Here is a 288,358-nt window from a genome sequence, read left to right on the forward strand (position 1 = left end):
TGTCCGCCTGTCTTCCCAAGAGATTTGCAGGATTTTCCGGAGGCAGCGCTGATGGAATCGTTCCAGGAGTTGCATGTGACGTCTGTAGACAGTCCACGTCCTTGTAGTTGTAGTTTGGTTAGGCAAGGGCACTCTTTGGTAGAAAACCTGAAAGATCCTGTAAAACTAGAATTCCCATGATTAAAACAGTGTGAAACTGTAAATGTACCCCAGATTCACAGGACCTTATCACTTTAAGATTGGGATTCACCACACATCATGGCAAATCCATGGGTCCTGGTTAGGGATGTGAAGAACCTACTGTGCCACGCCCCACATTGCCTGACTTACCACTAGCCCCATCCCACTGGGGGAAGCATCTGCTGCTCGGCTTCCCCTCATTGTTGCAAAGGCAACATGGAGAGCCTCCCATGTTTCCTCCATGGTTGTGTACACCGCTTGCTCTTCCATTTTGCCATGGGGCCCCACTGGAAGTAGATGTATATTAAAACAAATTCAGTACATTCCATACAATTTAGAATTAAGTAATTTTTTTAATGTATTGGGGAATAACTTTTAAAACAAGTTACTAAAGAATGCCCAAAGTCCTAAATTCACTTAGCTAAATAAAAAGCACTAGCAGAAGGAACAAAGCAGAAGAGCTAAGCAAGCACCAGTAATAAAATTAACTCAGCCTAGAAAAACAGATTAGCTGGTATTGGAACATAATGTTTTTCACTGTCAAATTGGCAGAGAAATTACTAGGTCAATTCTACATAACCAAAAACAAGAACAACTTCTATATACCCAGTGGCTGAAGCTAACAAATGCCTCCAGATGGTTAATAGTTCTGGTAGTTATTAGGATGCTTTTTTGCATAGCAGTTTTTCTTGCACCCCAACCAAGTCACATTCATTCATTCTCCCCCTTCTTAGCTCAAAATGCTGGGTGGATGGGATTCTTCCCTTCCCAGAAAGAAAGGACTCCTTGGTGACAATCACATCCCTATTCATAACATCATCAATTGAGCCAGCAAGGAATATGGGAGGAACAAAGACAGCAGAAGCAGACATGAGCATTAACACTTGCCTCTTTAGGAAAGTCCCTGTTGCAAGAGGGGAACATCCACCACCTGGTTTTAAAATATCACAGCTTGTCCCAAATGCTGAGGGCCCACTGTAGTCCATTACAAATATAAAATAAAATAAAATAGTAAAGTAAAGTAGTGGGGCCTGTCTGTAAGGGGCCCCAGACCCTTTCTAAATTGCCATATAAATTGCTTTGAATTGGGGGCACTTCGACACAGCCCTGTATCCCAGAGTATCAGGGCAGAAAATCCCACAATATCTGCTCACATAAAGAGGGATTTTCTACCTTGATATTCTGGGATGTGGGGCTGTGTGGAAGGACCCTGGGTTGTGTGGCACAATAGACTCATATACCCCAGTTCAAAGGCAGAGCCCCCCCCCCCCCCCCACCAACACACACACACACACCAACTGCCTCCCTGGCCAGAGTGAAGAGAGGGGGGAGCAGAAGACAGTTCCATCTTGTCTTTACTAATAATATAATATAATATGTTGTATATACATATAATATGAATAATATTATAATGTAATCGAATATAATACTAGTAATAACAATGCAATATTATAATTATGTATTTATATTACATGTAATATTACTAATAATATGACAATATAATGGTATAGTGCAATATAGTAATATATAATACTGATATAGTACTATGCTAATAATATAATATGTTGTGTGTGTGTGTGTATATATATATATAATGGCATATAAATGTCATAAATAAATAAAATGTACAGTGCGACTGTTATATTTGTGGAGGATATGTTCCTATATTTCACATGGATATGGAAAATCATGTATAATAATGAGCCATATTGAAATGAGGGACTTTCGGCCCCAAAATACCACAGCATAATGCTGGAGGACCTTGAAAATGATGAGATACTTTGTACTTTGTTCAACATGGATAGAGAGTGGTCCCACAGATATAGGTCATGCTTTGTATATGAAGATGACTACCAGAGACCCTTCAGCAGAGGTTCTACATCTGAAGTATGGTGGTGGGGATCAGGGATAGCATCCCAATTGTAGAATGCTTTCACCTGGCATCCATGCTAATGTCGTTATGGCCCCAGACAAAGTCTTTTATTGTTTCCCTAGGCTTCTAATTCTCTGTACACTTCTATGTCCTTTTGTAGTATATGATTTGTAACATGTTTCTTATTTTAACGGCAAGTTTATCCATAATTCAATTTCTCAAGAAATTGCATTTCTCATAAATCTATAACATTGACCTGGAGAATGAAGCTTGAAACTAAATAAAGAATGATAAACTATGGGCACAATCCAGAATCACATCAAAATCTCTGAGTCTTGGGAGAGTTAGTCACACTCTGAAATATTCCCCAAAAAAAAAGTCTCAGTGGGATTCCTTACATTTTGAAAGTGTGGCTGGATCATCTTATTTCCATAGTCCTTCATCCTGAGGATTGAAATCAGACCATCCTGAAATCTGAAAAAAAAAAAAATAGCTGGGGAAAAGAGCTTAAGGTACCATATTTTACAGTATTGCACGACTTCTGTCTAGATATCTGCCCTAATCAAATCAACTATTTCCCATATAAATAAAATACACCTTTGAAAGTGTGGTTTTGGAAATATCACTTTTTCGGATTAGAATTCCCAAAGTTGGGAAATTCTGGAAGCTGTAGTCCATATTATTCAAACATAAATCATTACAAATAGACAAAAGCAGGATTCAAAACGATCTTGACAGATTAGAGATGGGCCAAAACTAACAAAATGAAGTTTAACAGCAACAAATGCAACATACTCCACTTAGGCAGAAAAAAAATGCAAAGATACAGAATGGGGACAATGCCTGGCTTGGGAGCAGTACCTGTGAAAAAGATATTGGGGTTCTCGTGGACAACAAGTTAAACATGAGCCAACAATGTGATGTGACGGCAAAAAAAGCCAATGGGATTTTGGCCTGCATCAATAGGAGCATAGTGTCTAGATCTAAGGAAGTAATGCTACCCCTCTATTCTGCTTTGGTTAGACCACATCTGGAATATTGTGTCCAATTCTGGTCACCACAATTCAAGAGAGATATTGACAAGCTGGAATGTGTCCAGAGGAGGGCGACTAAAATGATCAAGGGTCTGGAGAACAAGCCCTATGAGGAGTGGCTTAAGGAGCTGGGCATGTTTAGCCTGAAGAAGAGAAGGATGAGAGGAGATATGATAGCCATGTATAAATATGTGAGAGGAAGCCACAGGGAGGAGGGAGCAAGCTTGTTTTCTGCTTCCTTGGAGACTAGGACGCAATGGAACAATGGCTTCAAACTACAAGAGAGGAGATTCCATCTGAACATGAGGAAGAACTTCCTGACTGTGAGAGCCGTTCAGCAGTGGAACTCTCTGCCCCGGAGTGTGGTGGAGGCTCCTTCTTTGGAAGCTTTTAAACAGAGGCTGGATGGCCATCTGTCAGGGGTGATCTGAATGCAATATTCCTGCTTCTTGACAGGGGGTTGGACTGGATGGCCCATGAGGTCTCCTCCAACTCTTTGATTCTTTGATTCTATGAAAAGAGTAGTTTTACAGAAAGGGAAAATTCTTTAGGCTATAATTCCACAACCCACTTTAAATGGGAGTATCCTTCACTGAAAGTAATGGGTATACTTCTCAGTAGCCATGCATTGGCTTGCACCATAGCTAATTGCCTTCTTATGACAGCTATGAAAGGTTGTCCCAGCAACAAATAAAATGCAGCGGAGATAAGATAGCTATAGCCGTGGTCATTTGGGGTACAAATTCCCACAAAAGGGATTTCTCATATTGGGGAAAATCTTGAAAATTTTTGTGTGAGTGGTGCACATATAATGGTGGTCAGCTCTGATAGAAGTTGTAACAAAAGAGAACCTTCACTGAGTTAAAAAAATCCTTTGTGGCTTGATTATTTATTTGTTGAGCAAGGAATTAAAGCAGCAACATGAAGATCAATTTATCTTTGCCTCGGCTTTTTTGAGGTAGCAATATCCTATTTAACACTAATCGCATGTGCAATATTTATGTCTACATAAATAATTCAGTGGCTAATTAATCCAATTCTTTTATAATTACCTCCTAGAACAGCATAGAGCCTAAATCCCAGAATCTTAATTGCTACTTAATGGAGATATTTACGACATAGATTCTAGCAAACGATATAGGAGCTTTCACTAAATTTACACCAGAGCCTAAGCTGCAACAATCCAGATCTGACTTTCGGGTGTATGAATATTTCCTGGTGGGGAAAGTGGCAGGCTGGGAAGGGGGAATGGGGCATGGCTGTGGTTTGAGTTTTGGTTTAACACCAGTAATTCTTAAACTAATAAAACAGTGAGGGAAAATTAAATAATTAATGGTTCAAGGGCCTAGAAGGGTACCCCAAAGATGAATCTATTAGTAAAATAGTCTTGCAGAGGAATTTGAAGGTCATCTAATCCAAATCAGAATTAGAATTGGGGAGAGGGTGGATCCAAATGTATAATTTTTAAAATGTTGATAAATAATATTATGAGAAACTTAGGCAATATAGAAGTCTGTAAACAATACAGTATCACTGAATATCAATATAATACAATATGTATGTATAAACAAAACAAAGACAGCTTCAATACTGATAAATAGTTCAATCAAGACCAAATATCAGTTCCATATTGACATATCAACAATGCTGGAGTTGTACGAAGGACTAAACTACTACAGGACAGACCAAAAATGGCAGAACCCCACTAGTTGTCATCACATAAAACATCTAGACCTTGTTATATGCCTGTGAAACGTGGACCATCCACAGACGTCACACTTAACTTCTGGAACGATTTCATCAGCGTTGCCTCCAAAAAATCCTGCAAAATTCTTGGGAGACAGACGGACAAATGTCAGCATTCTGGAAGAAGCAAAGTCTACCAGCATTGAAGCAATGTTCCTCTGCCATCAACTTGGCTGGACTGGGCACATTGTCCGAATGCCTGATCACCGTCTCCCAAAGCAGTTACTATACCCTCAACTCAAGAGTGGAAAACACAATGTTGGTGGACAGCAAAAGAGATTTAAAGATGGACTCAAAGCTAACCTTATAAACTGTGGCCTAGACACCGAGAACTGGGAAACCGTAGCCCTCGAGCATTCTAACTGGAGGTCAGCTGTTACTAACAGTGCTGTGGAATTCAAAGAAGCATGAACGGGTAGTGAAAAATTTGTCAAGAGGAAGGTGTACCAAGCAAACCCTTTTTGGGAACACCTTCCATCTAGAAATCTATGTCCTCACTGTGAAAGAACATGCAGATCAAGAATAAGTCCCTACAGTCATCTGCAAAGATTCTAAACTTGGAAGGCAGTCATCTTGGCTGTGAGTGATAGCTGATGATGATGATGATGAAGAAGAAGAAGAAGAAGAAAACTTATAGATGTGACCACTTGGATGCATAATCAATGAACTAAAACCAATTCTGGTTAATAATACTGCCATCCCAAGAGTCCCTGAGAGCAGGCCTTTCCTTGTTTACAGATATGCCCCCCTCCCGGTCTCAAACACCTATTCATCGACAATAGGAAGCAGAGCACTGATGGGAAGACAGGAACAGGTCTTGCAAGAAATCCAGATGCTATCTCTGCCAATACATCTACTTGGAAATATTATCTCAGGGCCCAACAACACCATCCAAAACATTAAGGGGACACTCACTTGCTCATCCTCTAATGCAGTGGTTCTCAACCTGGGGTCCCCAGATGTTTTTGGCCTTCAACTCCCAGAAATCCTAACAGCTGGTAAACTGGCCTGCTCTCGGCCCACCTTTATCACAAGCGAGACTGGTGGGGACGAGGGACAGGGCCTTCTCGGTGGTGGCCCCTCGCCTGTGGAATGCGCTCCCCGGGGAAATTAGGACATCAACATCCCTCCTCTCCTTCAGAAGGAAGCTAAAGACCTGGATGTGGGACTAGGCCTTCGGGTAAGCTGGCAGATGGACAAAGACAACCAATAATGACCAGAGTAGGAAAGGACAATAATGATCCAAAATGGTTTATGGACTTGAATTTGGTGAACATTGACCACAAGATGTTTTTACTGAGGCTAGTATACGTTTTGATTGTTTTAATTAGTTATAACTGTGATATTATATGGTAAATTTGTGTATTGTATATTGTATTGTACTTTGTAATTGTTAGGCATCAAATTGTGCCTTTTGTAAGCCGCCCTGAGTCCCCCCTAGGGGGTTGAGAAGGGCGGGGTAGAAGCACCCCAAATAAATAAATAATACATTTCTGGGAGTTGTAGGCCAAAAACATTTGGGGACCCCAGGTTGAGAACCACTGCTCTAATGTGATATATGCCATCCTGTGTCAACTTTCCGCATCGGACAAGCAGGTTAGTCTCAACATTAATGGGTAAGTGGACATAAATTAGACATTAGATAAGTTCACACACAGAAGACAGTGGCAGAAAACTTTAACTTTCCTTGGGCATTTCATCAAACCTTCAAATAACAGTAATTGAACAAAAATCATTGAAAAAGATATTGACAAGAGAAAGAGCTAAATCGGGATATAGCCACAAACTTCATTCCATTAACGGTGGTTTGAACAGAGACAATAATTTCCTGGTACAGTACACATAAAACAAGTTGATATCCCAGCAACAAGTAGGTTCTCATGTATACTTTATTGGATCTGTTTTCTGATCCTGAGTTCTTATATTGATATTAGACCAAGCTGTTCCTCCATTGTTCTTATATTTACCTGTTTATCTTGACCTAATGAACTCCCCTAGTTACTTTTTACAACCATTTTTGAACTTGTTCCATCTCTTATTCCTACCAATGGCATCTCCACTGCACCGGTGTCCAATCCATGAGTGACGGTATTGCAGATATCCACCAGTACACATACATGTATGACCCAATTTTCATATGAGATTTTTATTCAATTAAACACTGGCCATTAGAAAAATGTGACCTTTCCAGTGATCAATTAAAATTCCATGCTAATTTCACACTCAACAATGCCTGATGTTAAGGATTTCATTATTAAATCTGATTGAATATGATTAAATATGGCCTATGCTTTCCAAAACGGGTTGTGCAATAGATTTAAACGAACTCATTAGTGTTTAATGCAGCAAAGCTCTTTCTAAATGCTAATGTTTGGCTGCTGTTGGCTTGTTAATTAATTTGAAGATTGTGTAATTATAAGAGCTGTCGATTAGCATATGTCTGGCCCTTTTTATTGCCAAATGATATTGGTTGGCATGTAAGTATAAGAAATTAAATTAGGTTCATAATGGAAAGATGGTGCCACAACTGACCCTTGGGGTCTTAGGTTGCATATGTATTTGCCCACTCACTTTATAGACATTTTCATTCTCTAGAAATAATCAGACACACTAAGAAAATGTAGTGGTCGATGGGCTTTCTTTTTAATCTTTTGCATGTTACAAATTACTCTTTCTGAGCCTCATCTTGTTTTCTAACTTAGACTCATTTAAAGGAAGCTTGAGCCTTATGAATTTGAAGTTTCCCGTTGTTGTTGTTGTTGTTGTTTGCCTTCAAGTAATTTCCAATGTATGGTAATCCTGATGCAAGGTTTTCTTAAGACAATTTGTTTGGAAGGAGGTTGCTTTTGCTTCTCTCTGATACTGAGAGAGTATGACTGGCCTAAGATCATCCAGTGTTTCCTTGGCCAAGCAGAGATTTGAACCCTGGCCAATTACCACATCTTGTTGTCTCCTAAAAGCCCTAAGAAAATAAATGGGAAATACGTTCCTGTACAATGGTTTCAACAAGCCCTGTTCAGATTCCTTTCCATATCCTATTTGGAGTGATACCTATTCTGTATGTCTGTATCAGCACAGAAAAATCAGAGGATAGAGAATTGGATGCAATCCTATTGAGACATAGTGAAGATATGTGGGATTGCAGGTTGAGTGACTCAGCTAATGATCCTTCTCTGGTGGGACAATTGAGTGTTTCTGGATGACTTCTTTAAAGATGATGCATACACAAAGCTAAATATAGTTAATAAGCATGACATCCTATTTAGTGTTTGTGGGTGGTTCAATTAATAGTGCTTGTTTAATTTTTTAAGCAAGATGCATTAAATGACATTTTGCATATTTAGGATTAATGTAGGAAACACTAAATGACATTTTACTAAATGTGAATGTAGATTTCATACATTGAAAGTAAAAAAAGTTCCTCTTAGTTACCAATATAAATTGGTGACACAACACAACAGAAGGTAGGCAGAGCTGACTGACTACCTTCAAACCTGATAGAGCCTTGATTGACAGGTTTATTAGAAGCCATGGGAGTCATATGAAAGTTCTATCATGATGTTATGGAGCAACAACATAAAAAAGCAGCATCCTTCTTTCCATCATTGTGGGCTTTCTGAAAATGCCAATACCTTCATTTTTTGAAAAAAGAAATCAGATGAGCAACTGCAGTCCTTTGACATAACAATAGTGGGAACAGAAACCTATTTCTTAGGTTTTCTCAGCTTAGTAGACCCTTGAGCTCAACTGGACTTCTTTAAGAAGATAACACAGGAAATTCAAGGTTAAGGATGAACCTTTAGTGTATATAATGGGTCAAGATACAATCACATCAAATTGCTAATTTAACATGACAGTCCAGTGAATTTGGGTGGAAAAATATACAGAATTTCAAAGAGATTCATCTTCATTCTACATTAAGTAGAGTTGCAGTTTTCCAAAAGATAAACAAATATTCCCATCATGCGCCTCACCATTGGTCAGGTTTGCAAGGCCTAATGGGAAGTGGAGATCAGTAAGATTTGAACGTCACATGTTCTTCAGCTACATCAGTATTTTTAATTTGCTTTAGGTTTGTATTGTTATGTTGTGTTTGAGGCCTTGGCCTTTGCTAGCGGGGTACAAATAAAGATAATAATAATAATAATAATAATAATTATTATTATTATTATTATTATTTTATAAATTTTGATCTTCAGTTCCTAGAATGCTTGATAATTGGCCAAGACAGCTGAAACTTCTGGGAGTTGAAATCCAAAATGCCTGGAGAGCTAGAGTTTGGGAATCACTGGTCTGCATTGTGCTCAGCATACATATGTGTATGTGCCTTCAGGTCACCTGCTGACTTATAGTGTAATGGTTATAGTGTAACCCTACGAAATTCATAGAACTCATAGGCAAGGAATATTCAGAGGTGGTCTTGCTAGTTCCTGCCTCTAAAATATAGCCTTCTGGACCTGTTGTTCCTTGATGGTCTCTCATACTATGATTAATCAGAGTCCGTTTCTACGTGTCCTCGGAGACAGGATCTCTTGTCTGAAGGATATTTCGGTCCACTCAGTATATGATGGCATTTCAATATAAACTAGGGTTGTGTGTGACTTCTTTTGTTCACATTCTCTAAAGTTACATGTTGTCTAAGCTGTTGTAAGTCAGTATATCTTTCCAGCCTCTCTTTTACACTGCTAATCGTTTTTTCCTCTCACTATTGGTCTCTTTTTTAGTCTCCCACTTTCTCTATCAGTGGCCCATCTGGATACACATCACTCTGATGATAAGGATGTTTATCATCAATATATTTTGTTTCCACTAAATATATGATTCACAGCTGTAATTATCTCAGTTGTAATCTACTAAAAAGAAAAGAAAAAGCAATGCTTGTTCTGAATCCAGAACAAAAGAAAATCTTTGTTTTAGGAAAGTGAACATCTTTCAGTCTCGTTTTCATTGTCTCTCTGCAAAACATGCTAAAATTCCCATCCCTTCCTAGTCTTATCTAGGGCTGAAAAAAAGTGGGGTTTTTTTTTTGCATATTCATAGGAAGATGTAATGCATTTTTAAATGCACAGACTTTTGTATGTATTCTTCACTGAATAAAATGTGATTTTGTTTCATTTTTCCCCAAGACATGCATGTTTTTAAAAAATGTTCACAAAGTTTTGAGTCTTTTCCAACATTTGAAATGTGCCACAAGCCAGAAAATGCATGTTACATCTTACTGCTTGTCACCGGGGGGTGGGGTGGGGGTGGAGGGGGTGTCAATGTACAGATCATGTTTTGAAAAAAGCTTAACAATTGTTGTTGTTTTGAAAATTCATATGTTCCCATACTTGTGGAATTGGAACCAATAACTACAATACAGATATACAAGGGAAGACGTACGCGGTGACACCTGAAAAGTTGTCCTAAGCCTGACATTTCTAGATATGCAAGAAACTAACCAACCAAATGTTTTTAGATGCGGGAAAAAATCCTAAGGGAGCAAAACATAGATACAGAATAACAAAAGGAGGTGGGAACTGACACCCTGGGATTGAAGAGATGAGCAAAGAAGAGAAAGATACACAATTGTACTGATCACTTGTTAATTTATGCTCCAGAAGTTATTTTATTATGCCTTCAGAGAAATAACAGACTTCCCATATTGACATACAATAACCTGATATGGCTGGGACAAATTTCATCCCTTTCTATAAACCACTAAATGCCCTCACCAATCAAAAATGGGGAAGAAGGAAGAAAAATCACGCAGGAGAGAGGCATGGTTTGGACAGAAGGATTCCACTGTTCAGTAGTTTGTTGCAGGTTCCACCTGTCATGTATAGACTGGTGGTGCCCAACATTTGGTCCTTTGGGTGTTTTGGACTTCAGCTCCCAGAGTTCCAGCCAGTTGGTCAAGCTGCCTGGGAGTTCTGGAAATTGAGGTTCCAAACACTTGGAAGACCGAGAGTTGGGAGCTACTGATAAAGACAATACAAATGTCAAGGGGATTTTGAGAGAGCTCCCAGATTGGTCATGTGAAGTACTTTCTATATATTATGTTCCTAAAATACTCGCCATTGGCAGACTTGGAGAATAGAAGTGAGAAAAGGCATTGCTCTGACAGAGTGGTGCTGGTGGAGGTAGGTATTAAATCCACAAACTTTAGTTGCGTATTTCCAGTATTTTAACCCAAACCATTGATCATGGATTGGGCTCATCACATGAGGTTAAGTAATAGGATCATGGGGCAATTTGGGCTATTGATGAATTTTCCCATCAATAGCAAGAGACGGGTTTATTACAGGTTCATAGCAGACTGGCAATGGGTTCAATGCCAGTTTGTGATAAAAATCCATAGTTAATGCCCTCATATATACAGCATAGCATTTTGAACAGCTATGAAGACAAAACTGTGCCAACAAGGAAAGAATTGAAGAACAAGCAACTATCACATAGATAAGGACACACAAAAACTACCTTTGCCAAAATATCAAACTTGGATCCTTAAAAGATAAGCAGGAGCAACTTTTCAGAATAATCACATCAACTTTTCAGGGTAATTGCTCTGTTTCACTAATGATGTCCTGGAGTATATTCCTTCCCCAAAATGAAATTATTATCTACAAGGTAGATTTTACAGGATTTTTGGTTCTAGATTTTACAGGATTTTTGGTTCACCTTTCTAAAATAGAAGTTAAATAATTTGTGTGGTGGCTGTGATATGTATGCAGAAGTAAGCAGACCAGACCAGAGATCTGATGTTTTTTTCCACATTTGATTAGTGTCTTTCAAGTGGCAAATAAGGTGAAAGCCTGGCATACTTTCAAAACAGTATTAAATTGGCTGAAATGAACAGCTCCTGTGAGGCATTAGTGCCTCTCTGAGCCTATTACCATCCCTTTGAGGGTGCACAGAAAAAGATAATTGGTCTGAGCAATGGACATATTATGTAGAGCCATATGTTGAACACATGGTGAATGTTTAACATCATATAGAAATTATCTGGTCTGAATTAAAGCTGCTGGTGATGGTTACATGAATGTCATGGAAATTTTTGTCATGCTATGAGGAAGGACAGCAGACTCGAGAGCCAGGAAGTATTAAAAGCACTGACAAGTGTATCAAAGAGAACAGAAAAAATAGCGAATGTTGCATTGCAACCAAACAAAGCTTTTATACACTCTTTTTTGTTGTTCATTTGTTCAGTTGCTTCTGACTCTTCGGAAGCTCATGGACCAGCCCACGCCAGAGCTCCCTGTCGGCTGTCACCTCCCCCAGCTCCTTCAGAGTCAAACCAGTCACAAGGATGCCATCCATCCATCTTGGCCTTGGTTGGCCCCTCTTCCTTTTTCCTTCCTTTTCCCCCAGCATCATTATCTTCTCTAAGCTTTCCTTTCTTCTCATCATGTGACCAAAGTACATCTTTGCCTCTACTATCCTTTCCTCCAATGAGCAATTGGGCTTCATTTCCTGAAATATGGACTGGGTTGGATCTTCTTGTGGTCCAAGGCACTCTCAGAACTTTCCTCCAACACCACAGTTCAAAAGCGTCTATCTTTCTTCACTCAGCCTTCCCTATGGTCTACGGGAAATACCATTGCTTTGACTACGTGGATCTTTGTTGCCAGTGTGATGTCTCTACTCTTCACTATTTTATCAAGATTGGTCATTGCTCTCTTCCCAAGAAGTAAGCGTCTTCTGATTTCCTGGCTGCAGTCTGCCATAATCTTTGCACCTAGAAATACAAAGTATGTCACTGCCTCCACGTTTTCTCCATTTACCAGTTATCAATCAGTCCGGTTGCCATAATCTTGGTTTTTTTTGATGTTTAACTGCAGCCCAGCTTTTGCACTTTTTTCTTTCACCTTGATTAGAAGGCTCCTCAGCTCCTCCTTGCTTTCAGCCATCAGAATGGTATCATCTGCATATCTAAGTTCGTTAATGTTTCTTCCAGCAATTTTAACCCCAGCCTTGCATTCATCAAACCCCGCACATCGCATGATGTGTTCTGCATACAAGTTGAATAGGTTGGGTGAGAATATACAACCCTGCCGTACGCCTTTCCCAATCCTGGACCAGTCTGTTGTTCCATGGTCAGTTCTAATTATTGTTACTTGGTCATTATACAGATTCCTCAGGAGAGAGACAAGGTGATTTGGTATGCCCATACCACCAAGAACTTGCCACAATTTATTATTTACTCTTAGGAACCTTATATTTTCTCCAATTTATTGGCTTTAAAATTCCACCTAGGAATTGGTCACTATCCCATTCTCCTGCGGGGGTTTTGCTAATTAAATTCAAGGCACTTAAGTCAGTACATGAATGCTTATCAGACTTAGCATAAGTAAATACATTCCAAGAAACTCTTAAAACAGACCTGCAAGGCAGAGCATAAAAGGTTCAACAGCTGTTTTTACCTCATTCAAGGTCCTAAGCAGCTTGTGATACCAAAACTGTAAAGGAGTGCCTGTACATGCCTATCTGAACACTAACATCTGCTAGAAATGCATTCCTGTGTAACATAGGGATGTAAATATATTTTCCAAATTTCTTCCAATATAAGTGCTGATTTGTTTTTATTATATTTACATACTAGTGAAGCTGAAAATTGGAAGTTTTCCAAGAAGCCACGGATAATGAAGGAAAGCCTGGCAAGTTCTGCTAAATGCAAATGTTCCGAGACAGAAATCAGGATGTCATCAGCATGAAGGCAAATGACAGAAGCTTTATTCAATCTGCAGATTGGACACTTGTACGGCAACAGATGCACAAAGTATACAAGCGTGAAACACAAGGAAAAAGCAGTGTTTCCATGCACTAACATCACTATGATTCAAAATGCCCTTCCATTTCTGATTGACCAGTGCCAGAAAGCCGGCTGGGGTTTCACAGGCCCCGATTGGTCAAGTAGCGGGTATTAGCTTGTGCACATGCTGATAGGAGGGTGAGATGATGACGCGGTTGGGGTTCCCCATCCAGCTCGGCAATCTCCAAGGGTCAAACACAGAGAAGGACAAACTCCCTCTAAACTCCACCAGTATTCAAAGTTGGCAATTATGGGTGTTTATGCAGTTTGGTCCAGATCCATCGTCATTTGGGTTCTTTGATTGCAAGTGAACAATTCTCAAAATTGTGGATCAATCCCCCCCCCCTTCCCACCCACCCCTCCTGCATTCAGAGTTGGTCATGGTGGGTATGGGTGCCAAGTTTGGTCCAGATTCATTATTGGCTGCGTTCAGAGTGCTCTATGGATGTGGGTGAACGATAACTCCTGAAATCCAGAATCAATCTGCCACAAACCCCTCCAGTATTTTCTGTTGGTCTGTGTGCCAATTTTGATCCAGATCCATTACAGAGCTGTCTGGAAGTGGGGGGCATCTTGGAAAATATATACAACTGAACATAGATAGATGGATACATTTTTTTAAAACTTTTATTATATAGATTGTACCGCAATATGTAAATAAAACTATTTTACATGTTTACAGTGTTGAGTATGTTGTGTACATCAAATTGTAACAATTCAGGTTACAGTAGATCCTCCATTTTTCCCGGGGTTAGATGCACAGAATTCCACAAAAGCAGGGGAAATGCAAAAACACTTTTAACTTCAGAGAGCACCTCTCTAGGAAATTCTAGGTCCTCCAAGGCAATTCTATGGTCAACATCCACTAGAAATTAATCACAGAGTTGTGCTGGACAACCTGGACATTCCTAGATTGGTGTTCTCAGAAGTCAACCATACAATTGCACTGAGGGCCTTGGAAGTTCCTAGAAAAAGCATATTAATAAAATCTGTAAATAATGAAATCCACAAAAGTTAAACCTGCAGATTTGAAGAAATCATTTCAATTCCAGGCTGCAGCACACCAAAATGTGGGAAAATCTAAGAGGACGAATACTAAGGCACTAAATTTCCATTGTTTGAGTCTTAATATCTGCACATTTCATTTTTATTCATCTCTTTAATTTTACTGTTGCAAAATATGTGTTGTTTTTATAATGACACACACAACCCTCCTGGGATTAGTTTTCCTTTGTGACAAAGGTAAAGAATACATTAACATAAAACATAATTTGAATCAAGAATCTATCTTGTTGGCAGTGGATGACTCTGTTCCTAGGAGAATCAGATTTTTGGATTCATCAGTCTTAATTACTCACCCAGCAAAATAAATTGCCACCAGGCAATATTTTGGAATTCAGAAAGGGCAATTGTTTACTGCAGTGACTCTAAAACTTTGATCTTCCAGGTATTTTGATCATCAACTCCTACAAGCTCCAAACTTGGCTAGTGGTCTGGAGGGACTACCATCAGGACTATAAAAAGGTTATGGTACCAGGAGAAATAGGTGACATGGAGGAACATTTTGTCACCTTGAACACCCAATTTCATGCTAAAGATTTTCTAAAATGAGTGTTTGATTCAGTCTTGAGAAAGACAAGACAGCTGAATCATGAGTAAACATGAAGGTATCACCTGTTCATAACTAATATCAAAGTAATACAAGTTGAGTTTTCCTTATCTGGAATGCTAAAATCCTCTAAAATCCACATGGATGGATGAGATAGTGACACTTTTGCCTTCTGGTAGCTCAGTGTACACAAATTTTATTCCATGCACACAATGATTACATAATATTGTACATAATTACTTTCAGGCTATGTGTATAAAGCTGTTGTGAAACAGATTTCGTGGTTAGATTTGGCCACATCTCTATGACCTCTCCAAGATACAGGTATTCTAAAATCTTGGGGGGGGGGGGCAGTAATCTGAGAGAGATATTGACAAGCTGGAATGCATCCAGAGGAGAGCGACTAAAATGATAAAAGGTCTGGAGAACAAGCCCTATGAGGAGCGGCTTAACGAGCTGGGCATGTTTAGCCTGAAGAAGAGAAGGCTGAGAGGAGATATGATAGCCATGTATAAATATGTGAGAGGATGCGGAACAATGGCTTCAAACTACAAGAGAGGAGATTCCATCTAAACATGAGGAAGAACTTCCTGACTGTGAGAGCCGTTCAGCAGTGCAACTCTCTGCCCCGGAGTGTGGTGGAGGCTCCTTCTTTGGAAGCTTTTAAACAGAGGCTGGATGGCCATCTGTCAGGGGTGATTTGAATGCAATATTCCTGCTTCTTGGCAGGGGGTTGGACTGGATGGCCCATGAGGTCTCTTCTAACTCTTTGATTCTATGATTCTAATTCAAACTACTTCTGGTCTCAAGCATTTTGGGGAAGAAATACACAATTTGTAATGTATTTTTTGTTCATCATAAAAGTTGCTGTTGTTCATTCGTTCAGTCGTTTCCAATTCTTCATGACCTCATGGACCAGCCCACACCAGAGCTCCCTGTCGGCCATCACAATTCCCAGCTCTTTCAAGGTCAATCCAGTCATCATAAATAGAAGATGTTGATAACAATATTCATATCTATATCAGCAAAAATAAAAGTTCACAACAAAGAATCATACTGGACAGAATAACTGTGCTCAACAAAAACCATCAATGAAAACAGAATCATGCCACAGATTTTAGTGACAGAGCAAGGGCGGGGAGTCAAATTTCAATAAAGCAATTGAAACATCAGCAAACATTGTGTAGGTACTGGGACACAGCCACTGTGTTCTAATGCACATTAAACACCCATCCAGGCACCTGTGTGACAGCAGACCAGCTATCTATCAGATTCTACCAACACACACAGCCATGTCTTTTTTTGTTTGTTTAATCAGGAAAGTTAAAAAATGGTTGCTTGCAAAGACAGAGAGAGTTCTGAGTAGCAGGATGGGTGGAACAAAGGCTTTTAAAATGTTAATTGCAAAGTCTGCAGTTTACTGGAAAATAAAGTTTATTGGCAAATATGCCAACAAAATATAAAACTAAGTATGTAGTTCTGTGTCACACCTTCACTTTGCGAGCAATAACAAAACCTCTTTTCCCTAAGGTCAAATTTTAATTTTTGATGGACATGCTCTTTCTTGCTTCTAATCTCCTTGTAGGCTTCTCACTTACCTTTCTGGTACCAACATCACTGCAATCCCTGCTTGGTATTTTGAATGTTATTACTACAAACACTGGGTATCCATGTGAAAAATAAAATTTTTCTGGTACCCCAATTTCTTTGTATAAACATTGAGTGCTTTAGGTAGCATGTTCTGCTAGCTGGGACCTAGAAAATGCCAATTCATAAAATAGAAGGTCTTGATTTCTGCATATTGGCAAATTCAATCTCCTTCCAAACGTAACCTGGTTGAAACTCTGTATAAAAGTCCTTTTCAAGTAGTCAGTTTGAAGATGTAGAGCAGCGGTTTTGTGTGTATTGCAGCGAAAGTTCCACAGATAAAATAATAGAACTGATCTTTAAAGAGACTATGCAGCCAACATCGTATCAAAATATATTTTATTCTGGACCTCTTTCAGATCTGATTCAAATTACACTTGTCAGAGCAATACAATGCAAAGGGAAAACTGCAACAGAAAAAAAATGTGCCTAGAAAGAGATTAAGAAAGGGGCTTTTTGGGTTGGGGGACAAAATCATTGTGATGTGGAACCAAAGTACATCATAAAAGGTGTAATTAACATGGGTCCAGGACAGTATAGAACATCTATAGCAGTCTTCTTTAGACAGTAAATCATGAAAACTGAACAATAAAAAGTATTTCTGAACAAGTAAAAAAGAAAAAAAAATAACGGTCACATGGGCTGGTTTTACACTTGTACAACATTTTGTAATTTAACTGGATATATAACTGAAGAAATGATGTAGACTTTTTTATCCAGTGCTATAGGTAGGCTCACAGAAGTAGACCCAAAAGATTTGCAACTCCAAATCGGAACCTTTTTTTACAACTACAATGTCAAAGTCGGGAAAGAAAAGGAAGAAGGAAAAGAGAGAGAGAGAGATTACTTTCGTATTGTAAGCGACTGTTTTGCTTATCGCAGCCTGTCAAGAAACAAGATTGCAAAAGCACACAAGGAGAAGCAACAACAAAACAGATCAATTTCCTGAATTTATCCAGAAATGTAAAAAATGAAAATAAACCCCACTATGCTTTTATTTATCGATCTAGACATTGGGAAATTACAAAGATTCAGGATTTGTCACAATGACTAGTGGACGATCATTGACACCTGAAGTTAAGAGAACCTGTGCCTGTCTGGGCTTTCCACGTAAAATATGAATAGAGCATATTCCAGAGAAGCCTGGAAAAAAATCACATTTTCCTTAATACTAGTAGGGTCAAGGATTTTTGATATCAACGCCTTTGCTGCTGTCCTATCCTCGATGACCATCTAGCCACTCTTTTCTGCTCTCTTAGTTCAGCTCATGTTACAGAACCCTTCAATGACTCTTTTAGCCATAAACTCACAAAGCAGATGCCCTTTTTTTGTTGCAACCCCGAACACACAATTTATTTGCAAAGTTATACCATCGCTTCTGCCAATATAATTGTCATCAGCCGTATAGATGGGGGAAAGAAGTTAGAAACTACCATGGAATTAAATAGTCATGAGATTCTTTAGGACAAAACTAGTGTGTTACATGTATGCCCATGTTCTGTTTTGAATCCACCATATGTATTATCCATGTAACTGTGTCCATGTGCCACAATGCTGCCCCCTTTCTACCAAGACTAGTATCAATTTCCGAGCCAAACCCGAAGACAACCAACTTTCCAGATTTTCTTGCCTAGTCATCACAGATTTTTTTGCTTTTTAAATCTTATTACAGTCTGAACTTTGTGACGTTTTAAAATGTATGAAGAGATCCCTCAACTATATTTTAGGTAGAGATCTAAGTGTCCTGCGCTCCTGCTGGAAATTAATAATCAACGAGACTTTCCTAATAGAAATATTGTGATTCAAGTCATCTATCTCTTTCTTTAAAACAACAAAACCAATGCCATTTTGCAATGCTGGATTCTTCCACTTTCGGAAAATTATTCATTGTACCCATGTATCGGCTGCAATAGCGAAAACATTTAAATGCATAAAAATTACACGTTTTTGCTCCCAAACCTAAAAGGAAATGCAAAGCTACTCATTTATTTTCAAATGGCCTACCAGTGTAGAAAATTACAAATCTTTGGTCTTTTTCACTTGCTTCTAGTTTCCAACAAAAATAAACAAATATGTCTCCATTTGATTTGTATTTTTCTGTGGATGTGAGTGTGTCCGCTAAATGCTATAAATTCCTCCCACTCCTGGCTCCCTAAATCATCCAGGGAGGGGTCTTTTTCTTAACTTAAAATAGGTATAGTGAAACCTTACAGAAATAGGGTTAGCATTGCCAATCCCATTAATAAGCTTAAAATACTCAGTAACCAATAAACATGGTTGTTTTCATTGAAACAGTAAGAGATTCAGGATGGACTACATGCAACTGCAGATGGAAGTCTTAGCCACAGCCTCACCTGCTCTGCACCAAAGTCACTTGGAGCTCGTTGCAAAAACAGGACCACAAAATCACTCCAGCAAGAGTTTCCAAGCCTTGCCCATGGTGCCTTTTGACATCGTCCAACACACCTTTCTTTCTGCACACAACAAATCTCAAAAACCATATTCCAACTCTCTTAATACAAATAAATAACTCCCAACTGCAAGAATATGTGCCTTATAATCAAGATCTGTGATATTTTTCATCCTGTCATGAAGTTTCATAACATGCCAACCATGACACTGTGATCAGGGAGCTGGCAAATCCATTCCAGGTGTTACAGGATATGTCCAACCTTTTCCTCTCCTCCAAAGCACTTAATATCTTGAACAGGAGTAGATTCAGGACCTCACAGGCACTTGGGCCACCAGCTGAAACTAATTTTGAATCTTCTTCCAGTCTTATTTTTGGACTTTTCCAAACAATGATAGGAGCACAAGTCCTGTCAGAGCAGAATTATACATTGTCATGTAAAGGACATATGTATTCGAAAACATCTGCTTGTTTGGGAGATGCCCAGCATGTACATGATGCTATAAGCTTGAGCAAGAGAAACATCTTTTCTTTTTCTCTAGTTGGGCCTGTTTCTATCTCTCTCTCTCTTGGAACCTAGCTATTAGACAAAGGTTAAAAATGGCTTCTGCAGGGTTGGCTCAATAGATAGGAGAAAGTCCAAGCAGGCCTTCCATCCTTAAGGCCATCATGCCTGCATTAGCTTTATGAGTGGACAACAGTGCTAAGAAGAGCTCCGTCATATGTAGCTCTTATCTGCAGAGGATGAAAGGATAGCCATGACAATGGAAGAGAGACCCACCACGTCTCAGAAGCGCAGTTGGCACTTCTGAGAAGCTTCTTCAGTTGATGTGGTCTTAAAAAACCCACAATTATGTTTGCATTATGTGGCTCCACCCTGAAGTTGAAAACGAAGCTGGTTTAGAAGCAGGACAACACGGTGGCACACTGACAAAGGACAGCAGCAAAGAAGACATGATTGATCAGGGTTTGCACTCTGAGCAGCCAATTTATGCAAACACTAGATGTGGACTTCTTCTTCAAGCAGCAGACTATGAAGACAGCAACACCTAGAAAAGCCCCACAATTCAAACATATCTGCTAAATGCCATTGTCTGCAGTGTCGGCAAAGGCTAGAATCCTATGCTCTAGTGGATGATTGCAATGGGGCTGTACAGGTAAATCTAGGGCACAGAAGTCTGGTCCTAGCATAGAAAGCAAGAAAGCACCCTCTTGCCTAATGCCATGGCTTTTAAGTTTAGAATCAAGTGCAGATTATTTGAAGAGAGAGAGAGACTAACTGATAATCTCGGTTATAAAATGAACAGTCTCAAATTGTGTTAAAAGGAAAAAAAAATGGGGATGGGATTGAGAAGGGAAATCAGCCCAGGATTTGGTGATTATGAAGCCACAATAATGTCTACATGCTATATCATACTTAAATGGCTAGAATCATTTTTTTTAAAAAAACAACTCAAAACAAAACAACAAAACAGTTGCAATAACCAGAAATGTGAACGTTGCTGTGGAATCTTGCAGCTGTGTCAAAAATGGTTTCAACACCACCTCTTGTTTGTTTTTACACTTTTTAAAGTCCACTAAAACATCTGTTCAAGAGCTTGTATGAAAAACGAACAGACTGTCCCATATCAAAATACAAAAGTACTATCAAGAATCACCTCTGACTTTTTTTTTAAAGATTTAAGTTCAGTGCAATTGACATTTGTGTTGCTAAAGGAAAAGAAAATGCTGTTTAAATATATTCAAAATAAAAATCCCCCACAAACACTTTTTGTGTCTATTTCTGGGAGCACAGTTTAAAATTATTGCACAGATTATTTTTTTACATTTTCTTAAAACTTTTAATTATTTTAACAATGACAGAGGTCAGCCACAGTCCTGGACCTCCAACAATAAAAAGCAAGATTATTCAAGTGCCAGATACTGAACAGGTTAAGTTTCTTACATACTGTAATTCACAGGGAAATTATCCTGAACCTCTTCAGCCTATTCTCGAAACTCTACCGACAGCTAGTACAGAGCCGTATCACATGACTGCTTTTAGGAGTATACAATTTTTGTTTGATTTCTCACAATGCTGTGTATAAGAGTATCATATCCCAGTAATAATAACTGACTGCTTATTAAAAGTAAACAACTGCTGTGCCTTGTAAAACTGAACTCTACTCGCTTCAAAATGTGGTTCTGTGCATGTGCACATAGACGTGGCCGAAATCAATGCTAAAAGAGTTTATCTTGATTTTTTTTTAAAAAGCAAGCCATTTTCATTCTCTGGGCAAGTTCACTCTACACATGAAACATAAAAGTTGGGGCTGTGTACTACCTAGAAAGCAGACCTGGTGCTGAAACTGGCAATTCTGCAAGTGAGATGCCCTCTGCCCTTTCTCGATCTACTGCCATATTACTTACTCAGGGGTCTTGCTTAGTTGCACAAGGCGATAATGAACATGCCTGCTTGCCAAAGATGAAGAGTGGGGAAATGTGCAATGTAAGGTCATCAGAGCAAGGCTAAAGTTGGAAGAGATATTATGGGACTAGTGGAGGACAGAAAACATAACATGGGGCTGCTATTTCCAAGGCTTTCCTTTTCTTTTGGGGAACTTTATGCATTTCAAAGACAGCCCTGACTGGGGGCGGGGGGGGGGGGAGTTGTTTCTTTAGGGGATTTTTTATTTGTTGTCATTCTCCCTGGAGAAATAGGGCTGGGACACACATATATTCCAAGGATTGTAATCTTGGCCTTGTGTAGTATATTACTACAATTCTGGTGGTCATACACAAATTGAGATCTTTGCAGTGTTTGGAGTTTAAACCTCTCAACTGAAGTTGAAACTGAGTGAAATACTAAAAACCCTGACTATCTGTTGAGGAGAAGATTGGGAGTTGGTGTACTGGTAAACATCTGTCTCCATGGTATACCCTTACAAAGACACTGCTTCGGGTATTATGTCTATCTCAACGTGTTAGAAGTGTATGTCGCAGTGAAGAAAGGAGAAGCAGTATCTGCTATTAGAAACAAAACACATTGGAGTAGTGATCATAATTCTTCCACTATCATAAAAACAATAGCAGCTACCATTCATCCTAAATGTGGGTGTGTTGCAATGGGAGGAAATATCACAAGCATATACAAAAATTATGAGACAGGAGCACCAGGGCGAAATTAGCAGAAGACATAATTTTCCTTTATGGAAGGTCAATTGCTCAGGATGAAAACAGACTTAAAGCAAGTCCTTTGTGGCCAGCTTCCCCCATGCTCCCCCACTTCGCTCTTTTCTGTTCACTTCCAAAATAAGGGGGGAATGATTCACCGGGAACTTCACACCAACACAATGCTCTTTAACGCTGTTTATGTCAATATGTTTTCAACAGAGAAAGTTTCCAGTGAATGAGTACCTTAACAGAATAAACCTGTCTCATTCCAGAAGTGGCAGCAAAATAGATGTCAAAATATTTTGTTGTTGTTGTACAAAAGATTAAAAAAACACACACACACCCAAAAATCAAAACATTTTCAACTTGTTTTTTCGTTATACTAGACTAAGAATGGGCAAAACTCTCACAGAAGTTATAGCGGAAAAACACTGGCCCAGATGAATGTTAAGATGAACCAATTTCCTTTCTCCGCTGTTTTGTATGCAATTATGTTTCCAAAGGAAAGGGGGATCCAATTCTCGTTTCTATAGTCCTATGCTGATTTCTGGAATGTACATGCAATGGAGGAAGCCTCCTGAATGAAGACCGACACCTTGAGCAGAGCCTGGAAAAGCTCACTTGTACTACTACAACTCCCAGAATTGCAGTGGCCAATAGACATGCTGGATAGGAGATTCTGGAACATGTAATCCAAAAAAAGCAAGTTTGCAAAGCTCTTTCCTTGTGCCAAGAGGTATAGATCAGGAATTATGTACAGTGAGCTCTTTATGCACAGGTTCTTAAAATCCAATCCATGATAACCATAAATCTGGTTCTAGCACTGTGTATGTTCCAAAAATCAAGTCTTTATAACATGGTCTTAAGATCTTTGTGATTACTTGTGGCAGAAATGATCTACAGTAAGGAATTTCTGCTTTTTTGGAACAGTCACAGTCCAAAAAAATCTACTTTTCTTCTGTGAGCTCTTAAAACTACTGGATCTCAAAATGCAAAGGAATGTCGGACGTAATGTTGCTAAAATTCTGCTTGTCCTCCTCCCTCCCCGTCTAAATTGTGAGTACATAATCCACAACAGATGCCAAGATCTTTAAAAAAACGATGAGTTCAAAAGAACTGATGTAAAAGGATTTCCTCTCTCTCCCCAAAACAGGCACCATTCTGAATGACAAAAAACTCCATCATCACCAAACAGATTCACACTCTTTGCTTTGTGCAGCAAGAAAAACTAAAAAACAAGGTGGTGGGAAGGAACAAGGAACAAATCACTGTCGAAAGAGTATGCAAGTCCATTTTCCCTGTACACAAAAATTGCTCATCACCTACTGAGAAAGAAAGCCGAAAAGGAAGAGGAGGAGGAAGAAAAAAACCCAATCTTTCAAAACTTTAAGAAGGGTGAAGTTGAGGAGGAGTGGGGAGAAAGGCAGCCATATGTAGTTTCCCCAGTTACGGTGAACTCAATGGGCTGCTCATATACAGTTAGGTTTCTCTCTTGTCCTGTTATTTCCCCCCATATCCAGAATGCTTACATATTATTTTTGGGGGGCACAGCAGATTCCAGCACTTGGTGAACAGGCTTCACAAGCTGTGACAAAACTCTGTCATCTTCTTCAGGGTGTAATCATTTGCGTTGCTTTTTTAATATTCAGTATATGTATATAATTCTTTCAGGTTTGGCTGTAGTGGACTGGCCATGGTTCAATTGGGACTATAGCAGTACATGGGTCAAGGGGACAGTCATTTTGGCTATGTACACATTCATAGTCGGTCCATGGCTTCCAACTAGTAGCGCTATTTCCGTAGGTCTAGTACACAAACCTGTAAAGACAAGAGGAGAAAAGGGGGAAAGTTGAGATGTTCAGAAACGTACGCGCACAAGATGTGCACACACACCCACCCACCCAAGTCTTTATAAAACAATTGGAGAAATGCAATGAAAGAGAAGCTCCTCGTTCAGTGGTTCCCAACCTGTGGTCCATGGACCACAAGTGGTCTGCAAGAACGAAAATATGGTCTGCGGCCTCACCATTACTGCACCAGTGCCTCAAAAACACGCAGCAACAAGAGCTATTGGTCTTGTGAAACCCTCTTATAGTGCCGAGGCAATGTCAGGGGGGAAGAGGCTAACCACCCATGAAAGATTACTACTACCACATCAGCTCTAGATTATTAAATATGGTTTTCTGTTGGTGAGCAGATGGCAACTCCTGGATGATATAAGTTCTATATCAGATACTAGAGCTGATGTGGTCTATCCAATGCAATTTTCTGAATCAGCTTCCCAAATAACCCAATTGTATCTAAACTTGACCAAAAACTGATTTGTCACCCCTTTGGTACTAATGCTGGACAGTGGTCCCTGTTCTAGTGGTCCCTGGTAATAAAAAGTTGGGAACCATTGCCCCAGTGAGTTCTGGTAACTGTGGCTAGCATGATAGGATCCACATTTGTAGATGCGGGTTATGTCCAAGATACAGATATTGGCAAACTGTAAGGGTGTTATAGATTTGTTATCCTATTTTCATTGCAAAATACCCATTTCTCCAAAAAGAAAACATATGTGATGGGTATTGGCAGCTAACTAAACAAAAAACTAAGAAACAGGAGGGATATCTCAGCACATTTTTAAACTTTGAACATGTTTTAATGGTTTTTAACGGGAATTTAAAAATGTTTATATTTAACCTTGATTCAATGTTTATATTTGTATATTTTAAATTGTGTTAATCTGTTTTCTTTGGGAGACATAAAGAAGACATAAAGAAGAGTACAACAGCAATAATAACAACAACAACTTTAGTCTGTAGAAATACAAAAATCTGCAGGATAAAAAGAGAAGAGAATATTCCTCACCACTACCCCACGACAAGCGAGTGTGGAGAAGAGCAAACAACAGACCATCTGCTGCGATGCAACCTGAGCCCTGCTACATGCACAATGGAGGACCTTCTTATAGTAACACCAGAGGCACTCCAAGTGGCCAGATACTGGTCAAAGGACATTTAATCAACTACCAAGCTTGCAAACTTTGTGTTTTGTTTGTTTGTTAAAAATGCAATACAACTGTTTGGCTTGCTCCTGACACGATAAATAAAACCACTACCCCAACCAGCCAAATAAAGATTAGGTATGTTCAGGAGTACAAAAACCTAAGATTACACTGGATCACTGAAAACCTTGGAGAGCCAAACCCTCAAACAAGTTTGATTTTTTCTTCTTCTGAAATTTCCTCCAATGTCACCAGCTATGTGGGATAATATAACCATATCTTGGTGATCCAGATTGTATTTTCCTTACCCAAGGCACAGAGAGTACGGATAAAGAAATTAATCTAACAACTAATGATTAGCTGGGCAATCTAACAAACTATTTCTTTCCTTTTCTTTGATGGAACTCATACTTTATACTAGCAATTTGGAAACACGAGCTTTTAATGATAAATGTAAACACTGCATTTTCACGGGTTGACAATTTTTTTTTGTTACCGTTCAATGTGTGTTAAATACTGAATATATGTAGTCAGAAGTAATCATCGCTAATTCAGAAGCTGTTACACAATGATGCATAGGATTATAGTCATGCCCATAAACATCTTTCTTAGATTTTTATTAGTCCTTTATTTGCTCTAGAAGACTGATGGAGATGACTGCTGTCAGCTAACTGCAGCAACAGAACTGCAAGATAGAAACAGCAACCTCCTCCTGGCCATAAGAAGTCCATTTTGGGGAGATAACAGTTCAAAAGAGTCACTTTCCCCAGGTTTCACCATTTTAAAAAAAATACAATACATGACCACACCTGTGCATTTAATTATAGTTTCTCTACTCCCTTGTAGCCCATAGATGATTAATTTTAACTCTTGTCTCTGCTCTAAAGATTTGGCTTTGAAATATGTTTGATATTACTTCGAAAATTACTGTTTGGTTTTGTTTGATCCTTTCTGGGTGGATCCTTTCAATGAAAACGGATTCTCACAAAACCCTGGCTATCAAGAATAAAAAGGTTTCTCCTTGCTTCTGGCTGCTGGTCTGTTTACTAAAATGAATCATTCGTTGAAATGTAATTTCTTCCTTTCTGATGAAGTTCTGGGTGAATCCAACTTATCTTTTCCACTCCAGTTTGTCTGGAGATAAATAGCTCAAACATACTGTATAGTGTTGAATTGCACATGCATATAAGGTCCACTTGGGTATCTCAGGGTGGTCTATTACAATAGAAACAAACATGTTATAGCATTCCAATCTACTTACTGAACCATCTGAAGCACTTGCTCCAACTTTGTCTCCTGCTGCATTCCAGCAAACCTCAAAAATGCCTCCTGTTCCCCGGTAACTATGCACTAGAGCACCCGTCTAAAGAAAACAAGGTTGAAGAGAAAATAGCAATTTAGCATTGTTTATTTATTTATCAGTTGCATCAGTTGCTTTTCTATGTGTTTTAATCTCTGTTCTGTGTATGTTAATATATATTTTATAGAAATATTTTTCAATATGTATATTTAGAGAATCTTTACAATGTTTATGTGTTTTACCTACCCGCCTTGAGTCACAAGGAAAGGTGAGTAAGAAATAAAAGTATGGTGATGATTATTATAACTACACACTCAAAAATAATGAGGGAAATTTAATGTGCAAGTAAAAATTATTTTTCAAATCTTAAATAATTAGTTGAAGTCTTGAACATGCTGACAAGGGCACCACTTACATGAATGGCATGTACACAATTGGCCCCTTTAAGACTGAGAGAAAGAAATGGGTTGCACAGGCTTTCATAGACTAAAAAACCATGCTAGCTTTTGAAGGAAAAAACAGTGGGTCTCAAAAGCTACCATCCTCACTACCTCTGCGGATGCTTGCCATAGATGCAGGCGAAACCGTCAGGAGAGAATGCCTCTAGACCATGCCCATATAGCCCAAAAAAACCTACAACAACCCAGCTACCATTAAGTTTATGTGCCATTTGGCTGACTTAAAAAAGCTATTCCCACAGTACATATTTTTGCTTTATGGTAAACACAGCTACCCGGTGCATTTAAAATAGCATTAAGAAACTGGTGCCTAGGCAGACATACCTGTGTATTCCAGATGTGTACACATTTGTCGAAAGAGCCACTGGCCAGGTACCTGCCATCAGGACTGAAAGCTACACTGTACACAGGTTCTTGATGTTTCGTCAAGGTGTGGATGCAGATGCCTCTGTCTACATCCCATAATCTAACCGTAGAATCGAAGGATGCACTGCCATGGAAGAAAAGAGAAGAAGAAAAGATAATTATTTTATGTATTGCCATTTGCATGCACACATCTACACATTGCAATATTATAGAGTTAATCTTCCACATCTGCGGGTTTGACATATTTGATTATTCAAAGATTTGTTTAACATGTTCTGTCTAAAAATTTCTAGGTCTGTCAGTGCAAGCTTATTGTAAAACTTTTGGCACACACTGACCTTAGAGTTGTGCTGAATGACCTATCTCAGTGGTTCTCAACCTGTGGGTTTCAAGATGCTTTTGTCTCCAAGTCTCAGAAATCCTAACACTTGGTAAACCGGCTGGGATTTCTGGGAGTTGTAGGCCAAAATACCTGGGGACCCACAGGTTGAGAACCACCGACCTAGAGGTTCTTAGAGAGAATGCATCTCTAGTCATTTGTAGGTTCTCCAGCACAATTCTATGGTCAACTTCTGGTAGAAGTTGACCATAACTTTGCACTGAAGGACCTAGAGATTTTTAGAGAGAACATTTTAATGAAATTCGCAAATAATCAAATCCATGGAACCACAGTGAATTGCTGACCTGAAGGTCAATGGTTCAAGAAATGGGGTGAGCTCCCGTTTGTCAGCTCCAGCTTCCCATGCGGAGACATGAAAGAAGTCTCCCACGGGATAGTAACACATCCAGGGCATCCCCTGGGCAAAATCCCTGCAGGCGGCCAATTTTATCATATCAGAAGCGACTTGCAGTTTTTCAAGTCGCTTCTCACACGATTAAAAAAAATCAAATACATGAATGTAAAACTCACATGCTGGAGTTTTGTTCCAAGACTCCCTTCTAGCATGGTCACCAAAATGCATGGAAGCTCAAATCCCATTATATACAATGTTGTAGTAAGTTTCCTTCTTTATATAAATTAGCAAAAATCTAAGTTTGTCTTTTAGATTTTTTTGTGGGGGGGGGGGGGAGATATTGGAGTTGTAGTTGATAGAATTTGTGGATATAGAATCCGTGGATATGACAAGCCAAATGTGTACACAACACACACACACTAATGAAATTATACAATAAAATTATAAAACCAATTAACTAGATAAAATGCATTCAATATCATTGCTATAAAACAACATTAAGACAAAATTGTAAATTTTGGAAAACAAGAAAACATTTGATTGAGACTTAAAAAAAGAAAAGAAGATAGGACCAATCTCCAAAAGTTCAGGGACGCAATGCCAAGTTTTGTTCCAATACATCAAGTGATGTGTGAACAGCACTGCCTATGTATCTGAATATGCTTGATTTAGTTGACAAATACGTAGTTTATGCACACTACTAAATGTACAACAGCAATGCTTTGGGGAAAGGCATAGGGCATCTTGATCTGTGGACACCACGAAGGACACGTAGCCTGGAGAGCTATTCTTCTAAGAGGAGCCTGGAGGACTTGTGTGCAAAGCTACAAGAACGAAACACCTGGTTCAGCTGTCTCTTCTTCACATGGAAAAAGACTGAAGGTCAAAATTACCTTGCTAACATAAGATTGGCGTTTGGGTTGTTTGTTCCTGGCCCCGTAGGACTCCATTTGATAGTATAAATTTCTTTGTTGTGTGCTTGTAGATCGTGGACACAATTATCTTGTTTCATACTCCAGATCTAAGGCAAATAATAAAAGATAACAGTCAGTGGCATGTCTTATTAATTTTTGTTGAAATATTTTTTTCACAAATATTGCAGTTGTTTGGCTTCCAAAAATCTATATTTCAGTAAAACAAATACTCATTTAAATAAAATATATATATTTCGTGCCCTGGATATGTGATACTTACTAGCAGCTTACTATCCCCTCTATGGGTAAAGCAGGTGTGGAAAAATGTGTGACCCATGAACTACAAAGGGCATTTTTCAGTCCTGGATGACCTTGGGCAAGTCATAGTCTCTCAGCAAATCTTGTGATTGGTTTGCCTTAGGGTCCTCATAAATCAGATATGACTTGACAGCATACAACAAAAATGAATTATCCCCTCTTTTTACTCTGATAAACCCTTGCTTTATCATACCTGTGAATGAACAAATTACTCAATGAATCTAAGTTGGACTTAATGTGATAATGCGATATCATCTGTAGTTCCCAGAAAACAATACACTTATGGGTTGGGGGACTGAGGCAGTACTGTGTCGAAATAAATGCCCAATAGTGATAGGTCACTGTGAATTTTGCTCAATTTTTATCAATGAAGATATAAAAAATATCAAATTGTGAATTAACTGAAAGCCAAGAAATGGAAATTTTATCAAAACAATTTTAAATAGTATGCCCATAGCACATGTACAGAGGGGTCAAAATCTATTAGGCTCAAAGCCTTGAATAAAATTCAAATTCTGACTGTTCACTGAAATGATACCAATATTGTTGCCAATTCAGCCAACTCACATATTGACATTCTAACTCGGAGGTGAAACAAGCCAAATAACCAACTGGCAAGTAGAAAGAACACAAAGAAAACAAACTTTTCCAATTGATGGAATGATTACTAACATAAATGCCTTTAGCAACAGGTTCATGGAATTAAAGGCCATAAGTGACTATTGCTTTATTGGCCTCCTCCAGTCTGCTGGAACTTCTCCCATTCTCCAAGAATTCTCAAAGATGATTGCCAATGGTTCCGAAATGACTTACGCTAGTTCCTTCAGTACTCTTGGGTGTAGTTGATCTGGCCCTGGGGTCTTGAACTCATTAGAGCGACCAGGTATTCCTGGACAACTTGTTTCCCAATTTGGGGTTGGATGCCCTCTAATCCCTCATCCACTCCATCTTGATGAGGTTGAAGATTACTTTCTTTTTGTGAGAAGACCAAGGCAAAGAAGGCATTAAGTAGTTCTGCCTTTTCCCTATTCCCTGTCAGCATTGCCCCATCTTCTCCTCGAAGAGGCCCTATCGCCTCCTTGTTTTTCCTTTTTCTACTGACATAAGAAAAGAAGCCCTTTTTATTGTTTTTAATGTCCCTGGCAAGCCTGAGCTCATTTTGTGCTTTAGCCTTGCGGACCTTTTCCCTACAGGTGTTGGCTATTTGTTTGAATTCTTCTTTGGTGATTTTTCCCTTTTTCCACTTCTTGTGCATGTCTCTTTTGTGTCTTAGCACAGTTAGAAGTTCTTTTGGCTTTTGCAAAAGTTGCTTAATGCTTGCTTACATCAGTCCTCTTTGAAGATTCAATCATTTTATTTATTTTATTTAGACTAACCCTAAACGGCAACTGCTGCAGCCAGCTATTTGGATCCTTCAACCATCGTTTGGCTCCTGAGCAGCTTTGCATTCTAGGAAATGTAGTTTACAGAATGGCCTTTTGCAATCTCTTCCATTGGAGGCCTGGCCTTACCAAACTACAGTTAAGATGGCTGTGATTAGTCATGCTCACAGCTCCCTTCCTTATGGCGGCGCCGGTGAAGATGGAGCCAAAGCACTTTAATTAGGCTTTACCAAAGTTGCTTCATGGTTATAGTGAAATTAAACTGACCAGGAGAGACATCCAAATGTTACAGAACATTTACAAAAAAAATTGGGTAAGTGATTCAAATTCTAACCCCCCCCCCCATCTGCATGCCTCGAAAACAGCTTAGTATGCACAAATTTAAGAAATCAGATACAAGTTCCAATTTTAAACCAAAAATTTGCACCAGCCTACCAGTTAGCATTGTTCATGCAGACCAAATGGGCTCCTTGTTTGATGCACCAAAACAATTCTTATGGTTTAGAAACTGACTAAAATGTCATCGGGACCGACAGTTGGCATTCTATCTGGGAAGAATGTCACAAGCTACCCACCCAACAATCTAGATGTGAAAGCATTAGCATAAAATGTTTATTGCAGACCTGAAACTCCTAACAATCCACTGCATGTTTACCTTTAAAGTCATGTCGTCAGAACAAGATGCCAAAAGATTACCAGTGGGATCCCATTTGATTGCATTTACTTCATTCTGAAAAAAACAGAAAAAATAAAGTTGAACTGGGCCTTTAGTTTTTATTCTACTTTCCATAAAAGAGATGCAATCAAGGAAATTTCTTAACTCAACAGTGTGGTGACAGGAGATTTTAAAAATGGAAGAGGATGATATTGAAATCATTGTGGTGTGTGTGGTGTGTATCTCAAAATTCAACTGGATCCGTCAACTGCAGCCTTAACGTGGAAACAACTCGTTAATGGTCCAGAATGACTAAAACTGTGTTCTAAATATAGTCCACCAAAAGTAAGTCTATTCAATTCAATAGAACCCAATTGCGGCTAAAACCCAGGACTGGAAAAGATTATAATTATTCCTCCACATTTGTGTTTATTGACTTTTGCTGATTGGACTATTCACAGATTTGATTAAGTGTGGTCTTTCTAATAATATCTCTATCTTCCAGTTTGACTCTGGTCAACTTTCTTTCATCATGATGGGGGACATAGAGATTTCTAGAGAGAACACAGAAGCAGTATTCTATCAGATAAAGATTGCATTTTTTATTTGTAGTTTTTCACTTTCATGACTGCGTGGACACTCAGTGAATAGCGGTGTTATCATATTTCCATAACATTATGTGAATAGAGGCGTTATCATATTTCCATAACATTAGATTATGCACAGTCTCTAGGATTGACCGAGAGCACTTATTTGATGATGATAACAATTAGAGCACTGTACCTACATAGCAAGGGTATCGCAACTCTACAATTTAGAAGTTAGTACAACTGTATAATGTATCAAACTCTTGCTTCTCCCAATAATTAACCAAACTTATCTCACATTTTTAGAAGCTGTGTGTCATCTGTAATATCTCAAGAACCTTGCAGTCAGTTCCAGATGACTTGTATAGAAAGTCCAGTGAAAGTCCATAGTTTGTGGGAACTATGGCATTAAACAACAAGTTCATAAAAGGAGTTAGGTAAGATCAACAGATCATAACGAAAACTCTTTTAAGTTTCACCTCCAATAACAAGATTGTGTCTCTTAACTTTGGTTCAAATATGTAAGTGGAAGATAACAAAAAAGCATACTTACTGTGTGGCCCTGGAAGGTTTTGATGGGTTTATCTTGGCCTAACTTACAGACATGAATACACATATCTGTGCTACAGGAGGCAAATGTGTTGTTGCTCTGCCAGTCAACATCTAATGCTGGTGCTATTGACAAAAAGAGGACAAAAGTAAGAAAAAATACCTCATTTGCCCCATGATTGCAATAGAGGAAATGATTGGCCAATTTATACCACACTTCAATGACCTAAAAACCATAGCTGCTAAAAATGACAAATATTTAATCCAGAAGTGTGTGTGATCAAGGAAATTGACTGTATGATTCTGTATGGGGTATAACAAAATCTAGTCAGCCCAGGTCTCTTTGCATATGCTAGAAAACCTTCCCTCTATCATACAAAAAATGGATATATTCCTGGATGCATATCCATGTCTCATAAGCCTAAGGACTCTGATGGAATGAGGAGTTAATGACAACACTGATTTCTTATTGCACTACTCAAGTCAATAAGTTATCCCAAGCTGTTTCTGTGAATGCCCCAAAAACCCAATGCTAAGGGCTTGCCCCTCCCCCCATTTTGGAAAAGCTTCTACTACATCTAGACCCATTGTTATTGTCCCAAGAACAAGCTGGGGTTAACTGTGGACAGATCTCTGGTGCAGATATGAGAAATCTAGGTTTAGATTGCTCCTTGCCATAAAGCTTCTATCTTCAGAAACTACTGCTCAGCATTATTGAAATGATACAATCATGTATCCTGTGTCGGATAAAGTAATGTTGGAAATATATTTTGTTCAAGGGGTATTCTAAGACTGAGATGACGCCAAAACCAATTTAAGTGGACTACAGTAACCAACACAAATTAAGATTTTAATGTATACAAGTAGTTTTCAACCTGTGGGTTCCCAAATGTTTTGGCCTTCAAATCCCAGAAATTGTAACAGCTGGTAAACTGGCTGGGATTTCTGGGTGTTGTAGGCCAAAACACCTGGGGACCCACAGGTTAAGAGCTACTGATCTATAGAGTAGAGTCAGATTTTTGATACATAACTGGGGGAGATAAAATTGAGCTTAAAAAGTTAATTATTTGTTCTACAGACTTCAGAATAACCCTGACTGAACAGTAACTTGTCTAAGCACTCATTTAAATAAATATTTACACATGTTTCTTTTCCAAAGACAATCCAAATAAAAAACAATGGGAAATTGATAATGTTGTCAGTGTTTCCCCTTCCCATGATCTAGCAAAGGTATTTGGGTATACATCTGCATTTTTCAAAGGAGGGGAGCAATACTTATGGAGCCAATAGAAATTGGTTTTCACTGTATATTGCCCTTTGTTTAAAAGAGTGATTTATTCTTTTGAAGAGAAATACATACCAGAATGGAAAGGAAACTGCTGTTTGGCTTCTCCAGTATGTGCATCCCAAATAATTGTGGTCTGAATTTAAAACAACAACAAAATAACAGTAATATTGTAAAACTGTGTAATTTCTTTTTACGGATCTTCCCTGCCCTATTGTTAAAATCCATTAGACAAACATTATTCAGGGCTGTATGTTTTGTTGGGATAGGGTCACCATTCAGAATCTTAGCAAAAAGATACAGCCTCAAATACTGTATATACTCGAGTAGAAGCCTAGTTTTTCAGCACATTGTTAATACTGAAAAAGGCTCCCTCAGTTTGTACTTGAGTGAGGGTCCTGGCGGGAAGATGTGGGGCTGAAAGAAGCCTTTTGCAGATCTTCTACCAGCTGCATGCCTTCTCCCCTTTCGGCACAGAAACCCAGCTGGATCTCTGTGCTGAGAGGAGGAAAGGAAGGTTTGCGGCCCCTCCTCTCGGCACAGCAATCCAGCTGGGTAGAAGTGCCTTCAAACCAGTCCTTTGGCATCAAGAGGAAGACTTTGTGCCTTCATATATAGGTCATTGGACTGGGGTTGTGAATGTTCAGGCATTCACAGCCATTGAGAATGAGGGAACTTGGAAAGCTTCTCAGCTGTAAAACTCCTTGGACCCAAGACTTCAGAGATGGTAACGTATATTTTCTTTACTCCTGTTGAAACATCAAGTTTATGCCTAAGAAAGATAACTCATTGTGAACAATAAAGCCTATTTCGAGTTATCTATAGTGTCTTGATCCTTGAGAGTTCCAGTTCTCTAAAGGAGGAACTGGGGAAAAGATGCCACGTCCATGTTTCTTTCACTAATATCTATAGCCCCCAGGCGCGACAGCGTAACTTTAAATATATCTTAAAGAGCATGTGTTACACACATACGTTAACATGAGCAGGTGTGCCTTTTTGATGAAAGCATGCTGCATAACAACTTTAGATGTCTTGTTGTGTGGTGCATGAAACAAGACTTAAAATAATGAGAGAGGGACTTATGGGGACATCATATGTAAACAACATTGAATTTTCTTTCTGACTCTCCATCTATTTGTCTGGCCTAGTCCTAAGCTGCTCCAATACTGAGATCTCTCACCTGCTCTTAAAAAGTCATCATTTGATCACTTTAATGCTATAATTTAGAATTAAATTGCAATTTGTACTAGCATGAAGAGATCACATCTGATGTCTGTACTGCATATGAATTAGTGGATGTATGACAGACCTAATCAAGTGATAGGAAATATCACTTGATTAAATGCCAATCAAGGTGGCCAATTGAAACATTCACACCAAGCTCCAACAGACAAAAGTTCTTTCTCACACCCTGGACCTTCCACAGATATATAAAACCATTGTTTTTAGTTTCCAACAGACCTCACAACCTCTAAGGATGCCTGCCATAGATGCAGGCTAAATGTCAGGAGAATGCTTCTGGAACATTGCCATACAGCCCAAAAAACTTACAACAATCTAATTGCTATTCCTAAACCCAGGAAAGCAAAAGATTTTCCCAGGGCTTAATTATATTTTAGCTGCTAACACAAATCAACAAATATAGCTACCTCCCATTTAAATCTTGTAACAGTGAGTATTAAAGAAGTCTCCTCACCTTATCCACACCTGCACTTAAAATGAAGTTGCCTTTCTTGTTCCATTTTAATGCAAATATGGGACCTTTATGTTGCCCTAACGTGCTGGCAAGGTTACCTATAAAAATAAAGAGTAAGATTAAATTAATTACAATTTCTTTCTCTCTTGTTTGTTTGGTTGGTTACACCAAGTAATTGAACTAAGCTACTGAAAAGTAGCGTACTCACCATCTTTAGTCCATATCCTTGCGAATCCATCATATGACCCCGTCGCTAGAAGTGTACCTTCGCTCTGTCGGGGAAAGTTACAGTTCTTATACTTTTATCTCATAAATCGCAGCTAAGCAATCTAGCATTTTCACTAGGAATGACTGTATCTCGTGGTGAGAATAGAGTCTGCCCGCTGCAATGCTATGCACACCTATTTGGAAAAAAGGTGACGTTGAGTGTTGGGAAAGAATCTAGCGCCAACTTTGAAACTTAACTACTTTTATTTTTGCATGCGCTTTTGTGGATTTCAATCTAGATGAACTGACTCAGGGGGAATGATAGGGATGGTTTTGTTTACCGGTGTCTAACAAAATATGTCTTCTTTTGGAATTTTCTAGATCTTCCATGTGATTCTGTGGCATGCTTCTGCTGGAGGTGGACCACAGAGTTGCTTTGGAGGACATAGCAATATGTAAAGAGGTGTCTGTTCTAGGCATTTCTTAGGTCCTCCAGCTTGACTCCATGCAATATCTTTTGTTCATTATGGTTTGTGTACCCATGTGAAGTCTTGGACTATATTCCCCATGGACAAAGAGGTCATACTGTAATTGATTATCTTACATTGTCACAATGATCAGCTAAGACAGATTTATGTTTCGTTTCATCTGTGCCAGTGTTTTTTCATCAAAAGGTCTGGTTTCTCTGTGTTTTCCTTGTTAAAAGCACACATTTAGTGACAATGATAGATGAAGCCTGTTTGTAGCTACACTTCATCTTTTCTGTTTCCTGCCTCCTTGCCTTTACCTCCATTGTGAGGGGTCATATTCCAGGCAGTTAATTTAAACACACTTGGGGGTTTGGTCATACCTGCTGGGATTTTACGGCTCCATTAATGTATCACAAGCCACTTCTAAAAGTCCACTAGGCTTTCAGAGAAAAGGGGCCTGCTGAATGAATTCTTAGACAAGCCTGCAGCCCTGCTGGGCTTTAATCACTACATAACAGTCCCATATATATGAGATGATGACATTTCAGCAAGGCATCTGTTTCAACAGGTACCATGGCACATGAATGGTACAACAGTAGCAATAAAACTAATAGCCAAAACTCATACTCCCTCAAAGAAATAGCCACCACAAACTGAAATGTTTGAAGCGAAACAGTCATTTCTTTTTGGTAAATGATAATTTATGAAAAGTTTCTGCTTACATTCCAATCCAGGGAAGTCACATCTTTGTTGCTCGGTACATCTTGACCTCCTTCTCGTATACAATGCCGAAGGACGAGCTGTGTTGATCCACTGGTACTGTTTTCACTGAGGTTCCATATTCTTGCTGTAGAATCTCCAGATCTGCAAAATGAAACCAAATCAAAAAAGGTTACTCCCACCTGATTTCAGAGCTTGAGAAGAAACCTGCAACAACAAAAATAAAAATCGGTGTACTGCTATCCTCAGTCTCTGAAGGAGCTGGGGGTGGTGACGGCCGACAGGGAATTCTGGGTGTGGGCTGGCTCTAGGGGTTTGTGCTCATCTCCATTTCTAAGCCAAAGAGCCGGCATTGTCCATAGACACCTCCAAGGTCATGTGGCTGGCATGACTACCTTCCCGCTGGAGAGGTACCTATTGATTTACTCACATTTGCATGTTTTTGAACTGCTAGGTTGGCAGAAGCTGGCTCTAACAGTGGGAGCTCACACAACTCCCTGGATTCGAACCTGCGACCTTTCAGTCAACAAGTTTAGCAGCTAAGTGCTCTACATATAATATACATATAGCCTGCAATGGGAAAACAGGATTTGATTGCTAGAAAACTACTATCCATATCAGAACACAGGTTTCTCCAACAGATAAGAACTTGCTCATTTTTATGAAACCAAAACAAAGTATTTCATCTGAAAAACAACAATGGATGGCAGTCAAAAAAAGCACTGGTGTTGGGACAAGACACTATAAAAATAGCAGCATTAAACTGCCATATGACCCAGCTGATGATGACTGTCCTGATTACAATCTTATGAAGGTTAGTCTGCTGCCAGCACTGTTCCACTCAGTTATACTTATTTCTAATTGCTTAGGTCCACATTGTATTACAGCCAAACTTATAAGAAATCGTCTTCAGTCAACTAAAATGCTTGATGTACTGTTTAATAAAGAATGCAAACCATCTTTCAAATAAATGTTAGCATTTACTAGGTTTAGGAATCCCATCCGTAACAACCAAAGACATATCTTCTCATTGCCTGACTTCTTTCATGCTTTCCTGTCATAAACAATAGTGAAATTTGCAAACCTTAGTAACACTTGATTCTCCTACCAGGAGAATCCATCAATTATTCTACTGTTTATGTCAATGATACAAATGCTTCCGCTTGGAAGAACCTCCTAGAGTGTCCTCCCATCCTTTGTTCATGTTTCTGCTTCACAACACCCCTGAAGGAAAATGCTAAAATGCTATTAAGGAGATTAGAAGGTTGTTTCCTGTATTCCCACTATGGATTTCCCATGGCACATATTCATGGGCAGAAAAACAAAAGAGATACTCCGTAAGATCTTTTATTCAAGACCACATGGGGTTTCTTTAGGGGAAACATACCCTGAGGCCAGAAGGTCGCTAACAGGGTTCCAGGCGCAGATGAACACTTCAGATTCATGTCCGCGTAGCACCACTGCTTTGTTGGGAGGGATTTCAACATCACCATCCACTTCCATCATATCCGTATGATTATCTGCACAAAAGGACACAAGACAAGGCATATGCAGCAATATGCACAATTACTGATCATATTCATTACTCAGCTACCCATTCTTCTTCTTCCTGTGTATAAATGTTATTAAATTACTAAATGGACAGCAGAAGAACAGAAGGAAGACTCTCAGCTACATGCTATCATATCCCAATACACCAGAGCAGGACAATAAAAACACATGGAGGAGATAAACAACCGTATTAATATTATGTTTTGATCCAGACCCATCTAAGTTCCAAAAATATGTTAATTGGTAGTACTTTTTATTGATTAGCCCATTTGACAAACACATACACACACACACACAAATATATATATATATATATATATATATATATATATATATACACACACAATCCACAGTGCAACATAAGTTAAAATAAACAAGTTGTTAACAAGGTCCCGATCCAGATCAAATATCTGCATCATCTCTACAGTTTACCCCAATCGACTCGAAATATGCAGTTCTCAGCTGTGTTGCTTTAAACAGAAAAAGGGCTGTTTTATATGTTACTAGCTTGGGGACCCGGCGCTGCCCGGGTTATTAGAGAAGTGGGTAATGGTGGTTCTCTATGCCAAGTTTGGTTTTTCTTGGTCATTGGCTGATGGTTGCATTGTTTTCAGGAAGTGAGTGAAGGTACTTGAAGTGCCATCATCCATGGTCCACCCTTCTCCAAACAGCAGCAGGATATAGAGTGTGTCATGGGGAATCTGTGTGCCAAGTTTGGTCTTTATCAGCCATTGGATGAGGGTGGTAGTGGTTTCAGTAAGTGAGGGAAGGTAATGCAAGTCCCATCATCCAAAGTCCATCCTCCTTCAAACTGCAGCAGGATGTAGAGTGGGCCATGGGGACTCTGTGTGCTAAGTTTGGTCTAGATTGGTCTATGGATGAGGGTTGCAGCAATCTTGGGAAGGAAGTGGAGGTACTTGAAGTCCCATCATCCACGGTCTGTCCTCCTCCAAACTGCACCAAGATGTAGAGTGGGTCATGGGGGCTCTGTGTGCTAAGTTTGGTCTTGATCAGTCATTGGAGTAGGGTCACAGTGGTTTCAGTAAGTGAGTAAACATACTGCAAGTCCCATAATCCATGGTCAACCCTCCTCCAAAACTGCAGCAGGATGTAGAGTGGGTCATGGGGGCTCTGTGTGCCAAGTTTGGTCTAGATTGGTCATTAATGAGGGTTGCAACAATCTTGGGAAAGGAGTGGAGGTACTTGAAGTCCCATCATCCATGGTCTGTCCTCCTAGAAAGTGCACCAGGATGTAGAGTGGGTCATGGAGACTCTGTGTGCCAAGTTTGCTCTTGATCAGTCATTGGCGAGGGTCTCGGTCCCAAGGAGTGAGTGCAGTGACTGCAAGTCCCATCATGCATTGACAAATTCTTCCAAACCGCACCAGGATGTAGAATGGGTCATGCAGGCTCTCTGTGTAAATTGTGGTCCTGACCCATCCTTGTTGGCAGTTGTAATGGTCGTAGGAAGGGAGTGCAGGTATTGCAAGCCCCATCATCCATGGTGCATCCTCCTCCAAACTGCACCAGGATGTAGAGTGCATCATGGAGACTCAGTGTGCCAAGTTTGATCTTTATCGCTAATTGGATGAGGGTTGCAGTGCTCTCAAGGATTGAGCAAAGGTACTGCAAGTCCCATAATCCATGGTCCATCCCCAGCCAAACCACACCAGGACGTAAAGTGGGTCATGAGAGGTCTATGTGCCAAGTGTGGTCCTGATCAGTCATTGGATGAGGTTAACAGCGGTCTCAGAATGTGAGTGATGGTACTGCAAGTCCCATCATCCATGGTTCATCCTCCTCCAAACTGCAGTAAGATGTCGAGTGGGTCTTGTGTGCTCTGTTTGCAAAGTGTGGTCTGTATTGGTAATTTTCTGACAGAGCCCCTGGCCTTTCCTTTCCTCTCTTTGTTAGCTCGGAATCTTGGAATTGAGGCTGGCCAATCAGAGACCATATGCAAATTTCCTTCTGTCATGCCCTGTTTCTGCCATGAACCCTTTTCTCCACCAGGGGCTCCGTTGAAGCAGGCCAATCAGGGATCATATGTAAATAGCACCACAGCAGCAGCCAGTCAGAATCTTGGAACTTTCAGGCTGGCCAATCAGAAAGCTGGCACATACACCGCCACACATCCGCCGCATACAAGTTTTGACTTTTATTATATATATAGATTTTAGCATTCTGTCCAGGCAATAAAATGTAGTTTTAATATATGGGTCCCAGTATGTTTTTTGTATAATGTATGGCCCAAGGTATTGGTTTCTCTCTTTCTTGTACAAGTGACAAGGTAGGTATTTCTAGCAGCTTGAACCAGCCAAATCTATGATCATGGAATATGGTAGTATTGTAGAACATTTGGAGGCTATTAGATTAAAGAAAGCTGGGCAAATGGGTGTTTTTCAATGCTGTAGGTCTATGGAGTATAGGAACTGTTATTTGAAATGTACTGCTGGAGGAAAATTCTGAGTGCCTTGGACCAGGGGAAAACCAAACCAGTCCATACTCCAGGAAATAAAGCCTGACTGCTCACTGGAGGGAAGGCTATTAGTGGCAAAGATGAAGTACTTTGGCCACATAATGAGAAGATAGGAAAGCTTGAAGTAGTCAATAATGCTGGGGAAAATGGAAGGAAGAGGGGCAGACCAAGGGCAAGATGGAGGTGTGGTATCCTTGAAGTGACTGGCTTGACTTTGAAGGAGCTAAGGGTGGCCACGGCCAACAGGAAGTTCTGGCGTGGGCTGGTCCATGAGTCGGAAGCAACTGAACAAATAAACAACAAACTTTTATTTGCTTTAAATATTGCAAGAAACTTTCTGTTTCTTCCATGTTCACCATGACACCAAATAGATAGATCAATGTGGCCAAGTAGACAGTTGGCAGAAGACAGTTCCACCTTGTCTCCTGTGCTATTCTAATAATATAATATATTGTATATACATATAATATTTTTGATATTGTGATGTAATGCAATGTAACACTAATAATAATGGTATGATGTTATAGTTGTATATTTATATTACATGTAATATTACTAATAATATTACAATATAATGGTACAGTACAATATAGTAATATTTAGTGCTGATATTGTACTATGCTAAAGATATAATATATTATGTGTATGTATGTATGTATGTCTTGTAGGCTGCTCTGAGTCTCCTTCAGGGTGAGAAGGGAGGCATATAAATGCCATAAATAAATAAATAAATAAATAAATAAATAAATAAATAAATAATAAATAAATAAATAAATAAATGTAGTGGCCAATCATAATAGCAGCTCCTCATTTAAAAAATGTCTCATTACCCTGACCTTACAACACAAAATGGTACACCAAGCAAAAATCAACTTTTTTCTTTGCATATGCAAATGATCAAACCTTTCTGATGTTTATACAATTAATAACTTAAAATGTGATATTAGATTAAAAATTAAAATGCAATAACAGGGGAAATAAGCTATTTTTAGTCTGTCAATCCATAGTGTGATTAATGGAATGCTGTTAAAGATAAACTTTGCATTCCATTTCTTTCTAAAAGTGTATTTTCACCGAACACAGAGAGAGAGACAGAGTGAAGATGCTATTCCAGCATCACTGGTATTCAACACAGTAGCGAAAATGTTCCTTCTTGCAAAGAGATGCAGTATCATTTGCGTTTCAGCCAGTAGGGGTGGCTGGCACATCACATTCTCAATTCTTTACGATGAAGGGTGCCTGTGTTTTCCAAATCCAAACATGGAAAGGAATGAAGACTGCTGGCTTTTTTCAAAGAACCTGTGTATCTTCATGTTTTTACGTGTAAGACAAAGTGTTAACTTTGCAAAACCGGCACACATAATACTCTGTGCAGGAAATAGTTTAGCAATACTTTTTAGGAAAGGGCTTGGGCAATATCCCTTTCCCAAAGTAAGCAATATTTCTAAGAGTTCAAGAAAAGGTAGGTTGTGAATTGCACAGTAGACACTACAGTAGGCTCATTTCTAGCAGCCTGCCTCTACTTGCCTGTTGCTGGGAACTAAATGATTTCATGGACATATCTTGCAAATAACTTAGCTCCAAAGCAAAATACCGCTCATTAGCTTTGTCTTAGCCATTAAGAGAGCTGAGCAAGCACTTCTCCTTTGAAATTTAAAACTGAATCAGCAGGCTGCAGGGATACTAAGAGTAAGAACCAGGACACACAAGATGAACCTCGGCTCAACCCAACTTTAGGGTTTGATTGTGTGGACTGTCTCTATTAACTTCTTCTTGTGAATTACTCAAAGGTTTTAATAAGTCCATTCATTTCATTCTTCTCTAAAACAATAGCAGGATTAGCACCCTAACTTTCCATGAGGACACATTCCATTGGAAATGATTGGATATGTCATGGAGCCAGACATTTCTTGTGGTAGAACAATGATCTGCATCCATTTTTGTTTACTCGTATATTCCGGCATATAAGATGACTGGGTGTATAAGACGACCCCCAACTTTTCCAGTTAAAATATAGAGTTTGGGATATACTCGCTGTATAAGACTACCTCTCTTCCAATGTACACCAAATAAATTTTTTAAAAGCATCAGATTTGATTTCAATATAGTAATTTTCCTATTACTGTACCTCCTTCTCTGCCTCTCAGATCTTGCACATGCACACTTGCACTGCTTCACTGCAATCTTCAGGAGCGAGATCTGAGAGGCAGAGGAGGAGGCACGATAATAGGATACAAGGGTGGGCCAGACAGGTAAAAAAGTTTGTTTTTCTGGGTCCGAGCCACTCAATCTCTTTTTTCCATACCCAGGTGCCCCGGACACCTGCAGTTTGCTCCACCCTTCACTTACACCTTCCCGGTGAGGCGCCCCTTCACTTCACCATTGGGACCGCATTAAGTCCATGGATCCTGATGAATGGATTTTCTTCTACCATACTTGTACAGTGTCCCCTTAATGCTTTCATACAGTCGTTGCATACGTAAGGGACGCAACCACTGCCATTTTTGAGCTCCCCCCACCATATGTAGCAACCACAGATTCTCCAATCCGGACGGGAAGTTTCAGCACCCGCTCTATAAGACAACTCCCGGCATATAAGACTACTCCTGAGTATAAGACGACTCCCGCACATAAGGCTACCCCCACGTATAAGACGACCCCTGACTTTTGAGAATATTTTTTTTGAGAAGTAGCCTTATACACCAGAATATATGGTATCTATAATCTGTGGACCTAAATTAAATGTAGAGCTGTTACTTTCTTATACTGCGATTCCTAATAAGAGGTAGGAGGAAGCCTGTCCTGCAAGGATGTATATCATGTGAAATATCTAAACACTAGCTTCAAATTTTCATCATCTTCATGTGTTTCCATGAATGGACATGTTTACACTCATGACAGTAGCAGCAGTGAGGGCACTTAGCACTTGCAAACTCTTCTGAATAATGCTGAAAAATGTAGATGTGGAAGAGTTTGAATGTTTTGAGTACTACAAAAGCCTCACATGTAGACACATTACTCTACCCTTTTGCCTCTCAGCTGTTTTCAGACAAACACCCAGATAATATTTACTGCAGACACCAAAACAAGATCAGAATGTTCATGTTAATAATAATAATAATGTACACAAATAGTTTTTCATCAAATAAGTCAATCACTAGCTTACTTGCTATAGTGTGGGCTCCATTTTCTTCTCCATTCGCAGTGTTTTCGCCATTTTTGGCGGACCCCTGTGGATTTGTTGGAGCTGCTGCTGCCGCCGCTGCCGCTTGCTGCTGTGCGAGCTTGTCTCTATAGGCCTGCTGCCTTGTTTGTACTACATCCGGCATCACGGCGTCTATCAGCGAGAGCGATTCTATCGGCCTACCGTCAAATAACGTACCATCCTAATGGGGAGATTGGAGCGGTGAGGAAGAAAAAGTAATTTAGAGATAGTTGAGAGTTGAATGAAACCTGTAATTTTTGTGAGACATGGTTTATATAGAACTTTTAAGTACAGCACATTATACTTCCTAAAAGTGATCTTGCTCACTTCCACGCAAAAACAAGGGAGATAATTATAGGTGTACTTCAAAGAGGAGAAATAAGTTTAGTATAGGGCTGGAAAACAGGTCAAGGGACCAATTAATAATGCAGAATCAGACTATCAATTCTTCCGTGTGGGGTTATTAATTGCCATGATTTGGGGAGAAGGTGATTAGGAAAAAAAAGGGGACACGTGTGCTGGGAGAAACATGGCACCTGTGTCCCCTTTGGGACATTTTGTATGGGTGTGGGGGGGGGGGGCTTCATAAAGAAACAAAATAAATTTTATGGTTACAGGAAGCCCACCTTCCCTATACCAACCTTGAAGGATAAATAAACAAGCAGAGATATCCAACCCAATGGGACTACAACATTTTTATAAAAAAATATATATCTGGAAATGCACTTTAGGAGAAGACACTTGTACTAATAGTACTTCCTTAGATAACACACACACACACCCTAACATGAAAGTCCTAGTCAAATGCGATCTCATGAAAACTGTCTATGCACTCATGTCCTCTGATGTATTTTTAGCAACACCAGATCTCCTGGTGAGAAGCTGTCTCCCTCATTTATCCTTGCCACTTGGTCTGGTTCAACGTTTGTACCAGAAAAAAATGGATTTATTTCCAGTGAAAGCTGTGCATTCTCTTTCTATTCCATTTCAAAAGAGAAAGAAGACGGATATCCAAAATGATGGAAATGTTCACTTGTCCACTAGACCTCAAGCTAATTTTCATAAAAGGATTTTTATGTGAAACACTGGACATTATCCAGAATTAAAAACCGGATGAACACTCACTTTGATAGCAATCACACAAACCGACATCTTCGCATTACAGAAAAATAGTAGAAGAAAAATAATTTGATTGGGAATTGAATAGTGCTTATTTATTGTTAATCTCCATATGGAAGGGTTAGATAGCTATAAACTGGTAGACAAAGAGAAATGAATGAAGAAAACAATTGGGATAAAGTAGGGCATGTATTCAAAATAATTCATAAACAGCCTCAGCAAAACGAGAGTAAACAAAAACCGCCATGCACTTCTGCTCAATTTGATCCACTGGCTCATTAATATTATTACATAGTGGAACTGGTGTGTGTCTGATCTCCTAAATGAAGCAGCAGCAACTGTTTTAATATGCGTGCATTATAAACAGATGTATTCAAACCTTTCACACTTATACAAGCATCTCTTTGGGGGGGGGGGGGCTACATCTCTTAGGCTTTTCCAGAACTTTATTACAAGACATGTATCCACAAAATTTAATATTTGGTAACTAGTCTAACATTCTGGTTAAAGAAAGTTACATCTTAAGTAGCATCTCTCCTTTCCATATGCATCAAATCTCACAAAGCAAGGACTATCCTGATCTCAATACCATAATTTTATGATGCTCCCATTTTATTCAATAAAGGAAATGTCTGGTGGACACAAATAAGACAGTATCTAAGATACCGGAAAATGAGCAAGGCAGGAAAATTAAGAAGGAGGGAAAGAAGGTGACTGGCAGTTCAACACATTGAAAGGAAGCATATAAAAGAGCGATTTCCTTACCTCATTAATACTGACTTCTGCCTCTACATACTGCAAGCCTTTCTGGATAATGGATATCAAAGCAGCTGGGGGCACCAAAGCACCGTTGATGTTAGACTGGCTGATATGGCTCTCGATACCAAAGGTAAATGCTGAATGAGAAAACCCTAAAGACAAGGGAAAGTTATAAGGATGTGTTCAACCTGTACAAAGAGTTGTTATGTTTTCTGGCTGTGGTCTGTGACTTTCAGCATCTTTGCCCCTGATTTTTTAAGGAGCCTGAGTACTACATTTATAAAGGTGATCATCATATATATTGTTACCAGAAGAGTTGTAAATAATGTCCTTCTATTTAAAACAGTGTTTCTCAACCTGGGGGTCGGGACCCCTGGGGGGGGGGTCGCGAGAGGATGTCCGAGGGGTCACGAAAGACCATCAGAAAACACAGTATTTTCTCTTGGTCATCTGGGTTATATGTGGAAAGTTAGGTCCAATTCTATTGTTGGTGGGGTTCAAAATGCTCTTTGATTGTAGGTGAACTATAAATCCCAACAACTACAACTCCCAAATGCCAAGGTCTACTTCCCCCCAAACTCCACTAGTGTTCACATTTGGACATATTGAGTATTTGTGCCAAATTTGGTCCTGATCCATCATTGTTTGAGTCCACAGATGTAGATGAACTACAACTCCCAAACTCAAGATCCATGCCCATCAAACCTTGCTGATGTTTTCTGATGGTCATGGGAGTCCTGTGTGCCAAGATTGGTTCAGTTCCATCATTGGTGAAGATCAGAATTTTATTTGATTGTAGATGAACTATAAATCCCAGCAAGTACAACTCTCAAATGATAAAACCAGTCCCTCCCCCCAACCCCATTAGTATTCAAATTTGGGCATATTGGGTATTTGTGCCAAATTTGGTCCTGCATATCAGATATTTACATTACGATTCATAACAGTAGCAAAATTACATTTATGAAGTAACAGTGAAAATAATTTTATGGTTGGGGGTTACCATAACATGAGGAACTGTATCAAGGGGTTGAGGCATTAGGAAGGTTGAGAACCACTGATTTAAAACAATGGCGGGGAGAAAAAACCTGTCACAATCAATCTACTGCTTTTTGCTCCTGGAATATGTTTCTTCTTCTTCCAGGCAATGTAGTAGATAGGGACAAAATGTTCCACGCTGTTTTGTGGCAACCCATGATGCTGAAAAGCACACACTGTTAGTAGGTTGGGCCCATTCAGAGCGGACACCAGAACTGACGGGAAAGGATCCGGGAACGGAAAGATGTAAACATGAAAGCCAATCTACTAACCTTAACCACTAGGCAAATCCTACTAATTCAATGGCTACAGTTCTCAGTGTAGTGTAAAATATCCACATGTGGAAATGTGCTACACTACTATTACATAAGTCTGATGAAGTCCAACAACACTGTGCAACACAAGTCAATGAATGGATTTAATTATGCAATCCTCAATGAGCAATGCACAATGCAGAACCACACTACCGCTGTGTGAGCAACACTGCTTCTGCCAGAATACATCCATAGCACTCTGGTGAATAATTTTCCCCACATATATTGCAAGAGTCACACATGCATATGTCACTTCTACTGGAATCAGAAAATGCCTTGCCCTTCAACCATATGCAATATTTAAAAAATAGTACAACATTGTGTATAAATGCACATACATACATATCCTCATATTGTTCCTCCAGGAAGCTGTACTACTGGCTTTTCCTGAATGATTGAATTTGCTCAAGATTTATTTATCAAACAGCATCAGGCAAAGGCCACAGCAGGGAATCTGCTCTGAATCAGAATGTTATATGCAACTCTTTCTTTGTTGTTTCCCCTTGAAACAATGCGGATTTTCTTCCCAATCACTGGCTGAATCATCCAACCTCAGCGGTATAGTTGATACGTCAAGACTCCCATCTTATTATATATTTTTTTCTATCTTGATTTCTTTTTAAATTGCATCAGACAAGGGAGAATTACGTCTACACAGGGGAGGATTAACTTCATGATGAAGCACTTTAATTGTACATAAGCACCAGGACCAGGCATGCTTTATTTCTGTATTCCATTTCAAGAGCTGCCTAATTAAGGTTTGCAAACAGGGAAATTAGAATTACTGAGCGTTAATGTGTTATTTAGTTTGCTTGCCCTAACAAAGGTAAATCCAACGTAAGGAAAACAGATTTGTCTTAAGCTATTATGTTTTCCATTCATAGGTAATTAGAACTCAAGACATTTTCCCTTTTGGGTCACTATAAACAGTTGTTTATAGCCAGGAGAAACTGAAATTGTTGCATATAATGCAGAAAAACAGAGAGATGAATTTTACAAGCATGGCAGCTGGGACAGAAGCATAACCTATCCGAGATACTAAGAAGGGGCTATGCAGAAGCAAACAAGTATATTTCTTCATGGTTGGGCAGCACATTTATAAACATGTACAAGAAATCCTTTAAGGCAATAGATCTCCGGGATTGTGGCGCAGCTGGCTGAGTGTCAGCTGTATTGAGATCACTGACCAAAAAGATCATGAGTTCAAAGCCAGCCCGGGTTGGAGTGAGTTTCCAACCAATTGTGTGTAGCCTGTTGTCGACCTTTGCAACCCGAAAGACAGTTGCATCTGTCAAGTAGGAAAATAAGGTACCACCTTAAAGTGTGGGGAGGCTAAATTAACTGATTTAGGAGGCCATAAAGAAGATTCCAGCAGGGAATGCGGAAGTGCTTCATCAGCGTCGCAGATGGACGATGAAAGCGACAGCTCCCCTGGGGGCCAGAAAAAGTTAAATATCCTCTGTGTATGTCTGTATATGTTTGTATGTCAAAAATTGGCATTGAATGTTTGCCATATATGTGTACACTGTAATCCGCCCTGAGTCCCCTGCGGGGTGAGAAGGGCGGAATATAAAAGCTGTAAAGAAATAAATAAATCTCAACCTTTGGTTCTTTAAATGATGATTGCTGGAAGTCAGGAATTCTGAGAGTTGAGAGTTCTGAACATTTAGAAAAGTGCCATTCATCAGTTGTTGGACTAATGTACATGTGTGAACTGTAATAGCTACCTGAATCTCTGCTCATTCACTAAATTGGTAAGGATAGACCCTGGTCATAGGGTATTTTCTGTACACATGTTGAACTTGAACAGTTCGAAAGTGATTTTGTTTCAAAGACTTAACTAAAGTTCAACTGGAGATAGCAGCTTTGCGTCTCAATCTCAGAGATGAAAGTGATATGTATGTATGTATGTATGTATGTATACACCACCTTTCTCTCAGTGGGGATTAAAGGTGGCACCTAACAACCACACAAACTGTACACAGTTTAAAACCAAGAAAATACAAATGTTATAAACAGTTAAACGTTGCATACAGTTTAAATGCAATCAAAATTACATTTAAAACTCACAATCCCCCAGAATCCCACCCATTACCTCCCCAGCAGTGTGTCCCTCATTCTCCCACAAGTGACTGCTGGCATAGAAATGTATTTACCAGAGATGGGACCATTCCGGTCTCTATTGGGAAGGAGTTCCACAGCCTGGAAGCAACTACCAAAAGGCCCTCTCTCTTGTTCCCACCAAACGCCCTTGAGTGAGTAGTGGGACAGAGAGAAGGCCCTCCCCAGTGGATCGGAGATGTTTGACAGGTTCATAGAAAGAGATAGAGCCACTCAGATAGCCCGGACCGAAGTCATATAGGGCTTTGTAAGTCAAAACCAGCATTCTGAAATGTGCCTGAAAACGTTTCGGCAGTTAGTGGTGTTGTTGCAATTGTTCGCCCCCTATAGCCAGTCCCAGTTTGAAGTCTAGATGCTGCTCTCTTGACCAACTGAAGTCTCTGAGAGCTTCATGTAGAGCACATTACAGTAGTCCAACCAGGATGTAACCAATGTACCACCATGGCCAGATCTGACTTCTTCAGGAATGGGTGCAAGTGGCGTACTAGTTTTAACTATGAAAAAGCACTCCTGGTCAATGCTGATACCTGGGCATCCAGATTGAGACTCAGAAGCATCCCTAACCGTCAAGCCTGTGTTTTCAGAGGGAGTGTGAGCCTATCTAACTCAAGCTGTCCCAGTTCTGTCTTTCAACTGACCAGATATGCACGTCTGAGATAAACTATTGTAATTTTGTATTGTCGAAGGCTTTCATGGCTGGAATCACTAGGTTCTTGTCGGTTTTTTCGGGCTATAGGGCCATGTTCTAGAGGCATTTCTCCTGATGTTTCGCCTGCATCTATGGCAAGCATCCTCAGAGGTAGTGAGGTCACTACCTCTGAGGATGCTTGCCATAGATGCAGGCGAAACGTCAGGAGAAATGCCTCTAGAACATGGCCCTATAGCCCGAAAAAACCGACAAGAACCTTATAGTAATTTTACACTCAAGTTCCACCCCTTCCCCATTTGAGCAAACTTGCCTACTAGGTATGAACCAATCTTTACTGTTTGTGTCATTTCTGCAGCAATTAAAATCACAGTGGATCACAATACAGTTTCTCTGTGTGTCTTCTGAAAACTGCAAACCACCAGTTTCTTTTCATAAAGGCTGCCACAGCTTTGCCTGCTGTTGTCATTGGCTTTTTACTTAAGTCTTCTTGAGTTTTTTCTTTAGTTACTAAATTTTGCTGGTGTTGCTTTCTTGTATTTTAATTACCAACTGTAAGCCCAACTCTAGTTTTTGCACAACTAGAAAAGTCACACATACATTATTTAAGAGATGTATTTTGTGGGATGTAAAATAATATACCAGAGAGACAGTGGGAGATCTGTGCTCTTAACTGTATATTCCACTATTTAGATTTAAAGGATAGCTCTCCCCTTGATATTGAACTGAGATTCAAAAATATAAACTCCAAAAACTAATAACGTATTTCCTCCAGAATTTGAAGTCTTTCCAGTCCTGCCAATGACATCCTGAAATATGAAAAAATGCATTTTACTGTAGTCTAAGAAACACATTTTCATATTTAGGAGTCATGAAATGGGTGTATTAGTATGTAATCCACAATAAACCATGGTTTAAAAGCTATTTTTTCAGGATCCCAAATTTAGTGCCTGAGAGCGATAAGGTCACATCTAGGTCCCAAGTGAAATAACCTGCCAAATTTCAGTACAATGGGCACAACGGGCAAGGACCACTATTCGTCGTGGCAGCCATTTCCAAACTGTGCTCGGGGTCACACTAACATCCTGCTATAAATACATTGGTATATGAAACCTATGACAGCTTTGTAGCTAGCACTGCTCTGAGCTTCATTCTTACAGATAATATTTAAAAAGGAAACCTGGGCCTCTGGAATGGAACTGCTGTTAAGGCTCATCAAGTGACAACTTTTGCAAAAATTTAACAAGGCCACTAAATTGCTGGCAGGGCTGTGTAAAGAAGAGAGGGAGTGCAAAGTGTCTTGTCATAGCTGTATCTGATTGCACTGAGGAAAAACAGCCTCGGTACAGAAGAAACTAAAATAGATATGATAAGCAGGACCAAAAACGTTACTAAGTGTAAAGATCACACACCACTGAGTTCAGCTGCCAGACACCGGCTTCCTGCCATCTCTAGAAATAATGCGTGTATTCAGCTCTTTCCTGGATGCTGCACTTGCTAGTGCTAATGAGGCAAAGTCGAAGCTGCGGCTGCTGATTTATCATAGAGAACCCTTCCCGCATCTGAGCTTTACGTTGCTGCGGATCTAGTGTGTTAGCATTTTCAAAGAAAAGATTCTCTTTTCAAACTCTTCTCCTGAACGAAAGATTCTTTAGATAAGAACTTCTTATATGTTTTTCTCTCGTGACCCTTTTTGGCAGGAGATTTTTATACAGACATTCCCCAAGTTACAAACAAGATAGGTTTTTGAATATAAAATAAGAGCCTTCGTGGATGATGTAATTTGTATAGTAGAGGACCCATGCATAAATATTGAAAACTGGATAAACAAATTAGAAGAATTTGGCAAATTAGCAGGCTTCAGATTGGACAAGAAAAAGACAATGATTCTGACTAAAAATATATCGAAAAAAGGACAGGAGATACTCAAGGAAAAGACAGGTTTACAAACTGTGACGAAGATAAAGTACTTGGGAGTTTGGATCACTGCAGAGAACTCCCAATTACTCACCAATAATAAGGAAAGGAAGTGGATAGAGACAAATAAGGGTTTGTAAGTTGGAACAGGTACATTTTAAGTGTAAACTCCACAGACACATACACATACACACAGAGACACACACATGGTAGAATAAAAAAGAATCCAATATTCCATATTTTTTGTGTATTCTTAAAATGCAAGAATGAAATTCCTGACACTGATCAGCAATGAATGTACACCAGCTTAGCATTCTCATTCAAGTTTTTCAATGTTTGAAATTTTTGTTGTTTTATGAAAAATGAAGCTAGAGAGGCATGGTTTGATGAACGTATGTACGTGATCATAATGCTCATGCGTGATTTTTATCCTGCCTGTCAGTTGCCAGCAGACAGCAGGTAACTCAGGATGTGTTAAGTGAGCGCCATCTCATTTTGGTGTTTGATAAAATGACAGAAAACCTTGAACAAAACTACTGCATTTAATTTTGTATGAAGCATGGCGATTCTCAAGTGGAAACGATCCGCAAAATTCAACAGCCCTATGGGGATGAAGCAATGGGCACCACACAGATAATGGAGTGGTATACGGCTTCAAAGATGGTCACAAAGCAGTGAAGAGTGAAGCACAATCCAGTAGGCCTCAACATCCAGAAATGAGATCATCATTGACCGAGTGAGGACCCTGATTGGTGCAGGATTGTTGAATCATGACCAGAGAACTTGCAGACTAGGTGAGCATCAGCACTGGATCATTCTATTCATTTTGACTGAGGATTTAGGTTTCAGTGCCAAAGCTATTAACAACCGAGCAGAAGCAACTGTTTGGAGTAAATACAGATGTGCGATGCTGCAGACTGTGAACAGTGATCCCAACTGTGTCAATGCAGTGATTCCTGGCAATAAGTTCATGGTTTATGGGGACAACCCAGAAACCAAGTTATAGTCATCACAATGGAAGCATTTCACATCTCCGAGACCAAAAAAAAAACAAAAACAAAAACAAAAAACAAAAAAGAGGAAGGCAGGTCCGCTGTCATGCTGACAATTTTCTTTGATTCCACTGCTGTGGGTTTATCATACCACATGACACAAACACCACCAAAGACTACTACCAAGAGGTTCTGTGTTGCCTTCATAAAGCTGTGAGATGCAAACAGCTGGACCTGCGGGCAACGGGCAATTGGGAACTGCATCACAATAATGCATTTGTCCACTCTTCACATTTGATACATGTAAATGTATAGATGGATGTTTACTGTTGCCAAATTGTTCGTGATCCCAACACTGAGCTAAGGGGACCTCATTTGGGGTTGGGACCCACAGTTTAAAGGCCAATGCTTTAGATGATAAGGACTCTGAGATGAGATTTTGATCCACTCACGCTTCAGACTAAGAAGAAAGAATATATTTTCCAGTTTTAACTCAGTTGAGTGGGAGGATACCAATGGAAATTATTTATAGGAAGAGGGGAGAGTGGGAAAACAGGACATGTTAGAATAAAATCATCCCATAAAGTTAGAACTTACATTTCCAGAAGCTTCCAAAATAGCCTGTTTAGCTCGCTATTTTTTAAAATGGGTTGGGGTGACATAATAAAGGGATCTCGTCATTTTCTCTCCAATATGAGATTGTTGAGTGCTTTTTCTCTTTCTCAACATGACCAGGAGAAGCAATAACCAATACAAGCCCCTTGTCAGAATTTCAGATAGTGGGTTTATTCATAAATGCCCCTAGGAATGGTTCTATCTCAGGAATCTTTTGGAGAAAAACAAAATGACCACATAATCTGGCTCAGAAACTCTTCAATAACCTGTGACTCCCAGGAAGAACACTCTCACATGTGAATCGTCAGGTCTTCAAAGAAAGGGTATGATACAACTGGGCATCTATGGCAGGGAAATCCCCTTCCCATAGTCTCATTGTACTGCTACTACTGATAATAGGAAGCACAAAAGGAGAAGCCCCTACCCAAACAAAAATCTGCTTGACGCGAAAGCCTGCTTTTGTGTGTATTCAAACTTGCCTCCTTGCCTTGGAAAGAGAATGCGTGTGTGGCGGGGCGTGCAGACAAGCAGGTCCAGAGCTCGGCTGCAGGCATACTCCAGACCTGCCTGCACTCTCCGCCACACAGCCCTTTTGAAGCATGTGTGGCAGGGCATGCAGGCAGGTCTGGAGCCTCTTGAGTAAGACGTGCTCAACTGCAGGCACTGGCAGGCGCACTCGCTTTCCGGGCCTGCCTGCACGCCCTGCCACACACACATTCTTTTTCCAAAGAGAGTGTGTGTGTGGTGGAGCGTGCAGGAAGGCCAAGAAAGTGTGCACACCTGCCAGTGCCTACAGCTGAGCACTTCTTACTCTAGAGTAGAAACAGCAGGTGCCAGGTAAGAAGAACTCAGGCTGGGAAGGGGAACCAGTGGGAAAAAGCCCCCTCTCCATAATGGTCAGATTTTCAGGCTACAAAACAAACAACTAAAACAACCTTTCCAGTTTCAGGAGGCCCACAAAATCTGGATCGGGGACCCCAACGAAAGCTGGGACACAAAACGGAGCAAGGTTTTCCCCAAAAGCACATGTCTACTGTGCAGAGCTGCTGAGGATAGGATGGTGTCTCACTCATAAGCTGAAGTCAACTTAAAGTCAGTTAAAAATAATAAACTGCCCCTCCCCAAGGAGAGTTGGCATGTGGCGGATCTTGTCAGGCCCACTGGATAGAACATCAAAATTGAGAAAAGTCATATATCAAACAGTGGACAAAGTCGACTAGTTTGTCTAGAGGTGCATTTGTTCCAAATATGTGCCTACATATTGTGGGTACAAAGAATATTTAAATATTCCATAATCTTTGATAACAAAGGAATGTCAAAAAATGTCAAGTGCCATGATATTTTCCATTCTTTTGAACAAAAGTGAACAGACAAGAGCCTTCACTTTCGTTCTTAGTTAGGCTCTGTGCAAAATTTCTTTTAAATAAAACATAATGTTTTTAATATGGAAAAATTCTAAATGAGAAAGAATCATTGGAAAACATGCCAAAGTTCTAATATGTTTGGAAAATGGGGAGAAAGCTAAGTAGGAAAAGATCACATCCCAAGTATGTATGATCTGGTGATATTCTGTTAGTTCCAAATCCTTCAACAGGATGACTGTTTCTCTGTATTATTAGACGATAGTAAATGAAAGAGCTTTCATGTGCATCGTTCATGGGTGAATTCACAAACAATGGATGTACTCCGTGAATGTGTGCAAAAGAAGAAAATGCACATGCTGGTCTATACTCACATTTGTGTACCATAGTTGTGGCGCAGCTAGTTAGTAGCCAGCAGCATTAAATCACTACTGACCGAGAGGTCATGAGTTTGAAGCCAGCCTGGGTCAGAGTGAGCTCCCGACCATTAATAGTCTAGATTGCTGTCGACCTATTTGAATGCAATATTCTTGCTTCTTGGCAGGGGGTTGGACTGGATGGCCCTTGAGGTCTCTTCCAACTCTTTGATTCTATGATTCTATGCAACCCGAAAGACAGTTGCATCTGTTAAGTAAGAAATTTAGGTTCTGCTTTATGCGGGGAGGCTAATTTAACTAATTTATGATACCATAAAACCTTCCAGCAGTGTGTGTAAGAATGAAAAAGTACTCCATCAAGGACTCGGTGTCACAAATGGACGGTGAAGTGGCAGCTCCCCCTGTGGCCGGAATCAAGCATACCCTCATGAAGCCGGAAAAGCTGGAATATTAAATTGCCTCTGTGTCTGTCTATATATGTTCTATGTCTAAATGGCATTGAATATTTGCCATGTATATGTGCGTTGTAATTTGCCCCGAGTCCCCTGCAGGGTGAGAAGGGTGGAATATAAATGTTGTAAATAAAGAAATAATATTTCTGATTCCTGAGAATCAGAGTATTTTCCCTTTTCATTTTGAAGAATACTTTTTTCAGTTTTGTTTCCTCAAAATGTGAAGACGATTTTGAAATCATGTGAGCCATAAGTGATAAAATATCAAAAGCCTCCAAGGCGAGATTTCCAGCAGTTATGAGGATATGATTTTTCAGTAGTTAGGCATTTCAATCCAATGCTGGTTCCATGTTCCTTTCCTCCCTGCACCCTGACTCCTAGATGGATTTACATGACTTTGCACAAGCCACTAATTTTAGTGTTTTGCTTGGATGAATTTAAGTCATCTAGGTTTTGTTCCATTTCAGATACTGCACTCACAACTTAAAACCAGTCAATGTTAAGTTAGAATGACAAACGACAGGTCTTTCTTTACTGGGACAATATTTTTCCCTGAGAGTGTTGCTGAAGGAGGTTTATGGGACAAATAAGTGCCTCAGTCCCCAGGAGAAGGGGGCCAAAGGCAGTGGTTGCAGCTTCACATCTGACCGATGGCCTCCTTACACAACCATAAAGTAGGTTATCTCAGGGCTATTCTCCTCAGATAACCTCCCAGTGTATATGAACAATGGACTCACATCTTGCCATGAACTCTGCCCAGCTGCAACAATGCTGCTCTTTTGCATGTTTACTTAAATGGGATAGAGGGGACTCAAGAGCTTGAATCTTCTGACAAGTCATGGGGGAGATTTATAGACTATGTGCACTGTTTCAAGTTAAAACTATTCTAAAACCCCTTGAAAGGAGAACTTGTGAAATCAAAGTTTTACTAGGACAAGAGGTGAAGATAGCAAGGCTTATGCCCATCTAACAGATACTATATTTATAATTCTTTCATAATAGTTGCTGTCAATAGCGTATAAACCTTATTCTATTATATTACTACTGTAACACAGGATCAGAAATATGGGCATGAAAGAACTGTATTTAGTGGGTTGTTGTAGGTTTTTTCGGGCTATATGGCCATGTTCTAGAGGCATTCTCTCCTGACGTTTCGCCTGCATCTATGGCAAGCATCCTTAGAGGTAGTGAGCTCTGAGAATGCTTGCCATAGATGAGGCGAAACGTCAGGAGAGAATGCCTCTAGAACATGGCCATATAGCCAAAAAAAACCCTACAACAACCCAGTGATTCTGGCCATGAAAGCCTTCGACAATACAACTATATTTAGGTCTGCCTTTATTTGTTAGTTTCCCCATAAAGCAGTGTTTTCTGTAATGTGTTATGACAGCCCTATCAGAACTAGGAAAGAATGCCTATAGTATAGCAGCCTTTTAACCACAAATCCCATAATTCCCAGTCAGCATGGCTAGCAGGAACCCCCAGCGGCACAATGGGTTAAACCCTTGTGCCGGCAGGACTGAAGACCAACAGGTTGGAGGTTCGAATCCGGGGAGAACGCGGATGAGCTCCCTCTGTCAGCTCCGGCTCCCCATGCGGGGACATGAGAGAAGCCTCCCACAAGTATGGTAAAACATCAAAACATCTGGGCGTCTCTTGGGAAGCGTCCTTGCAGACGGCCAATTTTCTCACACCAGAAGCAACTTGCAGTTTCTCAAGTCACTCCTGACACAGAAAAAAAAGCATGGCTAGTGCACAAGATTTGCTTTATGATTATCTCATGTACCTTTGAAAACAACTTCCAGGGATAAAAGGTCTACACCAGGGGTCCCAAAACTAAGGCCCGAGGACCGGATACGGCCCCCCAAGGTCATTTTCCCGGCCCTCGCTCAGGGTCAACCTAAGTCTGAAATGACTTGAAAGCACACAACAACAAAAACAACCCTATCATATCAGCCAAAAGCAGGCCACACTTCCCACTGAAATACTAATACATTTATATTTGTTAAAATTGTTCTTCATTGTATTGTTTTAAATAAGATATGTGCAGTGTGCATAGGAATTCATTCATATATTTTTTTCAGATTATAATCTGGCCCTCCAACCGCTTGAGGGACTGTGACCTGGCTTTCAATTTTAAAAGTTTGAGGACCTTTGGTCTACACCATGCTCATCCTCTAGCAAATTTACTACGGTGTCAGTGAAACTTTTCTTCAATTTCCTTTGAAACAAGGTGTCTGGAAAGCATCCACCTTGATCTGATAAAAATCTCACTTTCAGGATATCAGGCCCACAAAATTGCTTCTCATGTACCTTATCCTGAATATTTTCTCCACTGGGGTAGAGTCATTGAATAGCAATGTCTTCCAAAACACAGAGCACACTTATGTACAGTCATTTTTCTATGACCTCCTGAGAAATCAGATTTTTTTAAAAAATAATATTACATACAGCAAAGGGTCATTATCTCTGGTTGGAACCCAATCAGTTCACATATTTTAGCTTATTGTAAGCCTTAGGAAGACCCACATATTCAGAAGTCACTCTTATTGTCCCAGTTTTTTGGCTTTGCTGTGAGAGCTCACTGACTGAGTGCAGAAGAGTAACCTGAACCACAAAGTTCATGAACCTCGTTCTTTCTACTAATACTGTATGCATAAAACAAGGATGTGGCGCCCACAAGACATTTAAATGTTAATATGAACTGAAACATGAGCTTGAAAAAAGGGAATTCCGCAGTGCATTATTAGTGAAATACTCACCGGACTCTTGCAAGTATCTATATACGAGGAAGTTAACCTCATCACTGCTTATACTCATCTTTATGTCCACTTAAACCATGAGGTCACGACAAAGGATAATACCCTGCGAAAACAAAACAAAACCAAATGAATTAAAGCATGACATATCAAGAACCTGTAAATCGAATATTGGTTTCTCCCACAGAGGAACAAAAATGACAGCTCAGTAGAACAAACTTCATCACTGTAAGGTACACCATCAAAGGACATCTTTACAGGGGTGATTTAATAGGATCTCCCCATGCTATCATCTGGAGAGATGTCTTAGAGTAGTGGTTCTCAAAGTGTGCTCCCCGGAGCCCTTAGGGCTACATGAAGCATATTGAGGGGGTCTGAAGTTCCCTCCCCCCCAAGCTTTCCTTCTTCTTTCCTGCTCTTCTCCTTGCCCTCCTCTCCCTAACCACCAAAAGCCTTTTACCCTCACCTTCCTTGCCCACAAAACCTTTTCCCCTGCTTTCCTCACTGCCCAGATCCTTTCCTCCTCGACTTGTTTCCAAACCCCAATTTCCCTCCCTCTGTTCTGGGGGTGTTTTGATTGTGTTTTTCCTGTGTGGCAGAAGGGGGTTGTTGGACTGGATGGCCCCTGAGGTTGCTCCTATTATTTAGCATCATCATAATCATTACTACTACTACTACTACTACTACTACTACTACTAGTACTACTAGCTGTACCCATCATGCGTTGCTGTGGCCAACCTTCCCTCCCTTTTTCTTTCTTTCTTTCTTTCTCTCTCCTTCCTTCCTTCCTTCTCTTCCCTTCTCCCCTTTTCTTTCCCTTCCTCTTTCTCACCTTTCTTCCCTCTCTACCTATTCTTGGACTGCAACCTTCCCTCCCTCTTTCTCTCTCTCTCTCTCTTTCTCTCTCTCTCTCTCTCTCTCTCTCTCTCTCTTTCTTTCTCTCCTTCCTTCCTTCCTTCCTTCCTTCTCTTCCTCTTCCTTCCCTTGTTGTTGTTGTTGTTGTTATTACTACTACTACTACAAAGGCTGAATGATCATCTTTTGGAGGTGCTTTGATTGTGCTTTTCCTGTATGGCAGGAGGGGGTTGGACTGGTTGGCCCCCGGGGTCTTTCACTGAAATACTGTTAAGTTTATGTTGGTCAAAATGTTTCCCATACACACATACACATACGCACAAACATTATATATAATATATAAACATTTCTTGGGACTCCACGAGAAACATTTGCTTCAAAAGGGGTTCTGTGGCCGAAAAGGATTGAAAACCACTGTCTTAGAGTATGACTCCCGTTTTAGAACAGGAAGACTTCTTCTGTTGCAAAAGACGCTGTTTCCCTTATCTTCCTCTGCTTCACCCTATTGCAATAGTCCCAGACAAATGACAGCTGCAAAAACTGAAGGCCCTAAGGGAGATATACGATGGGACACACTGAGCATTTTCTCTTCCCGCATGCAGACCAGAACTGAAGATGCCATCTGCCAGCCTTGAAAATGTGCACATTTGAGGGAATTCTGCACCATTTGCTATTGCTAGGAATACATATGTGCAAGTAAACTCATATAATTAAAATAGCTGAAAAATTACTTTCTCGTCCAGCAGCTGGTACTTCGTAAGTGTTCATTTGAGTTTTGACATCATAGCTTTCTTTTGACACAGACATCTAAAGGAGCAAAATAGAGCGTTTGCAGAAATATTGCAGCAGGGAATGTAGAATTGATGAGCTTCAAGTTGCCATGAAGTTCCAATTCAAGATATTTTCATAGTCTTAAAACAGGTAAAATAATAGCCAAGAAAATACACACACAACTGATTCTTGCATTCAGGCTATTTTAAATGAATTATTGTAGCTGCCTAAGATGGGATGGAAAATATTTTGCACAATATCTCGTATCTCTTCCTATGAACCAGTTAGAGTGTTGAGATTTGGTGGAGAGGCCCTGCTCTTGGTCTTGCCCCATTTGCAAGCACGATTGGTCAGGATGAGAGACAGGGCCTTCTCAGTGGCGGCCACTCAGCTATGGAACTCCCTTCCCTTGGGGAGATGGTAGCGGGGTACAAATAAAGTGTTGTTGTTATTATTATTATTATTTAATAGGCTTTTCCTTAATCCCTCTTTATTATCCAACATTTTCACTTATCCAATATTATGCCAGCCCGTTTATGTTGGATAAGCGAGATTCTACTGTAGTAATAATAATGATGCTACCACCTCCACAATCTACCAGAACCAACACAATTTTGCAAGGGTTGTATCAAAGCACTCTTTCCACAAATGACTGAGCTAACAAGAGAATAAATACATGCCATGTATCTACTAAGAACTTTTAAAATCATCACTATCACCACCACCACCACCACTACCTTTTCTGAACTGCAGTGCTCAAATTCCTGCTGTCAGCAAGATCCTCATCAATACTAGGAAATCCTGAAGCTCTGCTTCAAAGAAATGACTTGTCTAAGCTCTGATCTTGCCAGACATGAGGCTTCCTATCTACTGGACAAAAGGTGGCAGTGTAACATAAACATTGAAATTGCTTAGCAGTGAATGAATAATGAAAGGAAACCTGTGAAAGAAATAGGCAATACTGCCAGTGGGTGCCATCACAGAGCAACTTGCCTCCAAAGGCCTGATCTACACATACAGCTTATTGCAACCGGCATCAGAAATAAATATGCCTCTTTTCATCACAAGGTTAATGTTTAATTTTGTACATAATGGCTACAGAAAATTTGAAAAGTCATGCAGATCCTTACTATGAGAAATTTCATCCGAACCTCCAGTCTTTTAGTAGGATTTTAAAACAGGCACTTTTTCACACTTGAGCAAAGGGCTGAAAATGTCAGTTCTTTCAAAAAATTTCAAAGTGGAGATATATTAATCAAGACTATTTGGTGTGCAGCCTGAGATTCTCCTAAGAGACTGTGTCTCTTCCCTTTATGGATGGCATAGAAATCCATAAACACTCTCGTGCTTCTAACTGTAAATGGACTCAAAGCATTTCTACACAAACTGTTTTTTCCTGCGATGTGTACCAGAAACCTTAAGAATCAATATCCTGAGTTTCATTAGGGAGAAGTCAGTCTGTTGTTAAAGAAGCATGAATGTTTCAGCAATATCTTCCATAGTATCTTGGCAGATGTTACCTATTAAAATGTAGGCTATGCTACTAGCCTTTAGTATGAGTAAATATACTTATGAGAAGCCACATTATTGTTGTGATTTTAGCCCCTACAAATATCTACAGAGGACCCACATGCGAGATGAACATCCATATAAGCATATGTACACACACACAAATGCTCCAGTTATGTTTAAAGTCAACACTCCATATCTACGGATTCTGTATCCATGGATTTCAGCATTCATACTTTAGAAACACCCCCCCCCCCTAAATATAAATAAATAAATACAAATACAAAAAGCAAACCCTGATTTTGCAATTTCATATATAGTACGGGACAGCATATTATTATGCCATTTTTTTCGCGGATCAGGAGCAACTTGAGAAAATGCAAGTCACTTCTGGTGTGAGAGAACTGGCTGTCTGCAAGGATGTTGCCCAGGGGATGAATGCCTGGATGTTTTGATGTTTTACCATCCTTGTAGGAGGCTTCTCTCATGTCCCCGAATGAGCTGATAGAGGGAGCTCATCTGCGCTCTCATAGAATCATAGAATCAAAGAGTTGGAAGAGACCTCTTGGGCCATCCAGTCCAACCCCCTGCCAAGAAGCAGGAATATTGCATTCAAATCACTCCTGACAAATGGCCATCCAGCCTCTGCTTAAAAGCTTCCAAAGAAGGAGCCTCCACCACACTCCGGGGCAGAGAGTTCCACTGCTGAACGGCTCTCACAGTCAGGAAGTTCTTCCTCATATTCAGATGGAATCTCCTTTCTTGTAGTTTGAAGCCATTGTTTCGCGTCCTAGTCTCCAAGGAAGCAGAAAACAAGCTTGCTCCCTCCTCCCTGTGGCTTCCTCTCACATATTTATACATGGCTATCATATCTCCTTTCAGCCTTCTCTTCTTCAGGCTAAACATGCCCAGTTCCCTCGCTCCTCATAGCGCTTGTTCTCCAGACCCTTGATCATTTTAGTCGCCCTCCTCTGGACACATTCCAGCTTGTCAATAACTCTCTTGAATTGTGGTGCCCAGAATTGGACACGATATTCCAGATGTGGTCTAACCAAAGCAGAATAGAGGGGTAGCATTATTTCCTTAGATCTCTCCCCAGATTCGAACCTCTGACCTGTTGGTCTTCAGTTCCGCCAGCACAACCGTTTAACCCATTGCACCACCAAGGGAGCCTATTATGCCATTGTATATAATGGGACTCAAGCATCCATGATTTTGGTATCTACTCCAGGTCCTGGAACCAATTCCCAGTCGACACCAAAGGCTTTATCTATATAAATAAAAACGTAATGTTCGTTTGTGGGATTAACTTAACTCAAAAACCACTGAACGAATTGACACCAAATTTGGACACAATACACCTATCAGGCCAACAAGTGACCATCACTCATAAAACACGGAAAGCCACAGCAGAAGAGACTCAAAAAGCCAAAAAATAAAAAAATAAATTACAACACATGTGCAAAACCATATATATACACGCAGCACTGAGATTGTGGCGCAGCTGGCTGAGTGTCAGCTGCATTAAGATCACTCTGACCAAAAGGTCATGATTTCGAAGCCAGCCCGGGTTGGAGTGGGTTTCCAACCAATTATGTATAGCCTGTTGTCGACCTTTGCAACCCGAAAGACAGTTGCATCTGTCAAGTAGGAAAATTAGGTACCACCTTAAAAAGTGTGGGGAGGCTAAATTAACTGATTTATGAGGCCATAAAGAAGACTCCAGCAAAGCATTCCAGCGGGGAAGCATGCGGGAATGCAGAAGTGCTTCATCAGTGTAGCAGATGGACAATGAAAGAGACAGCTCCCCTGGCGGCCACAAAAAGTTAAATAGCCTCTGTCTATGTCTGTATATGTCTGTATGTCAAAAATTGTCATTGAATGTTTGCCATATATGTGTACACTGTAATCCGCCCTGAGTCCCCTGCGGGATGAGAAGGGCAGAATATAAAACTGTAAATAAATAAATAAATAAATAAATAAATAAATAAATAAAAACACATATACACAAATATATATACACACACAAAACACCTATACACAGACTGTACACAGCAACGCATAGCAGGGGACGGCTAGTATGTTAGACACATTCCTAAACTACTAAGCAATATCCATATGAATAGAAATAATAAATTGGACTTTTTCTTTCTGAAGCATGACATTACATTTATTTATGAGACACACTCGGGCTTTCCTAAGGTCCCCAAATTTGGCCCCTTTCAAATGTTGTTAGACTGTCATAATCCAACCACTGATTGGGAATTCTGGCTGTTAGAAATCAATCTACATCTGGAACCAGATTTAGTAACCACTGCTCAAGATCTCCAAGTTACATTTTATGACCCACAACTTAAATCCGTCCAGACTGAAAAGCAGCTGTTGCAAGTATCATGGCAATCTGTCTTATACAACTAAACCTGATAGAAATGGCAATAGCCATTTCTTGCAAAATGTAAGATGAATGTCATAGTTTATTTGATGCTGAAATTTCCCAAGCACTTCTGGGAACCACAGAGTTGCAGAAGCAAAATGAGCTGTGTGGTCTGGCTGATGAGAAAAAAGAAAATTGCACGTTTGAGAAATATGTCCCCCAAAGCCTTCAGCTACGAACTAGAATTAAGGTATCCCTTCCCCCGCTTCTCGATGGAACACCGATAATCAACATTTGATTGTCTGCTTGTTCATAAGTGTTGGTGGAAACTCCATTTTTATCCAGTCAGAACCACATCTCAGTGAGGTTTCTCCCCTGCCCCACATTCTTTCCACAGTTTTGCTTTCTATGAATCAGGTTCTACTGTAGTCAAAATGAACCATATAAGCACTGCAGTTAATAGTAAAAGGGAAGTTAGGGTAGGATAAACGCCGTACAAATCTTGGAAGGGAAATTTGACTACAGAAGAATGTAATGCTTCCTACACGAAGATTGTTAAGCCACACTCCAAGTACCACACAGTGTGAGGCATGGTGGTCAAAGTCATAGTTGTATTAGTCTTTATCATTATGCAAAGTGATCTCATAGCTTCTTTGAGATTGAGAAATGTGGAACCGAAATGTAGGTTTGGTCTATTTCATCAGATGCATGGAATGAAGTGTTTAGGTCAGTGGTTCTCAACCTGTGGGTCCCCAGGTGTTTTAGACTACAACTCCCAGCAATACCAGCCAGTTTACCAGCTGTTAGGATTTCTGGGAGTTGAAGGCCAAAACATATGGGGACCCACAGGTTGAGAACCACTGACCTAAAGATTCATAAAAGAAGCACTTATCAAAGAATTTGGGGTTCATTTAGTGGGATCCTTGGTCAGCTTCTGGAAGACACTGACCAGTTATGGTTGTGGACCTAAACATTCATAGAGACATCTTAGGTTAAAAAAAACCCAACAAATTTCCATAGTCAAATAGTGGTGCAGCGCGTTAAACCGCTGAGCTGCTGAAACTTGCTGACTGGAAGACTGGTGGTTCAAATCCAGGGAGTTAGTTGTTAGCCCCAGCTTCTGCTAACCTAGCAATTCGAAAACTTTCAAATGTGAGTAGATCAATAGGTAACGGCACTCTATGCAGTCATGCTAGCCACATGACCTTGGAGGTGTCTAACTCGGCCCTACACATTGTCGAATACGGCTTTATTCTTCCTACCAATTACCCAGATTCTTTTCTCTAATTGGCCCCAGAATGAACAGCCACAGAGCTGTACCTAATATTATTGTTGCCTGCCATAGCATTGCACTTAATTCTCGGGGCCCCTAGAATTGGCCCGGCCTTTAAAAAATTTAAATTGTCTTGAACAGGAAGGATTACTTTTAATATATGTGTGTTATGGTGACAATTTTTATGCTTTTATTTTGTTTTGTTAATCTTACGGTTATGTTGTTTTTTACTTTGTATGTTTTGTGATGTTACCTGGGAACCACTCTGAGTCCCCTCGGGGAGATGGAGCGATATATAAATAAAGTTTTATTATTATTATTATTATTATTATTATTATTATTATTTTATGGACAATGCTGGTTCTTTGGCTTAGAAACGGAAATGAGCACAAAGTTGTCCCTGCCCAGAGTTGGGCTTGACTAGACTTAATGTCAGGTGAAAACCTTTACCTTTATTAGAGTGAAAGGTTTTATCTTTACTTTCACTGGGATCCTGTGCTTCTAACTCCACCAAATGCTGACTGTAGTAAAAGAAATGCAAAACCAGTGGGTAGGGTGGCAAGTTCAGTTTTAGAGGTGGTCATAAACAGCAGTTGGGGCACAAAGAGGTAAGGCATAATTAAGAAATTACAGCACAAGGCAGCAAATTCCCTTACTACCCCTTGGCTCAAGTGCCGTCTTCCTAAAACCCATGTGAGATAACTTGGCTGAGAGACAGTGAATGGTCAAAGTCCGGCAGTTAACTTCAGAAAGCCGAGTGGAGTTTTCCCCGGAGAAGCCTTTAACTATTCCTGTCTGTTAGTGGATGAAGGCCACACAGCGACTAGCTGGGCGAGTCAAGTTGCTCCAAATAAACAGTTACTTCAGATTTCCATCTTTGGTGCCAAGTTACAGCTACGCTACACCTAACGCACACTGGGGAAGGGCAACAGCAAAAATGTAAACGTAGCCTATTACAGTATCTATGTGCCGCACTCAGTGTTTATACTGACCTTACGGGGGTGAGAGTTACAGTCTGGTACGAATTTTGCCACACTTATCACAGCTGTGTTCCTGAAAGTTTACAAGGAGGATTGTTCGAGGTTCAGCCAAAAACGAAATATGCAGTGACATAGTGATGGAAAACAATCTTCCCCCATTTCCACAGCAAATAGGATGCATTTTAAACCTTTTCTCTGCAGGCGTCATGGGTGCGGTGTGTCATAGAAAGCACATTATATACACCCGGACAGATTTCTCAGGAAAGAAGATTTGGATTTGGGTTTTTCTGCTGAGCAGTAAACGTTTTCCAACTGATCTTTAACCTGCTATCAAAGTCTAACCTATCCCATTACGGTTTTTTTTCTGTTGGGTTTGTTTTAAGACATGAGAAGAGTACACATTCTGTGTTCAAAGATGTATTATCACATCTGCCCATCTTCTCTTCTCAGTTATGGTGACCCTAAGGCAAAACTATAATGGGGTTTTCTTGAAAATATTTGTTCAGAGGGAGGTTGCTGCCACTGCCTTCTTTCGAAGCTGAAAGTGTGAATTGCCAAAGATCACCCAATGGGCTTTTATGGCCATGCAAGGATTTGCACCTTGTGGCCCATTCACATAACCATATCCATGGAGGATCTGTTACCAGATTTTATATCGATATGTGAAGATCACAGTGAATCCTATTATTTTATATGGAATGAATGATGGAGGTATCAGGAAAATACCTCCCTCACTCATAAAATACATTTAAAATATTATTATTCATCATATAGCTGAATCAGACTTTGGTTAGGCTATATGATGTATTTTAAATGTATTTTAATCTAATGTTTTATCTTTTGTATAATCTTTTAAATCTTTTGTATACTATTTTTGATAATATTTCAAATGTCATTGTCTTACTGTTAATGTTTATTGCTTATTTTTGTTATGAGTTTTACTTTATTGTTTTGTATTATTTGTTGTTATTGCTTTTATTATTGATGTATTGTGGGCTCGGCCTCATGTAAGCCGCACCGAGTCCCTTGGGAGATGGTAGCGGGGGTATAAATAAAGTATTATTATTATTATTATTATTATTATTATTATAAATGTATTTTAATCTAATGGTTTATTTTTTGGGGAAAGATATGAAGACTGAGAACCAAATGAGAGAATTAAGTTTCTCTGTAGCTAGCATACATACATGGGGCCACAGTGGCACAGCATGTTAAACTTGCCAACCAAAATTTTGCCGGTTCGAATCCACGGAGCAGGGTGAGCTTCCGCTATTAGCCCCAGTTTATGCCAACCTAGCAGTTCGAAAACATGCAAATGTGAGTAGATCAATAGGTTCCGCTCGGGCAGGAAGATAACAGTGCATGACTCCATGCAGTCATGCCCACCACATTATCTTGGAGGTGTCTACGGACGGCTCTTCGTCTTAAGAAATGGAAATGAGCACCACACCCCAAAGTTGGACTCGACTAGACTTAATGTCAAGGGGAAACCTTTACCTTTACTAACATGCATGCAGCATTTTCATTGCCACGTGCACACTTTCTTTTGTTTTTTTTTTGCTTTTGCACTATACAGTATTACTCCCTTATCTACGGATTCGATAACCACAGCTCAATTTAACCATGCTTCAAGTATTCTTCCTCCAAGAACTGTTGGGAACCTCTCGAGGTCTTCCAGGACAGTTCTATAGTACTTTTCCAGGCCAGGTACAGTCGAAGTATGGGATTTGCTATAATTCACAATGTCAAATATCTACATGTGTGTGTGTGTGTATCTTGAAACTTATCTCCTGCAGATGCAGAGGTTGTATTATATTATGCTTGGAATCTCATCTCCCACATAACTGACAGTGGAGTTCACCTTATCCCAGGCAACTCCTATGTCCAACGTTAAGAATCTGATTTGATTATTGGCTGAAGGAATACATCTGGATAGCACTGGTGGGGGGGGGGGGCAAATTGTACACTGACAGTGAGGCATGTGGGATCCTATCAGTCAAAGGTCTGGAATGCTTTTTTGCCGTGTACCATCTGCTGCAGACGTAAAATTTACACTAGAATAGTAGCATGTGTCAGTGTTTGGCAGTAGGAGAACTCTTGGATAAGCCTGGAATTGCACCCAGTTCCGGATCTAGATGCCTTCCTACACAGCACAGCTACATTCCAAAGATATTATATAGGGCAGCTCTTTGAAAAAATAACAAAAGTGAAAGCATCATTGCAAAATCTCTTTTGGCTTGGTGTTACATCATTATCACCGTTGCTATTGAGTAATTCCCGTTTTTCCCTCAAACTGAGATTCAAGGAATCTTAAGAAAAATTAAAATAAGAACAGATTAGAAAAATACATACAATTATAAAATATTTGCACAACTAAAAACAAAAAATATATACATAAAAAGGGCAAGAAATAAAAATAATAAACTACATGATTAAATGCTTTTTCCTGATGAACAGCCTATTTTCAATGGCCTGCCAAAACAGAGAAGAAGAAAAAAAAGCAAACCAACCCACCCCCCCCCCCCCATTAGCTGCTGGTGGGAGGAAAATGAGGAAAAATAAAATAAATAAACAATATAAATTGAAAATGGAGGGAGCAAGTTTAGATTCCCTAGGAAAGGAGTTCTAGAAACGTTGAGTAGCCTGAGAGATGGACCTTTCCCATGTTCCATCAAACATGCTTGGTGGAACAGACGACTTACAGGGAAGAACATAATCAGGCATACATCCTGGACAAAAGCCATATAGGGCTTTGTAGGTCACAACTAGCTTTTTGATGATGTTTTATGGGTTGATTCTCTCATTAATTTTCTTTCACTTGACTATGCCAACATAATGAATTAGGACACAATCTTAAGAAAACAAAGATTTTTTTTTTATTGAATGCCTGGCTAAGAAAACTTGTTTGTTTTGATTAAAGATTACTATATTAAACTTCCATAACTAAAATTGGGACAGGGCAGCACAGCCTGCTTTTCAGCCGGCCACCTGCATCTATTCTTCTCAAAAGCATTCAGCTCATCATTGCACTCAAAATATGTGGAAGATGAGATTAATAGCAATTCGGATAGTAGTACCTTCTTGAATGGGAGATGCCAATCCATGCTATTTTAACATTTGTTGCATGGACTTTATTAATGGTAATAGTATCACATTGACTTCAACTCATGGCAGCCCTAGTGTTCTGTCACGCGCTGCGCCTGTAAAGAATTTCCTTTAGGACAGGATGTGCAACCTTTGCCCAGCGGGAAGCCAGGGGGCCCAAGGAGAAGTTCTCAGAGGTTTTCCACCACAAATGACCTTTAAATGGCTTGTGAAGTATAACAAAGTTCTTTATTAATGAACAATCAAACAGAAACTTCTCTTGTCTTCAATAAAGGGTATAGGGTTACAGCCTGTGCTGGATGGGGTCGCACTCCCCTTGAAGGCGCAGGTTCGCAGCTTGGGTGTGATCCTGGATTCATCGCTGAGCCTGGAGCCCCAGGTCTCGGCGGTGACCAGGGGAGCATTTGCACAGCTTAGGCTCGTGCGCCAGTTGCGCCCGTACCTTGGGAAGTCTGACTTGGCCACGGTAGTCCACGCTCTGGTTACACCCCGTTTAGACTACTGCAACGCTCTCTACGTGGGGTTGCCCTTGAAAACGGCCCGGAAGCTCCAACTGGTCCAACGTGCGGCAGCCATGATACTAACAGGAGCGGGGCACAGGGAGCATACAACCCCCCTGCTGTACCAGCTCCACTGGCTGCCAATCTGCTAACGGGCTCAATTCAAGGTGCTGGCACTGGCCCATAAAGCCCTAAACGGTTCCGGCCCAAGATACCTAACCAACCGCCTCTTGGCCAATCAGCCCACGAGGACTTTGAGATCTTCCGGGGAGGCCCTGCTCTCGATCCCGCCTGCATCTCAGGCACGGCTGGCGGGGACGAGAGATAGGGCCTTCTCAGTGGTGGCTCCTCGGCTGTGGAACACCCTTCCCGTAGACATCAGGTTAGCCCCCTCCCTGTTGAGCTTCCGCAGGAAGCTGAAGACCTGGTTGTTTAAGAAGGCTTTTGAATAGAAGTGCAATGACTGGTAACTTGACCATAGGAATGGAACAACGGAAATGGTATTGGATTGTGAATTGGACGATGAGACGACTCGGAATGATCTTGTAGTAAGGTTGATGTTTTGATGATGTTAATAATTATGTACTGTGGATTATTTTATTTTGATGTTGTATTTTGCACCTTTTGTCTATGTTGTACACCGCAATGAGTCGCCAGTAGGCTGAGAATCGCGGTATATAAGCGTAGTAAATAAATAAATAAATAAATAAATAAAGCTAAACAAATGCTTCCAAGCTTTATGCAACTGGTGACTTCCTAATCTTGTCCACGAAGGACAGGCAACTGTTTTCAATAACTTCTTCTTTACTTTGAAGGAAAAACCCCTTTTTAACTTCTCTCAGGCTGACTGTAATCTAACCCTTACTGATGTGGGCTCCGCTACCAGGTCGAACTGCTTCTCGAAGCACCGAGTGGACCTACCAGTAAAGGTTTAGATATTCTGGAGTTCTTTGGTCTTTAGGGCTGTTTTCCTGGAAATCTTTGGAGATCCTTTGATGCTCTTAAGACTGTTTCCCCCCGGAAAGTCTTAAGGGTTGAAGCTTTTGTACAGGGGAAGCTTGCACATGTCCTGTACATTAGCTTTCCCTTCCCAATTGCCCTGAGCAAGGGGTGGAACCAAAACTTAACGATGATGGACAGGTGACTTGCCCTATGACTGCAACCACAGGAAGCCACCTATCTGCAGAGTCTGTGAAGCCCAGGGCTGCAAGCAAACATTTAATACAAAGCAAATAAATTTGGAGCTCCTGGTACAGCCGTACCAGCACACCTAGAAAGGCAAAACATAGTTCTTCAATAGCCCTCCAAAGATCTTGCAGTTGCAGGGTTGCTGCTTTCCCGGCAGAGTCTATCCATCTGGAATATGGTCTTTCCCTTGTCTTACTGCCTTTGACCTTAACAAGCACTATTGTGTTTTCTACTGAGCCACATCTTCTTGTGATGTCAGAAACCAGGGAACATAAGTCAGTGGAAGTGCAGGGTATAGGGAAAAACAGGTACAGTGAGCCCCCTTTTCCCTAAGGTTACTCTTCCATGAACCATCGCAAATAAAAAAAACATTAATGACCAATCCATAATAAACCCCTGTGCCAGCAGGACTGAAGACCGACAGGTCGCAGGGTCGAATCCGGGGAGAGGTGGATGAGCTCCCTCTATCAGTTCCAGCTCCTCATGCGGGGACATGAGAGAAGCCTCCCACAAGGATGATAAAAACATCAAATCATCTGGGCGTCCCCTGGGCAACGTCCTTGCAGACGGCTAATTCTCTCACAACAGAAGCGACTTGCAGTTTCTCAAGTCACTCCTGACACGACCAAAAACCACTCCATATTTTTAAAAGTTAATATCAACACTTCAGCATATCTGCATTCACAATGCCAACTAATACGGGGTGCAGCAATCTATGATCACTGGATTTTGCAGGTCTGGATCCTACAGATCCAAAAAGCCAACTGTTCATCCAAAAATGGAGACTGGAGACAAACAGAGACAGACAAAAGCTGGCTTGAACAGGATATGAGTGTCTATCTAGTCAGCTATGGCCCATCCTCATGGTCAGCTTGCCATTTTTATGGTCAAATTTTCATGCACATTCCCACCGTTCAGTGGGTGTTAATAACAATTTAGTTCATAATTGAAGCAAGGCCTTTTTTATTTATCTGTGAACTATTATAAATTATGGAAAGCTTCCACAGTTTATGCAGAAGCATAACTTCCAATAATCCTCCCCCAAGTTTCAATAAACTGCCCTAGCGTAACTCAAAGGAGAAATGAAGCTGGGTGAAAAATCATCCATCTAAAAGTCATTAAGGAAGGAAATTTGTATAATGAATAGGTAGTTCATACATTTTAAATGTGTTATGTCTTTTATCAGGATGTATTTATTAGGTATCAATTTGAATTAGGACTGACATTCCTCCCCCTCATCACTTCCCTCCTAAGTTCTTAAATATTGCCTCCTGCTGATGTTATTGATCGACTCCTCCAAACTGTCACATTTGGGCATTCAAATGTTTCCTGGGTATAAAACAAATGAGCTTTGCAAGCTGCTTTTCTACAGCTCAGCAATGTTGGTAGAGAGGAAAGCCTCTGTTTTGAGTTTTGCAAATAACATATATGTTTCTGGACCCACAGTATTTAAAAATTTACTCAAGAAATATCTTTAAAATATGCATTTTCTCTTCTATAAACCTGCAGGGCTTTATAATATTGCCAAATCATATATTAGTAACTACTACTTCCAACAGATATAAACTTATCAATAGATCACCATCATGAAGATATTTAGGTAAAGTTAAGGTTTTCCCCTACAAACACAAATCTACTACAAGTTGTAGTACATAAAACGTATATCCAACTTATATAATACAGCATTGAGCAAAGAACAAAAAACTGTTATTTATACAGTGATTTTTACATCAGTCACAAAAGTAGAGTCTTTCTTGCTGTAAAGCAGACTTTTCCTAAGGGCATAAGACCCTTACTTTCTGTAAAGATACTACTGAGTGGAGCTTCCAGTCCCTTGTAAGAGGATATCCATGTAGAGGTTTTCCCCTGACATTAAGTCGTGTCAGACTCGGGGGGGGGGGGGTGATGCTCATCTCCATTTCTAAGCTGAAGAGCCAGTGTTGTCCGTAGACACCTCCAAGGTCATGTGGCCAGCAAGACTGCATGGAGCACCATTACCTTCCTGCCTGAGCTGTTGATCTACTCGCATTTGCATGTTCTAAAACTGCTAGATTGGCAGAAGTTGGGGCTCACAGCGGGAGCTCACCCCACTCCTCGGATTCGAAACTGTGACCTTTTGGTCAGCAGGTTCAGCTGTTTAACCCACTTTGACAACGGGGGCTCCCTAATGAACATATTTATCTCACCTAAATTTGGGAGTTAAGCAATGTCTGATGTGAGGATATAAGGCGTTTTTAAAAAGGGCCAGGAAAGTATCCTGTAGAGCTACTCCTTGTCAAAAGTTAAAAATACTGAGTTAGATGAAGGAATGGAAAGGCACTTGATCATCAAACTTTGCATTATCAGGTGGGACCACATCTGAAAGCTGCAACAAGGTTTTGGACCTAATTAGTCAATCCCTGTGGAGATTGAAGAAATGTTTCAGATTTCATTTTCCCCACTTTAGAACGTGTATTTACAAACAAGTTTTGGTCAAGTGTGATGATACTCAAATATCTGAAGATAGCTGGGGTTTGATCAGTCGTCCGCTTGCTCAGGGGAGGAGAAAAAGCGGAACCTTTCATTCTTCCCCCCATTCAAATTATAAGTCAAACCGTAACTTCCTCCTGAGCAATACATGGTAAATTCCCCAATAGTTCATTAGGCTAATCATCACTCATAAAAACATTGAAAAACATAGCGTAAGGAAATTAAAAAGCCAAAAAAGCAAAAAGACGCTACAGCATGTACGCAAAAAACCCCGGCAAATGAAACACACAATAGCAAATCTACACTTTCTTCTGGACTACAGCTTCCAATATCCCCTAAACTAGGCCCTTTATGAGAGGAGGATGATCCAAATGCACTGCATTATTATTATTTATTATTATTTCGGTTATTTCTACCCCGCCCTTCTCACCCCGGAGGGGACTCAGGGCGGCTTACAAAGGCACAATTCGATGCCGGCATCAACATAACAGTAGAATAAAAACAATATAGCAGCAATTAAACAATTAACAATCAGTTTCTACATTGCAACAATAAAACCGATTTCACCTAATTAACGCTCAGCGTTCGCCATCTCATAGTCCAAATTTCAATTCAAGCTGCAAGCTTTCTTCCCATTGGATTTCTTTGAGACCATTCCAATTCCTGCATATTTCCAATTTCCTATTCCTGGACTGCAACTCCCAGAAACCTTCCAGATAGATAAGGTAGATAGATTAGATAGAGGTAGATAGGTAGGTAGGTAGATAAATCGATCAGGAGAACTACTGGGAGTTGTAGTCCAAGAATAGGTAGAGAAGGAAGAAAGGTGAGAAAGAGGAAGGGAAAGAAAAAGGGAGAAGGAAGGGAAGAGGAAGAGGAAGAGGAAGAGGAAGAGAAGGAAGGAAGGAAAGAAAGAAAGAGAAAAAGAGGGAGAGAAGGTTGGCCACAGCAACGCATGGTGGGTACAGCTAGTAGTAGTAGTAGTAGTAGTAGTAATAATAATAATAATAATAATAATAATAATGTATATCCCGCCCCCTCTCCAAAAAGACTCAGGGTGGCTTACAACAAATAAATATGCAACCAAGCAAGAATAAAAACATAATACATAACAACAAAATAAAATAAAAAAAACCTTGCCACTAACTAATAATATCATAATAAAATACACAGATTAGATTTGGCAGAATTTAAAACATATTTTATATCAGCGCAAAATCAGTTCAAACCAGTTGATGTTTGTACAACTACAAGGGGCACCATCATAATAACTTAATAGTTAAACGTTTCCGAACACCAGCTTCCACATCCATGTTTTCAATTCCTCCCTGAAGATATCTAGAGCGGGGGGCTGTCTGATTTCTTTGGGAAGGGCATTCCAGAGCCAGGGCATCACCACTGAGAAGACACATTCCCACCAGCTACACTTGTGGTGGGGCCGTTACAACGGCCTCCCTGGAGGACCTTAAGGCCCAAACGGGTACATCAGGGAAGAGGCGGTCAAGTCTTCCCTTCCTCCCAAAGGAAGAAAAGCTGGATCCATCCTTAATTGCATCTCTGACAACAGCTAGGACTGTTGTTTCAGGAGTTGCTTTTGAGACTGCTTTAAATTGCATGCTTTTAAAAACAGTTTTCTTTATTTTTTAAGTAGTTTCAATCAGTTTATAAGCAATGTTTTTATCTGCTGTGCATTACCCAGGCGACTCTGGAAAGGTGAGAGGTGAGAAGCCAAGATTGATTTTTTTAATGCTTAAAAATAAATGGATTTTAATTTCACAGCATCGTAGAAAAACAGAGCTAGAAGAGACCACAAGGGCCATCCAGTCCAACCCCATGCTGGGCAATACACAATCAAAGCACTCCAGACAGATGATTATCTAGCTTCTGTTTAAAAACTCTAAGAGAAGGAGACTCCACCATGCGTTGAGGCAGCATATTCCACTGCTAAACAGCTTTAACCTAACGTCAAACACTTTCGGTAAAATCTTCTTTCCTGCAGTCTGAATCCATTGCTCTGTGTCTTCGTATCTGGAGCAACAGAAAACAAGCCACCCTCATCTTCAATATGACATCCATTCAAATATTTAAACATGGTTATATTACTTCTTAAACTTCTATTTTCCAAACTAAATAAACTCAGCTTCCTAAGCCACTCCTCAAAGAAGCTCCTACTGAGTCACTGACCTGCTTGAAGGCAGAAATAATTCCAATTTAATTTGGAATCCTTTTTATTTAAATCCACATTTCAAAATTTTCTTTGAAAACAGAAACAAAGACTCTAGCTCAAAAATAAACAGTATTTGTTCATATTCAATTTATTTGTTAACAGCACTTTAGGATATCAGCAGTTAATCCGACAAGGAGAGGGAACAGAGAAATTTGTGACTTCAGGATATTACTTAGATGGATATGTGTTGCTTCAAAGGCAAAGAAATGTCAATAATGAACGGACATGTAGGTGCTTCTTTATAATCTGGCATTACAAGGAGAAAAATAAGACTTTAGCTATTTTGTTTGTGTCATTAACTGCAATACATTTGCATTCATATCAATGTGGGATATATTTAAAACCAACTCTACTGTGCCCACCTGATTCTTTCTTCTGTCAATTTTCCCTCCTGACAACAAAGGCCTTCCAAGCTCAGTGGGGTTTACTCTCAATTTATTTAGAACAGGGGTCCTCAAACTAAGGCCAGATACGGCCCTCCAAGGTCATTTACCTGGCCCTTGCTCAGGGTCAACCTAAGTCTGAAACGATTTGAAACCACACAACAACAACAACAACAACAACAACAACCACCACCACCACCACCTTATCTCATCAGCCAAAAGCAGGCCCACACTTCCCATTGAAATACTAATAAGTTTATATTTGTTAAAATTATTCTTCATTCTAATTATTGTATTGTTTTAAGTGTTTTTTACACTACAAATAAGATATGAGCAGTGTGCATAGGAATTCATTAATGTTTTTTTCCCAATTATAATCTGATCCTCCAACAGTTTGAGGGACTGTCACCTGGCCCTCTGTTTAAAAAGTTTGAGGACCCCTGATTTAGAACATAATAATAATAATAATAATAATAATAATAATAATTATTATTATTATTATTATGTTCTAAATCAAGTGTCCTCAAACTTTATATTATTATTATTATTATTATTATTAAGAAGTAAAACATGTATAAGTGGATAAAGGTGTGTGATAGAGTTATATGTAGTATAAGTTGTAATGGAAATTTAAAAATATTGATAAGAAATATGCCTAAAGATGTTTTTGATATTTTTTCTTTTACTCTTAGATTGTATATAATATGACATACTCTTTTGTTCAAGATATTGTAAAAAGAGGGAAGAATGTACGCTTATACATTTTGTTTGACAAATATATAAATAAAATCTTTTTTAAAAAAAGAACATTTGTATCCCGTCTTATTCTCGACCTCCGAAGAGGGACTCAGGGTGGCTTCCAACAATACAAAAACACCAATAAAACACACAATTACATAAAATGATGATAAATATACATTTAAAAAACAGTTTGCCAGGTTTAAAACGTCCTCCAAATCAGTCCAAAAAATGCGGTCCATAAAATCTAATTTATGCCAATAAAAACCGTCTATTCTGCGAATGCTTGCTCCCACTGCCAAGTCTTAAGTGTCTTGCGAAAAGTCATACATGCTTACTCTCCTTGTAAGCATATATGAATAAAGATTGGTGACAGTATTATGCATCTTCAGGCCATGGACATATGGCCAAAGGCAGCCTTCTGGCGATGTGTTTTGCTTCCAGGTAACAATGCCCATCAGGTTCTGGGTAGGCTAAAAACATCTGAAGGGTGATAAATGGGGAATAAGTTGGTGCGATGCATAGTTTTTAGTCAAAAAGATCATGACGTAGACTTCAACATATTATACCTATAGTTTAAATTTCACTGCTTCCCAGCTTGCTTCTCAAGTGCTGGCTTCAATCGTGGTTTGTAGTTGTATAGCTTCAAGTCTTTTTCAATTTCTGATAATCATAAGATGAACCTACTGTGGGGGATTTCTGGGAAGAAAACATGTGATTTATCTAGTGGGTTTCCATGGCTGAGTAGATATTGAACCCTGGTCTCCAGAGTTATAGTCAAATGCTCAAACTACTACACCATGTTGACTTCTTATGGTGCATTACAGTAAATGGTGCATTACAGTACATGGTGCATCACAGTAAATGGTGTATGGCATTTTTAAAAATAGTTAGTTAAATAGATTTTATTCTGACATCTTTAGGAGGGGGTTTTCCAATGCTTCCAGTGCATTTACAGAGCTATGCTGAGGCACGTTCCAGGCGATTTTTTCCTTACTGAGTCAATGAAGGGATTTCTTAATAGGGAACATTTCTAAGAGCTTCCATCAAAACAAACTGCAAGGTCTCTAGCATTTGATTTCAAAATGGCCACTACTCTTGTTGCCTGCCTCATTAATTGCATTCACAATTCTTTCCCTTTGGTTTGCTTTTGTTTTTTAAGAGAGAGAAACAAAAAAGCCATTATACAGCTACTCACAAAAGTGCCTTGGCATGCCAGCAGAACAAAATCCAAGCTGCAAGGGGTTTGATCATGTCATGTGTAAAAAAGAGCGTTGACATTCTTGTATTTACTTTCAAGCCATCCAAGCCTGAAAAGCCCTAGTGCAACACTTGATTGTTTAAACATGGTCAAAACAGTATTATCCCAATTTGACCCTCTTAACAAACGTCTGGGTTTAGAGTTATACTGAGAAATTTCCTTTTCATTCAGTTCTTGTGGGTTTTTTCGGGCTATATGGCCATGTTCTAGAGGCATTTCTCCTGACGTTTCGCCTGCATCTATGGCAAGCATCCTCAGAGGTAGTGAGGTCTGTTGGAATTAGGACAATGGGTTTATATATCTGTGGAATGGCTGGGGTGGGACAAAGAGCTTTTCTCTGCTGGAGCTAGGTGTGAATGTTTCAACTGACCACCTTCATTAGCATTTGAAGGCCTGGCTCAGCCTGGGAAAATCTTTTGTTGAGAGGTGTTAAGATGTGCCTGGTTGTTTCCTCTCTGCTGTTTTTGCTGTTGTAATTTTAGAGTTTTTTAATTGTCCTAATTCCAACACACCTCACTACCTCTGAGGATGCTTGCCATAGATGCAGGCGAAACGTCAGGAGAAATGCCTCTAGAACATGGCCATATAGCCCGAAAAAACCCACAAGAACTGAGTGATTCCAGCCATGAAAGCCTTCGACAATACATTCCTTTTCATTACTTTTGAAAAAAAGCTAGCCAAATGGGTTCAACAAAATCCCTAAAATGTGTCAAAAAAACCTTGTCAATGGTCAGGACGTAGAGCAGCTTTCTGCAAACTTGTCCCTCTCAAATGTTTTGCACTACAACCTCCAATATGTTCTTGACATATTGGCTACAGCTGGAATCCAAAACACCTAGAAGGCATCAGTAGAGCAAGGTAGACATAAAAGATCACGGTTGAGAAGGCACCCAGACAGCTCCTTTCTAAATTATCCACTGCCATGTCATCCTATTTTTCTTATAAGGCTATATACTAGTCACGGGTCCAAAATTTGTCCCATTTATTGGATTCATGTTTCCGTTTCATTCCGTCCATTTGGATGGCACGAAACGGAAAGGCCCCTCATGGAACGAAAATGCAATCGATACCGGCTCCAAGCCTGGTTTTTTGGCTCAATTGCCTGGGGAGGCTCCCTGGCCTATGGGTGCATGCTTTGGGCCTCTGCACACAGGCCTGGAAGGGCCTGCAGCTGAGCACCGAGTAAGGAGCATTCCTTACTCAGCACCTATGGCCAAAGCCTGCACCCGTAGACCCGGGCACTTTGGACCTATGGGTGTGCCCTCCCCAGTAATGGGCTGAAAGAAAACTTATCTTTTGGCCCCGAAAACAAAACAAAAACAAAAACAAACAAATATCTGGCCTCTCGATTTTAGGATGCTCAGACAAAAACAGATCGGGGGCCCCACCAAAAGCTGGGACACTAAACAGATCAAGGTAAATCCCGGCCGAATGCACATGACTACTATATACTCACATTGTTCATGCTCTTTCATCTAAAACCTGGATGGGAATTGTTCAGCTCTCTATAAATTGTTTGACGGCACTTCCCAGCATTCCCCGCTATAAACTATCCTGACTTGGGCTGCCAATGAGTTGCAGTTTATCAGTATCTGGAGGACTTACACAATTTCCACTCATAGTCTAAACAATCCCCGCCAAACATTTTACACAAATGCAATGAAAATCTGAAACGCAAAGCAGAAGTACTTATGAAAAAAGGAGGAAATTAGCTTACTTCCCCCATTGTACAAAGAAGAAATAATTGTGTGCAGGGCATGTTATGTGTTTGCAATTGCTTATGTGAAATGGTGATTATATTCTTAAGCTTTGGTGACCTAATTTAAGGCAGCCAACTTCATCTCTCTGGGCCAATCTGAACAGAGAAAACAAACAATATGACACAGCTGGTTTGGAATTTTTGAAAGAAAGAAAATGACAAGGGTTTGTTTGTTTTATTTTTTTTTCAAGAGCCAAGGAGAGCATATCTGACGGGGAAAGAAATGCTAAAATACTAACCACATCCTCGCTGGCTGCAATGCTGGGCAGAATGTTCTCAGAAACGGGTCTCATTACCTTTACATTTCTAGCATAACAGGAGTGAGCAGAGATAAGGTCTACTTCTCAAATATGCCTGGAGCAAAGCATTATTTTTTGCTACTGAACTAGTACTGTATTGTGGGGGAGGGAGTGCTCCTAAATAACCCAAGAAAATCTCTGTATTCATGTTCAGGAGAAAAATAACTGGACTGCATTCGAAATTTATAGGCAGATTTTGCTGGATAATAACATCCCAGCTACCAAGATTTATTTATTCATTTTATATCTCATCTTTCTCTTTATGCAGGACCTAACAATCCAAGTAAAACATTATGGTTTTTTTTTAAAAAAGAATAAAATATAATTAGAAGAATAACATAATATAAAAACACTGACGATGCCAAAATAAAATAAAATACCACACCACAAACCCTTTCTGTCACATATTTTTAGTTAAAGACCTTCCTGCATAAAGGTTTTAGCCTGCTGGCAAATGAAAGAAAGAGGAGAAGGCCAATTGAATCTCTCATGGGATGGGACTCCAGAATTTGGGAATCCTATATCTTTCATGGGGAGCCCCCGGTGGCGCAGTGGGTTAAAGCACTGAGCTGCTGAGCTTGTTGATCGAAAGGTCGGAGGTTCGATTCCGGGGAGCGGCGTGAGCTTCCGCTGTCAGCCCTAGCTTCTGCCAACTTAGCAGTTCGAAAACATGCAAATGTGAGTAGATCAATAGGTACCGCTCCGGCGGGAAGGTAACGGCACTCCATGCAGTCATGCCGGCCACATGACCTTGGAGGTGTCTACGGACAACGCTGGCTCTTCGGCTTAGAAATGGAGATGAGCACCACACCCCAGAGTCAGACATGACTGGACTTAATGTCAGGGGACTACCTTTACCTTTTTATATCTATCACGGCAAAATAGAAGAAATAGAATGTTACATTACTAGATTGTCTTTCTCAATGTTGAAATTTTGACCGATATATTGAAATTTTTACAGAGTCAGTGTGATGTTGCGGTCTGAGCATTGGAATATGAATCTGGAGATCAGGGTTTGAATCTCTGCTCAGCTTTGGAAACCCACTGGGTGATTTTGAACAAGTCACACACTGTCAATTTCAGAGGAAGTCAAAATCAAAACTTGCTGCAAAAAATCTGGCCAAGAAATCTCTATAAGTTTGCATTATAGTCAAGAAAGATTTGAGGTCACGCCACAAAGTTCTATGGAAAGGGCTCGCAAGACCCCTCAGAAGTAGACAAAGTCACAAGTTTCACCTTGATCCCTAGTAGAAGAACTGGGTCACCACAGTGCACTGCGCCCAATTTCCCAAATTAAGTGCTTTTTGCAGGCAAAGATGGAAAAAACAATACGGCTGTAATAAATAAACAATACCTGAAGTTTAAAAAGCCTGCCAAAATGCCACGATCGGATTAAGCCATAGGTTCTACCTTGATCCCTTAAGAAAGCTACTTAGACACACAGATAGGAGAGAGAAGGAAGGACAACGGTGAAGCCATGGGTGTGGTTATCACCAATGACTTCACCTTGGCCTTCCAAGGTAAGCACAGGTAAGCTAAATAAATAGTACCAAAAAATTTTTTTTAAAGTAAAAATACTTTGCAGGTTGAGTATCTCTATGTAAAACACTTGGGATTTACAACACTTCCATATACATAATGTGGTATCTTGGAGGTAGGACTCAATTCTAAAAATGAAATTCATTCATGTTTCATACACACTTTATATATATAGCCTGAAGTTAATTTTCTACACAATATTTTAAGTAATGCTCTGCATTAAACTGTGTTTGTATACACCGAGCGATCCAAAAGCAAAGGTGTCACTATACCAGTCACTCTTATGGACCATTATACATTTTGGAATATTTTGAATTACAAGACAGGGAATACAAGTTCAGGCATAATGCAAAGCACTTCAGCCTGAAACACCAACATAATAGATATATTGCGACAGAGCTGTGGTGCTCTGAATAGCAATGAAATTCTGAGAAGCACAGTACAAATATCACGCTTTCTGGTAATTATCTGCCAGCACTGTAATAGGCAATTTACAGCAGAAATGAAAATAACGTGGCTCTCCAGGATGCTTGCCATAGATGCAGCCGAAATGTCAGGAGAGAATGCTTCTAGAACATGGCCATATAGCCCGAAAAACCTACAACAACCCTCCAGATATTGTTGCAAACCCCATACTCATTCCTCAATGGTGAGGAATGAGTATGAATGCTGGGAATTGCAATCCAACATTTTCTTGAATGTGGATCTTAATGAGACATGATCACAGGATGTCTACGCCCTACACCACAGGAGAAATTATACTGTTTAGCCGGTATTGCACCACCTGATATCTGCTGGGAAGTAGCAGCCAGCAATGAAAGGACCAAGGCATTGACATCTCTGGCCCATCCTCTGTTCGGATATCAGCCAGCATGCCAACAACTTAAATAAATAAATAAATAAATAAATAAATAAATAAATAGCTTCCTAAGATCTACAGAGATACTCACAGGACCACCTCAGCAAGCGAGAGTCCAGAAGTGGCAGGCTAAAACCTGGAACCTCAATAAGTGGCTGATTCCGGATGAGAAACTCCCCCTCTCGGCACACAGAAGACTGGGCGACTTGGAAGGCATTGGACACAGATTAATTTTTAAATAAATTTTACTGTATATATTCTTTACATTCCTTATCCATGTATTTTGCAAAGCTCACACTTCGTGAACTTAATCTAATCCTCCACCATGAACTAAGGAAGTCTGTGTGTGAGAGAATTCATGGTTCTCATTGGTAGCAGTGCCTGGGTGCGTATGCATGTATGTATATAAATATGCATACCCTTGTTTGGAAAAGAAACATATCAAAAGCATATCTTCCTTGTCCCATTTCTACTTTACCAAGCAAAATATGGATTGGATACAAAACAAATGTTAAGTAGTCCAAAGAGCAGCAGCTGTTAGAATTAGACATGGTAAAAAAAAAAAAACCCTACTATTAGAAATCACTACATAAACACTGCCATAAATGGCCTGGAATTAAACACAAAACAAGAGACAAAAGCAAAGGAATATAGAAGCTGATATGTTTGTTGGGTAAGAATTTAGGATAAGCGATGCTATTTCAATGAAGAGCCAAACTAAATGTGCCAAAGAGCTACGTATATTGTGGGTAATTCTGGAATAGATCTTGTCAGTACTATGCATAAAGAGGCACTATATCTGCAGGGACTTCAGATGGATACATGGAACCACGGATAACGGATTTTAGAACTCGGTGAACATTGGCCACTAGATTGGCTTTTTAGTTGTTATTGTATTAATTGAATGTTCAATTATTGTGGTTATTGCTGTCATGAATTTTATCTGATGAATTGTTGGCATCGAATTGTGCCGGATGTAAGCCACCCTGAGTCCCCCCCTAGGGGGTTGAGAAGGGCGGGGTAGACGTGTCCTAAATAAATAAATAAATAAATAAATAAATAGCAGAGAACCCAAACGAAATGAAGGATTTCCTCCCCAAGAATATCAGAGTTGCACTGGAGGATCTAGAAATGCCTTAAAAAACCATATTTTGTCAGAACTAGATAAATGGAACTATGGGTATGGTTATTGAAAATATGAGGGCTGTACTATATCTTTGGAGCTCCCGGTGGTGGAGCAGGTTGAACTGCTGAGCTGCTGAACTTGCTGACCAAAAGGCTGGCAGTTCGAATCCAGGGAGCAAGGTGAGGTCCCACTGTTCTGCCAACCTAGCAGTTCAAAAGCATGATGACGACCACATGACCTTGTCTACGGACAACGCCGGCTCTTCGTCTTAGGAATGGAGATGAGCACCACCCCCTCCCTCCCACGGTCGGACATGACTAGACTTAATATGAAGGGGAAACCTTTACCTTTTTGCCACAAAAATTCTATGAGACGGTCCAAATGAAATTAGCTAGTCCATAATCCATACTGTAACTAAGCCAAAATATGTATTATTGAAATAATCATGCAAAATGTTCTTGCCTCCATCTGAATGCTTCCTCTCTTGTTTGCTTCTGCTAATTTCTGATTAACACCAGTCATGCCTATTCTTTGCAAAACATTATATATGTTCATGGCACTATATAGATAAAAATATATTCCAATTTATTAGAATTATCATGGGTAAATCCTCTTCATATGCAAGTGAAGCAAATATTGACAAGTTACAGAGGGCTGTAAGTGAGAATCAGGGAAAAACAATGTTTGATCACATTTTAGATGCCACTTGTAGACTCTCCCCTTGCTTGGCTTACACACCATTTATCACAAATACACCTCAAAGTGGTCTAAATTCTTTATTGTACATAAATAACTTCCTTTCTAACATAAGCTTTTATGGTCAATTTCTTTTGGAATTTACTTCTGAAACAAGGGGGAAAAAACCAGTAAATACTATTTCCATTCAAGTTCCTTTAATGGCCAAAGGCTGCTGAGCTAAAAATAGTATTTTAACGACTTTGTATTAAAGTATTTATTGAAATGGTTTATCTGAGCCAGGGGTTAATAAGATACTGTTCTATATTCAATCAGTGGAATCCCATATGGCTATGCAGTTCCCATTAAAAGTTATAAAGAGATGGGCTTTATATGCAACTATCTTGAATGGAATACTCCTCCAGAATATTAAGCATACTTCTTAAGCCTACATTCCTTGTGAAGCCGAAACAGAGTTAGAACTGAGCAGAGAATAAATTTGGTTGGGTTTAAAGGGACGGGACATTGCTGAGTAGTTCAGGAAGGCTTCACATTTACTTCACTTATACTAAAATCCATTTTAACTAGCTTCACATGCCATTAAAGACGTCAATGTTTAGCTAAATCCAATTGGCACACAGTCTTATGATGCAGCCATCCATATCTCCCCAAATGATCTCTGATTGTTTAGGATTCCTTGTATGGGAAAAATGCAGAAGCATTCTGAGCCAGTTATTGTGAAACCACAATAGGGAAACAATGCCACCAATCCAAATTTTAAAAAGGACCAAAATAATGTCACAAAAATCATTGTGTGTTTTGCAAATCCTCCTTGCATGGGAGGTCAGGTGCAGGAGGGAGTGGGAACGCCAGTCTGTGTGTCCCGATTGATAGGAAAACAGACTTCCATTCTATTTGCTCTTGCTTCAAAGGTAGCATTGGGAGACTTTTACAATCCCTATATATTCCTCCAAGTAATGAATACGGACAGATCCTGAATAGTCAAACCAATTAGGAATGCATAACTCTAGATTACACAGAAACCACAACATCCACTTCTCTGATCTACCAAGTTTGCAACTCTACTGGAGAAAGAGAAGCTTACTTTGCCATGACTAGTTTTTTAAACCCCATGCTGTTATTTAGTAATTATTAAATTTCTTCATAATTACTAAAAATTACTTTAAAAAGTAATTTGTAATTATTATTTTAGTAATTATTAAATTTCTTCATGGAGCCCTCTGTGGCGCAGTGATTTAAATTGCTGAGCTGCTGAACTTGCTGACCCAAAGATCAGTAGTTTGAATCCGGGGAGTGGGGTAAGTTCTCGCTATTTGGCCAAGCTTCTGCCAACCCAGCAGTTCAAAAACATCCAAATGTGAGAAGATCAATAGGTACCACTTCGGAAGGAAGGAAATGGTGCTCCGTGCAGTCATGTTGGCCACATGACCATAGAAGTGTCTATGAACAACGCCGGCTCTTCGGTTTAGAAATGGAGATGAGCGCCAAACCCAAGAGCTGGACATAACTAGACTTAATGTCAGGGGAAACCTTTATTTAAATTTCTTCATAGGTGTGCAGAAAAATGTTCGTCGTGGGAGTTCTGTGTGCCATATTTGGTTCAATTCCATCATTGGTGGAGTTCAGAATGCTCTTTGATTGTAGGTGTATTATACATCCCAGTAACTATTACTCGCATATGTAAAGGTCTATTTTCCCCCTAGAGTGCCTAAAGAGCGCCCCTGGGCAAAATCAACTATACTGTAAATGCTTACTTTGCGTAATGGGTTGAGCCGCCCCTGACTATTCCTAGTAAATATGTCAAACTGAACAAGCTGTAGTTGCTGAGTCCCTTTTCTTGCCCTTTTTGAAGATGAGAACAACATTTGTCCTCCTCCAGACAACCAGGACCTCCTTCTATCCTCCAAGAATTTTCCAAAATTATTGACAGTAGCTTTGAGATTTAAAAACAATCATTTAACCCTCTTGGATACAGTTAATTTAGCCATGGACACTTGAAATCATTTAGAGGAGATAAGTATTCCTTTACTACCTCTTTAACAATCCTAGGCTGTAGTCCTCTTGCTGCATTATTTATTTTATTGTAATAATTATGAAGCAATCTATCATAACGGCAACAAGTTCCATTTGTTATCATCAAGATATTTATTGACTTGACAGTAATGATACAGGAGCTATAGTTCTCAAATCACTTTTCCACTAAGGGCTTCTTAATGCTCCTATAGTCGAGCAGACTTTAGATGAGGGAGATAAGATACTCAAACCGCCAGCTGTGCTAAGGAATAATAAGCTGTTTTTCACCCACTGAGTATAATTCAACAATATTACCAGCATCTAATTTTCATTTGCAATTACTCAGGTGCCTCTACAGCACACAGCGGATTGATTTAGATCTAAACTCTGATTCAGACCACCATGAAAATAAAAACAACCAATTACAATCACAGATTCAAACCAAGCTACCTTTGGAAAGCTATGAGCTTGAAAGACAGCTTTAGAAACAAAACAAGTGGCCACGGGTGTGAACGTGCAAGTCAAAATATACTTTAAATCACCTGTTTTAAGTATTTGGATGGAAGTTAATTCCAGGTAAATGTGCTCAGAATCACATTGCCCAATTTATATAGTGTATTTCTACCATATCTATCTATCTATCTATCTATCTATCTATCTATCTATCATCTATCTATTTATTTACAGCATTTATATTCCACCATTCTCACCCCGCAGGGGACTCAGGGCGGATTACAATGTACATACAATGTATATGGACATACACAGAGGCCATTTAACTTTTTCTGGACGCCAGGGGACCTGTCGCTTTTGCGACACTGATGAAGTACTTCTGCATTCCCCAAATGCTTTTGCTGGAGTGCTTTTTGCTGGAGTCTTTTTATGGCCTCCCCACAAATAGGTGGTACCTAATTTTCCTACTTGACAGATGCAACTGTCTTTCGGGTTGCAAAGGTTGACAACAAGCTACACAAAATTGGCCGGAAGCTCACTCCAACCCGGGCTGGCTTCGAATCATGACCTTCTGGTCAGAGTGATCTTAATGCAGCTGACACTCATCCTGCTGCGCCACAATTCCAGTGCTGCGCCACAATCCCGGTGCTAAAGTTCAGAAACTGTGGATCAATTCTTCTGGATCACCTACCACTACACCTTGCAATCCTGGGCACACAGAAGACTGGATGGTGCTGAACAGACTGCGCTCTGGCACCACGAGATGCAGAGCCAACCTTAAGAAATGGGCCCACAAAGTGGAGTCCACAACATGCGAGTGTGGAGAAGAACAAACCACAGACCACCCATTACAACGCAGCCTGAGCCCTATCACATGCACAATGGAGGACCTTCTTATAGCAACACCAGAGGCACTCGAGGTGGAAAGCTACTGGTCAAAGAACATTTAATATAATTCCAAGTTTTTAAACTTTGTGTTTTCTCAAATACATTACAACTGTATCCTTGGTTCGCTCCTTATACGATAAATAAATAACCTTGCAATCCAGGGCCCTACAGACATGCATGGGTTTCTGATTGCTCATTTTGGTCTTGCAAACAGGAAGACATGATTGCAACTCATATCTCAAAATTCCCAGTGGTATGTATGTTATGCAAGGCAACTCTTCCAACACCAGAAAGTAGGGATGTAAACAAGACACCTCTGTCATGGGAGGGAATACTGTGTGTCTTCATTTACTGAGTAGGTGGAAGAAAGAGAAAGATCTCCGAATGCAAATAAAATTGGCATGCTTCCTTGTTATTAAGCTTGATAGCTTCCCATAACTTCTATTCCCAAAGATGGGTGAGGGGGAAGGGCTTTGGATTTTACCACCTCAGTCAGATTCTCAGTTTGGGAATAAGAAATTCATTTTTTCCTCCAGAATTTCTCTGCAGAGTGCATGAAAGCTGCCAAATGTTTCCTGAGGCAGGTGTTCTGTTGAATACTAACTACCGTCTCTGAAAGAAAGAAGGGTGAAATGGAAAAGCCCTCCGAGAGAACACCATAATACACATCAAGCTAGAGGGAGGAGGAAGCGCATCTCTTGGCTGCCAAAGATTCAATCTTTTGCATTCACGGAATTAGAACAATATCAAATAAAATGGGGAATTATAATCTCTGGGTTCAATGACAATTTGAAAGGCAAACGCATTTGCCCGCCGTTTATTTAAGCTTTGAATACAAAGCTAGATATAGGTTGCTGGAATGAATAAACATTATTGTGTTTTGTGTATACTTTATTTCTCAAAAGTGTCTCATGAGCCTTGTAAGTATGGGGAATTTTGAGCCAAAGCCTGTGCTCATACCTAATATGTGGACACTGAAAATAGAGCCAAGTTGATTCACAATTCACCTGTGAAAGATCAAATAAAGAATATACAAGGAGCAGATTCAAATTAACTCAGGAGGGAAAAATAATTACATATATTAAAGGAAATCACATTCACTCAGTATCCACTTTTAATCAATCCTTTTTTTGTTTCTTCCCCAGTGTCTTTCTTTTTTCAACCTCTGATATAAAGCATTCTTTATTTATTAGATCTTTCACAGGTGAATTGTGAAACAACTTGGCTCTATTTCCAGTGTCCACATATTAGGTATGAGCACTGGTTTTGGCTCAAAATTCCCCATACTTACAAGGCTCATGAGACGCTTTTGAGAAATAAAGTATACACAAAACACAAGAATGTTTTTGTGTGTGAATGGCTAATATTTTAAAGAAATAATCACAGTCATACTTTAATCAGTCGGGAAATATTGCATAAATTAGGGAGGTACAAAAATATACACATTAGGAAAAATGCATAGAATGTGCATTAATTTCAGTGAGAGGAAGCCACAGGGAGGAGGGAGCAAGCTTGTTTTCTGCTTTCTTGGAGACTAGGACACGGAACAATGACTTCAAACTACAAGAGAAGAGATTCCATCTGAACACGAGGAAGAACTTCCTGACTGTGAGAGCCGTTCAGCAGTGGAACTCTCTGCCCCGGAGTGTGGTGGAGGCTCCTTCTTTGGAAGCTTTTAAACAGAGGCTGGATGGCCATCTGTCAGGGGTGATTTGAATGCAATATTCCTGCTTCTTGGCAGGGGGTTGGACTGGATGGCCCATGAGGTCTCTTTCAACTCTTTGATTCTATGATTCTATTATTCTAAGTCAATAACATTCCTGAAAGCAACTTGAAACAAGGAGAAGATGAAAATGCAGACATCCACATATTAGGTGATGGCACCAATTTAAATCCCACGTGAGAGGAAAGGGGGATATAAATAAAATGAATAAAATTACAGAGCTGCTCCACTTATTTGCATGCATGAACTAAGGGTTATTTTAGTATCATACTATTTCCTCAATTGCTTCTCTTTTAATTAACCCACATCTGTGCCACCTTATGTGTTTCTGTACATTCAACTCTCTTCCTATTTGTCTCCCTTTCTGTTCCACTTCTGCCACACTCTGAGTATGTACAGTAGAGTCTCGCTTATCCAACCTGCGCTCCTCCAACGTTCTGTATTATCCAATGTGGTCTGCCTCCCGCCCGAATTCACAGCTGCTTCAATCCATTCATTGGCTTCATAGAAAAAATAATTTAAAGTATTGTCCTTTCCAAATCTTCAAATCAGATTTTAATTTTTGTGTGTGTGTGTGAAATGCAAAAACATTCAGCTGGGTCAAATTGACTTGGACTGTCTAATGATACCTGGAGAGCTCAGATCAAGTTTAATGGCCTATATTATAAAAGCCTTTAGGCAGGTTTATGGACACACTGCCGGGCATATCACATACAATTCAGCTCTTGGACTGATGTCAAAAAAAGCAGTTTATTGCTTGCTAATATTAGAAGTATGAGTAATGTGTCATTTAGGTGACCAAAGCAAGCCTGGTAAGTAATGTCTGAAGTATTTGTGGAATACCATTGCAATGATTTTAAACTGCTACATGACCAAAACCATATCACATGTGAAATCTGAAAGGAAAGGAACTGATATCCCTCTAGATGTCTGGGACATCAGTTCTCAAGAAATATCAACCAGCGTGGCCAGGAAGTCTAGAAATTGGACACTGGAGCACAAAGGGTTGAGAAGCACTGATTTACATTTAACTTTATGTATCAGACAATTATTCCAATCCACCATTTTTTTCTGAATATTTACTAACAATAAGGGAACAATGATTAAAGAATTACTGGAGACAGTCCAAACTTCTCAATATACATGAATGATACTCTTAATTTTCTGCACCAAGGGGGTTGGTTATCTTTTTTATTATTATTCCTGGCAGGATTTCTGTACCTACTGCATCTGCAAGTTCAATAAAGTGTCACTGTTCCTGCAAAGTGGTATCATATATAGGTTTTGTAAAAACTTCTTATTCTGTTTCAAAACTTTCAAAACTATTTCAAAAATTCTTCCATAAAAACAATCCAGCATGAGTCTTTAAAAAAAGGATTCTTGTTGTTATTGTTGTTAAAATAAATTTACACATTTAGAACTGCTTAAAAACCATGTGTATTAGCATTTTGAGATAAATCATTGAGGCCCAATGGTTTTAATAAGGAGGCATGTTTTTTACTTGGAATTCCAATGGGGAAAAATGTTAGCACTAATGTACTAATTCAAGGGAAGGATATTTTACAGTTAGGGTGCTGAGAAGGTCATCTCCCACATCTTCAGGCACAAGGTTGGAGTCTGCGCAGGCGTAGAACTCCATATGTGTGCATTCACAGAGGCCACGAAGAAAAAATCTAGTTGTGTCCGACTCTGGGGTGTGGTGCTCATCTTCATTTCTAAGCCAAAGAGCCAGCATTGTTCACAGACACCTCCAAGGTCATGGAGCATGACTGCATGGAGCGCCATTACCTTCCTGTAGAAACGGTACCTACTGATCTACTCACTTTTGCATGTTTTTGAACTGCTAGGTTGGCAGAAGCTGGGATTAACAGCGGCGACTCACCTTTCGGTCAGCAAGTTCAGCAGCTCAGCAGTTTAACCCACTGCGCCACCAGGGAACCCTTATGTCTAGGATACGTAGTTGATATTCTGATCAGCAGTTGAGCTTGCAGTTGCAATTCCTACATCTTCTGGGTCATTTCCAAGAACAATCCCATGTAGATAAGACATTGCCTCCTACTCCCATTCCACAGAATTAGTCCAGTAAGATATCATGATCAAAATCTGCCAAGAGATCCAGGAAGATCTACAGATTAGCACTCCCCTGTCCTACCCTAAGAGAAAGTCATCAATCAGGACAATTAAGGATGTTTCAGTGCCTTACCCTGCCCTAAAATTAGAATGACATTATTCCAGATCATTTGTTTCCTCTGAAAGAACCCAATGTTGTCCAACCACCATGTGCCGAAACACCTTTCCCAGAAAGGAGACAGATGCAATAAGGTAGTAGTTATCATGTATCACTGGGTCACGACAGGTTTTCTTAAGGAGAGGTTGCACCACAGTCTCCTTCAAAGCTGTAAGCTGCTTTTCTGTGACAGTGGTGCACTTGCTAGCCTCTGAACCCAGGCAGAACAACTCTGCTATGCCGTAGTAGCCACATTAGACAAGGATCAAGCTTATTTGTTCCAGAAAAAGCTGACCACACAGTGCACTGCAAATGAGAGACATGGAGTTGGAGGAAGAAGCAATTTTGGGGTTATATGAGTCGGCAGAAGCAATTCCAACTTCAAAAAAAAAATCATTGTACATCAAAACTAGTAGTGAAAGTAGCATTCCCTTATATTCTTAAACTGCCAGAGACATTTCCCTGGTGGTAACTGCTACCAATGCAACTTAACATTAAGAAGTTGTTTTCTGCTCTTTGAACAATTAGATTAGATTTATGGGAATCTATGAATGAGGTCTGACTAAGGTCCTTCTTTTTCTGAAAGCAAATATCTCATAGATGTAATTAGTACATTGAATATTTTCATCTAACAACATTTTTTGCTCAGGTCCTTTGCTCAAATAAATATACTACACATTACTGTCTAAAATATTCTATGTTTTGCAATTAATCACATTTATCTTAAGATTTAAAGTATATAGTAGAGTAGTAGTGATTACAGAGAGAGACCAAAAGGAAAGCATCTGGTAATGTAAGTATAGGAAGTTTGTAAATAAGACATCAACTTCTGTATTATGTTTTAATTTTATACATGCTTTAGCTTTGAATTATACCCCAGTTTTCTGTTAAAACCTAGCTGGTTCCATATTTATTTTCATGGCACCGTAGGAAACTTTGTTCAGAAATTTTAACAAACAAGTACATTTTCTAGATGAAATGCCTCGCTATACCATTTTACTACAGTAAATGAATATACGTTTGCCATTTATGAAGGAGCTGGAGTAAGACATTAAAAAAGAGAGTCAATCTACAGTCAAAGTTTTGTGTACTGAATCTTCACAGCCCTGCACATCTCCTTGAAGACACTACCTCTGAGGATGCTTGCCATAGATACAGGCGAAACGTCAGGAGAGAATGCCTCTAGACCAGGGGTCCTCAAACTTTTTAAACAGAGGGCCAAGTCACAGTTCCTCAAACTGATGGAGGGCCAGATTATAATTTGAAAAAACATGAATGAATCCCTATGCACAGTGCACATATCTTATTTGAAGTGCAAAAAACACTTTAAAATAATACAATAATTAAAATGAAGAACAATTTTAACAAATATAAACTTACTAGTATTTCAATGATAAGTGTGGGCCGGCTTTTGGCTGATGAGATAGGATTGTTGTTTTTGTTGTGAGCTTTCAAGTCGTTTCAGACATTGTTGACCTGAGCAAGGGCCAGGTAAATGCCCTTGGAGGGCCGTATCCGGCCCCCGGGCCTTAGTTTGAGGACCCCTGGTCTAGCCATGGCCATATAGCCCGAAAAAACCTACAACAACCCAGTGATTCCGGCCATGAAAGCCTTCGACAATACATCTCCTTGAATTTTGTAATAAGTGTAATGTTGTACTCTGAGTGAAGTCAACTAACTTTCTCCGCAAGGTGTCTAGGTTTCTCATAGCAAGTAATTATGGGTTCCATTCCTGATCTTTGTGAGCCTGATCCAAAAACCTTGTCTGATACTTGAAATAATCTTGCTGCGCAGAAAGCTGATGTTGCAATCATCACGCTTAATAGGCACAACCATGAGTCTCTGCTGATATTCAATTACAGTTGCTCTGAGCCTTACATCACCTGCATCTTCTCTACATCAAGGTGAATGCTTGTGTCAATGTTCCTTTTCATCTCATAGTGAGACTAAACTATCAGTTTGCTGGGAAATCTCCCAGAGCATTCAAGAAGCATCCAACTTCCGTAACTCTCCACTGGCAGGCCATCTCTCCCCTAATCCTGCCAGAGGGATCTGGTATTTCCAGGCCAGGTTTCATGACAAAATGGTTTGACCATGACAACATAGTTCTTAGTATCCCCTCAGAACCACAACATCCTCCATCTACTGCCTTAAAATAGTAGCTATTGGGAAAATAAAGTGAGATATTAAACAAAGTAAGTCTTTTCCACAAAAATCCAACAAAATATTTAATGGCCACAGTGGTCCACGCTCTTGTCACATCCCATATAGACTACTGCAACGCACTCTACGTGGGGTTGCCCTTGAAGACTGTTCGGAAACTCCAACTGGTCCAACGAGCGGCAGCTAGACTGCTTACTGGAGCGACATACAGGGAACACACCACCACCCTGTTATGTCAGCTCCACTGGCTGCCGATTCAGTTCCGAGCACAATTCAAGGTGCTGGTTTTGACCTACAAAACCCTTTACGGTTCCGGTCCAGCGTATCTGTCCGAACGTATCTCCCTCTACGTCCCATCTCGGAATCTGAGATCATCTGGGGAGGCCCTGCTCACGACCCCACCGCTATCACAAGTGAGGCTGGTGGGGACGAGGAGCAGGGCCTTCTCAGTGGTGGCCCCTCATCTGTGGAACTCACTCCCGGGGGAAATCAGGGCTTCAACTTCCCTCCTTGCCTTCAGGAGGAAGGTAAAGACGTGGCTCTGGGACCAGGCCTTTGGGCACCCTGACAATTAGACGTGGAACCAGAATGATAGGACCAACAATGTGTGGAAAGTAGAACCTAACTATGAGTCGGTTAAACGCTGACCAGCAATGAGGTTTGTATTGCTTTTATTGTTTTAATCGTTTTTACGGGTTTATGGCTATTCCTGCCGATAATATTGATTGCTTACGTTAATTGTTATCAGTGTTATAATTATTGTTGTTATTGATGTTATGTTTTTGATGTTATGTTTTTGTAATACAGGCATCGAATTGTGCCTTGTTTGTGTAAGCCGCCCTGAGTCCCCCCGGGTGAGAAGGGCGAGGTATAAGCAACCGTAATAAATAAATAATAAATAAATGTCATGCACTGTTTGCACAACAAAGAAATTGCAGGAGAAGGCAGCAACAAAGGTAGAGCAGCAGGGGGAGGTTTCAGTCTGGCAGTGGGATTGAGGGGGGGAAGTTGCTGAATATTTTAAGGGGTAAAGTCAACATGGTATAGTAGTTTGAGCACTTGATTATAAACTCTAGGAAACTAGGGTTTGATGCCTCACTCAATCATGGATACTGTTTTGTAAACCTGGACAAACAATTACTCTCCATCTCAGAGGAAATTCCTTCTGAACAAATCTTGACAAGAAAATTCCATGAAAGGTGCACCTTATGTTCATCATGACTTGAAAATCACCTGAAAGCTCACAAGCAGCAACCTGAATATATTATTTATTTATTTATTTATTTATTAGATGCACTTATTGACCGCCATTCTCAGCCCTTACGGGCGACTCATTTACATTTTCTATGAAAAACTAGAGCAGATCCATTGCTCCACTATAGTAATCACCGTCCTTCACTGAATGAGGCAAATGATGCACATCTGCAACACCAGTCTTTTCCCAATACAAGCAAGATGAAACAAGTGAGGGAGAATTTTTCATAAAGTATTTTTTGTAAACAAGGAAGTAAAAATAGAACCATGGACGGTCTGTAGCTATCACCTGTTTTACAGGTAAATATTTACTTGGGGGGAAAAGACCACTGGATTGCTACTTAGTTGAAAATTTAAGGAGGAAACAGATTTAAGGAAACCGGAAAGTTGCATACCCATGCATGATTGTTTTGCCAGTAGACATGTTTATGTTCACTAGGCATTTAGACAGAGGAAAAGACTGGCTGGCTGCCCCACTACTAATTTCACTCTCGTTATAGTGCTAGTATGGCAACATTTAGGTGGGTTTTACATTTTACTGTGTTTTCATATGGCTTTTCAAACAAACCAAAACAATGTTTTGAACATATCTGAAAAAATGGGCATTAAATAAGTAAATCAATGAATAAAACCAAAACAAGTGAAATGGGCGAAGTGCCCTAATTAGTTATTTTTATTCTCAACTCCACCATCCCCCACCCCAGTACTTGGCACATCTTTTTACAAAAAGAAAAGAAAAGTTGGAGACATTCACTGCACAAAAAGTATAAAACAATTTATAGACAAATCTTCTTTAATCTCATATGTCTCCTATTGTTCTACAAATTGTTCAGAAACTGTGAGGCAACTCTACTCATCAAACTCAAAAAATCTTGGTAATGGCTGAACAATAATGCTTACTGCTGTCAAAAGAGGGAGAAATTTGAGATATTCTAGTTGGCTAGAATATCTCAAATTTCTCCCTCTTTTGACAGCAGTAAGCATTATTTTAATATACTATACAGTTGCCCCTCCACATTTATGGTTTGACTTATGTGGGTTTGATTATTCACAGATATGATTAAGTATGTTCTCCCTAGAAATCTCTAGGTATTCCAGTGTGACTCTATAGTCAATCCAATCATGCCAGAGGACACAGAAATTTCTAGAGAGGACACTTCTCTAGGAGATTCTAGGTAATCCAATGCAATTGTATGGGAATTCTATTTCATCCAATGCAATTCAGAGTTATGCTGGAAAACCTAGAAATTCTTAAAGAGATGTTCTCTCAAGTATTTGATGCTTTTCACTTTCACACACCCCAGAAAATGTGGAGGGATGGCTGTACTGTGTGAGAATCGTCACTAGTTTGCTGTCTTGCTTTAGGCTTCTAGAAAACTGGGAGCTCAAAGTTGGACTCTACACAGTGATATAACCCAGGATATTGAGGCAGAAAACTCTCACAATATATGCTTTGAACTGGGTTATCTAAGTTCACATTGCCATAGATTCCAATTCAAAGCAGAAAATTTGAGATTTAATTCAGCTGTGTGGAAGGGGCCATTGTTACTTTGATAATACATATAGATGTTCCAATCAGAAAACGCAATATTAAAAAATTTCATTATTGTGTTAATAGCTGTCAGCTCTGATGCCCACAGGGTGCGTATGGAAGAAAATTCCTCCCACATCACTGTTATTAATGTAGCATTGGCTATTACTGCTCTTGAATGTCTGACTGGCACGCAAAACTTTCCAAGACAACGAGCATTTCTCAGAATGGGTGTGCATAATATGTTCAATAAAATGTGTCATAATGTGTCTCTGCTGGAAGCAAACCTTCTTTACAGGACAATTTACCCTACTGTGATTTTTATTTATAACAGCAATTCATTCATTAAGTATGGATCCTTATGCAATCAAACTACCACCCTACAGATAGAAAAACTGAAAACATTTTGCAAATGTTTAAGGAGGGGATTGCAAAACTATAAAATACTTAGAGGGGGCAAACACTCTTGGAAATAGTGCTCACAAAACACAGAAAGGTTCAGATGGGGAGCTGGCCAAAGGTACTGCGGTCTGCAACTCTATTTTTGCAAACAAGTATTTGTTTTTATTTTTGTACAAAGATTTTCATCCCATCTTTCAACAGGAGCTTCCAAGATGGCCAACAATCAGAACTCTTTAAGATGAATGCCAAATAAGAATATGTATAAAGGAAAGCTGGAACAGATTCAGAAATAGAAGAATTATTTACACGTACACATGCATACACACTGAAAAACCAGAGTAAGAATAGGAATTATGCACAATCGACAAACGCTGAATGGATATAAGTCCACGCTGCCCTAACCAACACAAACACAGGAGAAGAACTTTGAGAGTTTCAGCAACATATGGAGAGCTATGTGTCCTAACTCTGAAGGAGAATCCTGTACAAAAACTCAGGAGAAAAATGCCTTCATCTGGTGCAGATGTTTTCAAGAGGAGCAGATGAAAATGGGCAATAGGAAAGATGTTCTATTTTAGTCTGGTTGCTTCTAAAGACAACCGTATCTAGAAAACACAGATCTAACAGAGACATTATCCAAGCATCACCAATCAATAACCTGACTTTCGGTCCTAGCGTATCATAGAATCACCCTGTAGGACCTAGCAAATTCCTAAAATGGCTGTAGTAGTATCACTGTACAATTATCTTCAAAATATTTCAATAAAATATTTTTTGAATATGTTTGAATATAACATATCAACTAATAATGCTAAATCAGATAATATTATTTGGAGCATTGGAAGAAAAAAAGAAAGAAAATATTTCCAAGAAAATATTCCACTTCTATTTTTTTTCCTGTAAAAACCATACCACTGATCTAGGTGATCTGCAAAACACGCACATTCCAAAAACCAAAATGGAATTTGTCTCAACAGATGTCCTAAAATATCTTATAGGAAAAAGAATTGTTTGGAAGGTATTGTTTCCTGCTTGGTATCCAATGACTGTGGAGTAGCAGCAACCAAATTGAGTTCCACAGAACCATAGGGTTCTCATGGGGGAAAAAAATATCTTTTAAAAAAAAAAAAAAAAAACGTTCAAAAAAGTCAGCTCTTACTGAAATACAATGCACCTGTGCTTTAAAAATGAAATCCGAATCTCTTTATTTTCAGACCTACATTATACAAAAAGCCCATGCAATAGTAGATGAAAGAAGGAAGAACTTTGTGGGTTCACATTGCTTAGGGGCAAAATTAAGGTTATGTGGGAAAATCAGAGACAGAGTCAGGGTCCCACGGGGGGGGGGGGGGGGAAGTCATGACCAAAAAGTTTGGAGCTGCTGCACTAGAGACTGCTGGAAAATTTCTTTGGCAATTCCCAATCCATGGCTACCTGGGGGTAAAACCCTTCTGATTTTTCCTAAGAGTAAAAGAACTAAAGCAGCATTAGAAGTCAGACTAATATGTCACTAAAAAAGCCGAGAATATTTCTCTTAAGCACTCATGCCAACAACAGAACTATTTTGTGCCCACAGACCAGCAGAAATGTTATAAGCTGCAGGGAGAATGTCTCCAAATGGTCCCTCAAGTGACCTCCAGTGTGGGTCCTTTTGGATGAGATAATTGCTCTAACTACCCCTTTTAGTGGAGTCTTAAAACTTATTTTCATCCACGGCAGCCAGATGATATTAGACAACTTTTCAAATATAGCTGGTGTCTGCCACAATGTAAGCTTAAGTTCTCTTCAGACATACTAGTGAGGTTTCTAGAAATGATAAATATAGGAATACAGATGCTTTGTCTTTTCCTTATTAATATCATTACAAAAGTTAAAGTTTGTTCAACCCACCATCTTGACCTGAATTCACATTCCATATTGGGGTAAGGATTGAGCATCCCTGATCTGGAATTCCAATATCCAAAATACTCCAAAATCCAAAATGGTCCATATGGGTGGGTGAGAAAGTTACATCTTTGTTTTCTGATGATTCAATGTACAAAAAAGTTTATTACACCAATTATTAAAATGCCGTATAAACGTACATCCAGGCTATAAAGGGATCCCAACATTTGAAAAATAATATCCAGTGTGTTACTGAACAAGAGTCATTTCAAAGCTGTGGCCCATATTTGAGGGTTTGTGGGGAAATTCAAAAAGACCTAATGTAGAAAAGGAATGGAAAGCATTAAAACCACAGATCTATCATATTGTTCAGCTCTACAAGTAATCATTCACATGGCCTCTGACATTTTAAAAAATTCCATACTTTTCCCACAAAAAGAAAGGGGGGAAAAACCTCACTGCAATGTGAAATTGATGTCGTTCAGAAATGTCATTTCCCGGTATAAGGCCCTAATTCAGTTACATTAAAATCTTTGGAAGGTACAAAGTAAACAGGTTTTTTCCCCTTATCTATTGCTGAAAGGATCAGCACACAATTGTGCTCCCACACAAGAAATGGCTCTTGCTTCACCATACCAACTACAATAGAGCAGCTCTTTCAAAAGTGATATAATCCTATTCACTTAATAGCTCCTTTCAGGTAGCCTGGGAGCTGGGAAAAAAGATTACAGATTGAGGAAAGAAGATAAAACAGGACTTCTTCTCTAGCTTCTCATAGATCTCAGACTCAGATGTGAGCAATTCTGTTTGTTGTTGGCTTCTAAAGAGTTTCATGATTATAAAGCTATCAAGTGAACTGACTCCCTAACACATGCAGTAGAAAAAATTAGGACACCTTGATGGATCAAACCAATTATAAACAAATATATATTTATTTCATGGTATTATGTCTCTCAAAGTGGCCAAGAAGATGTCTTTAGCAATCTACCAAGTCCACAGTCTGGGCAAGAATGCGTTTTCATTGACACCTATCCCCTTGCCAAAAGTACCAAGTAGTATATCGCTCTAACCAAGCAGGGATGGAAAAACAAAACAAAACAAAAAAAAAACACCCTCTCATTAACCATTATTTCTTTTGCACAAAAATATGGAGCTACTATCTTCTGAGTGTTGGAAAATAGTCTTTTATAGCAGTTCCACTGCAATGATGAGGAAATCCTGAGGTTAAAAGTTTGGTGAGGTGCTAAGAACTCTCTGCTATGATTTGGTTGAGTGCACCACAATAGACCTTTCCGATACAAAACTCTATATCCATAGCCAAACTTGCTGTTCATTCGTTCAGTCATTTCCGACTCTTCGTGACCTCATGGACTAGCCCACGCCAGAGCTCCCTGTCAGCCGTCACCACTCCCAATTCCTTGAAGGTCAATCCAGTCACTTCAAGGATGCCATCCATCCATCTTGTCCTTGGTTGGCCCCTCTTCCTTTTTCCTTCCATTTTCCCCAGAATAATTATCTTCTCTAAGCTTTCCTTTCTTCTCATGATGTACTTCATCTTGGCCTCTACTATCCTTCCCTCCAATGAGCAATCGGGCTTTATTTCCTGAAGTATGGAATGGTTGGATGTTCTCACAGTCCAAGGCACTCTCAGAACTTTCCTCCAGAACCACATAGCCAAACTATAAATCCTCTATTTCCACGAGACGCAGCCATTACAGTTAATGTGATATCAAAATTCTATTATGTCGCATTTCTGGCTCTTGCAATCTGATATGAAAAAAGGATATTATATTATGCCCTTATGAGTAGCTACAACTCTTCAAAACCTCAAACAGGAATCTTTTCCAACACAATTTTGGAAGTGATGAAACTTTAACCTGGAAACTTTTAAATGGAAAGCTTGTACTATTGCAATGAACCATGGTTCTTCAAATATTTTTAAAGCTAAGTATTTCTTACACTTGTATTAACACTTTCAGTTCATCATGCATTCGTCATTTTCCCATTAATGATTTCAGGAGGAAATGGCAAAACAATTGGTGGAAGTTACAGCAAAACCTGATATTTATGCTTTTGGTGACACATGTATTAGCACAGTGCATTTCAAACTATTTATTGTAGACCAACATTTTTCCCGCAACATGACACTGACTGGTAGCATATTTGCTCTATACTTGTAGTCAAATCCACACCATTTCCTGGAAACTTTCTGTGGTCAGTAAATGATGGGTTTGCAGACCACCAACAGTCTACAAATTTCAGTAGCACTTATTTTGAACCCAGTCACACTTCAGCCCAAATGTTGTCAAAGGTAAGTGTTCACAGAAAGGAATATCAGATCTTCATATTTTAAAATTGTTCCATACTCATGAATAGCTAAACCAATGCATCAAAGATCTAGGTTCGTATTCCAATGCTGATTCCTTTCATGACATCTCCAAAAGTTCAGAGTATAGACTTACAGTCAACTTCAATGATAATTTCAAAAAGAGAAATCCCTGACATAATAAATGAACACACATAATAACTGAACACCTGATGCAGCGTTCAATGAAGATATCAATTCTCCTCCATAATAAAAAATAATATAATAATCACTCAGCGTCCTTACCAGAACTACTCTCTGAAACCTCACAAAACTGTGATGTGGCAGCAGTACAGCCCTTGAAATTACACCACCTGTAACACAAACCATAGGATGATACTTGTTGTCAATGCTTATTTTTGAAAGGGCAAAGAAAAAAATATAGCTCTGTGCCTGCAAGCTCTTGTATTGAAACGGCAAATCAACTGAAGTCCAGCACATTAACAAGTTGTGCGAAAAAGCAACTATATGACAGAAAGATGCAGAAATCACACATTGCAAATGAAGAAACATCCTGGATATTGATGTTTATTTTAAAGGTTTGGCTATTCTGCGTTCCGGCCTCTTCTCTGATCACATGTACCTAAAGTTTATTAAGGCCAACTCATAAGGGACCTCCTGAAACACAATTGCATATATAACTAATAATCCATAATTAATTAAGTCAAGTGGCAGCCAGGAGGATGTGCCCCCTTTGACCAAGAAATACGAGGAGGGGATTTCATTAAGTGTGAAGTAGATCCTCGCTGTCCAAATAACTCACACTGGATGCCTTAGTATGTGTTGTTTTGATTAATTTAATTTTTAGTGTTTGACTAACTCAAATATTATCAACTCAAATCCTCTTCCTATCCTTACTTCTCACAGAACCAAATTCCAATAATTGACCAAAGTAACCTAAGCATGGTATTTCATTCCAATCATACGCTCAACTGCCTCTAGAACATGGCTCTATAGCCCGAAAAAACCCACAAGAACCTAGTGATTCCAGCCATGAAAGCCTTCGACAATACATGCGCTCAATTATTCCACTACTTGTCCACCTTCATAGAAAGAGTTGTGGTTTCTAGAATGTCGAAGGCAGAGTTATGCAGATACACCTTACAAATCAGCATAATTGCATCCTGATCTTTCATAAAAATCAGCGGGAAACCATGGTGGCGCAATGGGTTAAACCCTTGTGCTGGACAGGTCGGAGGTTCGAATCTGGGGAGCATGTGGATGAGCTCTCTCTGTCAGCTCCAACTCTCCATGCGGGGACATGAGAGCCTCCTATAAGGACAGTAAAACTTCAAAACATCCGGGCGTCTCATGGGCAACGTCCTTGCAGACGACCAATTCTATCACACCAGAAACGACTTGCAATTTCTCAAGTCGCTCCTGATACGACAAAAAAAAAAGGTCAGCAACTTCTGAGCTTATTATATGTTTCATTTCGAATAAGCAACAGGTTTCTGATCCAAATCAAAATGTGTTTTAGAAAGGGGTGTGAAATAGTGGTTTGTAGTTTAGAAGAACAGCACATGTTTAATTAAAATGACATATGAATTATTTATTTATTTATTTATTTATTTATTTATTTATTTATTTAGGACATTTATATCCTGTCCTATATCGACCTCCGCAGGACAAGATCTGATTTCACTTGGGAGGGAATTCCCTAGCCAAGGGGCACCACAGAGAAGGCCCTGTCTCTTGTCCCCACCAGCCATGATTGCGATGGGGCATCCTCGGATGATCTTAAGATCCTAGGTGGTTTGTAGCAGGAGATATGTTTGGACAGGTAAACTGTGCCAGAACCATTAAGGGCTTTATAGGCCAATGTCAGCATTTTGAATTATGCTCGGAAGCTAATTGGCAGCCAGTGAAGCTGGCGTAGCAAGGGCGTTGTGTGCTCTCGATATCCCACGCCTGTGAGCAACCTGGCTGCTGAGTGTTGGACTAGCTGAAGCTTCCGAACAGTCTTCAGAGACAACCCTATGTAGAGTGCATTGCAGTAATCTATTCGGGATTTAACCAGAGCATGGACTACTGTGGCCAAATCTGACCTCCCAAGGTACAGGCTAGAAACCTGTACCACTGCTAGTAACTTCAACTCCGGAAAGTCAAAGGGACTAGAAGCTAAGCTTTTATGGATTAGGAAGATTAACGCAGTACATTGGGATTATATTATTTTAGAAGGGAAGTGGAGAAGGACGTTTTTGAAAATGTGTGCAGACACCCCCTGTTCATTTGATGGGGTTAGGAACCAGAGCACTGTCAAAAAGTGGAAATGATTGGAAAATCTGGTTTGGATATGGCAGTCTGTGGTTGCCTCCTGTGAGTGATCTGCTGCAACAGAAGGATGCTTTCTGTGGCAAAATTACGTTCTGACTGCCAATGGGTTCTCCCTGGATTAAAGAAAGATCAAGGAGTAATCCACCAGGAGTGCCCGGTGGTGCAAAGGGTTAAACCCTTGTGCCGGCAGGACCGAAGACCGACAGGTTAGAGGTTCAAATCTGGGGAGAGCACGGATGAGTTTGTTCTGTCAGCTCCAGCTCCCCAAGTGGGAACATGAGAAAAGCTTCCCACAAGGATGATAAAGCATCAAAACATCTGGATGCCCCCTGGGCAACGTCCTCGCAGACATCCAATTATCTCAAAGTCTGTAAAATTTCATTCCTGGTAACTAAATTGCAAGAGGTCATAAGTGGAGGAGACCAATCTTGCTCAAACAAAATGAACTATGTGTATGGGGCAACATATTCATTACAGGACATGTGTGGGTGTGCATGTGTGTGCCCAATTTTTACAATACTTGAAATTTGGTATAGAATCCTTTGTTAAATATAAATGTTTATAAGTGATGAGTGCAAAGGAATGTGTTCATGTTATTCTATTACCTTAGGATGTGTGTCTGTGTGTGTATGAAATATATCCATATAGTTATCTGCTATATATGTTTTACAATATATACATGTGAGGGATATAGTAAATCTAATATACACACATGCATAATAACATATGGAGATTACTGGGTTTCAAGCATTAAATTAGTGGATATTTAGGTTGGAGATGTAGATATTTAGAAGAAAGAACGTTTGTAATGTGATACAGTTGGGAGAGAAGGAGGTATTACTATAAAAATAGAAAGGTTGTCTTATTAAAAGGAATAATAAGGAAGAATTTACTAGCTGAATTGTTCTTTTTTCTTTTTATCATGATTGATCGTTTGTCAAAGTAGATATTCTCTTTTCGCAGAGAAATGAGAATAATATGTTAGCTGTAGATTTTAATAATTAATAGGTTTGGTTACAGGAGAAGCATATGAATAGTAATTCAGATAAAAAAGTAACTTTATATAGGAAGATGTATAACCATTGCTAAGAAAGTCGGAAGTCAATGAAACTTTTCTTTTCTGTGATGCTTTTTTCTTTTCATTCTTTTTTGTCTTTATAATTTTTCATCATTTAATGCATCAGAAAGTTTCTAATAATTTTTAAAGTGAGAATTATTGAAAAGGGGAATCTTTTCAATGCAAGATTGAAACAAGATGAAGATGAGTTGACTGAGAGAAAAGAAAAACAGCATGCAGAGTCCACTGAGAGGGGGAAAATAAACAGTGCCAAGCTGATTGCAAAAGAAAAAAAGCAGACTAAGGCCAAGAGGGAGGGTCACACACACAGACACACAGAGTTTGTGCTATAATGTACAATGGTCAAGGACAAATTGATGGAAAGCTAGTCATTAAACTATGATACCATGCTGGTTCTCAATACAGTAGTCTCGCTTATCCAACATAAACAGGTTGGCAGAACATTGGATAAGTGATAAGGTTTTTTGGACTGTATGGCCATGTTCTAGAAGCATTCTCTCCTGACATTTCGCCTGCATCTATGGCAGGCATGGCCATAAAGCCCGAAAAACCTACAACAACCCAGTGATTCCAGCCATGAAAGCCTTTGACAATACGATAAGTGAAAATGTTGGATAATAAGTAGGGATTAAGGTAAAGCCTATTAAACGTCAAATTACGTTATGATTTTACAAATCAAGCACCAAAGCATCATGTTTTATAAAAAAAAAAAAAACGACAGAAAAAGCAGTTCAATACACAGCAACTGTGTATAGTAATTACTGTATTTACGAAAGTAGCATCAACACATCACAACAGTTGTGGATCCGGGCAGGAGGCAGACTGCATTGGATAATACAGAATGTTGGATGAGCAAAGGTTGGATAAGCAAGACTCTACTGTAATGACATTCAAAAATGTATTTTTACAATGTGGCCTTATTTAAAATCCCTACAGAATATGGCAGTCCACACAGGAGTCAGCTGCTAGGCAATCTCTACTTTCTTGTTTTTGAAAAGTTCCTGATTTTTACAAACTATTACAAACATACAAACTATCTACAGACCCACTAAGAAAATCCAACAAATGCTACATTCAGCAAAGGACTTCTGCAGGAGTCTGCAGTATACCATGCAGCTGTGGACAAGTCTACATAGGGACCACCAAACGCAGCATTGCCCAAACACAAATCAAGGAACATGAAAGGCACTGCAAACTACTCCAACCAGAGAAATCAGCCATAGCAGAGCACCTGATGAACCAACCTGGACACAGCATATTATTTGAGAACACAGAAATGCTGGACCACTCCAACAACCACCATGTCAGGCTACACAGAGAAGTCATTGAAATCCACAAGCATGTGGACAATTTCAACAGAAAGGAAGAAACCATGAAAATGAACAAATTCTGGCTACCAATATTTTTTTTTTAAAAAAAAAACCCTCTAAAATCATAGCAGTAAAACAACACTCAAACAAAGGGAAACCCCAGAGAGGAAACAATCAGGGACAGCTAATCACCTCTCAACAAAAGATTCGCCCAGGCACTAACAAGCCACAACAAAAAACCGTCAGGCCATCAAATGCTAATCAAGGTGGCCAATTGAAAAATTCACACTTAGCTCTAACAGACAAGAGTTCTTTCTCCCGCCCTGGACATTCCACAGATATATAAACCCAATTTTCCTAGTTCCAACAGATCTCACAACCTCTGAGGATGATTGCTATAGATGCAGGCAAAACATCAGGAGAGAATGCCTATAGAACATGGCCATACAGTCTGAAATACAAGAACAACCCATTGATTCAAGCCATGAAAGCCTTCGACAATACATTCCTGATTTTATGTGCAATAAGATATATTTGAAATATTTTGATAACACAAATGGTTCTTGAACTCTCATCAGTCAGAAAGATTACTAAGTAAGATACCAGGTGGTGGCTGAAAAACTGCTATCCTCATCACAAACCACAAAACTAGTTTTCATTATGCCATGTAAACACTGTTCAATGTATATATTTCATGTACAAAATTCTGTTTTGCTGCATTCCAGACCTGAATTGAGATATAAGTATGCATAATTCTCACCCCCCCCCCCCCCATCAATGGAATTCCATCTATTGTGGATTTTTAAATTTCTTTTTTGTAAATTGTTTAAAGCAAGTATTTTAGTCATGTTTACAAAATGAGATCTTCAAATGAGTTTTCCCCCTTATTATTAGCAGCAGCATGCCATTCCCATGTATCTGAACATGAAGCTCTGTGAGATTAACATCAGCAAATGTGTGTGTTGAGTTTTGAACTCCAACTAAAGGATATCGCTAATCTTCCCTTTTCCTCATGCCCTCTTCACATTTTTGATAGTAATTTTCTATACAGGATTTATGAATTTCGCTTTGCTGACAGTCTAAATTTAACACACAACGACACATATATGTGTCACAAAGAGATTATTGGCATGAGGATATCGTCTGCTATTTTCAGAGGATTTTAACAAAAACTTGAAAAAGGAATACAATGGCATGAGCTTTAAGGAGTATAGTATTGACCAAAATATCAGGACAAGCAGAAGAAGATAGAGAATGACAGAAAACAATAGATGGCACTCAAGCAATAGAGAATATTAGGATTGGCATATGCCCATCAATTGCGCTGTTCACCACCTTTACACAGTAAAAACCAGTGCCCTCCCCCTGTGTCTCCATGGGGTATAAACCACTGAACTTAACGAAGGAAACAGAAAACCATTAACACTAGTGAACCCCATTGAAATGAATGACTTCTTCCAAAATATATCATAAAGTTTCACAGGAAGATCTAGTGCACCCATTTTTTTTTTCATTTTCACAGGCGAAAATAATCTGATGGTAGCTGACAATGACTCAACGGGTTACTCTGACATGTCAAAACATCCTCTCTCATTGAAGACAAGAATGTCATCCCTACCAAACATGTAGTTAAAGCATGGTGTAATCCCTTGTCAGACTACGCATTTCTGGTTTATTGTATGGAATATACTCTTAAAAGGCATAATACTTTAGGTATATCCATAGCGAGGGCCTCATTTCTTGCAATCAATTTTACAAATTCAGAAGGGACTTATTCTCCAAACTGTAATGAAAATCAACCACAGCTTAAGTCAGGGGCCACATTTTCAATACGTCACTCTCATGCATGGTATCAATATCATGAAAGCCATGCATCTATAGAAATATGCTAAATAATCCTAAGCAAGACTAGACTTCAACTCAAAGTGCCAGTGGCTCAGTTTGGCATTTTAAAACTTGCTAAAACTATTACAGATAAACCAACTGGCCAAGAAAACCAGCTCTTGATTTGGTGTGCTAACATCAAGAGGAACAGAGCAGAACGGCCGGAACATCTAATACAATGAAAGCACAATGCTACATAATTATTGCAAAAAGAAAAGAAAGGCCTGTATTTTTCTGCCCCTAAAAACTCCTCTCCTCCCAGGCTGTAGCATAAAATTGTCCTTTTTACAGGCATGATGTTCTATGAACTAATTCAATGGAAATTCCTCTGGGATTGACCACAGAGCAAAACTTCATAGGTCACTAGGAATATGTCACAGTTGCTAACAAAAGGCAGACACAACTGAGCACGGCGGCACTCAAGATGGTTTGGCTACATCAGAATTTCTATTCTAACACTAAAACAACAGTGTTTTTATCAACAAATGTGATCAAGGGGAAAACTGCCCCATTACTTTTAAGAGGCTATCCATGAAATGGAAAAGCAACCCTCAATTTGCAAAGAGCCAGGACATCCCCTCAATGGAAACACACACCATAAGCATTTGGCCAAACACATTTTAAATGCTGAAGAACTTTTTGGCAGGGTCATTGTATGCTGATTGTATGCCTCACCCTAAAAGAGCAAAACATGCCCTCAAATACCTGGAGATAAAAAGAAAAAGCTATCAACAATTTCCTAATGATATATACAGAAATTTACAGCAATTAATAAAATGGGGAGAACTGAAAAACAGAACCAAAACAACTTGCAAAATACGGAGATTTTAAAGACTGTATTATTTCTACAGTGAAGGTGCACCCTCTGTCATCCAATGCAATCTATATTATTGGTCCATAGGTTATGAGTATCCACATAAGGTCGGATACTTGGGAATGTATCCTCCACAGATGTGGGATATTGTACTGTAAACGTACTGTGTCAATCATAATAAATAGGAAGCATCATATCAGACTTCTCTCCCACTGCCCAACATTCACATGGAGAGGTCTGCGTGGCATAGCCGCTCTACTATCTCTGCCATTTCCACTACTGCGCCATGACCTCACTGCTAGTTAGCCATAGATCGAAGTTACTTCAAGTCACTGATACCTTATAGCAGTGTTTCTCAACCTTCCTAATGCCGTGACTCCTTAATACAGTTCTCATGTTGTGGTGACCCCCAACCATAAAATTATTTGTGTTGCTACTGTTATGTATCATAATGTAAATATCTGATTGGCAGGATTTATTTTCATTCATTGGACCAAATTTGGCACTACTACATAATACACCCAAATATGAATACTGGTGAGGTTGGGGGGATTGATTGTGTCATTTGGGAGTTCTAGATGCTGGGATTTATAGTTCACCTACAATCTAAGAGCATTCTGAACTCCACCAACAATGGAACTGAACCAAATCTGGCCCCGAACTCCCATGACCAACAGAAAATACTGGAAAGGCTTAGTGGGTTTGACCTTGAGTTTTGGAGTTGTAGTTCACCTTCATCCAGAGAGCATTGTGGACTCAAGAAATAATGGATCTAGTCAAGAAATAATGGATCTGGGCCCTGCTCCTAGGTTGAGAAACGCTGTCTTATAGGATGACAGTACTAAGAAATTTTACCAACCAGCCCCCCCCCCCACCCCCAAATCATAAACTTAGTACTGCAACTGGGCTTGGCTTGGTGCCGCTGGCTTCTTAGCTGAAACTCTTTTTTCAACTCTGTTTCTCCTGGACTTTAGTGGGAACATTTGTTTTGTTTTTCGGGGATTTTTTTAATTAATGGAAACTTAATTTTCTCGTTGGCTCGTGTTTATACATGATGACACCACTAATGGCCTTGACTGGAATGACACCAAGGTCGATTTGCACTGAGCTTAGAGAAATACACTATTTAATTGATGAGTTTTCACAATAATTGCAATTAGTTTGAAAAGTATTTAATGCTTAATATTTATTTATATCTTATTTCTGGGCGTTATTATGCTTTGTGTGATTTCTGTCTAGTATTTTATGTTAAGTGTGCTTTCATTTGTATTATATTGTATTGTATTGTGAGCCACTTTGGGTCTTGTTAGGGAGAAAAAAAGGGATATAAATATTTATTTATTTATTAAATGCTCCCTCCCACAAATCAATGAGAACCTTGTCAATAGAACAGTCAATCTACTCTGGATGTTGGTACAGTTTTTTAAAATAGCTGCCCATGGTTCTGGATATGTATTTCAGGCTAAGTGCATCTGTTTTGGATCTGGAGCAGTGATGGCAAAGCTTTTAGAGACACAGTGCTCAAACTGGGGGGGGGGGGGGGGGTAAAGCAGGGATAGCAGGTAGGTAAGTGATCGAGCTGGCGACAATGCACATGCTAGGAGAGAGGGCACTGTGTGCCTCTCTCTGACACGTGTGCCATATGTTCACCACTTTTGTCCTAGAGACTGTTCTACTTTGGACATATCATGAGAAAACATAGCTCTCTAAAAATGTAGAAAGCAGCAGGAAATGAGGAAGGAATGGCAATTGACATTCCGGCCCAATTACTGAAGACTGTTTTTAACTGTTGTTTGGTTGTTTAAATACTTTTTATAGTGTGGTTGTTTTAGGTGGCGTTTTCATTAATTGTATTTTTCATTGCTATATTATTTTTTTTCCCCAACAAACGGACTTGGAGGGCTTTGCCTGGAAAAGTAGTATCACATGTAAATATTTTTAATGAATACAATAATCTGTGGATATAGCTTGCCAGAGACCGCACTGGGATTTTAGCATGCCAAAAAATGCTTGCTTTTTGAAAAGACTTCCAGTAATGTTTCATTTTTGTTTGAAGTCACCTGGCTGGAAGCTTGTATATTTTCACAACCATCATCTGAAAGTTATTTTGCATTTTGCAATTCTGTTATGACAGGATCCTAGCTTTCATAATAGGGATGTGATTCTAATATTTGCAACATTATCAACATACTGATTAAGTTTATCTCGATGGGGGAAGGTGAATTAAACCCTTCTGCAAAAGCAGATGAGATAAATCACAATGTCCTTCAAATGAGCAGAGGAATGGAATGCCTAACATATGCTTAAATATCAATTTGTTACCAGTGCATGATCTATGGTTTATTTCCTTTTAGATAAGCAATTAGCCTCCCACTAGTAAAATGTCAATTGTAGATGAAGTAGCAGCAGTGGAGAAAACTAGACAGGCAATAAAACTAATTCCAAAATCCAGCAGATACCTCTGCTGTTGCTAAATTAAATTGGCTGCATATAACAAGAGCACAGAGGCGGATGAATTTTTAAAAGAAAATATATTATACATAACAATGCAGCACAACCCAACATAACTTCCTCGGTATGCACATTCAAAAGAACACCAGAAAGATTTTATATTTATTTGGTGTTTTTAAAGTCACATCATTACAATACATTTTGAACAGGAGCTTCTAAGGAAAAGATGAGTCAGGTGTCCATCTAATCCAGCTGATTATGTTTCACTGTGACAGAAACTCACAAATGGGGCACAAAACAAACAGCCACCCCCTACTCTTACAGTTTCCTAAAAGCCATAAGTTAGAAATGACTTGAAGACACACAATGACAAAACCATTTAATATTTATATACCACAATAAGATAATAAAATTTCTGGAATGAATTCTGAGAAAAGAGAAAATTATGGTAAACTAGCTGTCCCCTGGCACGCATTGCTGTGGCCCAGTCTGTGTATGTGTTTTGTGTATATATGTGGTTTTGTGCATGCATTGTATTGTATTTTTTGTTTTTTTAGCTTTTTAAGTCTCTTCTGTTGTGTTTTTCAGTGTTTTTATGAGTGATGGTCACTTGTTGGCCAGATATGGGTATTGTGTTCAAATTTGGTGTCAATTTAACCAGTGAGTTATATTAATCCAACAAATGAACATTACATTTTTATTTATATAGATTGGATATATCCTGCTGTCTAATACTGCACAACATCTTGGACCAAAAATACAAATCGAATCAATTTTCGATTTTAGTACGACGACTGACCACTGTAGTTTTAAATATATGTGCTTTTTTAAATGTTTTATTGTAATGTGTATGTTGATATTTTACCGATTGTATGTGTTTTTATGGCTGGAAACCGGGCTGAGTCCCTCTTATGAGGTGAGAAGCTCGGTATATAAAACTTTGAAATAAATAAAATAAATAAATGTTTATTGAGTTCGCAGAAATAATTTTATTTGTATCACCTGAGCCCCCAGTGGCACAATGGGTTAAAACCTTGTGCCAGCAGGACTGCTGACTGATAGGTCAGCGGTTTGAATCTGGGGTGAGTGGGAATGAGCTCCCTATGAGGCAGGCATGTAGCCGGGGGGGGGGGAGCTTGGGGGGCTCCCCCCCCCCCCGAAGAAGGCCTTACTGGTACATAATTTAAACTGTTATGTTTATTCATATATTGATCTGATCACCATGCTTAGTATATCCCATATGCATGGGGGTATTGGGGTAACGATACAAAAGGTTTGCTAGGGAGGCCCTCTTTCACTCAGACTCAGCCCCCCCCCCCCAAAAAAAAAAAAACAAAATCCTGGCTACGAGCCTGCTATGAGGGGACATGAGAGAAGCCTCCCTTATGGATGGTAGAATATCAAAACATCCGGGCGTCCCCTGGCCAACGTCCTTGCAGATAGCTAAATATCTCATACCAGAAGCGATTTGCAGTTTCTCAAATCGCTCCTCACATGAAAAAAAAAAGTCTTATCAGACACTGTATTCCTTCACTTCAAAATGCAGGCCATATTTTTGTGCCCATGTTTAGAATGTGTTGGCAGCACCAACCCTTTACTCTCCCCATTAATAAGTGTCTTATTTCTCTCTTTCTCAGATATTTCAGTCTTAAATCCAGTTCACTAGCAGAAAGAGTTTTCTCAACTATTGCCTGCAACCATGGCACGTTTGGGTATTTGTATGCCGGATGGGTCGCTGCTTAAAGCTAAGGTGGAATTGCAAGAGTCTCCAAAGCAATTTCTTATGTGAAAGATGACATCAAGTGCTAAGTTCAACTGATTATTTCTGTTTCTGCTATCAGTAATCAGGGGAGGTTTGGCAAGGCGCTGTGTGTTCCAGTTCAATCGCTGAGTTGAATTACTTGAACTTCTGATGAACTGAACCAAAATTGAAGGAAAATTAACTAGTGCCTCATTTGATCTTATAACTATTAACCTTGTGTTTTCATTCCTTTTTAACCTTTTGGCCAACTATTTTCTTTTTTAATTTGTGTGTTATGTACCTGGTACTTCTGAATGCTTCCCTTGTTGCTTGCTGTGAGAGGAAACTATGCAAGAAGTCTACTGCCATCATTACAAAGAGTGTGTTTAAAGATGCAGTCAATACAACTGGTCAAATGTGGAGATGGTTTACATGTTGCTGTTGTTGCGTACCTTCACACCACTACCGATGTTTGGTAACCTTTTCACAGTGTTTTCTCAGCAGAATTTCTATAGAAAGGGCATAACTATGCCTTCTTCTGTTATTGAGAGAGCATGACTTGTCCAAGGTCACTCAAGGGGTTTTGATGCCTTAGCAGGGATTTGAACACTAGTCTCCAGAGTCATAGTCCAAGGCTCAAACCACTATATTATGCTGGCTCACCTGCTTCACGTTGACCCACCAAAAAGGTGAGGCAGAAGGTTGTGGAATTCCAAAGCATGTCCACCACAACTGTTTTCTATATCAATTAGAGAAGGGAATAGATGTATATGCATATAGCCTTGATCCAAGTTGGACCATATCTCCCTGTTTGAGCACATTGGAGTGCTATGATTATATAGACAGGTCCTTCCCTCAGTCCCACCAACCTCTCAGGCTAGTTTGGTGGGAATAAAATGAAAGACCCTTCTTGGAGGCTGCTCCCAGATTTCCTCCCTAGAGAGTCTGGGATGGCCCCATCCTTATTCCCCTTTCATTGGCAAGTCAAAATATTTTTGCATTATCAAGCTTTATAGCTGAGTCCTGGTTTTAATTTTTAAGGGTCTGTATATGCTCTTTTAGTCCATTCAGTCATCCCCTGTTTGGGTATCAGCCAGCACGTCAACGACTTAAATCAAGAAATAGTTTTCTAAGATCTACAGAGACACTCTCTGGAACACCTCAGCAAGCGTGAGTCCAAAAGTGGCAGGCTCAAACCCAGAACCTCAACCAATGGCTGATACCAAATGAGAGACTCCCCCCTGGGCACACAGAGGACTGGGCGACTTGGAAGGCGCTGAACAGACTGCGCTCTGGCACCACAAGATGCAGAGCCAACCTTCAGAAATGGGGCTACAAAGTCGAATCCTCGACATGTGAGTGTGGAGAGGAGCAAACTACTGACCACCTGCTGCAATGCAACCTGAGCCCTGCCACATGCACAATGGAGGACCTTCTTGCAGCAACACCAGAGGCACTCCAAGTGGCCAGATACTGGCCAAAGGACATTTAATCAACTACCAAACTTCACAAATGTTGTGTTTTGTCTGTTTGTTTGCTTTGTTCTCTTAGAAATGTAATATATTTGACTGGTTGCCCTGACACGACAAATAAATAAATAAGTCCATTTTGAATTTTTTAATGTTTTAACTTATTAAGAGTTACATTATATATTTATACTTTTATTCTGGCTTTGTGTTGTTTTCATTTGTATTGTCTTAAGGACATTATTTCTAAACTATTTCCTAAAATCTGAACTACCGTGCAAGTTTATTCTTTATTTTTAGAGTAAAAAGAATTAAATGACTGACATGCAAAGCCAAGTATGAGGAATCTCATTCAACCAGAAGACCAACATCAGACAGGTTCTGAAGGGATCACATTCTAGTGGTAGGAATTGGCAGAGAGAGAGAGAGAGAGAGAGAGAGAGATCAAAATCTAATACCAGACTACATTAACTTAAAGCTTATTTTTGCCATTAAGTAAGCCTTATGTTTGGTCCTTCTGCAATCAGGAAAAAAAAACCTGGAAACCACCAAAAAAGTCGTAATGGGGGGAAAGAAGAGTGGTATCCAATGGCACCAGAGCCTGAAGTTTCTCTAGACAAGGATGACATTGGCTTTCAGACAGCATATCATTATTCCCTGTGGCTTTGTCCAACCAGACAGGAACGCAAGCTGCTCCAGAGCTTTCACTATAGATATATGTCACCAAGCACTTTGACAGAAAGCTTATTTTGCTTCCAAAAAAAGATGACTATAGTAATCAAGGCAGCTATACCAGTTAACACATGCAGTATTAGGTTTTTGAAGCATCCATCATTTACAATGTTGGCTCCTCTGAATTTCTAACAACTGCTATAATGCACATTGCTACTATGTCTGTTTTTCCCAGCCTTGTGTTTTGCAATTGATGAGACAGAAGAGCAAAACCAGTGAGCAAGTTTCCTTTTACCGCAAGGTACTGCATTCAAACTTGACCAGCAAAAGCTCTACCTCTGGACAACCTACAACCAAGTATGAAGTATACGAGGCAAACAGATTTTCACATTCTTTCCCTATTTTCTAGAATGTTCTTTCTGCAATTTTTACTATTTCAAGTAATTTATTCTGGATATCTTCACAATGGGAAAAGGAAAGGACCTATACAGAAAACAGTGTTCGATTTCCATGCTAATACATGTTAATAATGACTTGGCCACCTGTCTTTGTCTTGGGAAATTCCAACTATGCATTTTGAGAACCAAGAGGAAAGGAAGAGTTAATGACGTCTGAGACCCATTAGACAAACCTGATTTGAAAGATTGGTTGGGGTATATTCACTGAAGCCCTCAACTGCTTCACAGGGAAGAACTGTGCATCTCACCATCAGGAAAAAATCACTGGACAAGAAATGTGGAAATTATTTTGCCACCTCCACATTCTGAATGCATATTTTGAACATATATTTGCAGCTTTCTTCCCTACCTATTAAAAGTGTTACTGATCTCATACTAGATATGTTTGGAAGAGATAACACATTTATGAGCCATGTGAGTCAAGAACATCAATGTCTCACAAATATTTTCTGTGGATCTAGCAGTATAAAAGTCCAGGTGTGGTGGATCATAAGTTTATTCCCAAAGTGTATAAATTTTAGTCTGTTGCAACTGCTCGTATGCTTTTAGGACAGCCAAAATCTTCCACACATGACTGCAGTAACACCATTCTGTGGATTGTTATGGACATTGTTCAGTTCGAAGCACCTCTTTTTAAGGCTATAGGTTGTTGTTTACTCATACAGTTGCTTCTGACTCCTTGTGACCTCATGGATTAGCCCACGCCAGAGCTCCCTGGTCAGCCGTTGCCACCCCCAGCTCCTTCAAGTCAAGCCAGTCACTTCAAGGATACCATCCATCAGACCCGTAGCCAGGATTTTGATTTGGGGGGGGGGGGGTTGAGTTTGTTTCCGGTGGGGGGGGGGCTGAGTCTGAGAGAAAGAGAGTCTACCCTAGCAAACCTTTTGTATCATTACCCCAATGCATATGAGTATGGTGATTAGATCATGATATGAATAAACATAACAATTTAAATAATGCACCAGTAAGGCCTTCTCGCGAACCACCATGAGAATTTTATTGGGGGGGCTGAAGCCCCTCAAGATTCCCCCCCCCCCCGGCTACATGCGTGCCATCCATCCATCTTGTCCTTGGTCGGCCCCTCTTCTTACAGTCCAAGGCACTCTCAGAATTTTCCTACAATACCACAGTTCAAAAGCATCTATCTTCTTTCGCTCAGCCTTCCTTATGGTGCAACTTTTGCATCCGTAGGTTATTACGGGAAATATCATTGCTTTAACTATGCGGATCTTTCTTGCCAGTGTGATGTCTCTACTCTTCACTATTTTATCAAGATTGGTTATTGGTCTCCTCCCAAGAAATATAGGTAAGGAGAAGGAAAACAAGGGGGTATGGAGATCAAAACGTATGGGTTTGAAGAAGTTGGACATCTTCAGCCTGGTGAAGAGAAGACTTAGGGAAGGATATGATTGTCAGAATGCCTGTTTTCTTCTTCAATGTAATGGTTTTAACTTGCTGAAGGATAGGATTAGATTGAGCATTAGCATGAATGTATTGATTAAAAGGGCAGTTAGCAATGGAGCCAACTAGTTAGAGGTGAAGTATCCATCTTCAAAGAGAGTCTGGACAGCTATCTAGTGGGGATGCTCTGTCTGGAAATCCTACAATGAACAGGGGATTGGACTCCATCACCCATATGGGTCTTTCCAATTCTATGATTTAGTCACGATTAAGAGTGCCCAGATGTGCCCTCAGCTGCATTAGTCAAATTAAAAGAACAAAAGCAGATTATGTGCACGTCGCTATTTGTGCTCATGTTCTTAACTTTAAGGTGCATCATACTCTTACAAATGAGGTAAAATATGCAACCTTGCTTTTGCAATACACACAATATGTCAAGACAGCCTAGGATGAGAAGCCAAGGGACTGTATATGTCCTGCATCCAACTTCTCAGAGGATGTATTTTCACTGTTTAGTTCAGGGGATGCCAATTGGGCGATCATGGACAGAATCCGCAACCAGCAAAGCTAATGATTGACAAATGCTCAGAGGTAGTATTAAAGAGTTTTTTAAAAAACTGCATGACTATCACCTTGATTAGCTGTTGCCATAGAGAACTGAATCAAAGCTGATTTGTGAAGCCAGATCCCAGCACTGCACTTTCACAATTTATAGTTTCACCTACTCTTTCTGAACTTTACCATTCAAAACATTTTTATTTGAAGAACAGTAATAACGACATCTAGATTGCTACCTGCCTTGACCCTGCTCTTCCAGCTATTCTCTGGTGCCGATGACTCATTGCTCCAGATTTTCCATTACAAAATCAACTTATGCAGTTATGCCACCAACAATATTCAACTTCAAGGTTTAATTTTATACACTATCTTGCTGTGTGACAAAGTGAGTCCACTGGCCCAAAAGCATCTGTATGTTTTACAACATTTTTATTGTGTGTGTGTGTGTGTGTTTCAGAGTTCAACAGTGAAATATACATTAAAATTGATCCAATATTGTGGGGTGGGGGGGTTTCATCACAAGCATTATCTATTCCATGCTTCTCTATCTTGATTATAGCTGCCATCTGTGCCAACCAACACTGCCAATGTTTACTGGCAATGTGAGCTGCAATTCAGTACATTGAGGAGGATAACAAACTGGGAAGACTGTCCTATTCTAACAAGCAATTTCTTTTCTTTTCTGTGAATGATTTCATACCTAAAAGCAAAAAAGAAGCCACTCCCTAGTGAAGCCATGCCAGCATTATCTCACATTCATGGTTCATATTCATCCTTCATATATGATCTTTGCCCAGAGTTATAAATCCATGCACACTTCTACTGTGTATTGTTGTTTTGCATATTTAGAGTATTTTCAAATCACCTTTCTGTACTACTGTGCTCCTTCAATGAGGGTGAAAACAAAACAGTAAAATAGTACATGAAACACAATGCTATACATAACCAGGACCACATGGGAGCACTAAGACCAAGCATACGTATGATCAGTTTGCTGCCATAACATTTGTGTAATATATTTATTAATTTAATATTACAGATACAGGCAGCACTCCACGTTTTCAGTTTTGACTTTTGCCGATTTGATAGTCTGCCTTGGGTCCTATTTGACGAGTATTTGACGAGTCTATTTGACAAGTCTATTTGGGACTATTTGACGAGTCACATCTCCCACTATAGACCAACTTGGACACTTTGGTCATCAGAGGAGCCCGTTCTTGGTCCCACCCCTGTCCCAGGTGCGGCTAGTGGGAATGAGAAAAAAGGGCCTTCTCCATGGCCATCTCTCACCTCTGGAACTCTCTTCCTAAGGAGTTAAAGATAGCCTCCTCCCTCCCCGCCCTCAAGAAACAGCAGAAGACGTACCTTTGCACACTGGCCTATGAGGAGGAGGAGGAGAAGGAGGAGATTGTAATACTACAATTATACCTCTGATTAATTGCTACCATCCGTATCCATGCCCTGTTCACCCCACCAGACATCTTGAGCAATGATCAACCTATTTGCCCCCAAGGTACTGGGAATTTTATGCTTCTGTTGAATGCTTTGTCGTATGCCTGATATAACAGGCTGCATTTCTCATTTAATTTTAGTTGTTAGGGCATAATTTGTTTTTATATGTAGGGTTGTCAATTTTCGTTATTGTAGGTGTATTGTTGTTGTGTTTGTGCATTGAATGTTTGTCTTTTAAGTTTGCAATCCACCCTGAGTCCCTCCGGGGAGATAGGGTGAAATATAAAGATGATGATGATAATTAAGAAATAGTTTCCTAAGATCTACAGAGACATGCGCTGGAACACCTCAGCAAGCAAGAGTCCAAAAGTGGTAGGCTCAAACCCAGAACCTCAACCAATGGCTGATACCAAACGAGACTCCCCCCTGGGCACACAGAAGACTGGGCGACTTGGAAGGTGCTGAACAGACTGCGCTCTGGCACCACGAGATGCAGAGCCAACCTTCAGAAATGGGGCTACAAAGTGGAATCCACAACATGTAAGTGCGGAGAAGAGCAAACTACTGACCACCTGCTGCAATGCAACCTGAGCCCTGCTACATGCACAATGGAGGACCTTCTTGCGGCAACACCAGAGGCACTCCAAGTGGCCAGATACTGGTCAATGGACATTTAATCAACTATCAAGTTTGCACGCTTTGTGCTTTTTTTAATCTGTTTGTTTGTTTTGTTACGTTAGAAATGTAATACAGTGGTCTGGTTGCCCCTGACACGATAAATAAATTATTATTATTTACACGTTTGGTTAAAATGTTCTTTTTCAGAATCTCTAAGTCCTCCAGTAAAATTCCACTGTCAGATTTCAACAGAAATTCTTTAAGAGATGTTCTCTCACATTTAAAAAGTACTTTTTAAGCAATATATTGAGATTTATGTAATATCAATAGAAAAATAATACAATGTAAAAAAATAGCATTTTTATTCACTGTATTTTACTTTCAGAGTTTTGTGGAGAACCAGCAAATGTGGAAAGGGTGGCTGTACTTTATTTATACATGCATATACAAGTTTGGGCCTTTAACTTCGAAATCTGACTGCTGCCCAGTTAAAATAGCTCAGTATGAAAGGCTTTACTGAGTTTCATGTTTGTCCAAGTGTTTCCTGTATTCTTGAAAACCCTCATGATGCTGAAGAGCAAAGAACAAATTAATATACTAATATTATTTGGTTCTTTTTTTAGTGGTGCTGCTGAGTTAGTGTTGGAAGAATATTTCCCAAGCTATATTTCAAAACTACCAAGCAAACATGACTTGTACATACTAGTGGAACTTTATTTATTTTGAAAAGGAAAAGGGAAAATGACACGTTACCACGTGTAGCTGCCACTGAAAATAGCAAGTTTACAGCCATTCTTTCCTGTAGCCCTGTCCTCAGGTAATGTCAACCGGACACGCATCATGACAAGTCTGATTCCAGCACGTACTGCATGGAAATGAAGCCTTCCAAGATCATTTGTACACAACAAAAGGCAAGTAATACATCCATCTTCTTCTACTGCAGTTGCCTGGGTTGTAGCGTGTCTATGCAACATCTTACCTCCTTGTGGTCCAAGCCTAACTGATTTATTATGATTTTATAAATGTGCTACAGTGAGCCTTTTGTATCCACTGGGGTTTGGTTCCAGGACTCACATGGAAACACAAATCCTATTATATACGACATATAGTAAAATAGTGCCCCTTATATAAAATGAAAAAAGTAAGATTCACAATTTAGCTTTCCGTAGTCTTCCATCCTTCAACTCTAGCAGATTTTATAGGTATGTAGTAGTATGAGAAGTTGATCACAGGAATATAGCACAGATTGTATTTAGAAGAACTGCAGTTCCATTTTTAAGATCCTTAAGCACATTTTACGGATATAATCTACACCCAGTGACTTATTTTGAATTTGTTGGGGAAGTCTTGAACTTCTATTATTACTGTTTGCCTCAGATTCTCATTTCTTCCTCCTAGAAACATTATTTCAGATGTCTGAAAAAAAAATATATACTGTGTATACTCGAGTGTAAGCCTAGTGTTTCAACCCATTTTTTAGGCTGAAAAAGTCCCTTTCGGCTTATACTTGAATCAACGTTATTTATTATATTACTTTAGTATAATTTTATTACATTTATTATTTTACTCTATTTATTATTATTATTATTATATTTACATTATTTTACTCTATTATTTTTATTTTATTACATTTATTATATTTATTATTGTTATTGTTATTGTAATTTTACTCTCTTTATTAATATTGGAAGGCTATGTAAACACATCTATATTGAAGAAGGTTAGAGTAATGGTTTAATCAGAGTTGGACAGCCTAATCTTACAGTTTTATGTAAATATTCAAAACATTTAACCTACTGATGCCTCAATTAATGTAATTTTATTTTTTTATTTTGAAATCTATGTTTATTTTGAAATTTACCAACAGCTGCTGCATTTCCCACCCTCGGCTTATAGTCGAGTCAATACGTTTTCCCAGTTTTTTGTGGTAAAATGGGGTGCCTCAGCTTATATTCGGGTCGGCTTATATAGTAGTTGCATTTTGAAGAGTAATTTGATATTTTCTCTCCACCTTCCCCCTTATCATTTAATGCTATTACTATTCAATTGTCCCTGGTTGGCTTCGAATTTTAATTTTTAATTTAGAAATCTAGATATAATTCTCAATGTCATGTTCAAAATCTTGTTTTTGTTTTTTATGTTCTTAAATTTTCTTTGTACAAGTGTGTGGGTTTAAAAAGAAAACCTTCATTGAGCAAGACTTCCAGTTTATGAAAAAAAACCAAAACATTTTCAGCTCATAACAACTTTACACTATTGTTAGCCCTGCACCTAACCCAGGGGTGTCAAACCCGTTGTCACCAAGGGCAATATCAGCCTTATGGTTGCATTCAAAGAGCTGTTTGTAATTGTAAGACTGCATAAATATAAATAAGTTGCCCTAGCATTGAAAGTTTTGCGGTCTACATAACATGATGTGGCGGGTTGGATTCAGCTCATAGGCCTTGCATTGGACACCCATGACTTTGATCTGTTCTAAGTAAATCTCTATTCAGGTGTATGCTCAAATTATCCAAAAGAATTCTGACCCTTTTAAGTCTTCCTTTCAACTTCCTTTCTAACACTTTCATCATTTTAGGGGAGTTTCCTCTTTTGAACTGTAATGATATCCCGTGGAGTATTTCCACTCACATGCAAATTAAATTTAGTAGGTCCATTTCCAATTAGTTGAACCCTGCTTACATCACACACTTGAACTTATTCAGTAGATTTTGGGATTAAATCCAAAGTTTCCTGTTATGTAATTAGTTTCATGGGCATCTACTCTAGAGAACAGTAACTTTCATTCCCAGTGGCACAATGGGTTAAATCCTTGTGTCGGCATAATTGCCGACCAACAGGTCAGCGGTTCGAATCTAGGGAGAGCGTCAGTTCAGTTCCCCATGCACATGAGTGAACCCTCCCACAAGTATGGTAAAACATCAAAAACATCCAGGTGTTCCTGGGCAACGTCCTTGCAGATGGCCAATTCTCTCAAACCAAAAGCGACTTGCAGTTTCTCAAATCGCTCCTGGCACAAAATAACAAACAAACAAATAAAACAAAACACTTTGTTATGACAGGAGCATTAATTCATTAATAGGAGATAAATTAGAAGTCACAAATTATAGTGAAGTAAGGTCTATGTCTATTAACGAGGAAGATTTTTTTTCTTTAATAGAAAATTAAGTACCAGATTCTGCAAAAACAACACTACAAAGATGTTGCTATAATAAGTAATTTAAAAATCCACATGGATCTGCCTGCAGAATTGCTGCTATTTTTGAAAATGAGGAAACTCCCTCTATTTCTTCCATATCCTTACTCTTAATCCTCAATGTATTCTCATAAAATTTTATCCCACATCACAAAAGTTTGGATTTGGAAGAATGTTGTTAAAAGTAGCAGGGTGGATATTTAGTATTATCTAAAGGGAATGGAAAATAAGAAGTAAAAATAAACAGGCAATGAGTGTGAGGCTTGAAGACTAGTTTCCATAGTTAAATATTTGGTATGTGTTTATTAGTGTGAGTTTGTTTATTTTGGTATGATTGTCCTAGATATAATTGTGTTGGTTGTAGTAGTTTAGTTGATGTATTATGAAAAACCGTTATGAAGGTATTATTTGTTTTCTTTTTTTTCTTTCTGAACACACACACACAAAGAGAGACATATAGAGAGGTTTAGAAGTGCTTCCAAGGCTTAGCAGAAGAATGACACCTTTGGACCATGCATTGATAGCAACAGAAAAAGCAAACATTCAACATTTTAAAAAGTAGTATGTTTCTTATAGGATGATCCAGAAAAAAAGAAGTGAATACTTAAGGGAACAAGCCAATACTGGACATTTTAGAGCTAGAAGCAATTTTATGAGACTCCTGTTCCCCGTTTAAAGGGGCTTAAATCAGACTTTATGCCCCATAAGGGGTGGATCATAAAGAAACATTCCCCTCCCATTCAACTAGCAACTCTTTCCTAAAGGAAGTGGATCTAACTAAAAAAAGAGTACAAATAGAACAGCTAAACTTAAATGGTATTAAAAGGAATACTCTTTACAAACATTTTTTTCTTCAAGGATAGGAAAACGTACCATTCCTGCTCAAGCAATCCAAAATACAAAAAAGGAACAGATCCTTTGTCTACACACCCAATTCTTTTGGTTCTCAGGACCATATGCAAAGTTGTGATCACACCAGACAATGGTTTCAAACTACAAGAAAGGAGATTCCATCTGAACATGAGGAAGAACTTCCTGACTGTGAGAGCCGTTCAGCAGTGGAACTCTCTGCCCTGGAGTGTGGTGGAGGCTCCTTCTTTGGAAGCTTTTAAACAGAGGCTGGATGGCCATCTGTCAGGGGTGATTTGAATGCAACATGCCTGCTTCTTGGCAGGGGATTGGACTGGATGGCCCATGAGGTCTCTTCGAACTCTTTGATTCTACGATTCTATGACAATCTCTACTTTACCACAGATTCCAATTGAATCCAAGTATTATGGCTATCATCTTGACAAGCAAGTTAGAAACTCAAAATCCAAGTCAAATTTGATGGAAGCGTCTGGCTGTTTTCAAAATGACAACCAAATCACATCATTTCATGTGAATTCAAAACTATGTTTAATTGAGACTTCCTGGTTTAATCAAGGGCTTCAAACAGATTCCAAGTTGTAGGGCTGCATACACAGAAAAGGGACTCTATCTTTTGGTACAAATTGAATGTCATCTCAGATATCCTTAATAAGCATTGTGAGGCATACCTGCCCAACCCAACATCTGCCAAGCAAAATATAAATGTCAGCCAGGTAATGACACCTACCAGATGCCAGACAATCTCTCACTTTTGCGCCCCTAAACTAGATTGGTCACAGGAAAATCTAGGTTATGATCTTTTAAGCCCTACATGGTTTCTCCCAGGTTACCTACAGGATTGCCTTCTTCGATATAATCCACCTTCTGGGAGATGCTTTCTCCTACCAGCAAGAATCTGATTGGCAACTGTCACCCAGAGGATCTTTTAATTGGCTGCCCCAAGACTATGGAAGGAGCTGTCAAATTTTAAGGTACAATTGAAGAGTCATGTCTTCCAGCAGTTCTACTCAATGAATTTTGAATTAATATTCTATCGCTATTGTATTTTAATCCTTGTACTATATTGTTTAAGAAATGTATTTTACAGCACTGTGTTTAAATTGAGGCCCCTTCTACACTGCCATATAATCCAGATTATCAAATCAGATAATCCACGTTATCTGCTTTGAACTGGATAATCTGAGTCTACGCTGCCATATAATCCAGTTCAAGGCAGATAATCTAGATTTTATATGGCAGTGTAGAATGGGCTTGTGTTGTGCCCATTACTAAAGCATGTATCAAGGACAGATTACTCAAATTGTTCCTTTATCTTGGTGATCTGACACTGTGCCATCCAACATTAGGCCAATATTATACATCTCCTATTACAGTGGCATAGGAGATACAAAGCCAAAGGTGAATTTATTGTTGAGCTAAACTGTAATTGAGAACCTCGTAACTTAGACTTCAGCTACAATAAGCGCCAGTTTATGGTATTTCATTTTTATTTAGGGAAGTAAGTGTATGGTATATATAAACTGAGCGCACAATACCCAAAGGAAATGCAGGATATGGAGGTCCTAGCCTTCTATGTATTGTTATGATTCTCTTAATGTGCAGATGCTGTCTGAGCAACATTCAAAGACGACTTCTAGAACAGAAGTGTTGTTGCACACCCCAAACAACCTCCCAAAAGATCTCTTTATCACAGGATGGTCTGTGAACTAAGGAAAGAGAAGAATCCATATATTCCACTTATTGCAATACATGATGAGGCTATTTGGGATAAGCAGCCACAAGGTCTTCTGCACTCTAATATGCTGTTCTACAAATTCTGTATATCTGCACATTAAAAAAATACCTGCATATTTTTTTTTCAGAATTGACATAAGATGTATGTCTCAAAATGTCAACAAATCCAATTTAAAAAATGCTGATAATTATTATTATTTGTTGTTGTCGTCGTTGTCATATTTATTTATACCCCACTTTATCTCCTCAAAGGGGACTCAAAGCAACTCTCCCACATGTCAGCAAAAACAAAACAAAAATGAAAAGGCTATTTTGTGAAAACCCATTTTATACAAAAAAACGATGTGTTTTATCAAATATTGAGCTATTTTTCCACTGTAATCACTTTAAACAGTAACCTACAATAAAAAGAATAGCAGGGAACCTCCCATAATCTCACAAAGCAGGGAGACACCCTTTCAATTCTTTGTTCCTATGTGTGAGAGTGAATATGTGAAAATTTATATATCTGCAAGAGACTTTACTACAGTTAACACAGAAATAAAAACATTGCCAGCTAAATTTCTATTGGCTGCTGCAGCTTTACCCAACCTGGTACCTTCCCAATGTTTTGGAAGTCAGCCCGTATCAGCCTCATATATCATAGTCAATTATGAAAGAATGCTAGTTTGCAGTCCAAAGTAACTGGTCTTCATCAGGACAAGTAAGGCTTTCCAGGATTTCAGAGAGAGGCCATTCCAAGTCCAGGTTGTGGAGGCCAACCTTTGGCCTTCTACGTACATACTGTGAGCCCAACAATAAATTATGAAATGTCTTCAAGTCTAGACTCCCATCCATAATGGAAACTTGCTTTCATTGAAAAATAAATGTAAAAAGTTGAACCTGAAATACCTGTCACATTGCATGTTTCAACCAGCACTGCATTATTCTTTGCATTACACAATCGTGAAAACACACAGAGAGCACTATGTATGTATTCTTTCTTCTAGAGAAAGGACCGTTTTCTGCTCCAAGCTGTAATTAAGGATCAGTTATCTCTACACCAAGTAACAGGCTCACAACTATACAAATACTTATTTTCTGGCATAACCTGTAGGGGAAAAACTTGGAATAAATGCAAGAGGGCTTGAAACAACTTCTTCCTGGCATTTTAAAATTTAATGAAGTGTTGGGAGTAGTTTAATATGCAATGAGTCATGTTTTTAAGAGAGGCAATAATGCAGAACAATATTTCAGTCTCAGATAAATCTCAGTATGCAACAGTACAGTAATAGAGGGGACAGGCTTTATTCTGTCAGGGGAAAGGCAATTTGGGAAATTACACCATTCTGAAAAGACAGAAATAAAAGGCTTGGAAGACACTTAATGACGTACAGTACTTGAAAATGTCTCAACCTCACCACCTATCTTCTTAAACTGACAACTTTTTGGCCAGCAGCATGACTAGCTAATCAGGTTTAGAAAATTAAAAATCACTCCTGAACATGAACTGTATGTTATACAGCATGGACCTTGTATCTACAGAAATGATACACACGGTTTCACTTATTCACAGTTTCACTTATTCATTTCTTTACTAAGGCCCTCCCGTATAAGCTACACCAGCCAGTGGTTCCCAGAAGCTTTAGCTTTCAACACCCAGAAATCCTAGCAGCTGGTAAACTGGCTGGAATTTCTGGGGGTTGTAGGCTAAAACACCTGGGAACCCACAGGTTGAGAACCACTGGGCTACACCTCTCCCCTCAGTATCTTCATAATTTATACCACTGGGGGAAAAAATAAGATTCGCTACTATCCATTTTTCAAATATCCACACAAAGTCCTGGGATGTATCCTGCACAGAAATTGAGGATACATTACTATCTACAGCTCAGTCTTATCTATCTGTTCAAAGTGGTTTAAGGTTGCACTGCCACACCCTACTACTCATGGTATCACAACCCATAATTCATGAATGCATGTGTACATTGCAAAAGAGGAAACATATCACACAGACAAGAAGAACTACTCAAACTGAGCTCAAGAAACATTGGTTCTGATGTAAATACTAAGTCAATTGTAGAAATAATGGGGATGGAGTGGTCAGTATCAGCCTGCATAAACCATATCCTTTCCCAAGTATATGAAGTGATGTACTGGGCTCATACTATAGCCCAGTGGCAGCCATGTGATGCACTTATCAAAATTTAAGATTCAGGATGCAAGAATTCGGTACTGGGTTTTAGGTCTGAAAACATCTAAGCCAAAAGGGAAACCCAGAATTGCTACTAACTGCACTCAGAACATGTCAGGCTAACGAAAACGTAAGTGAATAAAATACACAAAAGCACACATATATGCACTTGCGCACAAACACAAAACCAAACTGCTCATATCACCCAATGTAAAGCAGATCCATTGTGTAAAAGCATTTTTCCTAAACAGTATGCTTGTTTCTCACTTTCATGTTAGAGACAATTTTATGAAAGAAAAGTGAAAACATGAAATCATACTTGGAGCATTCTTGGCGTACTTACCATTGGCAGAGCATTGATGGGTGGAAGGTTTCCTATTAGGAGCCTCCAATCACAAGAAGACGATACTGGAAGGAAAAAGGAAAACAAATTTAAAGAAAATGCCAAAACAGTATGGCATTAACACACCATGCTATAAAGCGTGGAGAGACCAGATTGTGCAAAACATTTTTTTTCACCTTGAATCCTGACAGAGAGAAACAATATTCATCTTGTCACTAGTCCAAGGAAATACAGGGAAATGATAAATAATATGTGTTAAAATATGTTAATGCAGAGTTAATTCATTTCAATATTCAAATGGATTAGGGACACCTACGGACCCACTGCCAAAACACCAGACTTGGAGGACCATCATCCTCAGGCTACAAGGGATCGCCTAAACAAGTAAGTAAGTAAGTACTAGGGACATGCACAATAGCAACACAGGATCTGGTCCGCATTACACAGTATAAGGTACACTTGAATAACATGCCAACTCACCTAATCCCTAAAAAAATTGGCTTCAAGTGCCACATAACTTACTTATGAGCAGTGGTGCAAATTAAATAATTAAATCCAGGATGCACCAGGTTGACAAGAGCTGTTTGCAGTCAAGATTTTTTCTTAGCACTACTTAGAATGGCCAAAGTTTTTACCCTTTGCATTAAAAGGATTCACTATACAAATAAACTATGAAACTTCCCCAAGCCATAATGGAAACTTGTTTTCAAAATATTTTCCCATTCAGTACCTAATTCTTAGTTTTGTTTTTATACAATCACAAAATATGCACCTGGACTGGAACTACAATCAGCACCAACAACAGTAAAATTGTGTTGGTTCCAGTAAGATTCACCAGTCTGGAACACTAGGATTCCCAAATGTCAGAATTTGCAGAAAGATACATCTATACACCAAGAATTAGACACCCCCCCCAATATAAAATCAGTAATGAAGAAAATTTGGGGTGGAAAATGCTTTGAGTCTTAAACAGGTCTTATCTCAACAGTGCATGGATAGGGGGGACCACCTGGGGATTTCAAGCAAGTCATCTCGAATTCTATCATGAAAGATATGTAGGCTAAAAATTGGTTAAATAAAGAGATATCAGAACAATCTTTTCATATCATAACATCTCTCCACAGGAACTCTGTTTTGTGAAGACATCATCAACAAGCATAGGCTTCAAACAGATATTATTTATTTATCAGATTTATAGTCTACCGTTTCAATAATAGTGTGAAATCCACATTTTATGAGCACAGAATCAAGTATAATAGAAACAAGTAGAAGAAACGGGGATGTAGGTCTATGTTCAAGTTGCCTGTCAACTTGTGGTGCCTCCATGAATTTCATATCTAACCCCAAAGGCTTGAGACAATAGGTCAGAGTTTTCTATCCCACCAAATTGGTGGATGGAACAGTCAGTTGAAGGATAACCTTAGTGAGTTTGGGAGAGTAACTGGTCTTGTGTTTCACACTGGAGGCATTATGACAAGTATTAGTAGTGGTCACTCATCTAAGCTCTAAAAGATGGATATGTGGGCTCACCAGATAAACTTGGCACCTCAATTAGGTCATACAGGTTTGAATACCAATTCTACTAAATGCATAGACATTCCTGGGTAAAGATGTCCATGAGCCAATGGAGCCTACCCAAGTGTCTTGCCTAACTTTGTAATTTTTAATATAGTTGTTGCTGGCAAACGGCTTTGAACCATTCTTATCAGCCCACTACTACAGTCAATCCCTACCCATACACAAGATTACCCTTCATCCTCACCGATTTTCCTATTAGCCTTAACTTCACTTCTAACTTCACCTTCTTTTAAAAAAGGAGAATAGGCCCATAATCGAGTACTACCCAAGTACTACCTAAAGTGGTGGTACGTGCACCTCTATAAGCCATCAGCTATGGGTCTCTGAAGAGTCTTTAGGAAAGAAAGAAACAATTACATGCAATAACCATTAATTAATATGGTACTAGTCCCCAGAATAGTGGGAGCTTGGGAAGCAGTATCAAGAATAGCAGCAAGCTGTGCACTTTTTAAAAAAGTTTTTCAGAACTCTGTGCTTTCAAGTCACCTTATAGCTTATTGTGAACCCATACATTTCATAGTTTTCTTAGGCAAAGGACACTCAGAGGTAGTTTTGTCTATTCCTTCCTCTGCAATATAGCCTACAGCACCTGTAATAGCCCCCCATTCAAGTTCTAATCAGGGTTGATTTGGCTTAGCTTCGAAAAACAAAAAGACGACCAAAGTGGCAAAAAACACTTATGAAATGGGGAAGAAACTCAAAGTTCCAAAAGTTGGGCTTTCTATTTTTCCTTCTGCTATCAGCAGAAGACAAATATACATATGAAATGGTGTTAGCTAAAAATATTAACATTTAAGACAGTGGATGGATTCAGCATACATAGATAATTACAATGTTTAAAAAAGCTAATTACTTAATACAAAAAGCACAAGTTTATCATGCTGGGTTATAGCAATAGAAACATTTAACAAAGTATATATATATTATAACCAACCGTTGGTTATAACATATATATGACAACCAGCGAAGTACAATGATTTAGTAGCTGGAACAAGAACCACAACTCTGGAGACCAGGGTTCAAATCGTTTGGTAGACTTTAAGCAAATTGAACACTCTTAGCCTCAGAGGAAAGCAAAGGCAACCCCTTCCCTGAACAAATCTTGTCAAGAGATAATAGTTTTTGCATTAGGGTTGCCAAAAGTCAAAAATGACTTGAAGCACATAACAGTCACTGTAGTGGTTATTTCCTCTGCAGATAAACTCATCTGCAATGTGGAGATTAAATTAAAGACTTCTGGATGTGTGGGTGTCAGATTACACCTAGCAATGCATAATAGGATGAAGAATTAGTGGCCACCTTCCACCTCTGGAAACACAAAGGTTGTATCTCTAAGATGGACTGATTACCCTGGGCAAACCAAACAGGCTGGTGAGTCTACAATGAACATATAATTTTGGGTCACATTATACAATAGTTAAGAAGCTAAATGGAAGGGAAGAACAATAGCTTACCATAAGAGAGTTCTATAACCAGACTAAATATTGTGTGCGTGTGCTATCTGAAGACTTGACTCCCTACCATCATTTTTGAGTGACTACCAGAGTTAATACTGAAGTGGATAAGTTCCTAACAGGGAATGTTTCGACACAATGAATACACAATGAATATCCTGATCTAAATAAGCAATGGGTACTTATACGTACATACACACTATCCAGGAATTGAGTTGGGGAGTTTCATATGGGAATGATGGTTACCAAATCTGGTACTATAAAAAATACAAATGATACCCACAGTGTGCATATAAAGGGATGGACTGATATTCATTAATAGTCATGATGAAATAAAACAGCAAGTTTGAAAGGTACATCTGGATAACTACACACACGAACAAATTTAACATTTCGTGCTGGAGATCCCATTCAACGGTTCTCCACTTAGGACTAGTAGCAAATGAAGAAACTCTTAGACATTAGGCACAAAATGAATGCCTTATGACTTCTTCTAAGATAGGGAATGTAAATCTATTAACTAGATAATATATTATGTCCTATCACACCAGATTAACCTACATTTATTTTAGAATCAATAACAATACAAACTGCAACCCAGGAAGATTTTTGACTCATCGCTGTCTCCATCCACTCCCACCTCCAATGTAAAAAGTACCGCAGCAATTATAAGAAGAAAGTGGCAATAAACACGAAGTTCCTTGAACAAGGAGTTGTAATTAAATTTCCATAGGTTCACACTGACCCGGATATCAGTTTTCTCGGGACTTCCCTACAATAGGAGTAAGAAGTTAGGAGCTGTGAAGGCTGCAAGGTACATGGGACTAAGGAAGGCCTACAAGCCATAGAGTTCCTACTAACTTTCCCATTGATATGTAACTAAATATCCCCATGTTTTTAGGGAAAACCTATGTGGAAATACCCAATAATGTCCTGCAACACTGTTGGTGGGGATCCTACTTCAAATCAGCAAGAATCACATTCAAAGGGTATATAATAGGCTTGTGTATTTTGGATGAACCTCTATCTGTTTCTGTTGGCCGAATTTCAGGAGATCCCTGGTTCTGTTTTTGCACGCCTTCCAAAAATTGGTGGGTAGCTGAATAGCCATTTTTGGTCTGCTGCTGAAAAATGCAGCAAAATCCAGCCTATTGGTGGTAATGGGAAGGGGGCTCCTCGAGCTCCCCTTCCTGTCATTTTTAGGGCTATTGGGATAAGCCCCACAAGAATTATGAAGAAGGCTTAAACTGAGGCCAGTTTGGTCTATAAAAGAGGGAATCTATAGCAGAGAGGCAGGAATGGTCCCAGCCACAATGCAAGACATTCCAATTAATCAGGTCTGGCCTACTGAATACAACGGATAAGCAAAGCAGTAGCTACATAATAAACCTGCATATGATCAAGGATGGCCTAGGGTGAGGAGACCTGTAATTACCTAATTAATATGCCATTTATTCGGTGTTTTACATGTCACAACATTAGGTGCATCTATGCAAGATTAATGGGCCCAGCTTGGGTGAACTCAGAGCAGAAATGAAAGAGAAAGATAGAAAGACAGAGAGGAAGAAAGAAAAAGAGCAAGAGAATGAACACATGCCTTTTCACAGACTATGATTTAGAAACAGGCACATACTGTATACTTAGTCAGCATCCACCTATCCTATAAATAAAAAAAGATATAACCATAATATTTGGATGAGAATTATGGGGACACATTTAACTAACATGTACAGCTAGTATAAGTTCTATTCCTGCTTGGAAACCCTTTGAACTATAGAACAGAACAGGATGCGTAACAAGATAAAGTCCTGTGACTATTAAGCACTACAAAGCCTCCTGTGGATGCAGGTCTCCTAGTGTGGGAATCCGCATCCAGATTAGAAACCTAATTTTCAGTCTTGAAAACTGTTTTAGTGTGGTGAGATGTATTCCACACTGGGCATGCGTATTATGCTACTCTGCTGCCGAGTACGCATGCCCAGTGTGGAACACATCTCACCACACTAAAACAGTAGATGTGGCTCTTAATGAGACATGCCACATTATCACGGGGTGTCTGCGCCCTACACCACTGGAGAATTTACACTGCTTAGCCGGTATTGCACCACCTGACATCCGCTGGGAAGTAGCAGCCAACAGTGAAAGGACCAAGGCAGAGACATCCCCAGCTCATCCCCTGTTTGGGTATCAGCCAGCACGTCAACGACTTAAAACTAGAAATAGTTTTCTAAGATCTATAGAGACACTCGCTGGAACACCTCAGCAAGCGAGAGTCCAAAAGTGGCAGGCTCAAACCCAGAACCTCAAGCAATGGCTGATACCAAATGAGAGATTCCCCCCTGGGCACACAGAAGACTGGGCAACTTGGAAGGCGCTGAACAGACTGCACTCTGGCACCACGAGATACAGGGCCAACCTCAAGAAATGGGGCCACAAAGTGGAATCCACGACATGCGAGTGTGGAGAAGAGCGAACCACAGACCACCTGCTGCAATGCACCCTGAGCCCTGCCACATGCACACTGGAGGACCTTCCTGCAGCAACACCAGAAGCACTCCAAGTGACCAGATACTGGTCAAAAGACATTTAATCAACTACCAAACTTGCAAATTTTGTGTTTTGTCTGTTTGTTTTGTTCTGTTAGAAATGTAATACAATGGACTGGTTGCCCAGAAATGACAAATAAATAAATAAAATTAATAAAATAGTCTTGAAAACAAAAAATCCTAAATCCCAAAGTAATCTAACTTACATTTCCAAAATCCACTTGAATTTGCATGCTGTTCAGTCAATGCATGTGCTTAAGAATTTCAGGGCTATGGTAACTTTCCTCTCGGCATCAGGGTCAGTCATCCAAATATAACTTTTCAATTTGTTTTTGGGTGTTTCATTCTAACTTTCTCTTCAGCAGTGTGTAGTCAGCAGAACATTAGCTATAGTCAGCTGCACATCTGGCTCTGCTTACAGGAATTTACTTCAGGGAAACTGCTTTCCTACACTTTTGACATACAGAGAAATGTATTACAGATTTAGATACAATAATCACTCAGTCTAGCAACTCCTGCATTCAATCATGAGGAAAACCCGTATTAACTTGCCAACAAGAAGCGAGACCCTTTAGACCAGTGGTTCTTAACCTGTGGGCCGTGCACCACCACTGGGCCACGAGAACGAAAATCTGGTCCATGAGCCTACTTCCACTTTATTTATTTATTTATGTTCCTTTTGCGCCGCCTGCCACTCCGTCCCTGTCGCTGACCATGGCATATGTTCTGTATCAGAAACTAGAGCTGATGTGGTCTATCCGATGCAAATTTCTGAATCAGCATCCGAAACCAAATCTAAAGTTGACGAAAAGCTGATTTGTAACCCTATTGGTACTATTGTTGGAGAGTGGTCCCTGGTCAAGTAGTCCCTGATCATAAAATGATTGGGACCACTGCTCTTGATGAAGATCTATATTGGATAGATGCTCAATGGTAATAATAATAATAATAATAATAATAATAATAATAATAAAACAGTCATCCCGAAGGAACATGAAAGGCACTGCAGACTACTTCAACCAGAGAAGTCAGCCATAGCAGAGCACCTGATGAACCAACATGAACATAGCCGCAGAAATGCTGGACCACTCTAACAACCACCATGTCAGACTACACAGAGAAGCCATTGAAATCCACAAGCATGTGGACAATTTCAACAGAAAGGAGGAAACCATGAAAATGAACAAAATCTGGTTACCGGTATTCAAAAACTCTAAAATTACAACAGCAAAACAACAGAGAGGAAACAATCTGGGACATCTAATCACCTCTCAACAAAAGATTGCCCCAGGCACTGCCGGGACATCAAATGCTAATCAAGGTGGTCAGTTGAAACATTCACACCTAGCTCCAGCAGACAAGAGTCCTTTGTCCCACCCTGGTCATTCCACAGATATATAAACCCTTTTTCCTAGTTCCAACAGACCTCACTACCTCTGAGGATGCTTGCCATAGATGCAGGCGAAACGTCAGGAGAGAATGCCTCTATAACATGGCCATACAGCCCGAAAAAACCTACAACAACCCAGTCCTCCCTAATCTAGTGGCCCCCAAATGTGTTGGACTAAAATCTCCATCATTCCCAGGCAGAGTGGTCTACAATCAGTTCATGATAGTTGTAGTGTCATCACAGGGTTGGGAAAGTCTGCTTAGAAGGCTGTATCAAGCAATCTCTTTGCTTCACACTTGTTTTATATCTACAGAACTATTTTGTTGATATTTTCCTCTCCAGTCAATTTGGTTGTTGATGCTCATTTATGGAATGCAACGAAACTGGAATACATTTTACGATTTTGTTACATCTTCCTTGAAGAAGAAGAAAAAATGAATACTGAGAGCCAAAATCTATGAAGGCAATAAGAAATGATGTTGCACATTAGCATCACTCACTGACTTTACCTGTTTAATCTGTAAAGCTGTAAATTAATCTCTGAGATTCCCTAAGGCAACGGAGTCAATGTGAACTGGCAGTTAAAAACGTAACTATTGGTAATCTACAATCTATCAATGAAATAGGCTTTTTAATGAACATTAAGAAAGACAGATTATTGCCTTAACCATCATAGAATCATAGAATCAAAGAGTTGGAAGAGACCTCAAGGGCCATCCAGTCCAACCCCATTCTGCCAAGAAGCAGGAATATTGCATTCAAAGCACCCCTGACAAATGGCCATCAAGCCTCTGCTTAAAAGCTTCCAAAGAAGGAGCCTCCACCACACTCCGGGGCAGAGAGTTCCACTGCTGAAAGGCTCTCACAGTCAGGAAGTTCTTCCTAATGTTCAGATGCAATCTCCTCTCTTGTAGTTTGAAGCCATTGTTCCGCGTCCTAGTCTCCAAGGAAGCAGAAAACAAGCTTGCTCCCTCCTCCCTGTGGCTTCCTCTCACATATTTATACATGGCTATCATATCTCCTCTCAGCCTTCTCTTCTTCAGGCTAAACATGCCCAGTTCCCTAAGCCGCTCCTCATAGGGCTTGTTCTCCAGACCCTTGATCATTTTAGTCGCCCTCCTCTGGACACATTCCAGCTTGTCAATATCTCTCTTGAATTGTGGTGCCCAGAATTGGACACAATATTCCAGATGTGGTCTAACCAAAGCAGAATAGAGGGGTAGCATTACTTCCTTAGATCTAGACACTATGCTCCTATTGATGCAGGCCAAAATCCCATTGGCTTTTTTTGCCGCCACATCACATTGTTGGCTCATGTTTAACTTGTTGTCCACGAGGACTCCAAGATCTTTTTCACACGTACTGCTCTCGAGCCAGGCGTCCCCCATTCTGTATCTTTGCATTTCATTTTTTCTGCCAAAGTGGAGTATCTTGCATTTGTCACTGTTGAACTTCATTTTGTTAGTTTTGGCCCATCTCTCTAATCTGTCAAGATTGTTTTGAATTCTGCTCCTGTCCTCTGGACTATTGGCTATCCCTCCCAATTTGGTGTCGACTGCAAACTTGATGATCATGCCTTCTAGCCCTTCATCTAAGTCATTAATAAAGATGTTGAACAGGACCGGGCCCAGGACAGAACCCTGCGGCACTCCACTTGTCACTTCTTTCCAAGATGAAGAGGAAGCATTAGTGAGCACTCTCTGTGTTCGTCCACTTAACCAATTACAGATCCACCTCAAGGACACTAGTGGCTATGCCAAGGACTTTATCACAAAATAATCCTGATAGGTGCGAGCGTGGAGGAGCAAACTACAGACCACCTGTTGCAATGCAACCTGAACCCTGCTACATGCACGATGGAGGACCTCCTTGCAGCAACACCAGAAGCACTCCAAGTGGCCAGATACTAGTCAAAGGACATTTAGTCAACTACCAAGCTTGCAAACTTTGCGTTTTGTTTGTTTGTTAAAAAATGCAGTACAGCTGTTTGGTCAAATAAATAAATCCTGATATTCACACCATCCTAGAGAAATGTCTGTTTCTTCAATAGCAACTCTGCAGATAGAATTTGCATAACAAACATACACTCAATTCTCAGTAAATTCAAAAATAAGGCAAGCGACCTACTCTGGATGGGGTTGCACTCTCTCTGAAGGAGAAAGTATGTAAAACTGGAAGGACTTCTAGATCCATTTTTGCCATTGGAGGCCCAAGTGAACTCCAATTGCACACAAACTGCTTGGAACCAGCTCAGACTGATCACTTGCGATAGTCTTTCCTGTCCCGGGCAAATTTATCACAGTAGTGCACACCCTGGTAACTTCCTGATTAGATTACTGCAATGCAAACTACGTGGGGTTGACTCTGAGGTCTACTCAGGAGCTAAATCTAGAGCAAAATGCAGAAGAGAGTTTATTGACTGGAATAACATATAAATATTGTAACCCTGATCTTACAGGAACTGCATTGACTTTCAATTCGCTTCCAGTCTGAATTCAAGGTGCTGACATAAATAGCTTGGGACTTGAAGGAGCACTTTCCCTATATGTGATCTGTCCCAAAAGTAATGGGAATGATTTATTTGCACAACGCAGAAGCCCAGAGAAGGAAATGGGAGTTGAGGCAGCAGAAGGAACCCAACTTGACCTTCCTCAGTTGAGTCCACGTCATTGCAGCAGTCGGTACATTAACAAAGTGTGTAGCAGTGTTTGGGTCTTGTTACAGAGATTAGGGCTTTGAATAACATCTCAAGTGAAGACTTCCTCCTTTGTTGCAAAGATGGTAGCAACACTAAAATCACTGGGTTTCGATCACAATTAAGTTATTTTCAAGAGGATGAACTGTAATTGCAGGTATGTTGAATATATAAATATTTAAAATCATTCTCCTTACTTTTGGGACAGACCACATATATAACCTTCCAAGAAAGGGACGCTTTTCTCCATCGCATCAGTTGGGGGCGATACAAAGTACAGGGACTTAGGAGAGGACCTTCTTGGCTGTAGGACCCCAATTGTGGAGTGGCTTCCCTTTGGAGAAACTACTGGTACAGATATTAATTTTATTCCAGAAGCAATTTTACTTAAAATTTCAGGATTACATTTTTTTTCACATGTTTATGTACATGACTTTGAAAACTGTAGTTTCCCAAAGTTGCTGTAACTGTTGCATTTGAAGTAGTTTTTACTATTGTTTTGCTTAATATGTTGTTATATTGTATAAATTATATGTGTTTATTGATGCTTTTAATGCAGAAATGTTTGAAACACTTTATATTGTTTGCTGTCCTGATATCCTGTGATAAAGTATGGGATAGAAGCTTTTAGAAATAACAACAGTAGTAGTAGTAGTTTTGTAAACGTATAACAAGGAAATTGCAGCAAAACGCATTTAAATGCAGCCTCACAATCTCAAAAGTCTCTTCTTTTCTAGGCCTGTCACATATAAACCATTTATTCTACCCAACTGTAATTCTACTGAATTAGAAGCAAAGAATTATAAGGCTTTCCTGTTTTCCCAAAGGTTCCTTGTATGTACAGTTTGAGCTGCCAGAGAGGTCATACTGGCACTGGGCAGAGCACAAAGATCCAAAGTCTATGCAGCCAAAAGATAAGCTTGCCAGCAGCCAACATGGAAAATACATGATTGACAAATAAAAAGCACCCAAAGCTACAGCAGCAAGGTCTTGAGCTCACATCTACAAACTATAGCCTTAAAATGTGTAAAAATGTCTGTGTCAACTGTGGCTAGTGAAATATTTATCTGCAAGCTTTCCACATCAACACTCCAAAGGATGAGAATATAAACATAAAGCTTACATGTCATAGGCACGCTTCTGATATGATGTAGATTCAATTCTCTCCAGGAATATCTACACCAGTGTTTCCCAACCTGGGGTTCGGGACCCCGGGGGGGGGGGGGAGTCACAAGGGGGTTTCAGAGGGGTCCTCAAAGGCCATCAGAAAAAAAATATTTTTGATAGTTTGGCAGAGAAGGCTGAAGATCTCTCCAACGGTCCTTCTCTTCCTTTTTGGAAACAGACAGCGAATCCTCCCACCAAAAACCCTGCTCCTGCTGTGATTGGCCAGCCTCTCAGCCAAGGGGAGAGCTGTTCCTGAGACTCCAATTGAAGTGAGAGCAGGCATGCTCAGCGTATTGTCGCATGGTGTGTATGTGTGGGCGAGCGAGAGTATGTGAGGCTGGAGGGAGGTTCGCGCCAGCAAGTCCCTTCAAGGCATAGGGGTTCTGTGTGGGAAGTTTGGCCCAATTCTGTTGCTGGTGGGGTTCAGAATGCTCTTTGATTGTAGGTGAACTATAAATTCTAGCAACTATAACTCCCAAATGTCAAGGACTATTTCCCCCAAACTCCACCAATGTTCACATTTGTACACATTGTGTATTCATGCCAAGTTTGGTCCAGATCTATCATTGTTTGAGTCCACGGTGCTCTCTGGATGTAGGTGAACTACAATTCCAAAACTCAAGGGCAATGCCCAACAAACCAGCATTTTCCAGTGTTTTCTGTTGGTCATGTGAACTCTGTGTGCCAAGTTTGATTCAGTTCTATCATTGGTGGAGTTCAGAATGCTCTTTGATTGTGGGTTAACTATAAATCCCAGCAACTACAATTCCAAAATCAACCCCCCCCCACCACTAACTACTATACAAATTTGGGCATATCAGATATTTGTGCCAAATTTGGTCCAGTGAATGAAAATACATCCTGCATATTAGATATTTACATGACAATTCATAATAGTAGCAAAAATACAGTTCTAAAAGTAGCAAAGAAAATAATTTTATAGTTGGGGGGCACCACAACATGAGGAACTCTATTAAGGGGTCACAGAATTAAGAAGGTTGGGAACCACTGATCTAGGCTTTCCTGGAGTCATCACAGTCACTTTTTGTCCCTTCCCCTTGTCACCCCCCAACAATTTTTTTAAAAAAAATCTCAACCAGTTGTCCTCTGGAATTATTCACAGGATCACTGGACTCAGATGTAAGTGGCATTGTTTCCACAACTTCTGATTCCTCTATCAGCAGGTTTTGAACATTTAAGCAGAATAATTTCTAAATAGGAAGAATTCAATTTTAGTTTCCAGAGTGGTGCTAAACGTAGGTGCAATAAGAAACAACAACAATGCCATAAAAATAAATGCATTATGTCATATGTTTTCATGGACTAGTTTTTCGTAGATGACTGAAATGACTTGCTATATAAAGTATATACAGGTCAGAGGGAAATGAAATACTGAAAATAAAGAGACAACCCTATTAACAACAGCCATTTATAAATCAGCTAATGCTAGTAAGACAAACATTCTAACATTTTGTAGGCATGAACACGTGCAGTAAACGAGTTTTTTTCTTTTTACAAATTATTGTTCCAATTAAAGTCACAGATGGTAAACTTCAACCTCTCAGTGAGTCATTACTCATTATTTCTCATTGCTGGTTCAGTTTCCTTTTGCACTCATTTAAATTTCAGTTCATTCTGATCAAAACTGAATTGCAATAGAATTCTCACACATTTTTAGTATGAGAGTGAGCATGTTTTAATGTTTGTAAATTGAAATAAAAAATGAACCACCTAAGCACATCTATTATGCATTATGACACTTGGAATATTTGTGAAGATATAGCTGCCATCTAAAACTTTGGCAACTGAGTTAGCATCCTTTTTATGTTACTGGCTGCTAGCTACTTTTAGAGTAGAGGAGGGTGACTATCAGCAAATACAGATCTGTCACCTAAGGCCTGTGGAAAGCAATCACTGTCCAAAATAATTACAGAAATATTAGTTAGAACACACATACATATATGCATGCACGCGCACACATAAACATACATACACACACAGCCTATCAAAGTTGAGTTGACCTTTTAAGGAGAATTTCTGCCATGCACTCAGGAGTATGGGATATGCAGGATCCCATTTTTGAGATTTAATTCTTCATCTTTTTTTTGGCTGGAACATAATGTGCTGATAACATGATTCTATCATTTTTATTTTGTAACAGCCTGTGCAATACAGGCTGTAGTGGTTTTCAATTTCAGTCCTTAGGAATAAGGTTCTACCATTTTAGTTGTAACACTTTTCCTTCTGGAGTTGAGTTATACTATTTACAGAAGTGTTCCATTACATATATGTGTTTAAAAATACCATAGTAAGTATAAATTTCTCAAATTCTAGACATTCTGGCTGACAGCTTTTTCATACATGGCTATTTGAAATCTCTATTTTGGGGGTTGGCAAAACGCTAGTTCAGAACTTCTTAACTCTTCTCATGCAAGAGCCAGAGGCCTGGATTTTCTCACAGTTTCCCAGTCATTTTCTCCTTTTCTGAATAGTTGATGGCGGTAAGAAGGAAAAGAGCCTCCAAAGTCGCTGAGGACATCCAAATATTTCATTCATTCGGAAGAAGAAGAAGAAGAAGAAGCCAACTTCAGAAAGGACAGAGTACCAGCTCCCCATTTCCCCAGAAGGGTATTTCCATTTTTAAAAGATGATTTCAATTGTTTTTTTTAAAAGTATGTTTTTATTGGTTTTCTTAGAATACATCAATACCTTCAATACTCTTATATTCCATCCTCAGTTCATTACCTCAACTATAGGTATACTTTTTTTGACCTCTGCACAAAGATGATTTCAATTGTAAAACAGACAAGGCTTCTAGTGATTTGAATGGCCATTTTCATACCTAAGATGATGTTTTGGTGTGTAGCAAGTGAAGTAATTCAGAGAAGTGTCTGCTGCTATTTTAAATGAAGGGCAAGTAGGTTTAGGTTTCATCTCCTCCTCACTCCTTTACTTATCTTTATAGTGAATTCAGTTACAAAAAGACAAGTAAATGTTATGCAATTGAGCTATAACCAAGAATCCAATGAGAGTGAAAAAGTGATTGTACAAAGAATATACAAAGATGTTCTGTAATTCTAGTGCAATCCTCTAGATCAGTTTGTAAGAACTGTGGCATAGACACCGAAAACTGGGAAGACCTGGCCCTTGAGCACTCTAGCTGGAGGTCAACTATGACCAGCAGTGCTTTAGAATTTGAAGAGGCACAAATGGAGTGTGAAAGAAAGAAAGGTGCCAAGAGGAAGGCGTGTCAAGGCAACCCCGAAAGGGACCACCTTCCGCATGGAAACCGATGCCCTCAATGCGGGAGAATATGTGGGTCAAGAATACGGCTCCACAGTCACCTAGATACCCACCGCCAGGATGCCACACAAACTGGGAAGACCTGGCCCTTGAGCACTCTAGCTGGATGTTAGCTATGACCAGCAGTGCTTTAGAATTTGAAGAGGCATGAATGGAGGGCGAAAGAAAGAAAGAAAGAAAGAAAGAAAGAAAGAAAGAAAGAAAGAAAGAAAGAAAGAAAGAAAGAAAGAAAGGTGCCAAGATGAAGGCACGTCAAGGGAACCCCGACCGGGACCGCCTTCCACATGGAAACCGATGCCTTCACTGCGGGAGAATATGTGGGTCAAGAATACGGCTCCACAGTCACCTAGATACCCACCGCCAGGACACCACACTTGAAGGACAATCTTACTCGGACAATGAGGGATCACCTAAGTAAGCAAGTCTAGATCAGTGGTTCTCAAACTGTGGGTCCCCAGATGTTTTGGCCTTCAACTCCCAGAAATCCTAACAGTTGGCAAACTGGGATTTCTGGGAGTTGTAGGCCAAAACACTTGGGGACCAACTGGTTGAGAACCACTGCTCAAGATGTTTGCACATACAATACTCCTGTGTTCAAGCTAACATTTTGAAGGAATAAGAATAATGTGAACTATAGAACAAAACATCTGGCTAGTGTCATGCCAAAGAAGACTATTTGTACTGTAAGGGTTAACAAACAAAATCACTGGCTCAGCCAGATAGATAGGATTATCAGGTTCACTCGGGTCAGCAGTAGAAGGGAAGGGATTTCCGTTCTATGCTGTATCTGTTATTCATAAATGTTGATCTCTAGTTTGCTCCACACAAAAAAGAAGTCACTTTCCACTCTTCAAGGGAAAGACATGGATGCCCATGGGGGTACTCTTCCAATGGAGAAAAAACCTGCTTCTGTCCTCAACACCAATACTCCAAACTTATTTGTTTCTTTGGCAGTAAAACAAACAAAGCAACTACAACTCCTAAATGACAAAATCATTTTTTTTTAATGAAGGACATACATTGGGTTGTTCAGTGACTTGTGTCCAAATTTGGTGACAATTTGTCCAGTGGTTTTTGAGTTCTGTTAATCCCATAAACGAACATTACATTTTTATTTATATAGATATATGTATATGTAAGGGCCCCCGGTGGCGCAGTGGGTTAAAGCGCTGAGCTGCTGAGCTTGTTGACCAAAAGGTCGCAGGTTCGATTCCAGGGAGCGGCGTGAGCTTCCACTGTCAGCCCTAGCTTCTGCCAACCTAGCAGTTCGAAAACATGCAAATGTGAGTAGATCAATAGGTACCGCTCCAGCAGGAAGGTAATGGCGCTCCATGCAGTCATGCCGGCCACATGACCTTGGAGGTGTCTATGGACAACGCTGGCTCTTCGGCTTAGAAATGGAGATGAGCACCACACCCCAGAGTCAGACATGGCTGGACTTAATGTCAGGGGACAACCTTTACCTTATATGTATATGTATATGTATGGATGTTTGTTTGTTTGTTTAGTGTTGGGGCTAAATGGAGCTTATAGTCCTGCCTTGAAAACAAGAGACTTTTGATTTTCCAAATATTTTTTTTTCTGAGCAATAAATGTTAGGGCTGCAATGGAAGGAGAATAATTTAAATACTGCTATTGTAAAATAACTGGGATTCAAATTGGATCCAGATATAATCGCTGCCCACCCCAGTCTAAAGTACAAGACACACCCAGGTAGATGGTGTTTTCACATTTTCTCAATCCATTAACATTTCTTCTGACGTCATCCTTTCCCCCCTTTTAGTACTTACTGCGTTGACATCTGTACTGCATTAATCCATTTCAGTGTTTTTTTGAATGCTACAGTAACTAGCAGACATCTTTGAACATTGCCAAATGTCATTTCAACTCACAGTTAACTTCAGGCAGTTCTGACGTTTTCTGCTTGTTAAGTTTTGTTTTCATTTAAGACACATTTTAAAGAAAATCCAAACAACCTAGAAAGCTCAGAACCATCTGGTCAACCATGTCCCTCAAAATCACATGCTGGTTTAGATTTTTGAAAAACACCCTAAATATATACATAGAAACACCACACAGAACATAGCAGAGCCTTTTGCTAAAAATGAATGCTGACCTCTCCCCTTGACTTGCTTTCTTCTATTTCCCATCAACTTTCCAGTGGATTACTGCAGCATCAAGAGAACAAATGGCCATCTGTCAGGGGTGATTTGAATGCAATATTCCTGCTTCTTGGCAGGGGGTTGGACTGGATGGCCCATGAGGTCTCTTCCAACTCTTTGATTCTATGATTCTATGATTCTATGAAATAGAAAAAGCAACCTTTCCCTCTGGAAGCTTTAAAGGTGGATTAACGGTGGCAAGCTCCTCATATGTGGGCACTATTTCTCTAGGCACAGAACACCCAGGACACCACACCCAAGCTCTTAATAAACCACTGCAATGGTTTTCTTCAAATTTAAAAATGGATTTTCTATCAATGCAAGATTGAGGGTACATCTGCATTGACACAAGAGACGAGTTTGGGATAAACCATGTCTTTCAGTAGCACTTATTGGACCAAAACAAATATGCCACTGTCTTCAATATCCTTCTGTATTAACCCATAATCAATAAAGTATTATGGAGGGCATATGGTTAGAGTACGTGTTGCCAGGGAGAGGAAGAAGATAGATAAGAGGTCAATGGAAAAAAGTAAACCGGTTGTAAGGAGGCATCCTATGTCTCCAGATAAGTGACACAGTCCAGGTACACTGGGCTCCCACAATCCTCAAGCAACAATTGTATTATATTCTCCGTAGCCAATCTGGTGGTGCAGCCAGTTAAATCACTGAGCTGCTGAACTTGCTGACCGAAATGTTAGTGTTTCGAATCCGGGGAGTGGGGTGAGCTCCCACTGTTAGACCCAGCTTCTGCCAACCTAGTAGTTTGCATAGTTAAAGCAATGGTATTCCCCATTGCAACCTATGAATGTGAGAGCTGGACCATAAGGAAGGCTGAGCGAAGGAAGAGAGACACTTCTGAACCGTGGTACTGGAGGAAAATTGTGAGAGTGCCTTGGACCGCAAGATCAGCCCAGTCCATACTCCAGGAAATAAAGCCCGACTGCTCATTGGAGGGAAGGATATTAGAGGCGAAGATGAAGTACTTTGGCCACATAATGAGAAGACAGGAAAGCTTGGAGGAAACAATGATGCTGGGAAAAAGGAAGGAAAAAGGAAGAGGGGCTGAACAAGGAAGGGCAAGATATATGGGATGGTATCCTTAAAGTGACTGGATTGACCTTGAAGGACCTGGGGGTGGCCATGGCCGACAGGGAGCTCTGGCGTGGGCTGGTCCATGAGGTCACAAAGAGTCGGAAGAGACTGAACAAATAACAAAATAGTTCGAAAACATGAAAACATGTGAGTAATTCAATAGGTACCAGTTCTGTGAGAATGTAGCAGAACTCCATGCAGTCATGCTGGCCACGTGACCTTGGAGGTGTCTACAGACAACGCCAGCTCTTCAGCCTAGAAAAAAAGATGAATGCCACTCCACAGAGTCAAACATGACTATACTAACAGTCAGGGGAAACCTTTACCTTTACCTAGCCCATCTGGTGGAAAAATCCAAACCAGAGAAAGAGTATTTTCTGTTCTGAAAACCACTGGTTTAAGCAATGAGTTAATTAACGGTAAATCAACAAATTACACTATTTCAATTACCAGCGTTAATAAAATTAATAGTCCAATCTTTAATGTTTAATATCAACACACGATTTCTAAAGTCAAATATCCCGGGCTCGTCAGAACTACATTGCAAAATAGATCTTCAAAAAGTCAAAAAGCACATTTTGCTCCACACAAATTATAGATTTTACACAACACTCTTAAAACATCACCCCACACAAGGAATACTCTGCCATCTACTCCCCAAAAAGACAGTAATGAGTGGCGCCCAATAGGTAAAACCATAACTCCGTTTTCTCTCTGCGAGGACACTCTGACATATCTTGAGAACATATTGGCTTCCTTTGGCCTCTAATATGGCTTATAAAGTTTTCTGCCTTGCTCCACTGATCTGGCAGCTATGACTAATGGTCTGGACCTTGAGTTATTTTAGTGGTTTACTTTTTAAGTGCCACAACATTGCATTCTTGAGGCCATGAATGAACCACAAATGAAGAACATATACTTTTCTAATAGATTCAAGAAATAACTGGAACAAGCAGAACACCAAAGTGTGAGAAAACTGCACATAAACAAAGACACCATCTACTCAGCGAATCAATCTAACACAAGCCTTTCTCAATCCAAGCCACTGTGAAATAATGTGGAGGCCAATTGCAGCGGATGATAACAGTTCTGTTCTAGTCATATGGAGGAAACTAAGTTGATAAAGACTGGCTTCATGTAACAATGTGCAGCATGAAAAACATTAGTCAAATCAGTGGTTCTCAACCTGTGCATCCCCGGGTGTTTTGCCCTACAACTCCCAGAAATCCCAGCCAGTTTACCAGCTATTAGGATTTCTGGGAGTTGAAGGTCAAAACATCTGGGGACCTACAGGTTGAGAACCACTGAGTTAAATGGTACTATAGGCAGAAGTTCTTTTCAACTTAGATGCTTAACCAGGGTTCCAGGTATAGCATCTGATATGTGTGGTTACTGTATGTAATTTTCCATTAAGTTATCCATCCCTCATGTACTACACCCATCTCCCCTAGTCTCACTCTACAGTCAAACCTCCACATTGGTTAGGGTTAGGGACACCGGACTCTGTGACAATGGAAAATCACAAAAAAGAAGTTTGTGTTTATTTTGCTTCCTGTTTTTGTTATTATATAAATCTCAATAAATGTTAAAAATCTTTTTATAACCTAAGAAACATCTTTCAAGAAATTTCTAGCTCCTCCAGCAGAAGTCGATTTATTTACCATATCTATACCCCGCCCTTCTCAAACCCGAAGGGGATTCCAGGCGGTTTTATACTCAGACAACTTTTAAATGCGTTAAAAATTAAAATAAACATTAAAATTAAAATTAATACACATTTAAACATTTAAAAACATTACATTCACTATTAAAGCCATGCCATCCACAATCGTAATCCGGGACAATTCCAACAGTCATTGCACATATTCCGTACCAACTATTGCACCAACAGGGAGCTCTGGCGTGGGCTGATCCATGAGGTCATGAAGAGTCGGAGACGACTGAACGAATGAACAACAACAACAAAGTGGGCCCTTGATATCCACTAGGGCAGTGGTTCTCAACCTGTGGGTCCCCAGGTGTTGTGGCCTACAACTCCCAGAAATCAAAGTCAGTTGACCAGCTCTTAGGATTTCTGGCAATTGAAGGTCAAAATATCTGGGGACCCACAGGTTGAGAACCACTGCACTAGGGTTTGATTCCAAGACCCCCAAGGATATAAAAATCTGTGGATCCTTGGGTACCATCATATGCAATAACATAGGAAAATGATGTTTCTTATATAAAATTGCAAAATTAAGGGGGGGGTGGGGGAAGAGATTTTTATTCTGTGCATGGATGAATTTGTGGATGCAGAATCTGTGGCCAAGAAAGGATGTATGTATAACAATTGCCTTTAAGCTCTGCAATTTTGTCCACCCGCGCTTTAAGAGATTATTATTGTTGTGAGAAGGAAAATTCCCCCCTTCCTATGAGAGTGCCTACCTACACATTAGATATTCTTTCTTCTTCTTCTTCTTTAATAGATAGAACAAAGCTAATATTTAAGCTGCGTGAGAAAGGAGGATGGGTGTGATAATTATGCAGGAAATTTGACAAAAGGACGGGATCCATAACATAATAAATCCAGAGTGTGCTTAAACAAATTTCCACTGAAACGTACTTGAGTGGGGAAGGGTAACCCCGTTAGCTGCCGGTGACTGCAGGCGTGTTCAATAATATAATTACAACCCTGCCACTCAAATTCTACAGGATGTTTCCAGCAAATATTGGCCCACATATGGTAAATATTCATCACCAAAGGCTCACACCTACGAAACGAATTGGCAGTTCATCCTTTGGGTGACGGCGGCTCCATCCGATACGATGTCGCCATGGTAACCTGACAGCCCAATCCCCGTCACATTCCCACCTTCCTCGCTTTCCGTTCTGATTTGCAGAGTGTGGGTCAGAGCAAGCAAGATGACACAAACTGGAGGATGGGGTGAACTGCTACGAAGGATATTTCTGTTTCTTATTGGTAGAAGATGTACCAGATGCTACGAAGAGGGACGTTCTATTCATTTAACCTCAAATAAATGTAATGGCTAACCTTCCATTCACTACATATCCTAGAGAACAAAATATAAAGATCCACAATTTGGAGGCGGGGGTAGGAAATGCCTTACTCTCTTCTCTTTCAGCACTATGAAAATACACCCAAATTATGTAGTTCAATGTACTTTGAAAGTATGTGGGCTGCTGAACACATAATTTCACTTGTATGCTTATAATCACCTTAGGGTGGAGAAAAATAATAGTATGAATCACAATGGCAATGCATTAGAAAGCTCTGTTTCATTCTTTTTACACAGAGTACAGATAACTCTGGTTGAACTACTGTGTTCTAGGTCAGGGCATTTAAACTTTTCCACTCGCAACCCCTTTCTGTCCGATCAAAGTTTATGTGGTAAGTATAAAAATAAGTATAAATATTAAACATCTCCCAATAACAAATCAGCACTGGCAAGGCTTGTTATTTATTTATGTTGCTTCTACCCTGCCCTTCTCACCCCGAAGGGGACTCAGGGCGGCTTACAAAAGCAAGGCACAATTCGATGCCTGCATCACATAACGGCAATAAAAACCATAACATCAATTAACAATTAAACAGCAATTCTTGCCTTATAACCATAAAAACAAAAAAACCAATACAAACCAATTTCTCCTCATTGACGGTCAGCGTTCGCTATCTCATAGTTCAATTTCCAATTCCACAATTGTCAGTCCTGTCAGTCCTATTCGTCTGGTTGTCCTTATCTAGTTGTCAGATTGCCCAAAGGCCTGGTCCCACAACCACGTCTTTACCTTCCTCCTGAAGGAGAGGAGGGATATTGATGCCCTAATTTCCCCCGGGAGTGAGTTCCACAGGTGAGGGGCCATCACTGAGAAGGCCCTGCTCCTCGTCCCCACCAACCTCACTTGTGATAGCGGTGAGGTCGAGAGCAAGGCCCCCCCAGATGATCTCAAATTCTGGGGTGGGACGTAGAGGGAGATACGTTCGGACAGATAAACAGGATTATTTTCCTTTTTTGTGTGAAGTACAGCTGAAGCACCTTCTGTAGAGTCCACAAGCACTGTACAACAGATGCATGTAAATATCTAAAAGAGCCACTAGGTTTTCCTGTTGTTAATTTTTTAGGGAACCCAATTGAGTCGAGTCCCATTTGTGGTTGGGACCCAGAGTTTTAGAAGCAGTGTTACACGTACCTTTAAAAAGTTAGTAACGACAGTACAGTAGACTTTCCACTTTCATGAGTGCCAAGAAAACGGCAAGTGTGCTAACTATTAGGCCTGGGTAACAACGAAAAAATTTGTTTCTAAAATCGATTCGTTTTTTGGGGTTTTTTGCGTTTCGATATTTAAAAGAATTCCGATTTTTTTTTTAAAAAAAAAGTTCGATATTTACGAAATTTCGTAAATGGTAAAAAAATTACAAAACAATAACAAAACAATAACGAATCGATTCGTTAATGGCGGACGCGACCGCGCAATACGCTAAAAAGCCTCCAAATGGGACAGGGGGAACTTTGAAGCTTCCCTCTCCCTCTGTTGTTGACTGTTGGTGTGATATTATAATTTTTTTTCACTAATTAAACAAAAAACAACTATAAAACTTGCCCCAGACATGCGGAAATAATAACGAAACAACCTCAAACCAATAACGAAACGAATACATAACCAAGTACGAAGCATTTACGAAACAAATTGAAAAATTCGTTTCGTTTTTAAGCTGCTCCAGAATGGTTCGTTATCGCTTTGTTAACAAAAAAAATAACGAATTTTTAACGAATTACAAATTAATGAAACGAAACCGCCCAGCCCTACTAACTACGGCTGGAGCAGCTGGATGGGCCCAAAAGGAATGGGAGGGAGAAAGGGCAGAGACAAGGGCCGAAAACCAACTGGCAAGGCACCTATATGCCCCAATTAAATCATTGCATCCCAAAAGCCAAATAAAACTATGAGACTTAGTAGGTCTTTGTGCAAAAAAAGAGGTCACTGGAAAGGGCAGGCTACCTTAAATGGGCTAAGCCACACCTTTCTCGCAGACCTGTGCTAACACGTGGTTATCCAGAAGACATCTTCTACAGAGGCATTCTGTTCCATCTTCCAGGGGCTTGGTTTGCATTGCCTTTTAGTTGCTTGAGATAGCACCCCTTTGCATTTTCCCCCAGGGTTGCTACAACCCTAGCAGCACCCTGAAAGTTAATTATTAACAGGAAACCAATCTGCAAGCCTTTAGCAGCTATTGGATTAAAAGGTGTCTCTTTGGGTCTAGGGACTGTCCTTTTTCTTGGGGATGAGTTCTCCATTTTTGGAATCTCCCCTGCCTCCTTCAGTTTAGAAAAAAACCTCAGATGTGATGTTAGGTCAAGCTAAGGCAGCTCTGACAAGCCATTGTAAGTACAATTGAGATATCAAGTTAGTTAGATAGAGAAGCTTATTGAGAAACATATTGAGGTAGAGAAAGAGAGAGAGACTCATTACTTCATCTGAGATATCGAGTTAGTTAGATAGAGAAGCTTATTGAGAAACATATTGAGATACATAGAGAGAGAGAGAGAGAGAGAGAGAGAGAGAGAGAGAGAGAGACTTCATTACTGCATCTCCAAAGCTAACCTTGAGCTTAGATAGGGGAAGACCTGTTCTTTCTAACCATAGCGGCTCAGGTTTAGGGTAGAGTGTCCCAGGATTTTCTACCATTGGGGGAAGTTAATTTACCAGCTGGAGGAAAAGGAAAGGAAAGAACATCTACATGGTTTCACAAATTGACTGTTTTGTTTGTAACTTCACCAAGCTGTGCCAAGTCTGCTAAGAACTTTGAGAAATAAATATTCTGTTTGATGTTCAAAACCTGGACTGGCCTCTATTGCTGAAAATCTTAAGCTTCTAAGAAAGACCCACTAGCGGTTCACCCAGATAAAGAGAGAAGCACATCTAAGTTTTAACTTTATAGTGTCTGGGTGTGACGGCACACATTCTAAAGCTCCCTCTTTACTAGGGTTATACCTTCATGTCACGCAAGAGTTAAGTCCACAAATTTGGAGGGCTGCCTATAATAAAGCCCCACCTCTCTCGTGACAGGTCTATTTCCATCTTCTTTTTAACACCAAGACAAGAGAGGAGATTTTCAACAGGCTGAGAAATATAACTATAATGACAATCGATCATTACATTCTGTTAAGAGTAATGCAAATGATAATGTAAACATAAAAACTTTTCAAAGCTGCAGAATGTCTCCTGATACTACTTAGATCAAAATAAAATCATATGAGGTGTTCTCAAACTCCACAAATCTAAGCCAGAGTACTGAATTTTTCCATTTAGTAAAAACAAAATACCTCCCACACTCCTTCTGAGTTCAAAACATAGTGTTAAGGAGCAGACTACATGTGTTGGATTGCCAACCTGCAAACAAAAAACAGTAATTTTAAGAAATGCAAGAATTCCAGATAATTTCTTAAGACAAACTGGTGGAGATAAATTCGAGATGAACTGAATCAATCCAAGTAGAGATCAACAAAAGATTTCCAAAAGGGCACTGTTAACCTCCGCAGCTAATTATGAAGAGTCAACTCAATTTTTATAACTATCAGAGAAAGTTATTTAAATATGATCAAACTGAGTGATTATGGTTATATCAGAAGATGTTTTGAACCCAAGAGTTGTAGATGAAAAATATATTTGATGAAATACAGAGAGATGCATGATAATGATAAAAGGGTATAAATACTAACCTACTAACAATCTAAATGAAAATTGTAGATTTTCTTTGTAGATATTAGTAATAAAAAATTTAAGAAAATATTTAATGTAAAATAATCTGTTATGAAAAATAAGATCACTTTCCATTGAAGAAGAACTAGAAAAGAATATATGAAGACCAGGCGACAATGTGACAACACATAAAAAGATACAACCAATGGACTTAAAATTAAAATTGTTAGGATCCTCAACATTTTATGAAATATGTGTTGAAGAAATAAAGACGAAGATTTAAGTTGTAACAATGGCAATTTTGTAAAAGAACTCCCCATACTTCAATAACCCTCATTCTCTTTGTTTTCTCCTTACGACATATTAGACATTTGTAAAGATGCAACTAACCTATAACTAATCTAATATCCCTATTTTTTTTCCTTTCAACTCAGTCTGCAATGAAATGTTGTAAAAAAAGGAGTAGGTGTAGATATGATACTCAACGGCTGTTCTATGGTTCTTTTAGTTCTACCGTTGTCTACCGAGAGGGAATCATGTATCATGGAACTCCGCTCATCATACTATGAAATGCATTTTCACACCATTGTTCCAGCAAAATCACAGAAAAAGAATTAAATATACATCAAACATATCAATGAATCAACATGTATTTTGTAAAGGGGAAATCTTTCTCTGTAATCTCTCCAGGCACACCTTTCTGTTCACCTGAAGGACTTAATGATCACGGCAATCTTTCAAGTTTTAGGATGAGGAAAAGCCGTGGCAGATAACTCCAATTCTATCAGTTTCAAAGACCTACCAATTTGTGTGGGCCAGTTAGGTCTCTTTTGGACATCAAGAGCAGAGGTTTAGTAAATTCCCATACAATAAGCTAATTTGAGGTGCATTGAGATACCAATAATTAGTTAAAATGAATGTCTGATCCTAAATTCACTGGTTTCTCCAATAGCTTTTTAACAACGAAAAACAAAGACTTTTTTATTGGTTTTATTTCTATCCCGCTTTATCTGTCTAAAAATGATTCAAAGCAGCTAACAGTAGAGAATATACAATTTTAAGACATAGTTTCATTTTTAGTAACAATAGGTTCGATTTGTTAGTTTCTGAGTTTTGAATTATTTTGTGTTCTTTAAGTTAGTTTTTCAGCAAATATGCCAAAAATGATTAATCTGCCCAATTCATTTTATAATAGTATCTAAATATTTTAAAGCTAACAAATTATTTTTAAACACTGGCATATTGTATGCCAAATCTATAGAAGAATGACATTGATTTAAAATGGGTGAATTCTTATAATTTATTTAAGCAAAACATTTTATGTATTATTGAAAATGGTTATTCTACTAAGTATTTAATATCTATGAACACTCTTTAATATTTGACTGTGTATTATCAGGTTACACATAGTTCATGTTCTTTATTAATTTCACTAAGAAAACATAGGTTACAGAAACTAATGAAATTCACCTACTTAAAAAAATACCATTCTACTGAACAACTCTTTCAAAGGATTAAAAAAGGCTGAAGACCCTCTGTGGCCATGTCCTGCTTTTAATTTGAATTCATTTTTACAGTCTTGTATCTACAAAGGAAGGTTAATGTCTGGCTGTATACTTTGGTGTCTTCTGTCAGAATGAAATTAAAATACGATATGTATCTAAGCACAGATGACTCCGTCTATGTTAAGAAGTTTTAAAAAGTTGTCAAAAATATTGTGCATACATCATCAGTGTTTTGCATAATTTATCAGTCATAATCGCACTGCAGGACTGCAATACCAACCTATTTGTTATCACTATGCATACTAGAATCTTATACCTTGTTAATTCCATGTAACCTTCATCCACAGACTCTGCATCCACAAATTCAACTATCTGTGGCCTGAAATATATAAAAACAACCTCTAAAAGCAAATCTTGATTTTTCTATTTTACATGTGGGGGACTATTTTATTATGCCACTATACATCTGCACCCATTCATTTTGTAACTGGAACCAAACCACAGCTGAAACCAAGGAACAATATATTTTAAGGCCTATTTGCATATTTATTCTGTATTGATTTTATGGGTTGTTGTTTTTTGTTTTTGTTTTTGGTCGTGTCAGGAGTGACTTGAGAAACTGCAAGTCGCTTCTGTTGTGAGAGAATTGGCCGTCTGCAAGGACGTTGCCCACGGGACGCCCAGGTGATTTGATGTTATCATCATCCTTGTGGGAGGCTTCTCTCATGTAGCCGCATGAGGAGCTGGAGTTGATAGAGGGAGCACATCTGCCTCTCCCTGGATTCGAACCTGCAACCTGTCGGTCTTCAGTCCTGCCGGCACAGGGGTTTAACCCACTGCGCCACCGGGGGCTCCGATTTTATGGGTGGCATCTCTTTGAAAAACTCAGATCCAAGAGCTCATGACACTTTTAGCCTTTAAAATGACTGTTGCATGGCTTTTAATGTTTATAATTAAAGATGCAAAATAATACTAATTTATCTTGAGGCAAGATTCACGAAATGCAGTGGGACCTACTTCTGTTAAACTTTCCAAAGACGCTTTTTATAACTAAATCAATTCGATTTTAAAGAGTCCCATTTAAAAAGCCATTATATTTTGATTGATTTTAGTGCTATCAACATTGAAATAGTGTACAAAATAATATTGACATTCCAATTCCAAAACAGAGGAACTAAAGCAGGAAAAGAACACAAAAAATATTTGATAACACATATTTTGTTATTTTGATAACAACCTTGTTGTAGGAATACTTCAATGGCCTTGCTGCCCCTGTCAGCCAAAGCAACACCTGTGCGGTGGGCCATAGCATCACCTCTTCGGCCCTATTGTCTTACAACTCTGGGCAGGGCACCTCCATGGCTCCCACAGCCTGTCCCCGCACATACTTCAACGGCCTAGCTGCCCACTGTCGGCCATAGCCACACCTCTTCGGCCCTGCTGCCTTACCACTCCTGGGTGGGGTGCCTCCACAGTCCCTACACCCTCGCTGCACGAATACTTCAACAGCCTAGCTGCCCAGCCATAGCAACACCTATTCAATGTATGTTTTTAAGCTGTAGTTCACTTACATCCAGAGAGCACTGTGGATTCAAGCAATGATGGATCTGGACCAAACTTGGCAAGAATACTCAATATTCCCAAATGTGAACACTGGTGAAGTTTGGGGGGAAATGTATGCTTTTAAGCTGTTTTCTATATGTAATGTGGCTTTCAATTTGCCATGGTTTGTAAGCTGCCCTGAATCTCCCCCCCCCCGGGGGGGGGGGGGTAAGGGTAGGGCATAAATATAACAATAACAATAATAATTGAACTTTGTGCTTTTATTGGTATCTGTTTAAGAAAAGGTGGGAAACAACTGATGGACAGACACAATTCCTTGTATAATCTACCCATCAACCATATAACCTGATTTTTCTAACATGTAAAAATAACCAGACAATTACAATCTCAGACCAAGAAGAATAAATCAACAGACACCAATACATGATGACTTACTGATTTCAGTACATTTATGTTAGCTGGAACTAATACTGAATGTAATCCTTTGAACCTTTCCAGTGAGGTGTGAAAAAAAAACCTTTCCCACAATTTATTGCTTATGGAAACAAGAAGGTTATGAGAGGCTTAACCCATGGGTATGGTACCTGCAGTTTCACTTATCTACATCCGACAAAATGTCATTTCTAGGAACATTATGGTTCCACTATCATTTACAGTAACTCCAACCTCTATAAACTACGGTTAATGGAGCCAGAACATACTGACCTAACCCAGGCAACCTACAGCTGTTCATGATGTTATCTTCTGACCCTCAGTTTTTCAAGGACAATGCATTGGGACATGAAGTAGGAATGGGAGTTTGCTGTTCACAACCTCCTCTTCTTAAATATGCACTCCCAAAGACTATATTGGTTCGGAGTCCTTTGCTGACCTCATAGGGAGAGGACATAATTTAATGGTAGAACATACACTTTGAAGGCCCTGAGTCCATTCCCCATCATCTTCAGGAAAGGTTTGGAAACATGTTCAAGACTACTGGAAAGCAATCAACCATCCATTGGTTTCCTTTTTTAATTATTATTTTTTTACAAATAGAGATCAACAAAAATGTTGACAATGGTTAACCAGGCCATGGACTGTGTTTCCATCATATTCAAATGCAATGTGAATCCCTTTGAAATTCTTGCTTCTATTGGATAATCCTCTCCAGATGGACCCATGGGTCAGTGGAGCATGGCTCCTGTCCTAGTTAGCTCGATTTACATAAGAGATAAATGGGAAGCATGTTGCCTCAAAGGTGTTACTATCCTTCTGTTCTTTTGCTTGTCTTACTTGCCATATCAGTCTTTCTGAGAAGTGTAAAATTACATTTTTTATAAACAAAGAGCCTAAGAGTAATTAAAAACTGCTTGGATAAACTTGATGTTATATTCTTTATAGTAGTATTATATTTCATTACTAAGATTTCAAAGAAAATACATTTGCTAGTTACTTAGTTTTATACTTTTTGAGGCTCAGAAACTGTGACTTGATATATTTGCCACCATAAATTAAGTTATTTCCATTTTTTCATTAATTGGTATTCTATCTGGGTAATAATCAAGCAGTCTATTTAGGCCATTGTTCTTCTACTGGGCAAACTCTACAAATTTATCCATATGATAAAACAAAGCGTGAATTAGAATGGAATTAAGGGTGAAATGGAAAGGCAGATATTTACTCCATCAGTGCCAGGCTTGAGTTATAGTCCTAAAGAAGATATTTTCAATCATTAAACGATGCTTCTTTGTTTTATGAGATAACTATATGAGGGTTATCCGGAAAGTGAGGTTACAAGTTTTTTTTAAAAAAAATACAGTTAATTGATGTATTTTAATAAAACTTATATGGCTTGTAACATAGGAATTTTCCCACATAATCATCATTCAGTTCAATACATTTTGTCATCTGTGGGATGGGTTTTTGATGCCTGTGTCATAGAAGTTTCCCTCTGCCTTTTTCAGCCAGTTCATCACTTTGATTTTCATCTCGTCATCATCAGAAAATGCCTTCAGAAAAGGTGTTCCTTCAATTTAGTGAACAGATGCAAGTCACTGGGTGCGAGAACAGGGCTGTGAGGGGGGTGGCTTAAAACACCCCAACCAAATGAAGTCAACAACTCTTGTGTTGCATGAGCGGTGTGTGGACGCACACTGTCATGAAGGAGACAGACTTCTGCCATCAGCATCACAAGACATTTGTTTTGGATGACTCTGCAAAGTTTCTTCATGGTCTCACAATATATTCCATACTCATTTTGTTCCATGCTGTCTTGACATTATATCCTCTCCATAAATTGAAACAATTTCGCGATGAATTGCAGTGGTGTTCATGCCCTGAGCATTTAGGTAGTGTATTACAGCATGAATGTCGCACTTGGAGGGAAATGGAATGGGGACACTCATCTCTAACCTTCACCACAACGCCAGTGGATGAGATACTGAAGACTGGAACAGCTTGCTCGCTTCCGCTGGTTTCCCGCTACATGGCAGTGATACCAACTTCCCCCTGAAAATTCCCCACGAGAGCTATTTGCCTTATAACCTTACTTTCCGGATAACCCTAGTATATTAAGAGCAGAGCCCTTTAATAATAATATTTCAACTTCATGGTTTTTTAGATTCCATAGTTAACAGAAGGAGCGTTTGAAATAACTGAAATACACAATCGTTTGTACAGATAACTATACAGAAAAATAGGTATATAGTGCATCCAGCAACATGATCAAATTCCTTGTTATCCTTGCTAGCCATTCACAATACTGAGCCACATCAATCTGCCTTTGTGTATGGCAGCTTCCTTTTAAAATCTCTATACAGGCAGTCACTAACATTCGACTTCTGCCTGTAATTGCATTCACAACAATAATGTAAACAACCAGAAAGGACTTCTGAGTTCTAATGAGTCCAAACCCATACCAATGGACATGTCAGTAAAGAGATGTAGTAGACTCTAGGCACTGAATTCAGCAGCAAATTCACAGCTGGCATATTAGAAGTCTCTACCAAATACAACATGTATTATTCAGATTAGAACATATCATGCATATGCCAAAATTCAAATGGTTTCTGAATTGAAGTTAAAGAAAAAATGAGCAGCGAATTCCAACTTTGGAAGACAAATAAAAAACTGAAGCAACAATTTCAAAACTCTCATTCTCCAAATTATAATGCTGACATCTCAACCATCTAACTATCACGAGAAAGGATAATTTCTGACCAGATTATGCTTAACATATCTATATAGTTTTGATTTAAGGAGTTATTCCTTCACTTACAAGGACAAATCTAAAATTATGTGAGAATAGCTGAAATTCAAAGCTTCACCAGAATGAACCACTCACTACCCATGGTGGCTATGCCTTTTTTTTTCTAAAATGAAGAATAGTCATAGGTCCATTTCCAGATTAGTCCATTTTAAAGCTCCATAACTAACCCAGCAGAGCTGCCTAGAAAGTAATCTCTACTACAGTGGTTCTCAACCTGTGGGTCCCCAGATGTTTTGGCCTTCAACTCCCAGAAATCCTAACAGCTGGAAAACTGGCTGGGATTTCTGGGAGTTGTAGGCCAAAACACCTGGGGACCCACAGGTTGAGAACCACTGCTCTACTAGATCAAGAGATGGCAACTATGGAACTCAACAATACTGCATTTAACCTCAAAGGAGACTTTGGAGACCTGTACACTTACAAACTAAATACACTTTCCATTATTAAAAAAGCCTCCAAAAGCTCTCTAAGAGGCATGGGGGGTGGCATTTCTACTGAGTTCTAAGGCTCTTGGCCTGGGTCATTTTAAGGACTTTTTAACCACAAAAAGTGAGACAAGAAAACCCGGGGACCGGGGGGGGGGGTCACTCTCTCTTCCATGTGACTTTAAAATTTTGTACCTCTAGGCTTAAAAGGGGCAATTCAGTGTATCTCAATGGAATGAAAAAATGTAGAAAATCCATTGAAAGGTGTTGGCATTAGGAAATGGATCAGCTGGATAATTTTAGAACATTCAATTAGAATTCCATAGGGTCCAATTTGAGTCCCGGGACCTGAAATTGTACTTTTTTGTGCTAAGGAGTATTTTGGCAACGAACTAAGCTGCCTGAGAAAATCGAAGGGAAGCTCCATTCAACTCCCAAGATTTCATCAAGTCCTTCCATGAATTCTTCAAGCCTGTCCCCCACAATCCAAAGTTAAGAGTCTTCAATCATCAAGATGCTGAATTTTCTTAAGAGAAGAGAAGGCATCAAGATGTTCAAGTACTTTCCTGCTTGAACATATCCACCTTTAAGCATATGCCCTGTTTTTCTAAGATCTGTGCCAGGCTATGCATAGGAAACCGATTTGCAAGAGTGTGGGCATGGCTTTTAAATGTACATATCCAGGCAGCTATCTCTCCATTTTTGTTTCATCTTCACTAAGCTTGGAGTTCATCTCAGGGCAAATTTTTAAGTGTGAGCTTGTTACATAAATGGTGATGGACACGAATGCTTAAAAGACTCACCCCCTACAATCCTGCCCTCCCACTGGGTTCAACACAAGAGACCTTCTGCATCTCAGAACCTTCAACTGCTTAAGACACGAAGCAGTGCTTTTTCTAGTTCAGCATCCAATTGCGAAACTTCCTGAAAATTACTTGAAAATTACCACTGACTCTGATCCTTTTAAGCCTGAGGGGAACTCTGGCAATGTTTTTTTTTTCTTTTTTACTTGGACTACAGTACAAAGCTGTCTCCCATATTAAGGGAATATTTTATGCTACTCCTTTTCTCTGTATTTTAAACCATTTTTTTTTCAATAAGCAGTTTCAAGAGGTCCTATTTTTAAGGACAACTGCCAGATGTGCAGTGGATGAAGCACTGGATTACAGCTCTGGAGATCAGGACTGAATTCTACACTTGGCCAGGGAAACCCACTGGGTGACTTCAGCTAATTTATATATTCTCGAGCCCCCAAAGGGTTGTCATAAGTCAGAAAAGACTTGAAAGCACGTCTACACAATTCATTTTTAAGAACAATAGATTGAGGCATTGTAAATGGCTGCTGGTCCTTGGTGTGTTTCCAGGAAAACGAAAATTAGACAATGGGCACAAATATGATTCTGATCTCTAGCAGTGCTTTTTAAAGCTATATGGTAAAACATCAAAACATCTGGGCATCTCCTAGGCAACGTCCTTGCAGATGGCCAATTCTCTCACACCAGAAGTGACTTGCAGTTTCTCAAGATGCTCCTGACATGGAAAAAAAAAACAATATGGAGAACTAGAAATGTGTTAGGGATCAGCACCCATATTCCTACCCATTGGCTAGTTGTTTGTTTCTTTTCTGGGAGCTCTCTGGGAATCTGACGCAGATAGCTTAGGGTTTACAACTTTGCATAGCCCTACTTTAGAGTCCTAGTTTCTACCCCACTGCTCCAATTTCTAGCATATAAACATTTTTTATCGAGTCAGAAGCAACTTGAAAAACTAACCGTTGCTTCTGGTGTGAGAGAATTGGCCCTCTGCAGAGATGTTGCCCAGAGGATGCCCGGATGTGTTACCATCCTGTAGGAGGCTTCTCTCATGGAAAGCTGAAGCAGACAGACGGGATCTCACCTCATCTCACGGATGCAAACCACCAACCTTCAGGTCAGCGGTTCTGCTGGCACAAGGGTTTAACCCATTGCGCCACTGTGGCTCCTATGTAAACACTATAGAGAGACAGTGCTGTAGATTCAGAGTTGTGCAGTTGGAAGCTAATTTGGGCGAAGTCAGACTTCAGTTTCAAAATTAAAAAGTGTAACTATAACAAAATATGGTTCACATGCCACTTTTAATCTTATATTTTATCCTCCAATAAATTTATATTGTTATATTATGGTCTATCTATCTAACGACCTGATGATTCATACAGTGATGATGAAATGCCTCGGGCTGTCATTACACTGCAGTAAACCTGCTATTACTAATTAATATATATCTTCCAATTTCTGAGGGAATCAGAGTAGACCAGAGAAAAATAGAGGAGATGGAGTAAAGAGTTAGAGATATGACATACTGACTATCACTATATAGTCATAGGAACAAGAATGATCCAGTTGGCACAAGTGAAAACACACTCAGAAACATAAAATGCCAGTTTCTGTTCTGTATTTCATTCTATACCACTATTCCCAATATGTATCCTTTCAGATTTTCTTGGGACAAAAATTCTTGTCACCGCTTACTACACTGGACAGAACGCAGGCATCTAATAATATCTGTAGAACAATGCATTCCCTACCCTATTTTTTTTAAAAAAAATCTCAGAAATGGGATAGTTGACACCAAATACAGAACAGAGAGCAAAAACCTGTCCTTTCCTTCAGCTTCTATTTCTCTGAACCCATTCTTGCTTTAGAAAAGCAGAAATTGAGATTCTTTTCTAAGTGTCAACTTATAAGATTTAGTCAGTTATCACTGAATGAACTAAAAAGCTCTCTAAATATTTCAGCTTTCACTGACATCTGTGCAACCATCGCTTTGTTTCACCTCTAGATAAATCCACTAAGCAACTTCTAAAATTGCTTCTCCAACAAATGAGTCTGCATTCCAGATATGCATAAAGCTACAAGATTGATTGATCCAGTTTTCAATTACCATTTTTGCACTTTTCTCATGCAAAGAACTGCACAGAATACAATTTATCTGCAAATTTCAAAGACCGGCCTATGGAAAAGCAAGTTCCTTAACTGCAGTTGACGTAACGTTCACCTACACTGGAATCGTGTGGCTCAACAGTCAAGAATAAAACATCGCTCAGACAGCAAACTTATGTCTACAGAAACATTATTATCTATTTTGTGCACCAAGTCTGTTTTCAAGAAATTGGACCATATATATGTTCCATGATCCCTCCCCTCCCCTCCCCCCTTTAGATACCTAAAACCATGAATAATAGTGAACCCTATATTTGATCATACTTAGGCTGGAAGGACACCGTAGGCATTGGAGAACCTAGAGAAGCCTACAAGCTTCCAGGGGAAAATATTTTTTATCACGTGGTTAAGTGAAAATGTGGAAATCAAATCTGGGGAGAAGGGGACTATAATATATTTTGATTTGGTCAGGGGTCAGGAAACCACCAAAACTTGGTCTCTCCTGTAAAAGTAACGTATTTTAACATATTAATCTTCCCATTATACGTATATAGTAACTAGGGCTGGGCAACCACGGAAAAATTTGTTTCTAAACTTGATTCGTTTTTAGGGGGTTTTTGCGTTTCGATTTTTAAATTAATTCCGAAATTTTCCTTAAAATTTTTTCGATATTTACAAAATTTTGTAAATTACGAATCAATTACGAATCCATTTCGAAACAATTACGAGTCGATTCGTTAATGGCAGGCGCGATCGCGCAATACGCTAAAAAAAGCTCCAAATGGGACAGGAAGCTTCCCTCTCCCTCTGTTGTTGACTGTTGGTGTGATTATTTTTTTTTTCACTGAGAAAACAAACAACGACTATAAAACTTGCACCAGACATGCGGAAATAATAACGAAACGATTTCGAATCAATTTCGAAACAAATACGAAACAATTACGAAACGAATTGAAAAAATGGAATGGTTCAATATCGCTTCGTTATCAAAAAAAACGAATTAATAACGAATTACGAAATTAACGAACGAAACCGCCCAGCCCTAATAGTAACATATGTTTTAATAAGAGAGTTCTCATTATATCCATCACCCAAGGTGAAGTAAAATCAGAATCATGATATTGTGTATAGGTTGCCTAGTGAACACTATGCCTAGTGCAGTCAGGAAAGAGCATGCTGCCTTTCTCCTCCTCCTATGAGCCTGCACAATGTTCAAGATCTTTCGGGAATGGCCTTCTTGGTCCTACCACCATCACAAGAGTCTCAAGAGGCACATTTCCAAGGAGCAAAGGAGAAAACCTTCTCGGTAGCTGCTCATATGTAATGGAAACTCTTCTGGAGGGCATTTGGTGTGCCCCCTGCCCTGTGGCCCTTGCCTTTCTTTTTGTCAGAAAGAAAGACCTTTTTATTTGCCAGCAGAAAGGAATTTACTTTATATATATATATATATATAGAGAGAGAGAGAGAGAGAGAGAGAGAGAGAGAGAGAGAACTTTTAATGGGTGTCATTTTATCTTCATTTTTCCCAATTTTGCTTTGTTAAGAATATAGCATTGGATTATGACTGCTACCGTTTGATGTACACAAAATATTCAGTACAGTGAAGGTGGAAATAAAAGTTAAGTAAAGCAAACCAAACTGGGACTTTAAAGTTGTATAATACTTCTGCAAAGAACGATGTGTGCAGCATTTCATAGTTTAATCACACATTTCAAAATAAAATAGTATGGTAATAAAAACAGAGTGCTGGTGACAAATAGTCACTGGTTGCTCCTTAAGAAATAACACATTGTTATTCTAATTGTGTGTCTTCAAGTCATTTCTGACTCATGGGGGCTGGACTGACATGGCCATTATGGTCCCGTCGAACTCTATGATTCTTTGATCCTATCATGTTTTGTTTTGTTTTGTTGTTGTTGTTTTAAGATTTGATGAGCTGGGCCATTGCCCTCGTCTGAGGCTGATTTGCTCAAACTCACCTAGTGGTTTCTATAGCTGAGCAGGAGTCTGAACCATTATATCCCACAGTCCTAATCCAACAACCAAACCACTATACCAGGGTCCTCAAACTTTTTAAACAGAGGGCCAGGTCACAGTCCTTCAACGGTTGGAGGGCCGGATTATAATTTGAAAAAAAAAATGAATGAATTCCTATTCACACTGCACATATCTTATTTGTAGTGCAAAAAACACTTTAAAACAATACAATAATTAAAATCAACAACAATTTTAACAATTAGAAAATTATTAATATTTCAATGGGAGGTGTGGGCCTGCTTTTGGCTGATGAGCTAGGATTGTTGTTGTTGTTGTGTGCTTTCAAGTCATTTCAGACAGGTTGACTCTGAGCGAGGGCCAGGTAAATGACCTTGGAGGGCCATATTTGGGCCCCGGGCCTTAGTTTGAGGACCCCTGCATGATACAGTACCACTGTTAAATAAAATAAAACAGTCAAGATTCAATGAGATTTCCCCAATGCTAGTTTTGTTGAATTAGAAACAGGTTTTGATCATTTCACTGAAACTGGGCATGGTATCAAGCACCACAATACAGGAGCCCATAATATAACAGAAAGTTAGAAAATATAACATCTGACATTCTACCCATGCAGTATTACTGCAGATGCAAAGCCATTTCTTTATAATCTGGAAAGAGAAGTTATTTTTCATAACTAGAACCATGGCACACAGGTACATGTGTACGTGCATACATGCACACATTGAGAATTCTTGATCCTTTGAGCCTTACAGTAATCGAAATCACAGAGCTCAATTCAGAAGTTGTATGTACATGAATGTTAAAGCCCTTTGGTTTTATTTCAGATTATCATTGATGGCCTGTTAAATCTGTATTGACCCACTAGCAGCACTCTTTCTGCTGTTGCTTTTATTTATATTTGTTTTAGGTTGTTTGCTTTTCTTTGTCTTATTGGTTTTTGGATTAGAGAGAAAAGGCGCTCCTATTCTTTTCCATTCCTATTCCTAAATCCCTCTGGGATGTTTTTTCAATGAACTGAATTATAGGAAAGTTATACAACTATTGAAATCTCAATGAAAAGTCATGAAATAGAAAGTCAGAAGAGACTTGTTGGCATTAGCACCAAGAAAAAGGAAATGTGATCAAAATGCAAGCATTTCAAATAAATTGACAACACTCATCCACCCAGACTTCGTGTTAAAGTATGTGAGCATGTGTGGAGTGATGTTGAGGCTGGATGGAAGTAGCACACACTTTGGCCAAAGGAGAAGTTTAGTACCTTCATCTAAGACCTGTCTACCTGAGAGCTTGGATTTTGAGATTGTCAACCTAGATCTCATATAACTTTCTCACTGTTTGTACTGAACAAACCTATATTCCAGAGGCCTCCTCCAAATTAAGGATATAGTTATTAAAGAAATTCCTGGAAAGACACAAGGACTCTCTTTCGATAGGTCTTTCGATAGGTCAATCTTGCAGCCATTTGCAAATGACAGAATGGAAAATATCTCAGTAAAAGCAGTGACATTTCAGACTTTTCAATAATCTTCCACAAACAGTAAATTATGCTTTCTAAACATTTTACTAAAAGGAGTCCTGGTTTTATTTTCGACCCTTTTTTAGAAAAAACCCCACAGAAAACTGAGAAAAAGGCAATGACCCCTAAATTAAAATAATTTCCCCACATCTATCAAAACTGGGCATTAATTTTTAAGCAAACAAAACTTTCATTTATTTTTATGCTGTTTAAATCTATTAAAATATAATCATCTTGTTTTTATAATTATTTGAGTGGAAAGGGAGACATTTTATCTGGCATTTACTATTTACACTCTTCAAAAGTCAGGGGAGCTGAAAAGCCACAAATCATAGGTTGGAGACAGGACAGAAAGTGTCACAAGTTTGGATAAAAAATACTGCTTGGAGCTTCATTATGACCTAGATCCAGTGCAGCATAACGTAAGATCCCCGTGACAGCAGGGCCCATGACCATGCTTTCACTTACGCCAGGAGGGACAATAATCTCACTAGGTCCCCCAGATGATTCTAGGATATATTTCCACAGAGGTTACCACAGAGTTCTGTTGGATGACTTAATAAATTCGTACACAGAGGATCTCCCTAGGAATTTCTAGGTCTTACAATGGTATGCTGGGACCAGAGGCAGGCCTGTAGCAAGGGGGTGGTGGTTAGGGGTTCAAACCCCCCCCAACCCCAAAATTTTTCAGGTTAAAAAAAAACTTGGTTTACTCATGAATTTTAACTGGTTAACGAAACCCCCATGCTAAGTCTATGAAACACAAAAAAAAATTAAGAGTCCCTCCAGAACTACAAGCACTATCTCAAGCAAATATTGACAATTTATTCCCACTGTCATGACTTGCAGCAATAGCTGATGTAGCAAGGCAACCATTAAGGAGGCCAGACTTGGTGGAGGTGGTTGACAGGGGCGGAGCTGCAGGCTATTGAAGGCTGCTCTGCCCCTGCTGTGCTCTTTGCTTCAGCATGAGCTAAGAGGCAGGTTTCAACCCATCCCCCCCCCCTAAATTTTCAACCCTCCCCGAAAAAATTTTCTGGCTACATCCCTGACCAGAGGTGATACAATTTAGTGGTGCTCAGCTGTATCCATGGTTTCTCATAACTGGTCTGGACTTTAGCACATCACCCATAGTTACAAAAGTAATTATAGTCATATGAATATTAAGGAACAGCAGCACTGATCATATGCCAATACAAAATCCCAACTAGATCAGATCAATTTCTGATGCTATTTAGTATCCTGTTCACACAGTGGCCAATCAGATTCTATAATATGCAGGGCATGGATGAAAAAGCCGTACCACTGGAACAGAAAAAGTCATAGATACACAAATTCAACCTCCTACTATCCCCCTCTCTTCTCTGAAGCTTCATCATGTCTAAGCATTGCAGCAAAAATATCTTTAGAAGTGCTCAGGCAACATCAAGCACCGAATGCCACAACCTTGCTGAAACTGAACAGATCTGCGTCTGGATGAGAGACCACCAGGGAAGCCTGCGCAAACTGACGTGACTCTCATCATGGAAGAAAGGCAAGTTATGCACCTACAAGAATAACATAAATGTTTGAATATATGTCAGAAACTCGATCGTTTTTATTTATTTATTTCCTTTTTCCCTAATGTGGTTACAGTGAGATCTGTTTGAAAATCTGCAGAAAGACTGAGTGGCTGTTCTCAATCAGTGTAGACAGCGCTGAAGTAAATGGATCAATGCTCTGCCTCTGGATAAGGTAGCTTCACATGACGGATCAAGCGCTACAACCTTATTTTGCAATATATCTAATTCCCATAAGATACACTGGAAAACAGGGTTGCCGTGCTTGAGGCTTGACGTGAAGCCACCATATCCAAAGGCAGTCCATTGATTCATTTACTTCAGTGATGTCTACACTGATTGAGAACAGTCGCTTTCAACAAAAGATTCTCAGTCTTATAAGAGATACTACAAATAGACTTCTACATGCAAACCAAGTGAACTACTGCTGAAAAACAGTCAGATACTTTTTTTAATCTTCCAATAACCTATAAATGATGAATTTTGCAAAACGGTTTTTGGACATTCTGGCTAATAACGTAAGGGGAGAAATGTCATTTTATGTGCATATACTCTGGCCACGTAATTTAATACTGCTCCATTCAGAACTGGAGTTTATTATCTTTTTATTATAATTATTTATATTCTACTCTCTCTCTCTCTCCAAAAAGTTACCTTTCTTAAGAAATTTACATTCTTTTCTTAAGGAAAATAAAGTTTTTTAAATGTCTAGTTTAACATTTCTTCAACTTCTAATATTATAGCTATCATCCAAAACCCTCCAAAATAGTTTTTGTAGATCATTCTTTAAAGGTTCAAAATACTTCATTTGCCATATAATGATCCACATACCAGCAATAACAACAACAACAACTTTATTTTTATACCCCGCCACCATCTCCCCGAAGGGACTCTGGGCGGCTTACATGTGGGCCAAATGTCAATAAAACATAAACGCAAACATAATCCATAAAATAAAACACATTAAGTAGGAGCATCAAGAAATACAACAACCAAGATAAAACACACTAAACGTAACAGAATAAAACAGAGTGCATTAGAGCTCCTATCACACCACATTCAACATAAACCAATGACCGGATTTCTAAGATGGGCATGACCAAGCTATATAAGGGCTAGGCAAGGGATAGAGCAAATAGTATACAATAGTGCCGGAGGCAGCGAGTGATATGCCAAATAGAGTACTATCTAGCAACCTAGGGACTGGGCATATATAATTAAGAACTAATCATTCTCGAAAGCTCACTGAAGCAACTATACAACTAAAAAGACATTGCTGTGCTGCAAAAGGACTGGAAGTATCCCTAGTTTAGGTACAACTGGAATGTAATGCAATTATAATGTTATTAGGAAAAGGATTATTATGACTAAGCGTTTTAGATACCAACTAGATGTATACTGACAATTTTGTCAGTAGTACCGCCTAATTCATGTGTTCAAGGCTCAGAATTGGTGGCTCACATACTTAATTGACTCTGGAAAGCTGTAGCAATAGCCATTTCAATGTTTTCAGGCAGCTGCCTCAACGTATGGTTGATTACATAATTTGTGTCCAAACAGGAATGTTGGACATTAGCATACTGCCAAATCCACCTCTTTTGCTGAATAATCCAGGAGGAGGAATGAATCAATTCCCCCTGCAAAATGAGTCCAAAGAGCTTCACGGAAAGAGGGCCAACATTCAACTGCTATTTTCGCTCAACTGAGATGTTGTTTGGACCACTTTTATTCAGCTAACCTAGAAATTTCTCAACAATACTGAAGGAACATGTTAAATAATAACGTCAACATTACAACCTATAATGGACTACCTATAAGAATGGGGCACCATTTGGTGAGGGTGCAGAGAAGGAATGCATCCATGAAATTATGCTGGAAAATATCTTTTTCTCAGGGAAAGGCTTCATGCAATTGTAGAAAAGCACTATTCAGTTGAAATAATCTGTTACAAACTGTTGTTTCTAGTAGACACGTAGACATTCTAAAGAGTGACTACACAAAATTTCCATAACTCATCAGGACATTGTAATATTGTTCCATAATTTGATAACATAGGTTTTTATTATTATTATTATTCAAGTTCCAAGTGGTTTCACACTGAAGAGGACGTTTAGTAATCCTTATTAACAAGCTTACAAATATAATCAGTTGTTAGTCTCATCATCATCCCTGTATCATAAATGTGGGATGCAGCTGAAACTGGGTGGTAATGGCACATCTAAAACTCCCTAGTGATTTTGTGACTAAATGAGAACTGATGTGTACTGAGCATACAGTAACCACTTAAAGTACTACTTTAGATCTAACCAGAGTTCTCCCAGAAACTCACATTATTGATCTCTAAAAGCTATGAAAGCATAAAAATGTATAGTCTCTGAGTGTGTGCTCTCTCTCATTATGTGTGTGTGTGTACATATATATCAGAAACTCATGCGTTTTTTTAAGCAACATTGGCTGGATTATTTCTAAGGGTAACTGAAAATTTCTAGTCCCTATAACTGCCATATTAATAGAAGAAAGGAAAACAATAAAAGATTACATAACATCCTACTGGTTAAAACATCTCTGCTCTACCGAACCCATTGCCACAGTCCAATTGTTGTTGTTGTTGTTGTTATTATTATTATTATTATTATTATTATTATTATTATTATTATTTATTAGCTTACTAGCCATCCCCTGCCACGCGTTGCTGTGGCCCAGTCTGTGTATATATGTTTTGTGTGTGTATATGTGTGTTTGCATATATATGTGATGTTTTGCGCATGCTTTGTAATGTAATTTTTGTGTTATTTTGGCCTTTTAAGTCCTTTCCACTGTGTTTTTCAGTGTTTTTATGAGTGATGGTCACTTATTGGCCTGATAGGTGTCTTGTGTCCAAATTTGGTGTCTATTCGTCCAGTGGTTTTTAGTTATGTTAATCCCACAAACGAACACTACATTTTTATTTATATAGATTAGAAGAAATAAACAGAGCTCAGCAACACAGACATCTTGACCGAATTCATCCTATTCCTTTTTTATGTCCATTTGTGCCCAGGAGTGAAAAGATGTAAGAGAAAACCAGCATTCCTATATTTGCTGTGCCTTTTTGGTGTTCCTTGCCAGTTCTGATGTTTATCACATTTACAAGGCATCTCAATTTACTTCCTAAAGTGGAGACCTCATTACTTTCCCGACTTGGGCTAGCCTTAGAACATTAATGCCTTCTGTCTATTGAGGTCTTTCTTTTTGGCATATGTGCCTGTGGCCTCAGGAAGAATCCCAGGACAGAAAATCGGTCGCTGAGCTTGGCACAACTGCCCTTCCCTGTACTATGTATGCATATGTTTATTATATGGGCATATGATGTTGTTTTTGTATATAGCTACACAGTCATGTACATTGGAAATACCATCACAACTAATTTCTGTGTGGTTCTTGTGGGTTTTTTCGGGCTGTAGGGCCATGTTCTAGAGGCATTTCTCCTGATGTTTCGCCTGCATCTATGGCAAGCATCCTCAGAGGTAGTGTCCTCACCTCACTACCTCTGAGGATGCTTGCCATAGATGCAGGCGAAACGTCAGGAGAAATGCCTCTAGAACATGGCCCTACAGCCCGAAAAAACCCACAAGAACCTAGTGATTCCAGTCATGAAAGCCTTCGACAATACAATTTCTGTGTGCTTGCATGGGTTAAACCCTTGTGCCGGCAGGACTGAAGACCAACAGGTTGGAAGTTTGAATCTGAGGAGAGTGCAGATGAGCTCCCTCTGTCAGCTCCATCTCCCCATGAGGGGATATGAAAGAAGCTTGCCACATCTTTTTTTAAAAAATCCAGGGATCTCCTGGGCAACATCCTTGCAGACAGCCAATTCTCTCACACTAGAAGCGACTTGCAGTTTCTCAAATCACTCCTGACACATAAAAAATAATGCGCAAACTTTTACTTGATTTCGTAAATATTTGTCACACCAGCTTATTGTAGGTAAAAAGGTTAAAAAGGCCAAACAGACAGAAATGCTTATAGAAGTGTTATATAAATCTGGAATGTAGGCTATATAGTATGAAGTCTCTTCTTAAATTTCGTTATCTTGCGAAACTGGCCAGTGTCTGCAAGTGAAATGGAACACAGTTACCTATCTTCATTCTTGACATGACAGAATGATGTAATATACATCTATGATGATGGTGATGGAAAATATCTGCATGTGTCTACCTGTCTATGGTACCTTTAACACACTGGGACACTGTGTTACATGCCTCAACACATTCTCAGAGAAACACCCACTTGCACCCGATGGCCTTCTTGGCTCTCTCTGGGTAGCTCAACTGTTTTTGCACAATCTATTATTTGGCAGCTTCCTTTCACTTGCATGTTGGTAATGTGCTAACTTATCATGGAAAGAAAATTGTCCTATGGAGAAAACAACTCTCAAAAATCTCTGCATGCTGGACTCTGCCCCACCTTTTACACTGTAAAAAAGTGAGGGTGAAAATGTAAATATTCTGTACTGTCTTAGTAGAAAAAGAAACCCCTGAAGTAAGAGTAAACTACTCATGGTCTGCTCTTACACTGAGCATTTCTTCTTCTACTACAACAATATGTTCTTGGTGAACGCAAGTCATTATTTCCAGAGTATTCTCATTTCTTCTTCTTAACTTACCGTATTTTCCGGCATACAAGATGACTGGGGGTATAAGACTATCTCCAACTTTTCAAGACAAAGTGCAGAGTTAGGGATATACTCGCCGTTTAAGACGACTCCGCATTCCATGGAGACTGGCCAGGGGAGTGGGGAGGGCCATCTCCACTGCCCTCCCCACTCCACTTTCATGGTCTCCTCCGCCCCCAATGCTCACCACCTTCGAAGGCTCACCTAGGCCCAAGGAAACTTGGATGTGCTCACTGAGGCATTCTGGGAGCCATAGTTCCCTGACTCCTACGGCTCCCAAAATGTCTCGGCAAGAACATCCAAGGCACGCCACCGCTCGGGGCTGCTGCGAGTCGTCGTCCAAAGTCCCTTCCTTGCGCCTACGGACAATGACTCCCAGCAGCCCCAAGTGGCAGGCCATCACCCCCGGACAGTCTCCATGGCAATACAGCCAGCCACTCCTCCTCCCCGTGCCCTCCCTCCACCCTCTTTCTCCCTCCCTCCTCAGGCCGCACCACTAAGGGAGTTGGATTTTTTTCTTTTAATTATTATTATTTTAATTTTATACCCGGTATACTACAAAACCCCCAACTTTTCATAAGATTTTCCAGTGTTAAAGCGTCGTCTAATACGCCGGAAAATACGGTACTCCATTTGCTAAATTGTACGTTATTCTCAGCTACCATCTCCGGCATAATTGAGAAAGAGAGAAACTTTATAGTCAAGTCCATTGGAAGGGTTTGTTGTAAAGTGCCTCCAAGGCAGTGCAAGAGAATCTCAACCTGTGATCATGTATGCCTAGTGCTAAAATTGCGTACATCTAGCAACACCCACTGCATACTTACACCCTGCCTAGGAATGACTAACCAGGCTGCTCCCATGACACTTCTTTTTCAGCTGGATGTAACAGGTACATATAAAAACCCATGCAATTTTTATCACTAGGCTACTTTAGTAATAAACAGCAATTTTATATATTTAAAAAAAAAACTAGGAAGAAAATTGCACTACCTATGCCAAAACTCACCGGCTTTTCGTTCAAGCGACTTTTCAGGATCACTATTAATCAAGCAGTTCAGAATTTAGGTACAAAAATAGATGCTGATTACCTCATCTCCTAAGAGTTCTGGCTTACCATGTAGATAAGGTTCTTTCTGTGAGCTTCTTTTAATAAAGAAGATTTCGCCAAACATAAACAACATAATACATAATAATCTATGAGAAGTGATCGTCACTGAGATACCTCTGAACCGATCTGAAAGGTAGCCAAGTACAAACACAAAAACAAGGTGAAAAGAAACTGTTAACTGCATGCAAATGCTTCAGCTCCATTGATATGTTCTCAAGTTCTGTGGATGCGTGGGGTGCTATAAGGAAATTTGAGGTCACTGCTGCCATTTCACACAAGACTATGGGGCTAAACTGTGAAATGGTATCTTCCCCACCCTTGCCTTCCTTTATCTGTTAAGACAAAATATTGTGGCTCATTAAATCTGTAATGTATGTACATGAACCACACCAACTAACAACTTGTTGCCTGGTCATTAGAATATGATTTATAACTAACCTGGAAGTGTCTGCACCACGTTTTGTTAAGTAAAATAAATATTTACACTAACAAACTATGCAGAATGTATCAGCCTTATATTATATTTATCATCATCTATCAACAGAGGACGTTGTCTTATCTAAATTAAGACACTGACCAGGCATGTAGCCGGGGGGGGGGGGGCTTGAGGGGCATCAGCCCCCCCCCCACCCCGAAATTCTCATGGTGGTTCGCGATAAGGCCTTACTGGTGCATTATTTAAACTGTTATGTTTATTCATATCATGATCTGATCACCATATTCAATATATACTCAATATATCCCATATGCATGGGGGTATTGGTGTAACGATACAAAAGGTTTGCTAGGGTAGACCCTCTTTCACTCAGACTCAGCCCCCCCCCAAAAGAAACTTAGCCCCCCCCCCAAAAAATCGAAATCCTGGCTACGGGCCTGACACTGACCCTTCTACCCCAATACGGACAACATCAAGGCTTGATATAACTTTCTGAACACCATTCAACTCACTCATTAATGAAATGACCAAAAAATCTACCAAATGGCACTTCAAATCAAAATTTTGGTCATCAGCACAACTCTATTTCAGGAGTTTCCAAGCTGGGGTTTCTGGTGAAAAAACTGGGGTTTATTTTTTCAGTTTCCTTTCTGTTATACTGGGCTTCCTTGTTTGCTTTCATAATGAATTTATCTGATTAAAAAAATTTCATTTCAAGTTTTCTTTCTCTCTCCAAACTAATCTATGTAAAGCAGTGGTTCCTAACTTGCGGGCTGTGAGACCTAAAATAAGGTCCACAGCTCTAGATTATTAAATATGGTTTTCTGTAGGCAACAGATGCCGACTACTGGATGGCATATGTTCTGTATCAGAAACTAGAGCTGAAGTGGTCTATCCAATACAATTTTCTAAATCAGCACCCCAAATAACCAAACTGATTTGTAACCCTTTTGGTTCTAATGTTGAAGAGTAGTCTCTGGTCAAGTGGTCCCTGGTCAAAAAAAGGTTGGGAACCATTTATGTAAAGCAAATCAGTCCCCAGTGCAATAAATAAAGGTTGCTCACCTGTAACCGTATTTCTTCGAGTGTCCATCCGTGAAATTCACACCTATGGGTTCTCCCTGCGCATGCGCAGCAATCCGGAACTTCTAGAATATTCAATGAATTTTTAAATGATTATTTTAATGAATAAACACAAGCCCCGCCCACTCTCCGCCCCCCCGGTATATGAGCCCTGGCGTGCGCCTGAGAGGTAGTTCCCATAGCGCCAAATAGATGGTAAAAAGAAGCATGACAGAGGGGAGGATGGGCGGGTTGTGTGAATTTCACGGATGGACACTCGAAGAAATACGGTTACAGGTGAGCAACCTTTATTTTTTCTTCGTGTCCTCCGTGAAATGCACACCTATGGGTGAATAGCAAGCTACTGACCTGGAGGTGGGTCATGCCACGCAGGAAAACAGTACGGCTCTGCCGAAGGCTGCATCCTTCTTGGCCAACACATCCAGCTTGTAATGTGATGCGAACGTGGATGGTGTAGACCACGTCGCTGCTCTACAGATCTGGTCCAGCGGAACTCCATGCAAAAAAGCTTGGGAGGTGGAGAGAGATCTGGTTGAATGCGCCACCACACGAGGTGGTGGTTGCTTTCCCGCCAAATGGTAGGCTAGTCGGATCGTAGAGACGATCCAAGAGGCTATACCCTGGGAGGAGACAGGGTGCCCCATCATGTCTTTCCTGTATTTTAAAAAGAGCTTTGGTGATTTTCTATAAGTGGATGTTCTATGCAAATAGAACGAAATGGCTCTCTTGACATCCAAGGAGTGGAGAGCCACCTCAAGTGGAGAGGATGGATTTGGGAAAAAGGCTGGTAATATGATGTCCTGAGACATGTGGAAGTGGGAGACTACTTTAGGTAAGAAAGTGACATCGGTTCGCAGGACGACCTTGTCATCATGGAATCTCACGTATGGCGGGTCTGATCTGAGGGCCGTGAGTTCACTGGCCCTTCTGGCAGAGGTGATGGCCACCAGGAATGCTGTTTTCCAAGAGAGGTGAGAGATATCATTGGAGGCCATAGGCTCAAAGGGCGGCTTCGATAGCTGGGATAGTACCAGCTCTAGGCTCCATTGTGGGGGAGGGGGGGAGGCAGGAGGGTGGACATTTTTGTATCCCTTTAGAAACAATTGAACCAAATGGTCCTGGAAAAGGGACGGCAAGCCACGTTTCCTTCTAAAGGATGATATAGCAGCTATATAGCACTTTACTGAGGAGAGAGAGAATCCTTTGTTGGAAAGGTGAACCAGGAAGTCTAGTACCACCGGGATGGGTGCCGTGGTTGGATTGTGTCCTACTGAATTAGTGTATGTTGTGAATAATGACCATTTGTAAGCATAAGATTTTGTAGTGGAAGGTTTGTGAGCAGCAAGGAGTATGCGTGATACTTCGTCTGATAGATTTAATGTGGTCTGATCCTCCATGCAGTTAATCGGAGGGAGGGAAGGTCCGGGTGGAGAACGAGCCCGTCTTCCACCGAGAGAAGGTCTGGCAAAGGGTTGAGATGGAAGTATTCCTTGTTGGATATTAGTAGGAGTGTGGCAAACCAGTGTTGGCGTGGCCACCAGGGGGCAATCAGGATGCAATCTGTATTGTCCTGAATTATCTTGGCTATGACTGGGGATAGCAGAGGAAGGGGTGGAAAGATGTATACGAGGTTCGGTGTCCATCGGAAGAGGAATGCATCTCCGAGACAACCTGGGAATGCGTGAGGGCGGAGCCTTGCGCAATATGTTGGGCAGTGAGTGTTCACTGGGGACGCGAATAGGTCTATTGCAGGTGTCCCCCATCTGTGTGTGATGATCTGGAATTGGGACGTGTGTAGGTGCCATTCGTGGTTGTTTTTTGTTGATCTGCTCAATGAGTCTGCCAGTATGTTGTCTTGGCCTGGTAGGTGAATGGCTGTGAGGAGGATGTTTCTCTGAATGCACCATTCCCAGATGCGGGTTGAGATTGATGTTAGTATTTGAGACCGAGTTCCTCCTTGTTTGTTGATGTAATATTTGACTGCAGTGTTGTCCGTTACTATTTGGACAACGTGGTTGGAGGTGATGCGGGTGAAGGCTCGAAGGGCCTTCTCCACCGCCATCATTTCTAGTGCATTTATGTGGAAGTGGAGTTCCTGCGGGAGCCAGTGACCGCTGATTTTGAAGCCTTTGAGGTGTGCTCCCCAGCCTGAGTTGGAGGCATCTGCTGTCAGGGACATGGATGGGTGTGGTTGTATGAATGGCATGCCGAGGCGAACATTGTGTGCTTTTGTCCACCATGTGAGGGAGTGGAGGACAATGAGTGGTGGGTGAAGGATCCGGGATTGTGGATTGTGGAGTGGGTCGAAGGTTCTGATGAACCAGTTTTGTAGAGGCCTCATCCGAAGCCGAGCGAAGGGGGTTACACTGGTGGTAGCTGCCATATGGCCAAGTATAGACTGGATAGCCCATGCTGAGGCCTGTTGTGAGAGGATGAGAGAGAGAATAGCCTGTTGAAGTTTCGTGAAGCGGTCTTCTGGGAGGAAGGCTCTTTGGAGTGTAGAGTCTATGATGGCTCCTATGAATTGGATGCGTTGAGTTGGTTGAAGATGCGATTTTTCGTGATTTACCACCAGGCCGAGATCCTGTAAAAGAGATAGGGTGTAATGAATATCTGTGTATAATTGAGACTTTGAAGTACAGGCCAACATCCAGTCATCCAGGTACGGAAAGACTGTAATACCCTGTTGGCGAAGGTGCGCGGCTACGACCGCCATGCACTTTGTAAACACCTTTGGGGCAGAGGAAAGACCAAAAGGTAGAGAATTAAACGAGAAATGATAATTTTGAATTGAGAAGGTGAGGAACCTTCGATGGGAATGTCTAATTGAGATGTGGAAGTATGCGTCTCGTAGGTCTATTGTTGCTAGCCATGCGCCTTCAGGAATGAAGGGGAGTATGTTGGGAAGGGTGACCATACGAAATTTGCGTGGGGTGATGAAAGTGTTAAGTTTACGGAGATCCAGAATGGGTCGTAGTCCGCCATCCTTTTTGTCTATGAGAAAATACCGAGAATAGAAGCAGGTGTTGGATGTGTGTGGGGATATCTGAGAGATCGCCCCTTTAGTAAGTAGGGAATGGATTTCATCCCATATGGCCTGGGAGGGTTGTGTGGTGATGACTCTACCCACGGGCGGGTAGTCATGAAACTCAATTGCATATCCTCTGTCAATTATATCGAGGACCCAAGTGTCTGTGGTGATGGCTTGCCACTGTGGGAGGAATGACTGTAATCTATTGAGGTAAGTGAGTTGTTGCGTGGGTGGGGGGGAAGGGGAGGAAACGCTAAAAACGTCGTCTGTTGTTGTTTGAAGGTCTGGTACCACGGTACTGACCTCTTGAGGGAAGCGAAGGGCGTCTTGTAGCTGCGGTGGGCGTGTACGGCCGTTGTCGTCCCCTGTAGAATGAGGTGTTATAGGGTTTATTGTAGTAATGAGGGCGATAATAGTAGGAGCCCCAACGCTGTCGTTGATAAGTGTACGGTTGTTGGTCATATTTGTACACTGTCTGTTTCATCTCATGAGAGTGTTTCAGCTGAGAGTCAGTCTCAGGGTTGAAGAGGCCTGCTTCGTCCATAGGAAGGTCTTCAATGAGAGAGCGTTGTGATTGGGAAAGAATCGCAGCCCTAAGCCATGCGTGACGACGAAGGGCTACTGATCCTGCAATTAGTTTACCAGCAGTATCAGCTGTGTTTCTTGCTAAATCTTTTTGTAACTTGGCTAAGAGGATGGCTTCCTCTTGGAAAGCTTTAGCTAGTGGTTGGTCAGTTGGTGGTAATAACTCTAAGTATGGGGATATCCTGTTCCAGAGAACAGTTTGGTAGACACTCATGTAAACCCCATAATGAGCCATGCGTGCGAATAGGCATGCTGAGGAATAGAATTTTTTGGCCATAGTGTCTAATTTTCTCCCTTCTTTGTCAGAGGGAGATGCTTGGTTTCTTTGTACAGGTTTTGGTTGAGCATCGGTCACCACAGAATTTGCCTTAGGCATCTTAGAGAGCCATGAGGCTGTGGAAAGATCAATACGGTACAAATTTTCTGCTCTCTTGGGAGTTGCTGGAATCAAGGCCGGGGCAACTCCTGTATTCTTTAGAATCTTTAACAGAAATGGGAGTGTGGGCAATGTAGTAGATGTAGGCGCTTGTTGCTCAGTAGAGGTAAAGCATGGATCTGCAACAGTATCTGAAGGCTCAGGGGTGGCAAGATTTAGGGCTTTTGCAAGTCTTATCAATAGAGCTGAGAAATTCTAAAAATCTTCTAAATGTTGGGGGGAGGGGTCAGGGTCTGGTTGGGGATCCTGAATCACTGGTGTGTCATCTGTGGATTGTAAATCGATTGTGTCTGTTTCAAGTTGGGGGGGCATGTTAGGATCTATAGGAAAAGACTGGGGATCCAGCTCCTCCTGGGGATCTGGAGGTCGAGATAGTGTAGCTGAGGGAGGCTCACGTGGGGGTTGGGGAAAATTTGGATCAGGATAGAGTGTAGGATGGGTTCCCCTGAATGAGTCAGGGGGGGGTGGGTAATAAAAGGGATAAACAGGGAAGGGAGGAGGGGGAGGGTACATATGGTAAGGGTACTCTGGGTACCCATAAGGGTGTTGATGCAACGGAGGCGCTGTGCGCATCTTCTTGGGCGGGGGAAAGGAGAGGGCTGTAGGCTGCCGCGGAACCGGGGATGGTGAGCGGCGGCGGCGCCCGGTGGATTGCGCCGAAGCGCTGGGCTGCCGAGGGGATGGTGATTCGTCCGGTTCCGGGCTTTGGGGAGGGCTGGGTGAAGGAGGGGGTGAGTTTTGAGAGGGTGGGAGAGGAGGAGGAGAGAAGGAGGGGTCAGCTGGAGGCTGCGGTTCCAGCTCCATGTGGTCTAGGAGTTCGAGGGGAGGAAGTTGGGAGGGGTCCTCCATTTGGAGGAGGGAGGGAAGCGGTTCCTGGAGTTGCAGGGTGGAACCGGAGAGAAAAGGCACCTTTTGCAGTATAGGAGGACTCAAGGGCTGAACACCAGTGAGTTGCCGTCCCTTTTTCTGTTTGTTTGGTTTTTCTTTTGATTTTGCAGACTTCGTGGTCTGTTTAGGTGCTTTAGATTTCTTTTTAGGCGGCTCCCCAGTGGGAGTGTCTGCCTGATTCTTATCCCGCCTATCTCCAACATGTGGAGAGGGAGGCTGGGAGGTTTCTTGAACAGGGGAAGATTGGGAGGGGATAGGAGCCGTTTGCGGGGCCAAGGCCCGCTCGTAAAGCAGCGCTTTAAGTCTGGCGTCTCTGCCTTTACGCGCCCCTGACGATGCTGCCTGTTTGGCGCGGAAAAAGGAACTACCTCTCAGGCGCACGCCAGGGCTCATATACCGGGGGGGCGGAGAGTGGGCGGGGCTTGTGTTTATTCATTAAAATAATCATTTAAAAATTCATTGAATATTCTAGAAGTTTCGGATTGCTGCGCATGCGCAGGGAGAACCCATAGGTGTGCATTTCACGGAGGACACGAAGAAAAAAATGAATTGTATGCAATCTCTTTAAATGTATTCTTCTGTGTAGGCGGATCCGTATATTCTCAGAACAGTCAAAACATTAAAAGCCACTATCCTAATTCTAAAATGGAAATCCAATATGGTTCTGCTAAATATGCTCTCAACAGAATGACTTGGCCAATAGTAAATGGCAGTGGCTTGCCGATTCTTCACCCAGGCTTCTTTTCTAGCTCAGTTTAAAGATGCTTGGGATTAGCTCTGTGACCTATGACATTAAAAAAAATACTCTGCCACTCAGCAATGGCCTGACACTGGCTATATCAATTGCAGAAGTTAGTGGCCAAGCTCACAGGAAGGTCTGTAACCAGCCACGTCAGAAAGATAAGAGAATTTATGAAAGTAAATATGCTGCTCACATGCAATAGCTTGAGGTAATTTTGCCTGTACTCTCGAATTAGAAAGAAAATATATTTTTAAAAATAGGCTGGCATGATACTATGCCGGTCTGGTTCTGCCACTAAACCCGAAGACTTATTCCATGTGCCTAGCCCATTTCAGCCTTTTGGTTTACTGATTTCAAAAAAAAACTTCTCAACTGAGCACGAGTGCTTACTGATTGATAAATCGCTCACACCTAAATCTATATAAATAAAAATGTAATGTTCGTTTGTGGGATTAACATAACTCAAAAACCACTGGACGAATGGACGCCAAATTTGGACACAAGACACCGATCAGGCCAATGAGTGACCATCACTCATAAAAACATCATTCAACTGCCCTTGCGCTATGCTACTCTGCTGCTGAGTATGCATGCCCAGTGTAGAACACACCTCACCACGCTAAAACAGTAGATGTGGCTCTTAATGAGACATGCCGCATTATCACAGGGTGTCTGCGCCCTACACCACTGGAGAAATTACACTGTTTAGCCGGCACTGCACCACCTGACAGCCACCGGGAAGTAGCAGCCAATAGTGAAAGGACCAAGGCAGTGACATCCCCAGCACATCCCTTGTTTGGGTATCAGCCAGCCAGTCAACGACTTAAATCAATAAAGAGTTTTCTAAGATCTACAGAGACACTCGCTGGAACACCTCAGTAAGCCAGAATCCAAAAGTGGCAGGCTCAAACCCAGAACCTTAACCAGTGGCTGATACCAAATGAGAGACTTCCCCTTGGACAAACAGAAGACTGGGCGACTTGGAAGGTGCTGAACAGACCGCGCTCTGGCACCACGAGATGCAGAGCCAACCTTCAGAAATGGGGTTACAAAATGGAATCCACGACATGCGAGCGTGGAGAGGAGCAAACCACTGACCACCTGCTGCAATGCAACCTGTGAAGCTCCTCCACATGCACAATGGAGGACCTTCTTGCGGCAACACCAGAGGCACTCCAAGTGGCCAGATACTGGTCAAAGGACATTTAATCAACTACCAAGCTTGCAAATTTTGTTTTGTGTCTGTTTGTTTTTGTTCTGTTACAAATGTAATACAATCATCTGGTTGCCCCTGACACAATAAATAAATACTCATAAAATCACTGGAAAACAAAGCAAAAAAGACTTTAAAAGTCAAAGAACAAAAATTACATTACCATTCACATATATATGCAAACACACATATACACAAATATATACACACATATATGCATATATACATACACAACACACATATACACAGAAAGGGGGAAGGAAAGAAAGAAAGGTAGAGAAGGAAGAAAGGAGAGAAGGAAATAAAAAGTGAAGGAAGGAAGGAAAAAAAGAGAGGGAAGGAAGGAAGGAGACAAGGAGTGAAAGAGAAACAGGTAGAGAAGGGAGAAAGGGGAAGGAAAAGGAAAAGAGGGAAGGAAGGAGAGAAAGAAAAAGAGAAAGAGGGAAGGCTGGCCACAGCAACTCGTGGTGGGTACAGCTAGTAAAAGTAATAATTTTGTTTAAGTATCATCAAGTGCATTTCTTCTGGGGAAGGGATCCAAAGGGAAGTTTGCTGTACAAAGGCAATGATGCAACCTGAGTTATCCTTTTCAACGCATCAATCTCTGACTCAGTTTTGTGATATACTCATAGAACATGTTCAATTTAAAACTGTGACACTTGCAACAGTAACAATAGTAATGTTCACGAACTGAGTTCTCACTGCTGGAACGAAAACTTCAAGTTCACTGCTCAAGTTCTAAGTATCAAGGAGGAACCGAACAGAGCTCCTTCCTAGCTGGACTATTTGTCCATCTGCTGGTGAGAAATATCTCCATATTTTATCAGACTCACAAAATGTGCCGGAATATTGCCCATACTTCCATTTGGGAGTTAAAGTAGACGGCTGTCACAACTTTTGTGCAAAACACACATTCCACATGTTAAAACATACGACATTTTTATATGCCTTATGTTAGATGAATGGTAACATCTCAGTGCTAGATAGTGTCAACAGTATCTCCACCTGTGGGCGTGCTCATCATGAGAGATTGAGGGCAGTCCTGGGGCCAGGACTAACATGAAGAACAGACCCACCTATGAGTAAGGTATTGGTCCTACTTGGTCCACATCAGCCTTCCCTAACCTGTTGATGTCAACAGATCTGTGGAAAGCTATCCTCTAAAAGGATAATACGAGTATTTCCCTTATGTCATCTCAGTATAGGCAAGGACATGCAGGAATTGAGTCCTGCATAGATTATTTTTATGCTGCTTCATATTTGTCTGATCTAATATCGCTGATTACGGCTATATTATTATTTTTACGGGGCTGTGGTGGTGCAGCGGCTTAAACCACTAATGGGCAAAACTGCAAGGTCAGCAATTTGAATCCTCAGGATGGGGTGATCTCCCATTGATATCCTCTGCTTCTGCCAACCTAGCCATTTGAAAACATGGAAATGTGAGTAGATCAAAAGGCACCACTTTAGCAGGAAGGTAACACCGCTTCATGCAGTCATCCCGGCCACATAACCTAGGAGGCATCTTTGGACAACACTGGCTCCTGAGCTTAGAAATTGAGATAAACACCACCCTCCAGAGTTGGACTCAACAAGACTTAATGTCAAGGGGAAACCTTTACCTTTTATTATTTTTATATTGCGGTGCATTAACTTTTTTTTTCACTATACTAGAACTTTTTGTAAGCCATCCAGAGAACTTGAAGAACAGAGTACACTCATTCTTCTATATTTGCTGGGGTTAGCAGTATACAACCTCCATGAAAGTTAAAAATAAATAAATAAAATTGCTCTGATAGAGCAGCTCTCTGGGAATTTCTAGGTTCCCTACCAAGACTCTACAGTCAACTTCAGCTGGAAGCTGACCATAGACTTGGTACTGGGTGACCTAGAGGTCCCTAGAAAGAACATTTTAATCACAATTGTGAATAATAAAATCTGCAAATGCATATTTTAAAGATATTTTAAAAATGAATAAACAAATACTAGAATACTAGAGCTAGAATATGCACATTGTACTGCTTTCTGAGCACAAAACATTTGATCAGAAATTATTTAAAGGCCAGATAATTGATTCTAAACTGGATTTTTAGACATTTTTTAAAAACATAGAAACAAAGCCTTCTAAACTTCACAACTATATTCAAAATGTGTATTTAGCAATGAGAACATGAAATATAGTGTAGTTCATTTAGATATTTATTTGCATTAGGAAGAAAGGAATATGCTTTCTAAAAAAATAACTCGGTAAAAGTAAGATTTGTTTTGTAGTTCAACCTGCCACAATAAAGGTAATGATGTTCTACATCATTTCCCCGGGGTTCTTAAAGCTGCTTTGAAGTCTCTGTGACAGAGTTAATAGTAGTTAGAACTGTCAGGACAATTTAAAGATCCTGCCGCTTTAGTCACTATGAAAATTATATAATCACATCAGCTGAACTAAGCACATGCAGAAAGTTATGTAGATGCATTTCACAGGAGCAAACAGGGTCAGCATTATTAAGTGAGCAATTTGGTGCAGATATCTAAGTCCAATAAAAGGATTAACTGTGTCTTCCTTTCAGTTGCTGAGTTACATTCACAGAGTCTCCAGTAAAATTCAACTACCGGTATTTTGAAAACAACAGAATAAGGTGCTTATCGAAAGATTTTATAACCATCCCGCTTCCATAAAGATACCAAGATGGTACACAACATGAGCACACCATCAAGAGCAAAGTTCCCTCGTTGTTAGATGCCTTCTAGTCCTTTCTGATCTATGGCGAAACCAAGGTGAATCCTCAAGGAGAGAACAAGGAGAATCTATCACTTGGGGGGGGGGGGGGGGGGAGAGAAGATTTTCTTCTGAGAGGGTTTGCCCAAACCTTCCTCAGGGATGGAGGGGATGTGAATTGCTTAGGCCCACAGTGGTTCTCAACCTGTGGGTCCCCAGGTGTTTTGGCCTTTAACTCCCAGAAATCCTAACAGCTGGTGAACTGGCTGGGATTTCTGGGAGTTTATTTATTTATTTATTTATTATTTGGACGTATATGCCACCACTCCCCTGAGGCTCGGAGCGGCTTACAAGAATGGCTAAAATCTAACACAATTTAAAAACAATTTAAAACAGCAATATCAAACATTAAAAGCCTGTCGAAACAGGTATGTCTTACATGCCCTGCGGAAAGCTGATAAGTCCCGCAAGGCACAGACTTCAGGTGGCAGAGTGTTCCAGAGCGATGGTGCCACTACTGTAAAGGCTCTGCGTCTGGTTGCTGTTAGATGCAAGGTCTTGACACTGGGAATTTCCAATAGATCTTGGTCCTCAGAACGGAGGGATCTCTGGGGTTGGTAGGGGGTGAGGCGGTCCCTCAGGTACATCGGTCCCAGACCATGCAAGGCCTTAAAGGTGAGTACCATCACTGTGAAAGTGCTCCGGCGCTCAATTGGTAACCAACACAGCTGCAGTAAGATTGGTGTTATGTGGCATCTCATCGGAATTCCCGCAAGAATCTGAGCTGCTGCATTTTGTACCAACTTGAGCTTCTGGATCACCGACAGAGGAAGGCCAATGTAGAGGGCGTTACAGTAGTCCAGTCTTGAGATGACCATAGCCTGGATAACCGTAGCTAGGTCGTTCCTGGACAGGTAGGGGGCCAGCCGTCTAGCCTGCCGCAGATGAAAAAAGGCAGTTCTGCTAACGGCAGAGACCTGGGCCTCCAGAGGGTCCAAAAGAACTCCCAGACTCTTTACCAATGATGATGGGCGTAGTGCCTCACCATCCAGGGTAGGCAGCTGGATATTCCCACTGCCCGGTCGACCCAGCCATAGAATCTCCGTCTTTGTTGGATTCACTCTCAACCTGCTGGCACGCAGCCATCCAGTAACGGCCTCGAGGCACGGATGGAAACAATCGGGTACAGAGTCCGGTCGGCCTTCCATCTTCAGCACAAGCTGAGTGTCATCGGCATACTGATAACACTCAAGCCCAAAACCTCGAACCAGCCAAAACACCTGGGGACCCACAGGTTGAAAACCAGTGGCCTAGGGTCAGTTAGTAGGTTTCCATGGTTAAGCAAGGATTCAACCCCTGCCCTCCAGAATCATGTAAACCGGTACACTACATGTAAACCAGTACACTATCCTGGTTCTCACTAAGCTCCCGACAATATAAGAAAACACAAAAGAAGGAAATTTGAATCTTAAAATATTTGCACCTTTTATAAGATTTCAAAATATTAAAACACCTTTATTTTCAAAGCTTTAAAAATATTATATACATGAAAAAATTATTGAATATTTATCAAAGTGAAAATATTTCATTTACTTCACAACTTTGCTTGGCATGATGTCCAAAAAGTCTTACAAGTTAAATCCATGAACCACCCACCACCACATACATACACTGGAGTTGGATCACAATTTTTTTATATAAAAACATACAATTATTTAAAAGAAATTTTGCTTCCCATAGTGTACCCACATTTCATCTATCACATCCATATATTATTTATTATTTATTTACAATATTTCTATCTCGCCTTTCTCAAATCCGAGGGTGACTCAAGGCGGTTTACAACCTGCCAGCCATTCGATGACATAACTATATATAGTATAAAATTAAACATTTAAACAGATGTATCAAATTATACAATAAGAACCATTTTAAAACATAAAAACCAATATCTTGACTGTTCATAACATTGTCCAAAAAACATCGTCTGAGCCATTCCATAATTCAGTTCCATATGAATCCGTATTTTAAGTATTGCGCTGCATTCCCAAAGGCTTGTTCAAAAAGCCAGTTTTTACTTTCCTCTGGAAAGTCAGGAGAGAGGGGGCCAATCTAATTTCCCTAGGGAAGACGTTCCACAGTCGAGAGGCTACCACTGAGAAGGCCCTGTCTCTTGTCCTTGCCAACTGTGCCTGCGAAGTAGGCGGGACTGAAAGCAGGATCTCCCCAGCTGATCTTAAGCTTCAAGGTGGTTCATAGGGAGAGATACATTCGGACAGGTAAGCTGGGTCAGAACCGTTTAGGGCCTTATAGGCTAAAGCCAGCACTTTGAATTGTGCCCGGAAACAAACTGGCATCCAGTGGAGCTGATGCAACACTGCACTTTGATTTAACAATTTGCACTCCACTTTAACTACTGTACAATATTTCATTTTCACATTCACTATATATCAATCCAAAACTGGGTCTAAGGAAATAAGCCAAGATCAGACATCATGATTTTAAATTAACTTGTTTCCTTAAGCCCTAGTTAAAATAATTACAATTTGCTCACATTTTAAAATAATGGAACATCATGGTTGACAAAATTAGGAGATATTTTAAATCTTTTCTTCACGGCCATGTTGGGGGTAGTTCAAAAGCTCAAGGTTTATTCACGCAATGCATACCCAAAAACGGTGAAATACAAGCTGAAACACCAAAATCTAATTGGGTGTAGGAATTAATTGAACATTCTCTTCTTTTAATGAATTCTCTTTATTTACTTCTTTTCTAATATGTGACAAATTTCATACTGACATTACAGTATGAAAAAGAATTATATGGACATAGACTGCAAGCCAGGGCGGTGAACCAAAACCCTGTCCTGTACTTCCAATACTTTTGACTATGTGCCTGGTACAACAGTTCTATATTGCTGCAAATCAAGTGGATGTTAAAAGCAATTAAAACTTGTTTGTATCTCAATTAAAAATGGGACACCTGATTTAAATTATTCATATCATGCTATTTTCTCCACTTTGGAAGTTCAAATTAACTTGATTTAAATGAGCTGTTCTTCTTCTCATCCACTGAAGCCTTAAATCAGAAGCACCTGCAGAATACTCCACGGCTCTACACAGCACCTGGCAAAATATTTTGTCAGGACATGCACAAGTTGTAGTATGAAGAGGAACTGACTTGAAATCCATTGGAAAGGCCACCCAAGCAGTTCCAAGTCAACAACAGCATTTTGCACCTTACAGAAGAAGAATCTAAATTACACTGAGTCCTCCTGATCCACAGATTCAACCAATCACAGCTCGAAAACATGCCCAGTCTGGAACACAGTGTGGAACACAAAAGCATGCCCAGTGTGGAACACATCTCACCACACTAAAACAGTGGATGTGGCTCTTAATGAGACATGCCGCATTATCACGGGGTGTCTGCGCCCTACACCATTGGAGAAATTACACTGCTTAGCCGGTATTGCACCACCTGACATCCGCCGGGAAGTAGCAGCCAATAGTGAAAGGACCAAGGCAGAGACATCTCCAGCTTATCCCCTGTTTGGGTATCAGCCAGCACGTCAACAACTTAAATCTAGAAATAGTTTTCTTAGATCTACAGAGACACTCACTAGAACACCTCAGCAAGTGAGAGTCCAAAAGTGGCAGGCTCAAACCCAGAACCACAACCAATGGCTGATACCAGATGAGAGACTCCCCCCTGGGCACACAGAGGACTGGGCGACTTGGAAGGCACTGAACAGATTGCGCTCTGGCACCACGAGATGCAAAGTCAACCTTCAGAAATGGGGCTACAAAGTGGAATCCACAACATGTGAATGTGGAGAGGAGCAAACCATTGACCACCCGCTGCAATGCAGCCTGAGCCCTGCCACATGCACAATGGAGGACCTTCTTGCAGCAACACCAGAAGCACTCGAAGTGGCCAGATACTGCTCAAAGGACATTTAATCAACTACCAAACTCACAAATTTTGTATTCTGTATTTTGTCTGTTTGTTTGCTTTGTTCTGTTAGAAATGTAATATAATTGACTGGTTGCTGATGACTCGATAAATAAATAAAATAAGCTCAAAAACATTCAGGGCAAAATATCCAAATCTCAATTTTGCTATTTTGGATATGGGACGCACTTTTACAATATCACTGTGTATATATAGGGACTTTAGCCTCCTCAGATTTTGGTATCCACTGGGAGGTGTCCTAGAACCAAACTCTAGTGGATATTGAGGACCCATTGTAATTCATGAAAGAAGTAACCCATATTTTTATCTATCTATCTATCTATCTATCTATCTATCTATCTATCTATCTATCTATCTATCTATCTATCTATCTCCACTATTCTGATGTTAACAACATATAAGTCATGTTTCTTTAATGAGTTATTTTAGGGTAAATGGGATAAGCATGTTAATTGATTTTTTAAAAAGGAATTAGAGGCAATATACTAGCATATTACTAACAGATGCCAAAATAAATTCTTTTTATAATGGTTAATATAACAGTGCATGCTGGCAAGTTAGATTTAATGTTAACATATCCAATCTCTGTATAGAAACGATAATAAGGACACCGTATCCTATTTATTAAGATCTATGCTCAAGAACTCTAATGAGACTGGCTCTTATTTATTAGGATTACATCCTACTCTCTTTAGAAGGCTGCTCAGTTTCAAAACAATGCTGCAGCATCGAGCACTGGCTTTCTTTTAAGTGCTATCAGTACAGTTATTTTCTTACTGCCCCACTTTCCCCACAAAACATACCACTACAGTCATGTCGGAAAAAATTTCTATTTCTGTCTCCGCAGCTAGGAAGAAAAATGGGAAATAACTGTTTACGACAAGATCTTCTACAAGGGGTTGAGGAATAAAAGAGTTTAATAGACATTGTCTCTTGTATGCAAAAAAAAAATCAGCCCTGTATGTACTCAGGTATGGAAAAACAAGTCTGTAAAGCAGGACTGGACAACCTGTAACCCTCAGATTTATCTCACAGGCCCTCGCATTGTCTTTAAAAATTGTAAATAAACAAACAGTCTCTTTCCCATTACACTGTCAAGTGGAGAGATAGAACAAAAGGAGACTTTTTTTTTTGCCCATCCACAACTGGTTCCAGCCCCATCCACTGTTCATATGAAATTCCTGGCAGGCTATCTCCTTGACGGAAATGAGACTTCATACACACACACATACACGCACAAACATGACAGAAGTATTTCCGTCAACGGCCACTGTCCATATGAAATTCCTGGCAGATTATCTCCTTGATGGAAATGAGACTTCATACACACACACACACACACACGAGAGAAGTATTTCCATCAAGGGCCATGTTCTCTTTTGAGATAACCTGTCAGGAATTTCATATGGACAGTAGGTAGGGCTGGGCCCAGATAGATAGGTAGGTAGGTAGGTTAAGAATCTAAAATACTCTAAAATTGTCCAAACATGGGTGACTTTGTACATAAACTTTGTTTAATGGATATTTTTTAAATAAAATATGGCATTACAACCATATTTTTTATCATAAATGGTATATGAAACAAAAATGAGTTTCATGTTTACACTTGGGCCCCTTCTCCAACATATCATGTAATATTATAAAAATACAGGTGTTTCAAAATCTGGAATCCAGAAACACTTCTTGCCCAAGAATTCCTAATATGAGATACTCAACTTGTACCAGACAATCTTCCTAGAAGGAAAACACACTAAGCTTTCCAGATCTCTCAGCTTGACCCTATATTTCACCATCTTTCTGCATAAGATCTCAAAGAAGGTGCACATATAGGATCCTACCCTTCAACGTCTACATGTTCTCTTACTTTGATGGTTACAATGCCTTCAATTTACAGATACAAATTTTGTTCATTTGGAAGATTTATACACCACAGAGTTTTGTAAAACTACGAAAGCAAATTATGGAATATTTTAAACCTATATCACGAACAGTCCGAAGCGACTGAACAAATAAACAACAAATACCATCTCAAAAGGAGACTCATTGGGAATAATAAATATTTCAGCATCCTATTTAGGATGAGAAGAAGTTGGTGCCTTCTTCAATGCTGAAGCAATTAGAGGAAAAAGAGCAGGACTGTCATCGTGGAATATTTTAATTGAAGTGGTTTAATTTCTACCAAACTAGGATCAAACATCTTGTCAGTTATGTGAATTCTGCTTTAACCAATTGTGTGTTGTTGTTTGTCAGTCACTTTGATTCCACATCAGGACAAAGACAGCATACATATAATATACACAGGCACAAAGACTCACAAAATGTTGCAGCTCCCATTTGTCCAGGACCATCAGGAAATGCAGTCCAACAACTTGTGAATGACTATAAATTGTTCAGTCCTGCTCTATGCTACTACCAAAAGTAAATGATATTGTCACTGGTGAGACCATATGAAACAGATCTAACCCCAGGTTCCTCCTTCTATTATGAGACACCAAACCTTAAAACCTATCTGAAAACATCCCTCCAAAATTCCATGCTAATATGCTCCAATATTTTATCTATCTTATTATAAATCCTCGCCTGGTTTTTTCTTCTCATTCTGCAGAGCAAGAAAGATGAGAAGTTGACCCTTAGAGAAAGGACCAGTGAAACACGAGAAAGCTTGGCATCAACTTTACTCCTGCCAGTAAGTAGGGTACACATTGGTACAAGTCCAGCATGACCTCATGTCATCAAGTAACAGTCTGCTTGAATTTCACTTTGATCAATGAGAAGCAGAATTCTCTCTAGGCAAACATCCCAAGTGGATCAATCCACATATTCCAATTACACTCCTCCCACTGCTTCCCAATTTAGCATCAGTCAGAGAGGCAGGCCCATATGTGCAGGCCTGCACTTCTGACCACTGAACTATGAGAAGCTTCAGACCTGACTTTCAATTTCTCCCTACTGATTTTAGACCTAATACTTCACAAAAAGAGATAACCCAGCTATGAACCGAAAACTTTCATAGATCTATAATTCAATCCTTACTGGCAATAGGAGTAGTATCTGATGTTCTTCTGCTAAGCATAGCTAAAGATATAGGAAATCCTTGTGCTAACTGCACAAAAAGAAGTGATTGCTCAATATTGCATTTCTCAATTATGCATCCATCATTGAGAATGAGTATATTTTCCCTCATTGTTACTAAAAATTCAGATCATATATATTAATGAATATTGTACATTAACTATGCTATGTAGACTATCAACTTACAATGAAAGGACCAGGAGGATTAAAGAAATAAATAAAACCAAATAGGGATCATGGCCTTGCTAGAAGGATCAGGGTATATCCACACAGGAGGGGAGAGAGTAAAAACAACATATGATGAGTGGATATAGCCTTTGGTACTCTTTTGAAAACATCTGCTATTTTTATGACATTATTTACTATAGGGAAACCTCAGAAGGAAATAGGTGGGGATGTTCAGTTTGAGGCTTCAGCATCTCCTTCCTGAATTACCCATGCACAGTACAAATGTACAAAAATAAGGGAACCTCAAGCATTAGTTGTTGTTTCAAACACTGTGCCTGAGAAAGGGGGATACACTATGAAGTTGTAGTTCTGGTGCTGGACTAGGGGCCCTGGAGACCAGAGTGCAATTCCTCACTTACCCATGGAAACTTGCTGGATGACATTGGACAAATCAGACTCAGAATATGGCAAGGGAAAATTCCTTCCAAATAAAGCCTGACACGTTAGCATTAGGATCACCATAATTCAGAAATGCCTTGAAGGCACACAACAGCAAGTCTTACTTGCTTACAAAGGTGAAAAGCAGATTCTCCTCCTCCTCATGTACTTTTGAGGTAATAGCTCAATCCCTGGCAATAGTAATAGCTCGATCCCTGGCATCTCCAAGTGCACCATGCTGTTTTTCGAAGTAAGATAATAAATGATGAAAAAGACAACACTTAATTGCCAGAACCGTCAATAGGCAGAGCTACACAAATGAACAGGATAAAGGGCTTTCCTGAGTCCCTATCCAAAGAGAGGAGAGATTCAATCATCTATCTACTCACAAGTGAAAGAATTCAAGATGCAGCTACATCAAGTACTACCATTATTTCAAGGAAACTAACACTGATGTAGAATACCTGCATGTCACCCATTTTCCCTCATCCATGGGAGCTGACTACAAAGAAAATACTGTAAGACACCTCTACTACACTTATGTAGTTGAATGCAACAAGTTCAGAGTAGACATACATGGCACAAGCAGTGAAAGGCCATGCCTCAGTCATTACATTTGTGTGCAATGCTTACCTTGACCCACCACCATTACCATTCATGGTTACTTTCAATGCATGGAGGCCAGAGGTCTGAAGAGGAGACTCCAGTGTATGTGTGTAGAAACTCACCAAATTTCCAGCTCTTATGGGGATCTTCTACAAACAACAACAATAGGGCAAAGAAAGGAAAAAAAACTAACACATTCCCTTCTTTACATGTTTAATATAAAGATAATACCTGAATAGATGTAAAGAGTTTCATTAAAGGCTCTTCCATGCCACATCATTATAGAACAGGGGTCCTCAAACGTTTTAAACAGAGGGCCATGTCGTAGTCCCTCAAACTGTTAGACGGCCAGATTATAATTTTAAAAAACATGAATGAATTCCTATGCACACTGCACATCTCTTATTTGTAGTGCAAAAATACTTAAAAACAATATAATAATTAAATTGAAGAACAATTTTAACAAATATAAACTGATAAGTATTTCAATGGGAAGTGTGGGGCTGCTTTTGGCTCATGAGATAGGATTGTTGTGGTTGTTGTGTGCTTTCAAGTCATTTCAGACTTAGGTTGACCATATGTGAGGGCCGAGTAAATGACCTTGGAGGGCCGTATCTGGCCCCCATGCCTTAGTTTGGGGACCCCTGTTATAGAACTATAATTCCATTTTAACTGCCATAACCTCACTGTGTGTACCCCTGGGATCTGCTGTTTAAGGAAGAACATTAAGGATGCTCAGTCAGAATTCTAAATACCCTTCCCTAAACTGCAAACCCTAGGATGCCATAATGCATAGTCAAAATGAGATAATAATGCCACAATTGTGGTGTGAAAAAGCCCAAGTCTGCTGCAGAGGACACATAATTCCAAATACCACTTGGTTTTCTGGGTCATAACTGGAATGGGCTTCACAGGTGGCGCACGGGGAACCAATTGGAGATGTCAGATTCTAATTAAATATTAATTCGCAGAGAATTTGTTATGGAAATATGCACAGCAGCTATGTAAGCCTTGGTCTTTAAAAGGTCATCCAGAACCCCAGAGGAATAAGGGCTGGGTATCCAATGAGGAGTGAGACCGCTGATCAAAATGCTTCCACCCTGAACCAAATAATGTGTTCAGATTTAAACTCGGCTGTGCCTCAAAGCACCAAAGAGTGGTAAAACCAGCAGGGTGCCTAGAGTCTCTATAATGGAAATGGCAGTGTTGAACACATTCATTAATGATCTGTGTAGTCTGAACTGGGCAACAGTAATATAAATGCATACAAATGGCTCACTTAACTAGATTATACTTTCAACAAACCACTCTTCTAATCATGCTCCCACATCTAGGCTTTTATTCTAACAGTATGTGAACGAGAAACGTGTGTTTGTGTGCATTTTTTCAGGAAAGAATGTCCAAAAAAAAAAAAAGGAAACTCTGACCTATGCCTGTAAAAAGAATAGCTCCTGCACAATTTTTCAAAAGCCTTAAACCCAAGATAAAGATAGTCCACTGCACAGCTAGCACAGGGAGAAAAATGTGCTATGTTGAGCATATCAGAGAGAAAGGAAAGATACTCTTATAATACTGTTACTAACATGTTAGGGTTTAAATTGCTGCTTAAAGGGAAAATATCCCCTCCAAGTCCTTTTCAACACTTCACTGTACAGAAGCTGTCAAAAAATAATAATCCAGAATTGGAATTTCCAAATGCTGTTGTGTGTTACAGTTTGACCCACTGCAACGATGCTATTTCAAGACATAATGTCTCACACCGCCTACTATCTCTGGCCTCAATATTCTCCTGGGTTCTCCACCAAACATCTTTTTTGTTAGTTCATGTTTCTGTTTGTATGTGCGCACACTTATTTTTTTTTAATCAAGCATATTTAGGGTTCAGATTTCCCTTCCCCAAAGGATAGTGAAACGTAGATTCATATGAAACAGGAAAACACATCATGCCCATAGAAGTTCAGACCCAAAGAATCTGTCATGTAGGGGACAAAGTTAGCTCTCTAACATTAATGAAATGAATTGCCAAATATTTGTTAAGCTATTGCACCTTTGAGCTGTGGTGCTGGAGGAAAGTGCTGAGAGTGCCTTGGACTGCGAGAAGATCCAACCAGTCCATCCTCCAGGAAATAAAGCCCGGCTGCTCACTGGAGGGAAGGATACTAGAGACAAAGTTGAAGTACTTTGGCCACATCATGAGGCAGCAAAGCCTAGAGAAGACAATTATGCTGGGGAAGGTGGAAGGTAAAAGGAAGAGGGGCCGACCAAGGGCAAGATGGATGGATGGCATCCTTGAAGTGACTGGACTGACCTTGAAGGAGCTGGGAGTGGTGACGGCCGACAGGGAGCTCTGGCGTGGGCTGGTCCATGAGGTCACGAAGAGTCGGAGACGACTGAACAAATGAACAACAAATTGCACCTAGTTTGTGAGCTGAAATTCAGCTTGTTCAATCACAAGTGTCTCATCCGTTGGGTGTTACATCTGGCTTACAGAAAGGAACCATAATTCAAAAATATGATTGGGAATATATAGACCAGTGGTTCTCAACATGTGGGTTCCAAGATGTTTCGGCCTTCAACACCCAGAAATTCTAACAGATGGCAAACTGGCTGAGATTTCTGGGAGTTCACCTGGGGATCCATAGGTTGAAAACTACTGATATAGACAAACAAGACTAACAATTCTGAGTGCACATCTATAGCCAGCTAAACCCAAAAAAACCTCCATGCAGATGTCTACAATGCTTCTTCTTCTGACGGTTTCCTCATGTTCTCACTTCCAGCTTCAGCTTCCTGTGTCACATCAAGTTCCATTGCAGAGGGTCTGTCACAGTGCTTAACAAATGGCTTCTACATAGACCACAAGCCCCAGTAAGGGGAGCTCAGTAACACCATAAAAAGCCACACACATCACAATTAATTCTGCACTGTATTTTTTATAATACTAGCAGTAACGATTTGAATAATTTATATAGTGTTTGCTATTTTACAAAGAAACACTTCACACAAAAAAGCTATGAAAGCATAAAAATAAAAGCTTTGTCTCTGTTTTTCGTGTAACAAGAAAAAAGAGGGGGAGATTGGGGAAGAATGAGGGTGATGAATGGATCGAAATGAACTAGATGAACCATCAGGCCAACACACCATGATTTGTCCTGATCAACAAGTAGATGGGTGGAACTTTCTGACCTGAAGCTTAAAAATTAAGTCCTTTCTCTCCATAAACACAGGCTCTTCTTAATCTGTTTTACAATCATCTCTCAACATTTTTATTGAGCAGTGCAGAAGAAAAGGGGCCATTCTGCTAATAACACAGAAATGCAAGAAAATAAAGGAAACAAGGCGGCATATTAAGAGGAATAAAACTGGCTCGAACTTACAGGACAAGAAATCAATGATGGGCTAAAATGCAAGTATATTGTTATTGTTGTGTGCTTTCAAGTCACTTCTGACACATGACAAACCTAAGGTGAATCTCTCACAGGATACTCCTGGCAGAATTTGTTCAGAAGGGATTTCTTGTTGTCTTTCTATTAGGTTGAGAGGCTGAGACTTATGCAAGGTTGCGCCCGTACCTTGGGAAGTCTGATCTGGCCACAGTGGTCCACGCTCTTGTTACATCCCGAATAGACTACTGCAACGCACTCTACGTGGGGTTGCCCTTGAAGATGGTTCGGAAACTTCAACTGGTCCAGCAAGTGGCAGCCAGGCTGCTCACCGGAGCAACATACAGGGAGCACACCACCCCTCTGCTGTGTCAGATCCACTGGCTGCCGGTTCAGTTCCGAGCCCAATTCAAGATGCTGGTTTTGACCTACAAAACCCTGTATGGTTCTGGCCCAGTGTATCTGTCCGAACGTATCTCCCTCTACGTCCCACCTCGGAATTTGAGATTATCTGAGGGGGCCCTGCTCTCGACCCCACCGCTATCCCAAGTGAGGCTGGTGGGGACGAGGAGCAGGGCCTTCTCAGTGGTGGCCCCTCACCTGTGGAACTCACTCCCGGGGGAAATTAGGGCATCGACATCCCTCCTTTCCTTTAGGAGGAAGGTAAATACGTGGTTGTGGTACCAGGCCTTTGGGCAATTTGCTAACTAGATAAGGACAACCAGATGAATAGGACTGACAGGACTGACAATTGTGGAATTGGAATTTGAACTATGAGATAGCGAACGCTGACAGGCAATAAGGAGTAATTAGTTTGTATTGGTTTGTATGGATTTTTATTGGTCTTATTGGTTTTATCGGTTTATAGATGTAATGTATAATTGTGGTTTGATTGCTAATTTATGCTATTTTGTTTTATTACTGTTGTATGATACGGGCATCGAATTGTGCCTTGTTTTTGTAAGCCGCCCTGAGTCCCCTTTGGGGTGAGAAGGACGGGGTAGAAGTAAACCAAATAAATAAATAAATAAATAAGGTTATCAGGCAGGTTTGCACGGCTGACTGGAGATTTGAATCCCGACTTCCTAAGGAACCATTATGTCCAAACAAATTCAAGGACTAGTAGGGTAACAGATATGTCCATGAGACTCTATGCCCATATGTGCCACACTTGGAAACAGAGAACAAAATGTAATGCAACCAAAGTGCTATTCAAGTGTATTTTGTGGGCTTTTCCCTGCTTTCTTTTAACAAAGGAACTGATAAAATTGGCACATCTGCAGCAAGGAAGGGATTGACTATAAGATGCAATATAGGGAAAACCCATCCCTTCAATCTTCGCACACATCTACACTCACATTCCCTTGCAGAATCCCAATCTCTTGAAGCTGTATCTCTTAGCACAAAAACAATAGGCAGATGTTACCACCATGACCATGTGGCACCCATTTTCTCCTATAGTGAAATGCTATATTTGCGACCCCAGTAGTGACAAAAACAAAACATTACAGTATTGTATCCTAGTCTCTGCCTTCTCTCCGTAATCCTTTCCTACTATTAACTCTTTAAAATTTTACACCAAGAGTGAATGGCATTCAGTTCTGTGTGAGAAAGTAAAGTTGTGACATTACTGTTCTGCTATTGGATCACAGAGGTGGTCCCTATGGTTGACCTAAAACCATTCCTTTTCAGCATGTGCACCCAGAAACATCTCTACCCAAGGTGTATTGTGATCCATGAAAAGGAATCACTTGAGAAGCATCACCTGGATCTGAACAAAACTACCATAAATCTGAGCCTGGAACAAGCTGCATAAAAAATACTTTTTGACATCAGTATGAAAATGAAATCAGTACGAAAATGAACCACAGACTAAGCACTTCATCACATGGAAACCCAATGATCACAACACATACTTACAGCTTCTACTACCAAATATAGATACAATTCCATCTGCTCAGAACAGAGGCAAAACTCTGAGAAATGCATTCTCAAAAGACAAAATGCATCTATGGAGGCCAAAAAATCAAATCAACAAATAAAGACAACATCGATGTCTGAAATATGTCTATTACAAAACAAACCAAAAACACTATGGGTTGTCATCTGTAGCCCCTAAATGAAACACCAGGTGCATAACCGTTTCTGGAGAATAGCACTGTCTTCTCACAGGGCCTAGGCAACAGCCCTTATTGGTTTACAGCCTGAACCTTAAACAACTATCACTACTAATAAGACACATAACATGAATGATAATATAGGAACAAGACTCTGCCACAAACTCAGGTGCCAACATTGTCCTCTCATCTACTCTGGAAGCAACTGTAACATCACTTACCATGTCAGAGTTGCATTAACTTGCTGATTCACCAATACAACACATACCAATATATGTCAGAATTAATCCTCTACACCAGGGGTCCTCAAACTAAGGTCCGAGGGCCGGATACGGCCCTCCAAGGTCATTTACCTGGCCCTCACTCAGGGTCAACCTAAGTCTGAAATGACTTGAAAGCACACAACAACAACAACAACAACAACAACAATCCTACCTCATCAGCCAAAAGCAGGCCCACACTTCCCACTGAAATACTAATAAGTTTATAATTGTTAAAATTGTTCTTCATTTTAATTATTGTATTATTTTAAAGTGATTTTGCACTACAAATAAGATATGTGCAATGTGCATAGGAATTCATGGTTCTTGGGGTTTTTTTCAAATTATAATCCGGCCCTTCAACAGTTTGAGGGACTGTGACCTGGCCCTCTGTTTAAAAAGTTTGAGGACCCGTGCTCTACACAATGGGTCCCCAAACTAAGGGCCACGGGCTGGATGTGGTTGTCCAAGGTCATTTAACCAGCCCTGCCCTAAACTTTAGATTTTGGGTCGCCTCAAATCTGAAATGACAACTATCCTATACTGTATCCTGAGGACAACTATCCTATACTGTATAACGGACAAACAGAACATCTCTATACAAAAGAATAAAGGAACAAAAATTTGACATAGGAAATGGCAATAGAGGCTTTCCGCATGTTTTAACAGCTCAATTTCAGACAACTCACTGTTTTGACACTTACAATTACAGACAAATTCTATTAATTTGAGGAGGGACCCATCCATTGTCTATGTTTGTTGCCTACAAGGCTTGTTTGGTGCTGATTGTACATACATGTAGGCTCTCAAGGATTGCACACAAAAACCCTTATCTATTCAAAAGTGAGAATGTATTTCATCTAATCTAAGATGCCCTGAAATTTAAGGCTTACCCTATTTCTGAAACTTCAAAAATCGGTGAATCAAAGGCACCATCAAATCTAAGCTGCACCGTTTTTGAATCCACCTAAATGGGGGAAAATGTGCCTTAGTTAGATTCGATTTGTTTGTTTTGGTTTTTTTGGTCGTGTCAGGAGCGACTTGAGAAACTGCAAGTCGCTTCTGGTGTGAGAGAATTGGCCGTCTGCAAAGACGTTGCCCAGGGGACGCCCAGATGATTTTGATGTTTTTATCATCCTTGTGGGAGGCTTCTCTCATGTCCCCACATGAGGAGCTGGAACTGATAGAAGGAGCTCATCCGCCTCTTCCCGGATTTGAACCTGCGACCTGTCGGTCTTCAGTCCTGCCGGCACAGGGGTTTAACCCACTGCGCCATTGGGGGCTCCTTTAATTACAGTACAGTGTGTTATTTACATTATTCAACAGCCAAAGTGCATTTGTAAGAGAAAAAACCAGATTCCACTTTTCACGCAATCCCACTTTCTGATAGCACTCTGATCCCTAACCCATCAGATAAACAGAATCTTGTTGTACCCAAAAACCAGTTGCACAGCATTTCAACTTTCCGGGACATACAATACAGGATTTACAAATTGCAGATGTTGATAACAATATTCAAAGGAAGATTGGAAAGAGAAACAACTACATTGAGTTAAATTCACGAATTCCAATCCATTACCAGATATATGAACAAAAATAATGGTTTGCTGGTACTTCAATTCTTAAAAAAGGCCTCACAACTGCACATATAACAGAAGGAATTTCCTCAGAGCGGATTTTGACCCTGAGGGAACTGACTTTTGGTAAGCAGACTTACTGCTTTCACACATCAATACTAACTGACCGCTTTAAAGATCTCAACTCACACAGCCCTTTGAAGATTTATAGCAAGGGCAACCATCTGCATCTCTCTGGATCCTATTACATTCTATCCCACTCCCACGACTGAATAAATATCCTTAATAACCCATGACTTTAATATTACTCTGTCATTGCATCTGAGGGGGCAGATTGATATTCACAAAAGCCCATGCTCAAATATAAATCAGTTGGTCTTAAAGGTGCTGCTAAATCCCCCTTTTCCTCCCCATCCTTCTTTCCTTTTCACAGAACAAGAAAACACTCAAATGTAGTCACAAGGCACCACCAAAGTGCAAAAGGGAGAAATTGATTTTGTCCAATGTATTTCTAGGCAGCGAGACTGCAAACCTGAGTCTTAAAAGACAGCACATGTGATCAGCCAAAAAGAAAAAAAAGAGACAAGTACAGAAAAGCAATCCAAAGTCATGCATTTTTAACACTCTGAAGCTGTGAGGATCCAGTGCAAGTGATGCTATGAAACCCTTGCAATGAACAGAGGTGCCATTCTTGTATACAGAGGGGGGGGGGGGGGAGGTGTACATGACCCCAGTGTGGAAAATGCCATCCTTGTGAGCTTAAACACTGAGGAACATTTAGTATATAATACACTATTATTATTATTTAAACTTTACATGAAGCCAATGGCACAAAGCATACAATTTCTAAAACAAGAAGAGATATAAAAAGGAAAAGATGGCAAGCCTATTCTCTGAAATCACTGATCCACATTAATAGAACAAGCTACAGAACTTGTTTTCCTTATATAAGACTAGCCATCCCCTGCCACGCGTTGCTGTGGCCCAGTCTGTGTATATGAGTTTTGTGTGTGTGTGTGTGTGTGTGTGTATGTATGTGTATATATATGTATATATATGTATATATATATATATATATATATATGCATATTTTTGTATATGTGTGTGTTTGTGTGTGTTTGTGTTTATATGTGGTTTTGCGCAGAAGTCCCTTCTGCTGTGTTTTTCAGTGTTTTTATGAGTGATGGTCACTCGTTGGCCTGATAGGTGTCTTGTGTCCAAATTTGGTGTCAATTCGCCCAGTGGTTTTTGAGTTATGTTGATCCCACAAACAAACATTACATTTTTATTTATATAGATGATATGTATAAATACAGACCATCAATCCATCTAGCTCAGAGTTTCTCAACCTGGGGGTCGGGATCCATGGCAGGGGGTCGCAAGAAGATGTCAGAGGGGTCACCAAAGACCATCAGAAAACATAGTAGAAAAAATTCATTTGAGTAGTTTGACAGTCCATTTCATTGCTTCAAATAGTTGTGGACTTTGCTTTGGAAATATTTAAACTGAGCTTAGATAAGCGTTTCTCAACCTGGGGGTCAGAACTCCTGAGTAGGTCACAAGGGGGTGTCAGAGTAGTCGACAAAGACCATCAGAAAACACATTATTTTTTGTTGATCATGGGGGTTCTGTGTGGGATGTTTGGCTCAATTTTATCATTGGTGGGGTTCAGAATGCTCTTTCATTGTAGGTGAACTATAAACCCCAGCAACTACAACTCCCAAATGTCAAGGTCTATTTTCCCCAAACTCCACCACTGTTCACATTTGGGCATATTGAGGATTTGTGCCAAGTTTGGTCCAGATCTATCGTTTGAGTCCACAGTGCTCTCTGGATGTAGGTGAACTACAACTCCAAAACTCAAGGTCAATGCCCACCAAACTCTTCCATTATTTCTGTTGGCCATGGGAGTTCTGTGAGCCAAGTTTGGTTCAATTACATCACTGGTGGAGTTGAGAATGCTCTTTGATTTTAGGTGAACTATAAATCCCAACAACTACAACTCTCAAATGACAATATCAATCCCCCCCCCCCAACCCCACCAGTATTCAAATTCGGGTGTATCGGGTATTTGTGCCAAATTTCATTCAGTGAATGAAAATACATCCTGCATATAAGATGTTTACATTATGATTAGTAACAGTAGCAAAATTACAGTTGTGAAGTAGCAACAAAAATAACGTTATGGTTGGGGGGTCAACACAACATGAGGAACTGTATTAAGATGTCATGGCATTAGGAAGGTTGAGAGACACTAATGTAGCCCTTATTTCAATTGATGTCAGTCACAAGAAAAGGGCAATACAACTGACCTACACTACTGTCTCACTTCTCATAGCTGAGACAAATAACCAAATTGCAAGTGTTTTTGAAGAAGAGAAAGAAAGCTATAAGAAAAGAACAGCCCAAAGGTGAGCATTCATTATAAGTGGTCTAAATTATCTGAAGAAACATCGATGTTGTCAACATATAGAATTTGCTTCTCTCCATCACTGAAGCTTCCCAAGATGGGAAAAACTGGTTTATAAGTCAGCTGTTCAAAGGCTTCTGAATGAACACTCAAAATTAAAAAAATACCCAACACAAGATTATTTGGGGAAAGGGGGGGGGGGGGAGAGAGATTAAATTCGTAACTGTGTTAATCAAGAATCCTGATGAGCCGAAAGTATGATCCCCCCCCCCCCAAAAAGCTGTTTTGAAATACAGCTGAGCAGTGTAAGAATATTAAAGGCTATACATACATTATGTCAAATGCATTGTCACACTTTCACAAACCTTAACATGTTCTTTCATCTCTATGAGACAATGCTTTTCATAGCTCGTTAGGCATCTTCATAAAAATTCGATGAATAGTAACAGCTTAAAATGAAGGTTTTTCTCCTCTTATCATCTAGGTTTTACTAGACTCCAATTAATTACGTTTGTTGCTTCTTTTACCCTTTGGATCAAATCAACTTTTTTCATATACTGTATGCACATCTCACCTATATAAATAAAAATGTAATGTTTGTTTGTGGGATTAACGTAGCACAAAAACCACTGGGCGAATTGACATCAAAATTGGACACAATATATGAATCAGGCCAACGTGTGAGCATCACTCATAAACACAGTGAAAAACACAGCGGAAGAGACTTAAAAAGCCAAAAAAGCAAAAAGACGCTACAGCACATGCGCAAAACCACATATATATGCAAACACACATATGTACACATATATGCAAATATATATATATATATATACACACACACACACACACACACACACACACACACACTTACACACACACACTTACACATGTCAGGGGACAACCTTTACCTTTACCTTTTACACACACACAAAGCACATATACACAGCAGACTGGGCCACAGCAATGTGTGGCAGGGGATGGCTCTCTCTCTCTCTATATATATATACACATCCATTTATATATCTACATATATATATATATATATATAGAGAGAGAGAGAGAGAGAGAGAGAGAAACATTATTGTCGAAGGCTTTCATGGCCGGAAAAGTCCTTTGTCCCACCCTGGTCATTCCACAGATATATAAACCCATGTTCCTACTTCCAACAGACCTCACTACCTCTGAGGATGCTTGCCATAGATGCAGGCGAAACGTCAGGAGAAAATGCCTCCAGAACATGGCCATATAGCCTGGAAAAACCTACAACAACCCAAAGAATGTTTCAAATCATGGCTCCACTCAAAGAAGAGGTCGACCTTCATCCCATATTGAGTTGCTGTGAGTTTTCCGGGCTCTATAGCCATGTTCCAGAAGCATTTTCTTGAGAGTGCTTCTGGAACATGGTCATACAGCCCAGAAAACTCACAGCAACCCAATGATTCTGGCCATGAAAGCCTTCAACAACATATCCCAAATCGCAATCATGGAAAAGAATTGTCATTATATCAGGACATGTTAATTTTTGGGGGAGCAAATTCAATATGGGGCACAATAAACAAGTATCTAAAGCAATTTTCCAGAGGCAACAATGAAATGCAATTCTAGCAAACGGGAGCTATAGCCCATATTGTGGAAATCCATACTATAGATTAGTGCAACCAAAAAGAGTTGAAAAATATGTGCAAGCTTTCAAAGGTCTCTGTTAAGTTAGGATGTGAAAACGAACAGGCAGAGATTCACCCTGAATGAAAGGCTTGATGTGAACAAGAGAAACAAGAAAAACAAATAAAATTTGGTTTTCTATTTTGAAAATACAATGTTTCAAATCGTCTTTATCCAGTGAGAAGGTCAAAGGTGTCCTGGTAGATAGCTGAGAGCCATCAGACAAGTCTTTATACTGTCAAGGTTGGAGATGTAAGGAAATAAAACAAGGTAAAGAATGTCAGCAGATGCCATGCTGGGGTAGAATTACCTTCGGTTTGGAGATATCGAAGCTCAGAAAATAAAGCTCCTGTTTGAAGTGATATAACATTCTTTTCTTCCACCATAAGGTCTCCCTTGGGTTTACAAGCTCCAAAAGAAGACTGAACACCCAACGTTGAGAAGAAAACCAACTTTAGGATTTGTGCACTGAGAGTCAATGTATGTCAAGAATTTGAAGGAAAGGGTTGTTACAAAAAATTTACTAACAACCCTGAACACCACCCTATGAAACTTCTCAAAATGAGTGGCATCTGTCCTGCTAATTGATCACTTCACACCACACTAAGCAATCACAAAATGGGAAAACTTGAAGCCAAACCATAACAGCATAACCACACTCTCGACACATCAGGATTCTTGATTAATACCGTTATGAATTTAATATCCCCCCACTTCCCCAAAGAAGCTTAGACTCTGTATACACTGGGTAGTTTATGAAATTATTTTACATGGAAATAGCAATACCCCTGAAGTGCTCTAGAACTCTGAAAATGCATTACATATGCCCTCTATTTGATTAAATTAAAATTATCTTGACTCTTTTTAAAAAACTGAACTCAAAACAAGACAGATGTCATAGGTCTGAATTGTTTGTCCAAATCATGCTTAAAAGGGAAAGTTTCTCTAATGTAAGGTAAAGCAATGTACGTATCATGTAACATATGCTTGGGATAGGGATTAAAACACACAATCACATCAATTTGTTCTGCCTAAGAAGTTTGCTATTAATACTTCAATATTCAAAATGTGTATTAACTCATTTACAAGATCTGAACTAAGTAATCACCTTCTGGCAGGGAACTGTGTTATTGCTATGTGCCTTCAAGTCGTTACCAACATATGGCAACCCTAAGGTGAACCTATCATGGGGTTTTCTTGGCCAGATTTGTTCAGAGGAGGTTTACCACTGCCTTCTTCTGAGGCCAAGAAAATGTGTTTTAAAATGCCTAGGTACCAAACAAAAGCCCAACCTTTCAAGAGCCAGGTAGTTGTCATAATCAGAATTGCAATAACAAAAATGCCCAAAGGCATCTGGGATTTCTACACAACTCAACACACCAGTTGCAGAAGTGGATGCCAAGTCTCACTTTCCCCAATCATAGGCACAGAGGTTTCTACAGAAGGTTTGCTCGAATGGCTGAATTTCTTTCATCAATTTATTTATTTATTTACTTACTTACTTTGCTTCTATACCGCTGTTCTCAGCCCGAAGGCGACTCACAGTGGTTCACATGACACAGAACACAGCAGAATTCAAACACCAATATAAAACAGTTAACAACCTAATCTAATATACAATTCATACACAATTACTACGATACCATTCACTGGCGTCTCGTCACTAAAAACATGATCCAGATTCGTCATCAATTGAGCCGATAAGTCCAACAAGAGTCTAACAAGTCCAACAAGAGTTTTGAAGGCCATTTGACTGTATGTACTGTACTTTAATTCTGTTTTTACCACACAGTTATTTGTTTTTTAACTTTTGTATTGCACCTTTTAAATTTGTCTAGTGCAGAGTGAGTCCACATGGGGAGAAAGGTGGGGTATAAACAATGAGGAGGAGGAGGAGCCACCACCAACAGGTCTCTTGCAATCTAAATTTTGCAATTATCTGGTAAATTTTTCAGAGTAGGTTTTTGGTTGAAATAGAGGGTTGACAGTCTGACTGGATAAAATAACATCTTATTAAACTGGATTTAGACTTCGAGTGAATACCGATCAACTCGAGAATTTACTATTGATGCTCTAATATTTTGCCCTTTCATACTTCATCAATCCAAAACAGGGCCTAATTTTTCGAATCACATACGTTTCCTAAAAATAGAAGAACATAATATATAACTGGGAAGTCATTTAAATGGTGTAACAGTCCAGTTCATCTCTGCCAGACTTTTCCTAGAAGCTGCTTCCTCATGAAAGTATATAAATAATTCAGAAATCAGTTTATTTTCTACCAGCAGATGATGTTTCATTTGGAGATGGGTTGACTTATCAAAATGATTTCAGATACGAATCTAAAAAGTCTGTGTGGCCATTATCTTCCAAGTACTAAATGATATACAAACCACAGATTGCAACAAAAGGTAAATGGGCGTATAACCAGTGCAGCAAAAGTGGACTCTTAAACCCTACCTTTGTCAGAACCACTACCTGAAAGCTTAGTGACCAAGATGATAAATTTGGTGTAACAATGGATTCCTGGGGGCAGAGACAGTGTTATGTGGCAATGCATACTCTTTACAAACAGAAGATCCTGGATTCCCACTGCAATACCAGGTAGTAGTCAAAACTATGTACTGCAAACTATTTGTAGACCATAGGAAAATCTCATGTAGTAGGATTTAAAAGTCCACCCAACAGGTCTGGAAAACTGCTCTCCCACAAAGCATATAATGCTAAGTGATAGACATCAATGCTTTGAATCACTTTGTAGGAGCTTTGCTTGTTCATTTACACACAGCTCATTTTCACAGGAACAGAAAACAAACCATGATACAATATTGCCACTTCCAATTCCAATTTCATTTCCAGCCAGATTCCATAGACTAAATCTGAGAAAGTAGATTGAGTCTACCAAAATTTATGTTACCAACATCAATCTCTCAGCCTCCAAGGTGCTAAAAGATACTTTTGCAAATCTTCATACTCAGATTTGAAGATTATACCAACGATCACTCAATAACAAATATCTCCCATGGGTCAATGTACTCAAGAGGATGGTGGCTCTCCAATTGCTGTTTTTGAATGAAATGTACAAATACATCCATTTCAATGTATTGTCGAAAGCTTTCATGGCCAGAATCACTGGGTTGTTGTAGGTTTTTTCGGGCAACATGGCCATGGTCTAGAGGCATTCTCTCCTAACACTGATGCAGGCGAAACATCAGGAGAGAATGCCTCTAGATCATGGCCATATAGCCCGAAAAAAACCCACAACAACCCACATCAATTTCAGTTTGGGTTTAATTCTGAACAGTCAGTAAATACAGCCATGAACAAGCAGCTTAGGAACATTTGAGGGCTGCACTCTGGCCACACACCTCAAATTTGACAAAACTTCCCTGGGGCTGTGTGTGAAATTATCTTCCAAGTAATTTTCCAGCTGAAAAAAAAATATCTCCTGCATCCAAAATGACCAGGAGAAGCAAAAAATGTGCCCAATATCGCCTACCATATTAGCTAGGGGCACTGGATGACACAAATTATTTGGAAAATTGTGGGAAATGGAAAGCCTAAATGGCCTCTGGGCCAAAAATGACACTGGGGGCTGCATTTGATGCATAGGATGCAGATTCCCCACCCTGCTATAAAAGAATATCTCTGTAACAAAAGAGAAACAAAGTAACACTAATGACTTTGTCATCTCTTATTAGCCTTTACTACTATCACTTACAGTCTCTCTAGAGTAGCTCTGTAGGCTAGGGACTGAGAAAATATCCAGGTTTTAATTCTTCATGTTGTGTCAAATTCAGCAGCTAAAATTCTGACAGCTCGCCTTCATGAAGCCATGTTACATCAATTCTCATAAAGTTCTATTAACATAATTTTTGCCTCCAAATCAGAATGTCGCTTCAGAGCCCTAAATGACTTGAGGGTCAAATAGGTGATGGGAGATCTATTCCCACATCAATTTGCCCACTTCAGAAAAGGATATTTTCCAAGTAAATTTAGCAGGGAAACTAAAATATAGAAAATGAGCAAAACAATTCACTTCCACCATCTTCAGTAGCTAAAGATGAAACTGGGCCCTTGGTATCTGCTGGGGTTTGGTTCCAGGACCCTGCGTAGATGTCAAAATCCATAGGTGTTTACATCCCATTAAATACAATGATGTAGTAAAATGATGTTCCTGGTATTAAAAAATTAATTTTCTATATTTGGATTTTTATATATACATTACCAAAATCAAACAAAGGCCGCCCGGATTCTGCATCTGTGGCATGCATATATACATGACATAAAAGCAGAATCCATTGATACAGAGGGTTGCCTTTGTTAGATTTTGGTAAAACAACCATTTGTAGTTCTTCAACATCTAAATCGGTGGTTCTCAATCTTTTTTTTCACCGTGGATCCCCTTTTAAATGCCTTTTGTGGTCACAGATCCCCAAGACTTAAGATTTAAAGCACTGGACTGCATCCAACAATTATTTCAATTTTCAAATTCAGAGAGGAAATAAAAAGTTAATCTGTTAATGCACACATTCCTTTTATACATTTCCAACCCAGCTACTCTCATAGCCAATTTTCCCCTCTAATTGTTTTTAATTGAGGCCATAGGTTTAAAAAGCCATGTTTTCCAAAAGAAGCACAGAAAACTAAGATTTTTGTTCAATTTCCCTTTCCGGCTAGCTTTCATTTGTTCGTTCTGATTTAACTATAAAAATCATAACATTTCTTCAATTCTTTTTCGACCCTCTGTGACAACATAATAGACTCTAAGTTGAGAACCACTGATCAGAATTATTAATGGGCAGAAAGGAATTTCCCCCTACTTTGTTCTAAAAATTATTACTTTATTTTGCAGATAAAAGCATTGGAAACTCATTCAGATGCCTTAGAGCAGACTGTACACCTTGACTGTTGAAAAGAATGGATCTACTGATAAGCCGATGACTGACAAATAATCATCTGGTAATGGACGTATTATCAATGAATTGTCTGTGATAGACAAGAATGTCTTTAAGAAAAGTTTGAAAAGAGACAAATAAAGGCTGGCATCAAAACTTGACATTCACTTAAAAAAAAATCAAAGGGTCACTTTCACCTCTTTACTTCCAAATGTACAAAAACATGTTACTGTTGTTTTTCAAAAGGGGGTTATCCCTCAAGGTCCCCAGGAAACATCTTCCCACCCAACATCAATTATCCCAGATGTTTTGAACCTGGATCCTTAAATGTTTAGAACACAATTGTCTATAATTATACTGAAGCAAGCAAACACCACACAATGTCACACATTGATATAGGAGAGCATGATTCACTTTTTTAAGACATTGTTTAAGATATTACGAAAGCTTATCTACAGGAATGAAAACACTTATTTTCACATGACATAAATCTAAATAAAACTAAATTCTAACTCCCAAATTAAACTACATAGCTAGTGTTGCCTTTTTTTTTCAAAAACTAAAATAACTTGAAGATTTTATAGTAACTCCCAACTACTAAGTGGCTTAGTATACCACACTAAATGTATCATTTTGCACCATTTTTATGGAATAAGGGTATAAAGAGACCGAACACAAAGATATCTATGAGACAGAAGTATATTACTGCAATATTTAGGTAGGAACCCAATTATTGAAAAATTATTTTCTTTCCCTTAGCACGTATAGGTTCTCTAGAAGCAAAAGCTCTTTGGCAAATACCCAGATAGGTCTGGCAAATATGAGGAAATGCTAAAACTATTTCTCCCTTGAGAGAGATCATCCGGAGTTTCGGGGTGCGATATCATCTGTACGCAGATAATGTCCAACTCTGTTACTCTTTCCCACCTACTACTAAGGAGGTTGTTCAAGTCCTGAACCGGTGCTTGGCCGCTGTAACGGACCAGATGAGGGCTAACAGATTGAAACTAAATCCAGACAAGACAGAGGTACTCCTGGTCAGTCGAAAGGCCGAACAGGGCATAGGGTTACAGCCTGTGCTTGACGGGGTTACACTCCCCCTGAAGGTGCAGGTTCGCAGCTTGGGAGTGATCCTGGACTCATCACTGAGCCTGGAACCCCAGGTCTCGGCGGTGGTCAGGGGAGCTTTTGCGCAATTAAAACTTGTGCGCCAGCTGCGCCCATACCTTGGGAAGTCTGACTTGGCCACGGTAGTACATGCTCTGGTTACATGCCGTATAGACTACTGCAACGCTCTTTTCGTGGGGTTGCCTCTGAAGGCTGCTCGGAAGCTACAACTAGTACAATGAGCAGCAGCCAGATTACTAACAGGAGCGGGATACAGGGAGCATACTACTCCTCTGTTGCGCCAGCTCCACTGGCTGCCAATCAGCTTCCGAGCACAATTCAAAGTGCTGGTGTTGACCTATAAATCCCTAAACAGCTCTGGCCCTATTTACCTGTCCAAACAGATTCTGCCCTATGAACCATCAAGGTTGTTAAGATCTTCTGGAGGCTTTGGGATACTGCATTCGCAGAATGATGATTGAGTCAATAACAGCTGACCTTTCTGGCGGATGGCAATGAATTTGTGATTCTTTTGGACGAACTGATTTTTGCTGTAATTTGTATGAATTGTATGAAGTGTATTTTAATGTATTTTAGATTGATGACCTATAATGTTTTTCATACTGTATTGAATTTTATGTTGTTAGCTGGCCTGAGTTCCTCACCGGAGGTGAGAAGACCGGGGTATAAAAACTCCAAATAAATAAATAATAAATAAATATGTGTGTGCCAATGCCTGCAAATTCCCAGTTGAATGATGGTAACCCCATAAATTTCATAATACTCAGAAATCGTTCTGCCATTTCCTTCCTCTGAAATGTTTGTATGGCCCCTATATCCAAGACGCCCCATGCCACCACCCATCCCATGGATACCCCAAACTATGGATAATAAAAAATCCTATATTTACTTGGGTTGGAAACATATAATAGAATCAACACTGAAGGATCTAGAGAGGCCCACAAACATTTCTAGGGGACAGGAAAGGAGATCTGTTTTGTAGCATAAGTAAATGATATAGAGTACATGGAGAAGGAAATGGTACTGCATGTTAAAGAAATATATTCTAATGCATAAGCATGATTTCAGTAAAATATTAATTTTTAATTTAAAAACATAATAACACAACCCTTCTCTCATTTTTGTGGCGAACAGACTCTACTCAAGAGTCTACAACAAGCTTCAATTTAAAAACTCTCTTTTACCCAATAAGAAAATTACTCGTCACATAATTAAATCAAAATAACGTTCTATCAACTGAGTTGTAAAATTACAAGTTTTCCGGATTTGTGTTCATGAGTCAAGCACAGGTCCAGGCCATTCAGAGGGATATAAGCAATTTGAAAGCTGTCAGGATGCAGTCACGAGAAGGGAGAGTGTTCTCTATTCTCCAGTCCAAATCACTCCAACTGTGGGTAAACTGCTTGTAAAGACCAATCCGGCAACAATATGTCTGTAACTAGTTCCCTGCCTCCACCTCCCATCAAGTTAAGTCATAACTATGAAGAACACAGTAGACTAAACTGCCCCAAATAAGATGCCAACAAAAATCCTGGCAGAACACAAGCCAGCTCCAATTACGCTGTCCCATTGACTTAAATGAAAGCTGGCGCAAGGACCTGGTGCCCAAAGGCATGCTTGTTTATTTTTATTAGCTAAAAAGAATTGCTAGAAGTTGCCAGCCTGTTCCTCACCCGACATAATTCAGTTCTCACAGCCACACACAGCTCAAAATCAACACAGACATCCAACAGTCATAGTATGCACCTACAGAAAGGAGGAAAATCAAGCCATTTTCTTTGGAACATATATGTTAATGATTTTATTCACATCACAGGACACACCATTGTATTGCACTGGCATCAAAATCAACATCTAGACCACAAAATTCTTCTGAACTGCTCTGTAATCAGCAGCTGAAGCAAATGATCAATAGGTTTCCTACGCTATCCATCACCTTGAGCTTCATTAGACAAAACACTGAAGAGACAGTTCAGTGGAAATGATTAGCACCCTGACACAATGCAATTTTCGATGAATATACCAAAAACACCAATATTCAAATAATTCAAATATATCATTACTCCTCTCACATTCACTCACTCTGCAAGAAGTTCCAAATAAGATCTTACATGAACATATATGCTTTCAGAAGGCATCCAAGAAGAACTTCTGCAACTGACAGAGACTGATAGAGAAGGTTGAGCAACATATTGAACGATAATGAGCAGGGCTTGTCCGAGAACCGCTGACTGCTTCATTGTTTTTATACTGTTTTTATATTGTTTTATACTGTTTTATATGGTTATTATTATATTGATGTTAAATTGTATATTTATGTTTTTGATGTGGGTGCCATGGGGTGCCGATTTGTTAGCTGTCCTGAGTCCCTCTGCGGAGGTTGAGATAGGATGGGATATAAAAGACTCAAATAAATAAAATGATAAATAATGTGTTGGCATGTTTGGTTGCCTTGCAAGAGCACAACACTTCGCCCTAATTTTAAGATATAATCAACAAATGTCAAACCAATCTGCACTACCTGCTAGGATTGAAAAAGTCTAGTAGGATGTTTTACGTTACCTCTTTTTAGATGTACCCTTTCACTCATCCCTTCTTCCCAAAACACTGAAATGCTGCATATTATGATTTGAGAGTGGATTGTATAAAAACAAAGTGAAACAAGAAAAGTGTTTTTTTATTTTTTTCAAAATACATAGCATGAAGCTAATTTTCCTGAGTAAATCATATGACAAATACTTTTTGTGTACAGTAGTAATACAGTGCAAATCAAACTGGTGGTTCTTTAGATTGAGGCTGTTCCACAAGCCACTTTTTGTAGAAAGTTTCCAAACAGAAATAGTTGTAGCAAATAGACACAAACATAGATCTATGCAAGTTGTGTGCCTTATTCAGAAATCTGAAATAATCCAACAGCATTTTTGACCATCAGCTAACCATCTATCCACCTTGGGAAAAGGGTGCTACTAACATGTCCAACACCCATTGAACTTGTCGAAGGCTTTCATGGCCGGAATCACTGGGTTGTTGTAGGTTTTTCCAGGCTATATGGCCATATTCTAGAGGCATTTTCTCCTGATGTTTCACCTGCATCTATGGCAAGCATCCTCAGAGGTAGTGAGGATGCTCTGAGGATGCTTGCCATAGATGCAGGCGAAACGTCAGGGGAAAATGCCTCTAGAACATGGCCATATAGCCCGGAAAAACCTACAACAACCCACCCATTGAACTTTTCTACCTTCCCCACCATCCCTCATTCACTATCTATATGCAACTACAAATACTCTGGTATCCAAGGAGAAATCCATTGAACTTTTCTACCTTCCCCACCATCCCTCATTCACTATCTATATGCAACTACAAATACTCTAGTATCCAAGGAGAAATCCAAAATATTTCAAGTTACAAGGACTGTGGAAAATAGAGATGCAACCTGTTCTGGTTCCTCGCACATGGGGGGCAGGGGGACGGGGGGGGGACTTGTCATTCGCCCAGATCAAATAGACTGGAAAGCACTGTTTTAGCAAGACATAAACACTCAACTCTCAAAAAACAAGATCTTATTTCTGAAGGTGCTGCCATTTTCCTGAGAGTATCCTTTTTCTTATTATTCTGCTGCTTGTCTTCTTCCACTGACCTTTACTCCAGTTTGAAATATCAGAAGCAAGTGCTGGGCATCGGCAATCCTTTAGCTTGTACAAAACTAATCCTGTACATATCCTTAGGATTAAGTCCTAATGAATGCAGTAAGGTTTACTTCTGAGGAGACCTACGCAGAAGTTCACTGTAGAACACTCATGGAATCAAAACCATAATTCAATATGAATGTATCTAGCAGTAAACTCCCATCAAATAAAGCATGCTAACTTTTAGTGAAACTGAAAAGGTTTAACTCACATTAATTTGATTAATCTGCCAGACAGGAAAGAATTATACATGATGAATTAATGCTGTTTGTTTTTAAAACCTAGGTTTGTTCCTGAGGTCAACATTGCATAAATTTGAATCTTTCTCAGAAATCTCCAGGCTTTTTTGGTCTGGAAGACAAAAATACATTTTTTTTCCTCAATGGCTTCAAAACTTCTGACAATATTTTTACAGCAGACATTTCATATTATGTTCTTGGAGAGTGTGAAGATATTTGATTGCTAACAGATACATTTCAATTGCTAAAGGACAAAATTAGACAACATGTTCCATGAGAAAACATGTATTAGAAACTTAACTGAAATTACTTTATTTCTAAATCAATTTGCTCTGTTCACTCCATCATCATCAGGGAGGATATGACTCTTGTACTGCTAATATTTTGAAAAAAATAATGTACAGCAAAAGGAATCTATTTTGCAATACAGATTTAAGACCTATCCATAACCCTGAATCCATGGATTTTCAACAAACATAACTCTCCTATATGAGTATGCTCTCCAGAATATAAAAGACTGCAATACTGCCAAAGAAATAAATCATCCATTCAAACACTAATGAAGAGAATGTGTTGCCCCCCCCCCTTCTGCTACAGCAGGCACAGGGAAAAGGCAGTTCTCCTGGATTTAATATTATTAGAAATAGTTCTACACCACTTCTATTTCCACACATTTTAAAATGGCTTGCAAAAATGACAAATGGCAGATATTAGAATATGTTAAATCATGCGTTGTTTCATTCTTGTGTTTAAGAATAGATTTCAAAGGTTTTGTGCTTTTCTCCACCATTTTCCAATTTTTAAAGAATATTTTTTGCACAAAAAGTAACTTCTGTACAAAAAAATGTTTTATGCAACAGCAAAAAAGTACTTGTGTACAGAAAACAGTTAACAGTTTGAAAAAAATTGTGCTTTTCCTATGAAACACCATGCTTTAGGCCAGTGGTTCCCAACCTGCGGTCCACGGACCACCAATGGTCTGCAAGAACCAATGGCCTCACCATTACTACATCATTGCCACGAAACCACGCAACAAGAGTGACTGGTCTCACAAAACCCTCTTATAGTGCCGAGGCAATGGGGATATCGGGAGGGGAGGGGCTGACAACCCACGAAAGATGATTACTCCCACATCAGGTCTAGATTATTAAATATGGTTTTCTGTGGGTGAGCAGATGCCGACTACTGGATGGCATATGTTCTATTTCAGAAACTAGAGCTGATGTGATCTATCCAATACAATTTTCTGAATCAGCGCCCCAAATAACCAAATTGAATCTAAAGTTGACCCAAAAAAAGATTTGTAACCCTTTTGGTACTAATGTTGGAGAGTGGTCCCTGGTCAAAAAAGGTTGGGAACCACTGCTTTAGGCAAACAATTTATTTTTTGCAAAAAACACATTTAAAAGTGTCTCACAACAGCTGGCCACTTTCTTGATAAGGTGTCTCCAACAGTCAGCTCAGCTGTGTTTGATATGAATAACACAATTTGTGAGTATCTTCTGTTCCCAAGAATTGGTAGATCTAGCTCGTCACCAGCCCTTTCAGAGTGTCAGAGGAGTCTGTTACCAATTGCAACCCAAAAAACTATAAAAAGGTGATAATCATAATGAGCATTTTAAAAGGTGTTCTAAGTGCTTGCACAGTTCAGACACCTAATCACTGCAAATGGGTTAGTATTATTCATGTATTAGAAGTGGGAATATGAGTAAGCAACTTGCATAAAGCCCTTAAACCATGTTCATTCCAGAATTAAAGCTGAATCAGAGAATATCAACTTCACATCTCAAACTTTCTTCTGAACTATAACCTAAATTTATCAATATGTTGAAAACTCTTCCATTCGATACACCATTATCTCAAAACTTTTATCTTGCAATTATCCGTTTAAAACTCTTTCTGGAAATAAGAAAGTGATTTAATTATGTTCTACTGTTGCTAGTTTGTTCTGCTTTTGTGGTATTTCAACAGATATTAGTGATTATTTTTATATTAGGAATTCCAGTTATTTTGTTCAGTCTATTACTCAATACAAAGGGTAATTATATATGTACTTATTAATTGAAATGAATCAAAGACAGAGGTGGGAAACTGTGAAAGTCTAGAAGGCCATATTAGCCTTGCAAAAGAAATTTGTGGGCCTACACTCCACTGCACTTGCTCCATAAAGGTCCAGCAACACAGCACAATTTGTACAAAATGCAGAACATGTCTCTTTGAATTCCATACTCATTCTCACCAGTCCATATGGAAAAAAACAGGTATATCATACAGCATACCAATTACCATAAGCTACATTTCCAAGAAAGCAAATGGCAATGCCAACTCTGAGTATTACTGGACTAAGAAAATAACCTAAAATTCATAGGGTAACCATAAGTCAACAGGTGACTTGAAGTCTCATACACACACAGAGAGAGAGAGAGAGAGAGAGAGAGAGAGAGAGAGAGAAAACACACACAAGATAAAAATGATCTTATCTCTCAGACGAGTGGGAGAAAGAACTCCACACCTGACAAAAGGAAGTATCATTAAGAAAAGGAAGTATCATTAAAATCAAGCACCTGAATTCCTCACAGCAATTTTCTGCTTATATTCAGGAAGACCAATTTATGCCAAAAAGTGATCCAAGATTTGAAACCTATGTTGCCCAAAATTGCCCCCCAAAAAAGTGCAAAGGGAAAGGTATAAGGAAAGGAGTATTTCTTGAACAGGTATTTGAGAACTGTGGTTGACTCTATTAATTGCTTATTTTAGGTATTTATGATTTGGCACTTTAACTGTAATTTTCATGCACATAATTAGGCAGCTTTAGTTCCTGTGGAGCTGCTTTATTACAAGCAAATCAAGAGAGTTCCTCAAAACATTAATAAAATAAATGCATTGGCAAAATGACTGAAGTGGTGGGGGAGACAGAGAATGCACAAATGCAACTGGATTCTCAACCTTGAGCGCGCCAAGTGTTTTGAACTTCAAGTCCCACCTCTAGCTAGTATGGCCATTAGTCAGATTATGGGACATGAAATGCAAAATATCTGGAAGCTTGTTTTTTTCTTATTCTCCTAGTATAAAACCAGTTTGGATTAGGGGGTGTGGGTGACAGAAAGAAAATAAACCTTCCAAAACACACACATACAGTATTTATTACCATTTAGGGGCAAACACGTATTTCCAGGATAATACATAGATCTACCCTTTCAGCATGAAACTAGGCTGACTTGATATGCTTTTGTTTAGAAAGGAACAACAAAAATATATGGACTGCGCATTATCACCAGACATCTATCATAACCAACTTTGCTCAGCTGCAAAATGGAGGAGGAAAATCACAACAGATTAAATGCAAAATGTCAAGCCACAGAGAGCTGTGATGTATTCTTTTACAAGCACGACTTCCTGGAAAGATTTGCAGTTTGAACAAAAGTTCATCAAAGATCACTCAAGAGCAGATGCCTAGTGCTCGCCTGCGACAATTGTCTGTCAGGTTTTCTAAATTAAATAAGTATCTTTTTTTTAAGCTGTTCGGATAACTATTGAAGTGGGAGTACTAAATAAGCATACAGTACTCATGTTTTTGTTTTCCATCCACAACTTGCTTGGGAGGCACACAGAAATAATTTTAGTTGAGTCAACAATGATTGGTTTAGACCGGTGCTACTCAAAAGATTGGCCCCTGGACTGGTAACAGTCCTTGTGTCATTGTTCCTAGGTTTGCATGAAACAAAGAAACTACTGTACGCAATGGATATAAATTTAGTGTCAGTTCCTGGAACTCTGGAAAATATTAACTGCTGCCCCAACACACATACACACACACACACACACACACACCTGGAGACTCCCGGGCCCTGGAAACAAAAATGGAACTTACTGGGAGCCAAATCTGGAGTTCAGAATGCTCTTTGATTGCAGGTTAACTATAAATCCTGGCAACTATAACTCCCAAATGACAAAATCAATCCCCTCCATCAATCCCAACTATTCAGATTTGGGCATATTGGGTATTTGTGCCAAATTTTATCCGGTGAATGAAAATACATCCTGCATATCAGATATTTAGATTACGATTCGCAACAGTAGCAAACTTACAGTTATGAAGTAGCGACGAAAATAATTTTATGGTTGGGGGTCACCACAACATGGGGAACTATATTAAGGGGTCACAGCATTAAGAAGATTGAGAACCATACTCTAGCCTACATCCACTTTCTCATGACACCCTCATTTAGAAGCTTCCCAGGATTTAGTAGAGCCTTCCACTCTTCCATTCTAAAGGGGTTAAAATGCTTCTCCTGGAGTTTAGTTTGTGACAGTAAAAAGCTTAAACAAAAATACAATGTAATTTTAGGATTAACCTTTTAGGTCTGGCCTCATGTGCCACCAGAATCATTTCTCAACAATCTCTCTGAAAGGTTGACCCTTCAGCTCAAAAAGTATCCCCACATTGATCAAAGTAAACTCTATACAAATCAAAAAATGGGAGGATCAAAAAGTCACTCATATCCATATCCACATAACAATGCAACAGATAGGTTGTTGTAGGTTTTTTGGGCTGCATGGCCATGTTCTAGAAGCATTCTCTCCTGCATTTCACCTGTACCTATGGCAGGCATCCTCAGAGGTTGTGAGGTCTATTGGAAACTAGGAAAATTGGGTTTATATATCTGTGGAAAGTCCAAGGTGGGAGAAAGAACTCTTGTCTGTTGGAGTGTTGTTCTTGATTTACTGTTATAATTTTAGAGTTTTTTTAATACTAGTAACAGTAAATCAAGAACAACACTCAAACACAGGGGAACTACAGACAAGAATCAGGCAGGGACAGCTAATCAACTATCAACAAAGGATTCCCCCAAGCAGTAACAAGCCACACCTAAAAACTGTCAGGCCATCAACTGCTAATCAAGGTGGCCAATTGAAACGTTCACACCTAGCTCCAACTGACAAAGAGTTCTTTCTCCCACCCTGCACTTTCCACAGATATATACACCCAATTTTCTCAGAGACTGTGAGGTTTCCAACAGACCTGACAATCTCTGGGGATGCCTGTGATAGATGCAGGAGATAATGCTTCTAGAATATGGCCATACAGCCCGAAAAACCTACAACAACCCAGTGATTCCGGCCATGAAAGCCTTTGACAATAAATCCAACAGATAATTTGCTGAAACAAGAAGTCTGAAATTAGCTCCAGATAATTTAAAGGTCAGCTGTAATAGGATGGCACACCTAAAGTACACCGTCCATCTGCAGTTCAATCTCCCACTTTTCCTTGTGCCCATCATTGGACACCAGGAATTGATTGTGATCTTCTAGGACAGTGGTTCCCAACATTTGGTCCTCCCCCTTTTTTTAAAAAAAGTCCACTACCACAATCCCTAACAGCTGGTAAGCTGCCTGCAGTTTCTGGGAGTTGAAATCCAAAATGCATGAAGGACCAAAGAACTTCAGACTACCCCACCTTGCAATATTTTTCAGTGTTTTCTTAACATTAGGCTACAATTTCCAACTCCTTTTAAAAAAAACTTCTTGCTTGTTTTATTTATCTAGACTACTGGCTTCCTGAATAGCTTCTGGACCAGTAGCATTACACTTCCCTTCGTGCTGTTGGATTCCTTGTGAGTGTCCTGGATCAAATTAAGTCCTCAAGAGCTCTCACAACCCCAATCATCTGGTTCCTGGGTCACTTGCTGCCTGGAACATACCATAGGGACATTCTCCCAAGAAACAATTAAGGCAATTAAGGGTTTTCAAAACAATTCTTCTTATGCAAGATGTCCTTAACAGGAAAGACTATAAACACTTATTTTTCCACAAACTGAGGCTAACAACCACACCATCTTTACTGGTTCCACTTCTCAGCTCGTTTCGGGTTCTGATTTATTGGCCAGCTGCTCCCAACAAATGCTGCTCAAAACAGCTGCAGAAAATCCTACTCTTTAGCTGTGTACACAGTATATGCGTAACAACAATGCCATACCATCAACATTCAAATGTTTCAAACACAAAAGCCAAAATGGATCCGGAGAAGCATAAAAGCAGAATGCTTTTCTCACCAAGAAACAGATATACAATTCAGGTGCTCAGAAGCCACCCTACTTGCCGCAAGCAAGATACGAACAAACCAATCTCAAAACAAATATGACAACATGAGAAACTACACAAATCACAAACACAGGAAACAATAGTATATAATATAATGTATACAAATTGACATAAGAACTAAAGATTTGAGATGTATCTTTTCACATGAATCTCACTTTGGCCTTCAAGTTTTACGTTCTATTTCCAGGTTGCCCATCACTGTCTCAGATGAAGAGAGAATCCTCTTGACTTTTCCGACTCACACATGCACCTTTTCATAGAGTATAGGCCTCCCAGAAAACTAGGGTGCTTCAACCTCTAGAACTCCCTTCCTCTGCTGTACAAAGATGTACAAAGGCCCAAGCATCTTTTAGTAATATTTTGCTCACACTAGCCAGAGTGCCTTGGACTGCGAGAAGATCCAACCAGTCCATCCTCCAGGAAATAAAGCCCGACTGCTCACTGGAGGGAGGGATACTAGAGACAAAGTTGAAGTACTTTGGCCACATCATGAGGAGACAAGAAAGCCTAGAGAAGACAATTATGCTGGGGAAAGTGGAAGGAAAAAGGAAGAGGGGCCGACCAAGGACAAGATGGATGGATGGCATCCTTGAAGTGACTGGACTGACCTTGAAGGAGCTGGGGGTGGTGATGGCCGACAGGGAGCTCTGGCGTGGGCTGGCCCATGAGGTCACGAAGAGTCGGAGACGACTGAATGAATGAACAAGACAAGCCAGCTCCACTGGCTGCCGTTTATTTTCCGAGCCCTATTTAAGGTGCAAGTGCTTATTTTCAAAGCCCTAAACGGTTTGGGACCATCCTACCTGCGTGACTGCACCTCCGTCTATGAACCCACACGTTCTCTTCGTTCATCCGGAGAGGCCCTGCTTGTGATTCCGCCTGCGTCGCAGGCGCGCTTGGTGGGGACACAAGGCAGGGCCTTTTCTGTGGTGGCCCCCCGACTCTGGAACACCCTCCCAAAAGAGCTTAGACAGGCCCCTACATTGGCAGTCTTTAGAAAGAACTTGAAGACCTGGCTGTTCCGATGTGCCTTTCCAGATTAGGAATCTCCAATACCAAGTCCCAGAACCACTTTAGTAGAACTAAGATTGCTGCACACTGCACACTGCACTTACCCTATAATCCTACATACCTCCTGTCACATCAGCACTTTTAATCTTGTACCCATTACTCTGGCCCGACCCAGTTTTATAGTGTCTTGATGTATTGTTTATTGCTTGTTGTTAATATTGTTTTAACTGTTTTTAATTTGCTTTAGGTGTTGTATTGTTGTGTTGTGTTTTGAGGCCTTGGCCTATGTAAGCCGCATCGAGTCCTTCGGGAGATGCTAGCGGGGTACAAAGGAAGATAATAATAATAATAATAATAATAATAATAATAATAATAACTTTTAAAGGAGTCACCTGTTGAACCAGGCAACTGCTATTATTTGCCATCAGCTAGATTTTGACTTATGGCAACCCCATCAGTGGCCTCCAAGCATCCTGGTTGTCTACTATCCAGCTGATGTTTTCCAAATACAGGGATGTGACTTCCTAAATTGAATCAATCCACCTGTAGCACAGTCTCATTTCCACCTTTAAGTATAGTCACACTCTGTTTCTACTTGCAACCATAGATCGCCAGAAATTCATTGTAGTCTTCTAGCACTTGATAACACCCTATTTCTTCAGTCTGGGAAATTCCCTCATATGGTTCATCTTGCTCAGCAGTCAACGCAACCTGGCAACAGCTCTCCAGAAGTTTTAACCTTGAAGGGAGATACTGCAGAATGAAGACAGGCCTTTCTACACATAAAGAACGTAACCCAGGGGAGTTAAAGCTTTTCCCAGCAGTCAGAATTTAAAAAAAAAAAAAACCAGAGACAAGTACATTTGAAACCCATTATACACAGCTAGCAAACTGCATTTGCTCAGATGAGTCATCAGTTGCACAGGCCTGTTATGAGGCTTTCGTTCACATTTTATCTGCCTGATTTCCTATAGCTTCTACATTGCAATCTGCCTTGAGCCAGACAGATGAAATTTCCTAAAAATCCAAATAAGTACATACATAGATGATTCTTACACTGAAGTGTCAGCCAAGCTAAAGCATACAGCCAAAGCAAAATCAATATATGATGGTATTAATCTGCAGCAGGGAAAGGCAAATATGGCCCTTGGAAAAAATGGACTACATCACACAGAAAATGTCACCACCAGCTATGCTGACCAGGACTGATGACAGTGTGTAGACCAGTGGTTCTCAGCCTGGGGTCCCCAGATGTTTTTGGCCTACAACTCCCAGAAATCCCAGCCAGTTTACCAGCTGTTAGGATTTCTGGGAGTTGAAGGCCAAAAACATCTGGGGACCCCAGGTTGAGAACCACTGGTGTAGACCATCTGGAAGGCACCCGTTAATCAAATATTCAACTAGGAGGATTGGTCACAAACTAAAAAAATATATTCCTATGTTTACTATCACTTTCCAGATATTGAACTAAAATAATGGCTACGATAGCCATGTCTTCTGCAAGATGAAGTCCACAAGCATCTGGAGGTTTGAATTTGGGAACCACAGTTTCAAAGAAGCATCTCATAAGAAACCAGGTCCCACATTTACCGTACTAATATACAACAAGCCCTACCAATTTATAACATCTGAATTACTTGTACGGAAAATTATGCATAACCTTTAAAAAGAAATAGGTCAGTAAGATACATACATTCTCGATTATATGCAGGAAATGGCTCACTATTGCATATATACTAACAGGTATCTGGTTTCAGATCTTTACCAATCGTATTTGAAATAGTCAGAGATCTTGTATGTGGAAGCCTATGGATGTCAATTGATCAGATGTACCAGCTCAATGGTGGGGTTTTAACATAGGGTTATAACAGCAGGATATAATGACTTCAAATAAAACAATAAATATTACAATCACCTAAAGGCACCACCCTAAAAACTATCTAGGATTCGGAGGGATGGGGTCAAATTACAGGAAAGGAGAGTCCACCTGAACATTAGGAAGAACTTCCTGACTGTAAGAGTTATTCAACAGGGGAACGCACTGTGTTCAACAACGGAACTCAATGCCTCGGAGTCTGGTGGAGGCTCCTTCTTTGGAGGCTTTTAAACAGGTTGGATGGTCGTCTGTCGAGGGTGCTTTGATTGTACTTTTCCTGCAGAGGATTGAGTAGATGGCCCATGTGGTCTCTTCCGTTATTCCAAATATGGAGGAAAATCAACTATGTGTGAGCATCTTCATCAATGTGCCAATAATAAATTGACAGGTCATCATTAGGCCTAATTACCTTGATCTCAGAAGCTAAGTAAATCAAGCCTGTATTGTCAAAGGCTTTCATGGCCGAAATCACTGGGTTGTTGTAGGTTTTTTCGGGCTATATGGTCATGTTCTAGAGGCATTTTCTCCTGAAAATGCCTCTAGAACATGGCCATATAGCCCAAAAAAACCTACAACCCAGTATCAGGCCTGATTACGTCTGGGTGGAAATCCACCAAGCAATACTAGATGCATTGATTCAATCAACATGACAAAACAATGCTCCCAAAGTTGTTGGGGATCTCCTATTTAAAGGGCTGCCATAAGTCAATATCAACTGGGAGGCAAATAATACTGATCGTCTTCGTGTGTGTGTGTGTGTGTGTGTGTATATATATATATGCCTACAGAATCAACTTGCATTGCACAGATGAAGAAACTTCCTGTGGGTTTACAGGAAACCACTGTATCCAGTAGTTACAATAGAATGCACTTACCACAAGGAGTGTAATACCATCCCAGTGCAACATAGGGTGCACCAACTCAATGACTAAAATGATAAAACAGAACATGCAGAACTCCAGCATATTCCACTCAATATGACCTGGGCTATCATTCCTTACCAAAAGCAATAATTTCAAATTACATCTATCACATTTCCATAAAAAATGATGAAAGATGTTGATCCTGCTTGTAATTATAAATTCGTTTTATAAAAACAAGCATTCCTGGCACCTTAAAGGCTAACAATTTTGACATAGGACTCAATCGACACGATCGTGGTTGAATGCAATGTTACTCACTGGTGGCATCAAATCTTTGAAAATTAAGCAAAAGCTGGAGCAGGGTGGGCATACTGACTTTTTCAATTCTCTGTGCCTTTACCTATTATATCCAAGTACGTGCACTATATTCACTTATATATACATTTAGTAATTTAAGGCAAAGTATCAACCCCAAAACTTGGGTTGACTTACTCAGGGGGTAAGTACTCTATCTCTCGCAAAAAGGGGGGAGCTGACTCTGAATAGAGTGGTGAAAGGCAGGAGCTTAGGCCTTCCTAGGAAAACCTAAAACAACAACATTCCTGGACTTTTTGAAAACCTGAGTAGGAAAATGATGGTAGCAGTGGGGGGCCCAAAGCAGTATTGCTGCCTTTCCCTCTCTGCAGAACCATTCACTGATTATATCAAAATCCACAAAAGCAATGAGCCAGTTGATTTTACTGAACAGACGAATAGATCTACCTAGAAATTGGCAAGTTTTTAATCTGTTTTATTTGAAAAAGCAATCAGAGGAAGACCATTTCAGGGAGGTGTTGATTCAATAAAGGAGGGCACAGACATGAGTTTTCAAGATTTGAGCAGAGTTGTTGATGACATGAGTTCATAAGAGTTGCCATAACTCAAAGCCAACTTGATGGCAGATTTTTAAAAACCAATCGATTTTACGTATAATTTAATGTTACAGACACTTTAACTAGTTACCACTGTATTTACAATGTTTACGTGCAACTCTTCACTGTTCCGTTTCTCAAATATAAATTATATAATTTTATTCATTTCTCTGAATGCTACAAACCATTGGCTTTTGGGACAAAACACAACATCCACACCAACAAAAGATTACAAGCCAACACTTCAAGGCAGCATCACAAGGTATAACATGTGATATCCAAGTTCCAACATTCAAAGAAACCACAACTTCTCTTAGGTATAAAACTTTTAAACTCCATGGTTTTACTATCACTAGAGATACAATTGTAACACAGACCTTAGTTATAATTCCCAAAATAAATTATATTACGAGTACCTGGCTATTTTAAACAATTACATCCAAATTCAAGGTGTATCCAATAAAAACTTAATTTATTCCAAGATAACTTATTCTAAGTAACTGTTCGTAAACCTCAAAGGCACCAGATCTTGTTGGATCTTAATCTATGCAGGTTCACCTCTGGTTAATAATTGGATGGGAGACAATCAGGGAAGTTCAGGTGCTGTAGGATATATTTCAGAGCAAGGAAGTAGCAAAACTATCTTGGACTGTTCCTTGCTTAAGAAAACCCTATGCAATTCATGGGGCTACCATACATCAAAAGGCAATTTGAAGGCATATACAAGCCGCCTTGTGATTTGATGGCACCTGACTTCATTACAGTAACAACCCGAAAAGCTCACAGAAGGGGTGAGATTCCCTTAGCATACTACTGACCAAAATAATCTTGGACAAAGACACAGAGAAGTAAAATAGTAACTATTTTAACCAGTTACTACAAAATTCTGGGGCTAGCCACTATAGACCTACTTAATGGGCATTTCCAAAAAACTATTCTAATCCGCCATCCAAAAATCCTAAGAGCACCAGATCCTATCTGATCTTGGAAGCTAAACAAGGTAAGCTCTGCTTACTACTTGTATGGGAGACCACCAACGTATACTAGTGGTAGAGTTGTGCAAAAATTCAGGCATGGGTCATAACTTGTAATTATTGCGAATTCGAACTTACAATGTGACTTACAAAACCAGAGCAAATCAAAACAACCAACTGTGAAAATTTAGAAAGAAGTTTATTTTTGTATGTTTTCATGACTCAGCTTGTTTTTGGTTCGCTCCCCAATACTTTTGCATGCAGCCCCACTCAACCAACAACAGCCAACTAGCCACAACTTAGGAGCCCTTTAGGATCATTTTCTTTACATGTGTGAGCTGTATGTCTATGTTGTGTCCATTTATGAGGATTCATTTAGAGCAGTGGTTCTCCGCCTGTGGGTCCCCAGGTGTTTTGGCTTACAACTCCCAGAAATCCCAGCTGTTAGGATTTCTTGAAGTTGAAGGTCAAAACATCTGGGGACCCACAGGTTGAGAACCAATGATTTAGAGGTGCTGAAATTGAAAAAAAAATCTAAAAATTAGTGAATGTGTGAATCTTTCTGAAACTTTGGAAGAATAATGCCCTGATTATGTTGTCATTGAAGAGAAATTCAAGGGAATTGCAATTATAGTTTTTTAAAAAAAATGTTCATAAAAACTTTACAAAATTCCCAAAAATCACCGAATGAATGAAATGTTCTGAAACTTGGAGATCTTGCAGTGGTAAATGTGTCCTACAAGCATAGCGAGTTTCATCCTGATAGCCATAAAATATCAGTGAAAATAGCTCTGGAAGTGTTCCCATTGGCGCAAAAGAGTAGATTAACAAAACAAAATATTAACTATTTTTGGTGTTTCAAAACTGAAACAAAATAGATCTCTCAAGATAATTGAAAAACACTTACGAAATGAAACAGGGAGCATACTAAATTCTTATTTCAAAACGAAACTGTTTTTTTTTTTTTTTGGCGTTTTGCATACCTCTACTAGATGGTATAGGCTATAGGAAAGAAGTGGTCTTACCACTTCTTTCCTCTGCGAAAGAACTGGTAAGACCACCTCCAAACATACCTTCCCTAAGAAAACCCTACAAAATTTATGGAGTAATTTAAATTGAATATACATATCTAAGAACCTATAAACATAGTGCCAGAGGGTAAAAACTGGAAATGCTTAATCAGCACTATAAAAGGTCAACAACCAAAAAACGACACCCAACAAATACTGATGTTACAGGAATAAGACCTGTTAGATGCAGAATTCAACATTACTGAAAAGGAAAAATAGAATTACATGACATGATGGCACCAAGAAACAAAACGTAGTCCTAGAATTTTGAAAGAAAAATTGCAATATATGCTTTACATTTAAATTATGGTAACTGATCATAATTGGATGAGAGGTGGAAATCTGGTAGCCTTCCAGATAGTGGTGGACTACAAGTCCAAAAGCCCAACGTTTGCAAATGTTCAGAGTGGCAGTCCAATAACATACTATTGGTCACATTAATTCCATATTACATCGAAGACATCTACAAAGAAGCATTTGGAGATCAAGAGAACTTGGTCTTCAAGCAAGACTTTCATTCCCAGCAACACAGTTTAACTACTGTTTTAGATCTGAGACAGGAAGGTGACATATAAAATAATATATGTTGAAATATGAATTTGCAGTATAAAACACACTGTAATTCTTTTACTTGGCTATCCTGGTTGTGTTGCAACAGGGGACATGTTTGTTTTTCCATTCGGTTGAAACATATTCTTTCTAATTCTATGTACACAAGCACTTTTTTGCTGTCGTAATTCACTTAGCAGTTTACCGTGAAGAAATCTGTATTGTAGGACGACTGTGTTGTTTTTAAATTGTTGGGTACAGTACACTAAGAAAGTTTCCGTATCAAGTAACAGTTCTATGTGGTTTTATTATATAGGTCCTCCAGTGTGACTCTATGGCATTATTGGACTAGAAGTCCTTCATTTCAATAGCGTTCACTATTAACAGTTTCACATATCCACGTAAAGTTCCGTATTCCCTGTACTCATTGCAAAAAGCAAGACTTGATGTTGCCACTTTATATAAGGGACACCATTTCACTACTTCACTGTTATAACGACTTGAGCGTCTGTGGATTTTGGTATCCAGAGGGGGTCCTGGAACCAATCCCCAGCAGATATCAAGAGTGCAGTATATTTTCCTCTGAACAACATTTAATACGTATATTTACTAGATGATGTAGTCTCACGTAAGCCGTCTTCAACTACCTCTGTGAAAAAAGGTGACTTATACGCATTTTACAATTACATTAAATAAATTCAGAACAGAGCGATACCTACAAGTTTAATCTTCCACTTGCTCATATAGGAATTTTCCCCTGCCATATATTGACCTTATTTTCACACTATGTAAGCAATTACAATATTTTATTATTAGCTACACTTATGAATCACCTCTCCGCAAGCAGCCAAGTGAGATATAAAAGAGGGAACGAACAAACAAAATCAGATTAAAGATAATCTGATTAAAACTATAAATATTTGACTGCTAGAACATTTAAAAAAAATAGAAAGCAGAAGTGTTTTAATATTAAACGGTAAACAAAAGAGTTGAGAAGGAGGAATAAGAAACAAAGAAGTAGTATGGCAAGTTCCCCAAGAGAAGCAGTCTCACAAAGGTTGGTGCTACCGTAAGGATGTCACAAAATCCAATTGTAGAGGACGGGCAACACCTGTGAATAGAGGATTTGTTTGACAGTATAATACAGGTTGGACGTCCCTTATCTGAAAATCTGAAAGACTTCAAAAACCAAAACTGTCCGCATGGGTGGGTGAAATAAAGTCACCTTTGCTTTCTGATGGTTTGATGTTCACAAACTTTGTTTCATGCATAAAATTATAAAAATATTGTGTATAAGGCCCTCACAGAGAGCATACCACCACTGTAGGTAAAACTTAATAGCAAGCCTTTCAGATATGCCAATACTGGCCTAGGGTAAAGGTAAAGATTTCCCCTTGACATTAAGTCTAGTCGTGTCCAATTATGGGGGGGGGGGGGTGCTCATCTCCCTTTCTAAGCCAAAGAGCCGGCGTTGTCTGTAGGTCATGTGCACTGCATGGAGCACCGTTACCTTCCTTTCGGTCAGCAAGTTCAGTAACAGCGGTTTATTCGCTCCGAATATTGGCCTAGATCCCTCTTAATACCATTCCTTGTTTTAAAATGGTAATAAACATATACCCCACATTTTAAGCTGCATACTACCTTGAGTTATTTCAATCAGTCTAACACACAAAGTTCTGAACTTTCAACCATTTCTCTTTAGCCAGATTTTGCAATGTTTGTTTTCCAGATCCCAACAAGTGTCCTGATGGCAAGTGCTGGAATGATTACAAAAGTAGACACTTTTGTAGTTACATTTATAACTGAAAACATCAAAGAAATTGTGGAATACTTTATCACCAAATGGAAGGCTCTTTTGGCTTCTCTTTCCACATGTACCCTTGGTTCATTGTTTGAAGAAACCCCAAACATTGCAAATATATCCAAGAACTCCACGTCATCCTGCATTTTTTTCTCCATAGAGAAGCCCATATTTCCATGTGAGTGTCGTATTAGGCCTCAAGACACCTTTCCAAAGCCCAACTCACTGCCAAAACAAATCGTGCTAATACTTCCTTCACCTCTATCTACCCTTAAGAAAGGAATGCTAAACACATTCCAGGTGTTCTCAATAATCATTTGGGAGGCCTGCCATCCATTCCCAAGTTGGAAAAGTGTGTGTGTGTCTTCCACTTTTATGGCTATAACCTTGCACTTACATAACTTGTGTTATTAAAAGATGGGAAAACAAACACACATGTTCAGGTGTGGTAAGGCCCAAAGTACATTGAGTGGCCTCCAAAATCACACATAACCATTTTGTTTCCAACACGAATATGTCCTAAGTATCATGACACTCTCCCATCTCCTATTACATGTCCCACTTTCAAAGACTTTCTATTCCAAATGCACAAAATTGTTGTAAACAGCAATCCAACAATTTCTAGAGGTTCACACATTCCCCAGCCCTGTTATATTTAAAGGCATATTCCTCAGCATGGGAATTCAAATAAAGGACCATAGCTAACAGTCAAGAACAAGACGTCTCCATAAACTGGTCCAATAAATGGTTGTAAAAACTACCGAAGACCTGCGTCAATCACATGACTAGTTTTGCAGGAACATTTCCACACAGCCCAGTCCTTAGTCACAGACACCTTGCATAGGAACATTACTACCAACTATGTAAGAGGTTATGTATATTGGATGTGTTGTTCCCACACTATCAACCCTGCCCACGTGGTTGCATACTCCATCATACTTCCAAGGTGAGTTGGATAATAGTACATAAAAGTCGCTCTTCTACTGATAGGTGTGAGAAGATGAAAAGGCCTAAACACTAGTGGCTATCAACATATCTTATTGCAGTGAACTCTACAACACTACTGAAAGTTATGTGAAAAAAAATAATTGACTTTATAAATTATGAAGCTTCTTCCATGCTTGTATCATTAGAATGTAAAAAGTGAGCTAGTTCTACTAATACAGAAGCAGTGGTAACCAAGAAATTTGCAAAGACAAGACACTAATGGCAAATAATAATAATAATAACAACAACAACAATAATAATAGTGTCAGGAACGACTTGAGAAACTGCAAGTCGCTTATGATGTGAGAGAATGGCTGTCTGCAAGGATATTGCCCAGTGGACACCCGGATGGTTTCCCATCCTGTGGGAGGCTTCTCTCATGCCCCTGAATGAGAAGCTGGAGCTGACATGCGGGAGTTCACCCCTCTCCCCAGTTTTGAACCGCCAAGCTTTCAGTCAGCGCTCCTGCCAACACAGTGGTTTACAATAGCAAACAACCTTTGTGTACAACCAAATTTATTATGTCAGCTTTTGGAATAAAGAATAAGAAGATCCAATGTTGTTTTTTCTTCCATTATAATAAATAGAGGACCAACTGAATGTATCCCATTGAATTCTAAATTTCAGTTAGCAACAAAATTAACCTGTTCATCAATACGCCCAGATGAAGTCAAGACCAACTGCTATTATTTTATAATAATATAGTATCACTAGTGTTGAGAACACAATACTGACATGGCCTCTGTTTTCAACAATACATACTCCCAACAAACTCTTCTCCAATTTTCCAAGCTGCCAACAATCTAAACAAACCATATGGCCAGAGCCACCATTACCAGATTTGCTTAGCTATTGGACATTCATATAAACAGCCCCTCGAAGAAGCATTTGCACTCTTGTGGCATCAGCAACACAATCTTCTGTTTCTTTAGAAGTTTTGCAGTTCACTGGGACTTTCCCATTATCAGGGAAAGGTCAGATCTGGTATCTCCACACTTTGTTTGAGCCCAGCCTACTTGAGGATCCGCGTCTCCTCCTACTAGCCCACCCGAGTCCTGATAATCAGGAGAGGCCCTTCTCTCAGTCCCACCACTGTAACAAGTATGATTGGTGGGAATGAGCGAGAGGACCTTCTCGGTGGTGGTCTTTCGCTCCCAGGTTAAAACCTTTCTTTGGAAGCAGGACTTTCCTGACAACCCATAATAAGCTAGGACTAGGCAGGTTGTTACTGTTGTCAAGACACATAATTGAAGGCTATTTCCATCTGGCAAAGTTCACATGGCCAAAGATTTGATGCTTCGAGGATTTTTAGTATAATATTTTTAGGACAACCTCAGTGGCCTGAAGCCCATGGATTTTTAATTAGAAAACGTCATTATTTATTATGCTTATTTTATATGATTTATACAATGTGTTTTTGCTTATTGTTTACTTGTTTGGGTTGGGGGGTGATGTTGTGCTCTTGTATTATGTAATTTCTTTTTTAACCATTGGTTCACCACTTTGAGTCCCACCCGTGGGAGAAAGACAAAATAAAAATAAATAAGTAATAATAATAATAATTTACACTATGGTTCCCATGAATCATAGAATCAAAGAGTTGGAAGAGACCTCATGGGCCATCCAGTCCAACCCCCTGCCAAGAAGCAGGAACATTGCATTCAAATCACCCCTGACAGATGGCCATCCAGCCTCTGCTTAAAAGCTTCCAAAGAAGGAGCCTCCACCACACTCCGGGGCAGAGAGTTCCACTGCTGAACGGCTCTCACAGTCAGTCAGCCCTGGCCAACATAGCCAATAGTGAAGGATGATGGCAGTTCTAAATCAATAATGGGGGAATAGATCCTCTGTACCAAACCCTTACTGTATTTACACTGCTCACGTGGTCAGACCTTAAGTTCTGCAGGAAGTCTGAGTAAAAAAAATCATAGACTATCTAAACCACAAAGGCCTCAGAGCATGAGGCCTTGGTCAAAAAGCACACTCAAATATTCCAAATGTACAAGTGAAAGTCCTATCCACCCTTGAACACTGAGACAGATGTCTCCAATACAACATGGACAGACACTCCTTCCCGACCACATGCTTTGTGGGATACTCATTTATTTTATTACAACACACCATGAATGTAAGGCATAAGTTTAGTCTGGGTGGCGAACTGAACTATTCCAGGTTTAAGTCAGCTTCCCTTCCTACTTACCCTTTGCCTAGTTTTTTTTTAAAAAAAATGAGAATTGTGTGATTCTTACATAAACTCGTTCAAACTTCCTCTATCAAGACATACTCACACAGACATACAACATTAGTAATAATGAGGAAGTAAAGCACATGGCAGAGTCAGGAACCAGGCAATTCAGGGACACCATTAAAAAAAGTTCATCTCTTGACCAAACTTCTCTAATTGTTTTTTGAAACTTTTCTTCCTTTAGAATATCCACAGTAGGAGTTTACTGCTATTATTATTATTAGTAGTAGTAGTAGTAGTAGTAGTATGACCCTTGCTTCACTTCAAAAGTAATCTACCAATCTCCTCCTGAGCCATCTTTAATTTATACTTTTGCTCCACGTTGTGGAAGAATAATAAAATGAATGTTTGATCATTGCTGGCATAAGATAACCATGTCTAGGTCTGAAGTTAACTCCCTCAAGTTTTAAATCTGCAAGACAACAACACTTCTAAAGGAGGAAAAAAATAATCACCCTTACAGGACTTCTTATATCACCATTACAGGGACATTTCACGCTTCTTACACGTGGACAAGGACTCTCTGAATAGCAAGATTTCTAAATTTAAGGGGCATAATCTATGCATTTATGTGTGTACACACAAACACACACAGAGGTGTGCAAGTTGTCCAAATTTTTAAGGCCAGCAGAACTTCACAAGAAACTCTTCCATAACAATTCTGGTGCTTTTCCCATTACATATGTGTACACACCTATATAACAGCGCTCCATGCAGTCATGCCGGCCACATGACCTTGGAGGTGTCTACGGACAACGCTGGCTCTTCAGCTTAGAAATGGAGATGAGCACCACACCCCAGAGTCAGACATGACTGGACTTAATGTCAGGGGACTACCTTTACCTTTACACACCTATATAAACACACATACACACATACAGAGTTGCTTGATAAGTTCTGTGGGCCTTAAAAATATGTGTGTGTGGAGGGGGGGGGGTGTATATGGGAAATCAGGCCAAAACCAAACACTTCTAAAGGAGGAAAAAATATCACCATTACAGGGTGTTGTCTGACATTTCAGACTTTTTACACGTGGACAAGGACTCTGTGAACAGCAAGATTTCTAAATTTAAGGGGCATAATCTATAATCTCTCTCTATATATATATCTATATATACATACACACATATACATACACACACACATGTATGTGTGTAGGTTGTCCAAATTTTTAAGGCCAGCAGAAGTTCACAAGAAACTCTTCCATAACAATTCTGGTGCTTTCCCCATTTCTTTCCAAAGACACCTCCAACTTCAGAAGTCTCCAGGGGCTGCAATGTTGCCTTTTTGGGAAATCAGGCCAAAACCAAACACTTCTAAAGGAGGAAAAAATATCACTATTGCAGGGTGTTGTCTGACATTTCAGACATTTTACACGTGGACATGGACTCTCTAAACAGCAAGATTTCTAAATTTAAGGGTCATAATCTATATCTATAAATATATACATACAGACACATATACATATAAACACACACATATGCAGGTGTGTAGGTTATCCACATTTTTAAATCCAGCAGAAGTTCACAAGAAACTCTTCCATAACTATTCTGGTGCTTTCCCCATTTCTTTTCAAAGACACTTCCAACTTCAGAAGTCTCCAGGGGCTGCAATGTTGTCTTTTTGGGAAATCAGGCCAAAACCAAAATACTTCTAAAAGGAGAAAAAAATATCACTATTGCAGGGTGTTGTCTGACACTTCAGACTTTTTACACGTGGACATGGACTCTCTAAACAGCAAGATTTCTTAATTTAAGGGGCATAATCTATTTCTATCTTTATATAGAGATATACATACACATATATACATATAAACACACACATATGCAGGTGTGTAGGTTATCCACGTTTTTAAATCCAGCAGAAGTTCACAAGAAACTCTTCCATAACCATTCTGGTGCTTTCCCCATTTCTCTCCAAAGACACCTCCAACTTCAAAAGTCTCCAGGGGCTTCAATGTTGTCTTTTTGGGAAATCAGGCCAAAACCAAACACTTCTTAAAGGAGGGAAAATATCACTATTGCAGGGTGTTGTCTGACATTTCAGACTTTTTACACGTGGACTCTCTAAACAGCAAGATTTCATAATTTAAGGGGCATAATCTATATCTATCTATATACACACACATATACATATAAACACACACATATGCAGGTGTGTAGGCTGTCCACATTTTTAAACCCAGCAGAAGTTCAGAAGAAACTCTTCCACAACAATTCTGGTGCTTTCCCCATTTCTCTCCAAAGACACCTCCAACTTCAGAAGTCTCCAGGGGCTTCAATGTTGTCTTTTTGGGAAATCAGGCCAAAACCAAACACTTCTAAAAGGAGGGAAAATATCACTATTGCAGGGTGTTGTCTGACATTTCAGACTTTTTACACGTGGACTCTCTAAACAGCAAGATTTCTAAATTTAAGGGGCATAATCTATACCTAGATAGATATACATAACCACATATACATATAAACACACACATATGCAGGTGTGTAGGCTGTCCACATTTTTAAACCCAGCAGAAGTTCACAAGAAACTCTTCCATAACAATTCTGGTGCTTTCCCCATTTCTCTCCAAAGACACCTCCAACTTCAGAAGTCTCCAGGGGCTTCAATGTTGTCTCTTTGGGAAATCAAGTCAAACCAGACCCGAAACCAAACGCTCAGGCTACCTTTCAGCACAAATATATTTCAAATGCAGGCCTTTTTAAACGAATACAGTGCAAAAATAGAGAGAGACACCCAAGCAGCTCAGTGCTTCTCCTTCCCCTCCTCCACCCCAGCCTGAGTTGAGCCACCAAGCCATTTCCTCCCTTCCCCCAAGGCTCTTTGCAAACACAGCTTTTAAAGACACAACCCCCAAGCGAAATCAAACTTTCCCTCCCCCTCACCCCAACCTTAAAAAAACACCTTACTGACCTTTTCAAAAATACATTCCCAGGTGGAGAAAAACACCCCACTTCCGAGCGAAATTTATGGAGACATGGAGGTGCCCCGCCGTGCGCCTCTGTGTGTGCGTTTTCCTTCCCAAGGCGCAGGACATTCAAAATACACACACACACACACCTCTGTGTGTTGTGCCTGGAAAGAAGTCGTCGCCTTTCCTTTACACACACACACAGGGATAGATACACACACAGAGAGAGACACCCTCACCACCAAATCGGTCTAAAAATAGGCTCTCCAACCAGCTGGCTTCTTCATCATGGCTGCTGGGTTGCATTTATTTGCGCAAATCCCTTTTTCGCCTCTCCAAAAGGCACTTACTTTCCCTCCCCCATCTCCACCATTTTCCTAGGAAAATAAAGGGGTCAGAGGCTGAAGGGGGAGGGGTTTGAAGGAGGGGGGAAACCTCCAAAACATCACAGGCAAGAAACCAAAAGGAGGGGGGATTAAAGGGGAAAAGTCACCCCCACTTCCAAGGGAAGGAAAGAGAGGGCCGAGCTGAGAAATCCAGGCTGCAAATCCAAACCCCCAATTCTCTCCCTCCTCCAATTCACAAACACAGGCCAATATCTTCTGATCTCCCCCCTCTTGAAAAAATACACTATCCCAACATGAATTCCCCTTTATTTTAAAGCAACCCCAGCCCCCCACCATGCAAAACAATGTCTCCAATGTCTCTTTTTTCCATGTTTCCACCAAAAGACTTTTACGCACAACCCTCTCTTCTTCTTCTTTTGTCAATTTTTGATTATTATTATTTTTGGATGTTTTTTCTTACCTTGCAATGGATGCCTCGCTGTCTATTCTCACCCCCTCCTCCTTTATTTTGCAACGGAAGGGGGAGGGAAAAAAAGGAAACCATAGATAGGGTCTGTTACCAATGCAGCAACATATATATGTTGGGGTTTTTTTTGCAAACCCAAGAAAATAATAATAGTGGGAATAATGATGGTGGGGAAAGAAGGGGGGAAGGGAGAGGAAAGAACCACAAATAGTCACACCAAGAATGCAAGGTATTCAATTATATCCCAAGCCTGTGTGTGTGTGTGTGTGTGTGTAAGTGTTGGGGGTGGGGATTGGGGAAAAAAATAAAATAAAATCAGAAAGGTTTCTGGGAGGAGGAAGAGAAGGAGGAGGGGAGAGATTACAGATTAAGTCCCGAGGAAAGGAGGAGGAGGGTAATAAAAAAAAGTAATCTCTGTGTCTGTATGTGAGTGTGTGTGTGATTTAGATTGAAGAGGAATTGAGGCAGAATGTTAAAGCTGTTACTAAGGGAAGGAGCCAAAACGGTTCAGAGCAGCCAACGGCTCGCAGACACTCAGCATTGGGGAGAGAGAAAGAGAGAGAGAGAGGAAGGTGGCCAGCCAGACAGAAATGAGCAGAGAGAGAGAGGGAAAAAAGAGAGGCTAATACACACACACATGCACACATACAGAAGGAGAGACGAGAGGGAAGGGAGGAGAGAGGCAAGCAAGCAGGCCTGGTTGCTTCTTTGCTTGCAAAAAACAAACCAGATGGCATGCAAAAACAAAACCCCCCAAAAAACTCATGCAGGAGAAGGTGCAGAGAAGATAAAGGCAGGCATATTTTGGAGAGGAAGTGGGGGAGATTTCCAGGTCTGCAAAAAATATAAAATAAGGTGTGGCTGGAGAGGAATGCAAAGAAAAAAAAGAGGTTATGATATCACACACAGTTTGCAAAATGCAAGGGCAGGAAGGAGAAGAGGAAGGGAAACCCTGGCAAGAAAAATGGGTGGCAGGGTTGTGGAAGGCTTTCATGGCTGGAATCACTGGGTTGTTGTAGGGCAGTGGTTCTCAACCTGGGGTCCCCAGATGTTTTTGGCCTACAACTCCCAGAAATCCTAACAGCTGGTAAACTAGCTGGGATTTCTGGGAGTTGTAGGCCAAAAACATCTGGGGACCCCAGGTTGAGAACCACTGTTGTAGGTTTTCTCAGGCTATATGGCCATGTTCTAGAGCAGTGGTTTTGAGTGGAAAATTCAATATTCATTGTGGTCACAGGCACCCAGACCTGTCTGAACGCATCTCCCCTTATGAACCATCACAGAGATTAAGATCCTCCAGGGAGGCCCTGCTTTCCGTCCCCCCATTGTCACAGGCACGATTGGTGGGGATGAGAGACAGGTCTTCTCGGTGATTGCTCCTCAGCTATGGAACTCCCTTCCTGGTGAGATCAAGTCGGTCCCCTCCCTCCTGTCCTTTAGAAGGATGGTAAAAACTTGGCTGTGGGACCAAGCTTTTGGGACAGGGCAATAAAGCGGCAATAGGAAAGATGACCAGGCCAATTCCGGATTACTAGGAATTGTGTATTTTTAAATCATGTATTTTAATATTTTGACAAATGTTTTTTAATGTTTATGTATTGTATGTGAATTTGTGTCTCGGCATTGAATGTTTGCCCTGTATATGCTGTGCTCCGCCCTGAGTCCCCTTTGGGGTGAGGAGGGCGGAATAGAAATGTTTTAAATAAATAAAATAAATAATATTCAAGAGCATTATGTTTTGATGCACTCAGGGAAAGGAGAGAAGATCAGCAGCACTATCAGAAAACAGGAAAATGCGGAGTGGAGAATCTCCTTTTGAGACCTGTAAAGCAGTAAAGGGCATTGGATGGCTGGAAGTGCAACAATATTCCCCTCCCCATTCTTCTAGGATTATAAATGTATACTGCACAATTTGGCCCCTGTATCCATAGGGATAGTACATACAGTTTTATTTAGCCACATAACCATTTTTAGGTCCTCTAACAACATGATGATATAATTCGGAATGCCTTCATTTCAGTGGAGTTCGCTATTATCTGCAATTTCGCATATCCACGCCCAGTCCAGAAATGTTTTTCCTATAGATATGGAGGTTCATAGCAAGATCCCGGTTGGTAAGTTAAGAGTACAGCAATTGCTGCTACAAAACAACTGATATCCTATTTCTTCAATGTTGTTGCTGTTGTTGTTCATTCGTTCAGTCGTCTCTGACTCTTCGTGACCTCATGGACCAGCCCACGCCAGAGCTCCCTGTCGGCCGTCACCACCCCCAACTCCTTCAAGGTCATTTCTTCAATACTGTATAATAAATTGCTACAATTTGGGAGGGGGGGAGAGGTGTTGTTACATGTGGCACAATGTTCCGTGAAAAATATCTGGGGTCTGTGAAAGCAAAAATATCCGCTTTTCAAATACAGGAAACACCTATAAGCAATATGAGAAAGTCATTCCTGAATTGGCAAACACGGGATAATAATTTGGTAGAAAAGCCCACATTTGCCCTTCTATAGTGACCTTTCCCTACTATTTTTTTGTACCAAGAGCCTTTGGTGTCCACTGAGGTTGGTGTGGATACCAAAATCCATGGATGCGCAAGTACCATTATATATAAAAAGGTAAAGGTTTTCCCTTGACATTAAGTCTAGTTGTGTCCGACTCTGGGGGGTGGTGCTCATCTCAATTTCTAAGTCGAAGAGCCAGCATTGTCCGTAGACGTCTCCAAGGTCATGTGGCCAGCATGACTGCATGGAGCGCTGCTATCTTCCCGCTGAAACAGTACCTATTGATCTACTCACATTTGCATGTTTTCGAACTGCTAGGTTGACAGAAGCTGGGACTAACAGCGGGAGTTCACCTCACTCCCTGGATTCAAACTGCCAACCTTTCAGTCAGCAAGTCCAGCAGCTCAGCAATTTAACTGCTATGCCACCATTATATATAATGATGTGAATGGTGTTCCCTATACAAAATAAGGGAGCCCCCGGTGGCGCAGTGGGTTAAAGCACTGAGCTGCTGAGCTTGTTGATCGAAAGGTCGCAGGTTCAATTCCGGGGAGCGGCATGAGCTTCCGCTGTCAGCCCTAGCTTCTGCCAACCTAGCAGTTAGAAAACATGCAAATGTGAGTAGATCAATGAGTACCGCTCCGGTGGGAAGGTAACGGCGCTCCATGCAGTCATGCCGGCCACATGACCTTGGAGGCATCTACGGACAACGCTGGCTCTTCGGCTTAGAAATGGAGATGAGCACCACACCCCAGAGTCAGATATGACTGGACTTAATTTCAGGGGACTACCTTTACCTATACAAAATAAAAAAATAGAATTTCATTTTCGTAAATTTTTTTGCATATTTTCAAGCAGTGGTTGGTTGGTGAACATATGTGGGCCAGATTGTAACGCAGATGAAACAGAAAAATGGGAGCAGCACTGTTAAGTAAGTAATAAGAGAGAAAAGCTCAGTTCCTGTACCAGCCACAAGTCTGCATTGGTTTAATGTCGGCTTAATAATATATCAGTGTGGTGGGAGTGAAAAAGACAACAAAATATAAAAAAGTACAAAAAATAAATAAAACAGTGCAGTCTCAAAAACACGAAGCCAGTGATGTGCAATGACCAGAACAGGGCATTGTTTGAAGTTCTTATTGCAACATTCAAGCCAGCAGCAGCATAGCATTCAGAATGGAAAAAACACTTCATGGGGGAAGGGATCTCTCTTCCTCTGAGCGGGCGAGAGAGAGAGAGAGCACAAGAGAACCAGGAAATTGCATTAAGCAGATCAAGTCATTATTTGGTGTTCTGCACAATTCAAATGAAATGTACTAAAAGGGGGGAAAAAACCTACAACAGAGCAAGTTGGAGGGCAAAAGAGGATAAAGAAACATGGGGGAGGGAGCCAGGGCTAACAGGAAAGACACACCACTCTGCAAAATACAGATTTAGAAAGCAAACTAACAAAAAAAGGAAAGAAATACAAGAGAAGTAGGATAAAGCTAAGTGTGGCCTATTGCGTATTGTCCTGAATGGTCAAGAAGGCACAGCATCAAAACAACAGTGGAGTGTGGGAAGCATAAGTCACAGCAGTGACAGAAGGGACTCTTTTCCAACGGCAAAGTTCTCCACCAGATGATGAAAGCTCTGCTGATAACTGTCCAGCAAGGTGGCCAGAGCGTGGTCCAGGGCTTCATTTGCCCCCAGCTGCTTATGTGGCTTTATGTTCCCTCCCACAGATGGCCCTTTTTGTGGCAAGGACAAATTTCCTCTCCTGAAAGTCTCTGGAAGCATTAGTTTTCCATTTAACTGGTTGAAATACTTAACTGGTTACATCCCGCCTTGACTACTGCAACGCTCTCTACGTGGGGTTGCCTTTGAAGACGGCCCGGAAGCTCCAACTAGTCCAACGGGCGGCAGCCATGGTATTAACAGGAGCAGGGCGCAGGGAGCATACAACTCCTCTGCTGTACCAGCTCCACTGGCTGCCGATTAGCTACCGAGCCCAATTCAAAGTGCTGGCTTTGACCTTTAAAGCCCTAAACGGTTCTGGCCCTACATACCTATCCGAACGCATCTCGCCCTATCAGCCCACCAGGACCCTAAGATCTTCAGGAGAGGCCCTTCTCTCTATCCCACCTGCTTCACAGGTGCGGCTCGTGGGTACGAGAGATAGGGCCTTTTCTGTGGTGGCCCCCCGGCTTTGGAATGCCCTCCCTACTGAAATAAGATCAGCCACCTCGCTAATGGCATTTCGGAAAAAACTTAAAACTTGGATGTTCCAGCAAGTTTTTGGCTAACTTGACTTGATGATGTTTGATCATGGATTAGCAATCTCGGACGACGAATTGGATTGTGACTTTAATTATGAGATGTTCTGGTCTGTATTGGTGGCCCAATACTATGTATGTATATGTATGTATTTTATAGTGTAATTTTTATATTAAATTGGAATATTGTAGTTTTTAAATATGTTGTAAACCGCAATGAGTCGCCGCACAGGCTGAGATATTAGCGGTATACAAGTGTACCAAATAAATAACTTTTGAAAATACCAGTTTGTGTGTGTGTGTGTGTGTGTGTACACACACACACACATATTACTTACTTACTTAGGTGATCCCTTGTTGTCCGAGTAGGGTAATCCTCCAGGGTGGGTCTGTAGGTGACTGTTCTTGATCTGCATCGTCTCCCGTAGTGAGGCCATTGCTTTCCAGGTGGAAGGCAGTCCCGGTTGGGGTTGGCTTGATGCGCCTTCCTCTTGGCATGTTTCTCTCTTTCGCCCTCCATTTATGCCTCTTCAAATTCTACAGCACTGCTGGTCACAGCTGACCTCCAGCTGGAGCGCTCACAGGCCAGGGCTTTCCCAGTTCTCAGTGTCTATGCCAGAGTTTATAAGGTTGGCTTTGAGCCCATCTTTAAATCTCTTTTCCTGCCTGCCTGTGGAGGCCGTGACAGACTTTGTATTTCTAGGCGCAAAGATTACTGCAGATGCAGACTGTAGCCAGGAAATCAGAAGACGCTTACTTCTTGGGAGGAGAGCAATGTCCGGTCTCGATAAAATAGTAAAGAGTAGAGACATCAGACTGGCAACAAAGATCCGCCTAGTCAAAGCCATGGTATTCCCTGTAGTCACCTACGGATGTGAGAGCTGGACCTTAGGGAAGGCTGAGCGAAGGAAGATCGATGCTTTTGAACTGTGGTGTTGGAGGAAAGTTCTGAGAGTGCCTTGGACTGCGAGAAGATCCAACCAGTCCATCCTTCAGGAAATAAAGCCCGACTGCTCACTGGAGGGAAGGATACTAGAGACAAAGTTGAAGTACTTTGGCCACATCATGAGGAGACAGCAAAGCCTACAGAAGACAATGATGCTGGGGAAAGTGGAAGGCAAAAGGAAGAGGGGCCGACCAAGGGCAAGATGGATGGATGGCATCCTTGAAGTGACTGGACTGACCTTGAAGGAGCTGGGGGTGGTGACGGCCGACAGGGAGCTCTGGCGTGGGCTGGTCCATGAGGTCACGAAGAGTCGGAGACGACTGAACGAATGAACAACAACAACAAGATATCTAAATAAATAAAAATGTAATGTTCGTTTGTGAGATTAACATAGCTCAAAAAACCACTGGGTGAATTGACACCTAATTTGGACACAATACACCTATCAGGCCAACGAGTGACCATCACTCATAAAAACACTGAAAAACACAGCAGAAGAGACTTAAAAAGACAAAATTTTAAAATGCATTACAACGCATGCACAAAACCACATATATACAAATATATACACACACAAAACACATATACACAGACAGTAGGAACAGGTATATTTTTAAGTGTAACTTTAGATATATAAACTGTAGATATATACATGCACATATTAGATTTGGATAGCCTAGAGAAGGAACAACGCCCTTCTGGTGCTTGTTCTGCTGTCTGTGTCCCTGTTCATAAGATTTCACCTCACTTTCTATCCCTGTGAGAATTGGATTTTGGAAAAAAAATTGGTTGTTGTTGAAAAAAAGGACTGGAGAAAAACTCCAGTGGAGACACTTTTTCCCCGTGATAATAACTCTTTAATTTCCCATTCAAGGGGTAGATTTCTCTCATTTCCTGATGTCTCACCTGTTTGTAACTATGAGTCGCTTGCAAGTTGGATGTTTGTAACTTGGGCATTGCCTGTACTTACATGGACTCATGGATAAGTTGATCCAATTGGGTGGGTTGATTTTTTTTTTACTAAAAATTTCTAGACTTACACATATTTACATAAGTTAATTGACAACCCTATCTATCTACTTACCTATTTCCTAGCCCAAGCGAACGCCTGGGTTGATTGTGCAATTGGGCCACCCCTATCTGTTTGCCTTAAACTTTCTTCCTCCTCCACCTCCTCTGTACACACAGAGAGCAGTTATTTGCTTTCAAACACTGGGTACATTGCGCATCTCAAGCTCAAATGGCAGTGGCTTTCAGCTACTAGGAAAGCACAGGTATCTGGTAGGACAGGATTTCTTATCACCAGCTGCTGTTCTGGAATTTGCTCTGTAATACTGATACCCATTTGTAACAATTAAGCCTTGTAAAGATCTTTTTTTAAGGACTTGTTCAAAGCCCTTTCTTGGCACACAGAGATTTCTCTTGAGGTTGTGTCCTCACTAAAAGAAATACAGCACAATATTTCTGTATATATAGAATCATAGAATCTTAAGACTTGGAGGGACCTCAAAGGCCATCTAGTCCAAATCTCTGTCACACAGGAACACAACTCAAATATATCTGAAAGATGTCCATCTAAGCCAGTGGTTCTCAACCTTACTAACGCCGCGATCCCTTAATACAGTTCCTCGTGTTGTGATGACTCCCAACTATAACATTATTTTCATTGCTACTTCATAGCTATAATTTTGCTACTGTTAAGAATCATAAAGTAAATATCTGAGATGCAGAATGTATTTTCATTCACTGGACCAAAGTTGGCATGAATGACCAATACACCTAAATTTGAATACTGGTGGGGTTGGAGGGATTGATTTTGTCATTTGGGAGTTGTAGTTGCTGGGATTTTTAGTCCACCTACAACCAAAGAGCATTCTGAACTCCACCAATGATGGAATTGAACCAAACCTGGCACACAAACCCCCCATGACCAACAGAAAATACTGTGTTTTCTTATGGTCTCTGGCGACCTCTCTGACACCACCTCATGACCCCCCCCCCCCCGGAGTCCCGACCCCCAAGTTGAGAAACGCTTATCTAAGCTTTGTTTAAATATCTCCAAAGTAAAGTCCACAACTATTTGAGGCAATGAAATGGACTGTAAAACTGCTCCAACACATTTTTCTACTGTTTAAATCTGATCTTTTTTTGAAATTTGAATCCATTGTGTTCATTTTACGTGCATTTTCCGCCTTTCCATAATGTGTTTTTCCCCTTCTCCTACTTTTCCTAGCAATAAAAAAAAAATCATCTCCCAATGATGGAGAGGATTGTTTGTAGAGCAAACAGACTTTGTCCCTACAATGGCTAGCCCCACCTCCAAAGAAGCATATATTTCCCATTGGTACAATTGACCAATTGTACTGGGAGCCCTTTTTGCATGTTATGTTGGATGTGTGTGGGGCAGAATGGCAGCTGCTCGCAGCTACTGACTTTCCTTTCTATGCATATTCAACAACAGTCTGAAAGAACCTTGGTGCATACGTCTGCTGCATAGAAGTTTTGCCCATACACACAGTTAAAATATTACTGGGGCTACTGCATCTTAAATGGGGTGATTCCTCCTTACAGCATTGTTCTATTGCTTTCTGCTCGGTGTGACTTAATTAATGGATTACTAGCAATTATCTTTTTTTTTGTTTTTGTTTATCTGATTGGGAAGCAGAATTATTTAAAAAAAGAAAAGAAATAGCATTATGAGGATGAAATAAGGAGTAAAAGCCCTGCCTTCAAAACTTCTCCTCACCCACTATACTGAACATGAATAGATTAGGAGGAGGAGGAGAAGGGGCAAAGAGGAAGCAGACTTTTTTGAATGATGTTTTCTCCTGAGTTGGCCACAGGAATCAGCTATTCAACCAGATGCTTAAGGAGGGAGCTTGTTTTCTGCTGCCCTGGAGACTAGGACACAGAGTAATGGCTTCAAACTACAGGAAAGGATATTCCACTTGAACAATAGGAAAATCTTCCTGACTTTGAGAGCTGTTCAGCAGTGGAACTCTCTACCCCAGAGTGTGGTGGAGGCTCCTTCTATGGAGGCTTTTAAACAAAGCACCATCTGTCAGGGGTGCTTTGAATGCAATATTCCTGCTTCTTGGCAGGGTGTTGGACTGGATGGCCCACGAAGTCTCTTCCAACTCTATGATTCTATAATACTACAATTATGCAAAAGCAATGCAATTATTGCAATTAAAGTACCCTTATGTAGAAGTGACTTTTGTCATGTTTCTCATCTTCATGAAAAATACTATTTGGTTTCATTTTCAAGGATAATAAAGTTGGATTGTGTTGCTGTTGTGGAAACTATGCAGTGTCTTCTCCAATTGCAGTTGTTGGCTATTGCATAGGCATACCTCTCCAATGTAAACATTCTTCTGCTAATACTGTATAGCTCTCTAAGGAATGGAACACAACACTCATGGATGAATGAAAATATTGCAAACAACACAGAGAACAATAGAAAGATGGGTATTATGTATAAGCAGAATGCAGGACATGGGCTACACAGTTGGAGATATAACTGAAATTGTATAGATTGGTAGTGGACCGTCTGTACCTACTAATGTTTGGTCCCTGAGGATACAAAAATCCACAGATGTTCAAGCCCTATTATATGCAATGACGTAATAAAATTGGTAAATAAAATGGCAAACAGCTCTTAACAAGTGCTGGAGAAACCCTGAGGATCTGCAAAATGGTGGTACACTAAAGCAGGGCATGTCTGCACATCTATGTAATGCTCAGCATGCAAGCAAAATCAAGTTTTGTTTTTGGATTTTTCCCCCCTAATATTCTTTTATCCATGGGTGCTTGAAGCCTGGACGGAGAGCCTGCAGATATGGAGAACAAACTGTACAACTAAAAATGGGAGATGGGCTGGTTTAGCATCTCCTTTTTAAGCATTGTGGAGGAAAGACAATTGGATAATGTAAACACTCTTCTGGGATCTACAAGATGTGGAACAAAGAGCATGACAGAGGATTTACAGCAAGACATTGATGATAATCATACAAATAGGGTGATGCAGACCTGTTGTGAGGTGTATCATCAAAGAACTAACCACATCAATTGAATCATGGATCTTTAAAGTATTATATTCCCAAGAACAATGGCTAGTAACGCATGGATGCCAGGCACAACTGCTTCTGCAATATTACAGCTACAATTTAAAGTCTCTGAATTCTTCAACAGCAATCCATGTGGCAAATGGCTCACACATTATATTACTAATGTGAAGGGAGTATTCACTCTGCAAGTCATCTTGCTGTTCCCTTCCAGTATAATGTGTGAAATACACCTGAGCAGCTATTGCTATAATGTTCCCACATTTAACTACCTGTCCAAATAATTGGTCTAAAAAGCATAAGCCCATCACCCTACAGACATACTAATCAAAGGTTAACACAAAAAAACCAAGTAGATTTTATTTTGTATTGCTCATATTTGGAATTATACCTTGGAAGTAACTGGAATTACAATAAGACATACACTCATTGAATTCAGAGAAATTCTTAACATCTTCATATCTGGTAAAATTCAGACCTTTCAGTGAGTAGTAGTAGACCCTAACTATTTTACTATAAAGATGGTGATGCTAATTTGTTTAGACCTTCATGGTATTTGTTTGGGAGATCTAGCACATGCTACTTTGGAGACCCACGGTGTAGAAAAAGTACAATAGAAGTAAAGCACACTTATGCAAGAACAAAACTCTTGTTCTGTATCAGAAGAAAGCTATACCTCCCGAGCTATGAGGAGAGGCGAGGCGAGTAAGAAATAAAACAACTTCTTCTTCTTCTTCTTCTTCTTCTTCTTCTTCTTCTTCTTCTTCTTCTTCTTCTTCTTCTTCTTCTTCTTCTTCTTCTGCAGTCTTTAAAAAAATACTATCTGGAGCTGTTTCTAGGTATATTTCTCTAGTGGTTAAGTGCTTGTATGTTTCTTTTTTTCAGTGGCATTAGGTTCTGTTCTTAGTTTCCCATTGGACCAAGTCCAACAGCACAGTGGCAGTCAATGTGCATTAAAATACTTACTCTGTATTTTGAACCACATCTTGAGCAGTCCAGCACACATTGATGATACCAATACTTTGACCTAACCATATTAAGGGTAGCTTGTTCAGCACATAATTAGTTATGCTATAGTCTGAAACTAAGTCAAACATGGTCTTGAATGTTGTGCACCTTCAGGAACTTGTGTAATTATTATAACCTTATAGCCAGAGAGCCCCCAGTGGTGCAGCAGGTTAAACTGCTGAGCTGCTGAATTTGCTGACCGAAAGGTCAGTGGTTCACATCTAGGGAGTGAACTGCTCCCTAGATGTGGAGCTGATCTCCCGCTGTTAGCCCCAGCTTCTGCCAACCTAGCAGTTCGAAAACATACAAATGTGAGTAGATAAATAGGAACCACTCCAGTGAGAAGGTAACTGTGCTCCGTGCAGTCATGCTGGCCACATGACCTTGGAGGTGTCTACAGTCAACACCGGCTCTTTGGCTTAGAAAAGTAGATGAGCACCACCACCACCCCAGAGTCGGACATGGCTAGATTTAATGTCAGGGGAAACTTTTACCTATATCCTCAAATGGATGCATTAGTATGAATTCTCAACTTTGGGATTATAATCAGGTTAACCGGATAGCAGCCACATTTTAGATCACACTCCCAGTTTCAAGACAACACTTGTTCATTTAAAATATCCAGAATTTCAACAAAAGGAAAAATTACTACAACAATATAAGCCTTTAGCAAAAAAAAACCAAAACAAAACATAAAGCACAGTAATTCAAAAAAGAACATGTTGTTCTAAAAACCCTGTTGCATTTGAAAACTATGTTGTCAGTTTAGTTCAGGACATGATAAGAAATCTCTTTCAGTGGTTTATGCCACAACATAACTTAAAGGTCAAGTTAAATATCTGTCTACCTGTCCATCCAGACCTTAGTGGTAGTTATACTTCACCTTTCAAAATAACCTCCGAGGGTGGTTGTCTTCCTTACCTACTGCAGGTAAATCTCTGTTTACAGTATTTATAGGAGAGAGAGAGAGACTGAGAGGGACAGAGAAAGAGACCGTGTATGTGTTCATGTATATACATACATAAAGACATACATGTACTTCATACTTATGTAAGATCTATACATATGTGTTTGTTTGTTTTAGATCACACCATTATCCCAGCATGGGATTAGAACCATTTAACACAAAGCAACTAACTTGACTGATTTAGAAGAAATTTATAAATTGCCATGTTTGTTTAGAGAAAAAAATATCTGTGACATGTCTTAAAGATTTATTATCTACAAATAACTTTTTGAAATGGATGTAAAATTACTGAATGATCTTGCATTAAAGAAGATTCATTAAAAAAAGTTACTTGTAAATAAAGTGCTGACAAAAACAGAGACAGAATATGTGTATAGTTGTGCATATTGTGGCCAACTCGGCCTTAGTTTTATTCCTGGCCTCTACAGCTATAACTGTGGATTTCAAACAGATTTCAACATAATAACAGCTCCATTAATATGAAATACAATTTTGCATTGACATCAGAGGGGAACAAAACACATTTTGGTATAGTTGTTGATTTTCCGCTTCTGAGGCATGTTCTAAAGGCATTACTAGTGTGTTCCCCCTACAAGAACACATGCACACAACAGTCATAGACATTGGTAGGTGAAGTGGGGGGAAACTTGAAAACAAGACCAATCTGCACCACGCCTACCCCCTGTGCATAATTCTTGGCATAACCTATGCATTTAGCAAGATGAAAGTCATTGTTGCCATCAGCAGTATCCTCTCATCTTCACAGGAATACATGGGTTTTCCTGAAAACAAGGAAATTGCTTTGCTGACTGTTTCCTTTCCTTTTTCCTCTGTAGCTGCTCCTTCACCTTACTCTTCAATCCTCTCAGCTACAGGCAGGAACATCCGCTGCCAGAAAGAACAAGGAAGGGAAACAGTGGCTGTGTCAATGTAGTTGTTTTCTCTGCCCAAGCAAAGAGATGTGATGCGCTGGCAGCCAGGATGAGTGAGCAATTGAGGGTGAAGGAGGGAGCATTCTCCCTTCACTTTTTGCTCAGAAGAAATGGGTGAAGATGTGCCAACAAGAGCCTAAGCCCAGAGCCTGGAAAAGATATTTTTTCATGATTACAAGGTCTAGAGTGCACTTGCCACATACTAGCTTTAGTGTATTTCTCTGTACAACATTACTATCTAACAGAAAGCTTGCACTCCTTCTTATTTAAGGCGATTAAAATACAATACAATCAGCCCTCCATATTTGTGGCTTTAATTGTTCATGGACAATTGAATATGGTCTTAAGAATTTCTAGGTCTGCCAGCACAAATCAGGGATCAATGTCTGGTTGATGTTGACCATAGAATTGCAGTAGAGGACCTAGATATTCCCAGAGAGCTATTCTCTCAGGTTAGAAGAAAATAGTGTTGTTTTTATTTGCATTTCTTTCACTTTCACCAGGACCCTGTGCCCCTAACCACAGTGAATATGGAGGGACAATGAGACTTGCCTAAGTTTACCCAATAGGTTTACATGGCTCAGTGAAGATTTGAAACTTGATTTCTCAGTATCCTGGTCCAACATTCAAACCATGCTGGCTCTGGGGCAAACTATACTACATATATGAATCATACTGCCACTGTTCTTCACAACTTTCACATAACAGGTTGCTGTAGTTGGCTTTTTTATTATTATTATTCATTCAGTCATTTCCAACTCTTCATGACCTCATGGACCAGCCCTCATCAGAGCTCCCTGTCGGTCGTGGCCAGCCCCACTTCCTTCAAAGTCAAGCCAGTCACTTCAAGGATACAATCCATCTATCTTGTCCTTGGTTGGCCCCTCTTCCTTTTTCCTTCCATTTTCCCCAGCATCATTCTGTTCTCCAGGCTTTCCTGTTTTCTCATTATGTGGCTAAAGTACTTCATCTTTGCCTCTAATATCCTTCCCTCCAGTGACCAGTATGGACTGAAGTATGGACTTGTTTGATCTTCTTGTGGTCCAAAGCTGTCTCAGAATTTTCCTTCATCATCACAGTTCAAAAGCATCTATCTTCCTTCATTCTGCCTTCCTTATGGTCTCGCTTTCACATCCATAGGTTACTACAGTGATCCACTTTAATTATGGGGATCTTTGTTGCCAGATGTCTCTACTCTTCTCTATTTTATCGAGATTGGTCATTGCTTTCCTCCCAAGAAGTAAACATCTTCCAATTTCCTGGCTGCAGTCTGCATCAGCAGTAATCTTCGTGACTAGAAATACAATGTCTGTCACTGCCCCCATGTTTTCTCCCTCTGTTTGCCAGTTATCAATCATTCTGGTTGCCATAATCTTGTTTTTTTTATGTTTACAACTCCAGCAAAGGATCATTATCTTGTCATGGTGCTGGAGCTTGAGCATCTCGATGACACCACCAGTGAAACTGTGAAGGGACACCTGAGACGGGAAGGTCATGGCAGAGAGGTCAGACTAAATACGATCCCTGGGGAGGGTAATGGCAATCCACCCCAGTATTCTTGCCATGAAAACTAAATGGTTGCTGTAGTAGCTCATAAGAAACAAATCTGGTTGTAAAGCACAATAGAAATTTGCTGTTCCTCCCTGCAGCATACACACAGAGATGTCTACCTTCACAATGGAAGAAGTGTCCCTAACAAAATGACATTAGAGAAAGGGGAAAAGACACACCTTATGCTAATAGGATCATGTAGCCAAGCCAGGAGCTTCTTCAGACAACATTGTGATAAAAGAACTCTTTCAGCTCAATGTGTTTTTCCATCTAGCACTTGAAAAAAATCTGTCCAAGGATGCTGTAAGAAGGTGGTCAGGTACATTAACTGCCATGCATTTGGGTATTCACATGTCACAGCATATGTCAGGTAACTATTTGTTTGCTTGATTTCTAGCAGTGTTTACCTCTTATTCATTCCCATGTTACATGCTTAAGCACCTGTTGTCAGCCGTGGGAGAACAATCTAGTGCCATATGGAGTAGGTAAACTGAATACATTCACAAGAACATCAGAACTTCTTTGCAAATCAGTGAAGCCCAATATACAGCTCCCAAAAGTGACAAGCCAGCTGTCCATGAGAATGTGCAAGCAGGACCTGAGGAAATCTATCCATGTTGAACTTTCACATGCAGTTGCAATATCTCACAAAGTATCTAGTGCTTGGGACCCACGATGGTTACTCTTTTGGTCTACAATTCCTAGACTTTCCACTATGAATGGCCATCAGTGGTTTAAATAAGCAAATTTTGTTGTCCAAGCTCTGTTATAGATGGTACATTGTATGATTGGCACAACTTTACATTTGGTTTCTTATCACCATCTACTATAAAGGACATTGTTTCCCCATATCTAATAGTGACCAATAGTTCTAATCCTCAATTGTCCCACCCCTTCAAACTATCTAAGGATGCACCTACACTGTAGATTTAATGCAGTTTGACAATGCTTTAATTCCCATGGGTCAATGCTATGGAATTATTGGTGTTGTAATTTGGTGAGGCACTAGTAATGAAGGCTAAAGACCTCGTCAAACTACAGCTACCATGATTCCATAGCAGTGAACCATTGCTCTTAAGGTTGTGTCAAACTACATTATTTCAACAATGGAGGTGCACCTTAAGATAATGGCCATTGCTACATCATCCTGAGTTAGCTCTATAAATTAATCCACAAGAACATTATCTCTCTAAAACACAGTCTGTGCACACTAATCTTGACAGATCTGAAAAAGATCTTATTTTATTTCACTGAAGCTTCCCACACAACAGCTAAGATCTAACATAGCAAGATCTGTAACTCTAAAGGGAAAGGCACATTACAAGCTGCTTAGCAAATCCAAACTTGTTGGGATATATATATTGGAGTGACTAACAAACCTGAACTATTAAGGTACTATACCACATATGTTGCTTTCTACCTTCTGTTGTTAGGGTGTGCATATACTATAAAATTAATGCAATTTGTCACCATGTTAACTACCATAGTTCAATGTTATGTAATCATTCAAAATTTGTTAGTGTCTCACCAAACTACAAATCCCAGACTGAGACCATATACCTAGAAATTCTCTCATGGTTCTAATGTTTGGGACCTGGTGACATTTCTGTTTCAGCACCTCACAACATATATGTTCACATTTATCTGAAGTGCAGTTTGTTACATTAAAGATCATAATATGCAAATATCTACATGCAGTGTTGCAACCACAATGTGGAGTTTATTTTGTTCACTCCCTCCAGCTTCCATCAGCTGAGGACCATATGGCTTTGAAGTAAGGCAGATTGGTTTAGGATGTCATGATCTTGATATAGGAAAAATTCAATATTTTATATGTTATCATGATTCATACTCTAGTCCTTGGTATTTGATAGTAATTACTATAAAATAAACAAGCTGAAAGATATAAAATGTTTATTTTATAATATAAGTTAATGATTCATTATTAGCTTCAGCTTTGCTGCCAGGTGCAATAAATAAAACCAATTCAATGTGTATTTAGGACCAGTTCCCCCGCTGGGTAAAACACACACATGCATACACCAGAAACTGAAAGATCTCATTGTTGTTATCACTGTTCCTTATATCAAATCAACACCAAAAAATAGTTATGCAAGCTGAAAATTTATGTGATGTTTAGTCCAAAAAAGTAGTATTTTCCTTAATCTGGAGAGGTTAGGGGTGAGATTACATGTTAAAAGGGGAAAGGCTGTTGTTTTGCACTGGTGTTTTGTAGCCTACAGAATTTTACATGGTCCCCCAGCACCATTCTATAGTAGGTAACTTCCAGTGAAGGTCATTCATTTCAATAAGGTTCACTATTATTAACAGTTTGCTTTTTTCACTGTAAATTCTGGAATATACTCCCCACAGATACGGGAGGCATACTTTTCTGTACAAGCAAAGCACATGTTGAGGTTTCTACACCAATATTGGTTTTCCTTTTAGTCAGGTCACCATTTTTACTCAGGTCCATCTTAAAATGAAAGCATGGGAAACAAGGTATGTCTCTAGACCAGTGGTTCTCAACCTGGGGTCCCCAGATGTTTTTGGCCTTCCACTCCCAGAAATCATAACAGCTGGTAAACTGGCTGGGATTTCTGGGAGTTGCAGGCCAAAAACATCTGGGGACCCCAGGTTGAGAACCACTGCTCTAGACATCCACAAAAGAGTAGCAGAATATATGTCTACTAAAGCAGGAGTGAACAGCGACATAATATCTAGGGGCTGTGGTGGTGTTTCAGACCCTATTGGTTATCCCTAACCACTTGTCCAAAATAGAGGTTACTAAAGAAAAATGGCAATTTCTGCTTCCTCCAAAGGTAGATGGGAATCGCTTTCATATTGAGAAATCAAGCCCATTGCCTTCTTCTAAGTATACAGTTATCAGTTTTGAAGCTGGTTTTTATGCGTGACGAGGGACTGGAATGGGAGGCTCTGATAAGTCATAATGGATTCACAAGCCATGAAAATTCCACTATCTTATTGAAGAAATAAAGAAAAGAACATCTGGAAGAGTGTCACAATGTCAATTGTTCTCAACCTGTGGGTCCCCAGATGTTTTGGCCTTCAACTCCCAGAAATCCTAACAGCTCGTAAACTGGTTGGGATTTCTGAGAGTTGTAGGCCAAAACACCTGGGGACTCACAGGTTGAGAACCACTGTACTATGCCATCATGACAGCTGTACCCACAAAGCAAATAAAGCATTGGAGAAAATGGTTGCTTAGAGCTGGAAATGTTGTCTCCCTTTCCCCATCACTAATGGATCACCATGGAAGAAGGTGATCCAACTAATATTGTAAGGCACCAACAAGATTCCAATCCACATGTGCAGATCTATTTGGGGTGGGTGTGGGTGTGGGTGAAGAGTTTCTGAAGAGAATAAAGAGTGATGACTAATACCTAATACAAATGAATTGACTCAGATCATGTCCTTCAGCTAATGCTCTTAAAGCATCACCTAATGTGATTGCTCACCAACACAATGAAAACGGTTGCATCTGAGTTGATATTTTTTCACTTCAGCTAAGCGTGATCAAGTGTTGAATAATCAAGTAAGCATATTGTTATTCTCCCTGCATATTTTTCTTCCTTTATAATAATAATAATAATAATAATAATAATAATAATAATAATAATAATAATGCGGTTTTCTGGCATTGTATATTTCTGCTTCTTCTGTGATTTTTCATTTGTATTTTGATTCTGTAGCCCACTTGTTGGATGTCCAGAATCAGCAGCATCCACCGTGGTCCATTTTATCCTGGGCATCGACCAAGCCCATATAGACTTTGTTTTGGTTTGCTTCTCCAGAGTGCTAATGGGTTAGGTGCTCTTGGTTCCACTCCTCAGCTGAGACCTCTCTGGTTTGGTTGGACCTGGTAGTAGTTACACTACCACCAGCACAGCTCTCAGCGTCCTTAGAGCAGTTAAGCCCCCACCATGACAAGGTGGCACCCATCACACAGTCCTAGACGCTTGGACCTAGTGTTCGACTTGTGATTTTGTGATACAAAATCTAGCATACAGGTCTCATTTGTTGTGACATACTATGTTTTTGTGTCAGTAAAATAATAATAATAACCCAATAGTTCACCTGTCATCTATAAAATTGGTTAGGTGGTTTCTGCTTTTGGAAGCTAAGTTTATATTCTGGTAGGATTTGATGGTAGGTCAAATGGATAGGTGCCTCTGTCAGAAGTAATTCTAATTTCCATTCTGGCACCTTCACCTATTTTACTTTCCAAGTTCCTCAGAGACCCTTTGCAAGGAGGAATAAAATTTGTTTTCAAAATTGTTTCATTGACACTAGCAACTGGCTGGAGTTGCATTCTATGAGGAAGCAACTTAGCAGGAAGCATTTGTATGATGAGATCAAATTTTACGGCCTGTGTAAGTTTTCAATATGTATCATTTCGAGGCAATCTATAAAATGCCTCAACAGAGCTGGAGAAGGAGAAACAGCCCACAACAGCAACAAGGAATATGTCACCCACTCAGCCAGAAAACAGTATTCTGATGAAGACAACAAAATCAAGAGCATAAGAAAAAGACGTTCTAAAGAAAACTGTAATTCCAATACTGCAGTTTTTTACAAGCCACTATACTTTCAGACCTATAACTTTTATGTCTAGAAGGACTTCATTATCAGTTTCAGTGGAGACAGCAAATCCATATAAAAACTCTGTACTGGACATGTGCATTTGCACTGAAATTAATGTCACATTTTATGTGTTCTTTTTAATAATAATAATAATAATAATTATTATTATTATTATTTTATTTCTTATCTACCTGTCCTCACGGCTCTAGGCAAGAATCAACATAGCTTTTAAAAATTGTAAAAATTCCATAAATACACATATCAAATTTATTTTTTTAAAAGATACATATTAAAATATATTTCTATAAAATACATATTAAAATGTACAGAACAGAAATTAAAACACAGGACATGAGTTTATTCATGATTAAAACTGGTTGAGTAGGCCTGCTGGAAGATATATGTCTTTAGATGGGGCCATTGTTCTCTTAGGCTGCAGTCCTATGTTGGCCATGCTAGCTGGGAAATTTATCAAGATATAGTCCAAAATGTATTTTTCAATTTTGTACTTTTCTAAGATTACATTGCAAGGTAATAGTAACACTACAAACACACAGGTTTATAATAATTTTAAAACAATATCCACTGCTTTCCAAATCTCATGGGAATTGTAATTTGGGAAGGGTATATAACAGAAGTGGGTAAAATGTGTCATATGCCACTTTGGGGCTATCAAAATGCAGTCCTAAGGTATCCCCTTTAAGCATTGAAACCTTAATTTTTAAAAATTGAGCCAACTTTTGAGTGATTTTTGTTTTAATGGAAAATTGTCCCCAACCAGCAAAAGCTGTAGTATCTCTTCCTATGAACTATCCAGGAATGTAAGATCATCTGGGGAGGCCCTGCTCTCAATCCTGCCTTTTTCACAGGCTCATTTGGCTGGGACGAGGGACAGGACCTTCTCAGTGGTGGCCCCTTGGCTGTGGAAGTCCCTCCCAAGGGATATTAGATCAGCCCCCTTCCTCCTGACCTTTCAAAACAAAATTAAAAACCTGGCTCTTTGAACAAGCCTTTGGAAATACAGTGCAATAGACAAACACAGAATTATGTAAGTTTGAAACATGGAACAATTTAGACAATGCTACTGGAAAGTGAGATTAACAGGAACACGTTGATTGCTACATGTTTTTAATGTTGTTTTTTTTTGGATTGTATTGATTTTATATTGGTTTTATAATGGTCATTTAAATGTTTTAATTGTATATTGTGGATTGTTATGGCATCAAATTGCTGCCATTTTGTAAGCCGCCTTGAATCACCTTCGGGCTTGAGAAAGATGGTATTCTGGTACAGCTGCACCAGGAGCTCCAGCTTATCTTGCTATTTGTTGATTACTGCATGTATTTTAAAGTTCTATGCCTTTGCAGTTAGATGGCATTCCTTAGTTTGCATTTATTGGATCTATGACCTGTCAATCATCGTTAGGTTCCCTGGTCCCGCCCCCGTTTGGGGTTTTGGAGGGAATAGGAGCCATTTTGGGTCAGTCCACACAGAGAAGCCTTTCATGCAGGACATAATACCAAGAGCTCCTGTAGAAAGCTTCGTCTTCTATGGCTTGGCCGGGGAGATATACAGCCCACAGCTTGGCCGAGGTTATACAGCCCTACAGTTCCTTTGCTGAAGGACTTCAGTCAGCCATCACAGAAACCTGAGTTCTTTTTCCCCTGGAAGTCTACAAAGCTCTGCTTGGTAAGGGTCACTCGCGGAAGCCAGAAGCAGCTGGTACTGGGTGCAGGGGCTCCACGCCAACAGAGGCAGACTGCCCAGATTAGAAGTTAAGGATTTCCCCATTAGTTACAGTTATGAAGATAGTGCCTGTTCCCTGTGGACAAGATTGAGAGAGAGCCAATAGACTGTTAAGAAAGCCTTAAAGTACCTGTTTGTTTTCATTAATAAAGAACTTTGTTGAACTTTTAAGCAATCTAAAGACTCTGTTTTAAGGAAATCCAAAGGCCTTTAATCTGAGGCAGCCCCGGCGTCCCATTGGGCACACAGAATTTATGTCCTGTCTACAGTCTTATGTACAGGCCCAGCGTGCGACAGCATAGATGGGATAGAAATATTGCAAATAAATAAATAATAAATAAATTCCTCCTCCTGAAACCTCATCAAGGATAGTCAGTATTGCAGGCTTCTGGAAAATATAGTCCACCAACACTTGTGGATCCAAAAAAGAGGACCCACAGATCTGTTATATAATGCGCCACCCAAAATGACTAGGAGTGGCCAGGTCAGCTTTTCAGATCATATACTGTCTGAAAAAATTGATATAAAACACATTTCTCATGCTGCAATAGTTGATATTTGCAGTGATAGCATCCATCCTGACATATGCTGTAGTCAAAAGGGGAAAAATATTTCTCGTCCACGGTGCACTCTCGCCCCCTCTCCCTTTTTTTTCCATCTGTGTCTGTGAAAAGCTGTAGTTGCCTCTGGCATTGAAGAAACGCTCCCCCATCCAGTAAGTGAATAGCAGTGAACTCACAGTCTTTTTTCTGAGGCAACAGATCATGAGATCAGTTCTGTTTTGAAGAGCTGGCTACGTTTTTAATCCCCTGGTTTCAATAGCTTCAGTAATTTGGGGGAAAGGACAAGAAAAACACTATCGATAAGAAATGGGTCTAATAAATGCAAAGCTCCCTTCATTCTTCATACACAGGCACACACATAGGGAGAGCTTTCTTCTAATTGCAGTGGTATTTTAATTCTCCCTTAAGCCTTATAACTCCTTGTTACGTCATCTAGATATAATCAACTGTTTGGCTCTAAGTTACTCTTGCCGGTGAAGCATAGAGTGGGTTTTAGAAGCCGCAGGATGTTTTCCAGGCTCCTGTGATAGATTTCAAGTGCTTACGTTGCCAACATGAGACCAAAGAACATCAACTGCCAGAGACTATTATTTTGCAGTGCATTGCAAAAGCATTGCCTGGAATAGCATTTGTCACGTTGTGGTGGCTTGTAAGGAAAATAGGTAAGAAAAAAAGAGTAGACGGAGATTTTGGTTTGTGAGTCTAAGGGCATGTTTTCAGGAAAATGATATGAAAAGAAGGACACTCAGGACATATCTGTACTACAGAGTAATAGCACTGTGATATTGTTTGGAGTCCAATCCATGGAATTCTGGGGATGGTAGAGTTGCAAGATTTTCTCTGGACAAGCGCCTTAGCAACTGGGTTGTTGTAGGTTTTTCGGGCTATATGACCATGTTCTAGAGGCATTCTTTCCTGACGTTTCACCTGCACCTATGGCAAGCATCCTCAGAGGTAGTGAGGTCTGTTGGAACTAGGAAAAAGGGTTTATATATCTGTGGAATGACCAGGGTGGGACAAAGGACTCTTCTCTGCTGGAGCTAGGTGTGAATGTCTCAACTGACCACCTTGATTAGCATTTGATGGCCTGGCAGTGCCTGGGGCAATCTTTTGTTGAGATGTCCCAGAATGTTTCCTCTCTGTTGTTTTGCTGTTGTAAATTTAGAGGGTTTTTTTAAATACTGGTAGCCAGATTTTGTTCATTTTCATGTTTTCCTCCATTCTGTTGAAATTGTCCACATGCTTGTGGATTTCAATAGCTTCTCTGTGTAGTCTGACATAGTGGTTGTTGGAGTGGTCCAGCATTTCTGTGGCCTCAAATAATATGCTGTGTCCAGACTGGTTCATCAGGTGCTCTGCTATGGCTGACTTCTCTGGTTGAAGTAATCTACAGTGCCTTTCATGTTCCTTGATTCGTGTTTGGGCAATGCTGCATTTGGTGGTCCCTATGTAGACTTGTCCACAGCTGCATGGTACATTTATTTATTTATTTATTTACTTTATTTGTATACCGCACTCTCTCAGCCCGTAGGCGACTCAGTGCAGTTTACAGCCAGGTCAATATACAAAGTGCACAACATTAGCATTTAAAACAGTAACTAAGGCAACTACATCAATATAGCAATACATCAATACATCAATATAACATCAATACATCCATATAACTAATCCATCACGTCTCATCAGTAAAGTCATAATCCGATAGACTCCTGCAGAAGTGGGAGGATCCCTGTTGTCCTTTGCTGAACGTAGCATTTGTTGGATTTTCTTGGTGGGTCTGTAGATAGTTTGTATGTTGTGTTTCCTCATCAGCTTCCCTATGCGGTCAGTGGTTCCCTTGATGTATAGCAAGAACACTTTTCCTCTGGGTGGATCTTTGTCTTTACTCTCGTGGCTTGTTCTTGGTCTTGCAGCTCTTCTGATGTCTGAGGTGGAGCCTTAGCAACTCATAAAACTACAAGTTGAAGGATCCCGTGGATAAATCCATGACATTTAAAATGGTCTCAAACATTTATCCTTAGCAAAGATTTGGTACATTTCTTGAAGAAAATAACTATAGGTCAAGAATCCTTTAACCACAAACTTGGTACCAAAAGTATTTTGGATTTTGACTTGTTTTTTCTAGATTTTTGGACTCTCCATGACGCAGTGAGGATCTATGCCTCCCACTATTTCACAAATACTTAATTTTCTCCAGCCTTTCATCTTATTTGTTTGCTATTTGTGTATGAGACATGAGATTGGGAACAAATTGAGGATGTGAGAGACTGAGGATATAAAAGATTTGATACTGCATTTTAAAAATACAGTAGGAGTGTAAGGAGATCTCCAGAGAGTCCAGCATCCTCCCAAACATGCAGGGGTGCTCCAGCAGTACCTCAAAGGCAGAGAAGCTGGTGCTGCTAGCAAAAAGTTCTGCATTTTGGAGCATTTCAGAATTCAAATTTCTGGATTAGGGATTTTCAACCTATAGGGCTAAAGATGAGGAACTTCCCTGGAAAGGAAAGGAAGGAAGGAAACTGAGCATTAATGTTCAGAGCCAGACATTTAGAAGCAAGGATAGATAAATCTGTCAGTTTTCATTTCATTTCATATGAGTTGTTTTGACCTCAAGTCCCTTCCATTTTCAACACAGACTTCCCCTGCGTATTCAACATCTTAGGAACCAGAATACTATCTAAATCTGGAAATTATCAAAATGCACAACCTACCGCATGTTTTCATTTTAATTCAGTTTTATTTCAAATAAGTTGTTTAAAGCCACATTTCCCCACTGGAGAGAAAAAGTGGGGTATAAATGATGATGATGATGCATTATTCATTAGGTGATCCCTCGCTTTCCGAGGATGATTGTCTTCCAGTGTTCTTGTGGGTCCGTATGTGGTTGTGGAGCCCTGTGGATGATGATGATGATGTGATGTTGAAGGCATTCATGGCCAGAATCATTGTGTTGCCATGAGTTTTCCAGGCTGTATAACCATGTTCCAGAAGCATTCTCTTCTGATGTTTTGCCCACATCTATGGCAGACACCCTCAGAGATTGTGTGGTGTGTTGGAAACTAGGCAAGTGAGGTTTATATATCTGTGGAATGTCCAGGGTGGGAGAAGGAGCTTTTATCTGTTTGAGGCAAGTGTGAATGCTTCTGGAGCATGGCCATACAGCCCGTAAAACTTACAACTACCCAATAATAATAAAAATTAAATTTTTATTCAGTCTCATTTAATAAATGGTGAAAGAGCTAACTACATGTAGTTATTTCAAAATGGTCAGTGTTGAGAGCTTCTGGAAAATGTAGACTCTGGGCCCATCCAAACAGGGCCCGAAACACACGAGCTTCAAATGATGCCTCCTATAAAAGTGAAATAATTCGGGACAAAACAGGAAAGCCCTGCTTTGTTCTGAATTAATTAGGTTCTGGATTAGACCCGGGTCTTTCTGAATGACCTGAGTCTAATCGAGTATGGGTCCTGTGTGGACTGCCCCCTCCCCCCCCCCCCGTTAGTCCTGGGACTACCAGGGGGGCAGTCTACACAACTCTCTTGCGTTTTCCTGGCTGAATCAGTCTGGAAAACCCCAAGAACTATAACCCCCTCTTCAAAACCCCTTTAAAAAAGAAAATAACTTACCCGGCTGCCATTATCCTGGTGCAAGAGTCCTCCTGGCATGTAGAAATGACATGCCAGGAGAAGGGGGAGGGGAGCAAGGAGCACCATTTCTACATACCAGGAGGACTTCGACATTAGGATAATAGTGGCCAAGTAAATTATTTTTAAGGAGTTTAAGACTGGAACCAGCCTAAGATAATCTAATTCAAATCAGATAATGTAGATCGTCTGCTTTGATAACTTGGATTATCTGGCAGTGTAAAAGGGGCCTCAGACTTAAAAGAATAAATCTTGCCAAGAAGCCTTGTGATAGGTTTGATTTTTACACCATGTCAAAAACATTTTGTGGACACATAACAATAAAAACAAACATTAAGTTGAAATTAAAGCTTGTAACGAGATAATATTTACAAGTATTTATTAAAAAGATAGACTACAAAAATGACTGTTTGTACACTAAAATGTACAGGTGAAATTGGGGGGAGGGGGTTAAGAGATGTGTAGTACAGATATGTGTGGCAGGGTTGTACATGTAGAACAGTGTTTCTCAACCTGAGGGTCAGGACCCCTGGGGAGGGGTCACGAGGGGGTGTGAGAGGGGTCACCAAAGACCATCAGAAAACACGATATTTTCTGTTGGTCATGGGGGTTCCGTGTGGGAAGTTTGTTGCAATGCTATCATTGGTAGGGTTCAAGGGGCTCTTTGATTGTAGGTGAACTATAAATCCCAGCAACTACAACTCCCAAATGTCAAGGTCTATTTTCCCCAAACTCCATCTGTGTTCATATTTGGGCGTATTGAGTGCTTGTGCCAAGTTTGGTCCAGATCCATCATTGTTTGAGTCCACAGTGCTCTCTGGATGTAGGTGAACTACAACTCCCAAACTCAAGGTCAATGCCCACCAAGCTCTTCCAGTGTTTTCTGTTGGTCATGAGAGTTGTATGTGGCAAGTTTGGTTCAATTCCATCATTGGTGGAGTTCAGAATGCTCTTTGATTGTAGGTTAACTATAAATCCCAGCAACTACAACTTCCAAATGAAAAAATCACACACACCCCAGGCCCCACCAGTATTCAAATTGGGGGTGTATTGGGTATTTGTGCCCAATTTGGTCAAGTGAATGAAAATACATCCTGCATATCAGATATTTACATTACGATTCATAACAGGAACAAAATTACAGTTATGAAGTAGCAACAAAAATAATTCTATGGTTGGGGGTCACCACAACATGAGGAACTGTATTAAGGGGTCGCGTCATTAGGAAGATTGAGAAACACTGATGTAGAAAGACTATGAGTGTCAGTTGTACATCTAAAAGCACATTCCTGGTCTCAATTTGTAGCTCACGCTATAATGGAGTTACCATTTCAAGTTGAGTAAGCAATTTATTCCCAGTGTGTGTTTTTTTTCCTGACACAGTTGCCAGTTGTTGTTGTTGTTCATTCGTTCAGTCGTCTCCGACTCTTCGTGACCTCATGGACCAGCCCACGCCAGAGCTCCCTGTCGGCCGTTACCACCCCCAGCTCCCTCAAGGTCAGTCCAGTCACTTCAAGGATGCCATCCATCCATCTTGCCCTTGGTCGGCCCCTCTTCCTTTTGCCTTCCACAGTTGCCAGTGTACACACAAAACTTGGGTTTTTGTGGCCAGACCACTCCATCCTGGAGCTTCAAGCATCTTCCTCTGAAGCCCAAAATCCTCACTAGTTCTCACAAGTGGAGGATCTGTATTAGCTCTTGGATATGGAGGGAGGGGACGTTTTTGAAAAGTACTGTAGATCCTTTGGGGGAAGGAGTTGGAGGAAATGCTTAGCGTGCACACTATCTGAAATGCCTTCTGTCTTAGCAGTGTGTGCATAGGGAGATGGAAGAAAACAGAGCCTCTATACAGTGCTCTGAATATGTAGCAGCCGTTTCTTGGATGAAAGCCAGGCAGCATGATAACACAAAACCGAGACTAAGCAACGGGCTGGGGGCGGGGAACAAAGGCCTTGCAGTTTGAATGCACTCTGTACACACACACACAGTCAGAAGTTATTTGGAAGCAGGATGGACTGGTTGCACAAAGGATCTAAACAGCTTTTCAGTACATGAATGTTATTTTGTTACCCTTCTCGAAGGATTCTGGGATGTACGCTTGTTTCAGAGGTAACAGAATGCCTTGAACCTGTCCCAGTTGAATTATTCCCACCACTGAAATTTTCTGAATACAAACTGAGCACCCCTTCCCCGGACATTATCACATGATGCTGCTATTTTCTTGCAGTCGTGCAAGCATTAATAGTGGGTACATGTTGTATTGCCAGCCTTAAGGGTGTGCAAAACAGCACAGAATCCATTTTGTTTTTTGTTCTGTTTTCGGGTGCCCCCTCTACCGGTTCTGTTTTTGGGAAGATTCTTCCGGAAATGGAACTCAGGATTTTGAATTACGAATCTGAATAGTTCCCTCCTAATCTCTCAAAATATTCCCGAAAGGGAATGTGAAAGTTTGACTATGGGACCACTGATCAGCAAATTGGTGCTACTGCACAAATGGAGAGAGGGTGTGATAACAACATAGAAGTGTGCAAATCTGTTCTGTTTTCGTTTTGAATTTCATGTCCTCCCCCCCCCCCCATTCTGTTTTCAGGAATATTTTGGGAGATTAGGAGGGAAGCTATTCAGATTCGTACCCTTTCCACCTTTCCACTGATCCATAACTACTACTATTATTATTACTGTTATTATAGGTCAACCCTCCTGTTTAAGGAGCTCCACTGGCTGCCGTTTATTTTCCGAGCCCAATTTAAGGTGCAGGTGCTTACCTACAAAGTCCTGAATGGTTTGGGACCACCCTACCTGCGTGACCATATTGCTGTCTACGAACCCACACGCTCACTCCGGTCATCTGGAGAGGCCCTGCTCGTGATCAGGGCCTTTTCTGTGGTGGCCCCCCGACTCTGGAACGCCCTCCCGAAAGATCTCAGACAAGCCCCTACATTGGCAGTCTTCAGGAAGGAATTGAAAACCTGGCTGTTCCAATGTGCCTTTTCAGATTAGGAACCTCCAGCACCAAATCCTAGAAGCACCTTAGTAGAAGCAAGATCACTGCACACTGCACACCACACTTATATTTAATCCCACATCCCTCCTGCCACATCAGCACTTTTAACCCTGTACCCCTACTTCGGCCGGCCCAGTTTTAATAGTGTCTTGTTGTATTGTTACTGTTATTGTTTTCCTGCTTAACTGTTTTTAATTTGCTTTGGGTATTGTATTGTTGTATTGTGTTTTTGGGGCTTCGGCCTGTGTAAGCCACATCGAATCCCTTGGGAGATGCTAGCGGGGTACAAATAATAATAATAATAATAATAATAATAATAATAATAATAACGATAATAATACTGTTATTATTTTAATGAATTACGTAGTTGAAACAATGCTTAATATACCGAGACCCAGAAGGATATCATGTTTGATGATGATACATTGTCAGTGCATTTGGGTTTATTGTAATTTTATATTGTTGTATATTCATATGTCCTTTGTAATTATGATGTTGTTTATTGTTTGCGTTTTCGGTTTGCGTTCGGTTGTTCTGTATTGTAATTGTTGTTCAGGCTTGGCCCCATGTAAGCCGCTCTGAGTCCCCATCAGGGAGATGGGGCGGGGTACAAATAAAGTTTATTATTAATATTTATTAAAACCATTGAAATGTCCAATATAACCAACAGGGACACATTGAGTCCCAGCAAATATGGAGGTCTGAATCCCCACATTTTTCTAAAATTTTAGAACAGGTTAATTCTCCTCCATTTCTAGGGATAGTTTACAGGAGTAGCAACAAAGCAGTATTTTTTAAAGAGAGCACCTCCATAACATATAAATTCCTCTAGGATCATAACACCATCAGGATATTAAATCACACAACTGCATTAAGCCTCCAGAAGACATTCTTGTCAATGCCTGTGTTGTATTCAGCTGTGCTGTTTGGCTTCCATTTATCCCATTACATCATCTTGGTGTCTCGCAGTCATGCAAAGTGAGGAGACCACAGGAGATTGGCAGAACAGGTTGTGTGATATAGACTTCTCTTGCTGAAACACCGGACTTCTGTTCAGAAAGGAGCAAGTGTTGAAAGGTCTGGCAAAGAGGAGCAAATGGTGGGAAATTTTGCTTTCGCATGCAGGCCCAGTATAGCATGCCATGAAAGGGTTCTTCTTTTCCTCTCTTCTTTCCCCTCTCCCTCTCCCCAGCGGAAACCAGACACCAAAGGCTAAAGTTGCTCTCAGGGCTGCTTGCTAATGTTTCTTTACTTTTTACTGCTTGAGAAGGACACTGCCTGCACATATTTTGCAGGAAGACAGATCAAGCCAGGCCAATAGGAGTGGCTTCCTCCCTTCGTGCCAGCAGCTCTTTGTTGAGCGCCATTAAGCATTACAGAGAAGGCAAAGCAGGGATGGGAGGAAGGAAAGAAAGAAAGGAAGGAAAATTACATAAAGATTGGCGGGGCTGTCATAAAATATAGTTTGGCAGGTTCTAAACAATAACCCAAAATCAGTTCCATGCTCTGGTTCTAAATGATGTGTTATCAGGTAATTGGGACCATAATTATAAAAGCAACCAAATGCTAAGGTATTTTTAGTGGACTGTGTCCTTGATGGCTTCTGCCATAGTAAAATTAAAAACATAAAATTATGCAACTGGAGGAACCACCAGGGCTTTTTAGTTCAAATTTGGGATAGACAAAATATTGAAAATATTCTCCAAAAAGGTTGAAAATGTGCTTCTCAAGTGTCAAGAAATATCCTGATGAGAAATATTCTGGACAGATGGGATTTTTCACTCTGCAAAAGTAACATTAGAAGGGTTTTTTATTGCCAGAAAACAGCATTTAATTCATCGATAATGCTATCTCTGCATAAAAAACAGTTTCCTGCACAAAAAATGCTGCTCAGAAACTTATTCTGAAGGGAATGTGCATAGGGTTGTTTTGGTCAAAGACATAGAAGACAGAATTTTCTACACAAAAAACAATATTTCTGCTCTACTCACTGTGTAGTTTTTGACACAATAATGTGAAGTGCAAATTTTGCATGGAATAAATCACAAACTGCATAGTTTTTGAAGACTTTCTCACAGCAGGAAGAAAACTATTAAACTTTCCTATTCCTTCCTTTGAGAAGAAAATTAGTGAAGGATTATTTCCCTAGTTTAAACTCCTATCAGTCAGGAATCCAGTGGTAATGTATTTCAGAGAAATGGCCATCTAATCATCCAGTTTAAAACATCCAGTGTAAGATAATGCACCACCTTTCAAGGGAGCCTATTCCACTCTTGACCAGCAATTGCTTTCAGGCAGTTCTTCCTAAACATTTAGTCAGAAACTCCTTTCTTGTAATATGAATCCTTTGGTTTGGGTCTTGGGCCTTGGAACAGCAGAAAACAAGCTCACTCTATCATCTACATGACAGGTCATTAGATATTTAAAGGGTATCATATAACCTCTTTTTAAGTCTTTGCAGTGATGTGGGATTCTTGGTTTTGCTGCAACATTCTTCCAGTAATGGCTGGTGGCTCCAATGTCAGAGAGGTGGCAATTTTTATTTTAAATGTTAAAGGAAGCATTTGACATACAAAACTAATTTCCAAAATAGGCTCTAAACCTTGGGTAACTTCCCAAAGTTCGGACTGAAAGCTCAGAGAGCTCCACTGACATCAGCTCTTCCTCTTAGGGGAAGAAACTATTACAGAAACATCTGATACAAAATATAGGCCTGTGACTCTATCCTTTTTCTTCTCCTGTAAGATTTTGTAGCGAGCTATCATGGTGTAGTGCAGAAGTCCTCAAACTTTTAAAACTTTTTTTTCATAGTCCCTCACACTGTTGGGGGGGGGGGGGTTACAATAGTTTGAAAAGAAAACATGAACACTTTCCTATGCACACTGCACATCTTATTTGTAGTGCAAAAAATGAAAGAACAATGCAATATTTGAAATGAATAACAATTTTAACTAACATAAACTTACCAGTATTTCAAAGGGAAGTGTAGGTCTGCTTTTGGCTGATGAGATAGTCAATTTAATTAGAATTGTTGTTGTGTGTCATTTCAGACAGGATGGCCCTAACTCTAAAGATTAGGGCGTGGCCCAGGTAAATAATAATAATAATAATAATAATAATAATAATAATATTCTTTATTTATACCTCGCTACCATCTCCCCATGGGACTCGGTGCGGCTTACATGAGGCCGAGCCCACAATACAACAATACAAGCAAAACACAATAACAATACAATACAAAGCAATTAAAATAAATCTCATAACACAAAAAGCATAAACATTAAACAAAATACAGTGCACTATTAAAATCTATGGCTGGGCCAAATGTAATTAAGGTTTAAAAAATAATGCTAGGTATGAACAAGATACAGGAGGTAGGGTGTTGATAGAGACATACAGGCAGTCCTAAATCGATATAAAGTACTTTTTGGGGACATAATGCTAAGGGTTTGTTATTCTGGGAAGGCACACTGGAACAACCACGTTTTCAAGCTCCTCCTGAAGACTGCCAGAGATGGGGCATGCCTAATGTCCTTAGGGAGTGCGTTCCAGAGTCGAGGGGCCACCACTGAGAAGGCCCTCTCTCTCGTCCCCACCAATCGTGCTTGCGATGCAGGTGGGAGCATGAGTAGGGCTTCTCCAGATGAACGAAGAGATCATGTGGGTTCGTATACAGAAATGCGGTCACGCAGGTAGGCAGGTCCCAAACCGTTCAGGGCTTTGTAGGTAAGAACCTGCACCTTGAATTGGACCTTGAAGGACTATATTTGGCCTGCGGGCCTTAGTTTGGGGACCCCTGGTGTAGTGGTTTGAGTGCTGGATGGGGGCCTTTATCATAACAAGTCAGTACCCCGTTACAGTCACATTAGCATAGACAGTGGATTTAGTAACTTTGATATTGTGTCTCTCTTCAGTAGTTGCACTGATTCACTGTTCTGTGGTTCCACAATCATACTTCCATGCACTCTCCTAAACTCTGCTTTTCTGCACTTTTGTGGTTCCTTTATTCTTTATTATTTTAGAGCAAGGATTAAAAATAAAAAAGGGAAATATGAATATAAAATAAAGAGAAAATAGCCAGATTGGGAATAGTAAAGGAGAGGAGGAGAAGAGGAGAATCCTACCTGATGTCATGTTACTACTGGCATGCCCCCACTGACATGGAAGGGACCCATCAGCCCAAGATAGGTGATGAGAATGTTGCAGAATTGGGAGTTATTGATAAAAGAGTCATGGCAAGAGGTGGAGAGACCGGATGGCATGCACACCTCATGATCTTCACCAAAGGTGTGCCTTGTATTTGCCTGTCCCATGTGATAAAGTTCTACAACTGGAGATTAGAGTTCAATTCCCCAATGGACCACATAAAATCCACAAGGTGATCTTGAGCATATTACACTCAGCTCCAGAAAATGATGACCTAGAGCCACCTTACAGGTGTCATAAGTTGGAAGTGACCTGAAGACATACAACAACAATGATTTTTAACATCTTTCACTTGATGAAGAAACCAGTGGAGCTTTGAAAATTTGTACAATACATTTTGTGCTTTTTTGAATTTTGCTGCATGGCCAACATGGCTACTCCTAAGGAAAGAAATCACTGTAAACAAACTCTTCAGACAAAGAACACACATCCTTTGGGGAAAAAACTCACATCACACCCTTGTCAGGACCCCATAAATCAGCCTAGCTGCCAGATGTGCGAGTGAGCTAAGCATTAAAGGATACTGCTTTATCCAGCTGTTAGGGTGTGTTTGGTTTTGTTTTTAAAAGAAGCATTGCCATATGGTCCATGACTAAAGTGAAAAAGCAATATTCAATAATATATTTAGTTGACTACTGAGATATTTAAAAGGTGTGTGTGTGGGGGGGGAGGAGGCTTGAAACACTAAGGACATTCTATGGCTGAGCTATAAAAAATCAGGAAGAATAATTATCTTGGTTAGAATCTGGAGCCATTGGATCTGTACATCACCTTAAGGTGTGCTGGTATCAAATTATATCTCAAGGTGCATCTACACTGCAGAATTAATGCAGTTTGACAGCACTTTAACTTCTATGGATCAATGGTACGGAACCATGGGAGTCGGAGTTTTACAAAATCTTCTCTGTCGAAATCCTGGTGCCTCACCAAACTACAAATCTGAGGATTTCATAACATTGCACCATGGCTTCTTGTCTTACGCTGTTGTCTATAAACAGATTTAATTCAGAAAACCCCTAAGAATTCATTATGAGATGACACAAAATTGAGAAACACAAGATGAGAAATGCTAGATCCAAACAAAATTAAGACTGGAAGTCAAGAGCCTTTTCTTTCCTAACTGTGTAAGGTATTAGAATACAAATAGTTTTCCAAAAGAAACAGTGGAAATCCCATTGCATGAGTCACTTGAAAAGCCATTACAGAAGAAAAACACTAAAGAACATGCTGCAGTTTGTGGCTGAGTAGAGATGACAGTTGTTAGCTTAGCTCTGCTTCTATCATCTCTGGGCTGTCTAGACATGCATACCCTGGAGATAATGAGTTCACAATAGAATTTTGGACACAAATTCCATGGAGAATGTCAAAGAGCCTCCAGGAAATATCAGCATAATACAGTCCGAATTTACTCATTTTCTTAAGCATTTAGTAAATTGATGAGAATGAAGGAATTTGTGGCTACTTTCAAGGTTTTTCCAGTAATGTTTAGGTTACTGTAGCCTTCAAGTGCATTTATAAAAGTTGCAGATTGCACTTTGTGACGGCATTTTAAGATGAAAAGTAAAATATGGTGCTGAGAACATGACAAAAGTTCTCTTGACCTCATATAAAAATCTGTTTTCTAGATTTTCTAAAATATATATTTTCAAGCTATAGATGGTGGAATCTGTGGATCCAAGATCCATGGATATGGAAAGCCCACTGTAGTTTTATGAAAAGGGGAATTTCAGCTGTTGTTTCACACATGAAAATGATCCTTTCATTGAGGTAACCCTGTACTAGACTTGTGCATTTTGGGTGAATCACTATCTGTTTCTGCTTGCCTGATACCAGAAGCCCCCCATATTCATTTTCCAGCACCTCCTGACAATGGGTATTTTCATTCTGCATCTGAAAAGAATTGTTCTTTTCAGCCCATTGGTGACAATGGGGAACTTAGAAGGATACCCTTTCTCCTGGGAGTCTTTCCTTTCTTCCCTCCAAGAGTCTGGGTGTCAGCAATGGAATTAAGAAAGCACCCCATCTCGTCCATTATGGAGGGGGGGGCAACCCCATTGGCTCCCCTTTCATATCCTTCATTAAGACCTGGGTTTTAAAAGCACCAGAGTTACCACTCTCTCTCTCTGGATCCATTCTCTTCTGCTTGTGGAGGAGGAGACTGAGTTTAATGCTTCTTAAAGATGTTTTACTCTAGAGGAGAGGCAGGCACCAGCAGAATGCCACACAGCTTTCCAAGGTATTTAAGAAGGCCCAGGAAAAGAAGAGCTATGACCTGGAGCTCAATGGAGTGTACCCTCCCTGGACTACCTTAAAAATCCCCTCTCTTGCCTGCAATCTCCTTTCTGCTTAGTATTTTGCTTCCTTAAAGTTGTTTCTTCTACTTTCTACTCTAGAGGAGAAGTAGACTTCTCTTTTTGTTTGCTGGGATTAATTATTAATAATAATTACTATATTTTAGAAGTATTTTCTGAAGGAGAGGGAGGGAAGAAAAAAAGTAGCTAAAAGGGTGAAAGCTCCCAAATGTGTGCGCATACCCCACCCAACATCCCTTAGGTCCCCAACTCTCAGTTTATCCCACAAAATAAAAAGAATCAGGAAAATAAAGGAAAATCAAAATTATTCAATTGTTATGCCAAATAGGGGAGAAGGAGCAGAGATCGACTCCAGCTTGCTTTAGTTGTAGGTGGGTTTTTGTACAGGAAGGACCCTTACCGTTATGGGCTCCCAAAGTACCAAAGATACCGGATGAAATGGAGGAAATGGAAGAAATGAAATATGCACACAAGTCTACCCAGTACCATTTCTGAGCTCTTAGCTATAACTAAAGAAACATGTATTTGCTTCAGCTTTCAAGTCTCTGTTCGGCCCTTAGTTTTTGGGAGCCTATGGGATATAGCAGACATATACTCTTAACAGTGAATAAATGTATTAACCACTGTTTAATTCTGATGCACAAAATTTGGTCTGCTCACATCAAGCCTTTATTTCCTGCAATTTTTTACTTAAATTCCAAGGCAGCAATATCGGAAATACCTTCTGGCTATATCTTCATTTAAATCCATGAAAGATACTTAACTGTCTTCCTGAAATCATTATTTTAGAAAGAGAGAGGGTGGGGAAAGTGAGGAAATTTCCCTGGGGATGACTAGGAGAAAACCATATTAATGAATGAGAAGTAAGAGAGTAGACATATTACATAATGCCTAATGGATAGAAAAAAAATATTCTTGAAATTGGGGATGCAGACTTGGTGGGGTTTTCTCTCCAACAAATATCAAAATAATCTTATGAAAAAACTTGAGCACAAAACTGTTTACTTTCTTTTAAAAAACCATAGGATTTGATGTTGTCTTAAACCTGCCAGTCAGCAAAATAAACATCACAGAGATGTTAACTGTTATCCCTATGCTATCCAAATCCAAGAAATATATATTATTGACTGGAATTACACTTTAAAATGTACCTGTTCAGATTTACAAACAAATTCAACTTAAGAACAAACCTACAGAAACTATTTGTTTGTAACTTGGGAACTGCCTGTATATGGTCAGTGTCGAAACAGCCCAGTCTTATTCTGATTCAAGAAAACCATTTGATAAACTAGTTGGGTTGATTACTTGTTCTCTGTTTCTTTTGGTTTACTATCATTTAAATCTCAATAGGCATGTGACGTATATAATCTATATAAGATAACATCTTTTTTTCTGGGTAGAGGTTTTCTAACATGATCTCTTTTTTTGAGCAACATTTTAAGTAACATAGGAAAAGATCTCTCCAAGGTAGTGTGAGAACTAGATAATTCATGCCTTGCTACCAAATTTCTTTAAGTATCAGAGGATCCCTTAAATACAGCACATGTATTAATGTTTACAGGGCCTTATTAATTACCAGCAATACATCTTACACTCCATACTAGTGTTTTCCCCCAGTTCTTTTCATCTTTATTGAATGTTACTCTTGGCGTGACAAGAAGGGCCACTCATAACAGAGACTTCATTTATGGAGGCTGCCCTTCATTCTCGCAGAAACAAAATTTATGGCCAAGAAGATTGTTTTTTTAATAGCACTATTTATTTTTCAAGAGCAGTTATATCTGTGTGAAATATATCTATTGTACCTTGCGCCAGTTTTGTCTGGTACATTAGAAAATATGTATTCACATACTGATAACTCTTATGGAGTTTGTCATGGATATTGAATATGGCGACCTTGAAATTTCCAGACTGCATGAAAAGCAAAGAAAGTGTAATCTAACTATTGCTCCTTGACTCTTTCTCTAAATAGATGAAATATTACTCAGAATAAACAAGATTTCTAGTACAGTGTACTTCCAAGGAAGGAAACAACAACAGTAATATCCAAGCATTCCCAAGTTAAGTCTGCATGACATTTTAAAATGCTTGACATTATGGATCTGCAATTGGTTAAGTCAACAAACCCAGAGGTTGCTCACAAATGCTTCCACTTCATCCTGGAAAGAAGTGAGGAGTGGAGTGCCACAGGGTTCCATCCTGGGCCCAATCTTGTTCAACATCTTTATTTATGACTTAGATGAATGATTAGAAGGCATGATCATCAAGTTTGCAGATGACACGAAATTGGGAAGGATAGCCAATACCCTAGAAGACAGGAGCAGAATTCAAAACGATCTAAACAGGTTAAAAAGATGGGCCAAAACAAACAAAATGAACTTCAACAGTAACAAATGTAAGATACTCCACTTAGGTAGAAAAAATGAAATGCAAATATACAGAATGGGGGATGACTGACTCAACAGCAACACATGCGAAAAAGATCTTGGAATCCTTGTGGGGAACAAGTTAAATATGAACCAACAATGTCATACAGTGGCTAAAAAGCCAATGGGATTTTGGCCTGCATAAATAGGTGTCTAGTGTCTAGATCCAGGGAAGTCATGCTATGCCTCTATTCTGCCTTCGTTAGACCACACCTGGAATACTGTGTCCAATTCTGGGCACCGCAATTGACGGGAGATGTTGACAAGCTGGAATGTGTCCAGAGGAGAGCAACTAAAATGATCAAGGGTCTGGAGAACAAGCCCTATGATGATCAGCTTAAAGAGCTGGGCATGTTTAGCCTGAAGAAGAGAAGGCTGAGAGGAAACATGATGGTCATGCATTAATATATGAGGTGAAGTCATAGGGAACAGGGAGCAAGCTTGTTTTCTGCTGCCCTGGAGACCAGGACGCAGAACAATGACTTCAAACTACAGGAAAGGAGGTTCCACCTGAACATTAGGAAGAACTGTGAAAGCTGTTCACAGTTGTCCACAAAATTCACAAAAATACTTTAAAACATTATCCAGTTCCCCAAAGTTTATCAGTAAGAATAACCCACAAACTCATTAAGGGTTCTGAAGGGAGAAATACAGATATACTGATCTGTGTGATTATGTATAATTTGCAAATAACAAAATAGGAGAGCTTACTATTGTTTTCATCAGAAATACGAGAAGTTACCAGCTCCTCTCTGATCTTGCAAGAGTTAATGGTGTTGACCTGGCTTTTTCCAAGTGAACCCCCTGTGAACAAATCTTCTGTACCAACCCTGCAAATGCCAATAATTAGTATAAGAGATAAACCAAATCCATTAGTAGATAGAAGGGAAACTCAATCTGTTTTACAAATGGAAATGAAGTAGCAACCTCAATTATAGGATTTTTTAAAAACATGCAATTTAGCAAGATGTTGATTTCCTTTTCTTTCAGTTCCCTTTGTCTTTTTAGATACTTCAGCTCAAGCACTGTGCAATACATTAACCAGTCAGATTTTGGCAATGCATTTAATAATCACGCTCTTCTAAATTAGTCCTCTTTAGAAATGATTTTATTTACCTTCATGTGTAGAGAATACTAGTGCTCCATTGTGTGTATAATGTGTATATGTGAAAATTAGAATCTCGCAAATATTTAGGCACATATACCTTTCTCATATTTAGTGTTGTAAACGTGGCTACATAGGAAGCTGCCTTATACCATTTAAAATCTATCTTCTGCATTGGGCCTGGTTTACACACAATAGAAAACCATCTTTATTTATTTATTTATTTGACTTGTATACCACTACTCCCAATTTGGCTCAGAGCGGTTTACAGAAACAAATTAAAGCAATACAATTAGCTTAAAAAGTAGCAATGACAATAACAATAGGCAGCGAGAACAGGCATAGCCTGGGTTGTTCACCCATCAAAAGCTTGCCGGAAAAGAAACGTTTTACAGGCTTTCCGAAAAGCCAGTAGGTCTCGGATGGTTCGAGTTTCAACCGGCAAGGCATTCCATAAATAAGGGGCTATGATCGAGAAGGCTCTATGCCTAGTAGATGATAGATGATAGGTCTGGATGTTAGGGACTGCAAGCAGATTTTGGTCTTTAAACTGGAGTAATCTCTGGGGTTGGTAGGGGGATAAGTGGGCCCTCAGGTACGCCGGCCCCAGACCATATAAGGCCTTAAAGGTTAGTACCAGCACCTTGAAAGTGATCCAGTACTCAGCCAGTGCAGCTGTTGGAGAATTGGGGTAATACGACACCTCACCAGCACCCCGGCGAGAAGATGAGCTGCTGCATTTTGCACCAGCTTCAGTTTCCGGATCACTGACAAAGGAAGGCCAATGTAGAGGGCGTTACAGTAGTGGTTTGTTGAACTTCAACTTGTTGTAAATCCATAATCTCAAATAAACCATGGTTTTTTTCCCCCAAGGTACAAATTGAATTCATGAGTTATTGTTGACTTATGGAGTATCTTCAAAGTCGTTTTCAAAAAAATATCAAATATATCTGTGGACTACAACTCTTTCCCACTTTCACCCTATGCCTAATTCTGACATTTAATGGAAGCATTTAATGAGACTGGTATTGTGTTAGAAAAGAGTTCTATGGTTACCCTGGAGAAACAAATGCATCCTAGAGCACATCAAGCCTGAATTCTTCATAGAAACAAAGATGACTAAACTGAGACTGTCATACTTTGGATACATCATGAAAAGTGGAATCATTGTGGCATCATGTTTCTACATTAATTGTCATGGCAACATTCCGTGAAATTCTGGAATTTATAGTTTAGTTGAGGCAAACCAGTAAAGTGGAGCCTGCCATCAAGTGGGACAAACACTGAAGAAGAAGAAGAAGAAGAAGAAGAAGAAGAAGAAGAAGAAGAAGAAGAAGAAGAAGATCATGTCCCCAGATAGATAAATGGTGGTTGCTCACTTATTAGCAATATATCTTCCAATGAGCTTTCTTTTTTTTTTAATTATTCAAAGACCACAAGCAGAAAATATTGCATTGCAGAGGATAAAAGCAACTGGTTTCTTGCCTCCCTGCCCCCATTCTCCTCCTTCAGTATTGTGTCATCTCTTTGCTTTAGAAGCCCCGGGAAAACTGTGCATCAGATTGCTGTGACGAGATGTTGGAATTCAGCTGCACTGAGGACAATACATAATGATTCAAGCTCTCAGGCTTTGTGAATGTTCATAATGCAAATTACTAAAGTGCCCAAAGATAGGATGATGTGAACAGATGCTGTTGTGGAAGAAAGGGAGGGTTTGGGCGGGGGAAGGATTACAAATTTTCCCACTGCATGTGGATGGCCAACCTCATTGGTCTCTCTCTGCACCATCTGGGTTTCAGCAATAGAAGTCTGCAAAGATCATTCATATTTCACATTAGATAGGAGGGATTGACTTAATACATTTCAGAAAACTTCTTGATGATTTGCGTTTTGCAGTTGACTTTCCTGGCACCAGGCCCGTAGCCAGGATTTCGTTTTGGAGGGGGGTGGATTTTTTTTCAGGGGGGTTCGGGGGGGGGATGAGTTTCAGGGGGGGCTGAGTCTGAGTGAAAGAGGGTTTAGCCTAGCAAACCTTTTGTATCATTACCCCAGTACCCCCATGCATATGGGATATATTGAGTATGGTGATCAGATCATGATATGAATAAACATTACAGTTTAAATAATGCACCAGTAAGGCCTTTTCGCGAACCACCATGCCTGCCTGGCACTGACTTTCCTCTGCATGAAATATTCAGCTTCCTGACTGAATTTAGGTAGGCCCCAGTTGCAAACTAAATTGCTTATTATTATAATTTCCTCTGATACAGAGATCTTGACCTTGTCATGGTTAGTGAAAGAGTTTAGAAGTAAGAACTACCACTCTATTCATGTTTGTCAAACCACACCAGGAATAGTGTGTCCATATTTGGTCACCACAATTCAAGGAGGATATTGACATTGATGAGCTAGAACATGTCCAAAAGAGAGCAACCAAAATGATCAAAAGTCTGGAAGCCAAGCCCTATGAGGAGCGGCTAAGGGAGTATGTTTTTCCTGGAGAAGAGAAAGATGGAACATGATAGCCATGTTTCAGTATTTGAAAGGATGTCATATTGAACACAGAGCCAGGTTGTTTAATGCTGATCCAGAGACGGTGGGTTCATCTACACAAGACAGTTTAGTCTGATGTAAATCTGCCTCGAACAGTTCTGGATCTACTGTGTCTGTGCCTAATTTGGTCATTGTCCAGGCAGCCTGGAGTTGCAACCACCCCGTTGTGCTTTCACCTAATCTAAGTCACTGCCACCACCACTCCTAGTGGCCATAAAGCTCTATTCAAGCTCCTGGCCATGCACCACTGCTGATGTTAGAACAGGGTGCCTGCATGACCAGCAAGAAAGAGGGGAATGATTTCACAGAGCCCCGTTGTCAGCCAGGAGTGGCAACGGTGGTTACATAGGCACCACATGACCTTCTGATGATTTTGCCTACAGTTCCCAATATACATAGCAAAGAGGTTATGTACTGGTTATGAGTTATTCCTCCCCTAGGGCAAAATATTGTTTTGTTTTGTTTTGCAGTCTTCCCAGAGGAAGGGGAGAGATAGGGTGTAGAAAAAACAATCATAACTTTCTTTTTAAAATGCTCCCTGTTCCCCATGCCGTGCACTATGCAAGACTATGAAGGAAATTATATTGCATCTTAGTTTTAGGGAAGAAGGATAGGAGTTTGCATAATGTACATCCTACTGAGCTAACATAAAAGCTCTCTCTGAATTGTCTTTTTGTCCACATGGGAGAAATTCCCTAATAGGGCTGTAACTCTCTTCTAATACTGTATTCTGAAGCAAAGAGAACACTCACTAAGGGTTAATATCCAAGCCCAAATCTGGCATGTGTATTGTGAAAGCATTAAAACAGCACTACAAAGTCATAGAATCATAGAATCAAAAAGTTGGAAGAAACCTCATGGGCCATCCAATCCAACCCCCTGCCAAGAAGCAGGAATATTGCATTCAAATCACCCCTGACAGATGACCATCCAGCCTCTGTTTAAAAGCTTCCAAAGAAGGAGCCTCCACCACACTCCGGGGCAGAGAGTTCCACTGCTGAACGGCTCTCACACTCAGGAAGTTCTTCCTCATGTTCAGATGGAATCTCCTCTCTTGTAGTTTGAAGCCATTGTTCCGCGTCCCAGTCTCCAAGGAAGCAGAAAACAAGCTTGCTCCCTCCTCCCTGTGGCTTCCTCTCGCATATTTATACATGGCTTTATACAAGTTATTTTTGGATGCAAATTTTGACAGGGAGATTCTGGGCTGTAACCTTCTCAAGCTATGGACATTATAATGGAGGAGCCAGGCACTTAAATCGGGTCAAGATTTGTAAGATTTCACAAGATTTGCAAATTTGTCATGTGTACATAATAATGGGAAGAAGTCATTGACAACTGGGAAAAGTGTCAAGAAAAAGTAATATCTCCACCATTCTTTGTGCAAATTTTGGGTGATCTTCCCAGAATGCATCAGCCAGGGTGGCAAATAGCTCTTTGAAGCTGTAGTCCATGAGGGCTACTGGGGCTGTAGTTCAAAAAAGTAACTTCCTAAACCTCTGTTCCTTGGCATCCCTGCTTCTTGCAGACTCCAACCAAATGCAGCTGTAGGCACTTGGGCTAATGATCTCATTACAATATGTACAGGGCTGATAGAAGGTGATATCTCAGCAAAGTATTCATCCATGTCAGAACGGATTATTCCACTAAACAAGCATCTTTCTTTCTAGCAGTCACAGGAATACCACAGTCCTTTTGTCACCATCACCAGATGTGATTCCTTCTAGCACTGCAATCCTAAGTATGTTTACTCAGAATTAAATCCTATTATATTCAAAAGGTGTTATTCACAGATGAGTGTGCAATGCATTTGGCAAAAGGCATGCGCCATTTTCTTACAAGACAACACAGAAATATAAAAACATGATAAATCATTCATTTAAAAATTCCCCATCAACCCAGCAGTCCTAAAATACCTTAAAATTCTTGGGTTTTCCTGGAATTAGATTTTGTGGACTTGTGGAATCCATGAAAGCATACATTTTCATGTGTGGTTTTTAATAATTGGTTTTAATGTTTACATGTTTTTCAATTTTATGTTGTGTGTATATATATGTGTGTGTCTATTTTATGTAGCATTGAATTATTGCCTATTGTAAGGCTGCTCTGAGTCCCCTTCGGGGTGAGGAGGGCAGGATATAAATACAGTAAATAAATAAATAAACACACTTCACTTTCCTCAGGATGGAAGCAGCAACAAAGAATGAAAAGTATGTCATAAAAGCATTGGTTAAAAACGATTGCCAGGAAGATGCCCCCCCCCCCCCAGGCACACCCAGAAAAACAGGTAGTGGCAACTGTAAAGTTATCTGATTAGTACTATTTCCAAGCACTGGGACCACAACCTAAAAGGTCCTGCTTCATCTTAAGATTGTGAAGTTTCTTTACTATTATCAAAATGAAGGAAACACATTCCCAACAAGAGAAACAAAGGAGGAAAATGTAATATACAGTATGCCTCCCATACCCACAGGGGATATGTTCCAGGACTCCCATAGATACCTAAAAGTGTGGGTAATAACAAACCTTATATATGTATTATACTTTGACTTGAAGCATATTATAGAATTGCATTGAAGGACCAAGAAACAAATACTTCTGGGAGTTTATTTTTGGGGGGGTTGGGTAAGTAAAACTATAGCTATCAAATTCATGGATAAAGGAATCATACTGTATTAAAACTCCAGATATGGATTACTTCTGCTCGTCAGTAATTTGTGACAAAATGTGTGTGTGTGTGTGTAGTAGTAGTAGTAATAGTAGTAGTAGCAGCCTGTTATAGTCTACATAGAAGTAGTCTCTTACATTTGCATTTATAGTCCTACTTAACTGGATATATTTATTTATTTAAAAGTTTTGTATACCGACCTTCTCACCTCTCTTGAGGGACTCAGACCGGTTTTCAACCATAATATCACATACAGTCAATAAAACATCATAAAAAAGTTTAACACTAGTGGATGAGATTGGTAACGCTACTGATTTAATGGGAAATTAGATGCATTACATTCATATAATCTTAGGTCACCGAGACTCACTGAAGACATTTCCATACATCTCTATTCATTCTAACATTTTGTTTTGTTTTGTTTTTTCGTATCAGGAGCGACTTGAGAAACTGCTTCTGGTGTGAGAGAATTCTAACATTGATTTTGTAACAGTTGAATGTACATGTACACAGCCAAAAAGGAAATGGAAAAGAAACCATAATGGCTTGCATTCTATGGCTGCCTTGCATGCGACCAATAAAGAAAAAGTTCTTTCTAGGCATTTCTTGGTCCTCCAGTGTAATTCTGTAGTCAACTTCTGCTAAAGGCTGGCCATAGAATTGCACCAAAGAACCTAGAGATGGGTAGATAAGTTTTAAAAAGTTGGTCTACATTTGCTGTTTTCCCGCTTGAGGATCCTATGAAAGATGAGACTACGTTGATTTATGACATTTTAATTCCAATGTCCATTACCTGAAATCACTTTTTTTCATTGTTGTTAAGGTCAAAATTCTCTAATGACTAATGACAATGATTTAGATTCCCTTGTCCTACCTTTTAGTTGTGGGTATCACCATGACAATTTAATGATTGGTGGAGAACAGAGGGTAACAGAGATATGTTCCTGTAGCCAGATATAGAGCAGTGACATCATCTGATGAGACCTACAGGGATCTTCCAGAAGTCTCAGTGGATGATGTCATTGTTTCGTCTCTGGTTGTAGCAGTGGTTCTCAACCTGGGGTCCCCAGATGTTTTTGTCCTTCAACTGCCTGAAGTCCTCCACCAACAATTAAATGACATGGGGGGGGGGGAGCTTTCACAGCTAAAAAATGCATGGGGTGAGAGGGGAGACACAGTGTCGGTCCACATACAGAAATTTTATTCTATATCTCTATGATGCAGGATCTTGGGCATTTTTTTTTCTTCTGAAGGAAGCACAGGATCAGTAAATGAAACCTTTAAACTATCATCTATTCTGGCAGCGACAGTTTTACCATCCTCAAGCCAAGGCCAATGAACAGCAAAACACATCCAGCACAGCGTGTTCAATGTCTCTTCTAAGAACTCCTCTGGACAAATTTTACTTGACACAGTTTTTTCTCTGCAGCAGAAGAAAACACTATTCAAATGGTAGTAACCTATTTACAGCCCTTTCAGTGGCTTCTAGAGCTCTGAAGTGCTACATTGACTAGAAATTGTGGATGTTGCTTCCTTAGAGAAATTGCCCAAGGACTGGCACACCAATCAAGGATAGTTCCTTCCTTGCCATCCTTGACTTGTGGTGACACGCCAAGACATTTGGTGGTATTAAATGCTTGTTGTAGACATAGTGTAGCCCATAACAGTGAGGGACATACTGTGTTATTTATCATTTAGAAGTCCCCCTCCTCCTAGATTCTCTCCCAGATCTGTGAGGGATAAAATGAAGACTTGCATAAGAAGGGGTGTGAAACCCACTGTAGTACATATTATTTATATTTAAAAGACTATCTGATCTTGGAAGTTAAGCAGGGTCAGCTCTGGTTAGTACTTGGATGGGAGGCTGCCAATGAATACCAGGTGCTGCAGGCCATATATCAGAGGAAGAAATGTGCAAAACCACCTCTGAGTATTTCTAAACAAAATCTAACATCTGAGAAGTGCTTCTTATAAGAAGATAATAAAGACTTCTTATAAGGAGATAGACTATGGAGTGACTGTGAAAGATAATCTCCCTGGTTTGGAAATATCTGTGGGATAAGAAGAAGCACGAGTTAACTGTTTGTTTACCTAATTAATATATAAAGGAATGATAAAGCTACATGTTTATTCTCCTGTAATATAAATTTCCTGAAAGTTCAAAGTTTGTGATATTCTTAAGAGGAATGCTGATGCCAATCTGTCTACTAGACAGTATTATTATTTACAACCTTGGGAGATCAGGTGATCAAGAGAATGAACTCAAAGGAACTTTAGACAGATACAGACTGATAGACTTTAGGAAAAGATAAGAGAGAGGGCCAGGTTAGTTGGTGCCGTGGTAATCAGCAAAGCAAGCTACAAGTTGTACAAGAGTGATAAAAACCTGGCACTTAAAGCAGTCCAGTTTAGGAAAATGTTCATCTTTGTATAGTTTACTTTAATAATAAGCAGTGTAATGAACAATAATGAAAAATTCCAAAGGTCATAAGATATCAATGCCAAAAACAACATCAGAATATAACCCACCTGTCAGCATTTGTGGTCAGAAAGAAGTAGGTGTTCCACTAAGTGGTGGTAATTAATTTCAATAAATAAGGGAGAAAATTGAGCAGCTATCACAAATTTATTTACAATTTACATATCTACGAATAACCACACAGGGCCTACACATTCAATTTCTCCAAATGTTGACATTTCCAAAGAAACAAGGGAAGTAGCAAATGTACCATAAGGAGCTTTACTGCCTCCAGGAAATCCTTTCAATAGCCATTTATCCAATATGAAACTAGTTGGATGTTTCAAAAACTTCTGAAACCATTTTGTTTGCTTTTTAAAAGTCATATATTTTGTCAAAAGTTTAGTCCCATATTGTATTGTAGACCTCTCAAAGGAAAATAATTATCTAGAGAGAAATATTCCATAGCAATAGGGAATAACTCACACTTATAATGATATGAATACATGCTAATGCAATCTTCACCAAGCAACTGCAAAACAAAGTCAATTATGGTGTAAGCAGAAAACAAAACGAAACAAAAAAATCACCAGAGAAAATACCCAGAATAAAAGAAGTTATTGTCTTTGTGCTGATGTGTTTAACTCTTTTTCTAGTGTTCTTTTCCCTGAAGTCTGGACTGGTTGAACTTCAGGAAATAATGCCTGACTGCTCACTGGAGGGAAGGCTATAAGAGGCAAAGATGAATTTGGTCACATAATGAGAAGACAGGAAAGCTTGGAGAAGACCATGATGCTGGGGAAAATGGAAGGGAAAAGGAAGAGGGGCTGACCAAGGGCAAGATGGATGGATGCTATCCTTGAAGTGACTGGCTTGACTTTGAAGGAACTGAGGGTGGCCATGGCCGACAAGGAGCTCTGGCGTGGGCTGGTTCAGGAGGTCACGAAGAGTCAGAAGCACCTGAACAAATAAACAACAACAACTATTGTTCTTTTTAGAGGTAACAAAGTACAGTTGCTACAATGATGATGGGTCTTAATGCATATTAAAAATAATTGGCATTCATAAGTTGATGTTATACAGTATTTATCTGGCTGAGAAATAAATACAACCATATTAGAGGTGTCCATACATCTTGCGTCTTTTCATGGGAACATTTATTTACTATATGAGATATCCCATTTTTTGTTCTTTTCAAGACAATCAGTTCTCTATTGTGCAAGTTCAACTTTCAGAAAACTATGCATATCAGCTGCTAATAAAGAAACATTAGCAATTTGGGTCCATATTCTTCACTACCCTTGCTTTGATCATGATTAGTAGGGTCATACTTCTAATGTTCACAAACAGGAAAACCTAGAGGATTCCATTTTTGTAGTATTCTTTACTGATTTTAAAACTGAATCTTTGTAGCCCTTAGTTTGTAAATGTGACACTCCAAATTTTGTTGCATTTCAACTCTCCTAAACCTATACAGTTGACTGCTAGCTATGGCTGATGGATTTTGAAATCAAAGAACATATGGAAAGGTTCCAGTGATCTGTCCCTGTGTGATTATTGTGCACCTTCAAATTGTTTCTAGCTTACAATAATCCTAAGGTCACTCAGTTGATTTCTATCATTGAATTATAAAACTGAAAAAGATGGCAAAAGCCAATGCTAAGTCCACTCCATGCCATGCTGGAATTCCCTCTGAAATACACTTGTGGTGTTGCCATCTCACCTTTGTGTGACTGTGGAGCAGAACAAACAACTCCACATATGTATGCTTGTCCACAATGCTTTGCCTCAGGCCCAGAGAAAGAATTGTTTAAAGCTACTGACAATGCGGTCACTGATGCCTGTTTATTTAACCGCTTGCATTCCATCTATTTTTATCAGTTTTATATTTATTTATTTACTATATTTGTATACTGCCTTTCTCAGCCCTCAGACAATTTATTTACACAATGCTTTTGACATGAAATAAATGCAAAACCTTTGTTTAGAGAATCTCCAACAAAAGGGAGTTCCTGATATTCTGAGATAGCCTGGTTCCTAGTTGAAAAGCTCTTTCCATATGTGTGTGTATATGGACATCTGTCTTTTTCAAACATTCTTACAATAAAGACACCTAACTTTTAAAAAAACTAGTAACAGATGCATTCATCCCACATTACCTTTTGAAAACTAGCATTATGATACTAACAATGCAACGCTGGAAGGTTACTACTTTAATACCACTACACCTTTCTAGCTCTTTCCCAGTCATCATGAACTAGGGCTTGTTGTTGTTCATTCGTTCAGTCGTCTCCGACTCTTCGTGACCTCATGGACCAGCCCACGCCAGAGCTCCCTGTCGGCCGTCATCACCCCCAGCTCCTTCAAGGTCAGTCTAGTCACTTCAAGGATGCCATCCATCCATCTTGCCCTTGGTCGGCCCCTCTTCCTTTTGCCTTCCACTTTCCCCAGCATAATTGTCTTCTCTAGGCTTTCCTGTCTCCTCATGATGTGGCCAAAGTACTTCAACTTTGAACCAGGGCAGTGGTTCTCAAACTATTCTCTGCAGAGCCCTTAGAGCAGTGGTTCTCAACCTGGGGTCCCCAGATGTTTTTTGCCTACAACTCCCAGAAATCCCAGTCAGTTTACCGGCTGTTAGGATTTCTGGGAGTTGAAGGCCAAAAACATCTGGGGACCCCAGGTTGAGAACCACTGCCTTAGAGCTCTGTGAAGCAAATTGAGGGGCTCCATGTTTCCCTCTCCTCCCCCCCCCCCAAGTGTACCTTGCCACTGAAGTCCCTAATGACGAAAGTACCCCTCGGCATGCAGAAGAGGAAGAAAGAAAGAAAGAAAGAAAGAAAGAAAGAAAGAAAGGCTGACAGGAGACAGGCATGTACCCCTGGTAAGGCAGTAAGGAAGCCTCCCCATCCTACACTTAAAGACATAGGATGGAGAGGCTGCAGGTCACATGAAGGTTCGTGGAGGCACAGTGCTTCAGAGGCAAAGAGAGGATTAAGCCCCAGAAGGGCGGCTAGCCACCCAGATCCTTTCCCCCCGCAACCCCAACTCTGCCCAGATCCTTTTCCCTTCTTCCTCCCATACCGCCCAGACCTTTATTATTATTACAAAGGCTGGGTGGCCATATGCTGGGAGTGCCTTGATTTGTGCTTTTCCTGCATGGCAGAATAGGGTTGGACTGGATGGCCCCTTCCACTGTCTTCCACTGAAATACTGTTAAGGTTATATTGGTTAAAATTGCAAATAATATATGTGCAGTGTTCATGTTTTTTTCAATTAGTTCATACAAACGTTCGCCATCCATCTGCCACTGGCCTAGCCCATCTGTCAAATTTTAAAATGCAATGTGACCCCTGTGTCTAAGAGTTGCCTATGCCTGATATATACGTTATATAGAATATAATAATAATAAACATTTCTTGGGGCTCCACAATAAACTTTTCCTTCAAAAAGGGTTTTGTGGCTGAAAAAGTTTGAAAATCCCTGAGCTAGGGGATTTGAGAGCTGTAGTCCAAAACAAGTTTTCCAGGGTCTGTTAGGTGGTGAGTCAAACACTTTCCCATTGTTGGTGGTGCTCTGAATTCCTCTCTGAGCTTTTGTGTTGCAACCAGCTATATAGCCGGGTAACTCTTCCTAACTAACTTTACATAACAGCTGACGCAACTGGGAAATCAAGCTCTCAGAATGCCATAATAATTCAAATTCCATCCAGTCTCAAGAGATATGAATTGTAACACTTTGGCTGAAATAATGATTAACCAATTAATAGGTAAACTGAGGGTTATTATGCAACAGAGGACCTCCCTCTTGCTGTTCAGTTAATAAGGATTTACAACTGCCTAGAATATCTCCAAATCTAAAAGGGCTCCTTTTTGGCACTTTGCAAAATATTCACTCAAATGTTAATTATCTTTATTTATAAACTACTATAATGGACCCAGAGAGTAAAAACCAAAGGTCAAGGTGAATTCCAAAGTTTCCCATATTCTTTAAAAAGTGTTAAGTGGAGTAAGGCTTTCTGTCTGCAGTGAAATATGTTCTAGGTTCTTTTTTTCTGGGAATAATGGTTTCTCAAAAGTTGCTCATTTTTATGGGCTTATGTTCAGGTCAGGTCAAAAACAATGGACCATATTATAATAGAGGTCCCTACTTGCTCATAAGTAAGTAAATTTTACTGATTCTAATGAGTCTGAATCCAAAGGGAGAGAATAGTTATAGCAAGAGAGAGAGATGGTAAGAGCTGTTGAGCAGTGAAATATACTGCCTCGGATAGTGGTGGAGTCTTCCTCTCTAGAGGCTTTCAAGCAGAGGTTGGATGGCCTTCTGTTGGGATGTTTTGATTGTGCTTTTCCTGCATGGCAGTGGGTTGGACAGGATGGACATTGCGGTCTCTTCCAACTCTATAATTCTATGACACTTTTTTTGCTGTTTATTCGTTAAGTAGCTTCTGAGTCTTTGTGACCTCATGGACCAACCTACGCCAGAGCTTCTTGTTGGCTGTTGCCACCCACAGCTCCTTCAAGGTCAAGCCAGTCACTTCAAGGATACCACCCATTCATCTTGCCCTTGGTTGGCCCCTCTTCCTTTTTCCTTCCATTTTCCCCAGCATCATTATCTTCTCCAAGCTTTCATGTCTTCTAATTATGTGGCGAAAGCACTTTATTTTTGCCTCTACTATCCTTCCCTCCAGTGAGCAGTCAGGCCTTATTTCCTGGAGTATGGATAGACTTGATCTACTTGCGGTCCAAGGCACTCTCAGAATTTTCCTCCAACACCACAGTTCAAAAGTGTTTATCTTCCTTTGCTTAGCCTTCCTTATGGCTCTATGTACTGAAACTATTGCAGTGCGAAAGCCAGTGACAAGACCAGACAGAGTGCATTTTGTCCTTGTATTTCATGTCTATTCCCTGCCTCCAGTTCCTCATAAGTAAGAGAACACATGAAAAAAGGCACCCATACTCCCAACACAAAGCAAGAGAGAGAACCAAATTCAACACAGTATTTTTTTTTTATTTGGTAATGGGGAGCAGTCAGGGCCTGAGGACCAGAAAGCCAACAATGTGATGTGGTGGCAAAAAAAGCCAATGGGATTTTGGCCTGCATCAATAGGAGCATAGTGTCTAGGTCCAGGGAAGTACTGCTACCCCTCTATTCTGCTTTGGTTAGACCACACCTGGAATATTGTGTCCAATTCTGGGCACCACAATTCAAGAGAGATATTGACAAGCTGGAATGTGTCCAGAGGAGAGCGACTAAAATGATCAAGGGTCTGGAGAACAAGCCCTATGAGGAGCAGCTTAAGGAACTGGGCATGTTTACCCTGAAGAAGAGAAGACTGAAGGGAGATATGATAGCCATGTATAAATATGTGAGAGGAAGCCACAGGGAGGAGGGAGCAAGCTTGTTTTCTGCTTCCTTGGAGACTAGGACGTGGAACAATGGCTTCAAACTACAAGAAAAGAGATTCCATCTGAACATGAGAAAGAACTTCTTGACTGTGAGAGCCATTCAGCAGTGGAACTCTCTGCCCCGGAATGTGGTGGAGGCTCCTTCTTTGGAAGCTTTTAAACAGAGGCTGGATGGCCATCTGTCAGGGGTGATTTGAATGCAATATTCCTGCTTCTTGGCAGGGGGTTGGACTGGGTGGCCCATGAGGTCTCTTCCAACTCTTTGATTCTATGATTCTAAGCCTTAAGTTGCTGCCTGGGGAAGGGGTGCAGTCTAGACAAGGAATCCACAGTGCAGGGGCCAGCCATCCTTGTCCCTCTGCTCCCTGACAAGTCCTGTGGTTCTTGCCCTTTGTACACACAAATTATTTCCACACTAGGGAGACCACATCTATATGTGAGCTTTGCAGGGGCCAGACATCCCTTGGGTCTCAGTATGCTTGAGATATTCTCATTGTGGCAGGCCATGCGGATCTGGAATAAGTCTCTACAGTCATTTAAGGACCCACCGGCAAGGCTTTACGCTTGGAAGACAATCATGCTCAGCCACGAGGGATCACCTATGATGATGATCTGGAGGTTGCACCTTGACCCCTCCCTTTTGCACACAGGCTCTTTGCTCCTCTGCAAGAGCAGCCAGCCAGCCAGCAAAGCAAGAGGCAGGGAGAGAAAGCTGGAGGCGGAGGAGGAGGGAGCTCAGCCAGCCGCCTGCCCTTCCCCCAGCCTCTCCGGCACAACCTTGAGAGCTCATTTTTGCTTGGCTGGCCACCTCCGCCTGCAATAGATTGATTCCACCCCACCCCGCCTCCCCCTCTCCTTTGCTCAGTCATTCAGACTTGGAAAGTCAATAACAAGCTGACATCATCAGTGGTTTGTGTATTATTACACTGCTACTTTCAAAAGCACCCACCATCTTCGAAGAGAGGAGCACTGCCTGGCTTAAACCGCCTAAGAGAGGAGCACTGCGTGTTTCTTTCCTTTTCTCTTTTTTTTTAAGGCTTCCACAGAAGATGGAGGAAAAAAACCCAGAAAAACATTCTCACTGGCAGCTCTAATGCAATTTCCCCCCTCGTCTCTTTTCGGCACTGAGTTTTGTTTTGCTGCTTTCACATGAACCGACAACCCCACCCCGGGGTCAGGACTAATGTCGACGTGGCATTTTTTCGTTTCCTGTTGAAATATTCATAAAGCCCCATTTTGCACTGGATTTCTTTGTGTGTGTGTGTGTGTGTGTGTGTGTGTGGAGAGGTGTGCATGGGATTTAAAATGAAGAGCCAGCATAGTCATAGGACTGGCTTCAAGGAGAAATCTGGGGGCTGCGTATTTTATTTTTCACATTTTCGATTTACAAAGAATTCTTCCAAAATGGAAGAGAAAGAACTTAAAAGAAATGGCAACCTGAATTTATCTGGAGATTATTTTTAAAATAGAAATAATAACCTGCATTTCACTTTGGAAAAAGTACTGGCAGAAAAAGAACAAATGTCAGAGATTTGCCTTTTTAGACAAAGGGTGTCTAAGTGCTTGGCTCTTTAAAAGTCTAGGTCTGAACTCCTGTTTGTTCAACCATGTTTGTTGTAGTGCCTTGGGCTTGTCTCTCTTTTTCCCCCCGACAGGCTCAATCTTTCTCAGGACAACACAGTAGGCTGGTGGAAAATTATTCTTTTAATCCAGATATTTCTTGAACGGTTCCAGGACTGAGTTTTGGTCATTTGTTTGGCATGTTTTATGATAAAAAGGAAAGTCAGCATGGTGTAGTAGCTTGAGCATTGAACTACAGCTCTGGAGACCAGGGTTTGATTCCTTGCTCACCCTTGGAAATCTATTGGGTGACTTCAGATGTGTCACACTCTCTCATTTATTTATTTATTTATTTA

The 288,358-nt window shown here is 39.9% G+C and overlaps 1 protein-coding gene across 4 annotated transcripts; it reads right to left on the reverse strand.

Annotated features, from left to right (window-relative positions):
* Positions 1 to 17,202: 17,202 nt before the first annotated feature.
* Positions 17,203 to 236,072, reverse strand: TBL1XR1 (TBL1X/Y related 1). 4 transcript variants are annotated; one of them, XM_060767489.2, is made up of 17 exons: positions 235,520 to 236,072; positions 128,085 to 128,149; positions 101,835 to 101,902; positions 58,778 to 58,880; positions 46,189 to 46,334; positions 44,266 to 44,485; positions 38,461 to 38,593; positions 37,076 to 37,217; positions 35,885 to 35,948; positions 35,677 to 35,774; positions 34,056 to 34,116; positions 32,700 to 32,821; positions 31,560 to 31,634; positions 29,184 to 29,311; positions 27,515 to 27,680; positions 26,694 to 26,795; positions 17,203 to 24,261 (listed from the first exon to the last, which is right to left on the reverse strand). In XM_060767489.2, exons 4-17 carry the CDS (start codon positions 58,833 to 58,835, stop codon positions 24,235 to 24,237), a joined length of 1,542 nt encoding a protein of 513 aa, XP_060623472.1. In that variant the 5' UTR covers positions 58,836 to 58,880; positions 101,835 to 101,902; positions 128,085 to 128,149; positions 235,520 to 236,072; the 3' UTR covers positions 17,203 to 24,234. The 4 variants fall into 4 exon arrangements, with proteins under 4 accessions (XP_060623472.1, XP_060623473.1, XP_060623470.1 ...); XM_060767490.2 differs by lacking the exon at positions 235,520 to 236,072 and adding an exon at positions 234,715 to 235,163; XM_060767487.2 differs by lacking the exon at positions 101,835 to 101,902.
* Positions 236,073 to 288,358: the final 52,286 nt, after the last annotated feature.

This window comes from Anolis sagrei, chromosome 3 (assembly GCF_037176765.1).
Source record: "Anolis sagrei isolate rAnoSag1 chromosome 3, rAnoSag1.mat, whole genome shotgun sequence".
Classification (NCBI taxonomy): domain Eukaryota; kingdom Metazoa; phylum Chordata; class Lepidosauria; order Squamata; family Dactyloidae; genus Anolis; species Anolis sagrei.

What these genes read in the sequence shown, in the direction of transcription:
- TBL1XR1 (XM_060767487.2), bottom strand. Translation starts at nt 58,835, where the DNA reads ATGAGTATAAGCAGTGATGAGGTTAACTTCCTCGTATATAGATACTTG. An exon ending in AAACCTTCCAGGGCCACACA is followed by an intron (nt 31,635 to 32,699) that starts GTAAGTATGCTT and finishes TGTTTTTTTCAG; the next exon opens with AATGAAGTAAATGCAATCAA. An exon ending in CAAGTGCTTCAGATGGTTCA is followed by an intron (nt 24,262 to 26,693) that starts GTAAGTAGATTG and finishes TTGTCTTTACAG; the next exon opens with GTTTGTGTACTAGACCTACG.